This window comes from Anomaloglossus baeobatrachus, chromosome 2, assembly GCF_048569485.1.
Source record: "Anomaloglossus baeobatrachus isolate aAnoBae1 chromosome 2, aAnoBae1.hap1, whole genome shotgun sequence".
NCBI classification, from domain to species: domain Eukaryota; kingdom Metazoa; phylum Chordata; class Amphibia; order Anura; family Aromobatidae; genus Anomaloglossus; species Anomaloglossus baeobatrachus.
Genome location: NC_134354.1, coordinates 228,756,800 through 229,045,157, shown reverse-complemented (window position 1 = coordinate 229,045,157; position 288,358 = coordinate 228,756,800). Strand labels below are relative to the sequence as shown.

At 46.9% G+C, this 288,358-nt stretch overlaps 3 protein-coding genes across 8 annotated transcripts in view; 2 read left to right on the top strand and 1 right to left on the bottom strand.

Annotated features, from left to right (window-relative positions):
* The window catches only part of RBBP5 (RB binding protein 5, histone lysine methyltransferase complex subunit), a 161,626-nt gene extending 116,596 nt beyond the window's left edge, over positions 1-45,030 (top strand). For 2 of the 3 annotated variants that reach the window (XM_075335681.1, XM_075335682.1), the window contains 4 exons: positions 8,955-9,024; positions 11,403-11,632; positions 25,575-25,766; positions 44,237-45,030. In XM_075335681.1, coding sequence (XP_075191796.1) covers positions 8,955-9,024; positions 11,403-11,632; positions 25,575-25,766; positions 44,237-44,265 — 521 coding nt within the window. In that variant the 3' untranslated portion in view covers positions 44,266-45,030. The remainder of the gene's footprint in view (positions 1-8,954; positions 9,025-11,402; positions 11,633-25,574; positions 25,767-44,236) is intronic. The other variant, XM_075335683.1, reaches the window with a different exon arrangement.
* Positions 45,031-72,551: 27,521 nt separating this feature from the next.
* On the top strand, positions 72,552-73,514 carry TMEM81 (transmembrane protein 81). The gene has a single exon (XM_075333665.1). It carries the CDS (start codon positions 72,571-72,573, stop codon positions 73,369-73,371), a length of 801 nt encoding a protein of 266 aa, XP_075189780.1. The 5' UTR covers positions 72,552-72,570; the 3' UTR covers positions 73,372-73,514.
* Positions 73,515-76,993: 3,479 nt separating this feature from the next.
* Positions 76,994-207,967, bottom strand: CNTN2 (contactin 2). Of its 4 annotated transcripts, none has more exons than XM_075335676.1 (24): positions 207,782-207,967; positions 183,841-183,991; positions 139,309-139,370; positions 134,713-134,854; positions 134,413-134,588; positions 134,197-134,292; positions 129,904-130,113; positions 125,094-125,196; positions 114,192-114,367; positions 109,833-109,969; positions 109,407-109,536; positions 108,174-108,324; positions 107,916-108,043; positions 106,677-106,852; positions 105,228-105,348; positions 104,761-104,919; positions 102,837-102,986; positions 101,735-101,805; positions 101,154-101,388; positions 100,866-100,975; positions 100,204-100,390; positions 99,985-100,097; positions 99,740-99,908; positions 76,994-77,382 (listed from the first exon to the last, which is right to left on the bottom strand). In XM_075335676.1, exons 2-24 carry the CDS (start codon positions 183,876-183,878, stop codon positions 77,291-77,293), a joined length of 3,132 nt encoding a protein of 1,043 aa, XP_075191791.1. In that variant the 5' UTR covers positions 183,879-183,991; positions 207,782-207,967; the 3' UTR covers positions 76,994-77,290. The 4 variants fall into 4 exon arrangements, with proteins under 4 accessions (XP_075191791.1, XP_075191792.1, XP_075191794.1 ...); XM_075335677.1 differs by having other exon boundaries at positions 134,713-134,836; XM_075335679.1 differs by lacking the exon at positions 183,841-183,991 and having other exon boundaries at positions 134,713-134,836.
* Between the last annotated feature and the right edge of the window lie 80,391 nt (positions 207,968-288,358).

Below are 288,358 nucleotides of genomic sequence, written 5' to 3'. Positions count from 1 at the left end.
TGCGGCCTAGTTCGTTTCGTTCCCGCCCCCAGACCTGCCAGTCAGGGGGAGGGCGGGACGCTGTACAGACTATCAGCGCTGAGGGCTGGAGTCTGCTTTACATACTCCAGCCCTCACACTGGGCACAGTGGGACGCCAGTTTCCCGCACTTTGTTTGTGGCACGCCCAAGGTCCGCCCCTCCTCACAGGACGCCGGCAGCCATTCCTGTCTGCACGCTGAGCTGGAGAGGGGAGACTGGGAGACCCAGACACGGGATTCTGCGACCTCACACCCGCTTTTCAGCGGGCGGTAAGCAGCCCTCAAGGGCTCACCCCCACTTGTGCCGAAGTGTACTTTGTATTTTTGTGCTTGCATGCTATACATTACACTGTACGGTCGCTGGTGACTCTCTGCTATATACCCTCCACAGCATGTCGTCCACAAAAAGCAAACGTGCCAAGGCACAGACTTTATATGCTGCTTGTACCGCATGTGGGGCTGCTCTACCGGCAGGTTCCACTGACCCCTATTGTGTGCAGTGCTCGGCCCCTGTGGCACTTGCTCAGCCGGGGCCGCTGCTAGAGGTGACCCAGGGAGAACCACCTGTGAATGCTGTCCAGGTGACAGGGACGGAGTTTGCAGTTTTTGCTGACAGATTGTCTATGACTATGTCTAAAATTCTTGAAACATTGCAGTCTAGACCAGTAACTCAGACCATGGGCACTGTTGAATCATTGCTCCCTGGTCCCCCTCAGCTGGAACACTCCCGAGCTCAGGAGGTGTCGCATGCACCCCAGGGTGACGACTCTGACTCGGACGACAGTCCCAGACGGCCTAAGCGGGCTCGCTATGAGCGGCCCTCAACTTCATCACACTGGTCAGGGTCCCAGCTGGACGACTCTCTGTGTGATGAGGCGGATGTGGCTGATCAGGATTCTGATCCTGGGACCGTTCTCAATCTGGATACACCTGATGGTGACGCCATAGTGAATGATCTTATAGCGTCCATCAATAGAATGTTAGATATTTCTCCACCAGCTCCTCCTGCGGAGGAGTCAGCCTCACAGCAGGAGAAATTCCATTTCAGGTATCCCAAGCGTAAATTGAGCACTTTTCTGGACCACTCTGACTTTAGAGACGCTATCCAGAAACACCACGCTTATCCAGATAAGCGTTTCTCCAAACGGCTTAAAGATACACGATATCCTTTTCCCCCTGACGTGGTCAAGGGCTGGACCCAGTGTCCCAAGGTGGACCCTCCAATCTCCAGGCTTGCAGCTAGATCCTTAGTTGCAGTGGAAGATGGGGCGGCACTTAAAGATGCCACTGACAGACAGATGGAGCTCTGGTTGAAATCCATCTATGAAGCTATTGGAGCGTCGTTGGCGCCAGCATTCGCAGCCGTATGGGCACTCCAAGCTATTTCAGCTGGGCTTACACAGGTCGACACGGTCACACGTACATCTGCTCCGCAGGTGGCGCCCTTGACCTCTCAAATGTCTGCATTCGCGTCTTACGCGATTAATGCTGTCCTAGACTCTACGAGCCGTACGGCAGTGGCGTCTGCCAACTCCGTGGTTTTACGTAGAGCCTTGTGGTTGAGAGAATGGAAGGCAGATTCTGCTTCCAAGAAGTGCTTAACCAGTTTGCCTTTTTCTCGTGACCGACTGTTTGGTGAGCGTTTGGATGAAATCATTAAACACTCCAAGGGTAAGGATTCATCCTTACCTCAACCCAGACAAAACAAACCCCAACAGAGGAGGGGACAGTCTGGTTTTCGGTCCTTTCGAGGCTCAGGCAGGTCCCAATTCTCCTCGTCCAAAAGGACTCAAAAGGATCAGAGAGGCTCAGATTCTTGGCGGACTCAATCACGACCAAAAAAGACAGCCGGAAGAACCGTTACCAAGACGGCTTCCTCATGACTTTCAGCCTCCTCTCTCCGCATCCTCGGTCGGTGGCAGGCTCTCCCGCTTTGGCGACATTTGGCTGTCACAGGTCAAAGACCGTTGGGTGAGAGACATTCTGTCTCACGGGTACAGGATAGAGTTCAGTTCTCGTCCTCCAACTCGCTTCTTCAGAACTTCTCCACCTCCCGACCGAGCAGATGCTCTTCTGCAAGCGGTGTCCGCCCTAAAGGCGGAAGGAGTGGTGACTCCCGTTCCTCTTCAGGAACGAGGTCGCGGGTTTTACTCCAATTTGTTTGTGGGCCAAAGAAGGACGGGTCGTTCCGTCCCGTCCTGGATCTAAAGCTGCTCAACAAACACGTGAAAACCAGGCGGTTCCGGATGGAATCCCTCCGCTCCGTCATCGCCTCAATGTCTCAAGGAGATTTCCTAGCATCAATAGACATCAAGGATGCTTATCTCCACGTGCCGATTGCGCCAGAGCATCAGCGTTTTCTACGCTTCGTTGTAGGAAGCGAACACCTGCAGTTCGTAGCTCTACCTTTCGGGCTGGCGACAGCCCCTCGGGTCTTTACCAAGGTTATGGCAGCAGTAGTGGCAGTCCTGCACTCGCAAGGTCACTCTGTGATTCCGTATTTGGACGATCTACTTATCAAGGCACCCTCTCAAGAGGCATGCCAGCACAGCCTGAGCGTGGCACTGAAGACTCTCCAGGGTTTCGGGTGGATTATCAACTTTTCAAAGTCAAATCTAACCCCGACCCAATCACTAACATATCTTGGCATGGAGTTTCATACTCTCTCAGCGATAGTGAAACTTCCACTGGACAAACAGTGTTCACTACAGACAGGGGTGCAATCTCTCCTTCAGGGCCAGTCGCACCCCTTGAGGCGCCTCATGCACTTCCTAGGGAAGATGGTAGCAGCAATGGAAGCAGTTCCTTTCGCGCAGTTTCATCTGCGTCCACTTCAATGGGACATTCTCCGCCAATGGGACGGGAAGTCGACATCCCTCGACAGGGATGTCTCCCTCTCTCAGACAGCCAAGGACTCTCTCTCCGGTGGTGGCTTCTTCCCACCTCATTGTCGAAAGGAAAGTCGTTCCTACCCCCATCCTGGGCGGTGGTAACGACAGACGCGAGCCTGTCAGGGTGGGGAGCAGTGTTTCTCCACCACAGGGCTCACGGTACGTGGACTCGGAAAGAGTCCACCCTTCAAATCAATGTTCTGGAAATCAGAGCAATCTATCTTGCCCTACAAGCCTTCCAGCAGTGGCTAGCAGGCAAGCAGATCCGAATTCAGTCGGGCAACTCCACAGCGGTGGCATACATCAACCACCAAGGGGGAACACGCAGTCGGCAGGCCTTCCAGGAAGTCCGGCGGATTCTGACGTGGGTGGAAGACACGGCATCCACCATATCCGCAGTTCACATACCAGGCGTGGAAAACTGGGAAGCAGACTTTCTCAGTCGCCAGGGCATGGACGCAGGGGAATGGTCCCTTCACCCGGACGTGTTTCAGGAGATCTGTCGCCGCTGGGGGATGCCGGACGTCGACCTGATGGCGTCACGGCACAACAACAAGGTCCCGGTTTTCATGGCGCGATCCCACGATTACCGAGCTCTGGCGGCAGACGCCCTAGTTCAGGATTGGTCGCAGTTCAGGCTACCTTATGTGTTCCCACCTCTGGCGTTGTTGCCCAGGGTGCTGCGCAAGATCAGGGCCGACTGCCGCCGCGCCATCCTCGTCGCTCCAGACTGGCCAAGGAGGTCGTGGTACCCGGATCTGTGGCACCTCACGGTAGGCCAACCGTGGGCTCTGCCAGACCGTCCAGAATTGCTGTCTCAAGGGCCGTTTTTCCATCTGAATTCTGCGGCCCTGAACCTGACTGTGTGGCCATTGAGTCCTGGATCCTAGCGGCCTCAGGTTTATCTCATGAAGTGGTTGCCACCATGAGACAGGCTAGGAAACCATCCTCCGCCAAGATCTACCACAGGACGTGGAAGATATTCTTATCTTGGTGCTCTGCTCAGGGAGTTTCTCCCTGGCCATTTGCATTGCCTATTTTTCTTTCCTTCCTGCAGTCTGGGTTGGAAAAAGGTTTGTCGCTCGGCTCCCTTAAAGGTCAAGTCTCCGCGCTATCCGTACTTTTTCAGAAGCGCCTAGCGCGACTTCCTCAGGTACGCACGTTCCTGCAAGGGGTTTGTCATATCGTCCCCCCTTACAAGCGGCCGTTGGAGCCCTGGGATCTGAACAAGGTCCTAATTGCTCTCCAGAAGCCGCCTTTCGAGCCTTTGAAGGATGTTTCCCTTTCTCGTCTTTCACAGAAAGTGGCCTTTCTAGTGGCGGTCACGTCTCTTCGGAGAGTGTCCGAGCTGGCGGCGTTATCATGCAGATCTCCCTTCCTAGTATTTCACCGGGACAAGGTAGTTCTGCGTCCAATTCCAGAATTTCTTCCTAAGGTGGTATCCTCCTTTCATCTCAACCAGGATATCACTTTACCGTCTTTGTGTCCGCATCCAGTTCACCAATTTGAAAAAGGTTTGCATTTATTGGATCTGGTGAGAGCACTCAGGATCTACATTTCCCGCACGGCGCCCCTGCGCCGCTCGGATGCACTCTTTATCCTTGTCGCTGGTCAGCGTAAGGGGTCGCAAGCTTCCAAATCCACCCTGGCGCGGTGGATCAAGGATCCAATTCTTCACACCTACCGTTCTGCTGGGCTTCCGATTCCATCAGGACTGAAGGCCCATTCTACCAGAGCCGTGGGTGCGTCCTGGGCATTAAGGCACCAGGCTACGGCTCAGCAGGTGTGCCAGGCGGCTACCTGGTCGAGTCTGCACACTTTTACCAAGCATTATCAGGTGCATACCTACGCTTCGGCGGATGCCAGCCTAGGTAGACAAGTCCTTCAGGCGGCGGTGGCCCACCTGTAGGAAAGGGCTGTTTGACGGCCCTATCACGAGGTATTCTTTTACCCACCCAGGGACTGCTTTTGGACGTCCCAATTGTCTGGGTCTCCCAATTAGGAGCGACAAAGAAGAAGGGAATTTTGTTTACTTACCGTAAATTCCTTTTCTTCTAGCTCCAATTGGGAGACCCAGCACCCGCCCTGTTTTCTTAGGGATTTTGTTTTTTCGGGTGCACATGTTGTTCATGTTGAAGAGTTCAGTTCTCCGATGTTGTTCCTCGGATTGAATTTGTCTTTAAAACAGTTATTGGCTTTCCTCCTTCTTGCTTTTGCACTAAAACTGAGGAGCCCGTGATCCCACGGGGGGGTGTATAGCCAGAAGGGGAGGGGCCTTACACTTTTTAGTGTAATACTTTGTGTGGCCTCCGGAGGCAGTAGCTATACACCCAATTGTCTGGGTCTCCCAATTGGAGCTAGAAGAAAAGGAATTTACGGTAAGTAAACAAAATTCCCTTCTTTACTCTGGCCCATAAATAAAGTTGGTAAGGTTATCGGTACACTATAGGTTCTTAGCATCACAGTTAAAAGTTGCCAAAAGCATTACCCTTTTCTCAGATATTTGCAGTTATTGCTGAAGCTGCACATCACCGACCCCTTTTCTCCACTTCTGCTTGAATTCTACATGTAATACTAATAATGCTGAGAGCTTTTATTCTGGTAATGATCTGATTGGGGACACAGGACCCTAGGTGTGTATGTTTCTTCCTTTTTTCTTTCTGATTATTTTCCGGGTGGTGTGAATGAATGTCCCCCACTTTAGGGTGATTTTCTCGGGTAGGGCACTCTGTACACTCCAGTAGTGTAACTCTCTCTGTGGATGCTATTTTGTTGCTTGTCACCCATCCACCATGACTTCTGCGGCATTAAAGTACTGGTTTCCCCACATTCTGTGCAGGGCCACAGAAAGAGTGACTCTGCGAGTGTCTGAAGACATTGACATGTGAGCATAATACCGCAATTATACCCCCGCCCTCCCTTTTGCCAATTTCTTTGGGTTTGGGTTGTCACCAAGGGGTTTCCCTGTGCGTTATTCCTCTTGGGCCATCCTTTCCCAGGTCCTCTGTTTTTACAGCCCTTTTGCCTTTTTTTGTAATTTTCTTTCCAAGTCTCTGGTGCTTTTTTTGCACTGCCTCAGGGACATCTTCAGTGTATACAGAGGCCTCCTTGTCATTTTGTCATTGCCACTCTAAGGTCTATGGCCTGCCTCTGCAGAGTGAGAAAGTCCATAATGGCCTTGGCTAATCTTCTTCACAGTGTTTATCTTCCAGTGACCCCTTTGGAAGATCTAATTGACCTCTCCTCAATTGCTACTTGCCTCAGGCTTCACTTGTGTTAGCACAACTTGCAGCCCGCGAACCAGCTAATTCTGTTGTTGTTTGGAGCTCAACTTGGCGCTAAAAAGTCCCTTAAGGGGTTTCCCTTTACAATTCACCAGCTCTTTTTGGAAATTACCTTGATGAAAGGATAAAGGTTTGTACCCTAGAATTGTATCTGCTCTTACCCATATTGCCTCTTCCAGTTGTTACACCTTTTTTGCAACGACTCTTCCTCTGGAGGAAAGAAGTCCTACTGATCCTCCAGCTACTGGTAGCCATCGATCAAACTTATACTAGACCAAGTCCTCTACTTCCAGATCTTCCCTAGTATGAAAGTCTGTCCCCATTCAAATCGCCTTTTTAGGTGAGGTCAATGTCTTTTCTCCTTCAGAGAAAGTTTGATGGCTTACGTGAACAACACTTGAGTCAAGGAAGTTGTATCTTTGGTTTGCAAAATTGAATTCACTCACCTAACCCCCAAATATAATTTTCTTTGTCTCGTCTGACGATTCAACCTCACCAACTTACCTTTTTCTGAGCCATCCTTGAGCTTCAGATCAAAGGAGTCATTGTCCTGTTTCAGACATAAAACCAAGAAGTTCCCTTGACCAGACCCTTCCTGGACTTTAAGAAACTACAAATTTTTGTCAGTATAAAGCCTCATGTAGAAAAAAAATCTCCATCGATTGAGGCAAGGATGAATAAAAGCCAAGCTTATTATAAATGTTCATTAAAGAACATTATTAGAGATGGGGAAACAAAGGCGCAATAGGGTCTTACCCGGTATTTATCGTTAGAAATGAACCCGTTTTTCCTATATGTTATATTTCACCACATTAAAGAACATAGCACAGGTACAACACCAGACCTCGGCTTTTCTCCTACTTTACCATATGAGGGTATAGCCAACAAGGTGGAGCCAATACTTTTATTCACCTAGTGGTGAGCCATTTATTCTGAAACCTGTGTAACCTAATATATTTAATAAGAAAGAAATTCAAACAAGTACAAATACCCATGTCAAATGGAAGAGGAACCAGCTAAAATGGAGCCAATCTCTCAGTCTTAATCACTTGTAGTGTTCATAGCTCCCTGAAAATGTTTGAGGGGCTGTAATGAACCGCTTTGGTTTAATGGATATACAATTCTGTCCCACAAGGGATGTCATCGTATGTCTTCTAGATGGCACAGGAACTGAGCCCATGCCAGTAGCGTCAGGAACTGGCAGTAATCAACAGCATGGCCCTTTCCACCATACCCAGGATCAAAGATTACTTTGATCCCCGTCTTTTAAAAAAAAAAAATACAACTATTCCAGATAAAAATACCCCATCATACGGCTACAGACGACTATACGATAGTGATGAAAAGAAAAAAAAACAAACAACTGTAATGCTCAAGATCGAAGGGGGCTGGGATCCCACTGAAATGTCCTATTCAATAACAACTGTGTCTTCTATAGGAATGGTAATGGAATGGGTTTTCCCTGGAATGTGATATCTAGTTGCCATAAGGCATCCAGGGTGGGACTAGCAATGTCTCCAAGTTCTGCCACCTCACTTTGCGAATATGATATTTGTCAGTATTACTGACAGGCATAATAATGCACTTTTACATGTTGTATATGCAGTACAGAAATATAACACTATGTTATCAGTAATGAAAACCTGGCTAACACGGTACAACGATATATTTTACCTGTAACAAAATGGAGGATACCAGAATGTACCGCATCTTTATGGAACTAAAGGCACTTCTGAACTGGCTAACATCTGTAATGAAGAAATTACATGTTCCAGTCCTATAGTGAACTAAACTGAAAAACTTGGGAAAAAATAAACCTCATTTTGCCATTTTATAAAATTATGTACAAAAAATGCTAAGCATTATAAGAAAGGTATATAGAATTGGTATTTCCTTTGTAAGAAACTAAATTCTAAGGTTGAATAAAATTTAAAAATGTGTTGTGTCTTTAAAGAGAACCTGTCAGCAGGATTTAGCCCTCCCTATAAAGTAAAGCAATGGCCATAATGGTGCTGAGATGCTGATTAAACGGATACCTGCAGTGAAGGAATCCCATTTGTAGTTGTTGAATAATCTTCCTCTAAAGTTTCCATCTAATGACGTCTTCTGGGCATCTCGGTGCATCACCCTGTGTGCAGGTCTTCAATAAAATAGAGCCTGTAGGCGGCACATGCGCAGAGCAAGATTTCAGCTCAATGACTTCTTCATTAAGCCAAAATCTCTATCTGCGCATGCGCTGCCTCTGGCTCCATTTTGTTGAAAACCTGCAGACCACCCATAGAATCGCACTGCACACACCCCGTCCAACGCAATGATGGTGGCACAGAATTTCAAAAAGGAGGCAGGTCACTGAATAATCTGTAAAAGAAACAGAGGAGGCAGGCAAAGGGGGGTGAGAAGCAGAAGACGACCCTACCCCTCCCGCCAAGTCCAACCACGATGCACAGAAGACGTCATCCTAAAAAGTTTAGAGGAAGATTATTCAACAACGACAGATCCGATTCCTTCACTGCAGGTATCCGTTTAGTTAGCATCACAGCAACATTATGGCCATGACTTTACTTTACAGTGCTAAGTCCTGCTGTCAGGTGCTCTTTAAGGCCCAAAATAGCTTTACCTTAAAGGGTTAAAGAAGAATTGGTCCTGATATGTGTGGTAAATGGCACTGGTAGGTTTGCTGCAGCGCCACGGTAAAGATATACACAAAATAGAGGGTCGCATGATACCAGGTTGTGATAATATCTGTTTCCTAATATCCAGGAGGGGATGCAGCAGAAGATGAAGAAGTGGATGTGACCAGTGTGGATCGTATTGCTGCTTTCTGCAGCAGGTACATTACTGATTGTGGGGATTTATGTGAATAAGCGTGTTTGTATTGTTTGTATTGTTTGTATTGTTTGTATTGTTTGTATTGTTTGTATTGTTTGTATTGTTTGTATTGTTTGTATTGTTTGTGTTGCTTGTGTTGTTTGTTTGGTTTTTTTTGTAGCATTTATTCCATTCTAAAAAAAATGTCCTGGCAGTGTGATTCTCCACATTTATGGCAATATCCAACTCGTTTTGTTGGATTTTTTTTCTTTTATTTAATAAAACATAAATTTGTCATGTGTTGCCACTTTCTGAGACTGAATGTTTTCATTTTTCTATCGCTGGAGCTGGGGTTTTTTTTTTTCTTTTTATGTCAAGCTGATGGTTTTTAGGTGATACCATTGTCGGTAAATGTGATGTTTTGATCGCCGCTCACTGTATTTTTTGGCATTTTGATTCTTTTTCCCATTAGATCTTTTATATATATGGTTAATTTTATGTTGTGATAGATCAGACTTTTATGGACATTGCGATACCACATGATTGTTTTTTACATTTTTTGTTATTTTAATGAAGGAAAAGGAAAGCGATTTTGAATTTTTAAATTAATTTAGATTTTTTTTTTTTAAAGATGGCATACATATATATCTATATCTATCTCTCTCTCTCTCTCTCTCTCTCTATGTATATGTGTATATATATATATATATATATATGTGTGTATATATATATATATATATATATATATATATATATATATATATATATTGTTTCTTTATATTTTAGGCCACTTTAGATCTGTGATCTTTTGATTGCTTGTATGATACTGCAGTACAGCAGTATTGCACTATATCGTAAAATTCATAGTGGCCTTCTAAGACAAACCTATTGGCACACATCTCTCGATTGACGTTTTTGAATTTTTCATTCAGTCCTATTGCCAGCAGTGTATAAGATCAAGCCCTTCGCTGTGCAGGCCGCCTTTACAGACAATTTTGCAAGAAAGGGACATTCTAAAAAGCTCAGTGATTTCAAGCTAAAGTAGCAACAAGTCAGGGGAAATTCTTCCCTCCTAAATTTCCACGATCAAAATTATTTTATTGAAAAGTAGAAGCATTAAGGTACCACAACATCTTCGCCACAGAGTGACATACCACAGAAAGTCACAGTGGGGTCCTATACTGCTGAGGCACATAGTGCTGACAATCGCCAAAACTCTGATTTCCAAATCTCCTTTAGCATTAATATCTGCACAAGACTGTGCGCTGGGAGCTTCTTGGCATGCGTTTCCATGGCCAGGCAGCTGTGATTAGGCCTTACATCACCAAGCACAATGCCAAGTGTTGGAGTAGTGTAAAGAACTCTAGAGCAGTGGAGACATGATCTATGGTGTGTTGAATCAAGCTGCTCTATCTGGCAGTCAAAGGGCAAACCTTGGTTTGGAGAGTGCAGGAGAATGTTGCCTGCCTGACTTCACTTCGTGGCAAATATAAAGTTTGGTGGACAAGCGATAATCCTATACGGATAGTTTTCAGTTTTCCTAGTTGGACAGCTATACACTTACAACTTTGTGGGGACAATTTATGGAAGGCCCTTTTCTGTTCCAGCCTGATTGCCCCAGTGCACAAAGCAAGGTCTATAAAGAAATCGTTGGGTGAGTTTGATGTGGAAGAAGTTGACTGGTCCACACAAAGCTGTGACCTCAATCCCATCAGACACCTTTTAAGATGAATGAGAATAGAAATTGTGACCCAGACCCTCTTATATAACACAAGTGTCTAAGCTCACAAATGCACGAATGGGCAGCAATTCCCACCTACACGTTCCAAAATATTGTAGAAACCCTTTCAAGCAGAGAGGAAGCTGTTGTAGCTACAAAGGGACGACCAACTCCATATTTATGGCTTATTATAGGCGTTCCAGCTGCTCTTATGTGTAGGTGTCCCAATACTTTTATTGAGGTAGTGGATTAGTTCTAAAACGCCACTCTCTTTCAATTTTGGATAAGGGCAACTATTGTGGTTGAGTTTTGGCATTGGACTTAAAAAAAAGCTATTCCCTTTCAGAAACTTATGGGTAAAAGTTTTGGTAATTATCTAAATATAAGTCTGAGTATTACTTACACTTGCTAGGTCCAGTGCCGGCTCTGGTGCTGCCTCAGTCTCTGGTTAGTCTCCAGCGCTGCAGCTAATCTCAGAGATGGAGACTAGAGGGTAAATAAGTCAGGTGTTTTTTTTTTTTTTGTTTCTTATAACTACCGAAGCATATTCCCAAAAGTTTTCTTAAAGAACACCTTTACACTTATCTTGCCTTGCGTATTGTGTTTAGTGCCTTGTGTGTTTTGTAACATTTCTTTATTGTATATAAATAGTTTTCTACTGTTTGTTTTTTTTTTTGCAGTGATGAAGAATTAGAAGATACAAAAGCACTTTTATACCTTCCCATTGCTCCAGAGGTAGAGGATCCTGAGGAAAATCCCTATGGACCACCTCCTGATGCAGGCCAAATGCCACTCTCTGAGGATGGGACAGGAACGGAGAAGAAACGACAGGCCTCATCAGATGGTGGACAGCCCCCAAAGAAAAAACCAAAGACCACAATGGTTGAATTACAAGGAGTGCCCAGTGATGGTAAGTTTCACGTCCTGTCCACAACCAGTATGGTTTCTCAGCTTGTTCTCTATTACTGAATGACCATAGATAAGAGATGCCATACAGTAAACCAAAATGTATTCTTTCTTTGTCGCTCTATTGGGAGACCCAGACAATTGGGTGTATAGGCTATGCCTCCGGAGGCCGCACAAAGTATTACACTCAAAAGTGTTAAGCCCCTCCCCTTCTGCCTATACACCCCCCGTGCTCCCACGGGCTCCTCAGTTTTTTGCTTTGTGCGAAGGAGGTCAGACACGCACAGCACAGCTCCACAAATTAGTCAGCAGCAGCTGCTGACTATGTCGGTTGGAAGAAAAGTGGGCCCATATAGGGCCCCCAGCATGCTCCCTTCTCACCCCACTCTTGTCGGCGGTGTTGTTAAGGTTGAGGTATCCATTGCGGGTACAGAGGCTGGAGCCCACATGCTGCTTTCCTTCCCCATCCCCCTCAGGGCTCTGGGTGAAGTGGGATCCTATCGGTCTCCAGGCACTGAGACCGTGCTTCATCCACAACTCCTGTGGAGCCTGCTGGATAGGAGCCGGGTACCGTTCAGGGACATGGCCCTGCTACGTGAAGGTACTCTGTATCCCTGTGGGGACCGCGCACGGCAACACCTCAGCTTTGCTGGGTGTGCTAGTGCACCGGGGACCGCGGCGCTGACCGGGTTAAACTGTGCCATTACACACTCAACGTCGCTGAGTGTGTTTATATGTAGGGGCTACCGCGCTAACCGCCGCTGCCATGGGAAACTGCGGCGCGGCTGGGACTTGTAGTTCGCCGGGGACTTCGGCGTCGGCCGCGCTTTTACGGCGGCCACGCTTATACTTGAGTCCCCGGCTTGCTTTCGGCCTAGTTTCCCTTTCTCCCGCCCTCAGCCCTGACAGGCAAGGGGAAGGGCGGGACGCTGCACGGCACGAGCAGCACTGAGGGCTGGAGTATGATTTCCATACTCCACCCCCCTCACTGTGCACAGTGTGAGCACCTCGGCCACGACCACGGCTCCCTCCTCTCGTCAGGACGCCGCAGCCATTTCCTGTCAGCTCCTACGACGCTGCAGAGAGGGACAAACCCTGGGAGACCCAGACACGGTCTCTGGTGGCCTCATAACCGCTTTAGGCGGATGGTAAGCAGCACCTGTGGTGCTAGCCCCATGGTGCTGTAGTGTATTGATACATTCTTTGTTTATAGTATATATTTTACACTGTATGAGCACAGTTCATTCTGGCTATATACCCTATTGTGTTACTCAGGGCGCCCACAAAAGGCAGGGGTGCCAAAGCACAGGCTTATTATGCTGCCTGCGTCGCTTGTACGACCCAGCTGCCGGCAGGTTCCATGACCCTCATTGTGTGCATTGTTCGGCCCCTGTGACACTTCTTCAGCCAGGGCCCCTGCTAAGAGGGGCCCAGGGGGAGCCACCTGTTGACACTGTCCTAGTGACGGGGACGGAGTTTGCAAAACTCTCTGAGACTATGGCTAAGATACTAGAAGCCTTGCAGTCCAGGCCGGTATCTCAGCAAAGGGACTCTGTTGAATCATTGTTCCCTGGCCCCCCTCAGTTGGACCAACAATGTCCTCCCGGGGTATCTCATACATCCCAGGCTGAGGGTTCTGACTTGGACCCCAGCCCCAGACCGACTAAGTGGGCTCGCTTACAATTTCCCTCGACATCATATTGTTCAGGGTCTCAGCGGGGGGAATCTCTGGTTGATGATGCGGAGACAGCTGATCAGGATTCTGATCCTGAGGGCGCTCTCAATCTTAATACTCCAGACGGGGACGCCATAGTGAACGTTCTTATTGCGTCCATCGATCAAATGCTGGATATTTCTCCCTCAGCTCCTCCGGCGGAGGAGTCAGCTTCTCATACAGCGAGTATGTTTCTAGACCACTCTGATTTCAGAGAGGCAGTCCAGAATCATCATGCTTGTCCAGATAAGCGTTTTTTCTAAGCGCCTTAAGGATACACGTTATCCTTTTTTCCCCTGACGTGGTTAAAGGTTGGACTCAGTGTCCCATAGTGGATCCTCCAATCTCCAGACTGGCGGCTAGATCCATACTTGCAGTGGAAGAGGGGGCCTCGCTCAAAGATGCCACTGACAGGCAGATGGAGCTCTAGTTGAAATCCGTCTATGAAGCTATCGGAGCTTCTTTTGCCCCAGCATTCGCAGCCGTATGGGCGCTACAAGCTATCTCAGCAGGTCAAGCGCAAATTGAAGCAGCCACATGCACGGCCGCGCCACAAGTGGCATCCATTACCACCCAGACCTCGGCAATTGCGTCTTACGCTATTATTGCTGTCCTGGACTCTGCGAGCCGTACGGCGGTCGCGGCCGCCAATTCGGTGGTACTCCGCAGGGCCTTGTGGCTACGGGAATGGAAGGCAGATTCTGCTTCCAAAAAAGCGCTTAACCAGTTTGCCAATTTCTGGCGACAGGCTGTTGGCGAGCGTCTGGATGAAATCATCAAACAATCCAAGGGAAAGGATACATCCTTACCCCAGCCCAAACAGAACATACCCCAACAGAGGAGAGGGCAGTCGAGGTTTCGGACCTTTAAGGGCGCGGGCAGGTCCCAATTCTCCTCGTCCAAAAGGTCTCAGAAAGAAGAAAGGAACTCTGATGCATGGCGGTCTAAGTCACGTCCTTAAAAGGCCACCGGAGGCACCGCTAACAAAGCGGCTTGCTCATGACTTTCGACCTCCTCTAGTAGCATCCTCGGTCGGTGGCAGGCTCTCCCGCTTTTGCGACACCTGGCTGCCACAAATAAAAGACCGCTGGGTGAGAGACCTTCTGTCTCACGGTTACGAGATAGAGTTCACCTCTCGTCCCCCGACTCGATTCTTCAGGTCATCCCCGCCTCCCTAGCGAGCCGAGGCTCTTCTGCAGGCGCTGCGCACTCTGAAGGCAGAAGGAGTGGTGATCCCGGTTCCTCTTCAGTAACTGAGCCACGGTTTTTACTCCAACTTGTTTGTGGTCCCAAAGGAGGACGGGTCTTTCCGCCCGGTCCTGGACCTGAAACTGCTCAACAAACATGTAAACACCAGACGGTTCAGGATGGAATCCCTCCGCTCCGTCATCGCCTCAATGTCCCAAGGAGATTTCCTTGCATCGATCGATATCAAAGATGCTTATCTCCACTTACCGATTGCTCCAGAGCACCAGCGCTTCTTGCGCATCGCCATAGGAAACGAACACCTGCAATTCGTGGCACTGCCGTTCAGCCTGGCAACAGCCCCACGGGTTTTTACCAAGGTTATGGCTACTGTAGTAGCGCTCCTACACTCGCAGGGTCACTCGGTGATCCCGTACTTGGATGCTGATCAAGGCACCCTCTCAAGAGGCATGCCAACGCAGCCTCGACGCTTCTCTGGAGACTCTCCAGGGTTTCGGGTGGATCATCAATTTTCCAAAGTCAAATCTGACACCGGCCCACTCGCTGACATATCTTGGCATGGAGTTTCATACCCTCTCAGCGATAGTGAAGCTTCCGCTGGTCAAGCAGCGTTCACTACAGACAGCGGTGCAATCTCTCCTTCAAGGCCAGTCACACCCCTTGAGGCGCCTCATGCACTTCCTGGGGAAGATGGTGGCAGCAATGGAGGCAGTCCCTTTCGCGCAGTTTCACCTGCGTCCCCTTCAATGGGACATCTTACGCAAATGGGACAGGAAGACGACGTCCCTCGACAGGACCGTCTCCCTCTCTCAGGCGACCAAAGCTTCCCTTCGGTGGTGGCTTCTTCCCACTTCATTATCGAAGCGGAAATCCTTCCTTCCCCCATCCTGGGAAGTAGTCACGACGGACGCGAGTCTGTCAGGGTGGGGAGCGGTTTTTCTCCACCACAGGGCTCAGGGTACGTGGACCCAGCAAGAGTCCTCGCTTCAGATCAATGTTCTGGAAATACGGGCAGTGTATCTTGCCCAGAAAGCGTTCCAGCAGTGGCTGGAGGGCAAGCAGATCCGAATTCAGTCGGACAATTCCACAGCGGTGGCATACATCAACCACCAAGGCGGCACACGCAGTCGGCAAGCCTTCCAGGAAGTCCGGCGGATTTTGATGTGGGTGGAAGCCACGGCATCCACCATATCCGCAGTTCACATCCCAGGAGTGGAAAACTGGGAAGCAGATTATCTCCGTTGCCAGGGCATGGACGCAGGGGAATGGTCCCTTCACCCGGACGTGTTTCAGGAGATCTGTTGCTGCTGGGGGGTGCCGGACGTCGACCTCATGGCGTCCCGGTACAACAACAAGATACCAATGTTCATGGCACGGTCTCAAGATCCCAGAGCTCTGGCGGCAGACGCCTTAGTTCAGGATTGGTCGCAGTTTCAGCTCCCTTATGTGTTTCCTCCGCTGGCACTGTTGCCCAGAGTGTTACGCAAGATCAGGATCGACTGCCGCCGCGCCATCCTCGTCGCTCCAGACTGGCCAAGGAGGTCGTGGTACCCGGATCTGTGGCATCTCACGGTCGGCCAACCGTGGCCACTACCAGACCGAACAGACTTGCTATCTCGAGGGCCGTTTTTCCATCTGAATTCTGCGGCCCTCAACCTGACTGTGTGGCCATTGAGTCCTGGACCCTAGCGTCTTCAGGGTTATCTCAAAACGTCATTGCCACTACGAGACAGGCTAGGAAACCAACGTCCGCCAAGATCTTTCACAGGACGTGAAAAATTTTTTCTGTCATGGTGCTCTGTTCAGGGTTTTTCTCCCTGGCCATTTGCATTACCTACTTTTCTGTCCTTCCTTCAATCTGGACTGGAAAAGGGTTTGTCGCTCGGCTCCCTTAAGGGACAAGTCTCAGCGCCCTCTGTTTTTTTTCCAGAAGCGACTAGCCAGACTTCCACAGGTACGCACGTTCCTGCAGGGGGTTTGTCACATCGTTCCACCTTACAAGCGGCCGTTAGAACCCTGGGATCTAAACAGGGTTCTGATGGTTCTTCAGAAACCACCATTCGAGCCAATGAGAGATATTTCCCTCTCACGACTTTCGCAGAAAGTGGTTTTCTTCGGCGCTCCATTGGGAGACCCAGACGATTGGGTGTATAGTACTGCCTCCGGAGGCCACACAAAGCATTACACTAAAAAGTGTAAGGCCCCTCCCCTTCTGGCTATACACCCCCAGTGGGATCACAGGCTCACCAGTTTTCTGCTTTGTGCGAAGGAGGTCAGACATCCACGCATAGCTCCACTGTTTAGTCAGCAGCAGCTGCTGACTATGTCGGATGGAAGAAAAGAGGGCCCATACTAGGGCCCCCAGCATGCTCCCTTCTCACCCCACTTTATGTCGGCGGTGTTTGTTAAGGTTGAGGTACCCATTGTGGGTACGGAGGCTGGAGCCCACATGCTGTTTTCCTTCCCCATCCCCCTGAGGGGCTCTGAGGAAGTGGGATCTTACCGGCCCCCAAGCCCTGAGGCCGGGCTCCATCCACAGACCCATGGAACCTGCTGGATACGGAGCTGGGTACCGTTCAGGGACAAGGCCCTGCGACATTCAGGTACTCTGTGTCCCAAACAGGCCGCGCACATTCCAGACTTGCTGGGTGTGCTAGTGCGCCGGGGACAGTAGCGCTGCGCGCTGGGGTTACAGTCACTACAGTTTTTCTGAGTGACTTTATGTTTTGGGGACTGCCGCGCCGGCCGCCCCTGGAGCGGCGGCGCGGCTGCGACTTGTAGTGCGCCGGGGACTTAGCGCCGACCGTGCTTTTACGACGGCGTCGCTTATAAATTTAGTCCCCGGCTTCTGCGGCCTAGCTCCGCTTCGTTCCCGCCCCCACCCTGTCAATCAGGGCAAGGGAGAGACGCTGTACGATTAATCAGCGCCGAGGGCTGGAGTCTTATTTACATGCTCCAGCCCTCTCACTGAGCACAGGGGGACGCAGGTTTCCCGCTCTTTGTCTGCACACGCCCAGGGCCCGCCCCTCTCCATAGGACGCCGGCAGCCATTCCTACATGCAGTCTGGCTGGAGAACGGACACAGGCTCTGGGAGACCCAGACAAGGGATTTCTGGCGACCACACACCCGCGTTAAGCGGGCGGTAAGCAGCACTTTAGTGCTGGCCCCACTAGTGCCACAGTGTTATTTTGGTGTACCTTTTTTCTCTATACCATATATATATGTATATATATATTGCACTGTAAGGTCGCTTCTTGGCTGTATACCCTATCTTGCTCTGAGGAGACGACAACATGTCATCCGCAAAACGCAAGGGTGCCAAGACACAGGCTGTAAGCGCTGCTTGTGCCGCTTGTGGGGCTGATCTACCGGCAGGTTACAATGACCCCCATTGTGTGCAATGTTCGGTCCCTGTGCCACTTCGTCAGCCGGAGTCTATGGTGGTAGTGGCCCAGGCAGAGTCGCCGGTGAACCCTGTCCCGGTGACGGGGACAGAGTTTGCAGTTTTTGCTGACAAGATGTCTGTCACTATGACAAAGATACTAGAGACCTTGCAGGCCAGGCCAGTTACTCAGACCATGGACACTGCTGCGGCAACGTTCCCCGGTCCCCCTCAGTTGGAGTTAATCCGTGATTCAAGGGGGTCCCAGGCATCTCAGCCTGACGGCTCTGATTCAGATGACAGTCCCAGGCAGCCTAAGCGTGCTCGCTGGGAGAGACCCTCCACGTCATCACGCGGATCAGGGTCTCAGCGAGAAGAGTCTCTACATGATGAGACAGAGGAGGGTGATCAGGAGTCTAATCCTGAAACCGCTCTCAATCTGGATACTCCTGATGGTGACGCCATGGTAAATGACCTTATAGCGGCCATCAATAGTCTATTGGAAATTTCTCCCCCTGCCCCTTCTGCAGAGGAGGCAGCTGCACAGCAGGAGAAGTTCCATTTCAGGTATCCCAAGCGTAAACTGAGTACTTTTCTGGACCACGCTGACTTCAGGGAATCAGTCCAGAAACACCATGCTTACCCAGACAAGCGTTTCTCCAAACGTCTTAAGGATACACGTTATCCCTTTCCCCCTGACGTGGTCAAACGCTGGACCCAGTGTCCAAAGGTGGACCCCCCAATCTCCAGGCTTGCGGCTAGATCCATAGTTGCAGTGGAGGATGGGGCTTCACTTAAAGATGCCAATGACAGACAGATGGACCTTTGGTTAAAGTCTGTCTATGAAGCTATCGGCGCGTCGTTTGCTCCAGCATTCGCGGCCGTGTGGGCACTCCAAGCTATTTCAGCTGGTCTGGCACAGGTGGACTCTATCATACGTCCAGCAGTGCCACGAGTAGCGTCCCTAACCTCGCAAATGTCTGCGTTTGCTACTTACGCTATCAACGCTGTCCTGGACTCTACAAGCCGTACCTCAATGGCGTCTGCCAACTCTGTGGTTTTGCGCAGAGCCTTGTGGTTAAAGGAATGGAAAGCGGATTCTGCTTCCAAAAAATGTTTAACCAGCTTGCCACTATCTGTAGATAGACTGTTTGGTGAACAATTGGCTGAAATCATTAAACAATCCAAGGGTAAAGACTCCTCCTTACCCCAGCCCAGATCAAGCAAACCTCAACAGAGGAAGTGGCAGTCGAGGTTTCGGTCCTTTCGAGGCTCCGGCAAGACCCAATTCTCCTCGTCCAAAGGGACTCAGAAGGAGCAAAGGAGCTCAGATTCCTGGCGGGCTCACTCACGCCCCAAGAAAGCAACCGGAGGAACCGCGTCCAAGGCGGCTGCCTCATGACTTTCGGCCTCATCCCTCCGCATCCTCGGTCGGTGGCAGGCTCTCCCGCTTTTGCGACATTTGGCTGCCACAGGTCAAAGACCGGTGGGTAACAGACTTTTTGTCTCACGGGTACAGGATAGAGTTCAGTTCTCGTCCTCCGCCTCGGTTCTTCAGAACCTCCCCACATCCCGACCGAGCAGATGCCCTTCTGCAGGCGGTGTGCTCACTAAAAGCAGGAGTGGTGATCCCTGTTCCTCAGCAGGAACAAGGGCAAGGTTTTTACTCCAATCTCTTTGTGGTTCCAAAAAAGGACGGCTCGTTTCGTCCTGTTCTGGACCTAAAGCTGCTCAACAAGCATGTGAACGCCAGGCGGTTCCGGATGGAATCCCTCCGCTCCGTCATTGCCTCAATGTCTCAAGGAGATTTCCTTGCATCAATAGACATCAAAGATGCTTATCTCCACGTGCCGATTGCTACAGAGCACCAACGTTTTCTACGTTTCGTGATAGGAGACGACCATCTCCAGTTCGTAGCTCTGCCATTTGGTCTGGCGACAGCCCCGCGGGTTTTCACCAAGGTCATGGCGGCAGTGGTAGCAGTCTTGCATTCTCAGGGACATTAGGTGATCCCTTACTTAGACGATCTACTTGTCAAAGCACCCTCTCAAGAGGCATGCCAACACAGCCTGAATGTTGCGCTGGAGACTCTCCAGACTTTCGGGTGGATCATCAACTTTTCAAAGTCAAACCTGGCACCGACTCAATCACTAACGTATCTTGGCATGGAGTTTCATACTCTCTCAGCGATAGTGAAGTTTCCGCTGGACAAGCAGCGGTCACTACAGACAGGGGTGCAGTCTCTCCTTCAGGGTCAGTCGCACCCCTTAAGGCGCCTCATGCACTTCCTAGGGAAGATGGTGGCAGCAATGGAGGCAGTCCCGTTCGCGCAGTTTCATCTGCGCCCACTTCAATGGGACATTCTCCGCCAATGGGACGGGAAGACAACTTCCCTAGACAGGAAAGTCTCCCTTTCTCAGACGGCCAAGGACTCTCTGCAATGGTGGCTTCTTCCCACCTCATTATCACAGGGAAGATCATTCCTGCCCCCATCCTGGGCAGTGGTCACGACAGACGCGAGTCTGTCAGGGTGGGGAGCAGTTTTTCTCCACCACAGGGCTCAAGGGACGTGGACTCAGCAGGAGTCCACCCTTCAGATCAATGTTCTGGAAATCAGGGCAGTGTATCTTGCCCTATTAGCCTTCCAGCAGTGGCTGGAAGGAAAGCAGATCCGAATTCAGTCGGACAACTCCACAGCGGTGGCATACATCAACCACCAAGGAGGGACACGCAGTCGGCAAGCCTTCCAGGAAGTCAGGCGGATTCTGATGTGGGTGGAGGAAAGAACATCCACCATATCAGCAGTTCACATCCCGGGCGTAGAAAACTGGGAAGCAGACTTCCTCAGTCGCCAGGGCATGGACGCAGGGGAATGGTCCCTTCACCCGGACGTGTTTCAGGAAATCTGCCGCCGCTGGGGGGTGCCGGACGTCGACCTAATGGCGTCTCGGCACAACAACAAGGTCCCGACCTTCATAGCGCGGTCTCGCGATCAAAGAGCTCTGGCGGCAGACGCCTTAGTGCAAGATTGGTCGCAGTTCCGGCTCCCTTATGTGTTTCCACCTCTGGCACTCTTGCCCAGAGTGTTACGCAAGATCAGATCCGATTGCGGCCGCGTCATACTCGTCGCCCCAGACTGGCCGAGGAGGTCGTGGTACCCGGATCTGTGGCATCTCACGGTCGGCCAACCGTGGGCACTACCAGACCGTCCAGACTTACTGTCCCAAGGGCCGTTTTTCCATCGGAATTCTGCGGCCCTGAACCTGACTGTGTGGCCATTGAGTCCTGGATCCTAGCGTCTTCAGGATTACCCCAAGGGGTCGTGGCCACCATGAGACAGGCTAGGAAGTCCACTTCTGCTAAGATCTACCACAGAACGTGGAAGATTTTCTTATCCTGGTGCTCTGCACAAGGAGTATCCCCCTGGCCATTCGCGTTACCTGTCGTTCTTTCCTTCCTGCAATCTGGGTTGGAAAAGGGCTTGTCGCTCGGCTCCCTTAAAGGGCAAGTCTCGGCACTATCCGTGTTTTTTCAGAAGCGTCTAGCACGACTTTCTCAGGTGCGCACGTTCCTGCAGGGGGTTTGTCATATCGTACCTCCGTACAGGCGGCCGTTGGATCCGTGGGATCTAAACAAGGTCCTTGTTGCTCTCCAGAAGCCGCCCTTCGAGCCTCTAAGGGATGTGTCACTTTCTCGACTCTCACAGAAAGTGGCCTTTCTGGTAGCGGTCACGTCTCTTCGGAGAGTGTCTGAACTAGCAGCGCTGTCATCCAAAGCTCCTTTCCTGGTGTTCCACCAGGACAAGGTAGTGCTGCGCCCCATTCAGGAGTTTCTCCCTAAGGTGGTATCCTCTTTTCATCTTAATCAGGATATCTCCTTGCCTTCCTTTTATCCGCATGCAGTTCATCGGTATGAAAAGGATTTACATTTGTTGGATCTGGTGAGAGCACTCAGAATCTACATTTCCCGCACGGCGCCCCTGCGCCGCTCGGATGCACTCTTTGTCCTTGTCGCTGGTAAGCGCAAAGGGTCGCAGGCTTCCAAAGCCACCCTGGCTCGATGGATCAAAGAACCAATTCTTGAAGCCTACCGTTCTGCTGGGCTTCCGGTTCCATCAGGGCTGAAGGCCCATTCTACCAGAGCCGTGGGTGCGTCCTGGGCATTACGACACCAGGCTACGGCTCAACAGGTGTGCCAGGCAGCTACCTGGTCGAGTCTGCACACTTTCACCAAACATTATCAGGTGCATACCTATGCTTCGGCGGACGCCAGCCTAGGTAGAAGAGTCCTGCAGGCGGCAGTTGCCTCCCCGTAGGGGAGGGCTGTCTTTGCAGCTCTAACATGAGGTATTTCTTTACCCACCCAGGGACAGCTTTTGGACGTCCCAATCGTCCGGCGCTCCATTGGGAGACCCAAAGAAGAAGGGAATTTTGTTACTTACCGTAAATTCCTTTTCTTCTAGCTCCTATTGGGAGACCCAGCACCCGCCCTGTTGTCCTTCGGGATTTTTGGTTGTTTTTCGGGTACACATGTTGTTCATGTTGAATGGTTTTCAGTTCTCCGATGTTACTTCGGAGTGAATTTGTTTAAACCAGTTATTGGCTTTCCTCCTTCTTGCTTTTGCACTAAAACTGGTGAGCCAGTGATCCCACTGGGGGTGTATAGCCAGAAGGGGAGGGGCCTTACACTTTTTATTGTAATGCTTTGTGTGGCCTCCGGAGGCAGTACTATACACCCAATCGTCTGGGTCTCCCAATAGGAGCTAGAAGAAAAGGAATTTACGGTAAGTAACAAAATTCCCTTCTTTTCTGGTAGCAGTCACTTCTCTTCGGAGAGTGTCTGAGCTAGCAGCATTGTCGTGCAAAGCCCCTTTCCTGGTGTTTCACCAGGACAAGGTGGTTCTACGTCCGGTTCCGGATTTGCTCCCTAAGGTGGTATCCTCCTTTCATCTCAATCAGGATATTTCCTCACCTTTTTAGCCTCATCCAGTTCACCAATGTGAAAAGGATTTGCACTTGTTAGATCTGGTGAGAGCACTCAGACTCTACATTTCTCGTACGGCGCCCCTGCGCCGCTCGGATGCACTCTTTGTCCTTGTCGCTGGCCAGCGTAAAGGGTCACAGGCTTCCAAATCAACCCTGGCTCGGTGGATCATGGAGCCAATTATCGAAGCTTACCGTTCGGCCGGGCTTCCGGTTCCCTCAGGGCTGAAGGCCCATTCTACCAGAGCCGTGGGCGCGTCCTGGGCTTTGAGGCACCAGGCTACGGCTCAGCAGGTGTGTCAGGCGGCTACCTGGTCGAGCCTGCACACTTTCACGAAGCACTATCAGGTGCATACCTATGCTTCGGCGGATGCCAGCCTAGGTAGACGAGTCCTTCAGGCGGCGGTTGCCCACCTGTAGGAAAGGGCCGTTTTACGGCTCTCTTACGAGGTATTAATTTACCCACCCAGGGACTGCTTTTGGACGTCCCAATTGTCTGGGTCTCCCAATAGAGCGACAAAGAAGAAGGGAATTTTGTTTACTTACCGTAAATTCCTTTTCTTCTAGCTCTAATTGGGAGACCCAGCACCCGCCCCTGTTTTTTTGTGTACACATGTTGTTCATGTTGAATGGTTTCAGTTCTCCGATATTCCTTCGGATTGAAGTTACTTTAAACCAGTTTATAATTCTTTTTCCTCCTTCTTGCTTTTGCACCAAAACTGAGGAGCCCGTGGGAGCACGGGGGGTGTATAGGCAGAAGGGGAGGGGCTTAACACTTTTGAGTGTAATACTTTGTGCGGCCTCCGGAGGCATAGCCTATACACCCAATTGTCTGGGTCTCCCAATTAGAGCTAGAAGAAAAGGAATTTACGGTAAGTAAACAAAATTCCCTTCTTCTGGCAACCTACAGTTTTTAAACATAAAGATGCTTCTTCAGTCACGGAGTGGTGGCTGTAACCACATACCAGCACTGGCTGACAGTCGGCTCAGCACTGTATCTGTACAGAGCCAGCTGTCAGTCAATGTACTGTGGTGTGGCATGACTGAAGCCGCGCCTCTATGTTTGAAAACGAGGCTGGCAGGAAGAATAAAGTTTGGTTCCTCCTAGCAGCCGGGCATTCAGTGCGGCGGCCACAGCGCTTTAGAACGCTATAAAACCCTATATTTGCAAGTTAATAATGGGTAGATTTTGTTTACATGAAAGGTTCCCTTTAATCAATCTATCAAATCCCGGTTTAAATATGACATATTACATGTACTGTATGTCATTTCTTATCTATGGCCATTCAGTAATACAGAAGAAGCTGGGAAACCATATTGTACTGATGGGTGACTGAAGCTGCACATCAATGACTGAAAGGCGCAGGCTGCCAAGAGGAATAAAGTTAATTTCCTCCTGGTAGCCAGGCTTTTAGTACAGCCGTCTCACAGCTTTAGAACGCCAAGAATATGCATATTAACCCTAAATTTGCAGTATAATAGCATTTGGGGATAGGTTCCCATTACACCCAATTTCTGCAGGTTAATAGTGTTCCCACTATTGTGACTTTAGTCTGTACATTCCTTGATTTTGGTTTATTTAGTGGTGTTAAGCAGTGGTGGGAAAGTGTGGACTTTGCTCCTGTCTTTCGTGGTGACTACTTACTGCGTCATAGCTAAATTAGATCTTTTTTGCTACTAATGCTATGTTCAGAATATTAAATTCGTTGTTCAGGATTTCTGTCCTGGAATTCTGTTCTATCTGATCGGACATCGAGTGTGGAGAGAGAACCCTGCTCTCTGGGCAGTTCAAAAGCGGAAGCAATCATCTGATGCCTTGTGAGCAAGTATGGTGCATAAGTCCTAGGTATTAGATTATTTCTGGAGGGATACGGCGTTGTCTGGGGTGATGGGTTGTCTTTATTTGTGACACAAACATATATCTTACAAGAACCCAGATCATATATGTATATTATGAAAAATAGATATTTCCAAAAACCCAGCCAGTAATACACATGAACATCCGTTCTTTGCTTGCTATGGCACAGTCTGCAAGAATGGCAATCCAGCTTTCATGTTAGGCTGCATGCCCACCATCAGAATTCACAGCGATTTAGACACAGCGTGTTTCAGCTGCGTCCAAAACGCTGCGTTGTATAATACAAGGACAGTGGATGGGATTTCTAGAAGTCCTGTGCCCACTGGGCGTGTACTGCCTGCAGCGTAAACTGACCTGCGGTGCGGCTTTCCAAGCCACAAGCTTTGTCAATTCTCACGGCGGAGTCAAACGTTCTCCACAGTGAGAATAAACTAGAGAGAGACTGCAACTGCCTGAGCTCGGATTGTGGCCACAAGGATCTGCGGTCTCCTACGGAGGAGACTCGCTGCCCCACAGGTCAGGACCCGCCACGTCCAGGATGCAGCAGGTCTTGATCATGGGCACATACCCTTAATGATGCATTTGTGGCTTAAATGTGTAGGTCTATTTATTCCAACCCTTTATTACCTACTGCCTAGAACTGGCCACACAGCATCTGCTTTCACCCTTATAACCCTTTGATCACAGCGAGCTGAACGTATCCGATTTTAGAGGGTCATGTGACCAGACACCATCACCAGCAACCTCGAGGTTATCTGCTTTACTTACAAATCTCTCATTTCTTCAAATTTATCCACTGACAGAAGTTCACCCGCTGTTGGGAGTTAAAGGGGACAGTAAATCTAAGAAGAAGCAATCGGGACGACCAAAAGGAGCTAAAGGTAAAGAAAGAGACTCGTCATTTAAATCGAAAACCTTCATGGGTGACAGGGGCATGCCTCTGGATTCATCGATGAAAGGCAAAGCTCCGAGTGAGCTGCCACAAATGCTGACAGGTAAGCACTTTACAAATAGGTGCAGAACCCCAATGCTGCTCCCTGTGGCTCTGGCTTCATGCAGCCGCCATCCCTTTGCAAACACACGTCTTAAACCTTTCACACCAGGCGGGAACCATATTCAGTTTCATAGAGGGTATACAAATTATGGAAAGACATCTCTTTAGGGATGCTCATAAGGGAAAGCAAGAAGCATGGATTTACTATTCAGTAATTCCCATTGATCACATGGTCATACTGTTCCCCTGTTAATGATTGGTTTAAGACTCGATTATCCCCATCCATGTCTCCCTCTGTTTGTAGAAAGTAAGTGAAATTGCCCCTCTGCATTGTGATAATGGTGTTATAAGAATAAAATGCAGTTATATCTAATGGTACAGCTAAATCAAAGAAATGAGCCAGAACACGTTGGTAGAAGTGCACTGTAAGTGGCCAACAGACAAAACCTAAGATAACAACAAAATGAGACAATAACCTGTAGCAAGTAACTATGAGATCTGTGACATATAGTGAGGTGACTACAAGAGCTAGGGAATATCCAGATTGGGGTGCACCTTGTCATGGTGGGATGGCTTGTACGCTCTTTAGATCAAAATACTGTCCTAAGTACCCTATGTTATTACATGTACTATTATATACTTACTGCAGGGTACTTGTTCATATTGTTTTTATATAAATGGTACAACTAAAGGAGAAGTAAACCTAAAGCAGGAAGCTTGGTAAAGTAAATGTCATGAATAGGCTTTTATTAATGTAACTGACTTTACAATCAAGTTGAGTAAGAATACTGTAAAATATAAGGCAATGTATAATTATGCAAAAGGAAGAATGGTCTTGTCTCAAGAGTTTGCAATCTAAGGCCTCCTTGAGATATCGGAGTCATAGACATGATTTTCACAGAACACATACTTATATAGACTCTGGGCTGTTCACATATCCGTGGTTTATAGTTGACTGAGCAATGCACAAAAAGGCACAGACATGTCTGTTTTTGAGTCCAGTCACAGAAATTACCCATACAAGTTTTTTGAAAGATTTTGATGAAAATCTCAGACCACGTAGGATACAATCCGCTAACATTGTAGTGTCTAGGCGAAGCTTTGCAATTTTTAGTTTTTTTGTTATCAGAGAAAGTCACTGATGAAACACTGATTGTTAAAACTGCCACACTGACCAAATACTGATGAAACTCAGATCCAAACCACTAAGTTTTTCCTTAAATCCTGGATGTTTGAATGCGGCCTCTGGGCTCTTTTACACATCTGTGCAATTTGGTCTGTGTTGGATTGCAATGCATGGACTGGCCCCGGCTCTCCTGACGTGAGTGTAACAGCTGCATATATTTCTATGAAGTTGTCACTCTTGGGTCTGGAAAACCGTGGCTAGTCCATGCTCTTCGATTCGACATCGCACGGAATGGCGCGGACATTTGAATGAGCCCTATGTGTGATGCACACTGTGGGCTAGCTGTATGGACATTTATCTCCCGATACTTGGCATATGTATTTAGTGCTGCTCAGATGCCATTTAATGTACCAGTGTGTTCTTGGAGTGTGAGCAGATTCTCTAAATATTCGGAAGAAGACAAGAACAACAATACTTTGCATATAACATAGATTAAAATAGAGTTTGCTTGACAGTGGGTTATATATATATATATATATATATATATATATATATATATATATATATATATATATATATATATATATATATATATATATATATGCATACATACACACACACACACATATAAGACGGTGAATAAGCAGAATATGGGTGTGACTGCTGTGGTAATGGGATCTCGTCCCCATCGGTTATGTAGCTTATAAAGAGAAAGCTATGGCGTTGTAAGAGGCTGAGAAGCATATATTAATGAATAATAGACTAGAATAGAATATTGCTTAATAGAATGAACTAATGGTACAGGAGTCAAGGGGGGACGACATGTTAATTGAGTGAATATATAGAGTGGTTGACTTATGGTCTGATTACACGGACCAACTGGCAGTGCAATAGGACTGCCGATTGTTAAAGTTTTACCATTCTGTGGTCATCTAAATGCCTGTTTACACAGGCAGATCAAAAGTAAATGATGTGCACTGAGTGATCTATAATAGATTGTTCAGTGCACATAGGTTTCCACAGTTCTCGGCAGTGAGAGTCCTGTTTAAGCAGGTCCATCGCACCGATGGTTTTTTGTTTGTGCCGCATGACTTATTATTTCATCTTATGAATAGGTGTTTTCTAGTTCATGAGGCAGCCTGTTTATATGGCAAGATTAAGATGAAACCAGCCTATTTTTTTTATTTTTAAAAACGCACGTTTAGGATTATCTTGTAGTGTAAATTCCCCTTTAGATTGTCATCAATTTTTGGACACTGTCAGTTTTTATCATCAGTTGGTAGTTTTTCTTATATACAAAATGTGATGGAGGTTTTGCAAGCTTCTAGTTACACAGCGGGAAAACAGTCTACACTAGGATGTGCTATCTCTTTCATTCATTTGGTTGAGCGAATTTGATCTGGAAATCGGATCTAACATGTCTCCTTTTTTGTCGTACCCAGTTACGTGAAACACGGACTTGTGAATGGAGCCTTATTTTAAGATTAGGTCTTTGACAATCCTCAAGTATTTGACTTTTAACATAGTTTTTTTTATTTATAGCTATTATAGAGCGAAGGATAAATGTTTAGGCTGAGTAGATAGTTAATGTAATATTTCGTTATAATATTCTTTGTTTTTGTATAAACTGATCTACTATATACTTATTATCTATATTATCCACAACAGATTGGGGACCAAAAACATTCATACAAAATCTGATTTGTCACATCTAAATAAAGAATATTAACTAACCTCTTATCTACTATAAAGTCTTTACCTTCAGTGGGAATTATTAATACTGCAGGGAACAAGTTACAGGGAAGGTCAGGTTGCAAATGGTTTACTGACTGGTGCCTGGCTGCAATACAAGTTTTAGAACTGTGAATATCCTCTACAAATCATGAAATCTCACAGTTTTCACCTTGTCCGCTGTGCCTCATAATAAGCCTTTGTAGCAAAACTCTGGCACACTCCAAGAAACATTTTTTTTCGGTATTTGAATATTTTCCTTTCTCGCCTTTTCATTGGGGGACACAGACAGTGGTATTATGGTGTCTCCAGGGGAGGCGTGACACTAGATTGAAAAAGTGTTAGCTCCTCCTCCCACAGCATATACCCTAGCTAGGCAGGAAACTAGCTCAGTTTTTTCTAGTGTCAGCAGGGAGGCTGACATGTCTGACCTTGCCCTACCAGGTGCCCTAGGCCAGCTTATTTTGTTTTTATTTTTTATTTTCTTTTTCTTTTTCTTATTCATTCTATTTTTGATAGGGGCAATACCAGGGTGCCTTGCCACCCCCGTTCCCCCCGTGTACGGGCAGAGGAAACCTGGCGTGCACAAGCCGTCAGTCTTCCCTCGCGCCCAAGTGGTCGGGTCTGCGTACCCCTCCAGGCTCCCTGGAAGCACCTCACACCAAGGTAGCTCCAGAGGGCTGAGCAGAGCCGAGGACCTGCTTCAGCCTTGAGCCGAAGATGCGTCCCTGAGATCCCCGCATCCATCACCGACGCGTCTTCAGACGGAGCCAGGAGCAGGTATGGAGACGACGAGTCATCTGTCCCCTGCATCCGAACCGCCGCCTGGAAAAGCGCCGATGCAGGCCGTGATCCCGGGGAGCATCATTAATTTAGCCCCCCGGCTTCGGCCTGGATTCTAGCAACGCCCCCTCTCACTGCTCTGGAAGCCGCTCCCTCACTCAGGAGCAGCTCCTTCCGATTGGCCGTCACGCTTAGTCCTAGCCCTGAGACCAATCAGTCTCCGGGGGCCGTCTCTCTCCTCCATGCTGCCAGGAACACTGGATGCCGTTTTCCACGTGGGGAGCAGACTTGGGTCAGATCGCCTCCTTGGCTCTGCACTTCTGCAGCACTATATACCGCTCTGCTCAGCGGTATATCGCTGTCTCTAGCGGTGTGCGCCTGCTGGCTAGCGGTGTATATCAGCTATTAGCGGTATATCCTGGCTCTGCCTGCAGGTATATGCCGGCTGTTTGACAGTATATGGCATTTCTTCGTCGCTCTATTGGGAGACCCAGACGATTGGGTGTATAGCACTGCCTCCGGAGGCCACACAAAGCAATTACACTAAAAAGTGTAAGGCCCCTCCCCTTCTGGCTATACACCCCCAGTGGGATCACTGGCTCACCAGTTTTCTGCTTTGTGCGAAGGAGGTCAGACATCCACGCATAGCTCCACTGTTTGTAGTCAGCAGTAGCTGCTGGCTATATCGGATGGAAGAAAAGAGGGCCCATATGGGGCCCCCAGCATGCTCCCTTCTCACCCGCGGTGGTGCTTGTAAGGTTGAGGTACCTATTGCTGGTACAGAGGCTGGAGCCCACATGCTGTTTTCCTTCCACATCCCCTGGAGGGCTCTGTGGAAGTGGGATCTTGCCGGCCCCCAAGCCCTGGGGCCGGGCTCCATCCACAGACCCATAGAACCTGCTGGATTTGGAGCGGGAGTGCCGTTCAGGGACAAGGCCCTGCAACTTTCAGGTACTCTGTGTCCCCGGCAGGCACGGACACTCTCAGGCTTGCTGAGCGTTATAGTGCGCCGGGGACAGTAGCGCTGTGCGCCGGGGTTAGGTCACTGCAGCTTTGCTGAGTGACGTTTCATGTTGGGAACTACTGCGCCGACCGCTCCTGGAGCGGCGGCGCAGCTGCGACTTGTAGTGCGCCGGGGACTTTGCGCCGACCGCGCTTTTACGGCGGCGGCGCTTCTAACTTTAGCCCCCGGCTTCTGCGGCCTAGTGCCGCTTCGTTCCCGCCCCCACCCTGTCAATCAGGGTAGGGGAGAGACGCTGCTCAATTAACAGCGCCGAGGGCTGGAGCTTTATTTACATGCTCCAGCCCTCTCACTAGGCACAGGGGGAAGCAGACTTCCCGCTCTTCGTCGGTGTACGCCCAGGGCCCGCCCCCCCTCTCCACAAGGACGCCGGCAGCCATTACACATGCGGTCTGGCTGGGGAAAGGCAGCAGGCTCTGGGAGACCCAGACTAGAGGGATTTCTGGCGTCCACACACCGCTCCTAAGCGGGTGGTAAGCAGCACAGTAGTGCTGGCCCCTCTAGTGCCTCAGTGTTATATTAGTGTACTTTTTTCTTGGTACCATATATATATATATATTTATATAGTGCACTGTAAGGTCGCTTCTTGGCTGCACACCCTGTACTGCTCTGAGGAGGCAGCAACATGTCATCCGCAAAACGCAAGGGTGCCAAGGCACAGGCTGTGTACACTGTTTGTACTGCATGTGGGGCTGATCTACCGGCAGGCTCCAAAGACTCACATTGTATGCAATGTTCAGTCCCAGTGGCACTCCGTCAGCCAGAGCCTAATGTGGTGGTAGCCCAGGCAGAGACGCCTGTGAACCCTGCCCCGGTGACGGGGACAGACTTTGCAGTTTTTGCTGACAAAATGTCTGTGACTATGTTAAAAATACTGGAGACCTTGCAGTCCAGGCCAGTTACTCAGACCATGGACACTGCGGTGTCTATGCTCTCCGGTCCCCCTCAGTTGGAACTAATCCGTACTTCAAGGGGGTCTCAAGCATCACAGGCTGAAGTCTCTGACTCAGATGACAGTCCCAGGCAGCCTAAGCGAGCTCGCTGGGAAAGACCCTCCACATCTTCACACTGTTCAGGGTCTCAGCGACAAGAGTCTCTCTGTGATGACACTGAGGACGGTGACCAGGAGTCTAATCCTGAGGCCCCTCTCAATCTGGATGCCCCTGATGGTGACGCCATGGTTAATGACCTTATATCGGCAATTAATAGGCTGTTGGATATTTCTCCCCCAGCCCCTTCTGCAGAGGAGGCAGCTGCACAGCAGGAGAAGTTCCATTTCCTATATCCCAAGCGTAAATTAAGTGCTTTTTTGGACCACTCTGACTTCAGAGAATCGATCCAGAAACACGACGCTCATCCAGACAAGCGTTTCTCTAAACGTTCTAAGGATACCCGTTATCCTTTTCCCTCTGAGGTGGCCAAACGCTGGACCCAGTGTCCAAAGGTGGATCCCCCAATTTCCAAGCTTGCGGCTAGATCCATAGTCGCAGTAGAGGATGGCGCTTCACTTAAAGATGCCAACGACAGACAGATGGACCTTTGGTTGAAATCTGTCTATGAATCTATCGGCGCGTCGTTTGCTCCAGCATTCGCGGCCGTGTGGGCACTCCAAGCTATTTCAGCTGGTTTAGCACAGGTGGATGCTTTCATACATCCAGCAGTGCCGCAAGTGGCGTCCCTAACTTCGCAAATGTCTGCGTTTGCGACCTATGCTATCAATGCTGTCCTAGAATCTACGAGCCGTACCGCTATGGCGTCCGCCAATTCTGTGGTTTTGCGCAGAGCCTTGTGGTTAAAGGACTGGAAAGCAGATGCTGGTTCCAAAAAATGCTTAACCAGCTTGCCATTATCTAGAGACAGACTGTTTGGTGAGCCATTGGCTGAAATCATAAAACAGTCCAAGGGTAAGGACTCTTCCTTACCACAGCCCAGAGCAAGTAAACCTCAACAGAAAAAGTGGCAGTCGAGGTTTCGGTCCTTTCGAGGCTCGGGCAAGGCCCAATTCTCCTCGTCCAAAAGGACTCAGAAAGAACAAGGGAGCTCAGATTCCTGGCGGGCTCACTCACGCCCCAGGAAAACAAATGGAGGAACCGCTTCCAAAGCGGCTACCTCATGACTTTCGGCCTCCTCCCTCCGCATCCTCGGTCGGTGGCAGGCTCTCCCGCTTTTGCGACATTTGGCTGTCACAGGTCAAAGACCGGTGGGTAACAGACATTCTGTCTCGCGGGTACAGAATCGAGTTCAGTTCTCGGCCTCCACTTCGGTTCTTCAGAACCTCCCCACACCCCAACCGAGCAGATGCCCTGCTGCAGGCGGTGGACTCTCTAAGAGCAGAAGGAGTCGTGATCCCTGTCCCCCCTCACGAACGGGGGCGAGGATTTTACTCCAATCTCTTTGTGGTTCCAAAAAAGGACGGCTCCTTCCGTCCGGTTCTGGACCTAAAACTGCTCAACAAGCATGTGAACGCCAGGCGGTTCCGGATGGAATCCCTCCGCTCAGTCATTGCCTCAATGTCTCAAGGAGATTTCCTAGCATCAATAGACATCAAAGATGCCTATCTCCACGTGCCGATTGCTACAGAGCACCAATGCTTTCTACGCTTCGTGATAGGAGACGACCATCTTCAGTTCGTAGCTCTGCCATTTGGTCTGGCGACAGCCCCTCGGGTGTTCACCAAGATCATGGCGGCAGTGGTAGCAGTCTTGCACTCTCACGGACACTCTGTGATCCCTTACTTGGACGATCTACTGGTCAAGGCACCCTCTCAAGAGGCATGCCAACTCAGCCTGAATGTTGCACTGGAGACTCTCCAGGCGTTCGGGTGGATCATCAACTTCCCAAAGTCAAATCTGTCACCGACCCAATCACTAACGTATCTTGGCATGGAGTTTCATACTCTATCAGCGATAGTGAAGCTTCCGCTGGACAAGCAGCGGTCTCTACAGACTGGGGTGCAGGCTCTCCTTCAAAGTCAGCCGCACTCCTTAAGACGCCTCATGCACTTCCTCGGGAAGATGGTGGCGGCAATAGAGGCGGTTCCGTTTGCGCAGTTTCATCTGCGTCCACTTCAATGGGACATTCTCCGCCAATGGGACGGGAAGTCAACATCCCTGGACAGGAAAGTCTCCCTTTCCCAGACGGCCAAAGACTCTCTGCAGTGGTGGCTTCTTCCCACCTCATTATCACAGGGAAGATCCTTCCTGCCACCGTCTTGGGCGGTGGTCACGACAGATGCGAGTCTGTCAGGGTGGGGAGCAGTCTTTCTCCACCACAGGGCTCAGGGTACGTGGTCTCAGCAGGAGTCCACCCTTCAGATCAATGTTCTGGAAATCAGAGCAGTGTATCTTGCCCTACTAGCCTTCCAGCAGTGGCTGGAAGGAAGGCAGATCCGAATTCAGTCGGACAACTCCACAGCGGTGGCATACATCAACCACCAAGGGGGGACACGCAGTCGGCAAGCCTTCCAGGAAGTCCGGCGGATTCTGATGTGGGTGAAAGCCACGGCCTCCACCATATCCGCGGTTCACATCCCCGGCGTAGAAAACTGGGAAGCAGACTTCCTCAGTCGCCAGGGCATGGACGCAGGGGAATGGTCCCTTCACCCAGACGTGTTTCAGGAAATCTGTCGCCGCTGGGGGGTGCCGGACGTCGACCTAATGGCGTCACGGCACAACAACAAGGTCCCAACCTTCATGGCACGGTCTCGCGATCAAAGAGCGCTGGCGGCAGACGCCCTAGTGCAAGATTGGTCGCAGTTCCGGCTCCCTTATGTGTTTCCACCTCTGGCACTCTTGCCCAGAGTGCTACGCAAGATCAGATCCGATTGCAGCCGCGTCATACTTGTCGCCCCAGACTGGCCGAGGAGGGCGTGGTATCCGGATCTGTGGCAGCTCACGGTCGGCCAACCGTGGGCACTCCCACACCGACCAGACTTACTGTCCCAAGGGCCGTTTTTCCATCGGAATTCTGCGGCCCTGAACCTGACTGTGTGGCCATTGAGTCCTGGATCCTCACGTCTTCAGGATTGTCCCAAGGTGTCGTTGCCACCATGAGACAGGCTAGGAAGCCCACGTCCGCTAAGATCTATCACAGAACGTGGAGGATATTTTTATCCTGGTGCTCTGCTCAGGGAGTGTCTCCCTGGCCATTTGCATTGCCTACCTTTCTTTCTTTCCTGCAATCTGGGTTAGAAAAAGGTTTGTCGCTCGGCTCCCTTAAAGGTCAGGTCTCGGCGCTATCCGTCTTTTTTCAGAGGCGTTTGGCACGCCTTCCTAAGGTGCGCACGTTCCTACAGGGGGTTTGCCATATCGTACCCCCGTACAAGCGGCCGTTAGATCCATGGGATCTGAACAGGGTACTAGTTGCCCTCCAGAAGCCGCCCTTCGAGCCTCTGAAGGAGGTTTCACTTTCTAGACTATCACAGAAAGTGGCTTTTCTGGTAGCGATCACATCTCTTCGGAGAGTGTCTGAGCTGGCAGCACTATCATCCAAGGCTCCCTTCCTGGTCTTCCACCAGGACAAGGTTGTGCTGCGTCCTATTCAGGAGTTTCTCCCGAAGGTGGTATCCTCTTTTCATCTTAATCAGGATATCTCTTTGCCTTCGTTTTGTCCTCATGCAGTTCATCGGTATGAGAAGGATTTACATTTGTTAGATCTGGTGAGAGCACTCAGAATCTACATTTCCCGCACGGCGCCCTTGCGCCGTTCGGATGCACTCTTTGTCCTTGTCGCTGGTAAGCGCAAAGGGTCGCAGGCTTCTAAAGCCACCCTGGCTCGATGGATCAAAGAACCAATTCTTGAAGCCTACCGTTCTGCTGGGCTTCCAGTTCCATCAGGGCTGAAGGCCCATTCTACCAGAGCCGTGGGTGCATCCTGGGCATTACGACACCAGGCTACGGCTCAACAGGTGTGCCAGGCAGCTACCTGGTCGAGTCTGCACACTTTCACCAAACATTATCAGGTGCATACCTATGCTTCGGCGGACGCCAGCCTAGGTAGAAGAGTCCTGCAGGCGGCAGTTGCCTCCCCGTAGGGGAGGGCTGTCTTGCAGCTCTAACATGAGGTATTTCTTTACCCACCCAGGGACAGCTTTTGGACGTCCCAATCGTCTGGGTCTCCCAATAGAGCGACGAAGAAGAAGGGAATTTTGTTACTTACCGTAAATTCCTTTTCTTCTAGCTCTTATTGGGAGACCCAGCACCCGCCCTGTTGTCCTTCGGGATTGTTGGTTTGTTTGCGGGTACACATGTTGTTCATGTTGAACGGTTTTCAGTTCTCCGATGTTACTCGGAGAGAATTTGTTTAAACCAGTTATTGGCTTTCCTCCTTCTTGCTTTTGCACTAAAACTGGTGAGCCAGTGATCCCACTGGGGGTGTATAGCCAGAAGGGGAGGGGCCTTACACTTTTTAGTGTAATTGCTTTGTGTGGCCTCCGGAGGCAGTGCTATACACCCAATCGTCTGGGTCTCCCAATAAGAGCTAGAAGAAAAGGAATTTACGGTAAGTAACAAAATTCCCTTCTTTGCTATCGGTATATACCGGCTGTGCATAGCAGTCACTTTATAATACTACTAGTGGATCCTCACTCATATAACTCTATCCCTATAGGGCTTTAGGACTCTATTGCTGACATGCGTAACCGCAAGGGTGATGAAGCTTCCCAGGCGTCCTCTACGGACCTGTACTATGCTTGTACCACCTGTGGACGCTCGTTTTCTAATGGCCGAAGCTATCCACTATGCCGGGGCTGCGATGCCCCTACTACCGTGTCACAACAGACCCAGTTGCCGGACCAGGAGGCCGCGCAGGTTTTGAATTCTGCCCCAGCCACCGGTCAGGCAGCACCCCCGTCTGATGATGTAATCCCTGCATGGGCTCTTCTAATGTCTAAAAGGATAGATGACCTTGTCACTCAGATATCCCAAACCTAAGGCAGCCTTCGCCCAGCTCAGCTCCCTCAGAGGAGCCCACCTCCTTCGTCTGGTCCTTCTTCCCCAGAACGTAAAAAGGCTGCTTCCAAGAGGCGCCATTGCGACTTCTACATTTCTTCCGACTCGGACGATGGTCAGTCTGTGACGGGCTCTGTTACTTTTAGTAGTCACAATTCCCAAGACTCTGACTCTGATTCAGATGTCCCTTTCGAGTCTAGGCATATAGAAGACACACTAATTTCGGCTGTCAATCACTTTGTCGATTTCTGATCAGCCTCCGGACCCGACTTCTCAGTCGGCAATCAATCGGGCCAAGAAGCCTCCTAAGTCCTTTGCCCAGGATCCGGTTTTTCGTCAAATCGTGTCTAAACGGTGGGATCACCCTGATAGAAGGTTTAATAAAAAACCTTTCACTTCATTCGCTTAACCTTTTCCATCTGAACTGGTTAAGACCTGGTCAGTACCTCCCGTTGTGGACCCACCAGTATCCAGGCTGGCTAAACACACGGTTATGTCCGTTTCAGACAGCGCGTCTCTCAAGGACTTGTCCGACCACGCAGTTGATGCGGCGGTCAAGTCTATTTTCTAGGCTTCAGGCTCCTCTCTTTGCCCCCTATTTGCCTTGACATGGGTCGCGAGAGCTATGGGTGTGTGGCGTAAGAACCTACGCAGGATGCTTCGTTCTTGTAATATTCCTCCGAAGGCTTTTGAGATCCTTGATTTGATCTCCCTAGCCTCTAATTATTTTCTCCCTAGATGCAGCTAGTTTGTCAGCCCTAACGGCAGCCAATGCTGTTTTTGCCCGCAGAGTCCTGTGGCTAAAGATATGGAACGTGGACAGTGCCTCCAAGAAATCCCTGTCCACACTCCCCTTGCATGGTCTTCGCCTGTTTGGAGAATCCCTGGACAAACTCATATCTGAGACGACGGGTGGAAAAAGTACCATTCTACCATCTTCTTGGCGTTCCCACTCCAAACAACCTAAACCTAAGGGACCTCGCCCTGCACAGGCCCCCTCAGCATGACGCCAGGTATCCCTCAGATCCGACGGAGGGCGGCTTCTGCTTTTTCGGGATATCTGGCTAGACCACACTCACGATGCTTGGGTTCGAGAAATCGTCACCTCAGGTTACAAGATCGATTTCCATTCCCTGCCGGCCAGCAGGTTTCTGCGTTCTCGTCTCCCAAAGTCCGAAACGCAAAGCCAGGCCTTATTTCAGGCCATAGCCTCGTTATAAAAAGCAAACGTTATCATTCCAGTGCCCATGGAACAGCGCGGCAAAGGTTTCTGTTCAAACCTTTTTGTCGTTCCCAAAAAAGATGGCTCTGTCCGACCTATCCTGGATCTCAAAAGACTGAACAGATCCGTACGCATTCGGACCTTCTGAATGGAGTCATTGAGAGCAGTACTAGCCGCCATGGAACCGGAAGAATTCCTAGCCTCCATAGATGTTCAAGATGCTTATTTACACATTCCCATATGTGTATCCCATCAACGGTTCCTTCGTTTTGCCGTAGGACACCGTCATTACCAATTCAGGGCCCTCCCCTTTGGACTGGCCACTGCGCCTCGGGCCTTCACAAAGGTCATGGTGGCCGTCATGTCCATTTTGCATCCCAGAGGCGTTCTGGTCGTTCACTATTTGGACGACCTACTTGTCAATGGGAGCTCTCCTCAAGTTTGCTCAGAAAGCGTGCAGATATGCTTAGACACGCTGTCAAGGCTAGGGTGGCTTATCAACTTCAAGTCATCCCTCATTCCTCGTCAGCGCATCACCTTTTTAGGTATGCTGATAGACACGGCTCAGTCCCGGGTTTTTCTTCCAGAAGACAAGAGGTCTTCCCTCATCCTGGCCGCCCAATCCCTCCGCTCCCGCCGTCACACATCCCTTCGGAATGGGATGAGAGTGTTAGGCAAGATGGTGACAGTCATGGAAGCCGTGTCCTTTGCCCAATTCCATCTGCGCCCTCTACAACTGGATCTTTTATCCTTCTGGGACAAGAATCCAGCTTCTCTAGACCAGTCAGTCCGCTTATCTCGGACTGCGCTCCACTCCCTCGTCTGGTGGACTCAAGTCTCATCCCTATCTCAAGGGAAGTCCTTCCTTCCTGTCCACTGGCAAGTAGTCACGACAGATGCCAGCCTCATAGGCTGGGAAGCGGTGTTTCTCCACCACACTGTTCACGGACGCTTATCTCCCTCCGAACGCTCCCTTCACATCAACGTTCTAGAGATCAGAGCCATATTTTTGGCCCTTCAGACAGAACTTTCAGCCCTTGCTATTGGGTCTCCCTGTTCGGATCCAGTCAGACAATGCCACGGCTGTGGCTTACATCAACCGTCAGGGAGGAACTCCTCAGCAGGGCAGCGATGAAAGAAGTATCCAGGATTCTTCTTTCGGCAGAGATGCACATTCCCATTATTTCAGCTGTCCATATTCCGGGAGTAGACAACTGGGCCGAAGACTTTCTCAGCAGACTGGGTCTAGCGGCAGGGGAATGGTCCCTCCATGACGAAGTGTTCCATCAGATCACTCTTCGTTGGGGACTCCCAGATGTGGACCTCATGGCATCTCGGATGAACGCCAAGGTACATCCCTTCATATCCCGATCGAGAGACCCGCTAGCGCTCTGCTCCGACGCTCTAGTCTTCCCGTGGTCGCAGTTTTGCCTGCCCTACATCTTCCCTCCGTTTCCTCTCATTCCGAGAGTAATCAAGAAAATCAAGGCGGAGGGAATTCCCATGATCCTCGTGGCCCCGGACTGGCCCAGGAGAGCCTGGTACCCAGAGCTTCTACAACTTCTCAGCGACACTCCCTGACGTCTCCCCGACCGCCCGTATCTTCTGTCGCAAGGTCCAATATGCCACCAGAATACAGCACAGCTGCATTTGACGGCGTGGCGCTTGAATCCTTGATTATAGCCAAGTCAGGTCTTTCTTCTAAGGTAGTTCATACCATGCTTAATGCTCAGAAGCCCTCCTCCGCCAGTATCTATCACAGGACCTGCAAGACTTATCTTTCCTGGTGTGACCGTCATCACCGGTCGCCCCTTGTTTTTTCAATCCCTGATGTGCTTGCCTTTCTGCAAGAATGTCTGGACTCGGGACTAGCCCTCAGTACCCTTAAAGGTCAAGTTTCTGCCTTGTCAATTTTTTTCCAGAAGCAGCTGGCTTCTCGCCCTCAGGTCCGTACCTTTCTTCAAGGGGTAGCGCATTTGGTCCCTTTTTATCGCCACCCCTTAGATCCCTGGGATCTGAATCTGGTTCTCGGAGCTCTTCAGCTTCCTCCTTTCGAACCTTTAAGAGAAATTTCTCTTCAACGTCTCTCTTGGAAGATTGCCTTTTTAGTCGCCATTACCTCTATCAGACGAGTGTCCGAACTGGCGGCCCTTTCCTGTCGCTCACCTTACCTGATATTCCATCACGATAAGGTGGTCCTTCGGCCTTCCCCCGCCTTTCTTCCGAAGGTCGTGTCTTCTTTCCACTTGAACGAAGACATTGTGTTGCCGTCATTCTGTCCGGCCCCGGTCCACTCTTTTGAAAAAGCCCTTCACACTCTAGATCTTGTTAGGGCTCTGCGGATCTACATCTCCAGAACAGCGCCGTTGCGCAAGTCCGATGCCCTCTTCGTCCTCTCAGAAGGACACAAAAAGGGCAATCAGGCTTCTAAATCCACGATTTCTCGATGGATTAGGACTGCCATCTGTGAGGCTTACAAAACACGAGGTGTTGTTCCTCCTCAATCTGTACGGGCCCACTCTACGCGAGCAGTGGGTGCTTCCTGGGCTATCCGCCATCAGGCTTCGGCGGCCCAACTTTGCAAGGTCGCTACCTGGTCCAGTGTGCACACGTTTACAAAATTCTACAGAGTGCAAACGCATGCTTCCGCGGATGCTGCTCTTGGAAGACAAGTCCTTCAGGCGGCAGTGGCCCATTTATAAGTGGCCACTGCTCAGTTTTGACAGTGTTTTGATTATATGTTCACTGCAGTTGCAGTCGTTAGTCAGCTCTTAGTCTGATGTTATACACTGTTAATAGTTCAGCTCCCACCCAGGGACTGCTTTGGGATGTCCCACTGTCTGTGTCCCCCAATGAAAAGGCGAGAAAGGTAATGACATTTTTGTGTACTCACTGTAAAATGTCTTCCTTGGAGCCTTTCATTGGGGGACACAGCTCCCACCCTTGTGGTTTTGGTTGTCCTTCTCCTACTGCTTTTACAATTTACACCAAACTGAGCTAGTTTCCTGCCTAGCTAGGGTATATGCTGTGGGAGGAGGAGCTAACACTTTTTCAATCTAGTGTCACGCCTCCCCTGGAGACACCATAATACCACTGTCTGTGTCCCCCAATGAAAGGCTCCAAGGAAGACATTTTACGGTGAGTACACACAAATGTCATTTTATTTAATTTGTGCAAAGAAAGGTCCAACGTTTCGACCTTGTGTTAGGTCTTTCTCAAGGACATTCTAATGAAAAGATAAATATAACAAAACAGAAATGCTTTTAGACAATGTACAGAAAGGTTTGTATATACAATCAATGTTATACAAATGATACATGCATCCAAAATGTACAGTGTGGAAATACAATAGACAACTTAAATATATGTTTTATGAGCGAACTGGGCTATACTGACCTCTACTATCTCAAAGCATTAATATACATTAGTACAATAGTGACATACAACAACAAAATAAGGAAAAGGTGCTAAATAATAAGCCGACATCTCCTGAATGAAGTCACTTCTCAGCAATCAGCTCATTATCATCACTGGATTACAATGAGAAGTATCCCCTATATATAGATAAGACAGGATCCACTACTGCTGTCACTGCTCCTCTTCTGCATTGTGAGCTCTGCACAGATCACAGAGCATGCCTAAATGTTCCTTTTGTTTCCTGTCTGTGTTCAGGAAGTACAGGTAGAAAAAGAAGAATCTGTGTCTGTTGTAAATAGTAACAAATTTTATAATGATGTACAGTCGGGCCGAAAGTTAAAATTGTTCTAGAAGTATAATTCACAGTAAATTGTTGCAATTACACATGTTTATTTCCTTTTGTGTGTATTGGAACAACCCCAAAAAACACCCTAAGAAAAAAGGAAAATTGGATATAATTTCATACAAAACCCCCAAAATGGTCCTAACAAACTTGTTGGCATCTTTTAAAAATTGTGGGTAAACTTTTGTTCCAAGTAATGTTTGTTCAAACTCATGTGACAAGTAAGTTGTGGGTAATATGAAAATCCCACTTGAACCCATATAAAAAGAGGAGACGTTGACTCAATCTTTGCATTGTGTGTCTCTGTGTGCCACACTAAGCATGGAGAACAGAAAGAGGAGAAGAGTACTGTCTGAGGACTTGAGAACCAGAATTGTTGAAAAATAACAAGAATCTCAAGGTTACAAGTCCATCTCCAAAGATCTTGATGTTCCTTTGTCCATGATGTGTAACATTAATCAAGAAGTTTACAACCTGTGGCACTGTAGATAATCTCCTTGGATGTGGATGGTAGAGAAAAATTGATGAAAAGTTGCAACTCAGGATAGTCTGGATGTTGGATTAGCAGTCCCAATCAAGTTCCAAAGAAATTCAAGCTGTCCTGCAGGCTCAAGTGTATCGGTGTCAGCGCAAACTATCTGTCGACATTTGAATGAAATGAAACACTATGGCAGGAGACCCAGGAGGATCCTACTACTGACACAAACACATAAACAGGCTAGACTACAATATGCCAAAATGTACTTGAGTAAGGCAAAATCCTTTTGGCAAAGCATCCTGTGGACAGATTAGATAAAGATAGAGCTTTTTTGGTAAAGCACATCATTCTACTGTTTACCAAAAAAGGAATGAGGCCTAGAAAGAAAAGAACACAGTACCTACAGTCAAATATGATGGAGGTTCAAACATGTTGAAGTCCCAGAAATTTCGAGCTCTCCCCTGAAGTCCCGAAAGAGGGTCAAATGACATACAATAAACTGAATAGAACTATCTAGAAACTAAATGACGAAACTCAATGGAAAACAACAACCTCCTGTGGTGCGACAGTAATGGCCTTAATTACAGAACAAAAGATGGTGATTATAGGAAGTTGGCTAAAATCCTTCAGGTCATTTAACCCATCTCTGGGTTCCAAAGGTAGAAATGTTACATGACCCCTCTCTGGGACTTCTAGTGTTAAGGTTGTTTTGCTGCCTCTGGCACTGGGTGTCTTGACTCTGTACAAGGTATCATGAAATCTAAAGATTATCAAAGGATTTTGGGTCACAATGTAATGCCAAGTGTCAGATTACTGGGTTTGCATCCTAGATCATGGGTCTTCCAGCAGGACAATGTCCCCAAACATAAGAAGAACCCAGAAATGGATGGAAACAGAGCAGTGGAGAGTTCTGAAGCGGCCATCAATGAGCCCGGATCTAAATTGCATTGAACACCTGTGGAGAGATCTGAAAATTACTGATGGGAGAAGTCATTCTTCACATATGAGAGACCTGGAGCAGTTTGCAACAGGAAAGTCTTCCAAAATTGCAGTTGAGGTGTAAGAAGTTTGTTGATGGCTATAGGAAATGTTTGCAGCTATTTATTCCAAAGGTTGTGCAACGAAATATTAAGTTGAGGGTGCCAACAATTTTGTCCCTCCCATTTTTGGGGTTTGTGTAAAATTATATACAATTTTGCCTTTTTTTTCCTCTCCTTTTTTGTGTTCAGAAAAGAAATAAAGAAAATAAAACATGCATAACAAAACATTTGTAATAGCGATGATTTCTGGGATAAATACTTCATTTTGTAGAATAGTTTCAAGGGTGTCAACACTTTTAGCTATGACTTTTCCTTTATAAGACTAGTGTTGACTCTTCAAGTTAGCTGGTCACGTGAATGTGTGTGTGTGTGTGTGTGTGTGTTTTAATAGAAAATACAGTCCAGGAATTTGCATTTTTCACACATGTTAATATGGTTAGTGGTTAATCGTTTTGTCACTAAGAGATAAAGTAAATGTGAATGAAATTCAGCAAGTGTTGTAGTGTTTTAAGACCCTCCTAATGGCTACATGGTGTCAAGGAGAATCAAGACAGAATATGGCCTCCATTGTGGATCACAGTGAAGAGGCGCAATGTAAGATCTCTGATTTGGCACAGAGGAAATTAATTCTAAACTAATTTTCAGCCCAAGGTGTTAATATGGACTTGGCTAATAGCTCTTGACAGCAGACCAAAAACTGATCCTTCAGCTTCTTACTCATCTTCTTCACTAATCATAGATACCTGTGCAGTGAGATGAAAGACTAGTGTTGATGTTACTGAACACTTCTCGGTATCATTGGGGATGGGACGTGATCACTAATGGAAGAGTCTAAAAACTCTGATCTAGGATCATTCAATCCATGGTAGTTTACTTAGAATTTTGGCAGTGACCACCTTAGATATTTTATTAGTGTGTTATCTGGCTATGGACCTACAAGAAGATCACGTAGACTGGACTTCGCTTGATAAAAATGATCATATTCATTCGGTGGTTTGACCTGAGGAGTACGTGGATAGTTGATGAAATTGTTTTACCAGTAGAACCATTTACTAAGCAGCTTTGTTACTGGACATGATAATCTGAAAATTAGTATTTGTGATTCCCCCAGTGAAATTCAGAGGCTTTTGTGCTTTGCTGCTTCATCCCTCCTGCTCATGCCTTTGCTAGATTAGGTGATGCCCCACTTTTCATTGCTATTGGTTACATAGTTGTCAAGTGTAAAATCTAGCATCTCCGTAAAAATGTGAAAATATGAGGAGGAAATTAGATTTTTTATTTGATGACTTCATAGCTACTGCTATGCAAAGATGGGACATCACCTTCAAGTGTCACTTTTTACTTCTGTGGTTTATCTTTTAGGTGGAGGTGCGATCTCTGAGCTGCTGTGAGAAGACTATTTGGATCTGGACCCTTTTTTATCTTGCCGATATGGAGAATTCTACAGACTTTTCATTCATATGGTCCAATCCAGTGACGTCTCAGGATATTTGGTCATATTGCGTCTCTTTTCTTTTCCCTCCAGTTATCGTTCATTATTGTAAATAGACGTATTTGTGAATCTTGCAGCAGTTTTGTGCAGTTGCCTGTACTATATTTTTAAAGAGCAAGTTCAGTTTCGATGAGATTCGATGTGAAATTCTCCGTTGCTCCGTCGTACTCCTTTTGTAGCAGACTACAATCTATCAGCATTCAATGGATGAAAGTGTTAGTTTGTAGCCTGCTGCGATGGGATGGAACGCAGCCAATCTCATTAGCGAACACTTACCCTTTAAAAACATGTTTTCTGCTATTTGTCACAGGGAAGAAGATGCCATTTTCTTTTTTTATATGGCGAAAATTGTTCTGTTGTATTTAAGGTAATTTGGGCAGTTAACACAATTTTGGACTTTCCTGCCTTTCCAACTATTGTATCACTTTTCATGTTGGCCATCGCTTTTTGTGAAGAATGAGAATACATCTGTTTTTAGAAAAGCCAGGCTTATTGATCCTGCACTGGAAGAAGATGTAATTTACCTGACACTTCTTACAGCAACATTCTTTTTGTTTCCAAATACTTTGTTCATCTTTTTATTTTCCTATGTAGATACATTTTGATCCCATGGATTTCTGTTTTACCATAGCTGCTGGGGAAATAAAAATTATTCTTTTGTCTATATATTGCTCTGTTGATTTAGAAGTTGATCTTCAGCTTTTGTGATTGCAAAATTAATTACTGATGTAGTGATTTTTAGTATCAAACTTATAAACTTTATTAAAAAAAAAAAAATCCACAAACAGATTCTCACATGCTCACATGTGGACTCACAGCCTATCTTGAGATGCAAAAGTAGCATATTGATAGTATGCCTCTTTACTTAAAGGGACTCCATCAGCACAGAATGCTTGTTCAAGCCAAGAACAGGCGCTCGTGCAACATGGCAGAGCTAAATACTTTAAATCCACCTTCCCACCTGCTTGTTTTCTCCTCTATCTCCACCCTCCCCTCTTCTTTGATTGATGGCTCTGGCTTCATAGAGGATAGTATATTTAAATAGTAAGCCCCCGCCATTTTGCATTTCAAGTCCGGATCCAGACGGTTTCAAACTTACTCAAGTGCTGGGCCTGGGATGGTAAAAGTTGATTCGGTACCTTGAGGAATACAAAAAAAATAAAGAAAATAAGAATGAAACAAGCGCTTTATACTTGGAGGCTCCGGCACAGCTGTACACTACAGCCACCCGTTCATTTCAGGGCCTGCTCATTACTTTCATTGCATATGCACAGCTGTCCTTGCTTTCCCCACCCATCGGGCATCCTAGTGTCTGTGGTTACAGTCAGATGTGCCCCCCGCTTGTGTGACAGCGTCTGCCTGCAACCAATCACAGGCGCGGTATGTAGGTCTGTATTGTACAAAAGGGACCCCCATATTATGATACTCAGCTCAGATAAAGCATACAAATTCAGGCTGTAGCCCCCAGCTATGCGCTTAGCTTGGCTGTGTATCAAAATAGGAACAACTGCATGTGACTTTTTTTAAAATTTATTATTTATTTAAATAGTTTAAAAAACAAAAACAGTCCTGTCCAATTTTGATATCCAGCCATGCTAAAGCATGACAGATGGGGGCTGGTATTCTCAGGCTGGGGAGAGCCATGGTTATTGGAAGCCCCCCCAGCCTAAAAATAGCAGCCTCCTGGAATTGTCCATTAGATGTGACAATCCCAGCGCTGTATCCGGCTCTTTCTGATTGCCCTTGTTCGGTGGCAATCAGGGTAATAAGGGGTTAATGGCAACTCACAACTGTCATCAAGCCTAAAATTAGTGATGGCATCACTAATCTTATAAGTAAAAGGAAATAAACACAGAGAAAAATCCTTTATTTGAAATAAAATGGTGCACCCTCTTTCACCAGTTTATTAACCCCAAAAAAACTCTTGAGGTTCCACTGTAATTCACACAACGCCCCACGATGGTCTGGTCTCTGCTACATCCAAGCCTGGAGAGGTCAAAAACAAGTCTGATCTCTCCAGGAAACACTGACAAGGGGGACCCGGCTGGTAGCAGTGATGTCACACCGCATTGATGCAGTAATTCATGCAAAAGGATCGAGCCCCGACCAAGTATTGTGCGCATTTATTGTACATATTTTTCAGTAGGCGCCAACATTTCTGAGTTTAAAATAATTTTTCTTTATCGTTCCTTTGGGAGACCCAGACCATGGGTGTTTAGCTTCTGCCTCCGGAGGACACACAAAGTACTACACTTAAAAGTGTAGCTCCTCCCTCTGAGCTTATACACCCCCTGGTGAGCCAGTCCCAGCCAGTTTATCGCTTTGTGTTCAGGTGGCATACATCCACACATGCATTCTCATATGATTTTTTTGTTTTTTGGAAAGAGATTGAAGAAATGCGGGTCCACGTCTGGACCCCCGGCATGTCCCTTCTCACCCCACTGTGTCGGCAGTGTTGTTAAGGTTGATTTCCAAGGCTGGAGCCTTACATGCCGTGCTCCTTCACCATCCCTCCTGGGCTCTGGCTTGAAGTGGGAGCCAGCACGGTCTCCATGTCTGGCAGGACACCGGTCTCCATCCACAGCCCCTTGAGGATCCTGTTGGACCGGAGCACTCATCCCCAGGGACCTGGCCCTGCGTCTCAGCAGCTAAGTACCTGAGACGTTTATGTGGGGGGTCCCTGTTCTTTATTGTATGGGGAGAGTATGCTGTATGTGTTTATTTTGACATTTCCGACGGGTTCTCTAGCTTTCGCCCGAGAACCGCGCCGATGGTGCCTGCGCGTCGGCCTCGCCGCTTAAATTTAGGCCCCGGCTTTGCCGGAGGCCTAGTTGCTGTTAACTTCCCTCGCATGTCACTCATGCAAGAGGGACAGGCACGGCTCCTCCCGGCGGCCGTTCTGCACAGGGGAGGGCACTCCCCACTGCTGGGGCGTGTCTCCTCTCCTGCACGTCTATGGCCCTCCAGTTCCCGCTCCCCTACAGGAACGCCCCCTAGTCCCGCCCCCTCTCTTCGCTCCGGTGGCCATTTCTCAGGCAGAGTTCACTCTGCACTGGGCCTGTCTGCACTCTGCATCCCTGCTTAGGTGCTGTGCATTGGGGGTCCGGGCTTCGGGATCTGGAGGGCACACAACACCGCTTCCAGCGGTCTGGTAAGCCACAGCTGGTCTCCGGTTGTGCACCTCTGTATATTCTCCCTGGGGTTCATTCTCTTGCAAAGCCCCCACTCCAGCAGCATGTCTCACACAAGGAGCAAGGCTCCAAAGCTTTATTCTGTATGCACTGCATGTAAGCTGTGATGTTTGCTCTAACTTTGCGGTGCCACAGCCTGGAGTCTCACCCCCAGTGGTCTCTCAGGCTGCTTCTGCACCTGTGGCTGAACCCCCGGCCTGGGTAGAGTCCTTTTCTAGGTCCATATCCCAGTCATTTGCTGAGTCCATGGGACTTTTGTCCAGGACTTTGATGAATATACATCAGCCCTCACAGGGTGCCTCTAATACTCTTGCCAGAGGATCCCTATCCTCTGACCTCCGTCCATCAGAGCTCACAGAGGATTCATCATCAGGTCCCAGACCCCGTCCTTCTAAGAGAAGGCGCAGGGTTTCCTCCCCCTCCTCATCCCGCGGCTCTGACTCAAGAGCTGACTCTCAAGATGAGGAGGATGCCCTCACAGGGGGCTCGGAGGCTATGTTCCCCGTCGATCTTTCCGAGGGTGACTCAGATTTTAGTGACTTGATTGCTTCTATTAATTCTGTACTGGATCTCAATCCGCCAGTCTCAGAGGAGCAACCCTCTCTGGCAGAAAAGCATCAGTTTACCTCGCCTAAGAGAGTGAAGAGTGTGTTCTTTAACCACTCCAGTTTTCAGACCGCTGTGACCAAACCCAGGGCCTGTCCTGACAAACGCTTCCCAAAGCGTGGTTCTGATGACCGTTTTCCCTTTCCACCTGAGGTGGTCAAGGAGTGGTCGCACTCCCCAAAGGTAGACCCCCCGGTGTCTAGGCTCTCAGCCCGGACCGTTGTGTCGGTGGCTGACGGCACCTCACTTAAGGATTCCACTGACCGTCAGATTGATCTTCTGGCCAAATCTGTGTATGAAGCTGCGGGGGCCGCTTTTTCCCCGACTTTTGCAGCAGTGTGGGCTCTCAAAGCCATCTCTGCTTCCCTAGAGGAGATGCATTCCCTCACCAAGGAATCTATGCCTGAGATGGTTACCTTAACTTCTCAGGCTTCAGCTTTTTCATCTTATGCCATGTCTGCCATGCTAGAGGCTTCTCACCGCACTGCGGTGGCTTCAGCTAATTCCCTTGTTATCCGCAGGATCTTGTGGCTTCGAGAGTGGAAGGCAGATGCTTCTTCCAAGAAGTTTCTTGCTGGGCTCCCTTTTGCTGGTTCCTGGCTGTTCGGTGAACAGCTGGATGAAATTATTAAGGAAGCTACTGGCGGGAAGAGTACTTCCATGCCACAAACCAAGACCAGGAAACCCGCCCAGGGTAGGAATCAATCGAGGTTTCGTTCCTTTCGTTCCTCCAACTGGTCGTCCTGTAAGCCCTCCGCCTCGTCCGCTAACTCAGCTAAGGATCAGAAATCCAACTGGCGCCCAAAAGCGCGTCCGTAGAAGCCCGCAGGAGGTCCTGCCACTAAGGCAGCCTCCTCATGACTCTCGGCCCGCTCCAGCCACGTCCTTAGTCGGTGGCAAGCTCTCCCACTTTGGCGACGCTTGGTTAAAACAAGTCTCTGGAAGAGGCAGCCGCTCATGAACAAGCAGGCAAGACAAGGACTTAATTTGAGACTGCTGAATGGAGCCGTATGGTGACAAATGTGCCTTAACTCTCTAAAGTCTCGCCTACCTCCTTCTCTCTTCTCTATCTCTTTTTCTTTCGCTCCCTTTTTCTCTCTCTTTTTCATGCTTATCACTTTTTCCCTTTTATCATTTACTAATGCTTTTTTTTTTTTTTCCTTCTCTCTCTCTTTTTCTTCTCTTAATGACGGTTTTAGAAGCTTGATAAATTTATAAAGGCTGTTTAGGGGCAAGGAGTTAATAGCCAATAGAGGGGGAGAGGTGACTTAGTGGGGTGGCTTCATGGAGAGCTTGACTTGAAGCAGGGGTTTGAAAGGAGTCTCAATCATCTCAGAAAAAATGGAAGACGTTAATTGTATTTGTAAAGTTGGGGATGGGAGGGGTTATATACAGTTAGGGGAGGGGAGGGGAAGAGAGATGGGGAATCCATGCGACACGGCCTGAAAAAGGAACTGTTGATTTGGGGGATTTTGGTTAAGCTCATTACGTGGAATGTTAAGGGACTCAGATCGCTGCACAAACGAAATATGATACTACGTCATCTCAAGAAGCTTAAGGTTGATATTGCTTTATTACAGGAGATGCACTTGCAAAAGGATGAGTTCTTCCGTATGAATAAGATGTGGGTGGGAAGGGTATATGGGTCGGCCTCAAACGGTAGGAAAGCAGGGGTTCTTATTTTGATCAAAAAAACCTTTGCACACGAGGTGGAAACACAAGATTCAGATGAAGAAGGAAGATACATACATATAACGATTTCAGGTACTCAAGGCACTTTTAGTATCCATAATATATATGCACCCAATACGGAACAAAGGTGTTTTTTTGAAAATATAGCTAGTAAGATTTTGCTGGATGGGGATATATGTAAATTGGTGGGGGGAGACTTCAATACAGTGGTTTCTCACGAAGAAGACAGGAGGAGTCAGGGGAAGCAGGGGAGGAACACGGAGGGGTCGCTGAGAGCATTGTTAAATACAACTACACTACAGGATTGCTGGAGATTATATCACCCGCAAGAGAGAATTTACACACTATTCCTACCCACACGACTCTTGGTCAAGGATTGACCTTTGGCTGACAAGTGAGAATTTATTGCAGAGGGTAGAAGAGATAGTTATAGAGACTATGGTAATATCGGATCATAGCCAAGTGGTAGTCAGTATAGCTGACAAAGTCCAGAGAGGACAGGATTATATATGGCGCTTCCCCTCATTCTTGACTTTGGACGAGAACTTCCATAGAATACTGAGAGAATGGTGGGTGGATTATACATTGACGAATCAGGAGCACAGTGGGGAAACACTATTGTATTGGGAGACGGCTAAGGCAGTTTTGAGAGGAAAAGTCATAGGATATACGACAAAGGTGAAACGACAGGCACAAGTAAAGTTTCAGGAGGCTAGCCGGGCAGTCAGGGAAGCATATACTGACTTCTTAAAAAAACCATCAAGGATGACAAAAGCAAAGTGGGTGGAGGCGAAGGGCAATTTTGAGAACTGGGTAGAAAGGAAAGAAGGTATGTACAGGACACAACAAGAGGCAGAGTTGAATCGTTTTGGGAACAAGGCAGGGAAGTTATTGGCAAATCTGGCAAGGGGACGACGACCGATGACACATATTATGACACTGAGAAACGCTGTGGGAAGTAAAACGACAGATCCCAAAGAGATAAACGACATTCTTGGAGACTTCTATGCAGGTTTATATAAAGAGGAGGGGTTAGATGATGGGAGAGAAGGAAATGAGTGGTTAAAAGGAACAAAAATGCCTACGCTCACGGAGGAAAATTTACAGGCTCTGAATAAAGAGGTGACAGAGGAGGAGGTTCTACAGGTTATAGGAGAGTTAAAAACGACAAAGGCCCCGGGACCAGATGGCTTTAGCGGCTGTTTTTTCAAAATTATGAAGGATCAGATCTCACCTATACTGACAGAGTTATTCAATAAGATAATGGATGGGGAAAGAATATCGGGTACACTTAATACAGCCTATATAAAGCTCATTCCTAAAGGAGGAAAGAATTTAGAAGACCCATCTAGTTATAGGCCCATCTCGCTGATTATTCAAGACCTAAAAATTTTAGCAAAGTTGATGGCAAATAGGTTAGCGGCAGTATTGCCAGAGATTATAGATCTCCCCCAGGCTGGCTTTGTTAAAGGACGTTCAGTGGTGACAAACATTAGGAAAGTAATGCTAGCAATTGATTTAGTAAAGCAGACGAGAGAAGGGGGGGAGGGGAATCCAGCCTTGATCACCTTGGACGCGGAGAAAGCCTTTGACAATGTGAGGTGGTCATGGCTGGAACAGGTGTTAGATCACCTGGGCTTTCACGGAGCTTTTAGGAATTTTGTGAGGGTCCTTTATGCAAATCCTCAGGCAAGAGTGAGTACCCCGGGATTTCTGTCAAAAACATTTCCTTTGATGAAGGGAAACAGGCAAGGATGCCCGATGTCACCACTATTGTTTAACTTGGCTATTGAACCACTGGCTAGACGTTTGAATGAGGGGGGGTGGTTTGAAGGGATCAAGGTAGGGAGGAAGTCATTGCACTCAGCCTTATTTGCTGATGATATAATCCTGTTCATGAGCAAACCTAAAACACAATTGAGTAGAGTCATAGAACAAATTGAGGAGTTTGGGAGGTTAGCAGGGTTTAGACTTAACAAAAACAAATGTGAAATTCTCTTCTTGGACGGAAAGAGAGCGGAGGGGGAGAGGGGTGCATTATGTGACATTCCAATAGCTAGAAATACAATTAAATATTTGGGAGTACAGGTTGGGAGGGATACAAAAACCATATATTCATTAAATTATTTCCCTTTGATCGAGAAAATTGAACGTGAACTACAAGGTTGGGTAAATTTGCCGCTGACTCTTCTGGGAAGAAATCATCTAATAAAAATGATGAGCTTTTCCAAGCTTCTCTATCCAATGCAGACAATCCCATTGCTTCTTAAACACTCGGATGTGAACAGATTGACAAAAGCGTTCTCACGTTTTTTGTGGAAGGGATATAGGCCGAGGATTAGTGCCAAAAAGCTAATGTTATGAACAGAAAATGGAGGGATCAGACTGCCTAACATCAGGGGGTACAATTTGGCCTGTATCTTAAGACATGTAGTCGATTGGATTAGACGAACAAGTAGGTATTCTGACTGGGATATAGAGGCAGAATTTTGTAAACCTTGGGACCTGAGTTCAATCCTACATACCTCCATTCCAAATTTGCCGCCCAACATTAAATACTCACTGATTTGTAGAGTCACAGTGATGACTTGGAAGGCGGTTAGGAAAAAGTTCAGGTTAGCCTGGAACATCTCCAAATTCCTTAATATATGGGCTTGTCCTGACTTTCCACAGGGAAGGGAAAATTATCTCTTTAAAGAATGGAGGGAAAAAGGGATTGGAACTCTAAAAAACCTGATGCATGATACAGAACGGAGATGGATGACGTGTGAGGAGTTGAGAGCAAAGTATGACTTGCGCCCATTCCAGACTCTCCAGTATGAGCAGGTGAAGCAAGGGATAATGAAGAAACTATACAACATAAATAACGAATATGAGGCAAATCAGATGGATGCGATCATATTAAGGGACATCCATGCCACAAATATATCAAGTCTTTATGGAAATATGAGAGAAGTGTTAGTCCCTAACATACCAGGAAGAATGTTGAAAGGGTGGGCAAAGCAGTTGGGAGATCAAGAAGTGGAGAAGATTTTGAATGGTTGGATGGTGATGAGAAAGAAGATTGTGAATGAGAACTTAAGAGATACCCAATTCAGGATCATACATAGAGCTATCTATGGATTTAATATACTGAATGCTAGACATCCAGATAAGATGATGAGTTGTCCAAATTGTGGTACGGAAAAAACAGATCTATATCATGGGATATGGCAGTGCGAAAGGATTGAAAGACTTTGGAAACAAGTCCAATGGGTAGTGAGGAAAATCTGGAATAGAAATGTAGAGTTAGATCCAATGGTCTAGTTATTTCACTATCGGCATCGGGAGGAGGGAGGGATAACTAAAAGGGCTATTCTTCAGAAGTGGCTGGTGAAGGAAATACCAACAAAAGAAGAACTTGTTAATTAATTGAAAAAAACGCTCATGTTGGAGAAGGTGATGGTGGAGAGGTGTAAAGAAAGGATGACAGCAAAATTTTTCAGTAAATGGATAAAGTTTATAAGCGTTATATGTTCTAGAGAAGAAACAATACAAATAATGTCCACATTTGTGTCTACGGAATGGTACATGAAGGAAGACCTGTCAGGGTCCCTGTGCGAGCTGAAAGTATAGTTGGCCAAATTCTGGGTTGTGTCGCATGGAGAGGGGAGGGGGTGGGTGGGAGGGATAGTGTTTATAAGTAATGTTTGTAACAAGTTATCAAGGAATGCTGAAGGGGGGTAGCAGAGACTGAATAATGGAAATATACATTGACGAAGAAGGGGAAGGAACAAATTTGATGACCGTGACAAATATTTGATCGATAAATTGTAGAGACTATGTTATTTGATATTTTGATTTGTTGACCCTTATTTTCTTCATTCTGTACCCTTTTTTTACCATTACAAGAAAAGAAATTTAAATTTGTTTTTAAAAAAAAAACAAAACAAGTCTCCGATCAGTGGGTGAGAGATATATCTCACGGCTACAGGATAGAATTCTCTTCCAGCCCGCCAAACAGATTTTTTCTCTCAACTCCCCCCTGCTCCAAGGCCGCCGCCTTCTCACAGGCCGTGGCATCCCTGCAGGCAAACGGAGTGATTGTACCAGTTCCCACTCGGGAACGGTTCAGAGGTTTTTACTCCAACCTCTTCCTAGTTCCCAAAAAGGACGGTACCTTCCGGCCCATCCTGGATCTCAAGCTTCTCAACAAGCATGTTCGGGTGCGGCATTTTTGCATGGAGTCTCTGCGATCAGTCATTGCCTCAATGACCCAAGGGGATTTCCTGGCGTCCATCGACATCAGAGATGCCTATCTACATGTGCCAATCGCAGTTTCACACCAGCGTTGGTTACGTTTTGCCATAGGAGAGGATCATTTCCAATTCGTGGCTCTCCCCTTCGGGTTAGCCACGGCCCCTCGGGTATTCACCAAGGTCATGGCAGCAGTGATTGCGGTCTTGCACCTCCAGGGGTTGGCAGTGCTTCCTTACCTGGACGACCTTCTAGTCAAGGCTCCATCCAGCGCAGACTGTCAGCGGAGTGTCTCGCTCAGTCTAGCCCAATTCGGGTGGCTTGTCAATCTTCCCAAATCCACTCTGACTCCGACCCACAGTCTCACGTACCTAGGGATGCAGTTCGAAACTTTGCCGGCACTTGTGAAGTTGCCCTTAATCAAACAGCAGTCTCTCCAGCTAGCGGTGCGCTCTCTGCTGCGGCCCCGCCGTTATACCCTCAGGCGCCTGATGCAGGTGCTGGGTCAAATGGTGGCGTCCATGGAGGCTGTTCCCTTTGCCCAGTTCCATCTGCGCCCTCTGCAACTGGACATTTTCCGCTGCTGGGACAAGCGGCCTTCCTCCTTACAGAGGACACGGACCAGGAGCTCTCTTCAGTGGTGGCTTCGGCCCCTGTCCCAAGGGTGCTCCTTCCTGGCCCCGTCTTGGGTGATTCTCACCACGGATGCCAGTCTATCCGGCTGGGGAGCGGTATATCTCCACCACAGAGCCCAGGGCACTTGGACTCCGTCCGAGTCAGCCCTTTCAATCAATGTGCTGGAAACCAGAGCCGTGTTTCTAGCTCTCCTAGCTTTTCACCACCTGTTGGCGGGCAGGCACATTCGAGTCCAGTCAGACAACGCAACAGCGGTTGCCTACATCAATCACCAAGGCGGGACACGCAGCCGGCTGGCAATGATGGAGGTACAACGCATCCTTCAATGGGCGGAGGACTCCAAGTCCACCATATCCGCAGTCCACATCCCAGGCGTGGAAAACTGGGAGGCAGATTATCTCAGCCGTCAATGCGTGGACAGTGGCGAGTGGTCCCTGCACCCGGCAGTATTTCAGTCCATCTGCTGCAAATGGGGCACTCCGGACGTGGACCTAATGGCATCCCGTCACAACAACAAGGTTCCTGTTTACGTGGCTCGCTCCCACGATCCTCAGGCCTTCGCCGCGGACGCTCTGGTTCTAGACTGGTCCCAGTTTCGTCTGTCCTACGTGTTTCCCCCTCTAGCTCTCTTGCCCAGAGTCCTGCGCAAGATCAGAATGGAGGGCTGTCGAGTCATCCTCATTGCATCGGACTGGCCCAGACGAGCTTGGTATCCGGACCTGCTCCAACTGTCCGTAGAGATGCCGTGGCATCTTCCGGACCGTCCGGACCTACTCTCGCAAGGTCCGTTTTTCCGCCCGAATTCTGCGGCCCTCAAATTGACGGCGTGGCTCTTGAGTCCTGGATTTTGACGACTTCTGGTATTCCTCCTGAGGTCATCTCCACTATGACTCGGGCCCGTAAGTCTTCCTCCGCCAAGATCTATCACAGGACTTGGAAAATTTTCCTGTCCTGGTGTCGCTCTTCCGGCCATCCTCCTTGGCCATTCTCTTTGCCGACCCTTCTGTCTTTTCTACAGTCCGGTCTGCAGCTAGGACTGTCCCTCAACTCTCTCAAGGGACAAGTCTCAGCTCTGTCTCACATCATTCCGCCTTATCGGCGGCCCTTGGATCCCTGGGACCTTAACTTGGTCCTCACGGTATTGCAGAAACCCCCCTTTGAGCCTCTTAGGGAGGTTTCTTTGTATCGTCTTTCTCAGAAAGTGGCCTTTCTAGTTGCCATAACTTCTATCAGGAGAGTCTCTGATTTGGCTGTGCTCTCCTCGGAGTCACCTTTTTTAGTTTTTCATCAAGACAAGGTGGTTCTCCATCCGACTCCAGACTTTCTTCCTAAGGTGGTCTCTCCCTTCCACCTTAACCAGGACATTACCTTACCTTCCTTCTGTCCGGCCCCTGTTCATCGCTTTGAAAAAGCGCTGCATACTCTAGATCTGGTGCGTGCTCTCCGGATCTATGTATCTCGCACTGCTGCGCTCAGGAGGTGCACCTCTCTTTTTGTGCTAACCAGAGGGCGGCGCAAGGGCCTCTCTGCTTCTAAGCCGACCTTAGCCCGTTGGATTAGATCGACCATTTCGGACGCCTACCAGAGTACTCAGGTGCCTCTCCCGCCGGGGATCAAAGCACACTCGACCAGAGCTGTCGGTGCCTCTTGGGCTTTTAGGCACCAGGCTACGGCTCAACAAGTCTGTCAGGCTGGCACTTGGACTAGCCTGCATACCTTCTCGAAGCACTACCAAGTGCATGCTCATGCTTCGGCAGATGCGAGCTTGGGCAGACGCATCCTTCAGGCGGCTGTCGCCCACTTGTGAAGTTAGGTTCTGCCTACTTCTTAGTTTTTCTGTTTATTTCCCACCCAGGGACTGCTTTGGAACGTCCCATGGTCTGGGTCTCCCATAGGAACGATAAAGAAAAAGAGAATTTTGTTTACTTACCGTAAATTCTTTTTCTTATAGTTCCGTATTGGGAGACCCAGCTCCCTCCCTGTTGCCCGTTGGCAATTTTCTTGTTCCGTGTGTTATCACCGGCTGTTGTCAAGACAGAGTCTCCGGTTGTTCCGGCTCTTGCTCTGTTCTACTTGTGGGTGGCTACAGGGCCGGCGCCAGCACCCGGCAAACCCGGTCAAATGCCGGGGCCCTGAGCTGCCGGGGGGGGCCCACTCGCGGTGGCAGGAGTGGCGCACCGCTACTCAGGGGGGCCCGGTGGCCGTGCTGTCACCGCCCCCCCGCCGAGGATCGAGCTTTCAATTGCATCGGCATCGCAGGTGCCGATACAATTGAGAGCAATGATGAGAGAGTGAGCGGCGCGCTCCCTCTCTTATCATTCTCCCCGCTGTGACTGTCGGCGTTCTGACAGCTCTGCAGAGGACCGCGGTGACGTCATCACTGCGCGCCTGCTGAGAGGTCAGAGCGAGCGACAGCAATGGACGACGCACCGAGGAGACCGGATCAGTGGGGGAACGAGGAGACGTGAGCCGCCCCTCTACTGACACTGGGCTCCCCTGACTCACAGGCCGGCCACTACACAGCGGCACTAGTACACATAGGGGCCCGGCAGCCGCTCTGCAGAGCCGGCTGCCGGGCCCCTATGTGTAGTGCCGCTGTGTAGTGGCCGACCTGTGAGTAAGGGGAGCCCAGTGTCAGTAGAGGGGCCCCTGACCTGGAGAGGCCCACCAGCCGTGTCTGAGCTGCAGGAGTGCTAGTCCTGACCTGCACAGCAGACGGGATCTCCATCCTGCAGGACCTGCGATGATGTCACGCCCATGTGACTGTGTGGGAGGAGACACAGGATGCCGGGCAGAAAGCAAGATACTGAATCCTGAAGGAGATAATGGACACATGATGACTGGTAATAAGAAAAGAGGGGACATGAGGGTGAGGGGGGCTGCAGGGTGAGTGACATATGAGGGCTGCAGACTGACAGAAGGATGTGAAGGGGTGCACAGTGTTTGAGAGGGGTAAGTTGGGGTACAGGCAGGGTGAGATATGTGGGCAGGGTGTGTGTGATATGGGGGTGTATTGTGTGTGATATGGGGGGTGCAGGCTGTATGGGGAGCAGGGTATGTGACATGGGGGTGTAGTGTGTGAGATCTGGGGGGTGCAGGCTGTATGGGAAGCAGTGTGTGTGTGGGATATGGGGGGTGCAGGCTGTATGGGGAGCAGTGTGTGTGGGATATGGGGGGTGCAGGCTGTATGGGGAGCAGTGTGTGTGTGATATGGGGGGTGCAGGCTGTATGGGAAGCAGGGTGTGAGAGATATGGGGGTGTAGTGTGTGTGATATGGGGGTGTAGTGTGTGTGATATGGGGGTGCAGGCTGTATGGGAAGCAGGGTGTGAGAGATATGGGGGTGTAGTGTGTGTGATATGGGGGTGTAGTGTGTGTGATATGGGGGTGCAGGCTGTATGGGAAGCAGGGTGTGTGAGATATGGGGGTGTAGTGTGTGTGATATGGGGGTGCAGGGTGTGTGACATTTGGGGGCAGGGGCGTAACTACCGCAGTCGCAGGGGTCGGAAGGAGAAGAGAGGTACTTGTTTTTTTATTTTACTGGCTGCATGATACATGGAGGTCTATGGGACTGCATAATAAAACATGAAGGACACCTTATACATGGACTAGGGGTGCATTATACATGGAGGAGTATGGGGCTGCATAATACAAAATGAAGGACACCTTATACATGGACTAGGGGTGCATTATACATGGAGGAGTATGGGGCTGCATAATACAATATGATGATTTATGGCGCTACATTATAATACATATAGCACTATCGGGGCTACATTATAATAAATGGAGAAATATGGAGGCTACCTTACACATGGTCACACATGGGTGTGCGTTATAAAACATGGAGGACTGTGGTGCAGTATAATATATGGAGTACTATGGGGTGAATTATAATACATGGAGAACTATGGGGGTGCATTATAATATATGACGGGTTATGTGGGACCCTTTATATTATATGGAAGGCTATGTGGGGGCCATTATAGTATTTGGAGATCTATATACAAGGAGGACAAAGATACAAGTATGGGATGGGAATGTTTTGTGCTGAGGGAAAAAGGCTCTTTCCCTCAGCACCCAGCTTTCCCATGCTCTGCTATACATCTCTCAGCACCCAGCTTTACTCTGTTATGGGAAAGCTGGGTGCTGAGGGAAAGATGGATATCAGAACATGGGAAAGCAGGGTACTGATAGAGGGATTTCAGATCATGGGAAACCTGGGTGATGAGGGTAAGAGCCAAGTGTCAGCATCATTATCCTGTACCCCGAGTGTCAGTGTCATTATCCCGCACCCTAAGTGTCGGTGTACGTGGAGGGGGGCCCCGGTCCAAATTTTGCACCAGGGCCCATCAAACTCTAGTTACGCCACTGAGTATTAATCACTGTATTCTACATGAGGGTGCCTACTGCTATCTGGCTCTGCACTGTGCTATATACAGGCTATGCTATATACAAGCTGTATGCTACATGAGAGTGCCTAATGCTATCTGGGTTTCCACTGTGCTGTCTGGGTCTGCACTGTACTATATAGGTCTGTGTACTACATGAGGATACCTAATGCTATCTGGCTCTGCACTGTGCTATATAGGTGCTGTGTACTACATGAGGGTGCCTAATGCTATCTGGCTCTGCACTGTGGTATTTAGGGGCTGTATACTACATGAAGGTGCCTAATGCTATCTGGGTCTGCATTGTGCTATATGGGGGCTGCATAGTGCATATGGGGGCTACATAATACTATATGGAGGACAATGGGGGCTTCATAACACAATATGGGACTGCATACTACTATACCCCCAGAGTTGTATGTCCCCTCCACCCAGGTGCTGTATGTCCCCCCCCACCCCAGAGCTGTATACACCCAGAGCTGCATGTCAACCCCCCACCTCACAGCTGCCCCCCCCCACCTCAGTCACTGCCCTCCTCTAGAGCTGTATACCCCTTTCCTCAGTAATATGTATTCCCCCCAGTATTGTGTTTGTCCCCAGCCTCTCTTGTGATGTATATACAGCAGTGTTAGTGTGCCCTATGTTCGGCCATGTCTGTTAGACAAGCCGGGAAGTGAATGAGGCTGTTGCCGGCTTCCCAATATTAGAAATATATATACAGGATAAATATATAAAAATAATGTGTGTGTGTATGTATGATGTGTATCTATGTATGTCAGTGTATTTGACTGTCTAGATTTATGTCTATTTGTGTGTTTTTGTGAATTTCTCTTTAAATAAGTATGTGTACGTGTGCCTGTATGTGTATGTATCTGTGCATGTCTATGTGTGGATGGGGCCCACTGAGACTCTTTCGCCCAGGGCCCACAAAAACCTGGAGCCGGCCCTGGGTGGCTATTCTCCTTCAGCTTTTGCACTAAACTGGCTGGGACTGGCTCACCAGGGGGTGTATAAACTCAGAGGGAGGAGCTACACTTTTAAGTGTAGTACTTTGTGTGTCCTCCGGAGGCAGAAGCTAAACACCCATGGTCTGGGTCTCCCAATACGGAACTATAAGAAAAAGACTTTACGGTAAGTAAACAAAATTCTCTTTTTTCAGTTGGTCTTATATAACATTCTAATTTTCTGATGACTTTTGGGTTTTCATTGGCCGTAAGCCATAATCATCAACATTAACAGAAATAAACACTTGAAATAGATCACTCTGTGTGTAATGACTCTATATAATATATCGGATAGATCACTCTGTGTGTAATTACTCAATATAATATATGCGTTTCCCTCTTTGTATTGAATAACTGAAATTAACTTCTTCATGATATTCTAATTTATTGAGAAACACGTGTGTGTGTGTATATGTGTATATACAGTGTGTCCACCCATATCCTGGCCACCGCCATTAACTTGAGAACGGCAGCAGCTATAGGCATAGAACTGGTGTCTAGGTATAGTAAAGTCCTGACCCCATTGGACTTCTTTCTGTGAGGTGACATCAAACAGCAGGTGTATGCGACCCCTCCACCAACATTGCAGGACCTACAACGATGTATCACAGATGCTTGTGCAAACGTGTCAGCTACCATATTGCACAACATGCAGCAAGATACAGTGCTGTCCAGAGTCCAGATGTGCATTGCAGCTGACGGTGGCCACTTTGAGCATCAAAGTTAAATGAGCGCCATATGTGTGACCAGCATTCAATGTTTTGGGGGGGGGGGGGTGTCATGGGTTTCATATCATAGCATTTCTGTATGCAAGTGTCGATTCGAATTGATGATGCCCTACAATTTTGTAATTCACTTTTTTTCTCTATCTCGTTTCATTTTCGAGATAAAAATGCTAACTCTGTTGTTTTCCACTAGGTGGCACTATAGGTGGTTTCATTGCGTAGCGCATGGCTACTTTACTATACCTAGACACCACTCCTATGCCTATAGCTGCCGCTGTTCTCAAGTTAAATGCGGTGGACAGGATATGGGTGGACACACTCTGTGTGTGTGTGTGTGTGTGTGTGTGTGTGTGTGTGGATAGAATGAATTCATCCGGAGAAAAGAAAGGCAGCAATCACCGTACTTTAGTATCCATGATTTAATTATAAACGCAGAGCAAATACATCAGGAAACCGCAAAAGGGGGAGGCGAGGAGAGGCAAGTGGGGTGAGGAGGACAGCACGCTGTTTCGCACAACTGCTTCGGCTTCTGCTCCCTGTTTTAACACAGGATTGAACTCTGTCTGTCTGCATCATGTTGACACTGACAGATTTCATTTTGAAGCTTGGTTCCAGATCCCTGAATCTTTGACTCTAGCAATTCCCCTGACCATGAGACGCTCTCACACAGCTTGTACAGTTTGACTGCACAACTTTCCTAGAATGGTCTGTGTGCTGTCTGTGACATTTGTTTTTTATTTTTTCTCGCACCCATAGACTTGCATTGGCGAGTCTCATGTGAGATACCCTTACAATCACAGCATACTGCGAATTTTTTTTTTTTCTTTTCCGCTCAGTCCGATTGCAGTTGAGAAGAAAAATAAAAAGCAGATAGTAGCTGCCTCATTGATTAACATTGGTTTGAGGCCAATGTGAGATTTTCTCACATTGCACTCATGTGAGTCATACGCAAGTGTGACTCCAGCCTTCAATCAATTGCTTGCAAGTGTTGCCTCAGCTGGAGTCCGGGAGCGCCTTGCCAAGGGTCTCTCTCACTGGAAGGAGAAAGAATGATGGCATTCTCCTAAATGGCCGAATCAGTGCCACAGCAAGGGAAGGCGAATGCCTCCTCCGTTGCATAGAGCCTTTGTTACGATTTGTACATTTTTAAATGTATTTATTTTATTAATCTTGTGTTTGTATGTTGCTTTTGCACATGTATTGTGTCGGGCGTATAAAACTTTCAGGAAGAAAATAAAAAGAAAACTTATAAATGTAAAAAAAGAGAAAAATTTTAGTAATAAAAAAAATCAGAACAAGCAAAATTAACCAAGCAGGATTAAACCTTATTTTTGAAAAAAATAAAACAAATTGTCTACAGCAAAAAGAAATTTTGGCAAAAATAGAAATTCATATAAAATTTTGCATAAAGCTGCTTGGCATAAATTGTTCCAAACACTAAATAATGTTTGTGTTTTTTTTTTGTAAGTTTACACCAACAAAGTTTACTTGAACTTTACAAAAAAATGTTGCTAACTTTTCTCTTTAGCACCCTAAGGCTATGCGCACGTTGCGTAATTACATGCAGTTACGCTGCGCTTTGTAGCGCAGGGTAACTGCATGCGTCCTGCGTCTCCTGCATAATCTATGGAGATTGTGCAGGGGCCGTGTGCACGTGGCGTATTAGAGCGCAGCGCTTCGGCTGCTGCCTGAAGCGCGCGTTCTAAGAAGTGACATGTCACTTCTTCCGTGTGCTTTGCCGGCAGCCCCTGCTCTGTCTATGGCAGGAGCTGCAGGCAGAGCGCATGGAATCGGCTTTTTTTTTTTTCACTACGGACATTTTCTGCAGCGATTTGAAGCGCACGTGTGCTCTTCAGATCGCTGCAGAAATTTCTGCAGTGACTGTACGCAACGTGCGCACATAGCCTTATAAAGACACAAGCATGGTGACTCAGTAGTTAGCACAGCAGCCCTGGGGGTCCTGGGTTCAAATCCCACCAAGGAGTTTGTATATTCTCCCCGTGTTTGCGTGGGTTTCCTTCAGGTTCTCCGGTTTCCTCCCCCACTCAAAAGACATAGTGATAGGGAATTTAGATTTTGAGCCCCAATGGGGGACAGTGATGATGATGATGATGTATGTAGAGCACTGTGGTATCAATAGCGCTATATAAGTGAATAAATATTATTATTTTTTTTTTTTGTTTAAAATAAACAAACGTTACCTACATTGTGATAGTGAGTAATAACTAGTGTTGAGCCACCCCCCTAGTGTTCGAGTTCGGTTCGTCGAACGGCGGCTCAGTCATTCGACGAACACCTTCGAACCCCATTGAAAACAATGGGAGGCAAACACATACAAAAACATAGAAAACACCTTCTAAGGTGTCCAAAAGGTGACAAACAACTCACAAGACACCACAAACAAAGTGACAAGTACATATACTCATGCGAAAACAAAAGAGCTGGACGAGTAAAAGGAGGAGGAGACACAGATATAGGCATGTCATGCCCTTCTAAAATCATGTAAAACACAGCAAGGGGACTCCAACCAGTCTCCCTTTTTTTCCAAAAATTGTGCCACAGACACCACTTAAGTGGCATCACTTTTCCCCCAGTTGCAAACTTCACATGTTGATTTGCATGAAGCACATTCAAAAATCCACAAGCATTTACTCTCCCCAGGATGACAGGGATAGAAAAGTCCTTGCTGATCAATGACTTGTTCATCTTGGAACATTTTTAAAAAAACAAAAAGGCGACTCCAACCAGAGTCTCCCTTTTTTTCCAAAAATTGGGCCACAGACACCACTTAAGTGGCATCACTTGTCCCCCAGTTGATGAACGTTAGTATGTCCACATTGTCACTGGACAGACTTGTGCGCTTATCTGTCAGCATGGGAAGAAGAGAGGAATAAGGGACCGCACTCCGTCCGCTGTGCAGGAACTTCAGTTTATTGATCGGTGCAGGGTAAAAGGCTGGAGACGCGCTGTGAGCTGGCTCCCAGGTAAAGGACGACGGCCGTTTCGCCTAATTAATTAGGCTTCCACGGGCCTAATTAATTAGGCGAAACGGCCGTCGTCCTTTACCTGGGAGCCAGCTCACGGCGCGTCTCCAGCCTTTTACCCTGCACCGATCAATAAACTGAAGTTCCTGCTCAGCGGATGGAGTGCGGTCCCTTATTCCTCTCTTCTTCTCAGCTGTACGTGGACTCTCCTCTCGGACGAGCACCCCCGCTCAGGACACGGTATTTCGCAGCCCTCCTTGAGCACACGTGTGCTACTACTAAGTGGCATGCAGTGGTGCAGGATCCTCGCTATCTATCTGGTGTATTATCTGTCAGCATACACCCAGCAGCACTGAAGAAACGTTCCGAGAGAACGCTGGCTGCGGGACACGACAAGATCTCCAAGGCGTAAGTGGTGAGCTCAGGCCATTTTTTTCAGATTGGAAGCCCAAAATGAGCAAGGCTTCAGTTGCAGAGTCATGGCATCTATATTCACTTGGAGATACCCCTGTATCATCCTCTCCAGCCGTTGACTATGTGTCAACTTCTTGTCTCTTGTGGCCTTGCAAAGGATGGTCTAAAGAAATCGAAATCATGAAACGATTCCATAAAATTGCTGTTACCACCAGATACGGTGTTGCTGGTACGGTTTGACTGATGATGACTCAACAGCCCCATGGTTGTCAAGTTACAACTGTGATATTCACTCTGTGCACCACTGGTGTTTAGTGGAAAAGCCGAGCTAAGACTGCATAACAGCTTCTGCTGATACTCCTGCATACGTGCGTCCCTTTCTATGGCTGGAATTATTTTGCCAAATTTTGACTTGTACCGGGGATCTAAGAGTGTGGCAACCCCGTAGTCAGCATTACTTCTAATTCGGACAGTCCGAGGGTCATGTTGTAGGTAGTGCAGCAAGAAGGCGCTCATGTGTCTTGCGCATCCATGTGGACCAAGTCCTTGCTGTGTTTGTGTCGGCGAGGTGATAACCATGCTTCCTTCCTCTGACCTCTCCCCCCAACCTTGAACAACCGAAATGTGATTTAAGGTCTCCCTCATCTGCTGAGTCTTCCATGCCCATCGCCAGTTCGTCATCCAGTTCTTCCTGGGCTCCTGCACCTTCCTCAACAGTTTGGCTGCTACCATGCGCCCTTGTTAACCCTCTCCCCCACTGTCCCATGCCTGCCGCCTTGGTGATGCTGAACGTCTGGACCTTGTAGATCTTGGTATCCCTTCCGCATATGAATCCTCCTGTACTTCCTCCCCTTCCTCTTGTCCCACCACCTGACTCCGAATACTGTTTAGGAGTGTGCTCCAGCATGTAAATGACTGGAATTGTCATGCCGATAATGGCATTGTCAGCGCTAAACATCTTCATCGCCATGTCGAAACTGTGCAGAAGGGTGCATAGGTCCTTGAGCTGAGACAACTCCATCAGCGTGATCTGCCCCACCTCTGCATCTTGTTGGCCCAGGCTATATGTCATAACGTATTGCACCAGGGATCTGCGGTGCTGCCAGTCGCTGCAACATGTGGAGAGTCGAATTCCAGCAACACACAACGCATTTCAGGCGGTGAACCGGCAGGCTGAAAGACTTCTGTAGCGATGCAAGTCGGTCAGCTGCGCCGTTTGAACGGCGGAAGTGAGGAGATAGTGACCATGCCCTGTACAGAAGCCCATCTAGGCCGCGATAGTGGGTTAACAATTGCTGGACAACAAAGTTCAACACGTGAGCCATACAAGGCACGTGTGTCACCTTGCCCCGGCAAAGAGCCGCACCCAGGTTTGCAGCATTGTCGCACACGACCTTCCCTGGCTGCAGGTTGAGTGGAGACAACCATTTACGAAACTCGGTCTCCAGAGCTGTGTGACTCTTATTTCCCAGACATTTCAACGTAAAGACCGCCTGATGGCGTTGAGCTCTGCTGCCAGCATAGTAAGGAGGTTTGCGGGATTCCTTGTGCGCAGTTACAACGCGGGTGGCCTGACCAGACAGGCTTTGAGTGGAGGTGGAGGACCCAGACGAGATTGATGAGGCAGAAGCAGTTGAGGAACTTCTACATACAGAAGACTGACGCACAACTCGTAGGGACGGCAAGACTTGTACAGCAGACCCTTCTCCATCTCTCACCATAGTTACCCAGTGCCCAGTCAGCGACATGTAACGCCCCTGTCCATGCTTACTGGTCCAAGTATCGGTGATGAAATGCACCCTGTCACACACAGTTTCTCAAGGAAGCGGTGATGTGTGCGACATGCTAGTGTAGCGCAGGCACACCTTTCTTGGAGAAGTAGTGGCGACTGGGCATCTGGTACTGGGGCACTGCGACGGACATAAGGTCTCGAAAATCCTCTGTGTTCACCAGGCGGAAAGGCAGCATTTCTGTAGCCAACAGCTTGCAGAGGGTGAAAGTCAACCTCTTAGCTTTGTCATGGCTAGGAGGAAATGGTCTTATACTTGTCCACATCTGAGGGACCAAGGGCTGGCTGCTGTGCTGAGACGATGTTGAGTAGGGTGTCCCTGGAAAAGTGCTGGTCTGTGAGAAAAATGCAGGCGGAGACATAATGTTGCCTTCATCCAAAGTTGGTGCTCTCGATGTCCGAGAGAGCTCAACACCAGCAGCTGTTTCCACTTCCAAAACAAATGCCGACCTGCCAATCATACTGGCTGTTGCGGTTAAAGAGGTGGAAGGTCTGCGTCGCAAAGCATGTGTGATTGCTGTCCCCACAGTCATAGAGGATGAAGAGCGCGCGAATGCACTTGAAGGGGCAGACGGTGGTTGGCCCGCTTGGCTAGGCCGCATTGTAGCACAGTGAGCTCTCCACTGGGACTTATGCTTCATATCCATGTGACGGTTCATGGACGAAGTAGTCAAACTAGTGAGGTTTTGGCCTCTACTTAAGAGATTGCCGACAAATCTTACAGATGACATGAGTTGGGAGATCGTTTGCGATGTCAAAAAAGGACCAGGCTAGGCAAGGCTTAGAGCCCATGTGACCTGCAGAGCCACCCCGACTTGTGCTCAGAGGCAGAGTTGTGGCTGAGGATGGAGTTGTTGACGTGCTTCCAGTACTCAGTCTCTGTCCAGGAAGACGCAAGCTAACCTCGTCGTCAGTCGCATCCTCCTCCATCACCTCTGCTGAACCTCCTCGAGTGCCTGACTGTGGGTTGACAGTAAGTGGGATCTACAACCTCATCATCACCCTGTGTGTTTGCACTCCTCTCGTCCTCGGAGCTAATCTCTTCCTGCCCTGACCGAATAGTTTAGTTGTCATTCCAATCAGGTATCTGAGTCTCATCGTCATCAGCATGTTCCTCATTGTCTCCACCAATAGGAGTTACAGTTTGGGAATGAGGGTCTACATTATGCTCAGAAATGTCTTCATCAGGGCCTGCATCTCACTCACAAAGCTTCTGGCCATCACTGCAGATCATTTCATGGTCTGGACTCACTGTATATTTGGAGCAGACCTCTGATTCCCAGGCTATAGTGTGACTGAACAGCTCTGCAGACTCAACCATCTCTGTTACCCCATACTCTACAGGGCGGGTGGAGACTTGAGAGCTGTTAGAGAGCAAGTGCGATTTGGGTGACAACTCAGAGGACTGGAATCTTTGGGATGTTGAAGTTGAGGTGGAGGAGAGGCCATTTGATGGAGCACTTGAGATCCATTCAAGCATGTGCTTTTTTTGTGCATCATCTACCTATGGTAGAGTTGGTCGGTTCTGTAAAAAAGGGATCACATCAGATTGTCCACGGAAAGTAGTAGACATCTTACTTTTGCTGGAAGATGGCCTTTCTTCAACAAATGTTACTTTTGCTTTACCTCCTACCCCACGGACACAAACTTTTTTTTTTCCCTTTCCAACACGCCTTTTCCCCTATCCACCAGCATCTGTCCTTTTGCCACTAATTTTGTTTGTGACCAAATTGGACACTTAAAATGTCGTAGCAAAACTGAAGAGGTAGTGTAGATTGCAGAGGTGGTCTAGCTTTATTGACAGCTGAAGAACCAACACTGACTACCACAGACAATGAAACTATGCCCCTAAAACTGGCAGCATTTTTTGCAATTAAAATTGCGTAGCAAAAATGGACAGGTGGGGTACAATGCACAGGTGATATAGCAAAATTGTCAGCAGAGGAACCCTCACGTAATATCCCAGACAATGAAACCATGGCCCTAAAAGGGGAAGCACTTTTTGGAATTAAAATTGTGTAGCAAAAATAGACCGGAATTGAGCAGATCACACGATAAACATGTTAATAATATGCAAATAATGAAAAAATGTAAACAAAATAAAAAAAAAAACACCTTGATTTATTAAGTATCGAGTTTGAGCGCCACACACAGCAATTCACGCACGTACACGCCTGGCATTGTAATCAGTGAGGTTAATGGTTGTCTGAGGAATGTTCTACCACGCTGAATGCACTTGGGTACACAAATCATCAAGCTCTGCTGCTGGCAGCTCCTTTTGCAATTGCCAACCAATGACATGTCCGATGTGCTCGATTGGGTTCAGAGACCCTGCAAGCCATGGTAGGACATTTGGGTCACGCTGGCTGCGCAAAGAAGCACAAACAACATGGCCTGTATTTGTAATGTTGAATAAAGGCTGCTGGGACATTTTTGGAGAAATCTTCCTACTGTACCACTGGTTTCATGGCCAAATATGTAAGACTGAGCTGTTAGTGTACCTTGAATGAAGACTTATAGGGGTTTGGCTACCTTATATAAATGTTCAAATCACTCCTGTTTTGTCTCATTAAAAATAAGGAAATAAAAAAGGAGAAATGCAGATATTTGATATTGTGGCATTCGTAAAACTCAGATCTATCAAAATATAAAATAAATTAACTAAATAAAAAAAAAAGCTATACAAGTGCATATGCGTAATCATACTGACCTGGAGAATCACCAACGGCATTTTAAATTGAACCTGTCAGGTCCAATATGCACCCAGAATCATGAGCAGTTATGGGTGCATATTGCTAATCCCTGCCTAACCGTCCCTGTATACACTAGCATAGATAAAGAGATCTATAGAAAAATTATTTCTAAAGATCTTATATAGTTTGCTAATGAGCAAAGGGACTAGTCCCCTGGGTGTTAGTTCCCCTGGCTACTTGTCTCCATATGTTAGTACATCCCTGTGGGCAGGGCCGGCTCCAGGTTTTTGTGGGCCCCGGGCGGAAGAGTCCCAGTGGGCCCCATCCACACACAGACACCGATACGAACATATACATATTTAAAGACAAACTCACAAAAATACATATAAACAGACAAATATATACAGTCATATACACTTACAGACACACACACACACACACACAACTCTGCTACATACAGACAAACACATACAACTCTGCTACATACAAACACATACAGCTCTGCTACATACAGACAAACACACACACAAACTCTGCTACATACAGACAAACACATACAACTCTGCTACATACAAACACATACAACTCTGCTACATACAGACAAACACATACAACTCTGCTACATACAGACAAACACATACAACTCTGCTACATACAGACAAACACATACAACTCTGCTACATACAGACAAACACATACAACTCTGCTACATACAGACAAACACATACAACTCTGCTACATACAGACAAACACACAACTCTGCTACATACAGACAAACACATACAACTCTGCTACAGACAAACACCTACAACTCTGCTACATACAGAAACACATACAACTCTGCTACATACAGACAAACACATACAACTCTGCTACATACAGACAAACACATACAACTCTGCTACATACAAACACATACAACTCTGCTACATACAGACAAACACATACAACTGCTACATACAAACACATACAACTCTGCTACATACAGACAAACACATACAACTCTGCTACATACAGACAAACACACACAACTCTGCTACATACAGACAAACACACACAACTCTGCTACATACAGACAAACACATACAACTCTGCTACATACAGACAAACACATACAACTCTGCTACATTCAGACAAACACATACAACTCTGCTACATTCAGACAAACACATACAACTCTGCTACATTCAGACAAACACATACAACTCTGCTACATTCAGACAAATGCACACAACTCTGCTGCTCTGTGGGGCCCACACCCGCGGCTCGGCAGGGCCAGCACCCGCGGCTCGGCGGGTACAGCACCCGCGGCTCGGCGGGGCCCACACCCGCGGAATCGGCGGGTGGGGGCATTGGCAGGGGCCAGGGCATACATCCAGGGGGTAGAAGCAGCTCACCGGGGCCTATAATGGGGAGGCGGGTAGGGCACTTACCCGATTAGGTCACGGTGGAGAGGGGGCCCACACAGCGCCGGACAGAAGCTCGCCTCCTTCATCTGTGGGACTGAGAAGGCGGTAGCTCCGCCCACAGGTGAAATTCAAACGAGGATGTCTGCGCGCCTTAAAGTGACGGCGCCGCAGATTGCTGCCGAGGACTGCGGTCCCCGGAACTCGGCCGGGGACCGCAGAACTGTAAAGGCGAGTGGGCCCCGGCCAAGGGACAGGAGAACTGACGAGGCCGAGTGGGCCCCCCCGGCTCTCCAGGGCCCCGGCATTTGCCCGGGTTTGCCGGGTGCTGACGCCGGCCCTGCCTGTGGGCATGCTAACATATGAATGCGCAGCGTCAGAGGATGATCTCACCTCTCCGGCTGCCATCGCGTCCGACGCTGATTTTCGGCTCAGTGCGCATGACCCCAGAGTTTGACCGAATCTCCGGGGTCATGCGCACTGAGCCGAAATCCAGCATCGGATGCGATGGCAGCCGGTGAGGTGTGAGAGCTCATTCTCTAACGCTGCGCGTTCACTAGCATGTTCACACGCCCACAGGGATGTACTAACATACTAATGGAGCCGACTAGCCAGGGGAACTAACGCCCAGGGGACTAGTCCCCGCGGTCATTAGCATACGATATAAGATCTTTAGAAATACTATTCTAAAGATCTCTTTATATATAGGGACGGTTAGGCAGGGATTAGCAATATGCACCCAGAACTGCTTGTGGTTCTGGGTGGATATTGGACCTGACAGGTTCCTTTTAAATGGGCTATACAGTGTTGTTGATTAATCACTTATAACAACCATACTAGCACTATACCTGTCACTGGTTCAGGGTCTGAGAAAATAACTTTTAATTCATATGCAAGTGAGGAGCTTTGGTGCACCATTAGTCAAGAGTTTGATGTACTATTATGTCTCTTCATTTGCATATTAGGGGCCTTTCTCTGCTTCTGATTAACAGTTCTCCATTCCCAGAGTGAGCGGTGTCTGAATGCTGCCGGTATTTCCCCCACGCACTCTAGCCCATTTAAGATGCATTTTGGGAAAGGCCGAATCCCTGATGTTCCAAGGTAATTGTTATCACACAATGAAACCTGTAAAAACTAAGCATAAAAACAATGGCAGGATTGATTTTTTTTTTCTCCACCATTTCACCGCACTTAGATTTTTCTTCCTATTTTTAGTACATTATACAGTAAAGTGAATGGTGTAATTTAAAACTACAACTCGTAAAAGAAAAAAAAATCTCTAATATGGAAAATAAAAAAATGTTCTTTTTACTCTTGGAAGTTAGGGATTCAAAAGTTCAGATAAAAAGGGTCAGTCATTAAGAGGTTAGCCCTTCAGTATGTACCAAAATGTTTTGGACAATAGTGCGCCTCTGGCTTTTTAGGTAAGGCCCTTCTCTGTTCCAGTGCCCCAGTGGACAAAGCAAGATCCATGAAGACATGGTTAGGTGTAGAAGACTTTGACTTGCCCATATAGAGTCCTGACCTCAACCACCTTGAACGGCTTTTGGATAAACTAGAGATTGCGACCCTCTTGTTCAACATCACTATCTTACTTCATAAATGCTTTTCTGGATAAATGAGGGAAAATTCCCATAGGCATATTCCAAAATTTCGCAGAAAGCCTTCCCAGAAGAGTGGAGGCTACTATAGCATCAAAGGTACCCAGTTCCATAATAGCTATGAATTTAGGATTGCATGTCATACAAGCTTCAGTAACTATAATGTGTCCACACATTGGTTTTTTTTTACTATCTTAGGTGGTGTTTTATCTGAAAAAAAACAAACCACGGTAACGTTCCAGTTTTCACACTAACCACCAGAGCACACGATAGGGTGTTGTTTCTTTAGGTGACTGGTGCTCTTTAACACTAGAAGTCCCAGAGAGGGGTCATTTAACATTTCTACCTTTGGAACCTAGAGACGGGTCGAATGACCTGAAGGATTTTAGCTAACATCCTATAATCACCGTCTTTTGTTCTGTAATTAAGGCCATTACTGTCGCACCACAGGAGGTTGTTGCTTTCCATTGAGTTTAGCCATTTAGTTTCTAGTTAGTTCTATTCAGTTTATTGTATGTCATTTGACCCTCTTTCGGGACTTCAGGGGGGAGCTCGAAATTTCTGGGATTTCTAGTGTTAAAAGATTTATGCAGGTAAAACCACATCTTTTTTTTAACTGACAATACTGTCATTATTGCATTTCAGCCTATTCACGTGAATGGAACTGAGCTTCAATACCAAGCACAGCGCTGTTTCTGAAGGCTAGCACTCATTGGTCTCTATTCTCATACAACCCTTTAAGTTTTGTATGATTGGATGTTCTAAATCTCCATTATGATGTCAGAATGTAGTATTGTGTAAGAACAAATTAGAAGACTCATCATTCCAAGTCAGTACAATGCAGACAAGACAAGACATGCTTCTACTGTCCTTGTTTCTGATCTTATTTGAGATCACCAGTTCTTCTGCCCAGGTTACAGCACAGTTTTTTACTGTCACGATACCACGAGAATGGGAAGGTGTGTCTATGATGGCTGTTGTAGAAACTACAGAATGTAGCGTGACCTGTGGGACAGGCACCAAGAGAGAAAAACGGTGCCTTGTGGACAGATCCGGCCATCATACAAACTGTGAGGTGGTGATGGTGGAATGTCTGAGTAACTGGCTTTGTGGTACAAAAGTGTACACTTTGAGGTATGGTGAGAGACTCACTATGGACTGTCAGATTCCGATGTCCTCCAATTTCGTAGGTGACCTCAAGTTTTACTACTGGAAAAAAGCGGCCGGAATTGTAAGCGTTAATGATAACTATTTCCGAACACTGAAGGTCAGGAATTCCTCCATTACATTTCAATCCATACAGGAAAAAGATGCTGGAACGTATCGATGTGATGTGCAGAGAAACGAGGATATGAAAATAGTCAAACGCATTTACTTTGCAGTTAGGGTTATTACCCCTGGAATAATTGATATCAACTACGACAAGAACGTCATCAGCAAAACCAAATTGGAAGCTTTGGCACAAGAGCATAATCGACAGGGTGTTAAGAAATTTGTTGAAAAGTATGGCGGAACATCCACCTATGTTGTAATTGGGAGTACTATAGGAATACTTATGGGAATAGCGGTTTTGATGTTCTGCCGATGCAACTTTACTTCTACAAAAAATGAGGACTTGGAGAGTACTACTGAATTGTAGCATCGGTAAACTTCAACATATGTATGGGGTGAGCATACATGACCCATCCACTAACTCATTTAATTACTAAGAAGAAACCTTCAATTGCCAGATAATTCTCTATATACTGTGGTACATCAATAAAATGCAGATGTAAAAATTAATTTCCACCATGACTGATTGGTTTTGAAATTTATTTTAATATTTGAAGATGTGTCAAGGTAGCCTGTCCTTATCGTCTCTCGTAATATGTCCTTTTAATATCAACATTCATATGTTGTTTTTTTTTGTAATGATGGAATTGGAGCAACAAAATGTGGTGCATCATATTTGTTTTTTCTACGGATCTTAATTATGTGCTTAAGACCTGCCTCTTGTTTGTCATTACTGTGGGTGGCGCATGTGCAGTTTGATTTCATGGCTGGTCTTTTGGTGTTCAATAAAATGGTGCCAGAGGTGCGCATGGACAGATTCATGTCTCGGCTCAAAGAAAGCGTGTGGAGCGCAAAATTTCAAACAAGGTTGCAGGTCTCTGAAAAATCTGCGACCTAACATTGAAACACCAGAAGCAGGTGGAGGGGCTGGAGCAGGAGGAGAACACCGTATCCACAGTCCCACCTTTTGTGCACCAAAATCTTATTAGATGAAATCTTCAAATCCTGATTAAACGAGAACCACATAGCGAATTTCTTCACCAAAGGTATCAATTTAATCAGTATTACAGCACCGTCATCATTGTTCCTTTACTTTATATTGCTAAATCGTGCTAACAGGTTGTCTTTTACCATGTACTGAGAAGAACTTATATATTTCAGGGCATGAAACACTACTCGTGGTTGACAAGTGTATGAATAAATTGCTTTTAGTTGGCTGCAAAATTCGAAATAGTACCAGTTGAGAAAATGCCAAGTTATTGATTGTGATGAGAGTGGTTGCAAGAATACACAGATCATTCAACTATGTATTGAAGTGATCCCCAACCCTACTGATGTTGACAGCCACATTCAGCTCTGAAAGAGGGTCACAAGCCGCATCCAGCTCTGAGATAGGGTTGCAAGCCACTTTTAGCTTCCACCACTCACAATAGTAACACCCAGGGCCCCCATTACCAGTATTATGACAACCAAAGCTTTTCCTTAGAAATTACCACACCGAGGCAGTATACCTTCATTGAGATCTGTTCTTCTATTAGGGCCTACTCACAAATCTCACCATCTGGAGACCTGCTCTTTTTGGAAGACCTGATGAAAACTCCCCTAGCTGGCAGGCAGCCACAAGCCACACATCTTTGGCCCGAGAACCACATGTGCCTCTCTAGCCACAGGTAGGGGACCCCTGTAATGGTTGTACTTTGCTTTTCGTTCTTACTTCCTTTCTTCATATGGCTGCCGATTTGAGCGGGGAATGGCTCCTTGCCGTCGCAGAGATTGACAGTGGGATTTAATTACTTAACTTGCAAGGGTAGATCAGAGCTTCACCCTTGCCTGTTAGAGACACATGTCAGCTGATCAGATCAACCGACATGTGCAGAGAAAGATACAGGCTCGCCACGTGAGTCTACATCAAAGGGAAGTGCATGAACAATAACGTACTAGTATGTCATAGGTCATAAAGGAATAAAAGATGTAATGTGCACATACCCTTATGCGGTCTTCACACGGTATGATCTATCGTGCGATTGCACGAGCGATCGTACCCGCCCATGTCGTTTGTGCGTCACGGGCAATTAGTTGCCCGTGGCGCACAAAGTCGTTAAACCCCCGTCACACGTACTTACCTGCTGAGCGACCTCGCTCTGGGCGGCGAACGTCCACTTCCTGAAGGGGGAGGGACGTTCGGCGTCACAGCGACATCACACAGTGGCCGGCCAATAGAAGCAGAGGGGTGGAGATGAGTGGGACGTAAACATCCCGCCCACCTCCTTCCTTCCGCATTGCCGGCAGGAGACGCAGGTAAGCTGTGTTCATCGTTCCCGGGCTGTCACACGGAGCGATGTGTGCTGCCCTGGGTACGATGAACAACCGGCACCATTAAAAATAAACAATTTTTTAAAAATAAGCGACGAGTACACGACTCACGATTTGTGAGCGATTCTGCGTCACTCGGAGGTGTCACACGAAACGACGTCGCAAGCGATGCCGGATGTGCGTCACGAAAACCGTGACCCCGACGATGCATCGCGCGATAGCTCGTCTCGACACCCACATTAGGCCCAATTTCATCAAGACTGGCATTTTCCTTGATAAAAGTGTGCTGCAGTAAGATATACCAACATCATTAAGAGGCATGCAGCATTAAATAAATCAGGTGCCTCTTTTAGCGTGCACCATTTACTTTTACTTTGAAATTTTCTTAGACTGAAGTACATTTGTGTTTAAGTGTATGCCACATTTACGATGTTCACTTTGATTAATCCAACACAGCCACAATTTTGTCTATACTCCATCCACTTTTCAAAATATAAGCAGAGCTGCTGTAATAACCTGAAAAGTCCTTTTTTACCCAGCTACTAGTTGTGCAAAACTCTGCAACATTTCTAGCAAGTTTACACTAGGAAACATATTAATAAAACGGGACTTTAGTTTTTTCTCCAGTAACAGCTTCAATACAGTCCATAAAATGTGACCAGTGTCGTAATACCAGACCCAATCCGCAGTCAAGTAATGTGCGATTGTTACTCTCTTTTTCCAAATTCAACACAGCTTGAGTGAATTGTGGAGTGCAGTTCACAGATTCAATTACCATGGAACGACCAGCACCTCTTACACCTAATTTTTCACTGACTGTAGTTCCATCCCTGTATACAAGCTCGGATTATTATACATTTAATTAATATGTTCTGTAAGGTCGCTTTCACACATCTGTATAATGTGGTCTGATACTGTGTATAAGCAGCTGTATTCCATGCACTGCTCCACTGTTCGTACTACTTGGTACAGCCTTCCATTGGCTGTAAACTTGCAGAAAATACCAAAGTATCCAAGGCACTGAAACTATACAGAAAATATCTTTATTGATCCCACCATACACTGAAGAAAAATACAAAAACGCAAAGTTTCGGCCAACGCAGGGCCTTTATCAAGCATACACCTTTTAATGGCCTGATAAAGGCCCTGCGTTGGATGTTTTTGTATTTTTCTTCTGTGTATGCTGGGACCAATAAAGATATTTTCTGTGAAGGAGTTTTGGTGTCTTGGATTCTATGGTATTTACTGTATAATTTAGCTGATGGCAGATCATGATGCACGGACTGGCCGCGGCTCTCCCGCTCTGAGCATGACGGCCTCATAGGATAAATGCAACTGCCATTCTCAGGTCAGGAGATCCGTGTCCAGTCCGTGCATTGTGATCTTGACATTGGACCGAATTATGAAAGAGCCCGGAGACTGATTTAAAAATGTTCTATGGCTGAAATCAATGATGTTCAAAGTTTATGAAACATAAGAGCTGATGAAAGAAGCACAAAAACTCCCAATCCCGTCTTTCTTTCAGAGCTTACATTCTGACACAATTCTATTGGAGCCATTTATATGCTTTAGTCTTTTCTAGAATCACCTGAGGACCATCCATCACAGTCAAGGTACTTTATATTGCCCTTTTGATCATTTCAGCAAGTGATAAATGAAGGAATCAAAGGCAATAGTAGAAAAAAATTGCTATTTATAAAGCATGTACACATGGCTTCATAAGACAAAATCCCAAAATATGTCCCATCAAAAAGTGCTTGCACCCGCCCCGCCTTCTAAAAGTAAATCCCAATGTTAGGAAAACACATCGGCACTAAGCCCCTTTTGCTTTTATACGGCACTTATACTCTGCCAGCAAGTTTTTCTTTCCCCTTATTCTGCTTTCTACAGAAAAATCCTGTCTTTTGCTGTTAGGGATAGCTATTTGTCAACTTCCAGGAAGTGTGAGGCCAAATCTTCCATCTTGTGAGGCCTCAAACTGCAAGATATCTTATCAGGACCAAGACTGCAACTGTTTTAGTCATGCAATTCTGGGATGCAGAGTTTTCGACCATCATGCTGGTTCCTGTGGGAATAAAATGCATATAATAAGGCAAAAACAATAAACTAAAAATAAGCAAAGGCTGTAATATGTAAGGTTAAAGGGGTTAGCCATTTTTGGGAACTTGTTTTTTACTTTAATGTGTATTATTAGGGCTATCATGTATCCATACACATTTCTGACCTCAACTCCATTAAGGTCACTTTTGCAATTGAGTTTATACATTTTGCACTGTTTGCAGAATAAGTTAACTGAAAATCTGTCAGTCAGTCCGCTTTGATGGTGTGGCGGGTTGAAACTCTTTGATCTATCTTTCTCTGAGTTCCTCTCAGATGATTTATGACCACAGCCCACAAAGAATGTGCAGATAAAAAAAACAACCTGTAAAAGCCAAACGTGCAACTTTTTCAATGAAACCCAATTGTAATCATTATTTTCAGTCCCAATCCATACATTAAAGGAAAACATTTGTCCATAAAGGTGGGCAACCCCTTTAAGGTGCCCTTATAATCCGCCAATATGGTAAAACTAAACATTTGGAAATCTGCGTGAGAGAACGTCCACTTGTTCCATAGTCATTTTCTGGCTAAGCAAGTGTTTCTGTGTTCTCTAAAGAGAAAGCTGCCTTATATCTGGGAGAACGATGCGAAAAGCAGTCCGATATCGGATACATGCAATCGATATGTTCCCGACCATCAACCGACCAGCACTCCCATACAAATTAGAATGTTGTCCGAACCTGTCAATATGCCGGGTTCAGCTGACATTAGCCTAATGTGTATGAGGGCATTAAAGCTACAGATCACCTTTTATGAACTTGAAATTGCCAGACATGATAGTACTGTAGACCACTCACCAACTCACCTCACCAACAGGAGACACAAATATCTTATCAGTAAAGGCCCAGTCACACTAAACAACTTACCAGCGATCCCAACAACGATACCACCTGATAGGGATCGCTGGTAAGTTGCTAGGAGGTCGCTGGTGAGATGTCACACTAAGCGACGCTCCAGCGATCCCACCAGCAACCTGACCTGGCAGGGATCGCTGGAGCGCGGCTACACGGGTTGCTGGTGAGCTTTCACAAGCAGATCTCACCAGTGACCAGCCCCCAGTCAGCAGCGATGCATGGAAGCGATGCTGCGCTTGGTAACTAAGGTAAATATCGGGTAACCAACCCGATATTTACCTTGGTTACCAGCGCACACCGCTTAGCCACAGTACACATCGGGTATTTTCCAATATTTTTCCATATGCTTGAGGCATTATACCATTATCTAAGTTTGATGTGCAGCCTTATCCTTGTATAGTATGTACTTTTGGCTTGCACTCAGAAAATATATATTAGTGCTCACTTCAGTTATCCTATTCAGTTATATGTAGTTTTTTTCTGAATGTGAACACAGCTCCGCCCCTTTCGGCCATGTTTTTTCCATCTCCTATATAAGACAGTCATTGGTTACCCCTCTCCACCCACAGCAGTTTTTAATTGCAATGAGATGACACACAGTTAGGGTCACAGAGCTAGGGACCCCAATATAGAAATATACCTTGACGAGGTTTTGGGGCTCAGTTACATTGATCAATGCGATTGCTAAATATCTCCTTTTTCCTAATATTCATGGCAGGTATGCAATTCATTATTCACATGTTCAAGTTAGCAAGTAGCATTTTTCATTGTATTTTCCAATATTTTTCCATATGCTTGAGGCATTATACCATTATCTAAGTCAGCTCCACGCAACAAATGAGGTGAGTAGCGCGATCAGCTGAGCTGACACTGAGGTTACCCGCGGCCACCGCTGGATCCAGCGGTGGCCGCGAGTTACCTGACTGACAGCAGCTGATCGCGCTACTCACCTCATTTGTTGCGTGGAGCTGACAGGAGCGGCGGTGTATTCTGCAGCTCCTGTCACCTGCATGTAGCAGAGCTGGAAGCGACGCTGGAGGTCCGTGGATTACGCCGGACATGGAGGGCTTTGTCTGGGTTAATAAATTGGTGATGAGGGACTTTATTAGTGTTTTTTATTTCTAATAAACTATTTTCTCTATCGTTTCATTGGGGGACACAGGACCATGGGTTATGCTGCTGTCACTAGGAGGCTGACACTAAGTAAACAGAAAAAGTTAGCTCCTCCCCAGCAGTATAACCCCTGAGCCGGAGGCGGGCTCAATCAGTTTTTTGCTTAGTGTCGTAGGAGGCTGATGTGGGCCGACTGGGCCCCCTTCAGCCACTTGATTTTTTGCGTATATTTTTTCTTTTTTCTCTCGGCGACGCTCGTCGCTCTCATCTGTTGGATTTCTCTTTTTCTGCAGGTATCGTTTTCTCTACCTCAGCTCTCGCAGCCCGTGTGGGTACCACTCCCCTGGGTCGCAGAAGCTTGACTTGTCGGGCCCTCTCCCCCGTCCAATTCCACGGTACCACTCCCGGGTTGGCACGCGGGGCTAATCCTTACGGGGCACCCCCTATTCACCCTGCGGTATCACCCCAAGGGGTGCAAGGGGCATACAGCAGGGACTGGACCTCGCAGCGCGTCTGGATGATGATCGGGCCCGCAGCGCTGCCTCACTACAGAGGGGCTCCCTACCCTCACCGGCGTCCATCTCCCTGCCTGCCAGCCTGCCTGCCTCATTCTTCTTCTGCGGCCCGCAGCCAGCCCTCCGGTGTGCGGAGCACACTGGCACAGGTGCAGAGCTCCACACCTGCACACTGCCAGATGCGGCGCCGCTGACCAGGTAGGACACTCCCCCTACCTTCTCCCGGGCGGCTACAAGATATAGGCCCCGGTCCGGGCCTACTCACCGAGCACCCCGGCCTCGCCCCCATCCGGCGCTGGAGTCCACACTGGCAGGGCTCGGCCGGTGCCCGGACATTGCTGCGCGCTGCCGCTCCCGCAGGTAGGACCGTCGGTCTCTACCTTTCCCTGCGCCGGCTGTTTCAAATTTAGGCCCCAGTCCGGGCCTACTCACCGGGCGCCCCAGCCGCGTCTCCATCCGGCGCTGGACTCCTCTCCACACCTGCAGTGCTCGGCCGGTACCAGCTGCCGCGCCGCCGCTCCCGCAAGTAGTACCGCGGTCTCTAGATTCACATGCGCCGGCTGCCTCAAAATTTAGGCCCCGGCTTCGGCCCTGTCTCCGGCGTCACAGGCCCGCCCCCCGCCGCATCGTTATTGGCCGCCGGCCGCTCCGTCTCCGCCCTCCGCTCAGCCCCAGGCATCACAGTGGGGGCGGTGGATGTTTTTTCCCGCTCTCCTGGGCCCGCCTCCAGCCTCCTCAGCGTTCATTTGAAAAAAAAAAAAAGAGGGGATTATGTCAAACTCCTGGTATGCGGTTTGCTGACGCTGCAGCAGCCAGTATATCAGGGGAAAATAGACCCAAGTTTTCCAGGATTATTAAATACAGTGTGGTTTTTCTTTTACTCAGGGTTTGCGTTTTGTACATTAGATTTTTTAACCCTTCAGGTACCTTTTTCGGTCTTTGCATCAAGACACATCCCAATAGGGTTAGTCTATAGAGCTCTCAGAGCTGAGTTCTTTTTAGTTATTTGGGACCGGTACCTCAAGTTTGCGTTTCCCTTAATGGTAATTTTCCGCACATAATGGCAGATTGGTGTTGACAGCTACCGCAGTCCCTGGCACCGCTCGCCCCTGTATCTCGCCCCTCCCGGCTGGTTAACGCCCTGTTTCAGGCCATAGATTCCCTCGCTGACGTCCCTCGGGTTCGTGCACATGCGCTGCGTCCCCCGCCGACGCTTGGTCATACCATCCACAGAACGGCGCCATTCCCTCGGGGAGACGGGTCCCGTACCAGGGACCTTTTTCCTAGGCTAAAAGCGGACCCGCCAGGTCTCGTCTTTCGTGGCCCCCCAGTGTTTCCACCTTATTCCCCAGGTCCAGACTGCCCTTCCTACGGTAGTCTTACGACCCCTCGGGTGTTGGCCAGGATTTCCATCTACGCTGGACTCCGAGCAGGGCCTGGATGTTTTGGCGCAGGACGAATAGCATGCTAGAAATGGTGAGTCAAGCCGTAAGGCTACGGTCAGCCCCTCTTCTCTCCGTGCACCCAGGTCTCCTTTAGGGCGTTTGGAGCAGACCCTTGATGTGCTCGGGGGACATCCAGAGTTCGCCGAGTTACCGCGTGTTCACAGACAACCACCGGACACGACGTTTACCAGCGGTAAGCCATGTCATTGTCATTATTCCCTTCTCCAAAGGGGTTTTCGGAGAGTATGGCCATGCTACACTGGAGTCTTTGATCACAGACATCTACCAGACACGGCGTTTACCAGCGGTAAGTCGTGTGTTTTTGTCATTATCATTCCCCCGAAGGGCTCTGGAGAGAGGGGGCAGTCGCCTTGCAGAGACGGAGAGGGCAGGCCCCTGCGGTTTCATTGGAATACAGTTCGCCGTGGGACTGCGTTATCACGGATAATCCCAGGCCTCGATTTTTACCAGTGGTAAGTCCTTTTATTGTCATTACCCCTTCTAGAAAGGGGGCTCCAAATGGAAAGGGGCACCCCACCCCGTAGTCGACCCGCCTGTGTTCCTCCGGGTTCTCGTCCCGAACGTGGCGTCCCTCAGAGAATCAGCGAACTCCATACGCAGCGGACCAAGTTCCACCTATGCCGTCCCAGGACTGGTTATCATCTTCAGTGAGTACCCTCTCTTCACATACCTGGGGCCTGCCTGCCGCTCGGCCTGTGCCTCTACCATCAGTGTGTCCACCCGTCGAGACCTCTGACTAGGGATCAGGAACGCAGATTCGGCATCTAGGAGGTCACTGACTTCCCTTCCGACTTTAGGGAACGCCCCTCTGAAGGTAGGCGAGTTCAGTGGCCCCCCTTGGCTACGTCAGGGTAGAGTACTTCTCTCCTCTAGACTACGTAAGGGAAGGGTTCATCCCTTTCCCTGCATCGACCCAGAGGCATCAGGATCGTTCCCTCACACTAGGTCCCAGCCCGTTCACGCCGCTCTCGTCAGGAAGCCTCTTTCCCTCCAACAGCCCCTCCGCCTTGCGTGGCAGCGGACCGTTCCAGTTTTTTGTAAGAGCGCTGGCAGGGATCTCTGTCCCTGCGCACCCTACTCTACAGGGCTGCCAGGTTCTCTACGCCCAAGTACGGCCGGGAGGCCCAGGGTTCTCCCTTCAAGATTCCTTGCTTGAGGTTTAGACCGTCATATTCACTTTCCGCTACTAGGGTAGCTGAGATACCGGAACGAGTCCTCCCAGACCCCGGCTCGGTCCATCATCCCTTAGGCACGGTTTCTTCGAGCCCGGTCAGGGGTAGCTACTCCTCACGCAGGAATAGTTTCCTTCCTGGCACAGAGTCCCGCGTACCCTTGCCACCCGCTCCCGTTTTGGCTATGCGAGCCCTCGGCAGTCTGTGCAGGTGATGGTGACGGTGCACGTACCAGATTTCATCCTTTTCTCTCCAGTGGACCACACTGAAGATCGGAGACAAAGAGGGTTCCGTCTTCACGGTTGATCCGCCAATCTTCTCATAGCGGACCAGTCTTCGAAATCGTCCCTTGAGAAGCTTCCCTTCCCTCCGCTGGAGGATATTATCAACCGTCACCAGTCTCCCGTGCTAGGGTATGCTACCCCCACTTTTTCCTCGGCACGGTCCCGAGGGACAGCCCTAGAGCGTTGTTTTCCCTTCAACATTCCGGAAGCCAGAGTCATCCGGTTAGCACGGCTACAATTCTTCTCTGGGTCGGGCCTTGCCCAGTCAGGTTCCAGTCGGACCATGCCACAGCGGTGACGTGGATCATCCGCCAGGTAGACGCAGAGAGTGTCATGGCAAAGGAAGAGGCCAAGAAGATTTTGCCCTGGGACGGGTCCATTAACTCGCTAATCTCGGCATTCCATCCCCGGCATGGACGTTTTGGACGGCCGATTTTTTCGGTAGGAAAGACCTTCCTTGGGGAAAGGGCTCCTCAACAGGGAAGTCACCAGTCAGTTCACGGGCGAGGGAAGACCTCCAGTCGTGGACTTATTGTTCTCCCGTTCCAATTTTCAAGTCAATAGTGCTTCGAGTGTACCACCTGCTCTGGACTAGGTGACGACACCCTGGACCGGTCAGTAGCCTGTTCAGGTTCTCCTGCATCTTCCCGCAGCTTCCCATGGTCTCGAGGGTTCTCAGGATGGACCAAGGCAACGATGCCTCTGGAGTGACCCAGGCGAGCATAGTTCGCATAGCCTACTCAACTCCTCACGGAGGCCCCGGGGCTCCTTCCCGACCGCCAAGTTCTCCGTGTCGGGGCCCCTCTCCTCTACCAGGACTCAAAGGTCCCAAGTTCGACGGCCTCACCAGTGGATCCCGGGTACTGCCTCGGTCAGGTCTGTTGACAAGAGGATTACAGACAACGTTGAAGGCCGGGAATCCAGTTTCCTCCAGGATCTATTTCCACTAGGAAAGAGCTCCCCCGGTGGGTGAGGACCACATCTTCCTTCCTTTTTGCTGGCATTCTTCCAGTCAGATCCGAATGCGGCCCTCTCGCGCGTCCCTGTATCGGCCAGGTGTCGGCCCGTTTCGCTTCGATTTTTTTCGGAGTCTTTTCACTTCCGTCCTCCAATCAGAGCCTTCGCTCAGAGAAGCGTTCATCTGGCTCGGCTGTTTCATCGTTCCCTAAGAACGTGGGTTCTTTTTTCCAGTGAGGGTTCGTTCAAGGTACCCCCTTTTTTCCCAGCTCCACCTGTTTTTGTTAGGTGGGCTCCTCGTGGCCATCTCGTTGTTACAGACAGCATCAGGGCGGACAGCCCTCTTGTTGTTCTTCCCCCCTTTTTGTTTTCCAGCGCCTCCAGCAGGACAAGGGGAGGCTCCGGCCAGAACTCTTCGTTTCTGTCCAAGGCAGCTCGCTGTTTCCTTCCAGAAGAGGTGTTTAGTATTCGGTTTTCGGTTCTAGTCTCCTCTCTCAGCCGGAAAGGGGCCTAGTTCGTTCCAGAACTGGTATGAGCCCTCAGTCTTACATGTCTGCAGGACACCCGGTTCGGTTACACCGACAACCAGTCCACCTTCGGCGCCAGGGGCCAGATTTTTCACATGGATCCATTACTCCATATGTGAAGACTATCGCATGAAGGGCGGACTTCCGCCGCGGTCTACCGAGCAAGGGGTACCCCCTTGGACGATTGGACTCCAGATGTCGACCGTCCAGGTTCCCTGGGCCGCCACCCGATCTAGTCGGCATACCTTTACTAGTTTCTACCAGGCTCACACCCAAGCTTCGGCATCGGCCAGCCTTGGAGTAGGGTTTGCGGGTGGCAGTGACACACCTGTAACAACGTAAGGGCTTGTAAGTCTGGCGCAAGCCCGACGGTGAAGCGGTTGCCTTCCTATCTCCGGTGATGGTTTTTCTTCCCACCCAGGGACTGCTTTTGGACGTCCCATGGTCCTGTGTCCCCCAATGAAACGATAGAGAAAGAAGGATTTTTGTGTACTCACCGTAAAATCTCTTTCTCTGAGTCTTCATTGGGGGACACAGCACCCACCCTGCTTGTGTTATTTGCTATATATATTACCTGTCGGTTACCTCAGTGGCTATTTCCCCAGGCCACTGGTCACTCGACTATTATTCATAGTTTTTATCTGTATTATCCAGAATGGTTTGATTCTCCTCCTACTGCTTGTGCACTAAACTGATTGAGCCCGCCTCCGGCTCAGGGGTTATACTGCTGGGGAGGAGCTAACTTTTTCTGTTTACTTAGTGTCAGCCTCCTAGTGACAGCAGCATAACCCATGGTCCTGTGTCCCCCAATGAAGACTCAGAGAAAGAGATTTTACGGTGAGTACACAAAAATCCTTCTTTTTCGGGTGTGTGTGTGTGTTTTTTAAATGTCACTTACAGATTAATCATGGAAGGTATCTCGGGGAGACGCCTGACATGATTAATCTAGGACTTATTGGCAGCTATGGGCTGCCAATAACTCCTTATTACCCCGATTTGCCAACGCACCAGGGCAAATCGGGAAGAGCCGGGTACTGTCCCAGAACTGTCGCATATAATGTATGCGGCAATTCTGGGCGGCTGCTGACTGATATTGTTAGGCTGGGAGGCTCCCCATAACGTGGGGCTCCCCATCCTGAGAATACCAGCCTTCAGCCGTATGGCTTTATCTGGCTGGTATTAAAATGGGGGGGACCGCACGCCGTTTTTTTAAATTATTTATTTATTTTACTGCACAGTATAGTGTAGTATAGCAATATACAATATATCCAATTAGAAGAAGGCAAAGTAGCTGGATAAATGGGGCATAGAAAATAAATTCAGACATAAAACGTAACTTTTACTGTGTTCCAATAAAACATGAACTTGCGTTCATAAAGTGAGTTAAAATCATAGGGTGACAATCATCCGATCACTCATGTATGCACCCTCAGGGTCAATGGAAAGACCCAAATGATATGCGCTACCTTAGTTAGCTTAGAGTGGAAATACGGCTATACCACCTCAAACCACTATACCAGACCAAGATAGTAGTATCATATACACACAGAACAGTGTATATTCTGAACTCCCAGCTCAAGGGAAAAGGAACGTTCATGTGTGTGTATCTAAAGGGATACTCATAGGGGGAAGACCATATAAAGCAGTGGTCCCTGTAAGCGGGAATGGTCTTACCACATCCCTCGATGCACGGCGGGCATAATCTATGGAATACCGGTTCCGTAGGGGGAGCTGTCACTCAGCACTTTAGATCCCAAACCAGCCGGTTATACCATGTCAGGCATGTCTCAGTAGGCTCCCACTCCCAACGTTTCAAAAATGGATCATCAGGGGAGTCCAAGTGGGATATAGGTAGCGGACATCAGTATATCATTATCATCCACCGATGTCCCGCACACTATAAGAGCAATGAACAATAATCAGAAAAGCCCAAAAAGGATAGCAATGAACCGCATATCAATCGGTTATAGTAACTCACCGCTCACTGGCGTATCTCCAGTCTCATTCAAAATAGCCGCGCTTCGCACCCGGAAGAGCGCTCCAGATAAAGCCCGGCGCATGCGCGGAATGGCTGGATTTTCGTGACGCGTACTCCCAGAACACCCCTTACCGGAAGTTACGCGTCATCCAGGCAACGTCACTGGAGCGACGTGGCCGTCCTCACCCGATGCAATCACATCCGGTTGAGTGGAACGCACGCATATCCATTACCAGGAAGCCGCAATAGCGCCTCCATAGCAACGATAACATCATATGTTGCTGCCGCGTTAGTGTTAGTGAATTATAGGGCATGAAGGAACAAGTCCAAACAAAGAATGCCCATGTATATGGTATGTGTCACAGGTCAGGTATATGTAAAAAGTACCGGGCAATGGGTCAGAGGCCATATAAAGGTACCTGGGGAAAGGGGGGACAGATATAGCAGGGGGATGTATTATACCAAATAGTCATCGAGAGAGGGAGGCCAATCCCAAGGGGGCGACCATCAGGGCAGCCCGAAGGAGACGGGAGGGGATCATCCAAAGAGGGGTACAGCGGCGATTCTAAAGTGCACACTAAACCGCTGACCCTACCGGAAAAAGGAGGCCCTACCTAACATGTGGGGGTCGGCACCCTAGCAATCTACACGTCCATGGTGCCCCCACTCGGGCGTCGTCTTTCCCTCCTATTATAGCCCTAGATTCTAAGGTGCTCCTAAAAAGGGGGTGAAAGAGAGGGATTCGTTCAATCCCATTGGCGCCACAGTGTCCAGGGTATATATCCAGAAGCACTCTTTCTGGAGGATGATCTTATCCCAATTTCCACCACGTGGGGGGGGGTTGATCAAATCAATCCCCATTACCTTGAAACTATCCAGGTTGCCATCATGGAAGGCGTTGAAATGCCTTGCCACTGGTGTGTCATTCTTCTTGACGATGTCATTTCTGTGTTCTCCTATTCTACGCCTCAACTCCCTGATGGTTTTACCCACATATAGCCGGCCACATCCGCAGCTCACCCTATACACCACCCCCTTCGATTTGCATGTTATAAGTGACCTCAAGGAATAGACTTTGTTGCCCTTTGAGTTTTTAAATTCTTTTCCTTCCTCTACATATTTACAATTGATGCAATCATGGCACTTAAAACAGCCTTTTACACCACTCCTTTCCATGGTTGAAGTCCTCTCTTGAAAATGGCTATGGACTAATCTATCACCCAGGGATCTCGCCTTTCTAAAGGTGATCGATGGGTAGTCAAATAGATGTTTGTCAATTGTGGGATCCATGTGTAATATGGGCCAGTATTTAGACAATGTTTTTCTCAAGTCTACTGCACCATTGTTGAAAGTTGTGATAAACCTCAAGGTATCCGGGGTGGCAGTTTTTTGGTGGTTGGAATTAAGTAAACTACTGCGGTCCAAGCCGCAAGTAGATTGGTACGCCTCCATGATCACCCGCTCGGGGTAGCCTCTCTCCCTCAGACGTCCCATCAGGTCGGCTGATTGTGTTTTAAAGGTGGCATCATCCGAACAGTTTCTCCGCATTCTCGTAAACTGTCCCTTAGGGATCCCCCTTTTTAAGGGAACAGGGTGGGCACTCTCCCATTTTAGCAGAGAGTTTGAGGAGGTGGTCTTTCGATAGGTAGTTGTTCTTAAGCGGCCCTCTGGACCTTTTTCGACCAGGACATCAAGAAACGCCAACTTGTCACCACCCACCTCACTAGTGAAGTGTAGACCTATGTTATTAATGTTCAGTCTGTTCATGAACAAGTTGAAGGCCATCTCTGAGCCCTTCCAGACAACGAAGACATCGTCAATGTATCTAACCCATAAGACGATGTCTTCGGTGTCCACCAGGCCCCCAAATACCACCTTCTCCTCCCACCAGCCCAGGAGGAGGTTGGCATACGATGGGGCACAACACGTCCCCATCGCTGTCCCCCTGAGCTGATGGAAGAACCTCCCCCCAAAAGTGAACACATTTTTGGTTAGACAAAAGGTTAGGGCCTTAATCACGAAGGTGTTGTGTTGTTCATACTGATTGCCCCTAGTGCTGAGGAAATACTTCACTGCTTCCACCCCTGCATCGTGGGGGATGGACGAGTATAGGGCCTCCACGTCAATACTACACAGTAGCATGCCTTCCTCTAGAAAGATGTCGTCAATTCTACGTAGGAAGTCCGTGGTGTCCCTCAGATACGAATTGAGGGAGAGCACAAAGGGTCTTAGAATCCTGTCTACATAAATACTCAATTTTTCAGTGAGACTGCCAATACCCGACACAATAGGACGACCTTTCAGAGGGTCATACCCCTTGTGTATCTTTGGTAAAATGTAGAAAGTTGCCATTATTGGAAAACTAGGCAGTAGATAATCAAACTCATTTTTGTCTATGATATTTAGGTCAAGAGCTTCAACCAGCATATTCTTCATTTCATTTTTAAAAATCATGGTTGGGTTTGACCTAAGTTTCGCATAGCACGCCTCATCATTAAGTATATCAAGACAGATGTTTTTGTAGTCCCTGGAATCCAGTATCACCACGTTGCCCCCCTTATCAGAGGGCTTGATGGTGATACTAGGATCCTTCTCTAGACCCTGTAAGCTGAGCACTTCCATTTTTGACAGGTTATATTGACCCCTACGTGTTCTTGTACAATTTCTTATGTCCTCAGTCACTAGATTCACGAACACGTCTATAGCATCGACCTCCGCAGATGTAGGGGGCATTCTCACACTTTTGTTCTTTAGATCCGTGAATGGACCTTCACCTAATTCATTGGGGTTGGTATCACTGAGATGGAATAGTAATCTCACATCCTGTATGAGGTCCTCTGGGATCCCCAATTCTGCTGATGTTTTCTCGTTTTGTTTACCAAAAAATTTCTTCCATTTAAGGCGCCTAGCAAACAGGTTGAGATCTTTTATAGCTGTGAATTCATCAAAATCCGTGGTGGGGACAAAGGACAAGCCCTTGTTCAAAACCAATAGTTCGGTATTGTTAAGATGTCTGGAAGACAAATTTATCACCTGTGGAGCTCTACCCATTACATGGGATTGATTACACCTTTGCTCCTCAGGTGATATTGGTTGTCTAAAAAACCACCACGGCCTGAATTATGGTTGGCTCCCCTAAAGTTGCCTCTACCCCTTCCTCTGTGTTTCTTATATTGTTGTTGAGGTTTGAACGGATTATTTCTAGAGTCAGTATCAGAGAGTTCCGCATCAGTGGAGGAAAAGTCTGTCTCGCTCTGTCTAATGTTCCGGTTATTAGATGGGAAATAGACCTTGTTATCTTTAAAATCTTGAAGATCCCTGATATAGAATTTATGTTTTCTTTCTTTCAGTTTGTATTGAAATTTCTCAATTACGCCTTGCAATACAATTTCTTTGTTGGCAAACTCGCTCTCGCCAGAAAATTTGCGTGTTATATCTATATGTTCCTTTAGGGAATCTTCTAGAGCTGACAGACTTTTCCTCTCTTCTTCTAACAGAAGTTTCATAAGCCTAAGGGAGCTCTCAGTAGCTTCCTTTTCCCATTTGGTTATGAAGTCCGGGTTTTTATGGCGATACCCCGGCTGAAGTGTAATCCTAAGATGTCTAGGGACGATTCTATCTTTTAGATAGCTTTCAAGTGATTGAACTTCCCACCAGGATATTATCCTTTCTTTATAGACCCTAGTGAGGTCTTTGAAAGCACCACTTAGGGTGGGGGTATACCTTTTCAGAACCAGATTTTTTTCGGAAAACACATCCTTTGCCTCAGAGGCCCACTGCCTGGTATCAATATCAGCGGATAAAAAACCTGCCATAGAACAGCTAGTAATTATGTAGTATAGCAATATACAATATATCCAATTAGAAGAAGGCAAAGTAGCTGGATAAATGGGGCATAGAAAATAAATTCAGACATAAAACGTAACTTTTACTGTGTTCCAATAAAACATGAACTTGCGTTCATAAAGTGAGTTAAAATCATAGGGTGACAATCATCCGATCACTCATGTATGCACCCTCAGGGTCAATGGAAAGACCCAAATGATATGCGCTACCTTAGTTAGCTTAGAGTGGAAATACGGCTATACCACCTCAAACCACTATACCAGACCAAGATAGTAGTATCATATACACACAGAACAGTGTATATTCTGAACTCCCAGCTCAAGGGAAAAGGAACGTTCATGTGTGTGTATCTAAAGGGATACTCATAGGGGGAAGACCATATAAAGCAGTGGTCCCTGTAAGCGGGAATGGTCTTACCACATCCCTCGATGCACGGCGGGCATAATCTATGGAATACCGGTTCCGTAGGGGGAGCTGTCACTCAGCACTTTAGATCCCAAACCAGCCGGTTATACCATGTCAGGCATGTCTCAGTAGGCTCCCACTCCCAACGTTTCAAAAATGGATCATCAGGGGAGTCCAAGTGGGATATAGGTAGCGGACATCAGTATATCATTATCATCCACCGATGTCCCGCACACTATAAGAGCAATGAACAATAATCAGAAAAGCCCAAAAAGGATAGCAATGAACCGCATATCAATCGGTTATAGTAACTCACCGCTCACTGGCGTATCTCCAGTCTCATTCAAAATAGCCGCGCTTCGCACCCGGAAGAGCGCTCCAGATTATCAGGTTATCTGGAGCGCTCTTCCGGGTGCGAAGCGCGGCTATTTTGAATGAGACTGGAGATACGCCAGTGAGCGGTGAGTTACTATAACCGATTGATATGCGGTTCATTGCTATCCTTTTTGGGCTTTTCTGATTATTGTTCATTGCTCTTATAGTGTGCGGGACATCGGTGGATGATAATGATATACTGATGTCCGCTACCTATATCCCACTTGGACTCCCCTGATGATCCATTTTTGAAACGTTGGGAGTGGGAGCCTACTGAGACATGCCTGACATGGTATAACCGGCTGGTTTGGGATCTAAAGTGCTGAGTGACAGCTCCCCCTACGGAACCGGTATTCCATAGATTATGCCCGCCGTGCATCGAGGGATGTGGTAAGACCATTCCCGCTTACAGGGACCACTGCTTTATATGGTCTTCCCCCTATGAGTATCCCTTTAGATACACACACATGAACGTTCCTTTTCCCTTGAGCTGGGAGTTCAGAATATACACTGTTCTGTGTGTATATGATACTACTATCTTGGTCTGGTATAGTGGTTTGAGGTGGTATAGCCGTATTTCCACTCTAAGCTAACTAAGGTAGCGCATATCATTTGGGTCTTTCCATTGACCCTGAGGGTGCATACATGAGTGATCGGATGATTGTCACCCTATGATTTTAACTCACTTTATGAACGCAAGTTCATGTTTTATTGGAACACAGTAAAAGTTACGTTTTATGTCTGAATTTATTTTCTATGCCCCATTTATCCAGCTACTTTGCCTTCTTCTAATTGGATATATTGTATATTGCTATACTACATAATTACTAGCTGTTCTATGGCAGGTTTTTTATCCGCTGATATTGATACCAGGCAGTGGGCCTCTGAGGCAAAGGATGTGTTTTCCGAAAAAAATCTGGTTCTGAAAAGGTATACCCCCACCCTAAGTGGTGCTTTCAAAGACCTCACTAGGGTCTATAAAGAAAGGATAATATCCTGGTGGGAAGTTCAATCACTTGAAAGCTATCTAAAAGATAGAATCGTCCCTAGACATCTTAGGATTACACTTCAGCCGGGGTATCGCCATAAAAACCCGGACTTCATAACCAAATGGGAAAAGGAAGCTACTGAGAGCTCCCTTAGGCTTATGAAACTTCTGTTAGAAGAAGAGAGGAAAAGTCTGTCAGCTCTAGAAGATTCCCTAAAGGAACATATAGATATAACACGCAAATTTTCTGGCGAGAGCGAGTTTGCCAACAAAGAAATTGTATTGCAAGGCGTAATTGAGAAATTTCAATACAAACTGAAAGAAAGAAAACATAAATTCTATATCAGGGATCTTCAAGATTTTAAAGATAACAAGGTCTATTTCCCATCTAATAACCGGAACATTAGACAGAGCGAGACAGACTTTTCCTCCACTGATGCGGAACTCTCTGATACTGACTCTAGAAATAATCCGTTCAAACCTCAACAACAATATAAGAAACACAGAGGAAGGGGTAGAGGCAACTTTAGGGGAGCCAACCATAATTCAGGCCGTGGTGGTTTTTTAGACAACCAATATCACCTGAGGAGCAAAGGTGTAATCAATCCCATGTAATGGGTAGAGCTCCACAGGTGATAAATTTGTCTTCCAGACATCTTAACAATACCGAACTATTGGTTTTGAACAAGGGCTTGTCCTTTGTCCCCACCACGGATTTTGATGAATTCACAGCTATAAAAGATCTCAACCTGTTTGCTAGGCGCCTTAAATGGAAGAAATTTTTTGGTAAACAAAACGAGAAAACATCAGCAGAATTGGGGATCCCAGAGGACCTCATACAGGATGTGAGATTACTATTCCATCTCAGTGATACCAACCCCAATGAATTAGGTGAAGGTCCATTCACGGATCTAAAGAACAAAAGTGTGAGAATGCCCCCTACATCTGCGGAGGTCGATGCTATAGACGTGTTCGTGAATCTAGTGACTGAGGACATAAGAAATTGTACAAGAACACGTAGGGGTCAATATAACCTGTCAAAAATGGAAGTGCTCAGCTTACAGGGTCTAGAGAAGGATCCTAGTATCACCATCAAGCCCTCTGATAAGGGGGGCAACGTGGTGATACTGGATTCCAGGGACTACAAAAACATCTGTCTTGATATACTTAATGATGAGGCGTGCTATGCGAAACTTAGGTCAAACCCAACCATGATTTTTAAAAATGAAATGAAGAATATGCTGGTTGAAGCTCTTGACCTAAATATCATAGACAAAAATGAGTTTGATTATCTACTGCCTAGTTTTCCAATAATGGCAACTTTCTACATTTTACCAAAGATACACAAGGGGTATGACCCTCTGAAAGGTCGTCCTATTGTGTCGGGTATTGGCAGTCTCACTGAAAAATTGAGTATTTATGTAGACAGGATTCTAAGACCCTTTGTGCTCTCCCTCAATTCGTATCTGAGGGACACCACGGACTTCCTACGTAGAATTGACGACATCTTTCTAGAGGAAGGCATGCTACTGTGTAGTATTGACGTGGAGGCCCTATACTCGTCCATCCCCCACGATGCAGGGGTGGAAGCAGTGAAGTATTTCCTCAGCACTAGGGGCAATCAGTATGAACAACACAACACCTTCGTGATTAAGGCCCTAACCTTTTGTCTAACCAAAAATGTGTTCACCTTTGGGGGGAGGTTCTTCCATCAGCTCAGGGGGACAGCGATGGGGACGTGTTGTGCCCCATCGTATGCCAACCTCCTCCTGGGCTGGTGGGAGGAGAAGGTGGTATTTGGGGGCCTGGTGGACACCGAAGACATCGTCTTATGGGTTAGATACATTGACGATGTCTTCGTTGTCTGGAAGGGCTCAGAGATGGCCTTCAACTTGTTCATGAACAGACTGAACATTAATAACATAGGTCTACACTTCACTAGTGAGGTGGGTGGTGACAAGTTGGCGTTTCTTGATGTCCTGGTCGAAAAAGGTCCAGAGGGCCGCTTAAGAACAACTACCTATCGAAAGACCACCTCCTCAAACTCTCTGCTAAAATGGGAGAGTGCCCACCCTGTTCCCTTAAAAAGGGGGATCCCTAAGGGACAGTTTACGAGAATGCGGAGAAACTGTTCGGATGATGCCACCTTTAAAACACAATCAGCCGACCTGATGGGACGTCTGAGGGAGAGAGGCTACCCCGAGCGGGTGATCATGGAGGCGTACCAATCTACTTGCGGCTTGGACCGCAGTAGTTTACTTAATTCCAACCACCAAAAAACTGCCACCCCGGATACCTTGAGGTTTATCACAACTTTCAACAATGGTGCAGTAGACTTGAGAAAAACATTGTCTAAATACTGGCCCATATTACACATGGATCCCACAATTGACAAACATCTATTTGACTACCCATCGATCACCTTTAGAAAGGCGAGATCCCTGGGTGATAGATTAGTCCATAGCCATTTTCAAGAGAGGACTTCAACCATGGAAAGGAGTGGTGTAAAAGGCTGTTTTAAGTGCCATGATTGCATCAATTGTAAATATGTAGAGGAAGGAAAAGAATTTAAAAACTCAAAGGGCAACAAAGTCTATTCCTTGAGGTCACTTATAACATGCAAATCGAAGGGGGTGGTGTATAGGGTGAGCTGCGGATGTGGCCGGCTATATGTGGGTAAAACCATCAGGGAGTTGAGGCGTAGAATAGGAGAACACAGAAATGACATCGTCAAGAAGAATGACACACCAGTGGCAAGGCATTTCAACGCCTTCCATGATGGCAACCTGGATAGTTTCAAGGTAATGGGGATTGATTTGATCAACCCCCCCCCACGTGGTGGAAATTGGGATAAGATCATCCTCCAGAAAGAGTGCTTCTGGATATATACCCTGGACACTGTGGCGCCAATGGGATTGAACGAATCCCTCTCTTTCACCCCCTTTTTAGGAGCACCTTAGAATCTAGGGCTATAATAGGAGGGAAAGACGACGCCCGAGTGGGGGCACCATGGACGTGTAGATTGCTAGGGTGCCGACCCCCACATGTTAGGTAGGGCCTCCTTTTTCCGGTAGGGTCAGCGGTTTAGTGTGCACTTTAGAATCGCCGCTGTACCCCTCTTTGGATGATCCCCTCCCGTCTCCTTCGGGCTGCCCTGATGGTCGCCCCCTTGGGATTGGCCTCCCTCTCTCGATGACTATTTGGTATAATACATCCCCCTGCTATATCTGTCCCCCCTTTCCCCAGGTACCTTTATATGGCCTCTGACCCATTGCCCGGTACTTTTTACATATACCTGACCTGTGACACATACCATATACATGGGCATTCTTTGTTTGGACTTGTTCCTTCATGCCCTATAATTCACTAACACTAACGCGGCAGCAACATATGATGTTATCGTTGCTATGGAGGCGCTATTGCGGCTTCCTGGTAATGGATATGCGTGCGTTCCACTCAACCGGATGTGATTGCATCGGGTGAGGACGGCCACGTCGCTCCAGTGACGTTGCCTGGATGACGCGTAACTTCCGGTAAGGGGTGTTCTGGGAGTACGCGTCACGAAAATCCAGCCATTCCGCGCATGCGCCGGGCTTTATCTGGAGCGCTCTTCCGGGTGCGAAGCGCGGCTATTTTGAATGAGACTGGAGATACGCCAGTGAGCGGTGAGTTACTATAACCGATTGATATGCGGTTCATTGCTATCCTTTTTGGGCTTTTCTGATTATTGTTCATTGCTCTTATAGTGTGCGGGACATCGGTGGATGATAATGATATACTGATGTCCGCTACCTATATCCCACTTGGACTCCCCTGATGATCCATTTTTGAAACGTTGGGAGTGGGAGCCTACTGAGACATGCCTGACATGGTATAACCGGCTGGTTTGGGATCTAAAGTGCTGAGTGACAGCTCCCCCTACGGAACCGGTATTCCATAGATTATGCCCGCCGTGCATCGAGGGATGTGGTAAGACCATTCCCGCTTACAGGGACCACTGCTTTATATGGTCTTCCCCCTATGAGTATCCCTTTAGATACACACACATGAACGTTCCTTTTCCCTTGAGCTGGGAGTTCAGAATATACACTGTTCTGTGTGTATATGATACTACTATCTTGGTCTGGTATAGTGGTTTGAGGTGGTATAGCCGTATTTCCACTCTAAGCTAACTAAGGTAGCGCATATCATTTGGGTCTTTCCATTGACCCTGAGGGTGCATACATGAGTGATCGGATGATTGTCACCCTATGATTTTAACTCACTTTATGAACGCAAGTTCATGTTTTATTGGAACACAGTAAAAGTTACGTTTTATGTCTGAATTTATTTTCTATGCCCCATTTATCCAGCTACTTTGCGTACTGCACAGTATAGACACGCCCACCGGCTGCTGTGATTGGGTGCAGTGAGACAGCTGTCACAGCGTGGTGGGCGTGTGTGACTGCAACCAATCACAGGCACCGGTGGGCGGGTAAAGCAGGGAATACAAGATTGATTAATGGGCGGCCGGCTTTTTCAAAATAGTAAAAGCCGCCGAAGTTTTTATAACAGCCGTGCAGCGCCGCGCCGGAGATCGGGGAACGGTAAGTATGAGAGACGACTGCTCAATTCAGTCAGGGGATTAGCGGTCACTGGTGAGTCCTTCACAGGTGACCGCTAATCAGTACGCGGCACAGACAGAGCCGCAGCATGACAATGAAGTCGGGTGAAGTTCACCTGAGTTCATTCTCATCGCGCAACTCTGTCTGCTGTCTGCTGACATGTATCAACGACATTGTGCATCACACACACACACACACACACACACGGAACATTTTACACGGACAACACACACACGTCAGTTATTTCACTCACGCACACACGGACATTCCACACGCACATACGGTTAGCATACGGGATACAAACGCTGGCCACACATACCATAAAAACGGAAAACGGACCCGAAAAACGGCCCGTATCACACGTGCGTGGTTTTAACGGATGTGTGTTGGAGCCCTTAGGTGGACAATGATCCAGCATATCAGTAAAATGAGTCTAGATAAATATTTTTGTAATCCGATTTGCATGTGATGCATCAGCACTAGTAGTCTAAAGCTGGGTTCACACATAGCGACAGCGACAACGACATCGCTGTTACGTCACCATTTTCTGTGACGCAACAGTGACCTAGTAAGTCGCTGTTATGATCGTTGCTTAGCTGTCAAACACAGCAGACGCAGCAGCGATCATAACGACACGCGTCGCTGTGGAAGCCATGCTGAACTTGGTAACTAAGGTAAATATCGGGTAACCATTACCTGATATTTACCTTGGTTACCAGCGCACACGCTTAGCGCTGGCTCCCTGCTCTCCTAGCCAGGGTACACATCGGGTTAATTACCCAATGTGTACCCTGGCTCCGGCTACGTGTGCAGGGAGCCAGCGGTGTGCTCTCATGCTGCCAGTGCCAGCTCCCTGCTCACGTAGCTGGAGTACACATCGGGTAATTAACCCGATGTGTACTCTGGCTAGGAGTGCAGGGAACAGGGAGCCGGCACTGGCAGCATGAGAGCGCGGTGCTTGTAACTAATGTAAATATCGGGTAACCAAGGAAAGGACTTCTTGGTTACCCGATGTTTACCTTGGTTACAGCTTACCGCAGGCTGCCAGACGCCGGCCCCTGCTCGCTTCAGTTCGTCGCTCTCTCGCTGTCACACACAGCGATGTGTGCTTCACAGCGGGAAAGCGACGAGCAAAAAATGAAGCAGGACATTCAGCAACGAGCGGCGACCTCACAGCAGGGGCCAGCTCGTTGCTGGATGTCACACACAGCGACAGCGACGGGGCGTCGCTGCCACGTCACAGAAAATGGTGACGTAGCAGCGACGTCGCTGTTGCCGTCGGTGTGTGTGACACCACCTTAAGTTTGGGAAGTGAAGTGAGAAACATATAGGTAAAAATTAAATTTATGGGATAAAATAAATAAAAATTGTCATGTGCATATGTATTCACCCCTTTTGTTATGAAGCCCCTAAAACTTTCTGGAGCAAGCAATTACCTTCATAAGTCACATGCTTAGTGAAAGGAAGTCCACCTGGGTGCAATCTAAAGGCCCCGTCTCACTAAGCAACATCGCTGCTGAGGCACGACTTTTGTGACGTAACAGCGATGTTGCTAGCCATGTTCTTGTGTGTGACATCCAGCAACAACCTGGCCCCTGCTGTGAGGTTGCTGGTTGTTGCTGAATGTCCCGGACCATTTTTTAGTTGTTGCTCTCCCACTGTGAAGCACACATCGCTGTGTGTGACAGCGAGAGAGCAACAACTGAATGTGCAGTGAGCAGGGAGCCGGCTTCTGCGGAGGCTGGTAACCAATATAAATATCGGGTAACCAAGAAGCCCTTTCCTTGGTTACCCAATATTTACCTTCGTTACCAGCGTTCGCCCCTCTCACGCTGCGAGTGCCGACTCCCTGCTCCCTGCACACATAGCCAGACTACACATCGGGTAATTAACCCGATGTGTACTCTGGCTAGGAGTGCAGGGAGCCAGCGCTAAGCGGTGTGCGCTGGTAACCAAGGTAAATATCGGGTTGGTTAAGCGATATTTACCTTAGTTACCAAGCGCAGCATTGCTTCCACGCGTCGCTGCTGGCTGGGGGCTGGTCACTGGTTGCTGGTGAGATCTGCCTGTTTGACAGCTCACCAGCAACCCGTGTAGCGACGCTCCAGCGATCCCTGCTAGGTCAGGTTGCTGGTGGGATCGCTGGAGCGTCGCTTAGTGTGACGGTACCTTTAGTGTCCTATGGTTTGTCAGTATATACACACCTTTTCTGAAAAGCCACAGAGGCTGCAACACCATTAAGCAAGAGGCACCACTAACCAAAAACATCATGAAGACAAAGGAGATCACTAAAGAAGTCAAAGACAAAGTTGTTGAGGAGTACAAGTCAGGGCTGGGTTCTAAAAAAATATCCCATTCTCTGATGATCACCCGGAGCTCCATCAAATTCATTATCATCAAATGGATAAACATGGTACCACAACAAACCTGCCAAGAGAGGGCTTCCCACCAAAACTCTCAGCCTGGGCAAGGAGGGCATTAATCGGAGAGGCAGCACAGAGACCAAAGGTAACCCTAAAGGAGCTGCAGAGTTCCCAAGCAGAGACTGGAGTATCTGTCCATACGAGCACAATAAGCTGTGCAGTCCATAGAGCAGGCCTTTATGGAAGAGTGGCCTGAAAAAAACCTTTACATAGCCAAAAATTGAAAGGCTCATTTTGATTTTGCCAAAAGACATGTGGGAGATTCCCACAAATGTATGGAAGAAGGTGCCGTGGTCAGATAAGACAAAAATGTAACTTTTTGAACACCAAGGTAAATGCTGTGTCTGACGCTAAACAACATAGCTCATCACCCCAAAAAGACTATACCCACAGTAAAACATGGTGGCAGCATCATGCTGTGGTGATGATTTTCAGCAGCAGGGAAAGGGAAAATGGTTTGATACAAGGGGAAGATGGATGGTAGAATAAATAGAAAAACAAATGTTTACAGTTGTAGCCGTAAACTGATGTAAACCCCCCCCCAAAAAGCAAACTATGAAATTTCAGGCTGCGAGGTAGCAAAACATATAAAATGCCCTGGGGGTTAAATACTTTCACAAGGCACTGTATGTTATAGGTTCTGATTAAAGGTGACAATGATATAATTCCAGGATGACTAATCAATAAAAGAGATGCCAATACCACCAGGAAAGAGGGGGTCACTGGCACAGATAATGGAATAGGTCCTGGAAATCTATTCTCACCAACTGTAGATTTGATTCATTATGTTTCTAATAATATAGAAACAATGGTACCTGAATTTGTGGGAATATGCACCTCTGCTGGCTCCCCATCCCCTCCTAATCCAGTTGCACGTAGCTGAATAGTCACATGATTGACACCTTCGGAGAGTGGCAGCTCTGCTTGTGTCTTGCTTGTTACATACAGGGTTGGAGTTGAATGGGAATCGATAGTATAAAGAATCTACACAAATAGAATAAATTGTTACTAAGGAGAAAAAACAAAGTGAGAATTTTTAACTGCTCTTTACAATAGTTACCTTGTATTCAGTTACAGAAGATTCATTTTTCATTGATGTCACTGGGTCCCACTTAATCCTGACACTGGAACGGGAAAGAGTCCAGGATATATTGCCTGGGGGTCTATTTGGAGCTGGAGGATGACCATTGGTTAGTGTCGCGAAAGTCACAATCTAAATATCATGCATCTAATGATGCATTGATCATACAATAGTATAACTTATTTGTGTTATACATACGTGATTTGGTGGTGGTAATATTGGCAATGGGGCTCGGTGGTCCAGTGCCAGCTCTGTTGTAAGCTCGAACAGTCACATGATATAGAGTATTTGCTTTCAGTCCACTCACTCTGGCAACTGTGTCCAGGCTCTCTGACCTCACTCGATCAGCAGCACCTTCTTTATCACCTAATTTCCAGTATCTGATCTGTTTGAAAGTACACAGTTAATGCAGATCTCTCATCCGTATACCTGATACTGGCAACCACTGCTCTGCAATATTTTCAGCCTGCATAGGACCTAGTCTAATCATTTTAGAAAATTGATACTAGAGTTCAGCAAATAGATTTGTACTGCCCTAGTCCAGCGTCCAGTCTGGTCATCGTTAGCTTTAGAGCACCAACACTTACAATAGTCGAACCAGATCTAGTTGGTAAAGCCTGATTATGGAAGTCTTCAGATCTGTGACCGGAATCCTCTGACCAACAACCTGGGCACATCTGGTGTTTGCAAGGCCATATGCCTAATGACTATATTTCAAGTGACATCTTGACATTATGGGGCCTAGTATATAACAGAAACTCCCAGATGTGGACTGCAAAGGAGGATCAGAATGAATGCTGGACCAGGGCAGTGTGAAAATTTCTGCTCAACAGTTACACAATAGGAGTTGCGTGCCTTACCTCATATCCCAATAAAACCCCCTTGACCGTGGCCACAGACTTCCATTCCACCTTAATCTCGGAAGATGATAGAACTGTTGCTTTCACATCGGATGGCGAAACGCTCGGCTCTAGGGATTAGAAAATGACATATCATATAATAAGCTCATGAATTTGTAATAAAATAGTAAAATCTTTTCTTTGGAAAGAAGAAAATCTAGAAATCACACATACAGGAAGGACTGCTAGCAGACATAGGTACAGCTCAGTACCAAACCTGAAGACTGAAAAATCTGATGAGTATCATACCCTCCTCTGCAGAGTAGACAATGGCCTCCAGGCTGTAAGGTCCTTCTCCTTTCTGATTAAATGCCTTGATCATGACATTGAAGGGGGTGTATGCGGCTAAGCTCTCGTTTCTATAGACAAAGTGTTCAGACTGCACCCCAAGAATCTTCACTGTCTGCCAGGAGTCCTCAGTTATTCTCTTGTAGGCAATAATGTATCCAAAGCCATCTCCATGTTGATACTGTCTCTCCAATGGCTGTTATAACAAGAACAAAAAATGCTGATCATGTGTGCTCGCACCTGACAGCTGTAAATGATACTGTCAATCCAGTCATGTTAAGTAATTTTGTAAAGTATCGATGGGGGCAAATTTACTGTTTAATATTTATACAATGTGATCTCAGACTAGTGCTCCAAATTTATCACCTCGCTCATGATGTATGATGAATCTACCGCATCTAGATTTTACACCCCCTAGTAGTGAGTTAGTTTATGCAAACATTTTGGCACCTAATTGGTAATTATTAGCCCATACCTTTTTTTCTGCTAATATTTGACCAACTCTCAATAAATAAGTGGTGTTTCACTAGACATGGACTTACCTTCCAGGTAATGGTGAGCTCATTTGGTGCCCCTCCTCCACCATTAAGGCCTGATGGGGCCACGATTGGTGCTAGGGGGAATTATAGGACAGGTTAGGTACTACATTTCAATGACAAGATGCGTAGTTATGGTATTTACTAGAAATATTATCTTAGATTAACATTCATTCACCGGGTGAAATGTATGCAGCCGAAAAGATCACTGCTCTTGGCGGTACATTTTTTTAGCATAAACAAAACCCGCACTGCCAACAACAATGGCAGGCTATGCGCACTGAATCACAATAGTGAATACACAACACTGAACAATCTACAGTATATCACAAAAGAGAGTACACCCCTCACATTTTTGCAAATATTTTATTATATCCTTTCACGGGACAGTATTGAATATCTGACTCTTTGATACAATGTGCAGTAGTCAGTGTACAGCTTATATAACAGTGTAAATTTGGTGCCCTCTAAGTAACCCAGCACACAGGCATTAATGTCTAAATTGCTGGCAATAAAAGTGATTACACCCTAAAGTGAAAATGGTCAAATTGTGCCCAATTAGCCATTTTCCCTCCCCGGTGTCATGTGACACATTTGTATTACAAGGTCTCAGGTGTGAGGTTAAAGGGGTGGGGGACTGGATGTATTCCTTTTTATGATATACTGTATCATGAACCACTCAGTGCGTAGCGTTTACTTTCATATGTCTGTGTAATGACTGCCAATCGATAAAAGTTTGCAGATCTGCTGTTGTATCATGTCGCCAGACGGTCTGTGGATAACCCTTAAGGCTCTGTCACACACAGAGATAATTATCTTTGGCAGATCTGTGGTTGCAGTGAAATCATGGACATATTGTTCCATTTGTACACGGCCACAAACCTGGCACTGATTGTCCACAATTTCACTGCAACCACAGATCTGCCGCAGATTTATTTCTGTGTGTAAAGTGGTCTTTAGTTATCCACATACTGTGGCATCACTGTGTGAATTATTTGTCATCATTGAATTTTTCAGCCATTACCATCTCTACATTGCTTGTGTTATCCAATAATAGTCAAAAGCATAACACTACAGATTATATAAGTGATTGCATTCATTTACTCACCAGCCTCTTTTGTTCTTATAATGGCTGATGGAACACTTGGTTCTCCAGCTCCTAAAATATTGCTAGCCACGACTCGGAATACATAGTCAGTCCATGGTGTAAGTCCTACTACTGAAGCAGTTTCTGCATTTCCTTCCACGGTGGTGGGGTCTGGAAAGTAAAGAGTTTAGCCTTTTTAAATAAATCAATGTATTAAATATATTGGGTAAAGAGCGAAATTACACTATTCTTTAGGTTCCCTTTGTTGATGTATGGACATTTAATTTTAGGGGCCTCTAATAGATTGAACAACATTCATAGTAAGCAACGGAGCTCCTGGCTGACATTGCCTGTAATAAACTTTATAAAATGTCTGGGGAGGTGAAATCAATTGATCTGGAAAAAAAAGCTTATTCGAAGGAATACTAGTGCATCCCTAGAAGTCCAACAGCATTTTCTATCCATCTTGACAGCGCAATATGGCCTTACTACAAACTTTAATGGCTTTTCCCAGCTTTCTGAAGCATCTATTGTCTACTGATATGGAAGGAAACAGTTAACTCCACATTAAGTGATGACCCATAGAAAAATGCGTCGTCATCATCATGTCCGAGAAATGACAATACTCGGGGTCAGCAATAGGTAGCTCAGATTTCTTAGAAGAAAAATAATGACCTGAACATAAGAGTGGAAGGATTGTATGATAAAACTTAAAAGAGAAGCAATAAAATATTTTTAGCAAGAACCACAGTAAAAAGGCCAAGAAGTCCAGAAGAGTGTTGGATGTAAGGCTGCTTTCACACTACGTTTTTTTAGCATTCGTCATGAACGTTTTTTTTGCTGTAAAAGTGGATCCTGTTTTTACAAAGAAAAACGCATGCAAACGCATGTGTTATTTTGCAGGATCCTGTCACTTGAAGTTTATGGGCGGGCATTGAAGTCATGTGATCGGGAGTGAGGGAAACTGAACGTGATAGACTGGGAGCCGGCATCTGACAGCTGCAGACGCTGGTAACCAAGGTAAACATTGGGTAACTAAGCGAAGCGCTTTCCTTGGATACCCGATATTTACCTTGGCTACGAGCATCCGCCGCTCTCAGGCGGGGGAGAGACAGAGGAGAGGAAGGGGGGTGAGAGAGAGAGAGAGGGAATGGGAGAGGGGGAGAGAGGGAGGGGGAGAGAAAGAATGATCACGCCAGTCTGGTTTCTGTGCATGCTCAGTAGAGCAAGCAGGATCCTGTCTATCAGCATGCCAGCGTTCACATGCGTTTGCATGCAGTATAGTCAGGATCCAGTGAAAAACAGTATTTGGATGCAGCTCAAAAACGCTACAAGTAGCGTTTTTGAAAAAAGTTAAAAAACTGCAAGTCGCTGGATCCTCACTATAACACACGCAAACTCATGTGAACGCATGCTGACCCGAGTCCATTGCAAATGCATTGAAATGAAAACGCATTTGCACTGGATCCGTTTTTGCGTTAAAAAAATGTTCATGCCGCATGTTAAAAAAACGTAGTGTGAAAGCAGGCTAAGATGTTGGATATTTGTTCAGTATCGGAAGTCACATCAGCAGATGGCACAGAAGCTAGCTTGTTGCTGCCTTGGATGTTAATTGATCCATACATTGGATGAAGGAAACAATGAAAGCATCAAGTACTGTTCTAGTGCCAAGAGAAGACATCCCTGAACAGTTGGAGAAGATGCAGGACACACAAGGTCAGAACTATGTACATGATATTCAGGCACCAGTGAAATGCATACTGCTGTTCGAGAAGAAATCTGATGTATCACTCTATTACAATCACAGCAGACACAATCTGAAATAATGATGAATTTTTCACTTGATATCTCTAGGCACTAGACCCACAGCACATTTGAGGTTCATGTAGCAGAATTTGCTTCATGGCTCAAGTTTCCACTTCTGAAGTCATCAATTTACACCGACCTGTCCGTGCCTTTTTCCATTCGTCCTTTTCTGGTTCTTTGAGCTCCACCGTATAGCGACTGATTGGATTATGGTTATCAAACCCTCGACTCCAGCTTAGTTGAATGCTCGTTTCCTTTGCATTTCTTGCTACTAAACCTCCTGATGGTCCAGGGGGTCCTATATGAGACAAACACATGAATATTCTGTTTTTCGTGACACCTATTACAAGTCATAATATCCAAACGTAGCCAATATTTGCCAAACACATAATCAGAAGTTTGCTTTAGCAGTAGATTCTATATTCATTCTTGTGTTTCATATATTTTCAATTAAATAAATGAAAAACTGGCTAAAACATAGTATTATTTTAATCAGAAAACCATAAGGAATAGATACAGAAAGTATATAAAGTAGATGAAGTTCCAAAATATATAAAGAAAGTTCATTATATTACTAAACAGACTAGATGCAAACACCAGGGTTACCTCGCACAAGGAGAGAAGCTGAAGCGGAGGCCCGGTCCACCACAGTCTGAGCTGTGCATGTGTATTTCCCAGCATGCCTCAATTTAGTATTTATAATGTGAAGATCCCCAACAGATTCATCCTGCAAAAAGTGTATTGTCTCAGACTCTGTTGATATCAATGTATTACTAGGAATGATATTCACACGCAGGGTTTATAATGGTGCCATCACTTCGGCCATATTCAAACTGGAAGAATATTTTTTCACTTCTTGTTTCTTTAGATGCTGTTTTATGATACAGTAAAGATTATACATAAAAATAAAGGCATTTAAAGCAGTTATGCCATGAACAAAGTACATTTTAATCAATCGATCTTAAAATAATAATAAGTTCCACAATAGTGTTTAAAAAAGTGATCCTGTGCTGAGATAATCTTATAGATGTGCCCCTGCTATGTGCTGTGTAATGACGGTGTCTGACCGTACAGGACATGGTCTGATCATACCACATCTCCTGGGCAGGGGAGGGCGCAAAAGAGTAAATAGACAAGACAGCATTGGATATCAGCTGAGTCTCTCTGTGAGGTAAAACATTTTTAAATATGCAGGGAAATGTTTTACCTCACAGAAAGCAGAAGCTGCAATCATAAGTTATCTAGTTTGTACACTCTTTAGCTTTCTCAACTGGCCAGGGACTGTGGTATGATCAGACCATGTTCCTGTACGGTCAGACACGGCCATTACACAGCACATAGCAGGGACACATATATAACATTATCTCAGTAAAGGAACATTTTTTTTTAACACATCCAATTGTGGAAATTATTTTTATTCCAAAATCTATTAAATAATAATGTTCATTATTCATGCGGAAAACTCCTTCAATGTACGATAAATGATTACCTTCTTAATAAATGTAGATTTACCTTCACCTTGGTTTAGCAGTCCGACGTAATGCAGGGTAAGTTTTATTATTTTTTAGTCTACGTTAAAAAAGGTCAAGCCCTAAATGCGACACTATAGGCTGACTACTGAGATTGGAAGTTTCCACCGATCCTGACAGCTGTGTCACAATAAGGCTGTATATTACAGAAGTTCTCCAATCAAGAAGTGCGACGATGCCAGCTACTTAGTGCTGTACTGTTAGGTCAAGGTGTAGGAAGTATATAAAAGGAAACTGTCAGCAGTAAATGACTGTTCAAACCACGCACCTGAGCTCAGTAGTTGGGAAGGTGCTCTGAACTGTTTGGTTGCTTCAGTCATGCCAAGGGTGTACTGCGCACCTGTATTTGGTTTGAACAGTCATTTTTTTGCTAACAGGCACCCTTTAACATCTGTTTTGCAGCCACAGTCCACAGACCTCAATGGTTCTCCTAATGAACCATAGGATAGATATTTTCCAATCTATCTTTAAAACTTATGGAATCAATGGGGATGCAACATAAACACATTATACTAGGGTCCCTCACCCGTGAAACTTTTTGATAATGCTCTTCCGCCTTCTCAAAGTTTATGGGCATTCCATCCAGTTCCCATGTAAATGTGAGATCCATGGTGGGATCGTGTGAAGCATGGCACTGTAGTGTAACACTGTCCCCCTCATTGACATCTGCTCCTGAAGGGGCCAAAGTAATTCTTGTTGCTTCTGTAAGATAAAAATGGTTGGATTTATCAGCTGACTATGGCTAGTTTCACACTTGCGTTGTTTTCCTTCAGTCGCAATCCACCATTTTGGAAAACAGCGGAATCCGTTAACGGATTCCGCTGCTTCCCATAGACTTGTATGGACGACGGACTGCGACTGATGGACCTCCGTTGCTTCCGCTGGCCGACGCTGCGTTGCTTCCGCTGGGCGGAAGCAATGCAGCATGTAACGTTTTTTGAGTGACGGAATCATTTATTTTTTCCCTGCGCATACTCATCTTTTTTTTTTTAAATCACAGAAACGTTGTTTTGTCTCTCGGTGGCCGAACGATCTGCTGAGCGCCCAGCAGCCGGCTTTTGAGAGCGCTCAGCTGATTGCCCGACGGCCGGCTTTTGAGAGCGCTAAGCTGATCGCCCGGCAGCCGGCTTTTGAGAGCGCTCAGCTGATCGCCCGGCAGCCTGGTGATCAGCTGATCGTTCACAATAGTCTACCGCCGGTAAAAAAGCAGATTCCGTTGTTTTGTACGATCCGTTTCATCTGTTGTGCCACTATATGCAACACATCTGTTGCATCCGTCGCACAACGAAATGCAACGAATGCCGTTCAACGCAAGTGTGAAACTAGCCTATGACAGAAGGCATTTTCAAGCAATTATACATGAAATACGCTATTTAGACTGAATGTCATATCTATAGGGTCCATATGGGAATGGTTTGGTCGCAGAAATTTGTCGATTTCAGAGGTTTAGGGCTGCAGAATCTAGACAATTAGGTTCCTATGTAAACATAGAATCACACATCCACTTTATCCTAACTTCTTAGCACTGTCGGTAAGAAGAGTGGTTGTATGTGACAATGGGCTCAATCAAGAATTTAGATGCATTAGTACTGTTTTTTCCCCTAAGATTACGTTTAATTAATTCTGTAGGCTAACAAAAAGCTATGTCTGTTGTCCACTTTATTATGTATAACTGACAAAAGATGACAGATTCATTTTCTTGTTTGCCTTCTTCACATAGACTGGACTATATAGTAATGTATTGTTATATATGTAGCCATCTCACCCCTCACGCTAAGAATTCCAGTACTATTGGACTTCCCCATAATATTTTGCGCAAAACATGTATAGTTCCCTTCATCTGCTCGGGATATATTCTTCAAGATTAGCGTTCCATTAGTAGTGACTGTGATCCTGTGAATAATCAAAAGATACTTGAATGACCATCAGACTAATAAGCATGAATATGGATACAGGTCTAGAACAGAGCATGTTTGACATCAAAAATTGATGTTGACTTTTGCCCCATTCATCACCCCCATACCTGCTACTGTTGTGTAAAAGTTCAGTCCCTTTAGTCCATAAGATGGTTGGGATCGGGGCAGCCCTTGGATTACAATGTATCTTGATTTCTCCACCTCGAGCTGCAGGAATCAGGGGTTTTACTGGCGAAAGGCGGAAATCAGGAGCCATAGCTTGATGGAAAAGGAATAAAGGAAAAAAAAATTAAGTATTGTATTAATTAGACATAAAATACATTTTGGGGATGCATGTTTAGCTACATTGTGTCTATTCTTAGATCTTGGAGGGTGATGACGGTACATAGGAAACAATAGTAGGAGTAGTGGAATTGAAGTAATTAGTAGGTAAAGGTGCTGGTGTATCCTAATAGTTTCAAAGGGATCCACTGACAATCCTATATGGAAACAGCTCCACAATCCTGTGAGTCTCCTCACTAGTGGAAACAAGGACTGGACCTTTCATCGTTTACGGTAACAAATCCGTTTGCTTTTCTTTCCCCCGTTGGAATATATACTTGGCCAATTTCAGAGGAGCTGAAGCTGGTCATACACATGAGATTGGTTTGGCAGACAGCTGTCTCTCCCAACTCTCTTATTTACATGAGCTCTTGGCTCGGTTGAATATTCATGTGTTTTCAATGGAGAGCGAGGAGAAAGCTGACGATTTATCGCCCATGAAAACAAAAGGATCAGGTATTGAAATTATAGTTTGCCAATCCTTCTTTTCCCTCAACATCTGTTAGAGAAGAGTTGGGAAGCCCCCATAGACATTCCTGGGTTCAGACATCTTTCACCTAATGTGTATGGAGGCATTTCGAAAATTAACTCTAGTTACTGAGAGAATTGTCTCGATTGTGTATGGGCAGCTTTAGAGTGAACTAAATTCTGACATGAAAGTTTAATGCTCGTTAAACAAGAACTCAGAGGTACAAAGTGATATCCGGGATTAAAATTAATAAAATTTTCAGCTGGACAGACAGTGTTCTTATGGTCAAAGTGAATATTTCATGAATAATATATCTAATGTATTGCCCAACAATATTAAGATACTCATACAAAGTACATTTTCTTGTAATGTACTAAATACTAAGTGTTGACCTTAGTCATATATTAGGATGTGTTTCATACTCTCACTTTTATTAATTAGGTCCATAGAGAGCTCTGAAAGAATCTGGTCGTATGGGAGTATAATTTTTCAATATGGCAATGTTTGTGCTAAGACAGCATTCTGTTATCTCTGCTCAGTTCTTCCTTACCTTGAACCGTGAGCTCCGCACTTGTGTAAATGGTGCCGTGCTTGTTTCCTGCCACACACTGGTACATGCCGGAATCTTTTCGATACAGATTGGTGATTTTCAGCTGCCCATTGTTCACTTCTATTCGTGCCTGTTCCAGAATTGAAACATAATTCTTATAGAGGCTGGAGCTTTTTTTATTCTGTGCACTACCTCCGTTCATTAATTTCTCAACAACCCAATTTGCTCATATTCCAGGTCTAATTAATCTTTAGTGAAGGCAGAAGAAACATTACCATTATAATAGTAACCCTTGTACTCAATACTGGCTTCTTGTGATTTGTGCAGCAGAACATAACCCTCAACAAGTATACAACAGTTACCTACTACATAATATACATTAATACACACATACTACACATATATTTTTGATCTTGCTTTCCTCACCTGTGATGTTAATGGTTTTCCATCTCTTAACCAGCGAATCGTGGGTCGGGGTTTTCCAGATGCTGCACAGTTCCATTGAAGATCAGAATCAATTTTGGCCTCGGTATCAGAGATAATTTGGAGCCACTCTGGTTGTGCTGAGAAATAAAAAGAAAATTATCCATTTAACTACACGCAAAGGAAAGCAGGAGCCCAAATATTTTGATTAACCCAGCATTATTTATTTCCGGTTGCCAACATGTTCCCTTGTACTGCACAGAGATTATCAGCACATGGCACCTTTTGACATGTCAAAACAATTTCTAGTGTATATTTTAGTATTATACAGTCATGGACAAATGTTTTGAGAATGACACCAAAATTATATTTTCACATGATCTGTTGCCCTCTGGTTTTTAATTGTGTTTGTCTGATGTTTACATCACATACAGAAATATAATTGCAATCATATTATGAGTACCAAAAGGTTATATTGACAGTTAGAATGAGTTAATGCAGCAAGTCAATATTTGCAGTGTTGACCCTTCTTCTTCAGGACCTCTGCAATTCTCCCTGGCATGCTCTCAATCAACTTCTGGACCAAATCCTGACTGATAGCTGTCCATTCTTGCATAAGCAATGCTTGCATTTTGCCAGAATTTGTTGGTTTTTGTTTGTCCACCCGTCTCTTGATGATTGCCCACAAGTTCTCAATGGGATTAAGATCTGGGGAGTTTCCAGGCCATGGACCCAAAATCTCTATGTTTTTTTCCATGAGCCATTTAGTGATCACCTTTGCTTTATGGCAAGGTGCTCGATCATACTGGAGAAGGCATTGTTGGGCGCCAAACTGCTCTTGGACAGTTGGGAGAAGTTGCTCTTGGAGGACATTCTAGTACCATTCTTTATTCATGGCTGTGTTTTTAGGCAAGACTGTGAGTGAGCCGATTCCCTTGGCTGAGAAGCAACCCCACACATGAATCGTTTCAGGATGCTTAACAGTTGTCATGAGACAAGACTGGTGGTAGTGCTCACCTCTTCTTCTCCTAATAAGCTGTTTTCCAGATGTCCTAAACAATCGAAAAGGGGATTCATCTGAGAAAATGACTTTACCCCAGTCCTCAGCAGTCCACTCCCTGTATCTTTCGCAGAATATCAGTCGGTCCCTGATGTTTTTCTGGAGAGAAGTGGCTTCTTTGCTGCCCTCCTTGAAACCAGGCCTTGCTCAAAGAGTCTCCGCCTCACAGTGCGTGCAGAAGCACTCACACCAGCCTGCTGTCATTGCTGAGTTAGCTTGGCCCTGCTGGTAGTCCGATCCCGCAGCTGAAACAGTTTTAAGATACGGTCCTGGCGTTTGCTGGTTCTTCTTGGGCGCCCAGGAGCCTTTTTGGCAACAATGGAAGCTCTCTCCTTGAAGTTCTTGATGATGCGATAGATTGTTGACTGAGGTGCAATCTTTGTAGCTTCGATACTCTTCCCTGTTAGGCCATTTTTGTGCAGAGCAATGATGGCTGCACGTGTTTCTTTAGAGATAACCATGGTTAACTGAAGAGAAACAATGATACCAAGCACCAGCCTCCTTTTAAAGTGTCCAGTGGTGTTATTCTTACTTAATCATGACTGATTGATCGCCAGCCCTGTCCTCATCAACACCCACACCTGTGTTAATGGAACAATCACTAAAACAATGTTAGCTGCTCCTTTTAAGGCAGGAATGCAATGATATTGAAATGTGTTTTGGGGGTTAAAGTTCATTTTCTTAGCCAATATTGACTTTGCAAGTAATTGCTGTTAAGCTGATCACTCTTAATGACATTCTGGAGTATATGCAAATTGCCATTAGAAAAACTTAAGCAGTAGACTTTGTAAAAATTAATATTTGTAGCATTCTCAAAACTTTTGGCCATGACTGTACAGTATAGAGTGTTGAGCGAGTAGTTGACTATTCGTACTCGCTATGCTGTTAGCGAGTACTGTCCGCTACTCGCAGATTCGTTACGAGTAGTGGGCACAATGTAAGTTAATGGGAAATACTCGCTAAGTAGCGAGTAACCCGCAAGCCATACTATTCGCTACTCGCACAAGAAGTACAGCTTTCAGGTTACTCGCTACTTAGCGAATATTTCCAATTAACTTACATTGTGACCTCTACTCATAACGAATATGCGAGTCGCGGACAGTACTCGCTAACAGCATAGTGAGTACGAATATTTAGTTACTCGCTGAACACTAATTATATGTCCTGGAACTGTCATGATACTTATGCTTTGCAACTTGCCTTGCCATGCGTAGTTTTTCATTGCCCGGAGAGCAGAAGCAGAGACACAAAGACCCATCCCCATTCCCTGTATACTGTCCTTATTGCTGGAGGTGGATTACATTTGACAACAGGCAGTGAACAACAATTTAGACAGAAGGGGTCTTCCCTAGTGGCTGGCACTTTGGATGGATTATTCAGGTATAAGATAACATCAATTTTAAATATTGTAATTTGCAGATTGTATTTCACACAAAGGCGGGCTTTGCACGTTGCGACATTGCAAGCCGATGCTGCGATGTCGCACGCGATAGTCACAGCCCCCATCGCAGCTGCGATATCCTTGTGATAGCTGCCGTAGTGAACATTATCTCTACGGCAGCTTCACATGGACTCACCTGCCCTGCGACCGTCGCTCTGGCCGGCGATCCGCCTCCTTATTAAGGGGGCGGGTCGTGTGGCGTCACTGCGACGTCACACGGCAGGCGGCCAATAGGAGCGAAGGGGCGGAGATGGGCGGGATGTAAACATCCCGCCCACCTCCTTCTTTCCGCATATCCTACGGAAGCTGTGGTGACGCCGGTAGGAGATGTTCCTCGTTCCTGCGACTTCACACACAGCGATGCGTGCTGCCGCAAGAGCGAGGAACAACATCGGACCGTCGCGTCAGCGTAATGATGGATTACGCCGATGCTGCACCGATGATACGATTACGACGCTTTTGCGCTCGTTAATCGTATCATCGAACCTTTACACACTACGATGTCGCATGCGATGTCGGAAGTACGTCATTTTCAATTTGACCCCACCGACATCGCACCTGCGATGTCGTAGTGTGCAAAGCCCGCCAAAGTCTATCATATCAGATCAAATTGTCTGACAGTACAGTGACCATTTAAAAGAGCAATTTACTCAAATAAAAAGTGGTTTGGATGTTTTAAACCAATATTCTTTAAAATTATTAATATACCATACTTTATTTACGAAACTTTTATCTATGGCCCGATTTTACTAATGGCCCGGTTCCTAAAGATCAATACAGGACAAAGCAAAGCCTATCCCCAGGTTGGCACATGACTAGAGATCTGTGTCAAAGAGCTAGCTGTCAGGTTAAGCTCAGTAGCCGGGAAATACTCTTTATCTCTGCATCAGTCGTAATAATAAAAGGAGCTGGCTTGGCTATAGAATTGAGGCAGATGGCTAGTCCCCTTTGTGCACATATCACTGGTTTTGTGCCAACCAAGGGAAGAAGCTCTCTTCCGTGGCTGGACCAAAGCAAAGTGGAATTGCAAGAGACAGCAATGAGATCTGACCATTGGTAGAGTTATCACTTATATATTTCATAAGATTGAGTCATTTCAGTTTTAATCACATCCAAACTATAATTTATTTGGTCACTCTTGGACAACTTTTTGAAAGGGTTGTCCAGACTAGGGGCTTAAATCACTCTATGTGACTGCAGACTTATGAATCCTCACAAGAGTGCACAATGTGCGCTGTCAGGATTCTCTGGGGTCGGCGCTCGAAGCGGTCATGTGCCATTTGCAGACTTCTGGCCAAATACCCACTAGACATGTCAGATCTCTCTCAATTCACTCGTATTGAGCTAGGCCGCGCATGTTTGGTTGGCACATGACTCCATGTATGTAAATCACATACTTGAGGGCACACACCCGCCGGCTCCCAAAACGAACAATGGAGAATCCTGACAGCTTGCAGTGCGCGCACTGTGAGGATTCACATGTCTGCAGTCACTTAGAGTGATTGCAGGCTTTAACTTCAAGACTGGACAATTCCTTTAACTTTCAATTGATGTTGTGGATTTGTAAAAAAATGAAAATATGGCCCAAATAAACCCACATTGAGATAAATAGAAAAATTATCTAAAAAAGGAAAATAGTCAAAATTGAATATTTACTTTTATTTACTCAATATTAGATCACCACTTTATCTGATAAATTGTCTTGTATTTTTATTGATTCCCAGTTGTCATCTGAAATGAGGTTCATCTCCCAAGAGTTTGGATTTCTGACTAGCAAATAATTGAAGAAACTTGATTCCATTCATTCAAGATTTATACAGGGAATTCAAGAAGAAAGAGGCAGTATACAATGACTCCTTACCTTGCACTATCACACGACCTTGATAGGTATCTCTGCCTTTAGGGTTTTCAGCTTCACACTCATAGGTTCCATCATCATCAAAGCTTACGCTTTCAATATGCAGAACGGGGTCTGAAGCGAACCACTGAGGGGGCTGCGATGTATCTACCTTCCTCCATCGAATGCGAGGCACTGGGCTTTAAATGATATTTCATGATGTAAATGAATAGTAATTTAGTCCAAACTACTAGCAGTTCAAACATCTACCGTACCACAATGCATCATTATACTCTCATAAAAGTCTACTAAGTGGAGATACTTTTTTAAGTCACTAGTTTTTGGAAAATGCTATGACATGGATAGCCAAGGAGCAAGTGAAATAATACTCGCATGCCACTTCCATTGACCAAAGCAACACACATCCTCTTGCTTTTTTTGCCCCAATTTTCACTAGGGCTTCAGACGCTGAGTAGGCCATAAGGGGGCTTTACACGCAACAACATCACTAACGAGATGTCGTTGGGGTCATGGAATTCGTGACGCACAGCCGGCCTCGTTAGTGACGGCGTTGCGTGTGAAACGCACAAATGACCGCTAATGATCATAATTGCTCACCATATCATTGACACGTCGTTCTAATCTCAAATATTAATGCTGTTGCAGGGCGCAGCTTGTTCGTCGTTCCTGTGGCAGCACACATCGCTATGTGTGACACCGCAGGAATGAGGAACAATATCGTACCTGCGGCCGCCGGCAATGAGGAAGGAAGTAGGTGGGCGGCATGTTCCGGCCGCTCATCTCCGCTCCTCCGCTTAGTGACGTCGCTGTGATGCCGAACGAACCTCCCCCTTAGCAAGGTGGCGGTTCGCCGGCCACAGCGACGTCTCTAGGCAGGTAAGTATGTGTGACAGGGACTAACGATGTTGTGCGCCACGGGCAGCAATTTGCCCATGATGCACAACCAACGGGGGCGGGTGCTTTCACCAGCGACATTGCTAGCGATGTCGCTGTGTATAAAGTGGTCTTTAGACATCATGTCATGTGTTGCCTGAGGCCTGGGCAGCACCTTGGGAGATGCGCTTCATGACATCACTCCATCATAACATCTGAGGCCTACTTGGCACCATGAAGATCGTGGAAGAAGATGCGAGAGGGCATTCAAAGCACCAGTAAACGAGATGCGCCATCGGGCCAGGTAAGAGGTGAAGTTTTGTTTTTTCCATCTCAACTTTATTTTCCTCTGGGATCTTGAAATGTCTCAGGCATAATGTAGAACATTCACTTCACATAAAATTGAATTTCCCTGCAAAATTTGAGTAAATTGCCAAATATTAATCTCAGCAAATTCAATCATTTCTAGTTAAATATTTTGTTTGATTTTTTTTTTTATTTCTCATATCAGTATATTAAAAAAATTAGCAAATTTCACACTGGCCACTAAGCCCAATATTAAACTTCTACTTGTTGCACATGAACATCGACAGCAAGACACTGACTAAAACTAACTGCATTGTACTGAAGTATTTAATGAGCATGCTGTCATTAAGGCCCCCTTCACACGTCCGTGATACACGTGCGTGTTTGGTCCGTTTCCGTATATACCGGAGACACGGCCAAACGTGCACCAATGTTAATCTATGATTGTGGTCACACGTGCGTTATTTCATTATGTCCGTGTGTGCGTGTCCGTGATCCGTATGTGTTTGCGTTTTGCACGGATGCATGTCCGTTATCTGCACGGAGCACGCACACGTGGACACAATGAAAGTCTATGGGTATGTGCACACACGTTAGTAAACACGTATGCATCTACCTATAGTCCGTGTCCGTTTGGTGTTTTTATTTCTAGTGATGTCGGCTATTCTTTCTATTTCTGTGTATGTCGGTCAATCTCCCTGAGTCCGTCGGTCGGTCTCTCTGTCGGTCTCTCTGTCCCTCTCTCACAGTCTGTCGGTCAGTTTCCCCCCCTCTCTCATACTTACCGTTCCCCGATCACCGGCGCGGCGCTGCACGGCATTCACACTGCTGCGGCGGCTTTTACTATTTTGAAAAAGCCGGACGCTCATTAAACAATCTCCTATTCCCTGCTTTCCCCGCCCACCGGCGCCTATGATTGGTTGCAGTGAGACACGCCCCCACACTGAGTGACAGGTGCCTCACTGCACCCAATCACAGCAGCCGGTGGGCGTGTCTATACTGTGCAGTAAAATAAATAATTAAAAAAAAATGGCGTGCGGTCCCCCCCAATGTTAATGCCAGCCAGATAAAGCCATACGGCTGAAGGCTGGTATTCTCAGGATGGGGAGCTCCACGTTATGGGGAGCCCCCCACCCTAACAATATCAGTCAGCAGCCGCCCAGAATTGCCGCATACATTATATGCGACAGTTCTGGGGCTGTACCCGGCTCTTCCCAATTTGCCCTGGTGCTTTGGCAAATCGGGGTAATAAGGAGTTAATGGCAGCCCATAGCTGCCACTAAATCCTAGATTAATCATGTCAGGCGTCTCCCCGAGATTCCTTTCATGATTAATCTGTAAATTACAGTAAATAAACACACACACACCAGAAAAAATCCTTTATTAGAAATAAAAAACACACACATATACCCTGGTTCACCACTTTAATCAGCCCCAAAAAGCCCTCCATGTCCGGCGTCATCCAGGATGGTCCAGCGTCGCATCCAGCTCTGCTGCATGGAGGTGACAGGAGCTGCAGAAGACACCGCCGCTCCCGACAGCTCCACGCGGCAAATGAAGACAGCCGCGCGATCAGCTGAGCTGTCACTGAGGTTACCCGCTGTTACTGGATCCAGTGACAGTGGGTAACCTCAGTGACAGCTCAGCTGATCGTGCGTCTGTCTTCATTTGCTGTGTGGAGCTGACAGGAGCGGCGGTGTCTTCTGCAGCTCCTGTCACCTCCATGCAGCAGAGCTGGATGCGACGCTGGACCATCCTGGATGACGCCGGACATGGAGGGCTTTTTCGGGCTGATTAAATTGTTGAACCAGGGTATATGTGTGTGTTTTTTATTTCTAATAAAGGATTTTTTCTGGTGTGTGTGTGTTTATTTACTGTAATTTACAGATTAATCATGAAAGGAATCTCGGGGAGACGCCTGACATGATTAATCTAGGATTTAGTGGCAGCTATGGGCTGCCATTAACTCCTTATTACCCTGATTTGCCAAAGCACCAGGGCAAATTGGGAAGAGCCGGGTACAGCCCCAGAACTGTCGCATATAATGTATGCGGCAATTCTGGGCGGCTGCTGACTGATATTGTTAGGGTGGGGGGCTCCCCATAACGTGGAGCTCCCCATCCTGAGAATACCAGCCTTCAGCCGTATGGCTTTATCTGGCTGGCATTAAAATTGGGGGGGACCGCACGCCGGTTTTTTTTAATTATTTATTTATTTATTTTACTGCACAGTATAGACACGCCCACCGGCTGCTGTGATTGGGTGCAGTGAGGCACCTGTCACTCAGTGTGGGGGCGTGTCTCACTGCAACCAATCATAGGTGCCGGTGGGCGGGGAAAGCAGGGAATAGGAGATTGTTTAATGAGCGTCCGGCTTTTTCAAAATAGTAAAAGCCGCCGCAGCAGTGTGAATGCCGTGCAGCGCCGTGCCGGGGATCGAGGAACGGTGAGTATGAGAGAGGGGGGGGAAACTTCAGTCACTCGGGGGATTAGCGGTCACCGGTGAATCCTTCACAGGTGACCGCTAATCAGTACTCGACACAGACAGAGCCGCGGTATGAGGATGAAGTTGGGTGAAGTTCACCCGAGTTCATTCTCATCGCGCAACTCTGTCTGCTGTCAGCCGACATTTATAAACGACATTGTGCATCACACACACGGACATTCCACACAGACATTCCACGTACACATACACGTTAATTCCACACGCACACACGGACGTTCTACACACAAACACGGCTAGCATACGCAATTCACACAGGTGCCACACGGACCATAAAAACAGACACAAAAACGGGACACGGACCCGAAAAATGGCCCGTAACACACGTGCGTGTTTTTCACGGACGTGTGAAGGGGGCCTAAGACAAAGGTCATTATGAGGGGAGGGGGAGGAGGTGAACTGTGATATCACCTTTTGTGAATGGTGACTTTTGTGTTATTTACTACAGAGATGTTTATCCTTTCATTGTAATCTTGTCTGTAATGATAAGGAGATTGCTGAAAAGTCAGCTGTACAGAACAGGAAGTATGAAGCCAGTATAAGGGCAAGTGCTCACTTTAAAATGTTAAGATTGTGGATTTTTTTTTAGCCAGATTTGATATGAAAATTGAAAGAAAAAGCATTAGAAAAAAATGTTAAAAGTAAAATTAAAGAAGTTGTCCAGTTACCAAAACTGTTTTTTTCTCTGATAAATCTTGCTAATATGTTCCCCTCAACACATCTATTATGTTTTTTCAGCAAAATTACCTTTTATTGTGCACTAGTAGCACATGCTCATTGCTGGCAACAGCTCTGATGGGGTTAATCTCTCCTCTGACTTCCTGTGTTCAGTTCCTACAAGTACCAGAATTCTTTGTGGCTCTAGGGCGGTGTCTAGCTTATCTAATACACCCCCCTCAGCTCTCCACCCAAAGCCTCCTCCCTGCCTCTTCAATGTGTGGATGCACTGAGAGAAATCACACAGAGACATCCGAAGCTGCCAGCTCTGCACACAACCAGGGGAAGAAAGTGTGTGTGAGTGTGAGTGTGTGTGTGTGTGTGTGAGTGTATGTACAGAAATTATGATTATTAGCCGGCGCAACATGTGAAAAAAATAATTGGGGAAAAAAAAGTGACGGGGTGATGAGATTGCTTTTTTCCCTCTTGCCTAGTCTGTGTGTCATCCGTATCATCCGCAAACCGCATATGACCGGATCTTGTGGATTAAATGTGCAGCACATGCAACCGTTATTTTACCGGATCCTTCTGCAGCGGGACACAGAATTTATCGGCCGGCACTGGAGTCAGCTGACTCCTGATCTCACAGCCCGCACACGCTGCAATGTCTGCAGGTGGGCTCATTCACATGACCGTTCCGTTTGTCCTGGTCAGTTCCTGTTTTTTTGCGGCCCCACAGACAGGACCATCTTTTCAATGTCTTTTGTGTAGGATCGGATGGTACACGGTAGCACTTCCATGTGCATCCGATCCTACAAAAAAATTATGGAACATGTCCTTTTCTGTTCCGTAATAACGAACCGTGACTCAATACAAGTCAATGGGTCCGCAAAATTCACGGAAGCAACACGGAAGCACTTCCATGTGACTTCCGTTGGGTGCCCGTGCAGTCAGTATCTAGCTCCAGCCCCGCGGCTGCCCGCTCAGCAGTGTCAGCAGCGGCCCGCACTGCAGTGTCAGCAGCCGCGGGGATGACAAGCACTAACGTCAGGAGGTTAGTAAATTCATTACATACGGTGATGAAGTCCTGCCCTCCTGACATCAGCGGTCGTCACTGCCTTCTATGCCCGCCGCTTGTCACATCACCTCTCGCTGTCGACCCAAGACTGTGACTAGTGGTGAAGTCACGGGCCGCTCGCGATACTTTGTTTGTGAAGGCGGCGGTCATTGAACTCTGTGACAGCGCTGCTGTCAGGAGTTCAGCGATCATCGCAGGTAATATACCTCGCTAATCTCCTGATAGCAGCACTCATCATGCCCTGCAGTGACCTGGGCTGACCTATTGATGTTCGCTCAGGTCACTGCACGGCTCTCCCAGCAAATAGGGAACATTCTGTTCTTCATTGACTGGGACATTGACTATGGTATGGATCATCGTGGGACCCCCTTGTATTACACCAGACCTGGATTTGTTTTTCTTTCTAATAAATTGGTGAAAGAGGGAATGTGTTGGGGAGTGTTTTTTCAAATAAAAATGTGTTTGTTGTCTATTTTTTTTTTTTTATTACTGCCTGGGTTTGTGATGTCGGGTATCTGATACACGCCTGACATCACTAACTCCAGGGCTTGATGCCAGGTGACATTACACATCTGGTATTAACCCCATATATTACCCCGTTTGCCACCGCACCAGGGCAACGGGATGAGCTGGCGCGAAGCACCAGGACTGGCACATCTAATGGATGCGCTACTTCTGGGGCGGCTGCAGCCTGCTATTTTTAGGCTGGGGAGTGTCCAATAACGGTGAACCTCCCTAGTCTGAGAATACCAGACCACAGCTGTCCACTTTACCTTGGCTGGTGATCCAATTTCGGGGCACCCCGTGTTTTTTGTTTTAAATTATTTAGTTAATTTAAAATAACAGTGTGGGGGGGCCTCTGTTTTGGATTACCAGCCAAGGTGAAGCTGCCAGCTGTGGTTTGCAGGCTGCAGCCGTTTGCTTTACCCTAGCTGGCTACAAAAGATAGGGGGACCGCATGTCATTTTTTTTATTTATTTATTTTTTGGCTAAATACAAGACTAAGCACCTTAGTGCCACATGACAGTCACAAAAGGGTGCCAGCTTAGAATATGCAGGGGGGTAGGACATTATATATGTCTTTCTTATCTATCTATCTATCTATCTATCTATCCAGTTCTCTATTCATTCATTCATTCATTCATCCCTCTATCCCTCTGTCTCTATATCTATCTATCCATCTCTATATCTACTCGTCTATTTATCTTTCTTGCTGCTTCAGTTTTTTGCAGTCCGCAAAAAAAAACGGAAGGCACGCAGATGTCACACGGATGCCACTAGGATGCATCCGTGAAAAAAAAGGACCGTTTTTTGTGGCCCGCAAAAACGGAACGGTCATGTGAATGTAGCCTTAACAGCAGTCACTGCCTGCTGCCGATCACATGTGACCGTGTGTGGGCTGTGTGTGTGGGCTGTGTGTACAGGAGTTCAGCTGAGTTCAGATCAGCTGACTCAAGTGTCGGCCGATCAGGCTGGGGCCACACGGGGATTACTGCGATCCCCTCGCATTACACTCGGCTCACGCTCAGTACAGCAGAGCTGAGTGTCATGCGTGTGTCCCTGCAACTGAGGTCCGACTGTGCGAGCAGACCTCAGCTGCGGGGGGCGGTCCGCCACTCGAGGGGTGGGCCAGCACTGAGGAGGGGTGGGAGGGATTTCTCTCCCTCTCTCCTCCGTAGTCCACCGATGTACCGCAAGTGCAGTGCGATTTTTCTCTCACCACATACACTTGAATGGGTAAAAGAGAGAGTCTTGCATTACAGTCGCAGCATGCTGCGATTGTTTTCTCAGTCCAATTAGGGCAGAGAAAATAATCGCTCATGTGTGCTGACACACAGGCTAATATTGGTCCGAGTGGAATGCGATGTTTTATCGCACTCCACTCGCACTGTGTTTCTCGCCGTGTGCCTTAGACCTTACTTGTTCTATGTCCCCCTGCATCCATCGCAGCGTGTGCAGGCTGGAGTTCAGCTGAGTTCAGATCAGCTGACTCCAGTGCTGGACTGAACTCCGCTGACCTCACAGCCCGTACACGCTGCAATGGATGCAGGGGGATACAGAACAAGTAATCGGCCGACACTGGAGTCATATGATTACTTGGGATGAATTGAGCAGTAAAATGCTCTGGTGCTCGATGGGCGAAGTCCATGTCGATTTTTTTTTAAAAAAAATTCATTAAAAATAAAAAAACCCCAAAAAATCACATTGTTTGTGTGCATTTTCTATTGCTAAGGGTAAGCCAAGCAGCTACTGGCTGCTAACCCCCGCTGCTTGGTGTTACTTTCACTGGCAATAGAAATCGAGGGAAGCATTTATTTTTTTTTATTATAAAGGTTTTTGCCTGAAAACTTTTTTAAAAAAATGATGTGGGCTTCGCCATATTTTTGTATGCTAGCCAGGTACAGCAGGCAGCTACGGGCTGCCCCCAACCCCCAGCTGCCTAATTGTACCCAGCTGGGAACCAAAAATATAGAGAAGCCCTTTTTTTTTTATTTCATGAATTTCATGAAATAATTAATAAAAAAAAAAAAAAAAAAAAGACGTGGGCTTCGCTGAATTTTCGAGTCCAGCCAGGTACAACTAGGCAGCTGGGGATTGGAATCCGCAGTGCAGGGTGCCCAAGCTTTCTGGGCACCCCCTCTGCGAATTGCAGTCCGCAGCCACCCCAGAAAATAGCGCTTCCATAGAAGCGCCATCTTCTGGCGCTGTATCCAACTCTTCCAGCTGCCCTGGTGACTGGTGGCTCGCTGGGTAATAATGGGGTTAGGGCTAGCTGTAAATTATAAGATGGCCCTAAGCCCAAAATTCATGAGGTCACGCCAATATTAGACATGGCCACCATGAATTTCTAGTAAAGATTAAAAAAACACAAAACACAGAAAAATATTTTTATTAGAAATAAAACACAACACAATTAGTGACTCCATCTTTATTGAAATAAAGAACCCCCCTCCGCAGTAATCCTGGGTCAAGGGTCCCGCGCCATCCAATCCGGATCCAATATCATCTGATCGGTTTGCTGGAAGGCAAAGCGATCAGATGATGTCAGGTTAAAGGACATGAATCAGATGACACAGCAGCTGATTGTATAAAAGCCGGTTATACAATCAGCTGATGCATCAGTGAAAAAAAAAAAAATACTCACTTATGTGCTGATTACCGACAGCTCCTGGAGCGATCGGACGGGAGTCTGATCCCGTCAGATCGCTGCCGGTAATCAGCTGATGAAGTCTTCTGACGGCATCAGCTGATAGCCAGCCGGGCGCTAAAAAGATGGCGTCACCGCGAGACTATGATCAGCTGATGCGTCAGGTGACCGCATCAGGTGATCAGCGCCAGGTCCTGCAGGCATCGGACATGCCCGGAGAGTCTGCACACAGCCGGAGCGGCAGTCCTGGGAGAGGAGCTGGGAGCGGACATGGTACCGGGAGTCTGCAGACAGGTGAGTATGACATTTTTTTTTTCTATTGTTCACTTTTGATTTAGCAGCTGCCTCCATCTCCCGCCCGTACATTGCGCCGCACGGGAGCTGACATGGCACCGGACGGGAGATGGAAGTGGTGGTGACGGTACCGGGAGGATTCACGCTTCTGTGTTTAATGACAGAAGGAATCCTCTTCCTGTACACGTCACTTTACTACCCACCCCTTGTGTTTATAGCTGCGTTTTTAGTCATAGAAACGCACTAAAACGCAGCTGTATTTGCAAATTGTGTTTTTCATTGCGTTTTTGAACATCTCATTCAACTCAATGGGTGTAAAACGCAGTGAAAAAACACAAAAATAATTGACATGCTGCGTTTTTGTGGGCACCACAAAAACGCAGCTGAAAAAAATGCTGTGTGCAGACAGCAAAAATGAAAACTCATAGACTTTGCTGGGGAAGCAAAGTCATGCAGTTTTCTGAGCAAAAACGCAGCGAAAAACGCACTGTGTGAACTTACCTTTAGTTGGTGACATGCAGCTCCGCAGGTGACAGAGCAGAGCAAGTTGGTGACATACTCTGCTCTGACACATAGTGTGCTGCATGTCACTAACTGTATCCACTCTGGGACTTGTTGTGCAGGTGACTGGATGATACATGTCACTAACTTGCTCCACTCTGTGACTTCTGCTGCATTGTACCAACTGTATACACTCTGACCTGAACAAGTCTCAGAGTGGGGCAGTTAGTGACATGTAGCATCCGGTCACCTGCACAACAAGTCCCAGAGTGGAGACAGTTAGTGACATATAGCACACTATGTGTCAGAGCAGAGCATGTCACTGTCTCCACTCTGGGACTTGTTGTGCAGGTGACCGGATGCTACATGTCACTAACTGTCTCCACTCTGGGACTTGTTGTGCAGGTGACCGGATGCTACATGTAACTTACTGTCTCCACTCTGGGACTTGTTGTGCAGGTGACCGGATGCTACATGTAACTTACTGTCTCCACTCTGGGACTTGTTGTGCAGGTGACAGAGTGGAGCAGATTGGTCCCATGCAGCGTACAGTCACCTGTGCTGCTGGTAGGATTATATGATCACACTGCCGACACCGCCCGCTCTCCTGACAGCTGACCACAGCTGTCGGGTGGGCAGTGTGATCACATACTTGCGTGACAGGGGGGATTTCAGTGGGGAAACCCCCCCTGTACTCCACACTGGAGCCCGTACCTCCCACATCTGGCCGATCGTAAGCGGCGCGCTCTGCCTTCACCGCTCCACACTGGCGTCCTCCGGATCCTCCCCTCGATGCTGGGCTGTGACGTGCGGTAGTCATTGCCCACAGCCCAGTCAATCAGTGTGAGTGGCGTCGGCATCCTCTGACGTAAGCGTCAAGTTTGAGAGCCCGGAAATGCCGGGACGTCAGAGGATGCTGGCGGCCACAGCTCCAGGGGGTCATGTGACAGGCACTGAGCGTGCAGGATAGCGCCGCTCAGTGCCAGAACTGGAAATACAAGCCAATGGAGAAGATGCATACAATGGTAAGTGAAACTCATTGGGAAAATAAAAAAAATGGGTGAACCACCCCTTTAAAGGTTTACTCCTATCTCCAAGATCCTATCCCAATATGCACTAAGCGTAATAATACCTCCCCTTAGACATGTAGTATAATTCTCCTGATATAGCCATGTCACTTACCTCATGTGCAGGGCATTACAGCTTGGGTATCCATGTTTATGATCACAAGCAACTAACTAACTGTCACAATATTAGTGGGTGTAACCTTGGATACCTAAGCTGCAATGCCCTGCACATAAGGTAAGAGACATGGCTATATCAGGATAACAATACTACATTTCTAATTAGAGATAAATTTAATAATATTCTTATTATTGCACCTATTGCATATTGGGATAAGACCTTAGAGATGAGAATACCCCTTTAACAAAAAAATCTTGATTTAACCTAAATCTCATTTTCTTATTATACATTCATTTTAAATCAATGTCTAAGAACTGATTTTTCCACGTACTGTAGACATAAAAAAATTGAAGCTACTTACTTTCCAAAGGCAAAACACTCCAATGTCACTGACTGCCTGGAAAGAGTATATGTCTCCGCTGGGAAACGCACTTTAATACTGGGGGCGTATAACCGCGGCTCTGCTGCAAGATAAAAAGCTAAAATGAACCACATTATTTAATGAACTAAAACACAGTAATGACTACACTTTTATTTTACTAAAGAAGTTTTATAGAGCTAATGTTTGATTTGTAATATCTATGTTACACATACACAGTATGGTTGAAAATAGATGTCAATCAAGTCCAACTGACAGATGGGAGAGAATATGGATGGAGAGTAAGATATTACAATATACATACACCTAACACAGGGAGAGGAGTATCATATCATAGGTACCATGTGTTTTAGACACTTTCTGCACCTTGCTTGACAAAGGGGTGTCGTTTATCAGTAAATGAGCATGGTGTATAAGATAAGGAGCCTGGTGTATAAGATAAGGGTACAGTGTATAAGAAAAGGGGTATGGTTTATAAGATAAGGGCATGGTGTATAAGATAAGGGGCCTGGTTTATAAGATAAGGGTACAGTGTATATGTGTAAAAGGGCATGGTTTATAAGATAAGGGGAGTGGTTTATCTGTAAAAGAGCATGGTGTATAAGATAAGGGGCGTGGTTTATCTGTAAAAGAGCATGGTGTATAAGATAAGGGGAGTGGTTTATCTGTAAAAGGGTATGGTTTATAAGATAAGGGGAGTAATTTAGCAATAAAAGAGCATGGTGTATAAGATAAGGGGCGTGGTTTATGTGTAAAAGGGTATGGTTTATAAGATAAGGGGAGTAATTTAGCAGTAAAAGAGCATGGTGTATAAGATAAGGGGTGTGGTTTATGTGTAAAAGGGTAGGGTTTATAAGATAAGGGGAGTGGCTTAGCAGTAAAAGAGCATGGTGTATAAGATAAGGGGCATGGTTTATCAGTAAAAGAGCATGGTGTATAAGATAAGGGGAATGGTTTATCTGTAAAAGGGTATGGTTTATAAGATAAGGGGAGTAATTTAGCAGTAAAAGAGCATGGTGTATAAGATAAGGGGTGTGGTTTATGTGTAAAAGGGTAGGGTTTATAAGATAAGGGGAGTGGCTTAGCAGTAAAAGAGCATGGTGTATAAGATAAGGGGCATGGTTTATCAGTAAAAGAGCATGGTGTATAAGATAAGGGGAATGGTTTATCTGTAAAAGGGTATGGTTTAAAAGATAATGGGCATGGTTTATCAGTAAAAGGGTATGGTTTATAAGATAAGGGTAGTGGTTTAGCAGTAAAAGAGCATGGTGTATAAGATAAGGGGCATGGTTTATCAGCAAGAGGGCATAGTTTATATTGTAAGATAGGGGGTGTGGTTTATAAATAAATGGGCATGGTTTGTAAGACAGGGGTGTGATTTATCAGTAAAAGGTCTTGGTGTATAAGAAATAGGGTGTGGTTTATCAGTAAACTGGCATAGTGTATAAGATAAGGGGCATGGTTTATAAGATGGGGCTGTGGTTTATTAGTAAAAGGGTATGGTTTATAAGATAAGATATGGTTTATCAGCAAGAGAGCATGGTTTATAAGGTAAGGGGTGTGGTTTATCAGTATAATGACATGGTGTATAAGATAAGAAGCATGGTGTATCAGTAAAAGAACATGGTTTATAATATAAGGGGCATGGTTTATCAGTAAAATGGCATGGTGTATAAGATAAGGGGCGTGGTTTATCAGTAAAAGGGCATTATACTGTCATGGTTGTCACAGCTCCACTATGCGGAGCATTTTGCATTTGAAAATTTACTGCTATGTGTCTTGTGCAATTGCTGACAGGTTGTCTTTCAGCACTAGGGTCCACACTGGTTTTGGGAGGTGCCTTCACAGATGTGTCTCATTCCTGGTTCTTGCTCTGTTTCTTTACTGGGCTTGCTCTGTCTGAATTTCACTAGTTGTGCTTTTTGCTCAGTGTGCTATGGCTCTTGTCTGGTGTAAATGTTCTGATTTTGGCTTCTGACCTCGGATCTCTTCCAGACCATGTCTCTGCCTGCTCCATGAATCTTATACGTTACCTCCCGGCTTCTTACCTCTGAACTCTTCCTGACCACGTCTCTGTCTGTTCCCTGAACCCTTATTCGCTACCTACTGTGATGGTGGGATATGAGGGGAGGTGTATCATGTTGTGTAGATTCATATTTTAAGCTTAGTTCACTGTCCATTATTTGTACTGCTTGTGTGTACATTGTATTGTCTTTGGTAATCACCCCCTGTAGTGTTCCTGTTTCTAAGTCTGGGGGAGGTGGGCCTGGGATCCACCTAACCTCTTTGCTTACCTGGGGGGGGATGAGTCAGTCTGTTTGGAGAACTTGAAGAAAGAAGGATTGATCCTCTGGGAGAAGCTGTGGCTTCTCAGAGAGACCTATACATTTATCGCTTACCAGGTTGTGTTACTAGACTAATTTTACCCTCTGTTTTGTGGATTATGTTATGGACCATTTGATTTGCTTGGAATAAATGCTCTTTAGATTGTACAGCCCTCTCTCGCTCTGTTGATTGTGTGATTTGGGAGAAGGTCCCCGTCACACCTCCCGGCTTCTGACCTTGGACCTCTTCCTGACCATGTCTCTGTCTGCTCTCTGAACCTTATATGTTACCTCCTGGCTTATAATCCTGGCTTGTCTGACTACCCTTCTATTCATACTACTCGTAGTGTCTAGCATCACAGGTTTGTAAGATAGTGGTGTTGTTTATCAGTAAAAGGGCATGGTTTATAAGATAAGAGGTGTGATTTATCAGTAAAAGGGCACAGTTTATAAGATAACAGGCATGGTTTAGAAGTAAATGGGTGGGGTTTATCAGTAAAAGGGCATGGTTTATAAGATATGGTGGTGCACATTTCTGGCACAAAGCAAGCCAACTAATAAATGGTGTCAATTTAGACTAGGCAGTGTTAAAATACTACAGATTTCTCAAACAAACTGAACCCCTATAATAAACCTGTGAGATCTTAAGCCTTCCTAGTTTAAATTTGACTGTCTAAGAATTAAGTTTAGATAGTATTGCTATGATATACTAAGAATGCCAATTAAGAGATAGCACCCATTTTTAAACCAACCTTGATATGATTAATAAGCTGTAATTCAGCCTCATTTGCCTGAACTGGATAGAGGAATATGTGAGTGCTCAGCTAGTGTACATATACATTTCCAAATAGGTTGGCATAGGTGGTATATATAAACAAGTAGACTTTGATATAGAATAAACATAGCATCTGGATTCTCCTTAAAGCTGATCTGTCATCAGATTCAACAACACTAATTTGATTCATTAATCAATAGATCACTTAACAGGACTAATAAAATTGGTATGCTTACTTTGAAAGTTCATGTCGGAATGGTTGTCTGAGCATTTCACGGGTCCAGCTAAAGAGATCGCTGTGTGAGAAGCCGCAGGAGCGAGGAACATCTCCTAACTGCATCACCACGTCTCACGCCGGCTCTGCGGAAGGACGGAGGTGGGCGGGATGTTTACGTCCCGCTCATCTCCGCCCCTCCGCTTCTATTGGCCGCCTGCTGTGTGACGTCGTTGTGACGCCGCACGACCCGCCCCCTTAGGAAGGAGGTGGTTTGCCAGCCAGAGCGACGTAACAGGGCAGGTGAGTGCATGTGAAGCTGCCGTAGCGATAATATTCGCTACGGCAGCAATCACAAGATATAGCTGCTGCGACGGGGGCAGGGACTATCGCACTCGGCATCGCAGCATCGGCTTGCGATGTCGTAGTGTGCAAAGCCCGCCTAAGTGTATTCACTCTCCACCCACTCAGACTGAATGACTTTTGGAGCTTGTATTGAGCAGTGTAAGACCTCAGCAGCAGGGGAGAGGGACATTGAGGAGCTGTCAATCAGTCTAGTTGTCTGGAGACCAAGTTTACATTTTCAGAAAGGATTGTAAAGTCATTGTGACATGAGTTTTCAAAGTATGCATACCATACTCATCAGGTTTATGAGGTCTATTTATTCATCTATTCAGTTTGTATGCTGAAATATGGTGACAGATACCCTCTAAAGAGGTTGTACAAATATAAATATTAATTTTCTCTGTTAGATCACACAATTTTTCAATTTGAATAATTTAAAAAATGTTCCATTTTCTCGATATTGCTGTTACATACTTATTATAGTGCCCAGGTTTGGATTTGCCCACCGGAGAACAAGAGAATCTCCCGGTGGGCCCTGTGTTAGAGTGAACCAATTAACCCACAATTTAAAAAGTATTTGGCCCCATTACATTATTCACTATGTACAGAAAAGCAGCATCACATCATTCATTCAACAAACTACCCGGTGCATTTTTACATAGAAGTACCGATAAATGTGTGAATGAGGCTAATGTAATAATTGCATGTGGGTCATAGTGGACCCCAGATCCAGTGTTACTGGTGGGACCTTGGCAGCTCAGTTCCACACTGAAAGTGCCCCCCTAGTGTTCCTGTGATTCCCCCTGTACGACAATCTAATGTGTCCAGTGCTCGTGGTAACACACATTCTGTGCCTCAGTCAGCCCACCTGGATCTCCTTGTACAAAAGTGATAGAGTGATACCGGCAATTATGCAAGGTAGTCAATAAGAAATAACGATTTAGAAGCATCTTCTTTGTTCAGCACTGTACACATTAGGTGAATGTTCTAAAAGTGCCCCGCTTTCCTACTTGTCCCGTGATCTAAGAGAGTAAATTAACCTTTAACCTTAGGCTTACACCTTTAATTTATTTTCATGGTTGACCATTCTGATACACTTGGCCAAAACTCTTGGCTTTTTAAAACCTAACTTACCTTCTGGAGTGATACTAAGTCGAGTAAAGCTACTGTAAACACTTTTGGTTGTAAAAGCAATGTGGCTGGTGGTCAGACAGGAGTATCCCCCCTCATCCTGGGCGTCTGTGCGCGCAATGTACAAGTTTCCTGTTACTTGAGAAACAAACCTCCTGCTATCAATGGACAAAAACGCTGGGAACTCATTCAGTAGCCATCGGTATGACAAACCTGTAAGACATTGCAACAAATGTGAAATTACTATTTTTTCCTACTGTTCAAACTGATATGTTTAATAATATACAAAAAAAAAGTCCTAACATGAAAACTGTATTTTTTTTCACTATTTCACGACAGTTATTTTCAATTTTTTACTTTGTGTATGATTGGCAGGCACTTATATATTTTTTATTTATTGTCCATTTTTTTTAGCCTTTTTTTGTTGTCCCTCCGAAAGGTTGGAAAAGTAATTTGAAGACTTGATTTTTTTTAAAACTTATTTATTACTTATTCTTTTAAAGTTGGAACTACCACAACAGCACTACAAACAGTGTTAAGCAGCCCTACAAAATAGTAACCGTCACTGTTGGGCTTTTGCTGAAACACTAAGGCGGGCTTTGCACGTTGAGACATCGCAAGCCGATGCTGCGATGTCGCACGTGATAGTCCCCACCCCTGTCGCAGCAGCGATATCTTGTGATAGCTGGCGTAGCGAAAATTATCGCTACGCCAGCTTCACATGCACTCACCTTCCCTGCGACCGTCGCTCTGGCCGGCGACCCGCCTCCTTCCTAAGGGGGCGGGTCGTGCGGCGTCATAGCGATGTCACATGGCAGGCGGCCAATAGCGGCGGAGGGGTGGAGATGAGCAGGATGTAAACATCCCACCCACCTCCTTCCGTCCGCATTGTGGCCGGCGGTAGGTAAGGAGATGTTCCTCGCTCCTGCGGCTTCATACACAGCGATGTGTGCTGCCACAGGAGCGAGGAACTACATCGTACCTGTCGCTGCACCGGCATTATGGAAATGTCAGAGCCTGCACCGATGATACGATAACGAAGCTTTTGCGCTCGTTCATCGTATCATCTAGGATTTACACACTACGACATCGCAAGTGATGCCGGATGTGCGTCACTTTCGATTTGACCCCACCGACATCGCACCTGCGGTGTCGTAGTGTGCAAAGCCGCCCTAAGGCCCAATATTCACATAATCGCTGGACCCAATGGAAGAAGCTAGATTGGCCAGCAATATCGTAATAGTGGAAACCTCTTTAAGTTTTGGATCGACATCTCTAAATGACAACACATGATTCACAGCTTAATATGTAAACTAAATGAGGTCAATAGTATATTGATGTGTTAAAACAATATTTTACAGAACAACTCATATGTTGATAATATGCAATCTAATGTGTGATCCTTAAGCTTTTTGGACTTATTTCCAGCTTGCTAGAAACAAAATATAATTTGAAAGTTCAGATATAATAAATGGAAAACATTATCCAAAAATCAATATCTATTCCTGATGCTATGTTTTCTTAAAGGGGTATTTTCCAATTTGGAAATTATCCCCTTAAACGTTCTAACCTCCATCTTTTACAATACAATTTTTTATCAAATTCAAAACACAAAAATTATTTAACCCAAATGGGAAATTATTTAAAGGGAACCTGTTAGGTCCAATATGCACCCAGAACCACGAGCAGTTCTGGGTGTATATTGCTAATCCCTGCCTAACCGTCCCACTAGCATAGATAAAGAAATCTTTAGAAAAAGTATTTCTAAAGATCTTTTATCATACGCTAATGAGGCCAGCGACTAGTCGCAAGGGCGTTACTTCAACTGGCTAGTTGGTCCACTTACCATGTAAGCACACCCCTGTGGGAGCACTAAGATGCTAATAAATGCGCAGCGTCAAAGGGATGGTTGCGCTTACCTCTTGGCTGCCACCGCTGGTTTTCGGCTAAGTGTACATGATCAGAAGTCTGGGACTTCCAGTCATTCATACTAGAAAGCTTGGTGTACGTGTCCCAGCTTCAAACTGGTGTAGTGTGCATGACCGGAAGTACGGGGACATTCTGACCTTGTGCACTTTGGCCGAAAACCAGCGGTGGCAGCTAAGGTGAGCGCAACCATGCCACTGATGCTGTGCATTCATTAGCACGTTAGAATGCCCACAGGGACGTGCTTACATGCTACGGAGGGCCGACTAGCCAAGGGAAATAACACCCTCGCGACTAGTCGCTGACCTCATTAGCATATCATAATGGATCTTTAGAAATACTTTTTCTAAAGATCTCTTTATCTATGCTAGTGTATACAGGGCAGTTAGGCAGGGATTAGCAATATGCATCCAGAACTGCTTGTGGTTCTGGGTGCATATTGCACCTGACAAGTTTACTTTAAAGTGAAACTGACAGTATGTTCAACCCTCCTAAGCTCCTAAGTCACCTATATAGAAATGCAGATCCTAGTAAGTAGAAGAAAATGCCTTGATATTTACGATCTGATGTCTGATTCCAGAGATCTTTGGGTCGGACATAGATATCCCTGAGAATCTGTCCCCAAGCTTATTTTAAATGAAAGGGGGCGTTACCAGTGTGAGACATGTACTTACTGACAGTCTGCTCTCCTGATCTACATGTCTCACACTGTAAACAGCTCCTTTCATTTATAATTTGCTCTGGAGGCAGATTCTCAGGAGGATGTATATCCAGCCCATAGATCTATGGATCTATATCCAGCCCATAGATCTTAACAGCTCATTTACATATTGAGAATGTGGATTTCTCTGAAATAAGGCATCAAGGTGTCATTTTATTCAAGTTCCTATGACCTGCATGTCCACATAGACGGCTCGGGAGTAGTGATCCTATGGACAGATTCTCTTTAAAGAAAAAAAAAATGAAAATGACCTTATAGTAATTTTTTGGTCCCCCTTATCTGCCAAAAATTAGAATAAAAGTAAATAAACAAAGTTGAATTTACCCCAAGATTGTACCAATGACAACATCATCACTCCTCTCAAAAGAAAAGCCCTCAAATAGCTCAATTGCCAGAAAAATAAAACAGTGTTTATTGGATAACAGCCATAAAAACACTTTTTTTTTAATTTGGAAAACTCTGACTTTTCTATAACACCGCTAAAATATTTGAAAGAAAAAAAAAAGTAACAAATTTAGTATCATCATTATTATACTGATCTGTACAATCATTTTGCCAGGTCATTTTTAGCAGTGAAGGAGTAAATATCATATAAACAACCCCCCCCCCAAAAATGGCAGAATTTCATTTTTTTTCACCATTTCACCACGCATAGAATTTTTTCCTCACATTTTTCATAAATTCTATAGTAAAATGAATTAAATTAATTAAAACTACAACTTGTCTTGCAAATAAAAACAAACAAACAAGCCCTCATATTGCCATGTTAAAAAATAACAGATGTGGTTCTTGAAACAAAGGGAGGGGTAAAAAAATGAAATCACGAAAGCAAAAATGATCCCATTGAGGAAAGGGTTAATGAGGAGTAGTTTTTCTGTACTACGTGTAATGTTGTATTACAGTCACCTACAGGGGTTGGACAAAATAATGGAAACACCTAACGTTTTGGCATCATAATCTGTATATATACCACTCAGTGTCAGCCATGCTCCTGATATCACCGTAATTTTACCTGGCATTTGAATAGCAGATTCCAGACTATCATTTAGGTCTGAAATTTGTTATATATTTTGTATTTTTAACATAATGCTAAGCACATGTAGCCATGGCAGTGTATTTTTATATTTTAATAATTAGTTTGCTTTCTTTTACAAGGCAGAACAGAAACCTCTTGTGCCACCGGTGAATTGATTTACCCATTGGCATATATTAGTGGTAGGACTCTAGGGTCAGCAGATGTTCAGGGATGTTCCTCACAGCTTGAGATTTGACACCCGCTATGTGGCTGTAAGGATTAGCAGGTGACTAGGGCTTTCTTTGTTCTAACACTTTATTTGTTTCCCTAAGCTCCTGCCATCTCCATTTGTTTTATATCATTTTTGAAGGGCATAGCAAGAGGGCTGCAGCCAATAGGACAGTATATGAATGCCATGTCTGGGAGAATATAATAAGATCCAGACGCCTTTAGATGGTAAATACACAAGGGTAAGGGGTTGGTTACTTCTGCCACTTTCATCTCCAGGCTGTGACCCTCATCCATAAACATATGTCCTTGCCAAGATAAAGCTAAAAATTCACTGAATAAAAAATAACATGATGAGTTGGTGGCAATACAGACAGATAGGAGATCTATTCGGGCGGATTATTACCAGGGTAGTGCTGCGGAGGATTACAAGGCAACATAACTCCCCATCCTTCAGTTGTTTTAACTACATCTCTCTCCTCTGACGGAAATTCATGCAAATCTGAGATATAAGACAAAGAACAAAAGATTATTTTTTTTTAATTAATAATTATTTACAAGCCAACAAAGCATTAATGTGCGTACTATTATAATAGGGGATGGATTATTTTTGGACACTCACATCCAAAGCGCAGCGAGACTTCATTACTAAGCACGGCGCCCCTTGGGTTTGAGGCTACACATTGATAGGTTCCCGTGTGCTTAGACTGTGTCGGGTTAGAGATTGCTAGGTTTCCTCCTACTAGTTGGTAACTGGAGTTGGCCATAAGGTTGAGTTCTGTACCATTCAGTTTCCACCTGCAAGAAAAGTAAGAGCAATATATTTAACATCTAGTAAATACTAGAAAACTGAATTTATGGCTAATGATCATGATATGTTATCTTCATTAGCTAAATCTGTCATGCCATCTTTCAGTAATACCTGTATGTGGCAGGAGGCTTGGCCCGTGCACGGCAAGCAAGGGTAAGTTGTTCTTCTGACCCCTCTGGAAACAAAGTGTTCTGTGGCTGCTCCTCAAACACTGGTCCATATTCTCCATTTGATCCTTTGGTGGGGTTAAAGGCTAATTGGAAAAATGAATTATTTTCAAGAAGCAACAAATGTTATATTGGATGTAACTTTTTTTGTTGAGTACTAAAAACTATTGGATTAAAGGGAACCTGTCAGATCCAATATGCACCCAGAACCACGAGCAGTTCTGGCTGTATATTGCTAATCCTTGCCCTACTATTCCTGTATACACTAGCATAGATAAAGGAATCTTTAGAAAAAGTATTTCTAAAGATCTTATATCTTATGCTAATGAGGCCAGCAACTAGTCCTGAGGGCATTACTTCCCCCGACTAGCTGCCCTCTTATCATGTTAGTACGCCCACGGGGTGTGCTAATATGCTATTAAATACAGAGTCACCAGTGGTAATGCGCGTACCTGTGTCCGTGGTGAACGCTGAGCTGAATGCCTAGCACTTCCGGTCATGCGCAATATGAAGCCAGGTGTACAGGTCCCAGCTTCAGACAGGTCTAGTGTGCATGACCAGAAGTGCAGGACATTCAGCTTCAGTGTTCACCGCGGACACAGGTACGCGCATCACCACTAGTGACGCTGCATTGAATAGCATATTAGCATGCCCCTATGGATGTACTAACATGCTATGAGGGTGGACTAGTCGGGGGAAGTAATGCCCTCACGACTAGTCAATGGCCTCATTAGCATATTATAAAGAATCTTTATAATCTTTTTTCTAAAGATCTCTTTATTTATGCTAGTGTATACAGGGACGGTTAGGCAGGGAATAGCAATATGCACCCAGACCTGCTCGTGGTTCTGGGTGCGTATTGCATCTGACAAGTTCACTTTAAACGGGTTGTCCACTACTTTTACTTTGATGGCCTATCCTTAGGACAGGTCATCAATGTCTGATCGTCTGGGGTCTGACACTCGGCATGGCCGGAAATGCTCTGTTCTGAAGCCTCCCTGTCAACTGATAGCGGCCGTGGTCAGGTACTGCACATGCACCTCCCAGTTAAATTAATAGGAGGCGGATGAACAGTACCCAGCCACCGTTCTCAGAAGACTGGGCAGCTCCGGACCTGAGCATTTCCAGCTGCCTACTGCCGACAGCACTGAGACCAACTGATTGTTGAGGGTGCAGGGTGTCAGACCCCAGCCGATCAGACATTGATAACCAACTTAAGGATAGCCCATAAATGTAAAAGTAGTGGACAACCTCTTTAAGTTCCCATTATTAGTTATTAGTAAGTTTTTGATGCTATGTATTTTTGCTGTGCAAAAAACACAGAATCTTATTGCTCCAGCAAAGTGGATAGGCTTCATAGAAATCTCATACCTACTGTGTTTCTTTTACAATGCGCAAACTAACCACTGGTGGTGTGTTTCAAATCAACATATAATTTTTTTTCTTGAGAGTAAGCTAAGCTGAGTTTTATGTGCAGATTTTCCCCATAGAATTGCATTGTAGCCGAAAAATCTGCAGGTAAAAAAGGCAAATGCATTTTTGTTTTTGCTTCAGAAACACCCTTAAAACGCATGTAATCCGCACATGTCTGTATCAATAAAGTTTTGTCAAAGCCAAATACCAGGAAGTATAAAAAAAAGACCACAGCAGCTCTATTTAAAATAAGACATACCAACAAGAGACAAAAAACTCATGAAAAATGCAATAAAAGCACACAAAAAAGCAAGTAGCCCAATTTACCTAATATGTATAGAAATGCTGCAGATAATCTGCAACATCAAAAACTCAGCAATGCTCATCATGGGAACATGGCCTCAAAGGGAAGATAATAGATCTGTTAGAATATCCTGGAATCCATTGTTTTCAAAGTTCTCATGTTGATCTATGTCGCTTCTTTCTGCTACTCCCGCGATGACAATTAACAATAACCTCATTAACCTCTGTCATTCTGCTCTGTTTATACAGAGGCAGAAAACATACAGAGTTGTTCAAGGGACTCAAATAATGGAGATTTCAATTAGAAATATTCTATACTGATGGGTTTCTGGCTCTTGTAACAGATCTCAGAATAGCCATCGCTATGAGGGTTGCAGCCATGGTGGAGAGCATCAGATAGATGACAAATGCTTCTTGTTCCATCTGTGCTGTAAACACCTGCCTCTCCATCACGAATGATGTCGTCCCCATCATCACTATTTCTAATTATGGATCCTATGTTTCGTCAGTTGGAGCACTGAATATAAAGAATAGCATAGAGCACTCAACAACTCAGGAAATAATTTACATTGTAGAATATGGTATCCAATATATAGTTAGGTAGAAGAGCAGTTTATTTCGTAGCATGGCCCTAAATTTTGATAATTCAGCTAATTTGATTCTTGGTTATTAGTGGAGACTTTTTACTCATCAGTTGGAAAATCAATTGCACCTACTTAAACATGATAACCCAAAGTAGATACAATTAGGTATATACAGAGATGTTGGCATTGGACATTTTTGTAAAACTGACACCCACAAGTTCAGACTAAAGGTGGCTTTACACGCTACGACATCTAATGCAAACTCGTTGGGGTCACGGAATTGGTGACGCACATCCGGCAGCATTAGCGATGCCGTTGCGTGTGACACTGATGAGCGATTTTGCATCATTGCAAAAACGTGCAAAATCGCTCATCGGTGACATGGGGGTCCATTCTCAAAAATCGTTACTGCAGCAGTAACGAGGTTGTTCCTCGTTCCTGCGGCAGCACACATCGCTCCGTGTGACACCGCAGGAACGAGGAACCTCTCCTTACCTGCCTCCCGGCCGCTATGCGGTAGGAAGGAGGTGGGCGGGATGTTACGTCCCGCTCAGCTCCGCCCCTCCGCTGCTATTGGGCGGCCGCTCAGTGACATCACTGTGACGCCGCATGGACCGCCCCCTTAGAAAGGAGGCGGTTCGCCGGTCACAGCGACGTCGCCGGGCAGGTAAGTATGTGTGACGGGTCTGGGCGATGTTGTGTGGCACGGGCAGCGATTTGCCCGTGTCGCGCAACAGATGGGGGCGGGTACCCACACTAGCGACATCGGGACCAATATCGCAGTGTGTAAAGCCCGCTTAAGGCCCCGATTCATCGCAGTGTTTAAGTTTGGAATTCTGTCATAAAACTCCTTCAAATGTTGTAGAATTTTTGGGCAATATGAAGAAATATAGGGACTATTGGCGTTTTCATGCCAGCTTTGTGCAGCTCCACCAAAATGAGCAGAACTGGTCAGGTGGGCTGTAACAATGGCCGCCCGAAGTGGTGGCGCTCCTTACATCAGAAATGTTACTCCAGTGTCTGACTCCATGACTGGAATGACATTTCTGGTGAGGCGCGTGGAGGCACACTCCACTGATCAGATGAGCCTAATTCATTGAGCGGCGTGCACTTATTAATTAATTTGTCACATCTTATTAAAAAGCTCAACAAAATACCAAAAGGTTGACAAAAAACAGATGTAAATGCAATAACGAATTGGGCCTGTATTGTTTGTAACCTTTGAACTGAATTTAATTTCAGGCCATGTGCACATGTTGAGTATTTGGTGATTTTTTTACCTCAGGATTTGTAAAACAGGAGTGGGTAAAAATACAGAAGTGGTGACTTGTTTCTCTTACACTTTTCCTCTGATTGCTTAACTCCTGGCTTTTGCTTTCAAATACTGAGGTAAAAACTCACCAAATACTGAGTGTGCACATGGCCTAATGCAGAAACATACAGAGCAAAATATAGCAGCAAACAACAGTCTTTCATCTCAATCTGCGGAGCCACAGAAACTGTACAGCTCCACATGACTGTTTCATCTGCAAGAATACTTAAAGGGGTTGTCCCATGTTCTCAATTAGTTGGGCTGCTGATTGACTGACAGTTCGGTTCTGGGGTGTGATTTATCCTGCCAGTCCAAACTGCTTACACAGTACCAGAAGAGGGCAATGACACTGAAGCTGATGGGATCCTGTAATTTGGCTAGCTACAAAGCAATGCTTACACGTTTTATAGAAAATAGCTTGTAAGCACTGCACATGCTTGACCACTGCTACTAGAAATGCAAAAGTGGCTAGTATAAACAATAACCAATGAGCAATAAAATGAAAAATCCCTCTGCTCTTGAGAACACAGAGGATTTCTTTTACAAGCACTTTACAATTTTACCCATTTACAATGATAAGACTTAGGGCTCATTCAGATGTTCATGCACATCGGTCCAATCTCTTCCCGCAATGGATTGGCCGTGGCTATCCTGACCTGAGTGTCACAGCTTCATAAAAATATATACTTTGATTGGAATCGGACCAATCTGCACGGACTGGCCATGGCTATCCTGACCTGAGAGTCAAAGCCTCATAGAAATATATGAAGCCATCACGCTTCGGCTGGAATTGGATCGGATGTCTTTATGAGCCCTAACCCATAATCAAGATAAACATTAGAAATGGGAGTACAATTGCTAATGAAAAAAGGGACAGACTGAAGGTGAAGCAAGCAATAAAATGATGGGAATAAAGGGAAGAACTTACCTGAACAACAGAGAAGAACAGAGGACAAGAAGAAGGCAGAGGAAGGAGGCAGCATGGTGCTTCTGCACAAGGAGAAATAGACTTATAAGTGGAAAAAAGAACTGAAACAGCAGTTGTAGAAGTATATTGCACACATTTTTGACTTCTTAATTAGCAGTCCATGACAGGTCTCTAAAACTCCACCTCTATGAGAAGAACACCACTGATTGGCAACACATTGTTCAGTAACAGATTTTTAATTCTATATCTTTTTCATATTGGTCCTTAGCTCTGAGGGGATCACTCTTTTACTAAACCATTTTTCACTGCATGTTTAGTGATCATCTCAAATATGTTTTTGAACATGAACAGGCTGAGGACAAGGACAGAATATACAACATTCAGGTTCACATTTTCTACATTACACTTACCGTAATCTACCTATAATCAACAGAATAAGGAGTGACAGTGAAAATAAACCAGAAAGCAATGTATTGGCTCAGAAGGACCTCTCTTCTCCAGAAGACACATATTTGGTGTTTTGTTCGCATTCTTTCTTGAAATAGTTTCCCTTTTTTACTAAGTTCATATAATGTTCACATCATTTTCAAAATATTAAAAATATATGAAGAACAAAACTCATAATTACTTAACCTCAGACTCCAGGCAGATCCCTATCACTAAATCATTGTATTCCCCTTGATAATCCACCTTTGGAACCTTAGTGTCCTAAGTTTCCATCTGCGGTGAGTGTTCAATGTATGGCAGCTTATTAGTGTTATTGTTAATATCCATTATGAATATTGCAGATGGATACAACCTCCAGGGATGCCAGTGAGTGATCTGTACTATCTCATATTACTTCTGATCTTACAGTATATTGACCTTGACCTTAGTTTGTATAATACGGTTGAATGGATGTGCATTCACAAAATACCCCCAAGTGTAGTGTAGGTGCTAATGCATCTTATCATTTCCTTCCTAATATTTTATGGCCAGTTCTCTGAGTCACAAGTGACACAATGACAAATTAGACCTGTTTGTATTAGTAGAAAGACAAAATGTCCCATGTTCTTAATTCGCATATCTAGTTATATATAAATTATGATGAACACTATACAGCATGTGACTTTGATACAAAAATAATGGCACCTGCTTGAACATTCTTTTATTGATCAAGATGGATAAATGCTGATGAGGGAGACAATACAGCTCTTGTAGTGCCCCTGGAGAGATGGGATCCAGCCCAGTTTTAGCTATTGAGTTGTGAGAACTTATTATCGCCTTCTTTTTCTGTTGTCTATATAGCACCAAAATATTCCACCTCATCTTACAGACATTGCCATCACTGATTGTCCACTCCCGATCTAAGATTGCTATCACTCAGTATGTCTTTAGAGTGTGAAAAGAATCTGCAGTAACCAAACAAAATCCATGCAAACATTCCATGGAGACGTTGACCATAGTTCATGACTTTCCAGAATGAGGGCTCCATTTTTATGTTTGCCATGAGACCTCATTGTCTCACAGAGACCTTTACAAATTTTGCCGACTGTAATGGCAGCGTTGGGTTCTGTTCAGACAACAGATTCTGACACTGCACCCAATAACTGTGGTGTCTGTGATCAACGCAGGCAGACTCGGGCGCCAACCAGTACACGGGTAATTCATAGGCAGGTTAGCAAGAGTTAATATCTACTAGTCTACTTGCTAGTCTCCTTTAATTACATGTTGTGGGCAAGCAAATCACATGTGCTCCCATCCCATATATGGTGACTAGACTCTTTCATCTATGCCAGCTATAGTTTATCTTAGCTGGTCTGGTGAGGTGTTGTGATCCAGACTATCTAGTGGTTGTTATACTTGTTGCTGAGTGCTGTTGTGGAGTTAACCCTTGTTGCCTTTTTGTTGTTACCTTCCTGCTCTTGCTTTACTCATGAGTTTCTCTCTTTGTATATTCCTATGTATTCAGTGTGTCAAGTGTTTTGGGTTGCCTTTTTCTGTCTCTATCTGTTTTCAATCACACTCCTACGCCGTCCTTCCCTGGTGAGATGGGGGTATCAGAGTAATACTGGTCAGGAGCATAGCCGGGAAAGGGACTCAGGCATCTCCACCGTTAGGAGTAACCCTGATGTTAAGGTTAGCCTATGGTCCCCTAGCATTAGGGACAGAATAAGATCCCCTTTCCCCCGCTATCCTAACAGTCACCTTGTGACACACACCACTTGTTTCCACACCTCTGCATACAGAAGATAGACACTTGTTGTTGGAATTCTTCACGGCAGGGCCAAGGTTAAAATCAGAAGTTGTCATATAAACTATATACTGGTAACATTAGCAATATTAGAGGATGTATATGCTTAATGACTTTTACTATGCAAGGGAAGTTTCCACATGTATTCTAAAATCTTCTTTCACGGGCTTAGAGATAGAGCTCTGGAGTAAAGGCTATCAGGAATATTTTTATATTTGAATTACAAAAGAAATAAAAAACAAATTTGTCAAATTCTGATCTTTGTTTACATGCTTGTTCAACACCTCAGCTAGTATAAACATTTTAGTTGAAACGCTTTCTAAAATATTCTAACAGATTGTATTTCATCAATTATACTGTTCTACAGCCAAATTGGTTCAGAGACAAAAACAGTTGAACCCGACTAATTTTGTGAGGCTGAAAATGAATATGATGCTTAAATTTGCTGATTGGCTCTAATTTTCAAGACCCAGAAGAGGTTGTTACTTAACACCTTTCATGTAGGTTAATAGTAAAATTGTGTCTTTATTATTTCATCATCATTACTGTATTGTTAGTAGCTATCATTTATTTAGTCTATTGATCCTTCACTATTCTATCATCTTAGGGTGACTAATCACAAAATGCCATTTCAGCACCAATGACATAATCCTAATTACAGTTGCATCACCTACTTTTATAAATGCTCTCTGTGTAAGGTATACAGTTTTAGGATTTCTTAGCTTAGTTGTTTAGCATATTGACATGTTTTTAAGTGGATAGTGGATAGTTTCTGCTACATGTGCGAAGTCACTTTTGCATCACTAAGGCAAAAATTGGAAAGGAATAAGAGGGTGCGTGGTAACATGAAGCATCTTCCTTTCATGACTCAAACTTTGTCAGCAACCTGAACTGAACCACACCTTATAAGGCCTGCGACACACATCCGTGCCGCCGGCACGTGTTTGTCATTTTTTACACGTACCTGCGGCACGGAGACACGTTAAGCAATGCTACCCTATTGTAGCAGGCACACACACGTAAAACCACACGGAATGTGTGTCCGTGTGTGTTTGTACGTGTGTGCGTTTTTCAAAGCGCTGACATGTCAGTGTTTTCTCCCGCAGCACGGGTGTCACACGGCCCGCACCCGTACCACACGGGTGTAGTGTGGATGCGGTCCCGTGTGACACGCGCCGGAGAAAACACACGTGTCAGTGAAAAAAAACCCAAACATTTACTCACCTTCTCCAGCCCTCCTGTCTCTGCCGCTGCTGCCTCTTGCTGCCGACCGCCGCTCATTAATCTCATAGAATATTCACTTCACTGCCTGGCAGCAGCAGCAGCGGGGAGATGGCAGGGCTGGAGACCGAGAATCAGCAGCGCGGACAGCAGGAAGGACCAGGTGAGTATGTTAATTACCAGTTCTACGTGTGCTATCGCGGATAGCACACGTAGAACACACGTGTCCCGCACGTACCAGAGACACGTACTTACCTGCACGCAACACGCAGGGGAAATACGTGTCTTTCGGCACGTGCGTGATTTTCACGTGAATGTGGCAGAGGCCTAACACAAAGTGAACTGAATGATCTTGTTAGAAATAGAGATCTGCCCAAGAGTAAGGCTGAACTCTTAGGTTCCAGCTACAGCAGTGGAATTTCCAAGCGGGCAATGCTCAGATTTCTTTGTTCCGAAACCGAGATAAAGATCTTGTCCAATACTTCTCCTTGGAAGGTAATCTTGTGGCATGCAATAACATCAATAGTTTAATGGAAACTCTGAAGATAAGTCATAATTTAGTGGAATGGAAGTTCTTCATCAATTTATCCAAAACAAGCCTAAAATCCATCTTGCTGCTTAATGGTAATGTGCTACCTTCAATTTCAGTTGGTTATGCAGTTCATATGAAAGAAGCTTATGATAACATGAAACAGCTGTTGAGGTGCCTGAGCTATGACCAACATTTGTGGCCGCTCTATGGTGACTTAAAGGTGGTTGTCCTCTTACTTGGTCTCCAGGATGGATACACAAAGTACTGCTGATTTATGTGTGAAGAGGATAGTCATGCAAGAGAACATCACTACAATAAGAGTCTGGCCTCTCAGACCTTCACTTCAGTGAGGGAGTAAAAATGTCCTCCATCCAGGACTTGTTGATCCACAGAATATTTTGTTACCAACATTGCATATCAAGTTGGCCCTAAAAAAGAACTTTGTAAAAGAAATTGATAAAATTGACAAAAGCATTCAAGTATCTCAAAGATAATTTTACAAGGTTGAGTGAAGCAAAGATAAAGGAGGAAGTCTTTATTGGACTTCAGATTCGTAAGCTTCTTAAGGCTATGTGCACACGCTGCGTTTTTTTGACGCTGCATTGTTGTGTGTTTTTGGCCGCTAAAAACGCACAAAAATGCACCCGCGGCAAAAAACGCATCAAAAAACGCATGCATTTTTGCCACGATTTGGTGTGTTTTGCTGCGTTTTTGATCTCTGCGTTTTCCTGCGTTTTTCCAATGCATTGCATGGGGGGAAAATGCAGAAAAAGGCAGGAAAGAATTGACATGTCCATTTTTTTTTAAGCTAAAAAACGCAGCTTAAAAAAAAGTTGTATGCGGACAGCAAAAATGAAAACTCATAGACTTTGCAGGGGAAGCAATGTCATGCAGTTTTGAAGCCAAAAACGCACCCGCAAAAAAACGTGCAAAAACGCCGCCAAAAACGCACTGTGTGAACTTACCCTAAAGTTGGGAAGTCTCTCTGCTTGTTGCAAGGCAAGGAAAAGGCTGCATGGGTAGCATTCGCATTAGTGGTAACTCATTTTTTGAGAAACTCAAAAGCAGATAACTATGAAGAATTGGTGGAAAATCTTGGCTGTAACGTGCCCTTAAAGATTAATTTCTTATATTCGCATCTAGACTTTTCCCACCAAACTGTGGAGCAGTGAGTGACAAGCATGGTGAGAGATTTCACCAAGATATTGCGGCTAAGGAGAAAAGATATCAAGGAAAATGGAATCCATCAATGCTTGCAGAGTACTGTTGGACAAGTGTAAAAGATGAACCGATGCAGGAGTATAAGAAACAAGCAGAAAGAGTTGTCACTGAATGAGGACCAAATTTTGTAGTGCAATTTCTATAAATGTTTAATTCGCAATAGTGTTTAGAAATGTCTTAATTTTTTTAATTGTTGCTAAGTTTTCTCTAAATAAATATCAGAAAATTGGCATAACAAAGTATTCTGCATCTTTATAATTCAAAATAATAATGTTTCAAAGCACTGAAACTTTCATGCAGTAGAAAGAAAACTCATTCATTTCATAGAAACAAGAGTCAACTAAAAATTAATTGCCAGATTTGAATTCAGGAGGTCAAAACCATTAAGAAATGGCTCATTTCATAACTGAACCTGACAAGTTTTTAAAATATGTAAAACAGTATTATTATTTTATTGTTGATAAATGTTTCATTGAAGATACTATACATGTAAATAAAATACATGTTTCATTACAAAGCAGTGTCAGTGTAAATGGAGGGGGAGTAGAGCAGAGTTGACAGTGCTACGGTATGAGAGCTGCAGATTCAGTGGTGTTTGCTATGACTTAGGCGGGCTTTGCACACTACGACATCGCAGGTGCGATGTCGGTGGGGTCAAATTGAAAATGACGTACTTCCGGCATCGCATGCGACATCGTAGTGTGTAAAGGTTCGATGATACGATTAACGAGCGCAAAAGCGTCGTAATCGTATCATCGGTGCAGCGTCGGCGTAATCCATAATTACGCTGATGCGACGGTCCGATGTTGTTCCTCGCTACTGCGGCAGCACACATCACTGTGTGTGAAGTCGCAGGAGCGAGGAACATCTCCTACCGGCGTCACCGCGGCTTCCGTAGGATATGTGGAAGGAAGGAGGTGGGCGGGATGTTTACATCCCGCTCATATCCGCCCCTCCGCTCCTATTGGCCGCCTGCCGTGTGACGTCGCTGTGACGCAGCACGACCCGCCCCCTTAATAAGGAGGCGGGTCGCCGGCCAGAGCGACGTCCCAGGACAGGCGAGTCCATGTGAAGCTGCCGTAGCGATAATGTTCGCTACGGCAGCTATCACAAGGATATCGCAGCTGCGATGGGGGCGGGGACTATCGCGCTCGGCATCGCAGCATCAGCTTGCGATGTCGCAGCGTGCAAAGTACCCCTTACAGTTAGAGATGAATGAATCTGAAGTTCAGTGTTCGTTGTTCATTACGAACTCAGAATTTTCCAAGGAAACAAAGTTTTAATTAGGTGTTCGGGTGCTTTACGAGTACAAACTACTCACGCAAGCATCACTGTGCTCGGATATGCATGGTGCCCACTACACCGTCTGCAGAATTATTAGGCAAGTTGTATTTTTTAGGGTTTTTTTTTATTATTGATCAACAACTACGTTCTCAATCAACCCAAAAGACTCATGAATATCAAAGCTTAATATTTTTGGAAGTTGGAGTGGTTTTTTTTTTTAGATTTGGCTATCTTAGGAGGATATCTGTTTGTGCAGGTAACTTACTGTGCAGAATTATTAAGCAACTTAATAAAAAACAAATATATTCCCATCTCACGTCTTTATTTCTAAATTTTGTGCAGTTATATTGGTTTACCTGGTGAAAATAAACATTTCTGACATGCAAAAACAAAACCCCCAAAAATTAGTGAACAATATAACCACCCTTCTTTCTGATGACACTCAACAGCCTACCATCCATAGTTTCTATTAGTTACTTGACCTGTTTACAATCAATATTGCGTGCAGCAGCTACCACAGCCTCCCAGACACTGTTCCGAGAGGTGTACTGTTTTCCCTCCCTGTAGATCTCACATTTTATGAGGGACCACAAGATCTCTATGGGGTTCAGATCAGGTGAACAAGGGGGCCATGTCATTATTTTTTCATCTTTTACGCCTTTACTGGTCAGCCACGCTGTGGAGTAGTTGGATGCATGTGATGGAGCATTGTCCAGTATGAAAATTATGTTTTTCTTGAACGCTACCGACTTCTTGAAGTCTTGTACCACTGCTTGAAAAAGTTGTCTTCCAGAAACTGGCAGTAGGTCTGGGAGTTGAGCTTCACTCCATCCTCAACCTGAACAGGTCCCACAAGTTTATCTTTGATGATAACAGCCCATACCAGTACCCCACCTCCACCTTGCTGCGTCTGAGTCGAAGTGGAGCTGTCTGCCCTCTACTGATCAGCCTCTGGCCCATCCATCTGGCCCATCAAGAGCCACTCTCATTTCATCAGTCCGTAAAACCTTTGAAAAATCAGTCTTAAGATATTTCTTGGCCCAGTCTTGATGTTTTATCTTATGTTTCTTGTTCAAAGGTAATCGTTTTTCAGCCTTCCTTACCTTGGCAATGTCCCTGAGTATGGCACACCTTGTGCTTTTTGATACTCCAGTAACGTTGCAGCTCTGAAATATGGCCAAACTGGTGGCAAATGGCATCTTGGCAGCTTCACGCTTGATTTTCCTCAATTCATGGGCAGTTACAGTCATATGAAAAAGTTTGGGCACCCCTATTAATGGTAACCTTTTTTCTTTAAAACAGTTTTTTTGCAACAGCTGTTTCAGTTTCATATATCTAATAACTGATGGACTGAGTAATATTTCTGGATTGAAATGAGGTTTATTGTACCAACAGAAAATGTGCAATCCGAATTTAAACAAAATTTGACCGGTGCAAAAGTATGGGCACCCTTTTCAATTTCTTGATTTGAACACTCCTAACTACTTTTTACTGACTTACTAAACCACTAAATTGGTTTTGTAACCTCATTGAGCTTTGAACTTGATAGGCAGGAGTATCCAATCATGAGAAAATGTATTTAAGGTGGCCACTTGCAAGTTGTTCTCCTATTTGAATCTCCTATGAAGAGTGGCATCATGGGCTCCTCAAAACAACTCTCAAATGATTTGAAAACAAAGATTATTCAACATAGTTGTTCAGGGGAAGGATACAAAAAGTTGTCTCAGAGATTTAAACTGTCAGTTTCCACTGTGAGGAACATAGTAAGGAAATGGAAGAACACAGGTACAGTTCTTGTTAAGCCCAGAAGTGGCAGGCCAAGAAAAATATCAGAAAGGCAGAGAAGAAGAATGGTGAGAACAGTCAAAGACAATCAACAGACCACCTCCAAAGACCTGCAGCATCATCTTGCTGCAGATGGTGTCAATGTGCATCGGTCAACAATACAGCGCACATTGCACAAGGAGAAGCTGTATGGGAGATTGATGCGAAAGAAGCCGTTTCTGCAAGCACGCCACAAACAGAGTCGCCTGAGGTATGCAAAAGCACATTTGGACAAACCAGTTACATTTTGGAAGAAGGTCCTGTGGACTGATGAAACAAAGATTGAGTTGTTTGGTCATACAAAAAGGTGTTATGCATGGAGGCAAAAAAACATGGCATTCCAAGAAAAGCACTTGCTACCCGCAGTAAAATTTGGTGGAGGTTCCATCATGCTTTGGGGCTGTGTGGCCAATACCGGCACCGGAAATCTTGTTAAAGTTGAGGGTCACATGGATTCAACTCAATATCAGCAGATTCTTGATGTGCAAGAATCAGTGACGAAGTTGAAGTTACACAGGGGATGGATACTTCAGCAAGACAATGATCCAAAACACTGCTCCAAATCTACTCAGGCATTCATGCAGAGGAACAATTACAATGTTCTGGAATGGCCATCCCAGTCCCCAGACCTGAATATCATTGAAAATCTGTGGGAGGATTTGAAGCATGCTGTCCATCCTCGGCGACCATCAAACTTAACTGAACTGGAATTGTTTTGGAAACAGGAATGGTCAAATATACCTTCATCCAGGAACTCATTAAAAGCTACAGGAAGCGACTACAGGCTGTTATTTTTGCAAAAGGAGGATCTACAAAATATTAATGTCACTTTTATGTTGAGGTGCCCATACTTTTGCACCTGTCAAATTTTGTTTAAATGCAGATTGCACATTTTCTGTTAGTACAATAAACCTCATTTCAATCCAGAAATATTACTCAGTCCATCAGTTATTAGATATATGAAACTGATATAGCTGTTGCAAAAACCCAAATTGTTATAAAGAAAAAAGGTTATCATTAATAGGGGTGCCCAAACTTTTTCATATGACTGTATTTTGCGCCTTTTTTTGCCCAACACCTTTCTTGTGACCCTGTTGGACGTTTGCCATGAAACGCTTGATTGTTCGGTGATCACGCTTCAAAAGTTTGACAATTTCAAGACTGCTGCATCCCTCTGCGAGACATCTCACAATTTTGGACTTTTGAGAGCCCGACAAATGTCTCTTCTGACCTATTTTGACAAAGGAAAGGAAGTTGCCTAATAATTAAGCACACCTTATATAGGGTGTTGATGTCATTACACCACACCCCTCCTCATTACACAGATGCACATCACCTGATTTACTTAATTGGTAGTTGGCTCTCAAGCCTATACAGCTTGGAGTAGGACAACATGCATAAAAAGTATCATGTGATCAAAATACTCATTTGCCTAATAATTCTGCACACGGTGTAGTGTTTGAACGGATCGCACTGGAGATAACAACAGTATGATCAGATGTAGTGTGCACCCCCCAAAAATGGAAAAAATCCTGCTTACTGTCCCCCGGAAGTATTCTGTTTATGGCTGGCTGCATGTAGACCCAAATTGTGAATCAGTGGCTCAAATGAAGTTTAGATCAAATCTGAGTCCAAAACCAAACGTTAAAAGTTCAGCTGGTAGCAGAACCCGAACTTCCATGGTTCCGCTTATCTCCACTTACAGTTTTCTACTCCCCAAACCCCCTTCTAATCTTGGAATCATAGTGGATGCCGGCAGTGAGATCGGTGAGAAGAGCAGGGCTATGTGTCATACATGTCACACAGAGAAAGCCATGCCTGACTTTCTCTGGGGGGTATGTTTTTTTTCTTCAGCTTAATACTTCCTGCTTAATTGATCAATGTCATGCAGGGGAAAGCGTCAACCTCCAGAGACCAATCTCTGCTAACGCCCCCTTGATCTTATTAGAAATTAGAATCTTAGCTTTTCAAGCTAAAAGTCTGTGCACTGAAGATGAGAAATTAAAAAATAAAAGCAAGATTTTACTCAGCTCCACAGCCACTGTTCCATGATGTGTTCAGGTTAACATACTAAAACTGGTGAAAGAAGCTTTTTAAAATTTGTAACGCTAGGGTCAGACGCTACCTGCTTCTTCCTTGGAATGTTTTAATGACTTTTCAATAAACTTCTACATTTTTATGGATGGTGAGTGCCACTTCCATTTTTTTGTTTCCTTTGTTGGCGTTACTTCAGACGGCCATAGATTCTGTCATTTGAGAGCATCGGGCTGATTATGTAAATGACACTATGATCAAACTCTGATCAGAGTTTGATTTTAGGCTGAATTCACATGATGGTATGGTATCCGATGTGAGTGCATCGGATGTGACATGCTAATGACCCTTGGCTCCTGCTGTGCTGCCAGTGTGAGTCGAGTGTCATGCAACTGTGATCCGATCCTGCGATCAGATCACAGCTGCGGAGGAGATGGAGGGATTAATCTCCCCATCTCCTGCATTGTCAGCTGATACAATTATCACACTGTACTCATATGTCATCCGAATGCAGTCTGATGTTTCACTCGCACCCATAGACTTGTATGGGTGCGAGTGACACATCTCTCTCTGACATTCGCAGCATGCTGCAACTTTTCTTTCATCCAGAATCTGGATGAGAAAAAAACTCCCTCAATGGATAACATTGGTCCGAGTGCAATGAGAGATTTTCTCACATTGTACTTGTCCGATTCATACGCTTGTGTGAGCGTACCCTTAGTGTAAGCATAGTGTATTCCGATTCTCTCACATATGAGATCGGAATACACTGTGAGGAGAAGATGGAGAACAAAATTTCTCCATCTTCATTGTGTGAGTCTTCGGAAGATGTCATTCGAGGGCAGTACGAGTGCAGTCTGATGTTTTCCACGCACACATAGACTAGAGTGGTGAGCATTGACTGTTTTATATGTCAAATCGGACCATGCTATTGGTATGAGACAAAACATTTTAATCAGCACTGCCCCATTAAATAAAATTAGACCGAGTGCTAAATGATAAAAAGAAATCGGATAAAAGTTCAGCTAGAAGTATAAAATAGTCATCAGCTGGCTGTGATCACTCCCTGGCAAAGTGATTGACGGCCTGCTGTAAACATACACACACGCGCACACACACACGCGCACACACACACGCACACACACACGCACGCACACACACACGCACACACACACGCACGTACACACACTGTATAGTAAAAGGTGACTGTTACTACCCATTGCATTGCCCTGATGACTGGAAGCTAGCGGATTCAGTAGAATATAATTTAATTTTCTCAATTTAGCTGCACTTCCAGTTAACCAGCTTAACATGATTTACACACTATTTAGCTGCAGATTACCACTATAACTGCAGGTAAAAAGCATTTTTAGAGGTGACAGGTTCCCTTTAAAACACGCTTTTAGCTTTTACAATATATAATTTCATTTTCAATATAAATGTGTTTGGCAGATTTTACTCCAGCATTTATAATACTGATAGTACGTCGATGTTCAACACGCTGTTCAGTAATTACAGGTTGTGATCTTTGCCTTTGCCATTAATGGATACATATTCACATTTTCTAGGCAGTATGCCTAATGATATTGAGTCCTTGAAAAGTAAAAAGGAAAGTCAAAGAAAAGACCCTTATGTGCTATATATTGTGCTGCCAGTGGCAATGAGTGAATACTAAGACGCTACAATGCTCGATACTCAAATCAAGCAGGTCGGACGTTTGGACGGGCTCGATTCGAGTATAATGGAAGACAATGGGAAATTCAAGCATTTTTCCGGAAGACCCCCTTCAAGGAGGGCTGGGGGGAGGGGGGCAGAAAATCACTAAAATGGATTGAAAAAGCACTCAAATGGAATGAGAACAGCATGGAGAAGACACCTTGACGCATGTCTGACTCCCTTGTCACTACTGGGAACAATGCTGTAAGAGTATCACGCCTCTTTTACGGACTGACAATAAAACATACAAAACCAAACAAAATGGATTTTACAGGAAAAAATGTTAAGAAACATTCTTTCCTGTATAATGACTTGTATGTAAGTCAAAATAAAAAACAGAAAAAAACTCTGCCTCCTTCTCCCTATAGGCTATGTTCACACAGCATTTTTTGCAGTTTCCCATTGCTTTCAATGTTGAAAAAAACTGCAAAAATACTGAAAAAGCTGATATGCTACTTCTTTAAAAAATACAGCAGTTTTCCAGTTCAGTCAGGAAAAAAAAAACAATTGTGTGCATAAGATTTCTGAAATCTCCTAGCTTCTGTTAGTACTGTAAAAATCAGCTCTTATGTTGCATACAACTCTTGAAAACCGCTGCAAAAAAAAAAAGCTGCAAAAATACGATGTGTGAACATAGCCTTAATAGCCGGGCCATCTTTCACCGTATTACCCCGTTGCCTATGGCTACAGTAGATGACATTGTAGAGGGGGAAATAAAACAACACTCGCTGGTAGTCACTGGTAAGTGTAATGTTAACATTTTATTACCTTATGTGAGCATGCGCTGTTTGTGACATGGTCAGAAACATCCTGTTTAATTAATGATGGCGGGACTCTGAACCTCACAAAGCCTATGCGAACAATGCAAGAACTGGCAAAAATTAGAAGGAAGAGGGGCTCCTATACACCTTGTATTAGACATAAAGGAAGGCCTCATACACATTCTGGAAAAACTGTTAGGTAGTGGGACTCCTAGACTCTTAAGGGCACTTTGCACACTACGACATCGCAGGTGCGATGTCGGTGGGGTCAAATTGAAAGTGACGCACATCCGGCGTCGCAGGCGATATCGTAGTGTGTAAAGCCTTTTTGATACGATTAACGAGCGCAAAATCGTCATAATCGTATCATCGGAGTAGCGTCGGTCATTTCCATAATTTGGAAATGACCGATGTTACGATGTTGTTCCTTGTTCCAGCGGCATCACACATCGCTGTGTGAGAAGCCACAGGAGCGAGGAACATCTCCTACCTGCGTCCTGCGGCTCATGCCAGCTATGTGGAAGGAAGGAGGTGGGCGGGATGTTTACGTCCCGCTCATCTCCGCCCCTCTGCTTCTATTGGCCACCTGTGTGATGTCGCTATGAGGAGGGTAAGCCTACAACCTTCGGCACGGGACCTCATGCTTGTAGGTCCCTACACTAAATCTAAAAATAGCAACAAAAAGAGGATAATATCCTCCAAAAATTAAGTATTACTCACAGCAAGTTGGGCTTCAGTGTGTACATCGCCCAGGCCAAAAACTAATGCTCTACCAGGATACAGCTAAACCCCCACTAAAGTGGAAGCATCACAGGTGCAGGAGAAGCAAATCACACACACACCTCCTTGGAATAGAGGGGGGCAAATGCTAGATGATAAAACCTCTATTTTTATATTTAGTGTAGGGACGTACAAGCATGAGGTCCCGTGACGAGGGTTGTAAGCTTACGTTTTATGGCCATAAATACCAACAAAAACCTCATATTTTTTTGTTTGTACATGATACAGCCAGGCCCCTTTCTGTTGGGTCTTGCATTGTAGAGTGTCTGTCCGTGCGTGATACACAGGTGGGGTACGGCTTGGCAGCCCGCCTGATCTAATAGTATGGGCGTCACCTAATAGGCTGCGGGTTTGTGACTGGGTTATCTGCATGTGTGAACAGCACTCTATGCAAGCCACTAGTCTGCAGTTTTGTCATATAGCATTTGCCCCCCTCCATTCCATGGAGGTGTGTGTGTGATTTGCTTCTCCTGCAACTGTGATGCTTCCACTTTAGTGGGGGTTTAGCTGTATCCTGGTAGAGCATTAGTTTTTGGCCTGGGCGATGTACACACTGCAGCCCAACTTGCTGTAATACTTAATTTTTGGAGGATATTATCCTCTTTTTGTTGCTATTTTTATAAATCAATTAAGGCCAAAACGTGCGTTTTGAACTGCAAGTAGCACGGCGCAAAGTGCGGTCATAGCCTAAATGTCTATTTGCACTATTTGCAAGGGCTTCCAAAAATCAGAAAGAGGGACTGTAATACACCCCAGAAGACATGTAGAGGACGGCTTCAGAATATTTTTTTCCCCATTATTAAAGATTGGGATGTCTAGATTAGTAAAGCCTAAACAATGTGTGCAAGGTTTACTAACAATTAGAAGTAGGTACTGCAATACACCCTTGTAGACATGTAGAGGAGGGCCTCAGAATACAATTTTTGCTTATTATTAAGGAGTGGGGCTCCTAGACTAGTAAATTCTATGCACTATATCTATATGCAAGGGCTGCCAAAAATTAGAGGGAGGAACTGCAATACACTCCAAAAGACATGTTGAGGAGGGCCTCAGAATACATTTTTCCCATTATTAAAGATTGGGACTCCTAGATTAGTAAAGCATAAGCACTGTGTGCAAGGGCTGCAAAAACTTAGAAATAGAGACTGCAATACACCCTGCAAGACACGTAGAGGAGGGCCTCAGAATACCACATATATTCCCAAAATTAAGGAGTGGGATCCCTAGACTAATAAAGCCTATGCACTATATTCAAATGTTGCCAAAAACTAGAAGGAGGGACTCAAAGACACGCTGAAAGACATGTAGAGGAAGGCCTCAGAATCAATTTTTTCCCCATTTTAAGAGTGGCACTGCTAGACTAGTAAATCATGTGCACTATATGCAAGGGCTGACAAAATTTAGAAGGAGAGGGTCAAATACACTCTGGAAGACACGCAGAGGAAGGCCCCAGATTTCTTTCCTCATTATTAATAGTGGGACTCCTTGACTAGTATATATACAGTATAGTATATTGGTTGCTAAGGGCAACTGAGTCAGTTTCACTTTACACCATGTTTGATAAATCTCCTCCTTCATAACCCTATTACGCATACTGTTAAGCTACTTTAGGACCACCCTATATATAAAAACAGAATTTTCAAGGTGGCCTTTAAAAACCGTGAAGGAGAGCATCATAAAAAGCCTTGAAATATTAAGAGTCGCATGATCACCTTGTTCATATGGTGAAGGAGGACACAAGAAGAAGAAATCATAAATCGTATACCCTTGTTTGTGTGGGAAGGGGTGCATGGGAATTACACCAGACAGAAAGGAATATTTTAGTTTCCGGAATATTTTATTAGGTTTTTTAATGACATAAAATATAACATTCGCAGCAGAATGATTTCCCATCGCAGAGGTGTTACAAGTATTTAAATTTATATTCAATTAAGTACAAATGAAAAGGAAAGAAAAAGAGAAAAATAAAAGTGAAAGGGAGGGGGAGGATCCTAATCTAGGAAGAACAGCCTGGTAATTGGTATATTTGTACAGAAAGGAATATTTTAATTGCCATTATCTTCAGCTTCTGTCATTCAGTGGGGTTGAGAAGTCTAGGCCAATCCAGGCCTTGTTCATTTTGATAAGGGTCAGCCTGGCAGCATTTTCAGTGACAGACTGATGTGCCTATCAGTTATTATGGCCCCGATGGCACTAAAAACCCGCTCAGACAAACCACCAAGACGTAGCGGGACAGTTTATGCCACAAGTCCAGCTTTGATACCCAAGAGTTGTATGGCACAGAGGAATCACAGAAGATGCTGGTAAGGTTTTCTAGGTACTCCTTCATCATCAGATATTTTACTGTAATTTTATTCTGGCTATCGGTCCTATATTTATATTGGTTTTGTTTGTCGGGAGAAATAGTGGCAGCCTGGAAATGGGGCCACTTAGTGTTTGGGCCTGTGGGTGGGTGACTGCCTATTTCCACTTGCATTCCAAAACCTGTGGTAGAAACAGCTGAATGCTACACTGGGCCAAGGAATTGGACGTGGTTGTTGATGGTGGTTGCAAATGTGCAATGACAGGTGTATGGAAGAAGGCATCCCCGGCCCCAGCCAGCGTCCTGACCAGGGGATTGGCAAGCATGTAGTACAGGGGAAGAGGCAATGGTGTCTCCCATGGACACTGATAGTGGACACAGGCATTCGAACCACCTAGTGCTTTGATGAAATCTGCCTGAGCATGCTGGTGGTGGTCAGGCTGCTAGTGGTCAGACCCCTGATGATCTTGTTATGTCACACGTTGCAAATTACCATTTTTTTATCATCTGCACTTTTTTTAAAAAAAGCGCCAGACTGGGGAACACCTAACCATTGGCCTGGGAACTTGCCGCGTGTGTGTACTATGTGGAACAGTATAACGCCTACTCCCTCTGGCCACCACACTGCCTCTTCCTGCTTGTTGAAGTGCTGTGGATTTCTCTCCTCTGCACTGCTGTGCTCGCTCTGCATGCCACCTTACTAGGTTGGGTCAGTGACTTCACTGTCCACCACCTCATCTTCCACTTCTGCACTTTGGTCCTCTTCCTGACTCGTTAACTTAATAACATGACTTGTTGGCAACTATGTCTTATAATCACTCACCTCTTGAGACAGTAATTCCTTTTCCCCACCATCATCTTCTTCTGACTGTGACTGCTCAAATATTTGGGCATCACTGAACACGATATCCTCATGTCCCTCTTGTAACGTGCAGAGCGAGAGGCCAAAATCAATACACGTAAATGCAAAGAACTCCTTGGAGTGTCCCATTGTGGGATCACTTGTCTCCTGGGACTCGCCATGGTGGTATGTAGGATTAGGGTGGGGATTATGTAATCCAGACTCTTGGAAAGTGAGAGTGGACCATGTGGAAAACAGGGTGGTGCTGGGAGATAGACTGGAAGCATATCTGCCATTTCACCAACCAACTGTTTGCACTGTTTTGACTTCAACAGTAGTGTCCTGCGCACATCTGCAAAGTGGGACAGGAAGATAGATCTCGTGAATGATCATACTGGTTGTACTTCTACAGCAGACACAGTTTTACCTGGCCCATGGAGTTGGCATCTGTGTGCACCATCAGTAACATGTCAATTTTCTTGTCCCTTACTATGCGCTTTGCGCATATTAAATTAGGTATGCAGCTAACGGCTTTATTAATAGGGACTGCAATAGAATAGATATAAGACTGAAAAGGACTTTTCGTTTTATGTTGCAACAGGAAGGACTGTTGTCTCAGGTGTTTCACACTTGACAGACAGCCCTGTAGTTTGCCTATACAAGCTGTTCTCTGACTTTACCTTTTTCCCTGCTTGGGGTTCATCCCTTTCTCTTTAGGACCCTTCGGATATTCTCATTTTTTCAGCTGTTAATCTTCAGCACTTCCCTTTTTGTCTTTAAATACCCTCATTCCCCCTTACTCTGTGGTGGTGATAGGTTTAATATTCTTAAGAAGTCTTCAGTGCAAACAGTTGGCTTGTATTCATCTGGAGAAACGTTTTTGTTGTTGTTGCAGTTCCCTCTCCCTGAGTCATCTGGAGGTAAGTTATTAGTTTACTTTCTCCTGTGTGTATTCCCGGTGTGTTCTGTAGAGTTTAGTGGGGTTGACTAAGCGCTCATCCCATCCGTCCCCTACCTAGGGCTTATTTTAGAGTCAGCAAGGATCAGGTATCTAGCTCAACGCATAGGTCCTGAACCTATCTAGGGTGGTAAGGGAAGCCAGGGGCCAGTGGTAGGTTAAGTCAGGGGTCACCTTCTGACCCTTCCCTAGACACAGGTTTTCCCTTCCCTTTCACCGTTTGCGTGCTACTTCCTCGTACCTAGCGTGACAACTGTATGACAGTAATCCCTGCCCATATGCATTTAATGCACAATACACTATCCCTTCTCCAGCAACTCTACCTACACTAAATGCTGCTAGAAGCAGTATTAATAGGCACTATAATAAGAGATGTAGAACTGATAAGGACTTTTAGTTTTACACTGCAGCAGCAAGGACTGTAAGACAATAATCCCTGCCTATATGCCTTTAATGCAAGGACTGTAAGGCAAATACCCCTACCAATAATGCAAAACTAATACACTATCTCTTCTCCAGCAACTCTCCCTATATTTAATGCAGCTAAGAGCGGTATTAATGGGTCTAGAATAGAATATAGGACTGAAAAGAACTTTTGGTTTTATGTTGCATCTGCAAAACTGTAAGGCAATAATCCCTGTGTATATGCCTTTAGTACAAAGCTAATACACTATTTTTTATAGTCTGTTTTTTTTTTTTGCATGATTAGTATCATAGTAACATAGTTTGTAAGGCAGAAGGAAGACATTATGTCCATCTAGTTCAGCCTGTTTTTAGTACAGCTGTTCTGCAGTGTTGAACCAGGGGAAGGTAAAAACCCACAGAGTAGAAGCCAATTTTTTTCATAAGGAAAAATATTCTTTTCCGACTCCTAATCTGTGTCAACTATCTACCTGTAATATTATGTTATTCATAACCTTCCATACTGTTGCTTTTAAGAAAAGCATCCATTCCTCTCTAAAGGTGGCTTTACACGCTACAAGATCGCTAAAGCGATCTCGTTGGGGTCACGGAATTTGTGACGCACATCCGGCCGCGTTAGTGATGTTGTTGCGTGTGACACCTATGAGCGATTTTGAATAGTCGCAAAAACGTTCAAAATCGCTCATCGGTGACATGCCCCCCTATTCCCAATTATCATTGCTGCTGCAGTAACGATGTTGCTTGTCGTTCCTGCGGCAGCACACATCGCTATGTGTGACGACGCTGGAACGACAAACATCTCCTTACCTTCGTCCACCAGAAAAGGAGGAAGGAAGGAGGTGGGCGGCATGTTCCGGCCGCTCATCTCCTCCCCTCCCTTTCTATTGGGCGGCGGTTCAGTGACGCTGCTGTGACGTTGCTGTGACGCAGAACAAACCGCCCCCTTAGAAAGGAGGCAGTTCGCCGGTCACAGCGACATTGCTGCACAGGTATGTGCATGTGACGCTGCCGTAGCGATAATGTTCGCTACGGCAGCAATCACCACATATCGTTACAACGACGGGGGCGGGTGCTATCGCGCTCGACATCGCTAGCAATTGCTAGCGATGTCGCAGCGTGTAAAGTGGTCCTTAAATTCATTCAGTGAGTTGGCCATCTCCACTTCCCCAGGAAGTTCCATCATGCTTTGGGGGCTGTGTGGCCAATGCCGGCACCGGGAATCTTGTTAAAGTTGAGGGTCGCATGGATTCAACTCAGTATCAGCAGGTTCTTGACAAAAATGTGCAAGAATCAGTGACGAAGTTGAAGTTACGCAGGGGATGGATACTTCAGCAAGACAATGATCCAAAACACCGCTCCAAATCTACTCAGGCATTCATGCAGAGGAACAATTACAATGTTCTGGAATGGCCATCCCAGTCCCCAGACCTGAATATCATTGAAAATCTGTGGGATGATTTGAAGCGTGCTGTCCATGCTCGGCGACCATCAAACTTAACTGAACTGGAATTGTTTTGCAAACAGGAATGGTCAAATATACCTTCATCCAGGATCCAGGAACTCATTAAAAGCTACAGGAAGCGACTAGAGGCTGTTATTTTTGCAAAAGGAGGATCTACAAAATATTAATGTCACTTTTATGTTGAGGTGCCCATACTTTTGCACCAGTCAAATTTTGTTTAAATGCGGATTGCACATTTTCTGTTAGTACAATAAACCTCATTTCAATCCAGAAATATTACTGAGTCCATCAGTTATTAGATATATGAAACTGAAATAGCTGTTGCAAAAACCCAAATTGTTATAAAGAAAAAAGGTTAACATTAATAGGGGTGCCCAAACTTTTTCATATGACTGTACATATTTATTAGGTCTCCTCTAAGTCTTTTCTTTTCTAGAGTGTAATAGACCTAATTTTGATAACCTTTCTGGGTATTGTAATGCACCCACTCCACTTATTATTTTAGTTGCCCGCCTCTGAACCCTTTCAAGTTCAGTAATGTCTTTCTTGAGCACCGGCGCCCAAAATTGCACACAATACTCCAAGTGTGGTCTGACGAGTGATTTGTACAGAGGGAGAATGATGTTTTCATCTCGTGCCCCCAGACCTCTTCTAATGCATCCCATCACCCTATTTGCTTTGGTAGCAGCTGCCTGACGCTGGGCACTCCAATTTAGCTTCTTATTGACTAAGATGCCTAAGTCTTTTTCCATGTCTGATTTCCCCAGCAGTTTCCCATTTAGTAGGTAATCGTAGCATCTGTTTCTCCTTCCCATGTGCATAACCTTACACTTATCAGTGTTAAACCTCATTTGCTATTTTTCAGCCAAATTCTCCAATTTACTCAAATCTATTTGTAGTTGCAAACTGTCCTCCTTTGTGTTAACTACCTTAAAATAGTTTTGTATCATCTGCAAATACTGATATTTTACTCTGTAAGCCATCCACCAGATCATTAATAAATATATTAAAACGTAGGGGGCCAAATACAGACCCCTGTGGCACCCCACTGTAACCCTGGCCCAATCTTCCCACAATCGCGTACAAGATTTCTCCCATGCCTCCCCCATACTCTGGAACGCTCTACCTAAGCATATCAGACTCTCCCCTACCATGGAAAGCTTCAAGAGGAACCTCAAGACCCACCTCTTCCAACAAGCCTACAACCTACAATAGCCCTCAGTCCAGTACACCACTGCACAACCAGCTCTGTCCTCACCTATTGTACCATCACCCATTCCCTGTAGACTGCGAGCCCTCGAGGGCAGGGTCCTCTCTCCTCCTATACCAGTCTGTTTTGTACTGTTAATGATTGTTGTACGTATACCCTCTTTCACTTGTAAAGCGCCATGGAATAAATGGCGCTATAATAATAAATAATAATAATAATAATCTGAGTATGCACCATTAATAACCACTCTTTGTTTTCTATCACTAAGCCAGCTACCTACCCATCTATGCACATTTTCCCCGAGCCCAAGCTTTCTCATTTTACTTATCAATCTTTTATGTGGGACAGTGTCAAATGCTTTACTGAAGTCAAGATAAATGACATCCAATGATTCTCCTCGGTCCATGTGAGAGCTTACATTCTCGTAGAAGCTGATCAGGTTAGTTTGACAGGAGCAGTCCTTCATAAATCCATGCTGATATGGAGTTAAACATTTGTTAACATTGAGATATTGCATAATAGCATCCCTTAAAAACCGTTCAAACATTTTACCCACAACAGATGTTAAGCTTACCGGCCTATAGTTTCCAGATTCCCTTTTAGATCCCTTTTTGAATATTGGTACCACATTTGCTTGCCGCCAATCCAGTGTAACAGACCCAGTTTCTATAGAGTCTTTAAATATAAGGAATAGAGGCCTGTCTATCACATTACTTAACTCCCTTAATACCCGAGGGTGAATGCCATCAGGGCCTGGTGATTTGTCAATTTTAATGTTACTAATTCGGTTCTGCACTTCTTCCTGGGTTAGGCAGGTCATACTTAATGGGGCATTTACATGATCACTCTGCATTTCCCCTGGCATATCCTTTTTCTGTGTGAACACAGTTGAGAAAAAAGTATTTAAAACATTTGCTTTTCCCACATCGCTTTCTCTGATTTTACCTTCATTGTTCTTTAAAGGCCCGACACCATCAATTTGAATCTTTTTGCTGTTTATATAATTAAAGAATAGTTTGGGATTTGTTTTGCTTTCCTTAGCAATGAGTCTCTCAGTTTCTACTTTTGCTAAATGTATTTGTTTTTTACACATTTTTTTTCTCTATATCTTTTTAATGCTTCTTCGTTGCCTTCTTGTTTTAGCTTTGTAAATGCCTTTTTCTTATTATTTATTGCCCCTTTTACTTTTATTTTACATCCTTATTTAGCCACATTGGTTTTCTCCTGTTCCTAGCCCTTTTATTTCCGTATGGTATGGCTCGCTCGCAGTGGGTGTTTAATACCGATTTAAAAATTTCCCACTTATTTTCTTTGCTCCCATTTTTGAGGACATTGTCCCAATCAATTTGGCGAAGGTCTTGTCTAAGCTGATCAAACTTTATTTCCTGAAATTCAGAATTTTTGTAACCCCCCTCCAAGGCACCTTACTGGTGATTGACTATATTTTAGCTGTATTCTCTTAATCCTCTTCACATCTGGTTAATGTTCTGTCATTCTCCTTATGCTTTACGCTGCAGTTGACCAGTGAGTGAAAATAAAAGACCACCAATCTCACCAAGAAGTCAGTGCATGGACAGCTAATTTCCATTACGTAAGGATAAATTGATCATAAAAGATGAGCAACTCGTGTTACACAGTAGGAGGATGATAAAATGGGTCCGCCAATTAAGGGCTGATCTCATCCAAAATCCTGTTATGTTTGGGACCATCCAAGACTGATATATTCTTTATTGGTTGATATGGGTTACTGCTGACTCTGCTGCAGTGCACCTGGCACTTAAATTACTCTATTACATGGCAAATGTAATTATTTTGGTATGCTATGCTTTAGGCCTCCGCCACACATCTGTGCCGCCGGCACGTGTTTGTCATTTTTTACACGTACCGGCGGCACGGAGACACGTACAGCAATGCTACCCTATGGTAGCAGGCACACACACGTAAAACCACACGGAACGTGTGTCCGTGTGCGTTTGTACGTGTGTGCGTTTTTCAAAGCGCTGACATGTCCGTTTTTTCACCGGCAGCACGGGTGTCACACGGCCCGCACCCGTACCACACGGGTGTAGTGTGGATGCGGTCCCGTGTGACACGCGCCGGAGAAAACACACATGTCAGTGAAAAAAAACCAAAACATTAACTCACCTTCTCCAGCCCTCCTGTCTCTGCCGCTGCTGCCTCTTGCTGCCGACCGCCGCTCATTATTCTCATTGAATATTCACTTCACTGCCTGGCAGCAGCAGCAGCGGGGAGACGGGAGGGCTGGAGACCGAGGATCAGCACCACGGACAGCAGCGCGGACATCAGGAAGGACCAGGTGAGTATGATAATTACCGGTTCTACGTGTGCTATCGCGGATAGCACAAGTAGAACACACGTGTCACGCACGTACCAGAGACACGTACTTACCTGCACGCAACACGCAGGGAAAATACGTGTCTCTCGGCACGTGCGTGAATTTCACGTGAGTGTGGCAGAAGCCTTATATGGTATCACATGCTATACTTGTCATATAAAGCCGGCTGTATAGTACCAGCAATGTACTATTGCTAGGAAGCATTATAGGTTAGGTATGTTCAGAGTGTTGCACTAGTGCGTATTAATGCAATATTAAACCCACCCCCCCGTCCGTTTCGTTTTTTTGTTTTTTTTTTGCTCTCCTTCTTCCAAGAGCTGTAGCTTTTTTATTTTTCCGTCAATCTTGCCACATGAGGGTTTGTTTTTTGAGGGACAAGTTGTACTTTTACATGAAACCATATGTTGTGTCATTTAGTGTACTGGAAAATGGCAAAAAAATTCCAAGTGTGCAAAAATTACAAAAAAGTGCGATTGCATAATATTTTTTGGGATATTTTATTCACTGTATTGCCTATATGGTAAAACTGATATGTCATTGTGATTCCTCAGATCGGTATGAGTTTTTAGACACCAAACATGTATATGTTTACTTTTATATAAGGGGTTAAAAAAAATCAGCAGTTTGTCTACAAAAAGTGGAACACTTTTTGCACCATTTTTCTTGACCTGTTCTCACTTTTTGGAATCTTTGTCTCAGTGATGGCTTATTTTTTGCACCTTGAGCTGACATTCTTAATGGTATCATTTTTCCGCAGATGCTATGTTTTGATCGCCTGTTATTGCATTCTGCGCAAAATTTGTGTTGACCAAAAAAACGTAATTTTGGCATTTGGAATTTTTTTGCTGCTATGCCGTTTAGTGATCAGATTAATTGATTTTATATTTTGATAGATCGGGCATTTCTGAACTCAGCAATACCAAATGTGTGTATATTTTTTATTTTTTTAACCCTTTCATTTTCATTGGGGTGAAAGGAGGCTGATTTGAACTTTTAGTTTTTGAATTTTTTTTAAGTTTTTAAAAAAAAATTAACTTTTTTTTTATTTTTTTTTATTTTACTAGTCCCCTAGAGGACTATAAGGATCAGCACTCTGATCGCTGATTCATTTCTGTTGATCACAGCTATACAGCTGAGATCACCAGAAATGCTCATGTCTTGTAACAGGTAGCACTCCACTGGGTGAATCAGGAAGTGAGTCATGATAGCTACAGGATTCATCATATGACCATGTGCTACCATTGCAACCATCGGCTCACAGTGATCACGTCACGTCACGGCCGATGGAGTGAACATTTACCGCGGCGGGCATTTAAATCGTGCTGTCACATTTTGACAGCGCGATTTAAGGGGATAACAGGCGCAGATGGATCGCGGATCCGCCCGTTAAGCAGTTAAAATCAGCTGACATGTGCAGGAATCACCCTTAGGCTATGTGCGCACTGGGAAATGAAATTTCCTTGCGTAAATTCCGCAGGCTCACAAAGATGTTATCGCCTGCGGAAAAAATCCGCACCAAATTCCGCACCAAAATCCGCATTCGGATTGTCGCGTTTTGTTGCGGATTTGGTGCGGAATTGGTGCGGATTTGGTGCGGTTTTTCTGCAAGCTGTTCCCTGCGTGATTTTTACATTAGATTAGGGAAAGCCCGCAGCTACCTGCGGAAAAGAAGTGACATGCACTTGTTTTTGCTGCGGGATTTCCGCAGCAAAACATGCAGCTGTCAAATTATGCCTAGTGCGCACAGGATTTTTTTTCTCCATAGGATTTGCTGGTGAATCACTGCAGAGATGTTATGAACATTTTCTGCAGCGAAACATGCAGCAAATCCGCGGAAAATCCGCGGCAAAATCCGGTAAGTGCGCACATAGCCTTAGTCTACCTGCAGCAGCTGCAGGTGATTACACCTTGGTGGCATATGACGTACCATTACGGCCCGCGGTCATTAAGGGGTTAATATGGGGGTAATGCATCAAAGCTGTGACAAATGTGCACAAAATATGTCTGATCTGCTGCATGAGAGATGTGAGTGTGTGCCGCCCCCACGTCAGCAGCCTGCCACCGCTGCTCGGATCCGGATCCGCGGTGGCTCAAGGGGTCTCCGGACCTGGGGGTTGGGATCACGCGGCCTCTCAGAATAAAGGGGGGACATTTACAGGGGATTGTATGGACAGTTCGTGACGCCACCCATGGTGCGTGGTAAGATGAAGTACCACCGCTGCAATGGGGAGTACCCGGTGGCGATGATGTAGGCAGCCAGATATTTAACCCCTCCACGGGTAGGGGGGATGCCCCGGGACTCAGTGTAGACGACAGGGAGGTGCCGTTGGGACGGTCAGGGACCACTTAAGTACTCACTCAGTCCAATAATACTGACACCGACAACCGTGGTAAACCAAAGTTCTTGATATTGCTGCAGCAGGCAGGGAGCACACCTGGATCCTGTGCCCGTTGGTTTTGCTTGTTAGCCTGTGGCCTTTTCCATGGCACCTTACTTCTAACTGGTCCCTTTAGCATAGAACTATCGAGTCTCGCTCACCAGTGTGGCTAACTGGATGAGCTTGCACTCAGGGTTCACACTTGGGATTTTCTGGACTATGTATTGGGAAAGTCCTATCCCCCTCGTTGCGCTAGTTCCCCAATTTTGGAGCGGATGGAGAACCGATCTTGAAGGTTCTGTCCTCGTCGGATAAATTGCCAGGACGCCTGAAGCTCCTTCCTGACCTAGGGTCCACGCACCCCGTCGTGCCCTGGCCCCTGACCGGTGATGGCACAAGGCCGCTGGCTGTCCTCCTCGGCAGTCAGTGCCCTTGGTCACGATCCCCTGCGACCAGGGTCCAGCTGCTACCAGGCCCAGACCAACGTCTGCCACCTAGTAGTCTCAAGGAGCGCAGCTCATGACTTCCTCTCACTTTCACCTCCAACACTGTACTGTTCTGCTCCTAACACTCCTGACCTCCCCTTAACCAACCCCCCAAGTGGGTGACCCTATTCCCTTCAGGTCAGCCACTGATGTGTCTGGTGGGTGCGGTGCAGAGTGTTCCTAGGATTTTGATTAGCTTGTTTTTGGCAATGTGACGCCCTGGCCTATCAGGTCGTCACAGGGTATTGTGCAATCTGCCCTTCTGCACGGTATCTGCATCCTCCTTGGTTACGGATCCCTGTTTTTTGGTGTTGCTAAGATCAGAGCCAGTCAAAATCCTAGGAACACTTTGCCCCACATCCACCAGACACACCATTGGGGGGCCTGAAGGGAATAGGGCCGCCCACTTGGGGGGTTGGTAGGGGGAAGTGAGAAGTGTAGAAGGAGAAGTGAGAGAGAAAGTGAAGGAGTAGGAGTGTGGGCTGGTGACTCTCAAAGTGAGAGGTCACCGGTTTAGGAGCAGGGCTCCTTGAGACTACTAGGTGGCAGACGTTGGTCTGGGCCAGGTAGGAGCTGAAAGCCCGGTCGCAGGGGATCATGTCAAGTGGCACGGATCTGCCGAGGAGGGCAGCCGGTGGCCTGGAGGCATCTCCGGGCAGGGGCCAAGGCACGACGGGGTACGCGGACCCTAGGCCGGGAAGTAGCTTCAAGCGTCTTGGTAATTTACCCGACGGGGTTGAAGTCTTCAAGATTCATCCCTCACCCACTCCAAAATTGGGGTACTAGCGCAACGAGGGGATAGGACTTTTCCCAAAACACAGTCCATCAAATCCCAAGCGTGAACCCTGGGAACAAGCTCACTCCGTTAGCCATACAGGTGAGCGGGACCCAACTAGTTCCACACTATAGGGTCCAAACAGTGAAGAAGGTGCCACGGAAAAGGTCACAGGCTAACAAGCAACACCAAGGGCACAGATCAAAGCGTGCTCCCTCCTTGCTACAGCGGTGCTCAGAATTCTGGTTTACAAGCTGTCAGTGTCAGTATTCTTGGACTGAGTGAGTACGCAGAAAAGCTTTCCTCCCCAACGGCACCCCTTCGCTACTATCATCGGGCCCCAGGGCACAACCCCCTACCCACGGAGGGGTTAAACACCTTGCTGCCATACCACCGCCACCGGGCGCTTCCAACAGCAGTGGTGGTGTTACATTTTACCACGCACCGTTGGTGGCGTCACGAACTTCTAAATCCCCTGTACAAATTCCCCCTTTTAACTTAGAGTGTCTGCGTGACCCCCTCCTGGGTCTGGAGACCCCTCGAGCCACCGCGGTTCCGGATCCGAGCGGCTCGGCCGCTGACACGGGGGCAGTACACCTCGAAAAATCTGGCGTCACGAACAGGATATGAGCAGGACCCACTTACCTGGGTGACGTGCGCCTTCAAAGCCAAAAGCCGCAAGTCAAGAGTCCTTTTCCCGCCAATTCCGCCATATTCCGCTATCTTTTCGCGCCAAAACGCTGTCTTCTTTGAGAAAGCGTGCAAAGCCTAAGCCCCGCCCTTCAACTTGCGTGTGAGGCCGGAACTGAAAGTTCTTAGAGGGCCACAGCGCACGAAAGAGTGCTGAGAAAAGACCGAGGGGGCGTGACTGAATGTAATCCCAGCGGAAGTGGAGCAGGGACGCCAGGACTCTGCCATAACGTTCCTGAACGACGCAGTGGCAAGATTGTGGAGCGAGACTGGTCCCCAGAACGTGCTGTCCCTGGGGCTGCGACATGGATAGAGGAGGAGACGGAGCAGCTGTGCAGGAGAATGCGGACGCAGTTCCGTTTATACTGAACAACTGGAGGGAAGAGATGAGGAGCCTGGTGATGGCAGTGTGAGCCCGTGAGATTGAAATCCCATGTGAAGAAAGGGTAAGCGGTTACCCAGTCCCTACTGATTGCCCAAATCCGGCCACAGCGGCTGAGGGATCCGGACCGCCCCGCTCGGGGTGAGCACTCCACCATCAACTACCCTGTCGTCGGCGGACGCCGAGTTGCCCACACCAACCCTGGCAGCGGAACCTTTGGTGCCTCTACAAGAAGCTCCAGCTGCGGAGATCCTGACTATGGCCCTCATTCCTGTCATGGCAGCGCTCCCCCAGACACTGGCTAGACCAGACCCTGCCCGTCCTCAGAGGCGGAGCACCCGGACCCTGCAACCCTGGCTGCGGATCAGTCGGTCTTTCTGCCTACAGCTATGCAAGCGGAGCCCAGAAATCCACCAGTTCCGCTACCGCGCGGCATCCCGATGGCTGTTGGGGCTGCAAGAGTCCAGATAAAGCCAGAGCCAGATAGGGAGCTGAGGCCGGACGCTGATACCCCCTACTGGGAACGACACCCACAACAGATGATGCCAACGATGACAACGCAAGATCAGCAACAACGAGAGATGCTTGCCCGAGCTAGGAGAGAGAAGGAGCACTTGAGGAAGGCTACCTTCCGTATCCAAGAGCCACAGCGCAGAGGGTACGTCAGGCGGTTTAACCCCGAGAAAGAGTGGGGTTTCCTCTGGGAAGCAGATCTCTCAGAAGAGGTGTTTGTTGCTCGGAGAGATATTGAGCAACATCTCCCAAGTGGCCATCCAGGCCGCAACGTGGAGGCGGGAGAGGTGGTCACTTACACTCGGCATTGGAGTGAGTGGGGCTGGTACACCCTAGATGTGAAGCGGCTCGCTATAAACGATGAGCAAGTAGTACCAGCCATCACCTTCGACTACCAGCCTCCCAGTGAGCGGCACTACTGTTGAAAAATGTTACAATGCCAGTAGTTTTACGATGCCATAGAACTGTAAGGTATCGGTGTTTTCGTTTATTGTTTTTCACAGTTTGTTATTTTTCATATAGATATCAGCAAATGAAAGTTAGAGTAAATAATTGAAAATGAATGAAGAAGTTACCTGATTGACAACCAAATTCCTTTTCAGTGTGTACAACCGGTACATGAACGTCATATTTTATAGGTATATATAAAAGTAAATATGGACCATGGTCACAGGACTGGCGTCACGAACTTGTGTATTGTACATAGTTGCACCTCCTGTGCCAACCAGAGTCGTCTAAAAACAACACCCGGGACCTTAACCTGGTCACGGACCCGCGGTTAAGTTTGCAAGAGGGCAGGTTGTTTGGGTGGCGGGTTATTGGGTCCGGGACATCGGGACTGGACTGTCGCAGGAAAGGGGCTGCAACAGAGTAGGTTGAGACTCTTGAAACCGGTAGCGTCCCACTGTTGGACGGTGAACTCTAAAAAGTTAGTAACGTTTAAGAAAAGTGCCTCCCCTGTGTGGGATGGAACCTGTTAATAAATACTGTGCTAATGTTTAAATTTTCCTTTTTTTCTACAGTTAAAACAAAAATAAACCTCTGGTGTCCTGTAGCTCGGGGACGAGCTACGTTTAACCAAGAGGGAATGTGACACCCTGGCCTATTAGGTCGTCACAGGGTATTGTGCAATCTGCTCTTCTGCACAGTATCTGCATCCTCCTTGGTTACGGATCCCTGTTCCTTCGTGTTGCTAAGATCAGAGCCAGTCAAAACCCTAGGAACACTTTGCACCACACCCACCAGACACACCATTGGGGGGCCTGAAGGGAATAGGGCCGCCCACTTGGGGGTTGGTAGGGGGAAGTGAGAAGTGTAGAAGGAGAAGTGAGAGAGAAAGTGAAGTAGTAGGAGTGTGGACTGGTGACTCTCAAAGTGAGAGGTCACCGCTTTAGGAGCAGGGCTCCTTGAGACTACTAGGTGGCAGACGTTGGTCTGGGCCTGGTAGGAGCTGGAAACCCGGTCGCAGGAGATCGTGTCAAGGGGCACGGATCTGCCGAGGAGGGCAGCCGGCGGCCTTGAGCCATCTCCGGGCAGGGGCCAGGGCACGACGAGGTACGCGGACCATAGGCTGGGAAGTAGCTTCAAGCGTCCTGGTAATTTACCCGATGGGGGTGAAGTCTTAAAGATTCATCCCTCACCTGCTCCAAAATCGGGGTACTAGTGCAACAAGGGGATAGGACTTTTCCCAAAACACAGTCCATCAAATCCCAAGCGTGAACCCTGAGAGCAAGCTCACTCCGTTAGCCATACGGGTGAGCGGGACCCGACTAGTTCCACACTACAGGGTCCAAACAGTGAAGAAGGTGCCACGGAAAAGGTCACAGGCTAACAAGCAACACCAAGGGCACGGATCCAAGCGTGCTCCCTCCTTGCTGCAGCGGTGCTCAGAATTTTGGTTTACAAGCTGTCTGTGTCAGTATTCTTGGACTGAGTGAGTACGCAGAAACCCTTTCCTCCCCAATGGCACCCCTTTGCTACCATCACCAGGCCCCAGGGCACAATTCCCTACTCACAGAGGGGTTAAACACCTTGCTGCCATACGACCGCCAGCGGGCGCTTCCAACAGCAGCGGTGGTACTCCATTTTACCATGCACCGTGGGTGGCGTCACAAACTTCTAAATCTCCTGTACATATTCCCCCTTTTAACTTCGAGTGTCCGTGCGACCCCCTCCTGGGTCCGGAGACCCCTCGAACCACCGCGGTTCCAGATCCGAGCGGCTCGGCCGCAGACACGGGGGCGGTACAGCAACACCAAAGGTCAGGGACTCGTAACCAAGGAGGAGGCGGATACTGTGCAGAAGGGCAGATTGCACAATACCCTGTGACGACCTGATAGGCCAGGGCATCACAAGTACATAGTTATGTCAGAACAAATTAGATATGGGAGAAATGTCTGAGTCAAGAAATGTCATATGTAGGGTTTCACTGGGTAGCAGGCTTAAGGTTTAAGGTACCGTTGTTTATATTTCTGAAAGCATATGAGGAAGTGGTTTCTTGCCAGTAGAGTTCAGACATAAATAGATGGGGTATAGAGGTAGAAATGAGGAGAAAGTGCTGCATAGAGAAATGCCTGTGGTAAACTAGCTGGCAAGTTTGGGTTAGTTGGGGTATTCTACCCCAGGGCTTTGGGACAGTCACAGAGGAGATGTTAAAAAAAGCTCAACCTTGTGATTAGCAGTGTGAGTGTGTGTTATCTTTCTGACAAAGTGACACAGAGACTGTACCAGAAGAAGGTGCTGTTAAAGTCTTGCTAGCAGACTGTTGGTAAGTGTCTACCTACCATTACAGATCTTTCTCAGTTCACGTCAACATGCTGCGTATTGTAATATTGTTGAAACCATAAAGCTCCTCGCCTCATAAAAAAAATTTGTTACCAATACGCTTAATGACTACATGTGAACAGAAATATTGACATCTGTGTCCGAGTGCATTTTTCCACTATTCCCAGGTGAAAGTCACCCTACCATGATAGACCTCTATATCCTATCTTAGGGCAGAGTCACACTTACATATCGCTTCTGATGCGAGAGCATCGGATACAATATGATAATGACCCTCGGCTAAGGCTCTGCTGAGATCGTGAGCCGAGTGTCATGCGACTGTGGTCCGTTCCTGAGATTGGATCACAGCTACGGAGGAAAGGAGAGGGCGGGACTAATCTCCCCATCTCCTCCATTGTCGCACTGTACTTGGATGACATCCGAGTGCTGTTCGATGCTTCTCTCACACCCTTAGACTTGTACGGGTGCGAGTGACACGGCTCTCGCAGACAATCGCAGCATGCTGTGATTTATTCCTCACTCCGATTAGGCCTGAGGAAAAACTTGCAGATGTGAGCTGTAGCATTGTCTTACATGGGGCCGAGTGCAATGGGAGATTTTCTCACTGTTCTCGTGTGAGTCATATGCAAGTGTGACTTTGCCCTTATATTTAAAGTAGCACACCACAAACAGCACAGCACCATTTACAACTAGTTTTGAGTCTAGGAAGTGGAGAATTATTTTTCACACATGAGACTGGGACTGTTGTGAAGCACTGAACCAATTGAATTAACTTAATTCTGCTCAATATTCATTTTCAAGTAGTAAATGATATGGTTTTGATTAGCTTATACTGATAAGAATATATGTAATGATAAGCTGCACTGATAGTGGTGTGGAGATTTGTCCCTGGAGTCTCTGCTCATTTTGTTGCTTTCATACAGCACAAGCAAATGGACAGAAAATCCATTTACAAAACCCCCCTTAAGGCGTCACGATTATGTAACTGATGTGCATTTTTCAACTGCTATTGTTGCTACATAAACCCATGATATGGTCATGTTACAAGTGTATAAGGCTCAAATATTTTTCTACCGAGCCCAAAGTATGATTCTTGAACAGAATAACCATCAGAAGCACACTATGGGCTAGGGGAAAAGATATTTGGAACATTCAATTAGACATTAGATTACATTTGCTAACCATGGGTCTGCCACTAGGTCTTGTGCCCACGGGGAAAGTGTCCTGCGGATATATCCACAGGACATTCCGCAGAAGCTCCCAGAAAACCGCAGCACAACTTTGTTTGTTTCCATGCTGCGGTTTATTGCGGAATGTCCTGCGGATATGCTGGGGTCATTCTGCATTAAGGATACAGTACCATGGCTTCGGCACTGCATCCTCAATGCAGAACAAGTGCTGAGTGATTGGGGAGTTCATACTTACCGCCATCACTCAGCACTTCACTCTCCGGCCGTGTCTGTCTGCACATTGCCGGAGAAGGTGGGCAGGCCTGCACTAGCAATGGTTGTCACATAACCGGATCTTGTGCAGGCCCCGCCCACCTCCTGCTCCTGGCTCCACTGCGCTCCTCTGCAGCGGAGGAAGTGACTCCGGTGTCTGCTATCAAGGCAGGTAAGTATGGAACCCTGCGGAGAAATCCGCAGGAATAATTCACATGCTGCACATTTTTACATTATTTCCGCTGTGGAAAAAAACGCAGCATGAGCACAGCAGTTCCAAAATACCATAGAAATGGCTGGGGACTCGCTGTACTGCGGATTTTTGAAAAATCAGCGGAATTTCCGTGAAAAAATCGTGGCAAATTCCGCGCATTTTTCGCAGCGTGGGCACATAGCCTAATACTAGATTTTTTTCACAGGTGGCATGGAGTTAAGTTCTTTCTGCTCAGGAATTGCAGCAAGGAGCAGCTAGATACAGCTGTATAGTCTGCAGGTAGAGTGTACAATGTAGTGTGTGCATCTACTTTGCATTTCTACAAGTCTACGCAGGTCAGTTCTAGAGTTCTGCTTGTTACTAGAGATGAGCGAACCGGTCCCGGTTCGGCTCGAGGCCGGTTCGCCGAACGGGGGTCCCGTTCGAGTTCGGCTCGTCGAACGTTCGACGAACCGAACTCGAACGTATAGGCTAGAATGGGAGGCAATCACAAACACATAAAAATGCATGATAAATGTACACAAACAGTTAATAAACATTGCCATAACACTTACCGGTCCTCGCGATCCCTTCTGCACTCTGTCTCCTGCCGCTATTCCATCCGATGATCGCTGAATCCTCCCGGTGACCTGCACTGCCAGCAGAGATGCAGGACCTATCGTGACGTCAAAATAGCCATGTGACCAGTCACGTGGCTATTATCTCATTGGCTACAGACTGGTCAGTGGAGAAAAAGTGGAGAAAAAGTGGAGCATAAGAGGAGAAAAAGTGGAGATTAAGAGGAGAAAAAGTGGAGAAAAAGTGGAGCATAAGAGGAGAAAAAGTGGAGAAAAAGTGGAGAAAAAAGTGGAGAAAAAGTGGAGAAAAAGTGGAGAAAAAGTGGAGAAAAAGTGGAGAAAAAGTGGAGCATAAGAGGAGAAAAAGTGGAGAAAAAGTGGAGAAAAAGTGGAGAAAAAGTGGAGAAAAAGTGGAGCATAAGAGGAGAAAAAGTGGAGAAAAGGTGGAGAAAAAGTGGAGAAAAAGTGGAGCAGAAGAGGAGAAAAAGTGGAGAAAAAAGTGGAGAAAAAGTGGAGAAAAAGTGGAGCATAAGAGGAGAAAAAGTGGAGAAAAAGTGGAGCATAAGAGGAGAAAAAGTGGAGAAAAAAGTGGAGAAAAAGTGGAGAAAAAGTGGAGCATAAGAGGAGAAAAAGTGGAGCATAAGAGGAGAAAAAGTGGAGAAAAAAGTGGAGAAAAAGTGGAAAAAAAGTGGAGAAAAAGTGGAGAAAAAGTGGAGATTAAGAGGAGAAAAAGTGGAGCATAAGAGGAGAAAAAGTGGAGAAAAAGTGGAGAAAAAGTGGAGCATAAGAGGAGAAAAAGTGGAGAAAAAGTGGAGAAAAAGTGGAGCATAAGAGGAGAAAAACGTGGAGAAAAAAAGTGGAGAAAAAGTGGAGAAAAAGTGGAGCATAAGAGGAGAAAAAGTGGAGAAAAAGTGGAGCATAAGAGGAGAAAAAGTGGAGAAAAAGTGGAGAAAAAGTGGAGAAAAAGTGGAGCATAAGAGGAGAAAAAGTGGAGAAAAAGTGGAGAAAAAGTGGAGCATAAGAGGAGAAAAAAGTGGAGAAAAAAGTGGAGAAAAAAGTGGAGAAAAAAGTGGACAAAAGTGGAGAAAAAGTGGAGAAAAAGTGGAGCATAAGAGGAGAAAAAGTGGAGAAAAAGTGGAGAAAAAGTGGAGCATAAGAGGAGAAAAAGTGGAGAAAAAGTGGAGAAAAAGTGGAGCATAAGAGGAGAAAAAGTGGAGAAAAAAGTGGAGAAAAAGTGGAGAAAAAAGTGGACAAAAGTGGAGAAAAAGTGGAGAAAAAGTGGAGCATAAGAGGAGAAAAAGTGGAGAAAAAGTGGAGCATAAGAGGAGAAAAAGTGGAGAAAAAAGTGGAGAAAAAGTGGAGAAAAAGTGGAGCATAAGAGGAGAAAAAGTGGAGAAAAAGTGGAGAAAAAGTGGAGCATAAGAGGAGAAAAAGTGGAGAAAAAAGTGGACAAAAGTGGAGAAAAAAGTGGACAAAAGTGGAGAAAAAGTGGAGAAAAAGTGGAGCATAAGAGGAGAAAAAGTGGAGAAAAAGTGGAGAAAAAGTGGAGCATAAGAGGAGAAAAAGTGGAGAAAAAAGTGGAGAAAAAGTGGAGATTAAGAGGAGAAAAAGTGGAGCATAAGAGGAGAAAAAGTGGAGAAAAAGTGGAGAAAAAGTGGAGCATAAGAGGAGAAAAAGTGGAGATTAAGAGGAGAAAAAGTGGAGAAAAAGTGGAGAAAAAGTGGAGCATAAGAGGAGAAAAAGTGGAGAAAAAAGTGGACAAAAGTGGAGAAAAAGTGGAGCATAAGAGGAGAAAAAGTGGAGAAAAAGTGGAGAAAAAAGTGGAGAAAAAGTGGAGAAAAAGTGGAGAAAAAGTGGAGAAAAAAATGGAGAAAAAGTGGAGCACCCTTTGGTACCTTTCATGTGGCACTAAGGGGTGCTTAGCTTTGTATTTAGCCAAAAAAATGAAAAAAAAAATGACGTAGGGTTCCCCCTAGTTTTGTAGCCAGCTAGGGTAAAGCAGACGGCTGCAGCCTGCAGACCACAGCTGGCAACCTCACCTTGGCTGGTAATCCAAAACTGAGGGCACCCCACGCTGTTATTTTAAATTAAATAAATAATTTAAAAAAAAAAAAACACGTAGGGGTCCCCCAAAATTGGATCACCAGCCAAGGTAAAGCAGACAGCTGGGGCCTGATATTCTCAGACTAGGGAGGTCCATGGTTATTGGACTCTCCCAAGCCTAAAAATAGCAGGCCGCAGCCGCCCCAGAAGTGGCGCATCCATTAGATGCGCCAATCCTGGTGCTTCGCCCCAGCTCATCCCGCGCCCTGGTGCGGTGGCAAACGGGGTAATATATGGGGTTAATACCAGATGTGTAATGTCACCTGGCATCAAGCCCTGGGGTTGGTGAGGTCAGGCGTCTATCAGATACCCGACATCACCAACCCAGTCAGTAATAAAAAAAAATAGACGACAAACACATTTTTATTTGAAAAAACACTCCCCAAAACATTCCCTCTTTAACCAATTTATTAGAAAGAAAAACAAATCCAGGTCTGGTGTAATCCAAGGGGTTGCCATGACGATCCACACTGTCCCAGTCAAAGAAGAGCAGGATGTTCCCCATTGGCTGGGAGAGCAATGCAGTGACCTGAGCTAACATCAATGGGTCAGCCCAGGTCACTGCAGGGGATGACAAGTGCTGCTGTCAGCGAGGTACATTACCTGCGCTGATCTCCAGCACACTGACAGCCCCTGTCACTAAGGTCAATGACCGGCGCCTTCACATCAAGTATCGCGAGAGGTCCGTGACGTCACCGCCAGTGTCAGTCTCGGGTCGAAAGCGATAGGTGATGTGACAAGCGGCGGCCATGGAGGACAGTGACAGCGCTGAGGTCGGGATGGCGGGACTTCATCACCGCAGGTAAGCCGAGCGGGGGGGGAGGGGGGGGGTGTATATGTATGTATACATACATATACACAGAGTGTGTGTGTGTGTGTGTGTATATGTATGTATACATGCCGCGGGCAGGAGGGGGCGGAGCGAGCTGAGCGGGGAAGTGTGGGCTTCCTGCACGTAGCTAAGATAAACATCGGGTTACTAACCAAAGCGCTTTGCTTGGATACCCGATGTTTATCTTGGTTACCAGCTTCTGGCAGGCTGCCAGCGATGGCTCCTGCACACTGTAGCTGTAAAAAGCCCTGCTTTTTGCTGCTAGAACCGTTCTCGAACGTATCTAGAACTATCGAGCTTTTGCAAAAAGCTCGAGTTCTAGTTCGATCTCGAACAGCCCCAAAAATCACTCGAGCTTAGAACTGGAGAACCTCGAACCGCGAACCGCGCTCAACTCTACTTGTTACATTTGATTTCTGTTACTTTTTGCTGTCCCTGTCTGTGGGTTCCTTGGATTGAACAGTCCTCAATGTGGTCAGTTTGTCCAGTTGTGGTCTAAAAGATTACATTTTTGACGAAGCTGCTTCAAATTGGTGTGGAAACACAAAAAATCACAACATTTTGTGAAACTCCATGTTGCACAAAAATTTTGAGACTCTACAAATCATTTTATGATAGTTTTCTGGCGTAAAAGTGTTGATGTACCAGTCTCTAGGTACTAAAATTTCCCATCGAGCTAAAAAGAATCATAAACAGTGTTTAACTTAAAAAAAAAAAAAAAAATATATATATATATATTCAGATCAAATGAGTGATAGGTTGTCTTTAGGGAAGTAAATATGGAGTTATTTCCTAACAGAGGATACATGCTGCCCGATCCGTGGGTAGCATGTATTAGACACTGGCTATATGATCTTAGCCAGTTATATGTGACTTTGAAAAGCTGCACAGTTTAAGAAGCTTCCAGGCACCGAGCTGTACAGGAAACTAGTCGGATAGGTAGGTCCCCGGCAGATTATCTCTACCTGCTGCCCTAAATTGACAAGGTTCTCCCTACATACATGTATAGAGAAAGACCAGTCAATCCAGGGCATCGGGTTGTGAGAAGCCGCCGGGGTCTCCCCTGTCCAACTAGTCTCCATAGTGGCTTGGCTCATTTTGGCAGTATCAGTGTGCCTCTGAAGCCCAATGTACTCTTCCCAACTTTTGAAATGCTGTACTTACGATTATGTACAGTGCACCTTTCTGAAGCTGGGAAGCGTACACCTGGTTTCTGAGGAGCAGTGACATTGCCGAAATGAACTGAGCGCATGCGCAAGATTTACAAGAGTTGCGTTGATGTTTGCTCACTGAAATAAATCACGCCAACAGAGGCATGATAACATGGAAAGAGGGCCGACTAGTCTGGGGAAATAACGTCAGTTCAACTAGTCGAAGGCTCTAATTAGCATAGGATCAGCACACTTCATAAATGCTTTATTTAAACATTTATTTTAGTAAATTGCATTATATAGGGCTGGTTAGGCAGGGAGTTTTGGCATACACATGTGAATACTGCTGAGTTGGAAGGCATTTAGAACCTGACAGGTTCCCTTTAAGTAAACTTTCGGTTACATGGAACTCTTTTCCATAGTTAGTGGCATTATGTATGCACATGAAAGTATATAGTTAACCTTTTGATTTGAAATGCATAAAAAAAAGTGACTTTTTTAATATTACTCTGTATATCACAGTAAAACAATTATAATAATCAGTCAGTATACAAGGGACATCTGGGTCATTTGTGGTGGCCAGACAGCATTGATGGGCTGACTTGATAGCTTTAAAATCTGTACATTTTTTCAGCTTATTTTTCTAGTATCTAAAACAATTAGGACAGTTTAAAAGTGAACAGCGTAAATGTTCCACGGTCCTATAAATTCCTGTAAAATCGTATACTTTTGAATGGTCACTATTTGCCCTAAGGTCCATCACTTACTTGGGATTTGTTTCTTTAGGCATTGCACATCATGCCTCATTGAATATGTTTAATATAAAGTACAGTACTTAAAATGTTTTTGGGATGATTCGTTCTATTGGAATGTAACATAAACTCTTGTGGTTAATTTCTAATCAATTTTAAAGGTCCACTGTTGGATAACCTCCCCAAAAATATTGGTGTAAGCATATGCTTAGCTAGTAAGAAGGATTACTCTTTTGACCCACCCTCCATTAGCAAAAGTCACTTAGGAACAAATAGCTGGCTTATGCCTCTGCATAAAGACCTTTGTTTGAGCTATCTAATGTGAATCAATTAATATGATCCTTTCTTTTCTAAAGACAGATCTTTAAGTCTTGTCAATCGAACATTCCATAAAACTAAAATCAGCTGGGGGGTGGTTCCTGGACCCCCACCAGGCTCAAGAATAAGGGGGGCACATTACACATGTTTATTGCAGTGATGGCAATTCTTTACTGGAATTAAGATTGTTTTTTCCTAGTTCACTTCAATATTTTAACCAGTCAAAAAGGTCAAATTATTTTTTTTTAGTTCTTAGGAATAAATACTATCAGTTCCACCTCTAGGCCCATGTATGAGTTTAATTTTTTTTTTTTTTAAAGTAAACTGGATACGCATGTAAATCCTCACAGTTGTCTTTTCTCGTGAATATTCACCTGAGATGGAGGTGTGGGTCTTCTTTGATACAGGACTGGAGGAAAAAAAGTTCCCAAAAATGCTAATATTTTTTAAGGAATCTATGAGCAAAATTTGAATCCCCAAATTATTTACATACACATGTAGCTCTTTCAAAGGCAAGTGCAGCAATATCTTTATATGGCCAGTCCTTCCTCTCTTACTGAGAAATCAGTGTTTAAATTGATATGCAAATGAGGCTGAAGGACTATGGTAGATCTGAAGCCTCTGTCACTCAAGCTTTATTCCTAGCCCACCGCTGCCTCCTTCTTCTTTACTGAAAGCTCCTTCGCCTGAAGTCACACAACGTAGAGGCTGTAGGTCAAGTAGGAGGAGATGTTGGTGGGGGGTGAAGAGGATAAACATAGCAACAAAAAGAGGAAAATATCCTCCAAAAATTAAGTATTACTTACAGCAAGATGGGCTGCAGTGTGTACATCGCCCTGGCCAAAAACTAGTACTCTAGCAGGATACAGCTAAACCCCCACTAAAGTGGAAGCGTCACAGGTGCAGGAGGAGCAAATCACACACACACCTCCATGGAATGGAGAAGGGCGATTGCTAGATGATAAAACTGCACACTAGTGGCTTGCATAGAGCGCTGTTCACATATGCAGATAACACAGTCACAGGGGGGTGAAGGGATAGAGCTGGAGTGACAGAGACTCCTGATATACCATAGTATTTCATTCTCACTTGTATATAAATTCAAACGCTGATTTCTCAGTAATAGAGAAGCAGACTGGCCATGTAAAGAATTGCTGGATTTGTCTTTGATAGAGTTACAGTTGAATCCAGAAGTTTACATATACTATCTAAAAAGACACATCTGCATGTTGTTCTCACTATCTGGCATGAAATCAGAATAAATCTTTCCTGTTTTACGTCAGTTAGGAACCAAAATTATTTATATTTGCCAAATGTCAGAATAATGACTGAGAGAGAATGTTTTAAGGCATTTTTTTTTTTACTTTCCATGAAGTCTAAAGTTTACCTACACATAAGGGGGCTTTACACACTGCGACATCGCTACCGATATATCGTCGGGGTCACGTCGTTAGTGACGCACATCCGGCGCCGGTAGCGACATCGCAGCGTGTGACACAAATGAGCGACGATCAACGAGCGCAAAAACGTGCAAAATCGTTGCTCGTTGACACGTCGTTCATTTCCTTAATATCGGTTCTGCTGCAGGTACGATGTTGTTTGTTGTTCCTGTGGCATCACACATCGCTATGTGTGACGCCGCTGGAACGACAAACATCTCCTTACCTGCGTCCACCGGCAATGAGGAAGGAAGGAGGTGGGCGGAATGTTTGTCCCGCTCATCTCCGCCCCTCCTCTGCTATTGGCCGGCCGCTTAGTGTCGCCACTGTGACGTCGCTATGACGTCGAACGCACCTCCCCCTTCAAGGAGGGATTGTTCGGGGGCCAGAGCGATGTCGCACACAAGGTATGTGCGTGTGATGCTGCCGTAGCGATAATGTTCGCTACAGCAGCGATCACTAAATGTCGTACATACGTACAGACAATTATACACAAAGTGCAAACAAGATGGGAATGTCCAGCCATAATACCGCACAGGAAGGAGACGGGTACTGTGTACCAAATATGAATGTACTTTGGTCAGACATGTGTAAATAAACCTAAGAACAAAACCAAAAGACCTTGTGAAGATGCTGGCGGAAGCTGGTAAGATTGTGTCATTATCCACAGTGAAACGAGTACTGTATCAACATGGGCTGAAAGGCCACTCTGCCAGAAAGAAGTCATTGCTCCAAAAGAAACATAAAAACCCCCCAGATTAATGTTTGCAAATGCACACGGGAACAAAGACCTTAATTTTTGGAGACATGTCCTGTGGTCTGACAAAACTAAAATTAAACTATTTGGTCATAACGACCATCGTTACATATGGAGGAAAAAGGAAGAGGTTTTGAAGCCTAAGAACACCATCCCAACTGTGAAACACAGGGATGGCAACATCATGTTGTGGGGTTGTTTTGGTGCAGGTGAGACTAGTGGAATTCACAAAATAGAGGGCATCATGAGGAAAAAAGATTATGTGGCAATACTGAAGCAACATCTCAAGACATCAGCCAGGAACTTAAATCTTTGGCAGAATGAATCTTCTAAATGGACAATGACCCAAAGGATACTGCTAAACTGGTTGCAAAGTGGCTTAAGGATAACAAAGTCAATGTTTTGGAGTGGCCATCACAAAGCCCTGATCTCAATCCTATTTAAAATTTATGAGGAAAAGCTGAAAAGGCAGGTGCGAGTAAGGTGACCTACAAACATGGCTCAGTTACACCAGTTCTGGCAGGAGAAATGGGACCAAATTCCTACCAACTATTGTGAGAAGCTTGTGGAAGGATTTCCAAAACATTTGACCATAGTGATACTGTTTAAGGGCAATGGTGCCAAATACTAATGAAATGTAAGTAAACCTTTGACTTTGCAGAAAGTAATAAAAATGCCTTAAAACATTCTATCTCTCATTGTTCTGGCATTTGGCAAATATAAAAAATTTTGGTAATCCTAATTGACCTAAAACTGTCAGATAGTGATAAAAACATGCATATGTCTTTTGACATAGTGTATGTAAACTTCTGCTTTCAACTGTACATTCACATATACCTAGTTAAGGGTGTGAAATCATTTTGATAGATTCCCTTTAAGCTTTCATTAACATTTTATCTGCAGCGCAATTGAGCAATATAATAAATCTTCCATAAATCACGAAGAGTGATTATGACATTAATACTAGCAACCTGGCACTAGTTGATATCACAGATAAATGAGATAAAGGCCATTGACTAGACTGGCACCAGCTGTCCGCCTTACATGACCCCTTACTTCACTGTAATGTGTCTTTCCATCTTCCGAGAGTCATATAATTTAGTTTTATGGTTACCTAATGTATATTGTATAAAACTACATGTATATCATATAGATCACATCTATATCTATGTTTATGTTTGTAAATCAATATAATAGCTTTATAAGAAAGCCATTTTGTTCCATATTCCTATTTCTCAACAGGACATACACAAGCTGCCAGAATAAAAGGGCTTGGCTAATAAATTTGTTTCTAATGACTATCTCCCTGGAGTGATATGATGGGGGCTATTGATGCTGAGAGCATTGCTCCCTCCTCCTTTCTTGTTAATCCCTTGTCATTGCTCCCTTGAGGGGTCGCTGAATCCATTACAGTAGGTCACACACTTTTTCTTTCACAACAGTAAAATGTAGACCCCCAGTCTTTCATTTCACTCACTCTCTGTCTCCCTCACCCCCTTATACTAAAGGACATACTCATTTTACTAAAGGCTCCTTATGGGATAGCAGGAAGAGGCTAGCTCATTTACAGGCTCTTAGCAGATGAGGGCATAGTATATCCACAATGTCATCACTTATTTATAGGATGGCAACGCACTCCATAATGAAGTACAAAATGAGGGGCCATATAACACATGGACAAAACATTACTGAGCACTCATGTTTCAGTACAATTAATATATAAGAAATTCAGAAAAACAATGTCCAGCATCTTAATGTTCCAAAATGCAAGAAATATGTGTGCAACTTTAAATCTTGTATATATAAAAATAATTTCTTCATGATATTAGAACCCAGACCCCCCCACTGGGGTGATCACTTACATTTCTAATAATACAATCATTATTTTAGACACAGATAACTGTGGCATGGGATAGAATAATTGGAAGGAAGCCATATATTTTAGGAAATCAACTATCACTCACATCCCCTTCTTACTAAAAGTTCTACTATTAATTGAAATAGTAAAGCAATAAGAAGGAGTTGGCACTTCAGGAACTTGGCTTTTAATTAACAAGAGAATAGAGAGAGAGAGAATAAACTTAATGTAAAAAGAAATATTGTCTGTATGTTCTATGCTCAAAAGAGGGTCTGGAAATTAGGACACCTAATAGAGTAGACGGCAATTCTTGCCTCTCTGAACTTGCATCTCGATTGTGAGATATGTTTTTAGCACTAAACATAAAGTATAAAACCTTTAAAGCTCAATAATAATGTAAATGATATACAGTATACCACAAAAGTCACAACACTGCAGATATGGCACTTTCATATAATATAAAGTTGTCAGTGTTCAGCTTGTATAACAGTGTAAATTTGGTGTGCCCTCTAAATAACTCAACACACAGCCTTTAATGTCTAAACTGCTGGCAACAAAAGTGAGTACATCCCTAAGTGAAAATGGCCAAATTGTACTCAAAGTGTCAATAGCTTTGGTGGCCACCATTATTTTAAAGCACTGCTTTAACTCTCTTGTGAACGGTGTTCACTACATCTTAGCAGGAGCCACTGGATCCTCTTCCATCCTCCATAACGACATCACGGATCTCATGGATATCAGAGACCTTGTGCACCTCCACCTTCTGTTTGAGGATGCCCCACAGATGGTCAATATGGTTTAGGTCTAGCAACTTTACCCTCAGTTTCTTTAGCAAGGCAGTGATTATCTTGGAGGTGTGTTTGGGGTCTTTATAATGTTGGAATACTGCCCTGCAGCCAGTTTCCAAGGGGAGTGGATCATGCTCTGCTTCAGTATACAGTACATGTTGACATTCATGGTTCCCTCAATAAACTGTAGCTCACCACAGCCAGCAGCACTCATGCAGCCCTAAATCATGACACTCCCACAACCACACTTGACTGTAGGCAAGACACACTTGTGTTTGTATTCCTCAGCTGGTTGCCGCCACACACGGTTGACACCATCTGAACCATATAAGGTTATCTTGGTCTCATGAGACCACAGGACATGGTTTCAATAATCCATGTCCTTAGTCTGCTTGTCTTCTGCAAACTGTTTGTAAGCTTTCTTATGTATCATCTTTAGTAAAGGATTCCTTTTGGGATTACAGCCATGCAGACCATGTTGATGCAGTGTGTGGCGTATGGTCTGAGCAGTGTCAGCCTGATCCGCCATCCCTGTAACCTGTGCAGCAATGCTGGCAGCACTCAAAAATCAATTTTGAAAAGACAACCTCTGGATATGATGCTTAGCACGTGCTCTCTTTGGTCAACCATGTGAAGGCCTTTTTTGAGTGGAACCTGTCTTGTTAAACTGCTATATGGTCTTTGCCACTGTGCTGCATTTCAGATTCGGGGTGATGTCAATCGTGTTATAGCCTTGGCCATTTTTATTTAGAGCAGCATTTTTTTATTTCAGATCCTCAGAGAATTCTTTGCCATGAGCTGCCATGTTGAACTTCCAGTGACCAGTATGAGAGAGTGTGTGAGTGATAACACCAAATTTACCACATCTGCTCCCCATTCACAACTGACACCTTGTAACACTAATTAGTCACATGACACAGGGGAGGGAAAATGGATAATTGGGCACAATTTTCCAGTTTCACTTAGGAGTGTACTCACTTTTGTTGCCAGCGGTTATGACATTAATGGCTGTGTTGAGTTATTTAGAGGGCACCATATTTACACTGTTACACAAGCTGTACACTGACTACTTTACATTGTATCACAGTGTCATATCAATGTTCTCTAATGAAAATATATAATGAAATGTTTAGAAAAGCGTGAGGGATGTACTCACTTTTGAGATATTTTGTAGATGTTTCTTGATGTTCTCATATTTGGTTATATGAATGACTAAGCCTTGATCATCAGTGCAGACTTTGTTCTTGACTTCCCATCACTAATCCCATTAAATTACACTACAGTCAGGCACTCCTCAGCCTGAGATGCTGAAAACAAAGAACAATAAACTGCTCAACACATGGAGATATGATTTAAAGGGATTTTCTTAGTTTCTTTCTTCAGTAGCACAGTGCTCCCTGCCTCTTTTTTTTCTGCTTGCCCAGGGGTCGTGCACAAAATATTGACATTTCAGACTGCCGCCATGGTGGCACAGCTGTTCTGAACCGTTCACTCTCTCATACTGCAAGCAGAGGTAGCTTTGCTCCTGCAGTATTGGAGGAGCACAAGGACACTGAGGGTAGCCGAGTCAGAGATCTGGTAAGCTTTAGAGCAGCGCTTATGTGAGGTAAATCCGGAGATATGACGATAAATCATGATATTCAAGTTATGTCAGGAAGCCCTCTCCTGGTGTCACCCCCCCTTTCCTTCACACAACTTGTTTAGCAACCCATCCCATGGCCATCTCCTGTGATGTGGAAATTAGGTGATGTGGGAACAAAGGACACAGGATGACTCCCTGCCGTCACCCTGTAACAAGAGTTGTATCTCATTATAAGGCTCTGGAACTAGCCAGACAGAACGACTCCAGTAAAAAATGGTTCATATCTCGCAAGCCATATTTCCGATAAATACGGCAACCATAAAAATGGTGTTTTCGCATGCGGACGATGCTGGCACACCTTTTTTATGGGAGCGGGAGCTTGGGAAATACCCCAGGCGTGATATCAGCCAATGTGAAACTAGTAGACAAGTCATGAAACCTCTCATTCTGTAGCTAAATTCATAACTGTCACAATGAGAGCATTGGCGTCCGCCTACGACGCTCCCAGGCCAAGTTATGGCCATATTCCATGTTGTGGATTTTGTCCATAACTCCAGCCAGGGGTGGAGCAGTGCTCCCTCTGAGGTCACGAAGGTAGGAGGGGACCTGGATTTGCCCAGGTTGATAACCCTACTTCGGCCATTTTCCAGTGTTCTTTCGCTGGGGGTCACGTGCAGGAAACATCTGTGGGAGTTCCTAGAAACCTGGTCTACAGTGCCCCCCTGTGGCCAGACGCACAAGGTAACTGATTGAATTGCATACCTGTTTGTAAACCATGCTTTATCTGTAACTGTACTCTGACATAACTGTATATTCTGTAGATTCCCTATTGTATATATTGTAGTTTCTAGTGTGCTTTAGGCTGATTAAATTATATAATTAATCTTGGGCTGTTCTGTTATCTCGATCTTGAATCCCACGTCTGTGTGTTCGGCTAATAGTTACCGTGAAGCGGTTGGTGGCAGCGAGTTGTGCCAAGGATTATTGTGGGGAGGCCAGTGAGATTCTGGGAGGTTTAGATATATTCCGCCCGCGGAGGTCGGGGGAATATATACCCTACTCTCACCGGGGACCCTTCAATAATCGGCATAAGTAGTATAGCGGCCTCCTTGCTTATTGTCGGGCAATTCCATAATTGGCCTGACTATAAGAGGGGCGCTAGAGAGCGCGTCACGTGCTCTGTCTGTCAGTCGGGAGGTATAAAGGAGGGGTGACCCCCACTTGTTACCCCCCGATTGTGACGTACTGGTAGCCAGCGCGGGGGATTTCTGAGTGACCCCCCCGGTGGTTCGTGACATATTGGTGGCATAGCGGTGGGATCGAGATAATAGTGTGTGTGAGTGTGAGACCCATACTCCCAGACACTAAAGACTGCCTGCAGCAGCTGTGGCTGCTGGGGTCTTCAGACCAGCTCAACACTAGAGTGTCAGAGTGCAGATACTGTAAGGTGTGTGGAGGCATCAGGTGTCAGTTCTGTGTCAGTGACCAAAAGTCTGCAAGAATGGCTGATGGCACCAGGAGCAGAGCTATGCAACTGGCCAATGCTAAGGCAGGAGCCGAAGAGAGGGAGGACGGTGCTGTGGACAGTAATGAGGAGGTTGCCCACGAGTCCTCCAGGAGCTCGACGCCAGAAAACCGTTCTGCAGAGGACATTGCACAACCTAGCAATTATGGACAAGATGAGGAGCAGCTCACCCAAGGGTCCTCAACGAGCCAGATGCCAGCCCTCCGCTCTGCAAGGGACAGTGAAGCACCAGGCTCCGCAGCGGGCCGCAGATCACCACGTGCCATTCCACCGAGCCTGGGAGGCTCGGATAGCCTTCTCCAAATGGCTATGGCCCTTCTCCAGGCGGGAGACCGGGATACCTACGAGATACTCATGGCAGAGCGCAGGGCAGAGCGGCAGGCAGCGCGTGATGCTGAGGCTGCGGAGCGGCAAGCAGCACGTGAAGAGCGCCAGGCAGAGCGTGAGGCTGCGGAGCGACAGGCAGACCGTGACTACCAGCTGCATCTAGCTCAGCTCCGGCCCTCATCAGCCACACGTGACCTTCAAGACACCAAACTTCCAAAGGTCCGTGTTGAGGACTTCCCAGTGCTGGAGAAGGATGGAGACTTGGACTCTTTCCTGACTGCTTTTGAACGGACTTGCTTGCAGCACCATCTGGACAAGGACCAGTGGGCCAAATACCTGACCCCCCGTTTAAGGGGTAAGGCCCTGGATATCCTTGGGGACTTGCCTGCTGAGGCAGATCAGGGCTACGACACCATCAAGCGGGCCCTGATCCAACAGTACAACCTCACCCCAGAGTCCTACCGCAAGAAGTTCCGGAGCCTACAGAAGGGACCAAAGGACTCCTGGGCTGACCACAGGCGGGCACTTGCCCGAGCTGCCGACCACTGGACCCAAGGCCTGCAGCTTTCCACCGGACCAGAGATCCTGGACTTGGTCATCACGGAGCAACTCTTGTGGAACTGCCCTGAGGATCTCCGCCAGTTCATCCGGGACCAGAAGCCAAAGGGGTCCACGGCTACAGCTGCCCTGGCCGATGACTACACCAACAATCGGGCTCCTGAAGCCAGGAGAGCAGCCACCAGCAGCACCTGGAGAGGGGGTAAGATGAACTCTGCGACTGCCCCACCTGCCCCTAGACTGCAGGGGGTGTCCCCCTCAACTCCCCTCTCCAGGCCCGTGGCAGAACCAAGACGGTGCCACCAGTGCAACCTACCTGGACACTTCAAGGCCATGTGCCCTCAGCGTCCCAAGGCCCCGGCTCCGTCCCCGTCCCAAGGGCCGCCCAAGGTGTATTGTGTGGGTGGGGGTGGTGGTAGGTCCCTGGACAGCTTCCAACCTGTCACCGTCGGCCGGTCTGTGACCATAGGACTGCGAGACAGCGCCTCGGAGGTGACTCTGGTGCGGCCTGAGATGGTGTCCCCCCAAGACTTGATCCCTGGAAAAACCCTCGCTGTCTCCGGGATTGGAGGCACTGACCCGGCGCTGCCTGTTGCTGACATTTATGTGGACTGGGGCACAGGGCGAGGGGTGAGGGAGGTGGGGGTAACTGATCGGATCCCCGCAAACGTGCTACTTGGGACAGATTTGGGGCAGATAACCTCCCAGTTTGGGCCCCAACCAAGGGCTGAACCTTCAGCCAGTACTGACATGCCTCCGGACAATGTTAATGTGTTATCTATGAATGATGTAAGGGAGGAGGGAGTGAACTCTGATATTTCTGCTTGCATAGACACCATAGACACACACACAGCTGCAGCTGTGACAGGGGAGGGGGTCAGAGAAAGGTGTGACAATGCCTCTACAAGTAATCAGCCTGTGAGCTGGGATCTGTTGCCCTCTGCAGGGATAAGCAGAGAGCAGGGTGCTGCAGGGGGAGGACCAGTGTGTGGGGTGGGGGCTACCACAGCAAATGTGGGGTCCCCAGAGATTTCACAGCGGGGTTCTGTTGCTGCAGGAGGGGAACAGGCAGGTGAGATTGGGGCCGGTCCAGGAGCGGAAGTGCTCCCAGGTAAGATCTCGGTGCATGGTTCCCCCACAACCGGGGTGTCAGGAAGCCAGGTAGGTCTGCCTGAACCGGCGACTTGGTCAGGAACGGAGGAGGAGCAGGCACGACCCACGGTCGCAGCGGCTGTGGCCGCTGTCACCCGCAGTGGGAGTGCTGGAAGCCAAGGGGCCTCCCGGAGGTCCGATAGCTCTTCCCCTTCTGACCAAGTGGCAGCCGAGTCAGGTGGAGGCCAGGACACAGGTCCCGGGGTACTGACCGAAGATGTGACAGTCTCGTCGATTCTGGCCACATCTAGTCAGGGGTTTCAGGCAGCGTTAGAAGCTGACGACAGCCTGAAAGCTCTTAAGGAGCAGGCGGCCCAGCCTCCCTCGGACTCGGACCCGGAGCGAGTGGTCTGGGACCAAGGACGGCTGTACCGGGCCACGGTCCAGCAGGGTTCACCGGAGGCGTGGCCCAGGGACCGACAGTTGGTGGTACCCTATCCGTTCCGGACGGAGTTGTTGCGGATCGCACATGAGATTCCGATGGCCGGACACCTAGGGATCGCTAAGACCAAGGCCAGGTTAAACCAGCATTTCTACTGGCCAAAAATGGGGGCCGATGTGGCTGCCTACTGCCGTTCGTGTGAAACCTGTCAGAGAGTGGGGAAGGCGGGGCCACACCCCAAAGCCCCACTAGTATCTTTGCCAATCATCGATGAGCCTTTCAGGAGGGTGGCTGTGGATCTGGTCGGCCCGCTGGCCATCCCCAGCAGCTCCGGGAAACGCTTCATACTGACGGTAGTGGACTATGCCACCCGGTACCCAGAAGCAGTGGCCTTGTCGTCCATTCGGGCTGACAAGGTGGCCACCGCATTGCTGGAGATTTTCTCCCGAGTGGGTTTTCCCCAGGAAATGCTCACTGACCGGGGGACCCAATTCATGTCCCAGCTGATGGAGGCCCTCTGTAAGCAAGTCCAGGTGCGACATCTGGTGGCCAGCCCGTACCATCCACAGACTAATGGCCTGTGCGAGCGGTTTAATGGCACCTTAAAGCAGATGCTTAAGATGTTGGTCGACTCCCATGGGCGTGACTGGGAGCGGTATCTCCCACACCTGTTATTTACTTACCGGGAGGTTCCACAGGCCTCAACAGGATTCTCACCGTTTGAGCTCCTGTACGGGCGACGTGTGCGGGGCCCCCTGGCTCTGGTGAAAGAGGCTTGGGAAGGGGATTTGGCCACCCCTGGAGTGTCGGTTATCGAGTATGTCATGCGCTTCCGGGACAAAATGCAGGCCTTGACGCAACTGGTACACGACAATATGGCTCAAGCCCAGGCCGATCAGAAGCGTTGGTACGACCAGAACGCTTGTGAGAGGACCTACCAAGTGGGTCAAAAGGTGTGGGTACTGGTCCCCGTACCACAGGACAAGCTTCAGGCAGCCTGGGAAGGCCCATACCTCGTGTTCCAGCAGCTCAACCCTGTGACGTACCTGGCCCACCCCCAGGACCAAGAAGCAGGTGATGTCCTTCTTGGGGACCGCTGGGTACTATAGGAGGTTTGTTCCATGCTATAGTAGCCTGGCAAAGCCCCTGACGGACCTCACCAAGAAGAAGCTGCCCTCTGCAGTCGATTGGACAATGGACTGCGAGACAGCCTTCCGGGCCCTAAAGGACGCCCTGTCCAGCCCGCCCGTGCTACAGGCAGCCGACTTCACGCGGCCGTTTGTAGTACAGACCGACGCCAGTGACTTCGGCCTCGGTGCGGTGCTCAGCCAGGTGGACTCTGCGAGCCAAGAGCACCCAGTCTTGTACCTGAGCAGGAAGCTGTTACCGAGGGAAGTGGCCTATTCCACAATGGAGAAGGAGTGCCTGGCCATAGTGTGGGCCCTGCAGCGTCTGCAACCCTATCTATACGGGCGCCACTTCATCGTGGAGACGGACCACAACCCCCACAGCTGGTTGCACACCGTCTCTGGGACGAATGGGCGACTGTTGCGATGGAGCCTTGCGCTCCAGCAATACAACTTCACCATTCGCCACAAAAGGGGCCGTGACCACGGTAACGCAGACGGGCTGTCCCGACAAGGAGAGGTCGCGGACGGGCGCACGGGGGAACACCGGAGTGTGCTGCCCCCTAGCGCCCTCAAAAGGGGGGAGGTGTGAGGTAAATCCGGAGATATGACGATAAATCATGATATTCAAGTTATGTCAGGAAGCCCTCTCCTGGTGTCACCCCCCCTTTCCTTCACACAACTTGTTTAGCAACCCATCCCATGGCCATCTCCTGTGATGTGGAAATTAGGTGATGTGGGAACAAAGGTCACAGGATGACTCCCTGCCGTCACCCTGTAACAAGAGTTGTATCTCATTATAAGGCTCTGGAACTAGCCAGACAGAACGACTCCAGTAAAAAATGGTTCATATCTCGCAAGCCATATTTCCGATAAATACGGCAACCATAAAAATGGTGTTTTCGCATGCGGACGATGCTGGCACACCTTTTTTATGGGAGCGGGAGCTTGGGAAATACCCCAGGCGTGATATCAGCCAATGTGGAACTAGTAGACAAGTCATGAAACCTCTCATTCTGTAGCTAAATTCATAACTGTCACAATGAGAGCATTGGCGTCCGCCTACGACGCTCCCAGGCCAAGTTATGGCCATATTCCATGTTGTGGATTTTGTCCATAACTCCAGCCAGGGGTGGAGCAGTGCTCCCTCTGAGGTCACGAAGGTAGGAGGGGACCTGGATTTGCCCAGGTTGATAACCCTACTTCGGCCATTTTCCAGTGTTCTTTCGCTGGGGGTCACGTGCAGGAAACATCTGTGGGAGTTCCTAGAAACCTGGTCTACAGCGCCCCCCTGTGGCCAGACGCACAAGGTAACTGATTGAGTTGCATACCTGTTTGTAAACCATGCTTTATCTGTAACTGTACTCTGACATAACTGTATATTCTGTAGATTCCCTATTGTATATATTGTAGTTTCTAGTGTGCTTTAGGCTGATTAAATTATATAATTAATCTTGGGCTGTTCTGTTATCTCGATCTTGAATCCCACGTCTGTGTGTTCGGCTAATAGTTACCGTGAAGCGGTTGGTGGCAGCGAGTTGTGCCAAGGATTATTGTGGGGAGGCCAGTGAGATTCTGGGAGGTTTAGATATATTCCGCCCGCGGAGGTCGGGGGAATATATACCCTACTCTCACCGGGGACCCTTCAATAATCGGCATAAGTAGTATAGCGGCCTCCTTGCTTATTGTCGGGCAATTCCATAATTGGCCTGACTATAAGAGGGGCGCTAGAGAGCGCGTCACGTGCTCTGTCTGTCAGTCGGGAGGTATAAAGGAGGGGTGACCCCCACTTGTTACCCCCCGATTGTGACGTACTGGTAGCCAGCGCGGGGGATTTCTGAGTGACCCCCCCGGTGGTTCGTGACAGCTTACAAGCTCTAAAGCAAAGAGCTTTCGAACGTTCGCTGCTGGTCTAGAAAACCAACCATCTCTGATCAGCAGTGCCAGATACTATGGGCAATAATCCGTAAACGAAAGAAAAACAAATTCCTCCATTCTCAAGAATATAAATACGATAAATTGTAAAGTTGCTTGTTTTTACAAACACTTTACGATATTACTCATTAAACAAGATGAGATTAAAGCGAGCTTTTACACGCTGCGACATCGCTAGCGATATCGCGAGCGATAGCACCCGCCCCCGTCGGTTGTGCATCACAGGCAAATCGCTGCCTGTGGCCCACAACATCACTGACACCCGTAACACATACTTACCTGTCTAGCGACGTCGCTGTGTCCAGCGAACTGCCTCCCTTCTAAGGGGGCGGTTCGTTTGGCATCACAGCGGCGTCACTAAGCGGCTGCTCAAAAGAAGCGGAGGGGCAGAGATGAGCGGGCGGAACATCCCGCCCACATCTTTCCTTCCTCATTGCGGGGGCCGCAGGTACGGTGATGTTCGTCGTTCCTGTGGTGTCACAGATAGCAATGTGTGCTGCCGCAGGAACGACGAACATCCTGCGTCCTCCAGCAGCAACGATAATTGGGATTAGAATGACGTGTCAACAATCAACATTTAGGTGAGTAATTTTGATCGTTAAGGGTCGTTTGTGTGTTTCACATGCAACGACGTCGCTAACGAGGCCGGATGTGCGTAACGAATTCCGTGACCCCAACAACATCTCGTTAGCGATGTCATTGCGTGTAAAGCCCGCTTTATATTTAAGATTAAGATTCAAGACTCATGCGCCCATCATTTTAAAGGTTTGGTAGTCATCATATACGCTGATCCTCTGACACCAATACATATACATATATACACACACTCATTTAAATCGCCGGTAGTATGTAGGCGATAGAGTATCTTTCTAGTAAAGATTCTCCAGGAAAATAGAATAACATACCATGGAAAGCAATAAAAAGGCTACAGAAATGGATAAAACACTGGAATGGTTTTCATGAGTGGTTTTCCCTTTGTGCATCAATATTGTGTGAATCTACTTGAAGAAGTATCAGACACATTGCAGAATCAAGAGCTTTAAAGGGATCATAAGTGTAATTAATGTATGGAATCATTAGGTGCAGATTAATCACAGTAGTGCTCTCGGGTGATAGCCAGGCAAGGATCTGTAGGTAAGGTATAATACTCTGTCAGTCAGGGATCTTCATACATGCATGCATTTGATGAATGTGTGTACAGGGCTTTTATTGATGGCCCATGAAGGTTATGCTGGACCACAAGTCACATGCAATAAATACTGTCTGCTAGCCCCTGACTCTTAGGAGTCATAAAACCAGGAATGAGCTGCTATACTTCCATAGACAAACACAATCCTCTCTGTTATAAAAATACGGGACACAGGGTGCAACAGATTTCGGTCGTAAATTGTACTAAACTGATTAGTCTAGTGTAATATGTCTTTCAGACACTTTATATAGCAATTTGAAAAAGTTTGGAAAATATTTAGAAAACAAGAAAATAAAATGTCATTAAATTGATCAACTGTACTAAGGTTTACACCATTTGTTTTTCCATAATGCCTAATAGTACATGAACTCCGTAGAGTGTTAGCTCTTATGATCAGGGCTCTCGCTCCTACTGCTTGCACTGTGTACTAATTTGTTACTACTTGCTGTGTAATCATTGATTCTGTTTCTACATGTTCCCTCTAAATTGTAGTGATGCTGAATACGTAATAATAAAATATAAATAAAAGATTATCATTTATTTTTCTGAATTAGGTTGGGAATGTGCACAAATGTGCAATTCTACTTGTGAAGTTTTAAAAAATTTGCGCCAAATCATGAATACCTGTATCCTATGATCTTATTGATGAATCTCTATGCCTGCAATATTAGCAGTGGCGTACTGCCAATGGCGGCAGACCACGTGGCTGCTATTGGTCCCGGGGTCCTGTGAGTCAGGGGGCCCCGGTGCTAGCACCTGTACTGGGCCCCCCCAGCCGGCATCACACTTTCAGCTTTGATGCCAATACAGTTGAAGGCAATGGTGAAGGAGGGAGCGATCTACTGATGCTCCCACCTTCATCAGTGTCCCTCGACGTCTGAGATTAGACAACTCAGCGAAGCAGGTGTGATGATGCTATTACTGCGTGCCCGCTGTACCAAAATGTGCAGGGTACAATACAGTATATAATATGGAGGATTATGCAGTACATTATAACATATGGAAGACTATAGGGAGTGCATTATAATATATAGAGGACTATGTGGCAAATTATGAGATATGGACGACTATGAAGAGTGCATTCAAATATATAAAGGACTATGGGAGGTGCATTTTACTATATGGAGGGCTATGTGGTGAATTATGCGATATGGATAACTATGAAGAGTGCATTAAAATATATAGAGGACTATGGGAGGTGCATTTTACTATATAGAAGACTATGTGGGTGTGCGGCCCATTAAACTATATGGAGAGTTATGAGGGATGCATTATAGTATATAGAGGACTATGTAGGGCGCATTATACTATATGGAGGACTATGGGTGTGCATTATACTATATGGAGGACTATGAGGTGCATAATACTGTATGGAGGACTATGTGGGGTCCATTATACTATATGGATGACTATGGGGGGTCCATTATACTATATAGAGTACTATGTATGTAGTGCTCATTATACTATACAGAGGACTATGTTAGGCTCATTTTTCTATATGGAAGGCTATGTGGGGCCATTATAATATTTGAAGAGTTATGATGGAGTCTTTATTCTTTATGAAGGGCTACTTGAGGACCATTATACTGTATGCAAGCAATTATACAATGTGAAGGTTTGTGTGAGTTCCTCCATACTGTGTAGAGGGCTGTGTTGGGGCCATTATACTATATGTAGGACTAGTGGGGTCATTATACAATATGAAAAGGTGTGGCAGCCATTATACTGTATGTAAGCCCATCATACTGTATGGAGGGGTGTGTGGGGGTCACATTTGGGGATCATACTGTGTTGGTGTCACCATACTTTGCTGGGGTAGTTGAGGGTGGATACAGGAGGGTCATCATACTGTGCCTATGGAGGGTACTTGGAAGAATTTACTGTGGGGTTTCATGCAGTGTTTGTGGAGCACTTCTGCTGGCATCATACCTTATGGGTGCAATGAAAGGGAAAGCTATGGGCTTCAATAGAAGGAAAATTATTTTGTAAGGGCTGCAAAGTTGTGTGATATGCTTTTATGTGACACATCCGAATATTAATTAATTAATTCTGTTATGGGGCCCCATGATTATGTATACCCATAACTATTAGGGATACTTTATGACAGTGTTGTCACCACCAGTCCTCAAGAGCCACCAACAGTGCATGTTTTTAGGATTTACTTAGTATCACGCATATGATGGAATTATCACTTGTGCAATACTAAGGAAATCCTGAGAACATGATCTGTTGGTGGCTCTTGAGGACTGGAGTTGGGGAACATTGATTTAGGGAATATCACACATATAGTAAAGTATATAGAGAGACGGTATAGAAAATAGGCATAGTGAGGAAGCTACAAACTGTGACATTTCCTCATGTTTTCCTTCACACCTTCAGTGCTGTATGTGCTAGTGCTCAATTTTTTCTTTTTCATTATTCTTTAGTAGAGTTCGGGTATTGGCAGTAACAATGTATGCAAACAATATTGGCTGAGCTCAACAAGGAAATTCAATCGAGAGTGTAGATCTGGTCACTTAGCAGAACCTAGAAGATTCAGAAGTATGTAGCAGACCTTACTGACCGAGACTTGACAACTGCACCTTGAACAGAATGAAAGGCTAAAAAAATGCCGGTACTGTGTTTATTAAAAAGGCAATATAACTACCGTATATGACCATATTAACAGATATGTGTGGTGTCTACAAAAGCCTGTTAAAGAAGAGACAAATTAGTAATGTTTAAAAATATAAATTTTATTAATCATATATAAATACATTAATACATAATATATACGGTACAAAATAAAAAAAGAGAAAAATTGAAAGAAACTGTATAGGCAAATATGTAAAGTACAGTGCTTGGTAAGTTGTGCGGCACCAATCTCAGGAAGAAATATAAAAATACATAATGCAAGATTGTGCAATGCAACCCCCCCCAAAAGTCATGTCACTCAGTATAGTAGAGATGGAGATGGAGTATCTCCTGTAACCCATGGTGATTACAATAGTAACAAAAAAATAAACTATGCTTTCATTGTCCATAATGGAGAAAAATGTTCCTGTTTCAGAGAGAGCTTTTATTAAAGGTGCTACGCTAATTATTAATTATTATGACTTTTAGGATGTGTCTATCAGAGAATTAACAGGGACAGGGATGTGGAGATGGAGTCGGAGTCGGAGCTAGTTTTGCGTGGAGTCAGAACTGGTGGAAATGCATCAACTCTGACTTTAAAGAAGAGATTGTCCACTACTTTTACATTGATGGCTTATCCTTAGGATAAGTCATCAATGTCTTATCGGGCAGGATCTGGCACCCCGGACCCCCATCGATCACCTGTTCTCATTGCTGCCGTCAGCAGCAGATGGCAAGAAATGCTAAGTTCTGGAGGTGCCCCAACAACTGATATTGGCTGCAGCTGGGTACTTAACATCCACCTCCCTTTCAAATGAATAGGAGGTGGAAGTGCAGTACACAGGCATGGCCATAACAAGACGGGGCACCTTTGGAACTGAGCACTTCCAGCTACCTCTTGCCGGTAGCGGCACCAAGAACAACTGACCGATGGGGGTGCGGGGTGTCACACCCCAGCTGATCAGACATTGATGACCTATCCTAAGGATAAGCCATCAATGTAAAAGTAGTGGACAACCAAAAAAAAGTTATTTATTATTTTATAATTTTTTTTAACGCTCAAAGGAATTTGTACGTTTTGAAATATTAATAATATAAATATATCTTTAGTTCCATCAATCTAAGGCCCCTATTTATTTAAACAAAAAAAAACCCATGACAACCAAGGTGATAGAAAATCAGTTAATACATATTTTGCTTTTCCTCTTGTTCCTTATACTAAAAATCTTTGTGCTACTGTGAAGCCAGTAGGTAAACATGTCATTGAGTAACATTTGTTATTGCTAATTATTGCCCAATTAAGAAGGAATTGGAGATGAAGTATAGAAAAATAGAATAGTCAGAACATCGGACTACCATCTCTACAGGGTTGAGTAAACTGCTGAGATCCTCACTACTCTCCAGAATGAGGACCTGTCCTGAAGCTATACTGTACTCACATGTTCTTAACTACCCTTTACAGAGTCCAGAGATACATTGAATGACAATGGTCAGCCAAGGCCATCAAAACACTTGGAGGATTCCATAATTTCTTTTCATTTTGGAGAACAGTGACTGAGAAATCATGGCTAGGACCAAAAGTCATCTCTCGAGAGCAATGATCAGACTTTCCTGTATTTACGGACTGTATATGTTCTCTCAATGTTTGTACGTGATCTGTATTTTCTCTCATGTTCTTACTGACAGGTTAAATAGTGTTTCCAGACAATGAAATTGATTTTTGAAAAAAGTATTTCTGTGTTTAACCAACTACCTCCAAGTATCTTCTCCAGCGCCACTTCTGGAACAGCAATTTCGAGCTCCTGTGTTCTTTAATATCCATCATATCTTGCGATGACTTTTCAGCCAACACTATTTCAGCCTGACCAAGCACCCTTGAAAATTGTTAGCCTGTCTATGCTTTTATCAAGCTCCAAAGTGCATCCATTGAGGAAATCTAGTTTCTTCTCTGGGGCATCAACCTTAGTTGTGATGTCTCTCATATTGCTTGGGTGGTAACAGAAGGACAAGAAAAACTTAGTGGATGTTACAGAATGTTGAATATTGGAGAACTGGGGCATCGTTTGACAGCATAACACTAGATTTTTGGAACTGTAAGTGTATTAGAAAGTTCTTTTTGCAAGTAAAGATCAGGCTTTCATTGAGGAATAGTCATGGTGAACCCCTTTAATTGGCTTCCTATGAAAGTTTATCCAAATGTGTGAAGGAAAATTTAACGTGAACCGCCTTTACCAAATAAGAGTAGGCTCTTTAGAATAGTGTTGAGCTCCAATGAGTACATTCTGTCTTCTGAAGGATATTCTGACAATTTTTATGTATTGCATTGATTTAAATGTTCAAAGTGTAATTTTGTCTCCTTTTATGACAGCAAGATAATTTACCTAGCATAGTATTCCTTTTAAGTTATTTGCATGTCTGTATAGACTTCCATGGTTTGATTTAGCATAAAAGATTTTAACTCCCAATCTAATTGCTCTTTATAAAAGTGATAAAAAAAGATTAAAGTTCTTTTCTGTCATCTGGTGAAAAAAAATAATCAATCTGTTCTTTGCCAAATTAGGCTTCAAAAACTTTGACCCGCCGTAAAATGTATATTTCTAAATTGACATGAAATATCTCTAAGTGATTAAAGATATTAAATGGATTTGCATTAATGAACAGAATAAAAGATATCAGCTGCGGGTTAGTCGGACCTATAACTTAGCCACCATACATCATCTCATTAAGGCGCATCCCTAATTAATTTCTATGATCTCATCTTGAGATTATGAGACGTTACTTAGCGTGTAATGAGAAAGATGAGCAGGTCTGACTTATGGTTTTCCATTAGTGTTTGTTGAAGTTATAGATGACACTCGACCCAGTATCTTCTCTATCAAACACTACACAAAGTATCCCCCTCCATTATAGTCCATCTCATCAGAAGACACATCACAAAGTATCCTTTTAAAATGATTAAAATAAGTCAAAGTGAGTGCCTTTATTCCGCACTTAGGGTTTGTGGCCAATCCATGAAATTTATTAAAGATTTAAGATACAGTCATATCTTTGGTATACATCAATGATATTGGATTACGTTTAGAAGGAGCTTTTGTGATAAATCTGTGGGTAATATTTCCTAATGAAAATTAAAATCTTGGATGTCCATTGTTGAGTCATTTGGAAGCCCTTGTGATGAGATATCTGCTCATGCATATGTTAGAATGCCTGATCCTCGAAGATTGCTTTTGTGTGCAAGCATTTCAATAAGCACATACATAGGTGCACCTAGGATACTTTTAAGAAATAGAGAATTTAGTAACATATTTTTTACTATAGAATTCAGAAACTATAACATCATTGTAATAACTGGGCTGCCAGATCCTGAATCGTTGGACACTGGTCACAGATGTTCCAAGTGGATGTTCTGGTATATGGCATGGTCCATAATGACATAAGCATTTATTGTCATAGGATATAGACTATACTTAAAAAAGGAAAGAAATATTTTATGTCAAAGACAAAATTATTGTCTATCGGCAGGAAGTTCTCGTCCACTGTTTTAGTGGTCATTTGTGAACTATCGATTTTTTGTTATACTTGCAGACAATGGGCTGATCAATACATATGCAGAACAAGCAATTCATATTTTTAGGACTCGGAACTATTTTTTTCTTTAGTACATATTCATCAATAAATGACAAATCAGATGGAAAATATGTGCTCTGACCCGTGTTATGAAAGGCTTTCTTGTACTTGTCTTAGATTCCACATGTGGCAGTTATATAGTATCAGAAAACCTAATCCGTATTCTAGAGTTAGGTATATAGATTGCAATATGTATGACATATTTGCCCAAAAGCACACAATTTTGGAAAAAAAAAATTGGGGAAATTTTTAGATTACAGAGATTTTTTTTTAAAATAATCTTATCAAATAGAAGGTATTTTTGTCAATCGAGCATTTTTTTTTCTTTCTGTAAACATTTGTAAAGACAGTACATGGAGTTTAGCAGGAAAAATTATGTTAAGCTATCTCAATGCAGCTGAGTGTATCGGATATCAAAATTATAAGTTCCATATTGAATGACTAAGCTCTACTGATATAGCAGTGGTTCTACAAGAATTATTGTGACCCTCTGAGCTGACAACTATGGTACATTAGTAAAATCAATATCACCCATTGGTCTGCTTCAATTGTGACACTTAATAGGTGCTCTCATTTAGTTGGGATAAATGACAATTTTTTTTTTATGGTCAAACAAACATTGCTTAGGTTCTTGTTCCTAAACTTCTGTTCATTATACTAAACAGGAAAAGAAAAAAAATGTGTTACTTTTAGAAATCTATATTCTTTAGTTTTGGGGGAAAAAAGCGCAACGGTAATGTGCAATATTTTCTTACTTCTTCTATTTTGAATTGTCCTTGCCACTGAAGAAAAAGAGTGAGCATAGTTTAGCATGAAGGTGTTGCCAACCATAGTTTGACAGATTTACTGTAGTTTATGCTATAAATTGGCATGAATCATACTTTAAATCTACGCCAAATTATACCTGACATAGATTATAGATTGGGCTGTATGGACAGAAGAAGATGCATCAAATTTATCATGAATCATAAACTTGGTATATCCTACTCCAGGTAGACTGTAACATTGCTTTATAAAAGACCAGTCTTTGTAAATTCTCCCTATTCTGAAAACGTTCCAAATACTATATGATGTATTTCCTACAGCTATGGGCACTGTCCAATTATTCTCTAAGAAGGGCAGAATCACATAATATCCAGGACATTTACCAGCTGATTATTATATCTGGCATTGCCTACACTTTAGATCACCATACATGGTCTATGTTTTGGCATCATTGTCGTCTTTATGTAATATCACAAAAATACATCATCAATAATTGTATAAGACCTTATATGTAACCTAGTAGCATATTTTTACACATGGAAGCAGTGTATGGGTGTTACGGTTGCTGCGAGCACTGGAGACTATGTCCAGATTTCTTGCTACTGCACATGTGCGAGCGCTGGAGACTAAGTCCAGATTTCTTGCTACTGCACATGTGCGAGCGCTGGAGACTAAGTCCTATCTTGGAGCCATTGCACATGTGCGGGTGACATCATCGCTGACACGAGGTCACATGTCTCTGACACCTTCTATGCCGATTGGTCGCTGGTCATGTGCTTGTGACGCCTTGCTCGGTGATAGGCCAGCATGACGTCACTCCTGTCGTTCTGGCAGCGGATTGGCTCTGGTGTCCTCCATCTTGGATGAGGCACAGAGTCTATATAAGACCCTGACACACGCCGCATGGTGCTCAGTCCTCTTGGTTCATGCATGAGAGTAGACGCTCTGTGCACGTTCCTCTAGGCATCTCTCTGTCTATGCTAGGTGAGCGCTACCGGCAGGGTAGCGTTCTTATACCTTACAGCTTTGGCTGCTGTCCGTATCCTTACCTCTTAGGGGAGCGGACATAGGCAGGTGCCTGAGGCACATGGTCTGGCTGGGCCTTGTGATTCGACTCGTAGGTGGACGTTGCCGCTAGGGTAACGTTCCTTATGCTGCGTCTGGCAGTTGTTCGTATCCTCGCACACTAGGGGAGCGAACAGAGGTAGGAGCTTTGTGCGGCTTACGCTGCTGTTCGTCTCTTTTGCACCACTAGAAGAGCGGACCTAGGCAGGTGCCATATCTAGTGGTTCGTGTCCTCGCACACTAGTGGAGCGAACGCAGGTAGGAGCTTTGTGCGGCTTACGCTGCTGTTCGTCTCTTTTGCACCACTAGAAGAGCGGACCTAGGTAGGTGCCATTTCGCACACATTGCCTTTGTCTCTGTGATTATTAACAGAGATCATTCCACACACCCTTCAAGTAAGGGAGGAATTGCTTTACTTACTTATTATATCCTTCTGTGAGTTAACAGAGGTATTGCACTCTGCCATAGTCTGCAGCAGAGTCTCTGCACGGTGGACCCTGACAGTCTGATATCTCTTTGGTTTTTATAATCAGACAGCCCCCGTAACAATGGGTTTATTGGCCCAATAAAAAGAATACTTTTTTTGCAAAGGTTTGATGTGCAAGTCGTGAAAAATGAAAAGTAGAAGCCATATGCAAATCAGGCTAGAAGTACACTGGGAGTGTCATGTTCATTTGAATTGCTTCTTCCAAATTCATTAACACCCCCCCATTGTACTGCCCACCTAATTTGCATATGGTTTGTATGCTAAATGTCTAATCACTGGCACATCAGATCTTTACAAAAGTATAGCTGGGTTTACACACTGCAACATCTCAAACGACATCGCTGTAACGTCACCGGTTTTGTGACGCAATAGCGATGTTGTTTGCGATGTTGCAGTGTGTGAAACCTATCAGCGACCTGGCCCCTGCTGTGAAGTTGTAATCGTTACAAATCGTTCAGGACCATTCCTAGGTCCTTTGTTTCCCGCTGTGCAGCATGAAGTTTCAGTGTGTGAAGACTTTGCAGAGACTTTGTTAGCAACTTCCCTTTCAAAAGGCTGCTTATCAACGTCCCCAACAACCAGCTAGGTCGCTCTGCAGGTCCGGATCGCTGTTGAGTTGTTGGACAGGTTTGCCTCTTTGACAGCTCAAAAGAGACTTAGCAGAGACTTAGGGAGGTCGCTATTGCGTCACCAAACCCGTGATGTTACAGCGATGTCCTTTGCGATGTTGCAGTGTGTAAACCCAGCTTATCACACGGAGTTTTGCACAAACTTCGCCGACTGTCATGGTAGCATCGGGCTCTGTTTACATTGCAGATTCTGACATTCTGCCCAATGGGTTCCTCTAGTGTCTAGAATCAACATAGGCAGACTCAGGTGTCAACCTGCAGTCTGCTGACTCGTAGGTAGGCTAGCGGGAAGTTAGTCTCTGCTACTCTGCTTGTTAGGTTCCTTTGATCACGTGGTGGCGAGGCCACTCACATCAGTTCCCCTTCTATTTAAGCTGGGTGAAAGCTTCTGCCCATGCCAGTTATAGTTGCTATATTGGTCTGTGAGGTGTGGTGTCCCAGATTCTCTGATGTAAACTGTGCTATTTGCTTGCTGCAGCTGTGGGGTTTACCCATGTTGTTTTGTAGCTTCCTTCTCTTGTGTTTCCTGAATCTCTTATTGTCTTTACCTATGGGTGTGTGTGCTGTGTGACAGAGTTTTGTTTTTTTTCCCTTGTCTGTCTTTATCTGTGTCTTTCACTACATTCCTGTCCCGTCCCTCCCTGGGGAGGGGGAAATGGATCATGACTGGTCAGGAGCAGGGCCAGGATGGAGACTCAGACATCTCCACCATTAGGAGTATCCCTGAGAATAGGGATAACATAGGACCCCCTAGCTTGAGGGACAGCTTAGGGGACACAGTTCTCAGAGTCATCATGACAAAAAGAGGTATCATATTTATTAGAGGGTAAGTGCCTATAGAGCCATATCACTACTTTCATGAGTGATAATGCTAGGTCATAGTTCTTTGAGTAGTTTTTTAAGGGTTCGCTCACATCTGTGTATAAAAAAGTCACTGATTTTCATCCAGAAAAGTTGGATGAGTTGGAAATTCATGTGTTATTCTGTATGTCATGTGAGTGTGCGATATTTTTCTTGCCTAGCATCCGTTTGCAATGCTTTTTTTTCTCAGTAACTTTTATTCTACAATTATTTACAGGCCCATTAACAGTGTTCTATGCTACAGAATGGTAATGTATCCGTAAAAAAATTGACAGCATACAGATGGTCCATGTGTATCCGCTTTTTTCTCGCACCCATAGATTTGCATTGGCGAGTCTGGGACGTCATACACAGCATGATGAACATCAGCACTGACCCATTGATTAACATTAATGCACTTGGCGTATTTATATTCAGATGTGAGCGAACTCTAAAGAGCCATAATTGGTGAGGGCAGTAAGGTTATATACTACACATTTTACCGGTATAGTCATACGCTTTTTGTGCTATCTTAGTTTGCTCTTTAAATGAACATCTCATACTGCTCAGTTGACTTCTTTCTTTTATTTCTTATTCATGAGAATAAGTCTACATTTTCAGATCTTAACCCCTTAACGACCGCGGGCCGTAAAATTACGTCCTAAATGACATAATCTTACTGCCCGCGGTCCTCCGGCGGCAGCATGCCGCGATCGGCACACATCTCAGCTGATTTTCACAGCTGAGATGTGTGCCTGCTAGGCACAAGCAGAATCGTTATCTGCTCGTGCCGATTAACCCCTTATAATGGCGCTGTCAATACATGACAGCGCCATTATAAGCGCAATCGCGGTAAAGTTTTACTTACCGCCGAAACCGGAAGTCACGTGACGCGATCACGTGACTCCCGATAGTTGTCATGGTAGTACAGGGTCATGTGATGACTCCTGTACTACACATGAATTGGTTTCACTTTCGCTGTGCCCGGGGCACAGCAAAAGAGAAAGAGTGCGTATCTGCTGTTTACAGCCTTCCAGCTGTGATCAGCAGATATTGCAGAGCGATCGGAATGCTGATCGCAATAGCCCCCTAGGGGGACTAGTAAAAAAAAAAAAAAAAGTAAAAAAATAAGTTTTAAAAAATTAAAAAAAAACAAAAAAACCTAAAAGTTCAAATCACCCCCCATTCGCCCCATTAAAAATTAAAGGGTTAAAAAAATAAAAAATATACACACATTTGGTATCGCCGCGTTCAGAAACGCCCGATCTATCAAAATATAAAATCAATTAATCTGATCAGTAAACGGCGTAGCGGCAAAAAAATTCCAAACGCCAAAACGACGTTTTTTTGTCACCACAACTTTTGCGCAAAATGCAATAAGAGGCGATCAAAACGTAGCATCTGCGCAAAAATGGTACCGTTAAAAACGTCAGCTCGAGACGCAAAAAATAAGCCGTCATTGAGCCTAAGATCCCGAAAAATGAGAACGCTACGGGTCACGGAATATGGCGTAAAACGTGCGCCACTTTTTTCGGACAAACTTCCGATTTTTTTTTAACCCCTTATATAAAAGTAAACTTATACATGTTTGGTGTCTACGAACTCGCACTGACCTGAGGCATCACACCCACACATCAGTTTTACCATATAGTGAACACAGTGAATAAAATATCTCAAAAACCATAGTGCTATCGCACTTTTTTTGCAATTTTTCAGCATTTGGAATTTTTTTGCCATTTTCTAGTACACAATATGGTAAAACTGATGGTTTCATTTAAAAGTACAGCTCGTTCCGCAAAAAATGAGCCCTCACATGACCATATTGACTGAAAAATAAAAAAGTTACGTCTCTCAGAAAAAGAATGGCGAAAAAAAAAAACGGAAAGCGAAAAATCAGCCGGTCGTGAAAGGGTTAAAATGCATTTTTTACTTGTGACTCGGGCACTGAAAATAACGAACCTAAAATTACAAAACATGGTTCATTACTTCTTAACATTCTGCTGCTACGGCTATGTCTTGGTGTTTAATTTGTCTTATTTGTAATAAAAGCCACGTTTGGAAGTAGCTAAATTCCTATAAATAGGAAGAAATCTAGAAGTCTTGTGAGTCACCCTGCTTTATAGGGAACACCATTGCACCTGATTTATCCCACTTCTAAAAGTGATTAAAATAATATACCTGCCTATATATGAAGTCTACAAAATATTATATGATACTGCTGCATTAGCTGATGACTATAAATGGGATGCATAGAATATGGATCAATATTGGTAGAAACATAAGGTCCATACAGATGTGTGTGGTCTGGTACAGGACTTGTTCACTTGCCAGCTACACTGAGTATTTGTCCAGTTCTTAAGCTGCTTCTAATACGGCATCCATCACCCCAGGCTACTTATACTCAGGGTTTGCCGCAACAGATGGGTCAAAAACCATCAAGGGCCAAAAGAACAAATGAATGAATATGTTGTGCTCAGATGAAATGTGCATTTGAGAAGCATTTAATTCTTTGAAAATTGCTTTCAATTAAAAAAAATGAAAACACAGGGTTTTGATCTAATTATAGTAGAAAACTACTTGCTATATAGTGACAGATGTATCAACTTACACACAAATCATAATGCATATATTTTACATGCTACATCTGTTATATGATACATTGCAGAATGGACATTGTGATGTATACCCTAGGGTAGGACTACTCTGATATGCCATAATCCGTCTACGTAAAGTATGAGACATTAGGAGTTCTTTCTATTGATTACTTTTTCTATCTACTAAAGAGTCATGAAATGTTCATCACAAGGAAACATAACTTTAAGAAATAATATATATTTAAATAAAAAAAAGGATATATCATAAAAAGCAGAGCATAGACATTCTTCAATAAATGCATATCTAATGAAAAGCAAAAAAATGGAGTTGTCCCAAACTCAGTAGTTTGTGTACTGGAATTAAAGAGGTTAGCCACTACTTTAACACTGATTGCCTATCCTTAGGATAGGTCATCAATGTCTGATCGGCTGGGGTCCGACACCCCGCACCGCTGCCTACCAGCTGTTCCTGGAGTCGGCAGCAGGAAATACTCTAATCCGGAGCTGCCCCCTCTTCTGATAGTAGCTGTGGCCAGGTACTGCACATCTGCCTTCTACTGATTTAAAGGGAAGACTGATATGTAGTTCCCGGCTGCGGCCGCTATCAATTGACGGGCAGCTCCAGAACTGAGCATTTCAGCTTCCTGTTGCTCCCGACACCGAAAACAGCTGATCAGCAGGAGTGCCAATCAGACATTGATGACCCATCGTATGGATAGCCAATCAATGTAAAACAGTGAACAACCCCTTTTGAGGCTTGTGAATCCAATAATATCAAGCAACTGATTAGGTACCAAACTGGTGGGTTCCAAAAGATCATAGGTGCTCAGCATCTAGGAATAAAGTTGAATATCCTTTATTGAATTTCCATAAAACAACTCATTTTGTGGATTTAATCCCCTTTCTTAAATTTGCAAAAAGTGAGATAGTTGTTGTAAATTACAAACTAGATAAAGGGGAATAAATCCCCAAAACACGTTGTTTATTGGATATTAACTGCTAAAGCTCTTTTGAAACCCATCTATTTTGCACCTAATCAATTGCCATATATTATTTGATTCACATTGTTATCCTTGGGAAGGTTGGCACCCTGAAGTCCTACACACCATTACTGATCTGAATTAGGGCTACTCTTTTACTAATGGAATGCATTACCCTTACTTATAAAGATGTATTACTTGTAGTAGGAGGACTTTCTTCATTAATATGGTATAAAGTAAGTTACAATGTAATTGCTTCATTTTTGGGGGACAGGGGTAACCAACTCTCCATAAAGAATCCAGCTGTGTATTGAGAAATAAGTAATAGTCTAATGGAAAGAAATATATTTATAAAAAAAAATTAATGATCAGATGAGTGAGTAATACAAGCAGCAAAAACACATTAGAAAAAAATTGCAATTAAACTTAATCAATTTCCCTTCTTTGAGTTTTGCCTTCATTGTAAAAGTTACATATTCTAGAATTCCGACTGCTGACAATTGATCCTTTTAGTAATTTGGATCTAAAAAGTGCACTGAAGTTTTGGCCACTTTATAGAACAGTTGCCAACATTCGTGTAACGCTTTAGGTCTTCACTTTAGAAATTATTAATACAAGAATATTTAAGAACCACGGAATGGATGACATTTACAATATCTTTTACCAAATGGATGTACATGTCATAAGAGTGCAGCTTCTGGCTAGATTTCCCCAGTAGGCCCTTTTTACTCTGAGGGACAGAGGAAGGCAATCCATGCGATTAATCTGGCCATAAACCACCCTCACCATTGTAACCTAAATTGAGCATCCTTTGGCATGTTTATGGGGTCAAAAGTCAGGCCGTGACTTCTGTATACTAGCAGCTACATTACTTGCTCCTTATTTTTACTACAACTCATCTATATAAGTTTGTCTTCAACTTCTTCTGCTGTCTTTTCTTTCAGTGATCCACCCAGTTTCACCAACACCTTAGGCCTACTTCATACATCATACTTCATACATACTTTCAGAAAGGGATTCAAACATATATATTGCTTTTTTACCTATAAATCAGTAGCATCCTACACCACACATTACTGTATTTTATGTACCATTCTTTAATTTAAAGACTTCCCATCCTAATGATTCCAGACATCTGCAGATCATAATGCCGGTTTCTCCCAGATTTATTGTAATACTTCTCTATGGGTATGTCCACTTTGAGAACGACCACTGAACAAGTAATCAATCACTAGACTCACTTGGATGTTTGCAATTTTTCCAATTTTCTTGACTTGACTTGCATTGTCACACTGCTGTCGTATTATGAAGTCACCCGAACACTACTTGTGACTTTAGACTTCTATGCAGCACAACCAGCATCACATCTGAACCGTCCTGCCTTGCAGTCCATGTTCTTAAGGCCATACTAAAGAACCTAAGACTATTGCTAGAACATCTAGTAAGCCTAAGATATAGACTCAGCAGTCTGTGCCTTCTTGCTTCTAGGTATTTTGCCAAGACATGCATTCCTGAACACCTCCAGTCATTTAGCCTTTGGATGCAAACATTGCATTTTAATGTTTCCCAGATAATGTAAAACACAATTTCAAGACAAATTTTTCTCACAAACTAGGTGTCCCGCAAGATGTGCACATCACTAATAATATAAAAAAATCGAAGTCTGCTATAAACAAATGATTAAATGGCAGCTTATCTGGTGGTGCACAATAAATCCTACCTGAATTAAACAGACAGGTGCCAATGCCACAGCAGCGGGTACTTCTGTCGCTCTCTTCACATCACATACAGAAATCTGCAGCAAGGAGGGAGGTGCAGGCTCAGTGCTGTGGATATATATATGTGTGTGTGTATCAGGATACTGCAAGCTGACTGCATCAGTATACGCTCCTCCTCTCTCTCCTTCTCTCGCTCTCTCTCTTATTCTCTTCCTCCCTATTTCCTCAGACTCCCTCCCTTTCCCTCCAGAGTCCTCCCTATGAGGGCAGGAGCACAGACACATTGGCAGATGCACAGACGGTGCCAGGTTTCCTTGCACTGGTACATTATACTGTAGATAAATGTGGATGCTCTCCTGTTGTGTCATCCTATAACAGGGATTACCATATGCTCCATAACATTGCGCAATGGCAATATTACATGCTGCAGTCATCAAGTGGAGTGGAGCTGAGTTTCTCAAGAGTAGCCGTCTAGAATTTGTCATTTAGCAAAAGTCATTGCTATATCACAACATATCATTTACGGTATACAATACATTAGAGTAAGATATCTGCTACATTCGCTTTCGTGTAGTTTTCCAGATTTTTGTTAATAAAGCTTAGCACTATAAAATGAAAAGTTGCGACTTTATAATAAACTTTAAAATCCTCATTGTCTTTAGGCTGATTGATGTCAGTGAATGGGAACTTTGTAGGTAATATCCAAAGACTTAAAATCTTTACAGATCTAATCAAGCTGAGAGTGGCCCACAGGGGAGCAGGTAAATCCCCGGGTGGGCCCTCCTACAGGAGCACTAGGTGGCACAATACACTTGATTCCCTATGTACAGACAAAGGCAGCGCCTTGTCATTCATTCAAAAATATATCCAGATTATTATTATTATATAGATATGAGAAAAGGACATGGCACTCCTAAATAGTGAGTGAGAAGTATTATTATATGGAAGTGTACCGCCCCTGAACCCCTCAGGGCCCTACTAGGTACTGCATTCTGGCAAAGATACAGGACCTACCCCAGGGACCTGGAAGACCAGTGCCAGTACCACCAAAACACATAACATTCCCAGTTCCCACTCCTCATTAGGGGTGACTGACTACTCCGGGATCCAATGGATGGCCACTCAGAGGTGGAGCCAGTCCAGTCCACTAGCCGACAACCCGGTGGGATGGGACAGACAGATACTCAGGGAGTCCGGTAATGACAGTTGAAGGGGATGGACGTGTCTCCAGACGGGGTTCTGTAACAGTGACCTAGGTGGCAAGGAGAGTGGTTGCCAGGGAGGGTACAGCCAGGTACCTCTGGAACCAGAGCACCGACGGGGCACAGGGCCCTAGGTCAGGCGACAGTTTCAGGCAACCTGACAAATACCTGCACAGTGAGGGGACCTTCACGGACCTCACTGACCCAAGAATCCGGGGGCACCAGCAGTACAGATTGAGCCAGGGACCGGAACAGAACACCGACCCTACAGGGTTCGCACTGCCCGCCGTACGGACGAGAGACTGCCGACAGACAGTAAGGGACCTGCAAACGCTCCAAGCTACGGGGTCCCACAAACCAGTGAGAGGTGGCGGGGAAAAAGACTACCAGGTCACCACACCGGCACTGGGACAAAAAGGACCAGGGGTCTGAACCAGCCGTCCTCAGTGCCACTGTGGCGCCCTAGGACCTGGTCGCCACAGCAGCATTGCCCTCCCAAAGGGTTAATGCTGAGCCTGGAGGTAGTTGGGAGATCCATTGGCCAGCAGGTTTAACACCCAACACAGTTCTCCCTCCGGCCAGCAGGGGGAGCTCTGAACCTGGAATTCCAGGGAGCCTTCCTCTACCTGACCAGAGGGAGGAAGTGCAGCCAGTCTGTAGGGAGTAGTGGAAGTGAACAGACGCAGAGTGAGCTGTCCTGTGAATCTGGGGCCTAGAGCTGGAGCAGCTTGGCCCAGAGAAGCAGGAATAGCTGAGAGGCAGCAGAGAGACTCAGACATCGGAGTCTGTGGTTGCCAGGGTATAAAATCCGCCCCTGGTAGCCGAGTCCGAAGGGCAGGAGAGCTGCAAGCCCCTGGCCCAGAAACATCCAAGGTACAGCTGCAGCATCAGGGCCCGGTGTGGACTCCAGCGGAGAAGCACCAGAGAGAGGGTCTGCGCAGCCACCTACAGAAAGAAGGGACGTGCCATCGGTCCCAGCAGCAAAGAGGGCCATTGCTGGATTCAGAGAAGCAGGGTCCTATCATCACAAAGCAAAGTACAGGAGTAGGCCTCATACTCAGCTGGCCAGAAAGATCATCCCAAGTACTTCCAGGCCGACCGGATCCCCATCACCACCTGTAACGGTCTCCCAGGACTGGACTGTTCCCAGAGTAAAAGAGGAGAAGGTAAAGAGACTGTTGTTTGTGCCTGGTTCTTTCCTCGCCTGTCGGCCCTGCACCGTGTTAGCCACACAACACCATAGACTTTCACGGGCACCAACTGTATCCCGGGGCATCGCTCCACCTGTGGGGAGCAGTAACATCATAGCTGCCATAACATCACCCCGGAGTTCTCCCATAGCAGCGGCGGCTTAATAGCCGCATACCACAGGTGGCGTCACGAACATTAACTTCAACTCATCAGCCACATATTCAACTGACACCCACCAGGGCCACGGAGCCGGGCCCAGCCACCACTGACTACCACCGGACTAGTCCGGCCCGGCACCGGGTGTCCCATAGCCCTGGGGTGGGCGAGTCAACTTTTGGCGTCACGAACAGGATTTCGTGCCCGGTTCCACCGGGTACTGTGCGCCTGAATAATTGCGCTTTAAAGACTGTATTACTGCGTGTTTCACTGTTTGAAAACTGCCGCCGCCATTATCCTCACTGAGCGCAGGAAGAAGGGGGGCGTGCCTGACAAAGAGCGCGAAGGGAGCGCGCCATCAGAGCAGAGCGCTGTTAACCCCGCGCGACCCGGAAGGAAATTTGAAAAGTGAACGGAGCCTGGTAAGGTTCACTAAGGGGGAGGAAGATGTCCGACGCAGAGGGAGGGCAGGTGGCTGCCATAGCCCGAGACGCCGCAGCGCCCGCCGAAGCGATCCCTGTCGCCGTCGCCCCATCCCCCGCTGTAGCGCCGGTAATGCCGATCACCATGCCGTACATACCGGGCGCAGAATGGCTGCCGCAGTACTCCGGGGAGTCCCATACCTTGAGCGACTTCAGAGAAAGCCTGCACAGCTTGTTCCGGGTGTATCCGCTGACTGAGAGCCAGAAGGTGGGCATATTAATGGGACAGCTAGCCGGCGCAGCCCAGCGTGAAGTGAAGTCCTGGCCTGATACAGATAAAGGGACAGTAACCCAGATACTGGCCAAGCTAAAGAGTACTTTTGACACCCGCACCGCAGCAGAGATAAAGATGAGATTCTTTGGGTGCAAGCAGCGGCCCACAGACAGCATAAGGGACTATGCCTTAAACCTGCAGGAGGCCCTGAAAGCGGTTAAACAAGTGGACCCAGAGAGTGTACGTGAAGAACACAAACTCCTAACTGAGCAGTTCATAGAGGGGCTCCTGTCAGATGCCCACAGGACCCAGCTGCGTATCATGGTCCTGCAGAACCCTGCTCTGGACTTTGCAAAGTTTAAGGACCAGGCCATCCGGGTACTGAGAGAATCTACACCGAATGACCCAGTACCCCTCCGGCCTCTTGCTATCACGTACCCCGGGGTGGTGCCTGCAACACGAGCCGCTGCAGGGGCTGAGGCGCAGTCCCTGGATAAGGATCCCACTGCAGAGCTCAGACAGCAGTTCCAGGAGCTGACCAAGACTGTAGCTGCCCTTGCCAAGATCGTGCAGTCCCTACAAGTGACCCCATCGCCTGCAAAAATCGAGTTGGCCTCCAGCCCAGATGACGTCCCATGGATGCGACAGAGGAGGGTTCCGCCGACCCGAGGCAGAGACACAGACCGGTATGATTCAACGGGACAACCGATCTGCCGCCGCTGCAGCCAGGCGGGCCACATTGCACGATACTGTCCTTTAAATGGGCCGAGCCTGGGGCCAGGAGCCGACCCCCAGGTGTAAGGAAGCCCGGCTCAACCCCCAGCCGCAGCAAGTATGTGGGAGGACGACCGGTCCTTCCTATTGTGCTGGATGGAATCCCTTTGAATGCCCTCCTGGATACTGGGTCCCAGGTAACAACCATCCCCTATAAACTGTACAAGAGATATTGGGCTGATTCAGACATTGACCATGGCCCAGATGATGATTTAACAATTGTGGCCAGTAATGGTCAGCCCTTACCTCAAATTGGGTATAAAGAAGTAACCATTAAAGTGGGGCGGGTGGAATTGCCATGTCAGGGGATGATAATTGTAGATATTGATCGCAAAGAATCTGACCCGTTGGTAACCATTGGTACAAATGTGATAGAAAATTGTATTGCCGAAGTGATAATTTTGTTGCAGCAGGCGTCTGAAACTGCCAGCTCCGGGCAGCAGCGTGCCCTACAGAGGGAGATCAGAGCCCTGATGAGGAGGCAGCAGGTGGAGCTGGCCGGAGGAGAAATTGGCAGTGTGAGGGTAAGTGACCCCCTACCCATTGCAATACCCCCAAGAAGTGAAATGTTGATATGGTGTCGGGCAGCAATAGGCCTCAAGGGTCAGGATTACCATGCCTTGGTAGAACCGGTGTATTCAGACAGTAGGCCTGGAGTCCTGATAGCCAGAGGGGTAGCAGACGTCCGCAAGGGGAGAGTGCCCATCCGTGTCCTGAATTGTGGGGAGGAGGAAGCCAAATTGCCCCGGTACGCCACTGTAGCAAAACTGTACACTGTCAGCAACAACACCATCAAAGCAGTGGAACCCTTGATCCCGTCCGACCAGGCGGAAGACAAGGGCTCCAAGGGGCAGCTGGAAGACTGGTGCCAAAACTTACATGTGGGCACCGACTCCACCCCCTCACACCAAAAGAATGGGGTTTACCGGGTGGTACAGGAGTACGAGCGGGTCTTCAGCAAACACCCCCTAGATTTTGGGCAGGTGAAAGGGGTTAAACATCAAATCCCCACGGGTGATCATCCTCCCGTTAAAGAGAGATACCGCCCTGTACCCCCCGCACAGTATCAGCGTGCCAAAGAAATGTTACGGGAAATGAAGGAGGCTGGGGTTATCAGAGATAGTTGTAGCCCCTGGGCAGCTCCACTAGTGCTCGTAAAGAAAAAGGATGGTACAATGAGAATGTGTGTAGATTACAGGCAAATTAACCGCATTACACATAAAGATGCTTATCCCCTACCCAGAATAGAGGAGTCACTAACAGCCTTAAAGTCAGCTAACTATTTCTCCACCTTGGATCTCACCAGTGGGTATTGGCAGGTTCCCGTGGCAGAGGCGGACAAGGAGAAGACTGCATTCACGACGCCGATGGGCCTCTGCGAGTTCAACTGCATGCCATTCGGGCTCTGCAACGCCCCAGGGACATTCCAACGGTTGATGGAGTGCTGCTTGGGCCACCACAACTTCGAAACCGTGCTGTTGTACCTGGATGACGTCATAGTCTACTCCAAGACTTATGAAGACCACCTGAAGCACTTAGCAGAAGTGTTCGAGTCTTTGTCAAAATATGGCCTGAAGATCAAGCCGTCCAAATGTCACCTCTTGAAGCCAAAGGTACAGTACCTGGGTCATGTGGTCAGCGCAGAAGGTGTGGCACCTGATCCGGAGAAAGTCACCGTAATCAAGGACTGGCCAAGACCCACCACGGTAAAGGAGGTGCGGCAGTTCCTTGGGCTGGTGGGCTACTACCGAAGGTTCATTGATGGTTTCACCAAGATAGCAGCGCCCCTTCAAGATCTCCTGGTGGGCCAGCCAAAGCAGGCTAAGAAGCAGGGCCCTCCATTTGAATGGAGCAGCCAACTAGAAACCTCCTTTGTCCAGCTGAAAGGGGCTCTCACGGGAGAAGAAATTCTGGCCTACCCTGACTACAGCCAGCCGTTTGTACTGTATACAGACGCCAGCAACGTGGGCCTGGGAGCCGTTTTGTCCCAGGTGCAGGGAGGCAGGGAGAAGGTGATAGCGTACGCCAGTAGGAAGCTTCGGCCCACAGAAAGGAATCCAGAAAATTACAGTTCCTTCAAGCTGGAGTTCCTCGCTATTGTTTGGGCAGTGACTGAACGCTTCAAACACTATCTGGCGTCGGCCAAGTTCACCATCTTCACGGACAACAATCCGTTGACACACCTGGCAACAGCCAAGTTAGGGGCGTTGGAACAGCGATGGATGGCCCGGCTGTCTAACTTTGACTTTACCATCAAGTACCGGGCTGGCAAGAAGAATAACAATGCTGATGCGCTGTCCAGAATGCCTCACTTACCCGAATCTGGAGAAGACCTGGATGAACTCGAAGAGATAGAGTTACCGGCTTTCCATCATCAGGGCGTTTCCCAGTGTGAGCATGCTGTGGGAGTGAAGCGCTCGAGCCAACACGAGGTCCCGGTTAACCCATTACTCCACCATAATTGGGAAGAGACACAGAACGGTGACCCGGCGGTGCGATTGGTCAAAGAAAAGCTAGCACAAGCTGAGACTCATCTTGGTCCAGATGCTCCAGAAGAAGCCCAGCAGTTGTGGAAAGAGAGGGGACGACTGTTCACCTACCAAGGCAAGCTCTGCAAGAGACACGTCAACTGGCGAACAAATGAACTTGTCTGGCAGATCGTGGTTCCGCAGAGGGATGCTCCAATGGTCCTAGCAGCTTATCATGATAACGCAGGCCACTTTGGGTGGAAGAAGTTGGAGGCCCTACTCCGTGATCGGTTCTATTGGGTGCACATGAGAAAGGTGATCGAGAAGTGGTGCCGAGACTGTGGCCCGTGTAACCTGAGGCGGAAGGATGATGCCAGCCAAAGGTCTCCCCTACAGCCAATTGTTACGAAGCAGCCCCTGGAGTTGGTGGCCCTGGACCACGTGAAGTTAACACCAAGCCGGTCAGGCTATGTGTACGCCCTCACAATTGTGGACCATTACTCTCGTTTCCTGGTAGTAGTGCCTGTGAAGGACCAGACAGCCAGAACAGCAGCTAAAGCGTTCCAGGCATCCTTTTGCCGGCCTCACGGTTATCCGGAAAGGGTACTGACCGATCAAGGTCCTGCGTTCGAGGCGGAGGTGTTCCAAGAGTTTTGTAACATGTACGGTTGTAAGAAAATCAGAACAACACCGTACCACCCCCAAACCAATGGACTGTGCGAGAAAATGAACCATGTGGTTATTGATATGCTGAAGACTCTACCTCTGGAAGAAAGGAACCAATGGCCAGAGAAGCTGCCAGATCTGGTCGACCTGTACAACCATATCCCAGTAAATTCGACCAACTGCAGCCCCGCTTACCTGATGCGAGCCAGACCTGGCAGGTTGCCTGTAGACTTTGAGATGGGGACTGTGTCGCCTGAGGCGGTTCAAGAAATAGAGGATTGGGATACAGAACGGCAGCAGCAGTACCGTAAGGTCCAGGAATGCGTAGAGAGGAGCCTGTCTCAAGCCAGAACAAGACAAGAGCAGCAGTACAATCAAACGGCCCCAGCAACTCCCTTAGCACCTGGAGAACAAGTCCTCAAGAAGAAGCGGAGGACGCATAAATTGGATGATCAGTGGGAGAACGAGCCCTACACCATTATCCCCTCCAACTTTGACAACAGTAAGGTATGCCTCATAAGCAAGGACGAAGGCAAGACTTGTCAAGCAATATCCAGAGACCGCCTGAAGACGTGCCCTGAGCGGTGCAAAGTTCAAAGGGAAGTGGAGGAAGTTCGAGAAGAAGGGGAAGAGATGATACAAACGATCCTCGGCAAATTCCCCAAGACTTGGACCCGCATAAATGGTGCCGTAGTGGTACCGGTCCTGACGTTCCCACAGTTGGTCGAGCCAGAAACAGAACAGGTTCCGGGTCCACCCAAAGAACCGTCCGCCCCGACACGCGGTGACACGCCAGCAGTGGAACAGGAGGATCAACCCCCTGTCAGTGGTGAACCTGTCATACCCTTGGCGACTCCTAGACCACATAGGCAATCATCATGCATACCTATTGGGGTTAGGCCTACCGGTAGTGCTGAGATAGGAGACACACTAAGTAGTCAGGGACAAACACCAGAGCTACGCAGGTCTCAACGCAGCACTCGGGGACAACCCCCTCTAAGGTATAGGGAATCAACTATATAAAGAAGGAGTATTTATTAGAATGTAAATAGTTATGTGAAAGTCTGTAATGTCGTGTACAAAATGTTTTTTTTTGATTGCGAAAATGGACAATTGGGCCACTGGACTATGGGTGGCCAACACCTAAATTGTTTATAGTTAGCACCAGTGTGCTCAACACCCCTGAAGAAAAACCCGTCCGGCGTGCATAGAGTGGGGTCATCAATGCTCTGACGCACGCCCAGAGCCTACGTTGGGGGTTTGATCGCGGCGGGTCCCCCATGGAGCAGTGTAATGGACACCCGGCAGGGAGCCACACTGGACTCTTATAGTACTGTTTGAAGTTGTAACGTTAAAAATAATGTGCCTCCCATATTGGGATGAAATGTATGACATGTTATGTTTTGTTTCCACAGTCCGGGAGTACTGAATTTAACTAAGGGGGAGTGTGGCGCCCTAGGACCTGGTCGCCACAGCAGCATTGCCCTCCCAAAGGGTTAATGCTGAGCCTGGAGGTAGTTGGGAGATCCATTGGCCAGCAGGTTTAACACCCAACACAGTTCTCCCTCCGGCCAGCAGGGGGAGCTCTGAACCTGGAATTCCAGGGAGCCTTCCTCTACCTGACCAGAGGGAGGAAGTGCAGCCAGTCTGTAGGGAGTAGTGGAAGTGAACAGACGCAGAGTGAGCTGTCCTGTGAATCTGGGGCCTAGAGCTGGAGCAGCTTGGCCCAGAGAAGCAGGAATAGCTGAGAGGCAGCAGAGAGACTCAGACATCGGAGTCTGTGGTTGCCAGGGTATAAAATCCGCCCCTGGTAGCCGAGTCCGAAGGGCAGGAGAGCTGCAAGCCCCTGGCCCAGAAACATCCAAGGTACAGCTGCAGCATCAGGGCCCGGTGTGGACTCCAGCGGAGAAGCACCAGAGAGAGGGTCTGCGCAGCCACCTACAGAAAGAAGGGACGTGCCATCGGTCCCAGCAGCAAAGAGGGCCATTGCTGGATTCAGAGAAGCAGGGTCCTATCATCACAAAGCAAAGTACAGGAGTAGGCCTCATACTCAGCTGGCCAGAAAGATCATCCCAAGTACTTCCAGGCCGACCGGATCCCCATCACCACCTGTAACGGTCTCCCAGGACTGGACTGTTCCCAGAGTAAAAGAGGAGAAGGTAAAGAGACTGTTGTTTGTGCCTGGTTCTTTCCTCGCCTGTCGGCCCTGCACCGTGTTAGCCACACAACACCATAGACTTTCACGGGCACCAACTGTATCCCGGGGCATCGCTCCACCTGTGGGGAGCAGTAACATCATAGCTGCCATAACATCACCCCGGAGTTCTCCCATAGCAGCGGCGGCTTAATAGCCGCATACCACAGGTGGCGTCACGAACATTAACTTCAACTCATCAGCCACATATTCAACTGACACCCACCAGGGCCACGGAGCCGGGCCCAGCCACCACTGACTACCACCGGACTAGTCCGGCCCGGCACCGGGTGTCCCATAGCCCTGGGGTGGGCGAGTCACCACAGCTCAACATCACTGTGAGTAAAACAGAAGTTGCACTGCATCCCCATTGTGTGGTCTCCCTTCTTTCTGCGATGGATCCCACCATCCACTCCCTGGGGCCCGGCCCTGCTTGCGGAGGGCCTACCATCCAGGCTGCCACCACCATCAGCCCCAGTGGTAAAAGACTGTGCAGCGGCGGTTCCATCACCATAACCGCAACCCACAAGTAGCGTCACAATATAAACTCTTTCATCTCCCCTGTACATGTTCCCCTTTAAAAAGCGCCCCCAGAGTCACAGAACCGGGCATCGGCCGTTACACAACCGTGACACAGCATCCCCATAGACCAGGGGTCTCAAACACGCGGCCCGCGGGCCGCATGCGGCCCTTCAGGTGGCTTCTTGCGGCCCGCAGGCCCGTGGACCTGGTAAAGATGGCGACCGGTGCAGGGGCCGCAGCTGTCAGTTATTTTTTTCAGCCTACAGTTTTGTGTTTGCCGCGCACAGTGAAGTTCTCGCTGCAGAACGCAATAACAGCCGCCTGCCAATCAGAGGCAAGCACCTGCTGCATATGACCTCAGATGCTTGCCTGTGATTGGCCAGTGGCTGTTGTGCAGTGAGAACTGCTCTGCACGCGCCGGCCGAACGGTCAGCGATGACAGCAGCTGTGATCATTACCGGGTCCACGTGCCTGCGTGCCGCTGACAGCAGGTGAGAAGAATGTTTTCGTGTTGCTGGCTGAGGCTGCGGTGTGTGTGTGTGTGTGTGTGTGTGTGTGTGTGTGTGTGTCTGTGTCTGTCTGTGTCTGTCTGTGTCTGTCTGTGTCTGTGTCTGTGTCTGTTGCTGGCTGAGGCTGCACTGTGTGTGTGGTAGCTGAGGCTTCACCGAGTCCACGTGCCTGCATGCCGCTGACAGCAGGTGAGAAGAATGTTTTCGTGTGTGTTAGCTGAGGCTGCACAGGGTGGGGTGGATGTGTATTAGCTAAGGCTGCACAGGGTGGGGGGGATGCATACCTCCCAACCGTCCCGGATACAGCGGGACATTCACGCTTTACGTTGTTTGTCCCGTTGCCACGGGCGGGACGGCCGGCTCCCGGGCTCCGCCCACCCACTCTCTCTCCGCCTCCCTGCTTTTCCCTCCTACCTCCCAGTAAGACGTGGCATAACACAGTCAGAGAGGAGCGCTGCTGCTGGTACAGTAACATCTCCTCCCCGGCGCTGATTTCCCAACCCTCCCCCCCCCCCCCCCTCACCCCCGGCCGGAGCCTGTCTGTGAGGGCGGCCCGCCGCCTCATTGTGCGGGCTGCCGGCCGCTTCTCTGTGCGGGCGGCCGGCCGCTTCTCTGTGCGTGCGGCCGGCCGCCTCTCTGTTCCGGCGGCCGGCCGCCTGTTCCCCCAGGCAGAGCATCTCACCCTCTCTCTCCCCCTCCCCATTCCCACAGGCAGAGCATCGCACCCTCTCTCTCCCCCGGCCCCTCCCCATTCCCCCAGGCAGAGCATCGCACCCTCTCTCTCCCCCTCCCCATTCCCCCAGGCAGAGCATCGCACCCTCTCTCTCCCCCGGCCCCTCCCCATTCCCCCAGGCAGAGCATCGCACCCTCTCTCTCCCCCTCCCCATTCCCCCAGGCAGAGCATCGCACCCTCTCTCTCCCCCTCCCCATTCCCCCATGCAGAGCATCGCACCCTCTCTCTCCCCCTCCCCATTCCCCCAGGCAGAGCATCGCACCCTCTCTCTCCCCCGGCCCCTCCCCATTCCCCCAGGCAGAGCATCGCACCCTCTCTCTCCCCCTCCCCATTCCCCCAGGCAGAGCATCGCACCCTCTCTCTCCCCCGGCCCCTCCCCATTCCCCCAGGCAGAGCATCGCACCCTCTCTCTCCCCCTCCCCATTCCCCCAGGCAGAGCATCGCACCCTCTCTATCCCCCTCCCCATTCCCCCAGGCAGAGCATCGCACCCTCTCTCTCTCCCCCCTTCCCCCAGGCAGAGCATCGCACCCTCTCTCTCCCCCTCCCCATTCCCCCATGCAGAGCATCGCACCCTCTCTCTCCCCCTCCCCATTCCCCCAGGCAGAGCATCACACCCTCTCTCTCTCCCCCCTTCCCCCAGGCAGAGCATCGCACCCTCTCTCTCTCCCCCCTTCCCCCAGGCAGAGCATCGCACCCTCTCTCTCCCCCTCCCCATTCCCCCAGGCAGAGCATCGCACCCTCTCTCTCCCCCCCTCCCCATTCCCCCAGGCAGAGCATCGCACCCTCTCTCTCCCCCTCCCCATCCCCCCAGGCAGAGCATCGCACCCTCTCTCTCCCCCGGCCCCTCCCCATTCCCCCAGGCAGAGCATCGCACCCTCTCTCTCCCCCTCCCCATTCCCCCATGCAGAGCATCGCACCCTCTCTCTCCCCCTCCCCATTCCCCCATGCAGAGCATCGCACCCTCTCTCTCCCCCTCCCCATTCCCCCATGCAGAGCATCGCACCCTCTCTCTCCCCCTCCCCATTCCCCCATGCAGAGCATCGCACCCTCTCTCTCCCCCTCCCCATTCCCCCATGCAGAGCATCGCACCCTCTCTCTCCCCCGGCCCCTCCCCATTCCCCCAGGCAGAGCATCGCACCCTCTCTCTCTCCCCCCTTCCCCCAGGCAGAGCATCGCACCCTCTCTCTCCCCCTCCCCATTCCCCCAGGCAGAGCATCGCACCCTCTCTCTCCCCCTCCCCATTCCCCCAGGCAGAGCATCGCACCCTCTCTCTCCCCCTCCCCATCCCCCCAGGCAGAGCATCGCACCCTCTCTCTCCCCCGGCCCCTCCCCATTCCCCCAGGCAGAGCATCGCACCCTCTCTCTCCCCCGGCCCCTCCCCATTCCCCCAGGCAGAGCATCGCACCCTCTCTCTCCCCCTCCCCATTCCCCCATGCAGAGCATCGCACCCTCTCTCTCCCCCTCCCCATTCCCCCATGCAGAGCATCGCACCCTCTCTCTCCCCCTCCCCATTCCCCATGCAGAGCATCGCACCCTCTCTCTCCCCCTCCCCATTCCCCCATGCAGAGCATCGCACCCTCTCTCTCCCCCTCCCCATTCCCCCATGCAGAGCATCGCACCCTCTCTCTCCCCCGGCCCCTCCCCATTCCCCCAGGCAGAGCATCGCACCCTCTCTCTCTCCCCCCTTCCCCCAGGCAGAGCATCGCACCCTCTCTCTCCCCCTCCCCATTCCCCCAGGCAGAGCATCGCACCCTCTCTCTCCCCCTCCCCATTCCCCCAGGCAGAGCATCGCACCCTCTCTCTCCCCCCTCCCCATTCCCCCAGGCAGAGCATCGCACCCTCTCTCTCTCCCCCCTTCCCCCAGGCAGAGCATCGCACCCTCTCTCTCCCCCTCCCCATTCCCCCATGCAGAGCATCGCACCCTCTCTCTCCCCCTCCCCATTCCCCCAGGCAGAGCATCACACCCTCTCTCTCTCCCCCCTTCCCCCAGGCAGAGCATCGCACCCTCTCTCTCTCCCCCCTTCCCCCAGGCAGAGCATCGCACCCTCTCTCTCCCCCTCCCCATTCCCCCAGGCAGAGCATCGCACCCTCTCTCTCCCCCCTCCCCATTCCCCCAGGCAGAGCATCGCACCCTCTCTCTCCCCCTCCCCATCCCCCCAGGCAGAGCATCGCACCCTCTCTCTCCCCCGGCCCCTCCCCATTCCCCCAGGCAGAGCATCGCACCCTCTCTCTCCCCCTCCCCATTCCCCCATGCAGAGCATCGCACCCTCTCTCTCCCCCTCCCCATTCCCCCATGCAGAGCATCGCACCCTCTCTCTCCCCCTCCCCATTCCCCATGCAGAGCATCGCACCCTCTCTCTCCCCCTCCCCATTCCCCCATGCAGAGCATCGCACCCTCTCTCTCCCCCTCCCCATTCCCCCATGCAGAGCATCGCACCCTCTCTCTCCCCCGGCCCCTCCCCATTCCCCCAGGCAGAGCATCGCACCCTCTCTCTCTCCCCCCTTCCCCCAGGCAGAGCATCGCACCCTCTCTCTCCCCCTCCCCATTCCCCCAGGCAGAGCATCGCACCCTCTCTCTCCCCCTCCCCATTCCCCCAGGCAGAGCATCGCACCCTCTCTCTCCCCCCTCCCCATCCCCCCAGGCAGAGCATCGCACCCTCTCTCTCCCCCGGCCCCCTCCCCATTCCCCCAGGCAGAGCATCGCACCCTCTCTCTCTCCCCCTTCCCCCATGCAGAGCATCGCACCCTCTCTCTCCCCCTCCCCATTCCCCCATGCAGAGCATCGCACCCTCTCTCTCCCCCGGCCCCTCCCCATTCCCCCAGGCAGAGCATCGCACCCTCTCTCTCCCCCTCCCCATTCCCCCATGCAGAGCATTCGCACCCTCTCTCTCCCCCCTCCCCATTCCCCCATGCAGAGCATCGCACCCCTCTCTCTCCCCCTCCCCCATTCCCCCAGGCAGAGCATCGCACCCTCTCTCCCCTACCAATAGGCAGAGCATTTCAAGTAGTGCTGCACACTATTGCACCCCCCCCCCCCCCCCCCCCCCCCAGAGACGTTGACCTACAATCCCTTTTTATTTCCCTTGAAGCTCACACATACCTCCCAACCGTCCCGGATACAGCGGGACTTTCCACGCTTTATGTTGTTTGTCCCGTTGCCACGGGCGGGACGGCCGGCTCCCGGGCTCCGCCCACCCACTCTCTCTGCCTCCCTGCTTTTCCCTCCTACCATCCCAGTAGACGTGGCATAACAGAGAGGAGCGCTGCCTGTGCTGCTGCTGGTACAGTAAAATCTCCCCAGCGCTGATTTCCCTCCCTCCCCCCCCCCCTCACCCCCCGGCCGGAGCCTGTCTGTGCGGTCGGCCGGCGGCCTGTCTGTGCGGTCGGCCGGCGGCCTGTCTGTGCGGGCGGCCGGCGGCCTGTCTGTGCGGTCGGCCGGCGGCCTGTCTGTGCGGGCGGCCGGCGGCCTGTCTGTGCGGGCGGCCGGCGGCCTGTCTGTTGCGGGCGGCCGGCCGCCTGTCTGTGAGGGCGGCCCGCCGCCTCATTGTGCGGGCGGGCGGCCGCATCTCTGTGCGTGCGGCCGGCCGCCTCTCTGTTCCGGCGGACGGCCGCCTGTCTGTGCGTGCAGCCGGCCGCTTCTCTGTGCGGTCGGCCGGCGGCCTGTCTGTGCGGTCGGCCGGCGGCCTGTCTGTGCGGTCGGCCGGCGGCCTGTCCTGTGCGGGCGGCCGGCCGCCTGTCTGTGAGGGCGGCCACGCCGCCTCATTGTGCGGGCGGGCGGCCGCATCTCTGTGCGTGCGGCCGGCCGCCTCTCTGTTCCGGCGGACGGCCGCCTGTCTGTGCGTGCAGCCGGCCGCTTCTCTGTGCGGGTCGGCCGGCGGCCTGTCTGTGCGGTCGGCCGGCGGCCCTGTCTGTGCGGTCGGCCGGCGGCCTGTCTGTGCGGGCGGGCCGGCGGCCTGTCTGTGAGGGCGGCCCGCCGCCTCATTGTGCGGGCGGGCGCGCCGCATCTCTGTGCGTGCGGCCGGCCGCCTCTCTGTTCCGGCGGACGGCCCGCCTGTCTGTGCGTGCAGCCGGCCGCTTCTCTGTGCGGTCCGGCCAGCGGCCTGTCTGTGCGGTCGGCCGGCGGCCTGTCTGTGCGGGTCGGCCGGCGGCCTGTCTGTGCGGGCGGCCGGCCGCCTGTCTGTGAGGGCGCCCCCCTGCCGCCTGTCTGTGCGGGCGCCCCCCTGCCGCCTGTCTGTGCGGGCGCCCCCCGCCGCCTGTCTGTGCGGGCGGCCCGCCGCCTCATTGTGCGGGCAGCCGGCCGCCCTCTCTGTGCGGGCGGCTGGCCGCCTCTCTGTGCGGGCGGCCTGCCGCCTGTCTGTGAAGGCGGCCGGCCGCCTGTCTGTGAAGGCGGCCCGGCCGCCTGTCTGTGAAGGCGACCGGCCGCCCTCACTGTGCGGGCGACCAGCCGCCTCACTGTGGCTGCCTGCGTGTCCGTGCTGGAGGCCCGCCGGCTGCCTGCCGTGTCCGTGCTGGAGGCCCGCCGGCTGCCTGCGTGTCCGTGCTGGAGGCCCGCCGGCTGCCTGCGTGTCCGTGCTGGAGGCCCGCCGGCTGCCTGCGTGTCCGTGCTGGAGGCCCGCCGGCTGCCTGCGTGTCCGTGCTGGAGGCCCGCCGGCTGCCTGCGTGTCCGTGCTGGAGGCCCGCCGGCTGCCTGCGTGTCCGTGCTGGAGGCCCGCCGGCTGCCTGCGTGTTTGTGCTGAATGGGTGTGGATGGGGAGTGGATATGGGCGTGACTGTGAAATGGGTGTGGTTAGGGGGCGTGGCCTAAAAATTTGCCGCGGCGCGCTACGCGCGCCGCAAACTTTGTCCCTCTTTTCCTTCTTTAAAAGTTGGGAGGTATGGGGATGTGTGTGTTAGCTGAGGCTGCACAGGGTGGGGGGGGATGTGTATTAGCTGAGGCTGCACAGGGTGGGGCGGATGTGTATTAGCTGAGGCTGCACAGGGTGGGGGGGATGTGTATTAGCTGAGGCTGCACAGGGTGGGGTGGATGTGTATTAGCTAAGGCTGCACAGGGTGGGGGGGATGTGTATTAGCTGAGGCTGCACAGGGTGGGGGGGATGTGTATTAGCTGAGGCTGCACAGGGTGGGGGGGATGTGTATTAGCTAAGGCTGCACAGGGTGGGGGGGATGTGTATTAGCTGAGGCTGCACAGGGTGGGGGGGATGTGTATTAGCTGAGGCTGCACAGGGTGGGGGGGATGTGTATTAGCTGAGGCTGCACAGGGTGGGGGGGATGTGTATTAGCTGAGGCTGCACAGGGTGGGGGGGATGTGTGTATTAGCTGAGGGCTGCACAGGGTGGGGGGGATGTGTGTATTAGCTGAGGCTGCACAGGGTGGGGGGGATGTGTGTATTAGCTGAGGCTGCACAGGGTGGGGGGGATGTGTGTATTAGCTGAGGCTGCACAGGGTGGGGGGGATGTGTGTATTAGCTGAGGCTGCACAGGGTGGGGGGGATGTGTGTGTTAGCTGAGGCTGCACAGGGTGGGGGGGGATGTGTGTGTTAGCTGAGGCTGCACAGGGTGGGGGGGATGTGTGTGTTAGCTGAGGCTGCACAGGGTGGGGGGGATGTGTGTGTTAGCTGAGGCTGCACAGGGTGGGGGGGATGTGTGTATTAGCTGAGGCTGCACAGGGTGGGGGGGATGTGTGTATTAGCTGAGGCTGCACAGGGGTGGGGGGGATGTGTGTATTAGCTGAGGGCTGCACAGGGTGGGGGGGATGTGTGTATTAGCTGAGGCTGCACAGGGTGGGGGGATGTGTGTGTTAGCTGAGGCTGCACAGGGTGGGGGGGATGTGTGTGTTAGCTGAGGCTGCACAGGGTGGGGGGGATGTGTGTGTTAGCTGAGGCTGCACAGGGTGGGGGGGGATGTGTGTGTTAGCTGAGGCTGCACAGGGTGGGGGGGATGTGTGTGTTAGCTGAGGCTGCACAGGGTGGGGGGGATGTGTATTAGCTGAGGCTGCACAGGGTGGGGCGGATGTGTATTAGCTGAGGCTGCACAGGGTGGGGGGGGATGTGTATTAGCTGAGGCTGCACAGGGTGGGGTGGATGTGTATTAGCTAAGGCTGCACAGGGTGGGGGGATGTGTATTAGCTGAGGCTGCACAGGGTGGGGGGGATGTGTATTAGCTGAGGCTGCACAGGGTGGGGGGGATGTGTATTAGCTAAGGCTGCACAGGGTGGGGGGATGTGTATTAGCTGAGGCTGCACAGGGTGGGGGGGGATGTGTATTAGCTGAGGCTGCACAGGGTGGGGGGGATGTGTATTAGCTGAGGCTGCACAGGGTGGGGGGGATGTGTATTAGCTGAGGCTGCACAGGGTGGGGGGGATGTGTGTATTAGCTGAGGCTGCACAGGGTGGGGGGGATGTGTGTATTAGCTGAGGCTGCACAGGGTGGGGGGGATGTGTGTATTAGCTGAGGCTGCACAGGGTGGGGGGGATGTGTGTATTAGCTGAGGCTGCACAGGGTGGGGGGGATGTGTGTATTAGCTGAGGCTGCACAGGGTGGGGGGATGTGTGTGTTAGCTGAGGCTGCACAGGGTGGGGGGGATGTGTGTGTTAGCTGAGGCTGCACAGGGTGGGGGGGATGTGTGTGTTAGCTGAGGCTGCACAGGGTGGGGGGGATGTGTGTGTTAGCTGAGGCTGCACAGGGTGGGGGGGATGTGTGTATTAGCTGAGGCTGCACAGGGTGGGGGGGATGTGTGTATTAGCTGAGGCTGCACAGGGTGGGGGGGGATGTGTGTATTAGCTGAGGCTGCACAGGGTGGGGGGGATGTGTGTATTAGCTGAGGCTGCACAGGGTGGGGGGATGTGTGTGTTAGCTGAGGCTGCACAGGGTGGGGGGGATGTGTGTGTTAGCTGAGGCTGCACAGGGTGGGGGGGATGTGTGTGTTAGCTGAGGCTGCACAGGGTGGGGGGGATGTGTGTGTTAGCTGAGGCTGCACAGGGTGGGGGGGGATGTGTGTGTTAGCTGAGGCTGCACAGGGTGGGGGGGATGTGTGTGTTAGCTGAGGCTGCACAGGGTGGGGGGGATGTGTGTGTTAGCTGAGGCTGCACAGGGTGGGGGGGGATGTGTGTGTTAGCTGAGGCTGCACAGGGTGGGGGGGGATGTGTGTGTTAGCTGAGGCTGCACAGGGTGGGGGGGATGTGTGTGTTAGCTGAGGCTGCACAGGGTGGGGGGGATGTGTGTGTTAGCTGAGGCTGCACAGGGTGGGGGGATGTGTGTGTTAGCTGAGGCTGCACAGGGTGGGGGGGGATGTGTGCGTGTGAGCTGAGGCTGCACAGGGTGGGGGGGGGATGTGTGCGTGTGAGCTGAGGCTGCACAGGGTGGGGGGGATGTGTGTGTGTGTGTGTTAGCTGAGGCTGGGGCACATTGCTACAAGGGGACAAGGATGCACACATTTTTACAGAATGGGAAACAAGATGGGGCACATTACTACAAGATGTTGGCCAAAATTACTATGCGGTGGTTATTGTAAAACTGTATTACTTACAAAAAGGGGAAAAAAAATGTAAAAAAAAGTGTATGTATTTTTGTATATATATACATACATATACACACACTACACATTTGTTATAATGGGACAAATGAAAAATGTTCAAAAACAGTGATTCAAGGGTGTATAGAAAGAAAAAATGGTACCACTACCAATGTCACTTTGTCCTGAAAGGAATGCGGCCCCTCAAATTATTTTTTTCCTGTGTGCGGCCCATACACCCAGCCGAGTTTGAGACCCCTGCCATAGACTGAGTACCCTATAGCCCTGGGCGACACAGGAGCATAAGTAATATGTAATAAGGGTATTGTAATATTTGTATGTAGCTGAGTAGTGAGCCCCACCTTTCTACATGAGCAATATTGGCACGATACACTTGATTCCCTAGGTACAGACAAAGGCAGTGTCTCATCATTTAAGCAAAAATATATCCTGTCTGTCACACTGTACTCTATCTGAGAAGGTAGTTAGCAGGTAAACCACTAGAGGGTGGTAGAGTGAATAAACCATACAAGCAGAATATTCCCTAACAGAGGTAATAGTAGAAAAGCCCACCAGATGACAGTAGAATCGTCAGGACGCCGGATCACAACAGGAGGTCTCAAAAATACACAGGGACAAAGCAAAACGTAGTCAGGTGGAAGCAAGGAGTCGCTAACCGTGAAGTCTAGAGCTCAGGAGCAGGGAGGGACAGGAACAAAATCTAAGGTTATGCAGATGAGGACCGAACAGGGAGGCAGAAGAGCAGAGAACAGAAGAGAGACACTGACAGGACGGGAACAGAGTACAGAGGAGGTCAACAACAGGTCACTCACAAGCAGAACGCAGCAGAGCCGGAAATATCACTGTCGTAGCTCCAGAGATGCAGCGTCATAATATAGTGGCCTGACCTCCGGAACAAGGCAGGAAGGATTAAAGGGGTGGTTCACCCATTTTTTTTTATTTTCTCTATCAGTGTAACTTACTATTTAAGTTGTCTTCTTAATTGCCTTTTATTTCCAGTTCTGGCACTGAGCGGCGCTATCTCCCTCGCTCAGTGCTGGTCACATGACCCTCGAGTGCTACGGCCTCTGGCATCCGCTGATGTCACGTCAACTTACGGGCTCTGAAAGTGGACGTGACATCAGCGGATGCAGCTGTCTCTGATCCTGAGTGACCGGGATGTGGGCGGTGACTACCGCATGTCACAGCTCAGCGTGAGGAGAAGGAAAGGAGGGTTTACTTATCCATCCTGCAGCTGTGTGAGGGGCCAGCACCAGGAGCGAGAGGAGAGGTAGAGGAGGAGTCATGTCGGGTGTGTATGTTATTGCACGGGGGGTGGAGGTGAGAGGATGAGCAGAGCGCAGTGTGTGTGCAGAGAGCAGTGTGTGTGGAGCAGTCTGTGTGTGTGCGGAGCAGTCTGTGCGGAGCAATCTGTGTGTGTGCGAGCAGTCTGAGTGTGTGCGAGCAGTCTGTGCAGAGCAGTCTGTGTGTGTGTTCAGAGCAGTCTGTGCGGAGCAGTTTGTGTGTGCGGAGCAGTCTGTGTGTGTGTGTGCGGAGCAATCTGTGCGGATCAGTCTGTGTGTGTGCAGAGCAGTGTGTGCATGTGGAGCAGTGTGTGTGGAGCAGTGCGCATGAGTAGTGTGCGGAGCAGTGTGCATACACGTGAGCAGTGTGTGTGTAGAGTAGTGTACATGAGCAGAGAGCAATTATTTATTTTTTCACATGTTGCGCTGGCTAATCATAATATCTATATACACACACAAATACTGTATATACTGTATATACATATATATGTATATATACAGTGCCTTGCAAACGTGTTTGGCCCCTTGGTGAAAAATCAACAAGTGGGACACAATTGTGAAGGTGACCGATATTTATTGCTTATTTTAAATTTTTGTAAAAAATAATAAACTGAAAATTGGGGCGTGCAATATTATTCGGCCCCTTTAAGTTAATACTTTGTAGCGCCAACTTTTGCTGCGATTACAGCTGTAAGTCGCTTGGGGTATGCGTCTATCAGTTTTGCACATCGAGAGACTGAAATTCTAGCCAATTCTTCCTTTGCAAGTAGCTCGAGCTGAGTGAGGTTGGATGGAGAGCGTTTGTGAACAGCAGTTTTCAGCTCTTTACACAGATTCTCGATTGGATTCAGGTCTGGACTTTGACTTGGCCATTCTAACACCTGGATACGTTTATTTGTGAACCATTCCATTGTAGATTTTGCTTTATGTTCGGGATCATTGTCTTGTTGAAAGACAAATCTCTGTCCCAATCTCAGGTCTTTTGCAGATTCCAACAGGTTTTCTTCAAGAATGGTCCTGTATTGGCTCCATTCATCTTTCCATCAATTTTAACCATCTTTCCTGTCCCTGCTGAAGCAAAGGAGAAGAAAGGAGGGCTGCACTTCACGGTGGGATTCTGCAGTTTTAATAACTTTTTGTAAACAAGTTACAACATGTAAAGGGAGAGGGGAGTGCAGGTACGCCGGACAATGGCCTTTTCGCACTAAGGCAAAGTGCTTCTGTGACGCCCTGGGCAAGCCAGGGGTCACAGGTCATCACACCACCACACCCTACACCCCAGTTAGGAACATCACAGCTAAACCAAAATCCTTGTTGCCTTCCTCCAGGGGCTGATGTTCACACCAGGGGTTGGGCCAGGCGGTTGGCTCCGCCCACCGAGGAGTTCACAGCTCTGGAGGCGGGAAGAACCAGCAGATAAGCTAGGGAAGTGAAGGAGTAAACAGCTAAGATGAGTTAAGGAAGTGAAAGTAGTGAAGTGAAGGAAGTAAAGTGGAAAAGGAGGAAAGTAAGAGCGGTGACAGTAAGAAAGCCTGAAGTGGGTCCAGCTGTGTGCAGGACAGAGTTAGCAAGGTCAGCAACGGCGGTGATTTTCCGGAGGGGTGACCGTTTGGAAGTTCCTGGAAGGACCGCGGACGGGTGGTGGCCCGGCAGTCTGGAGCAGTGTACAAAGGACAGTCAGCACCAGGGCAGGGGCCTCTCGGACCCCGGCAAGGCTAGGAGTCGCCATAATTTGCCAAATCCGTCAGTGAAGGGGACGTAGATTCCCCCAACAACCAAGTCCCGATTGAAGGCAACAGCCCAACCATTACAGTAGAGACACCGCCACCGCCAGGGCACCAGTTTCTAAGGGCCAGCGCCTGCGGGCAAAGAGTAGAGCTCCTCCGGCCCAGCTTGAAGCCGGGGAGCGGGTTACCGGTGGGAACCCATCGAGACCATCAACAACATTAGGTGCAGGAAAAGGGACATCACCGTCACCTACTGGGGAAAGCAAGTGCAGCCGTCCGTGGGAACCGTCTTTCCAGCCGTGTGTTTTACCGAGAACTGTGTCATCGTCTCAGGCTGAGTGAGTACCACAGTGCCGCAAGGCACAGCGCTGCCCCCGCGTCCCTGCCCCCACCAAGCCCTGCATCTACCCACCTCAACACTGGGCCCCGGGATCACCAACCCCTACCCACGGAGGGGCAACACAACAACTTGCTGCTTCACACCATCACTCCCGGGATCCCCACACCGAGCAGCGGTGGTGCTAACAGATCACCACAACCGTGGGTGGCGTCACGGACAATAGACTATATCCCAAACCCAATCCCCTTTCACTCACGGGCGAGGAGCGCCGCTCGAGAACCCCCGGGATCCGGCCCACCGCTCGAGCCACCACTGAGCAGCAGCAGCCGGACCCGAGCAGAGAGGGGAGCGCAGTGCTGACACCCTCGTCCCCGCCCGCAACACTTCCATGGGTCCACAGCGTGCCTGCACTCCCCTCTCCCCTTACATGTTGTAACTTGTTTACAAAAAATTATTAAAACTGCGGAATCCCAACGTGAAGTGCCGCCCTCCTTTCTTCTCTGGATTCAGCTGACCTCTCAATATGATTCTCCAGTTCAGTATGAGTAGGTAGATATCAAACATGTTGTAGTTAGTTTTTCAAATTTAAGTGATGGAAAAAAATCCAAAATTTATAAATAAAAATGTTTTGATTGCCTCTTATTGTATTGTATTTTGTAGTAATGTTGCAAAGACCAAAAAAACTTAATTGTGACGTTTTAAAAATTTTTTGTTACTACGTTTACCAATCAGATTAATTTATTTTCGATTTTTATAGATTGGACAGATCTGAACTCAGCGATACCAAATATGTGTATATTCTTTTTTTTAAATTGTTTTATTTTCAATGATGCAAAAGGGGGGTAATTTTAACTTGTGTTTTATTTTATTTATTCATATTTTTTTTAAAAAAAATTTCCCCTCTTTTTATTGTATTTACTAGTCCCTTCCTTACCAGACTTGAAGCTGTGATCGTCCAATCGCTTGTGCTATACAGAGCAGTGCATAAGCACGTATGTAAATGTACGTCAAAGGTCGTGAAAGGGTAAATATGTAATCTAATATGCTCAGATGGTTAAACATACATATGGACCAAGTGATGTTAAATATAGCCAAAGTGATCAAGGTCTGGTCATGGTTTGGCTGCATCAAAGGGTTCTTATTGAACTCAAAGCAACTTTTGCTGTGTTCTTGTACATAACTTTAGGCCGGGTTCACAGCACATAGCATCTGATTCAAGAGCATTGGATGCAATAAGCTAATGACTCTCGGTTCCAGCTCTGCTGCGAGCGTGAACCAAGTGTCATTCTACTGTGATCCGATTCTCTCACATGCGAGACCTGGAAGCTGGAGCATTGCAGGGACAGCATCGGGGACAGCAGTGCTGAGGACAGCATCGCCGGGGACAGCGCCAGGGACAGCATCACCGCATCGCTGGTGACAGGTGAGTTTTCAGCAAGCAACCAGTCTATGTGCAGTGATATTCAGGAGGTCATCTGAGTTCCCAATGTACTCTGATGAACCCGTGAGGTCACCGTAGTAACACCAGCTGTAGCGTGGATGTCGTGGAGGTGTCATCAGGATTCATCAGAGTTCATTGGGAACTCCGATGACCTCCTGGACGTCACTGCACACACACTGCTTGCTGGTTACTCACTTGTCACCGGCGATGAGGTCCCCGATGCTGTTCCCGCAATGCTTTGGCTTCCAAGTCCGAGGTGCAGTGAATAATCAATTAATATAATGAGTGGGAGTCAGAAGCAGGAGACAGCAAAGTCGAAGAAAACAGCGCTGGATACATGTGAATATAGAAAATCTTTTTATTTCAAAGAAGACCGGTATGTGTCACTGATGCAAACACAGATGTCACATGTGTAACACACGTGTGATACACGCGTGACACGCATGACACACGAATTACCATACCGATGCATGTAGCTTGTACCTGATTAAACACGGACATCTGAAAGGGGCCTTAAAAAGATGAGAGAGGTATGTAATTGACGTCATAGGTAGACCACAACTACAATAAACAGGTGCCATTACTACAGGTAATGAGTAGAGGACAGAGGAGCCGCTTCAAGAAGAAGTTACAGGTCTGTGAGAGCCAGAAATCTTGCATGTTTTTAGATGACTAAATACTTATTTTCCACTATAATTTAAAAAAAAAAAAAAAACAAATCAGAGAAGGTGATTTTCTGGATTTGTTTTCTCATTTTGTCTCTCATAGTTCTGGTCTACCTATGATGTCAATTACAGGCCTCTCTCATCTTTTAAGTGGGAGAACTTGTACAATTGCTGGCTGATGAAATACTTTTTTTTCCCCACTGTAAATGACTGCTGCAGCTCCATAGGCTCAAAGAGCCAATAGGTAGGAAGGAAAGATGCAGGTCAAAGACAATGCTGTTTGTTTTTCAAAAAAATGTTTACTAATTCAGTGCATTTTGAAGCTGCCTCACTTCTTCATCAGGAAAAAAAAACTGCAACACAATTGTACAGTATCAACTAGTTAAAGGGAACCTGTCAGGTGCAATATGCACCCAGAACCACGAGCAGTTCTGGGTGCATATTGCTAATCCCTGCCTAACCGTCCCTGTATAGTTGTGGGGCCCCGCAAACGCTGTGTCGGTGCATTACCTTCAGGGACTCCACGTAGATGGATCTGTCTGGTCACAGGTAGGAAACCTTCTTTGTAGTTTGTCGTGACGCCACTCTCAGATTTGCGGTCAGTGGGGACCGCCACTGCAGGTTAAGGGATGCCTGGGGCTGATGGTGAGTGCAGCCAGTTGTAGTAGCCTCCTGAGAGTGAGGCAAGCCCCAGGGCCCTGTGTAGATGTGTAGAACTACAAGGCGCAGAATGACTCAACACAGGCAGGATGTCTTTCAGGGTTTTTACTCACAGTTGATGGCAGGGTGAGTGACCCGGGCGTAGCTGGGATGAACCAAGTGGGAACCAGGTGTCCTTCAGGCTGACTTGTGAGGGTGACTACTAACTCGCCTTCCTTAGCCCTTGGTGGTTTGGGGTAACCCCGACTTTGAGTCCCTATGGGGGTCACCCAGGGAAGATGCTGCAGCCTCTCTCCCCTTCGTTTGCCGTTTGCTTGTCGCCTGGACCAGGCCACTCCAGCTGCTTGCCTCCTGTGACCTATGGGCCCTAACTGTGGCTACGTGGCTGCGGCTTTTGTGGTGTTGTGGCGTGGGCTTTGAGAGCCCCACACCGGCAGGTTTAGCAAAAGAAAGCTGGATCTATCTCCGCTTCGGGATCTGCCGCCCGTTTGGGCCTGGTACTCTCTAGCAGTCTCCTTACTTCCCACTCCGTTGCTCTCTCTAGCTGAAGATGGATTTCGGGTAGCACTCCTAGTTGACCGTTCTCCCCCGTCGGTAGCCACTGCGCGGACGCTGTCAGACTACAGCAGCCCACGGGATCTGCTCCTCACTCGAGCTCCCTGGACTCTGCACTGAACCGGCTCACATCTGGGACCTTCGCTGCTGCTCCTGTCTGAGCTTCACTTTCCTGCTCCTCACTCCTCCACACTCTGCTGCAGACTCTAGACTGTTTACTCCTCCTTCTCTTTTCCCTTTTGTGCCTGCCTACGCCACCTAGCAACCAGATTCTCTTACCACACCCCTTGAGAGGAGATGGAGGCTTTTGGCCCCCTCCACTATTCCAGTGAAGGTGAAGGCTTTTCCCCCTCCTGGGATCCCCAGGGGTCCTCTCATGGGTACATGTGTGAGACCTGATCACTATGCGCCTGTGTTCCACACCCCGGTCAGCCTTCTGGATTACCTGTATTGTACTGTCCCCAGCATGGGTGCAGTACTCAGTGGTGCCTGACCAGGTCAGGGGCGCCACATATACACTAGCATAGATAAAGAGATCTTTGGAAAAAGTATTTCTAAAGATCTTATATCGTATGCTAATGAGCGAGGCAGTAGCCCCAAGGGCGTTGCTTCCCTTCCTAGTCGTCCCCATTAGCATGTTAGTACGTCCCTTTGGGCGTGCTAACATGCTAATGAATGCGCAGCATCAGAGGATGATCTCACTCACCTCTCCGCCGTCATCACCACTTGATGCTGGATTTCAGCTCAGTGCGCATGATCCCAGAGTTTGGGTCATGCGCACTATGAAGCCGAGTATACGTGTCCTGGCTTCAAACTGAAGTAGTGCTCATGACTGGACCTCCGGCCTTAAATCCAGCGTCATGTGGCAGTGCCACCGTAGTTATCATGGTTACCTGGTTAGGGGCCCACTCAGATGTTTCGCCCAACCCCTGAGCTGATCCCTTAGCTACGCCACTGGATATAGACATTTGGATTTGGGAGCACAGCATTAACTCGATTTCTTTTGGGGAGCCATTGTGCTTTTCCAGAGCCTTTGTGTTACCAGTAGAGATGAGCGAACCTGAAATTCTGTGTTTGTACCCCCCGTAGAAGGAAAGTGTTTGTATAAAGTATCTCTCTTGTGCTGGAGCGAGGGTTGGGCAGACAAAGGAGAACCATATGTTTGAATCCTCATCCAGATTGGGAGGAGCCTTCAACACCTGACAATGCACACACCCCATGATATCACAGACTTCAGCCAATGATAGGGGGAAATTAATCTAGGTCACAGGCCCTCTATATAACCTGACCTCATTTCCTGTGAGGGCCTTCTCTCTTTTCTCTTATCTCTTTGCTTTTGGAAGTATAACCACATGGCTGAGTATCAAACCCTGTGTACTTTACCTTTAACCATATAGGGATATTATTAGTTATGGTGTGAGTGCTTTAGTCAAAGTGGATGGTATGTAATTGTGGGTTTAATGCTGTAATTGTGAAGGTATTATTTACTGGTGTTTTCCTGTATGGTATTTGTGTATAATTTAGTATATGCTTTTCATATTGATTACATGTGCTAGTATTAATTATGTATTAAGCGTAGTCTTGTTAGTGAATAAACTTGTTATATTCTATTATAACAAAGTGTTTTGAGTCTGCGCGTGTATAGAATACACCAGATAGATAGAGTAAAGCAGTAAAGCAATAGTAACAGAGAAAATATACCCTTGAGACTATATGCAGTATATCAGTCTTGTGGGAATTGATCCTTTGTGCTGGAAGGAGGAAATAAGTATATTATTGTATTTTTCCGCCCTTTTTCCCCTTTCCACAAAGGTAGGCAAGCCTTTTTACATAGGGCAGTTTTATTCCCCTTTTACAGTACCGAACACAGATTTTACAAAAAAAAGTCGGGTGCTTTACGTATGCAAACCACACGCATGAGTATCGCTGTTCTCGGGTACCCTCTGTGTTCAACCTAGTGCATGCCGCTTGGAGAGTTCAAATGGCTCGGGGTAACAACAACATTATCAGATGTAGTGTGCACCCAAAAAAATAAATTGAAAAGCCCCGCTCAACCACCCCCGGATCTGATCTGTTTATGGCTCACTGTATGTGGGCGGAGACCTTAACTGCCCAATTACTGTCTTTCATTAGGGGTTCAGGTGAAGTCACAATTCGAACTTTATCTAAAGTCCGGCTGAACCCGCCAAACCGAACTTCCACGGGTCCGCTTATCTCTAGTTACCAGTAATGTGAAAACATGCTAAATTTCCATTGACCGATGATGGACCTGAGTGTGGCCTTGTTTTTTTTTTTATGGATTGAGTTGAAGCTTTTATTGGGAACATTTTACATATATTTTTGGATCACATTTATCCTGCGCTCTACGTTGCACTTACATTGCGGTTTCCATCTAAATCTCCGAGTGATGTAACTAAGATGATAGACCTAGTCCAAAATTACTCGTTCTACCTCATCATACTGAATTTTCCATTGTGAGTTGTGTCTGAATCACGTATTTCAGAGATTTACAAGTAAGCTCCAGTGTAAATGCTCAGCATAGAGTGCAGGATAAATATGAACCTAGCTTTACTGCGATCTTTGGGAGAAAAAAAAAATAAATCAACTGTAGGTCAAGAATCGCTTTTATGTATTTTTTACGCCTTTCATTGTGTGGTATAAGTGATAGGACAGCTTTATTCTTCAGCTCTATGTGATTACAGCAATACCAAATTTATATTATTTTTTTATTTGGCTTCTATCACACACTAAAAAATACTTGTTTACAAAAAAAGTTTGAGATCACCACATTTAGAGAGCTATCATTTTTCTAAATTTCTGCTGACAGTCATATGAAGGTTTGTTTTTTATGGCAAGAATTGATGTTTGTATTTGTACCATTTTCAGGTACATAATGATTTTTAATTTTTTTCTATTCAATTTTTTTTGGTAGGCAGATTGAATATGAAACAGCAGTTCAGCAATAGTTTTTTTTTATAGGGTCTGTGGGGGCTTTATACTGTTTATAAGAAAGCAACAGGGCCTATAATACTGTGTATAGGGAGCTTTGGAGGCCTTATAATGTGTATAGAGAGCTGTGGGGTCTCGTAATACAGTGTTCTGATGCTGCACTGCCACCTGGTGAGTCACAAGTGAGTATGCACATGAGAGTTACAATCCCTGAAATCTGACCTTTGGATACGTTGTTATTATAAATGGGTGAAATTTATATCTGTGCAGTAATATAAATGAAACCTGGTGAATCTTTTATAATCACCCTGTATGTATATGTCACGCTGCCGGTGTCCAAGCAGCGCTCCTTACCCACTGGTTTCGGTCTCACCGTCGCTGCACCACTCTGTACCCACTGATCCGGCTTCACCGTCATTGCACCGCTCCGTTACCACTGATCCAGCCCACATGTCCTCCGGTCATGGCTGCCGCTCCCGCTCGTGCTCTCCTGTGTCCTGCTCCTGGTCTCATGAGTCTGACCCTGAGTCTTAGGCAGGCTTTGCACGTTGCGACATCGCAAGCCGATGCTGCGATGTCGCACGCGATAGTCCCCGCCCCCGTCGCAGGTACGATATCTTGTGATAGCTGGCGTAGCGAAAATTATCGCTACGCCAGCTTCACATGCACTCACCTACCCTGCGACCGTCGCTCTGGCCGGCGACCTGCCTCCTTCCTAAAGGGGCGGGTCGTGCGGCGTCATAGCGACGTCACACGGCAGGCGGCCAATAGCGGCGGAGGGGCGGAGATGAGCAGGATGTAAACATCCCGCCCACCTCCTTCCTTCCATAGAGCCGCCGGCGGCAGGTAAGGTGAAGTTCCTCGCTCCTGTGGCGTAACACACAGCGATGTGTGCTGCCGCAAGAACGAGGAACAGCATCATACCATCGCTGCAGCAAAATTATGGAAAAGTTGGAGCTTGCAACGATGATACGATAACGATGCTTTTGCGCTCGTTTGTCGTATCATCTAGGATTTAAACACTATGACATCGCAAGTGACGCCGGATGTGCGTCACTTTCGATCTGACCCCACCGACATCGCACCTGCGATGTCGTAGTGTGCAAAGCCGCCCTTAGACTCACTGTATAGGACCGGGCCGCGCCCACTCTCCTGGTCTTATAGGCCCAGCACACCTGCAGCAGGAAATGACATGAGGATGTGCTGGGTATATAAGACTGGCCTTTCCATGTGGGCGGGGCCTGATCAACGTGTCTTGAAGCTTTGTCTTGTGAGCTAGGTGCTCAGGTCCCCTTGTGCTGTGTCCTGTAATACTGCCTGTCTTTACTACCCGGCACCTGTACCAGTGTCCTGCACTGTCTCAAGGAACTCTGGGACCCCGGTGACTTTGTTCTACCCGTCCCCGGAGGGACGCTGGTCCCCTAGTACTGTGTGACTTTGTTCTACCCGTCCCCGGAGGGACGCTGGTCCCCTAGTACCGTGTGACTTTGTTCTACCCGTCCCCGGAGGGACCCATCCCTGCCACGCCAGTGCTCCGGCTGCCGTGTACCCTGCCCTCCGGTGGGGTGCTCGATCCAGTGGATCCACCTCCTGGGCCTACCAGTCCTCCCGGCCCTGACAGTATAGAAGGGTGTCGGGCCTTCATCCTATTTATAGCAAAGTTGTGGGGCCATCATAATGTGTATAGGCAGGGTTTGGGGCCTCATATTGTGTATAGGGAAGCTTTGAGGTCTTCATACTGTGTATAGGTAGTTGTGGGGGCCTCAAAATGTGTATTGGATATCATATATTTATAGATTGTAGAGCTGCAGTAACCATACAGTGTAGACTGCTTTGGGGCTAAAATAATGTGTAAGGAGAGCTGTAGTGATCTCATAGTCTTCATATAGGTCCCTGGGGCTATTACTCTATATATATGAAGCAGTGGGGGGCATAATACTGTATATAGGGAGCAGTGGGGGGCATCATACTACACTGATGAGCAAAAGGGTAACAATGTTTTGAACTTTTGAATGTCAGGCTTAATATGTTGCCATCCACTACATCTTTAAGTATGAGAGTACCTTCATCTTATAGACAATCATCTTTTCTATCTGATACATAAATTTGACTTGCAACTATTTAGCATACAATTAGTTATGCAGATTCTTATCATGTCACTGCATTGTTACTGTTTTTCTCATGGTGTTTACAAAATGTTTTTCTTTCTGTGTACTACAAATTACAACCTGTTCTCACATACTCTAAAAGCTCGGTGTGTTATTAGGTTGATTCCCAAGCAAATGGTGACTGGTTTGAATCGAGGAGCAGTCATGAAGAAGATTTCTCAAGAAAAGAGAAACAGCATCATTCAGCTCATTGATTGCGATCTCTCGGCCAAGAAAATTGCCAAACTGTATTATGTGAGTGCCATGACAGTCGGGAGAATATGAAATTAAGACGTCCATCCATTTAAGGGAGTGGAGGACATACAGGCAAAATTCTGGAGTCAACAAGTCATCACAAGGTCTATTAGCTCCGACACGACAAACATGGCAGTGGAGGTGGCTTGTATGCTTTGTAATAATGAGATCACAAATGTCCATGCAAGCACCATTCGATGTACATTGCATAAGTCTCGAATGGTGGCCTGAAAAAAAGGTGAAGAAGCCTCGAGTGCAATTGTCATGCCTCAGGATTTGATCTGTGTTCTTCTGCTCCAAAGTCTGTTTCCCTTTCTGTTGATCCATAGGATGGGTAGTTACCTGTCCAAATCTTGATTTACTTTTCCCTCTGCTTTTATTCCTTTGGGTATAGTCACATGTGTCTTGACTTGCACATTGTATCTTTTCAATCACATCCTGGGAGGGGTTATAAATAGTTTTCTGTTTCTAGCATTCAGTGCTCTCTATAATTCTGTATGGAAAGCTTCTAAGGAGATCCAATTTTGCGGCTTAGGATTTTGCTTGCTGTTTGACAGAGAACTGTTTGGTTTTTACACTGTGTTGTCTCCTTTGTCTTTCCTTCACGTTCCTTTTGTTTTCTATTAGGTTGGTAATAGGTTTCCCAGTCATTCACTCAAACTGTCATATTATTGCTTGCACTGGGTATCAGCTCTCCACACCTGCGTAGAAATACATGTTGACACTCTTGGGTCAGAAAAGCCGCTGGTCAATGCAACCATTAAACTGCGATCCTCAGTCAGTAATACAATAGTCTGAGTGAATCACTGATGCTGCACTCACTGAGGGGTGAGCAACGAAAGAGTGGAATATTCATTACGTTCCAATTACTGGTGCTAGTGTGACGCCCTGGACCCCAGGGGTCACAGAACACCATCACGCACATACACACCCCCCTTCCCTGGTAGGGACCAACCGTCAAACAAAAACCCTTGTTGCCTCCTCCAGGGTCTGATGTCCACACCAGGTGGGGCGGAGCCAGGCGGTTGGCCCCACCCACCGAGGAGTTCACAGGCCTGGAGGCGGGAAAAGTAGTCAGTTTTGTAGTTGGAGTTCAAGTGAAGTGGAGTTGAGAGGAGTGGGAGTAGAGACTGTGTGTGTCTGGGTTGGAGCCCAGGCACAATCAGCAAGGTCTGCAGATGGTGGTGGCCGTCTGCAGGAATTAGTGGACGTCTGCGGAACCATAGGACCGGGGTCGGGCGTTGGCCCGCCGGTACCAAACCGGGGAGCGGAGTGAAGCTAAGCACCAAGGCAGGGTACTCAGACCCCGACTAGGCTCGGAAGCCGCCGTAACGGTCAAATTCTCTGATTGCGGTCTGGACCTCAGGGGTTCATTCCCACCCAAGTCCCGTTAGAAGGCAACAGCCCAACCCGTCCGGATAAGAGCCACCGCCAATGGCCAGAGATCCAAGGGCCAGCGCCTGCGAGCAAAACGGGCTCTCCCGACACATACAAGCCGCCGGGGTGCGGACCACCCGTGGGAATCCATAGGGATAAAACACTTACACACAGGTGCAGGGAAAGACAGCCGCCACCAACCCATCCGGGGAAATGTGAAGAAACCGCAGCCGACTGCGGGTCCCGTCCATCCAGCCATTTGGTTTACCAGAGACTCTGTCATTGACTACCTGAGTGAGTACACCAGTGCCATCCGGCACAGCGCTGCACCACTGCCCCGCATCCGCGCTGCCTCCCCGCATCGGCACCAGCACCTAGCCCCTACCCATCAACATCCAGGCATTTAATCCCCCAACCGGGGCCCCGGGACAAACCGCCCCTACCCACGGAGGGGCCAACACCTCAGCTGCTCCCCGCCATCGCTCCCGGGAACCCCCGTCACCAGCAGCGGTGGTGCCCACCATCACCACAACCCCGTGGGTGGCGTCACAACCTACATCACACCACCAACCCCCCACCCCCCCCCTTTTCACTCGTGGGCGAGGAGGCGCTGCTCGAGCCTCCGGGTCCGGCCCCGTGCTCGAGCCACCAAGGAGCAGAAGCACCGGACCCCAGCGCCAGAGATTCCCCAGGCGAGCGGCGTTCCCCAAAAAACCCCTCTCCGCCCGCGACACTGGCAGAGGGGTGGAATGGATTGGATTATTGGCGGGGGAAGGGGTGAATGTTAATTTTTCATTAACAGGTGACCCAATCACTGATGCCAATATAAAATATAAGACATCACTTAAAAATAAGCGCTAGCATTTTTTGGAGCAAAAAATATTAAAAGACACTGCCTTAATTTTGGACAAACATGGTAGAATCGATGGTGGTCACAATGCTGAGCTTAATGTGAGAATCCTACAAGACGAGTTACTTCAGACACTACAGTACTATGGATATGAAAGGACTACATAGTGTTTCAGCAGGACAACACAAAGCATACCTTGAGATTGGCGAAAAAAATGTTTCAATGACAATGAAGCAGAGATGCTGGATTGGCCCCCATAGTTTCCAGACCTCAACCCAATCAAGCACTTGTGGGTAGAGTTGAAGATAAAGCTGGATACATACCCAAGGAGTTCGACCAGTATGGACCAACAATGCGTAGAAGAGACCTGGAATCAGATTTTGGTTGAGACAAGCTTGAATCTGATCAAGAGCATGCCCAAAAGGATTGTTGAAAGCCAAAGGTGGATTTACAAATACTAACAAAAAAATAAAAATTAAAACAGTGACATGACAAGAATATGCATAACTAATCATAAGCTAAATAGTTGCAAATCAAATTTATGTATGAGATAGCCAAGATAATTGTCTATAAAATTAAGGTAGTTTCACCCTCAAAACTGTAGTGGATGGAGATATGGAACTTGAAAGTAAAAAGTTCACAACATTGTTACCATTTTGCTTATCAGTGTATATTTATGGGAGCTGAGAGGGCATCATGCTATATATAGGGGAGCTATTAGGCCATACTGTTATGTAGGTAGGGGATGGGCAATCATACTGTACATAGAGGCATCAGACTTTCCTGGGGTCACCATATGGTGCATGTGTGGGGAAATTCATAGTCGGTGTATCACACTGTACATTGTGTGCACAATTATTGGACAATCTGCATTTTTTATAATTTATTTAATTATTGAACTACTACAGTGCTGTCACTTAATCCAAACGGTGAATAATTCTGAAGCCTGAATATTTAAGAAAGTAAAAGCCAAGTTTTGTCTTTCTTAGGAGAATATCTGTGGGCAGAATTATTGGGCAACTCTTAGGGGTACTTTGCATACTACGACATCGCAAGCCGATGGTAGCGATGCTGAGCGCGATAGTCCCCGCCCCCGTCGCAACTGCGATATCTTGTGATAGCTCCCGTAGCGAACATTATCGCTACGGCAGCTTCACATGCACTTACCTGCCCTGCGACGTCGCTCTGGCCGGCGAAACGCCTCCTTCCTAAGGGGGCGGGTCGTGCGGCGTCACAGTGACGTCACATGGCAGGCGGCCAATAGAAGCAGGGGGGCGGAGATGAGCGGGACGTAAACATCCCGCCCATCTTCTTCCTTCCTCATTGCAGCTGGGACGCAGGTAAGGCGATGTTCCTAACTCCTGTGGCTTCACACACAGTGATGTGTGCTGCCGCAATAACGAGGAACAACATCGTAACATCAGTCCTTCCAAATTATGGAAATGACCGACGCTACACCGATCATACGATTTCGACGCTTTTGCGCTCGTTAATCGTAGTAATACTCTGATGTGGACAGCGATGCCGGATATGCGTCACTTTCGATTTGACCCCACCGACATCGCACCTGCGATGTCATAGTGCGCAAAGTACCCCTTAGGATGAAAAATGATGCAACTAAATGAAAAAGTACATTTTCCCATCTCAATTGCATATTTTCATTTGATAAAGTGAGAATAATAACTGAACAACTCAAACGTACATCATTTTTGTGAAAAGTCAGAAATGTATTTATCAGTGACAAGATCGTCACCCTTCAATGACAGTCATAAGCCTTCCATCCATGAAGTCTGTCACTTTCTTAATTTATTGACAACTTTTGTGCAGCAGCAATCACAACCTCCCAGACCCTGCTGGTGACTGCTTTCATCTACTGTTTAAGAAGGGCCTACAATGATTTGAATGTAAATTTGTATTGTTTTACCCTTTTTCAGAAAGACAAGACAAATACAGATCTGTTAGATGCCAGGTGAAATATCATCATGTCGTATTTTTATGATTTACTGTTTTAAAAAATATAAAACAAACTTGAATAAATAAAAAGCAAAACAATTTATTGTGTTGCAATATTCTGAGATCCAGCTAAGATAATTAGTTTTCATTCGGATATGATAGGAGCTACTGGTAGAGTGAGTGGTAGAGTGAGGTAATATCTTGAAATATCATAAACGAAGTATTCACCACACTCTCAAGGTTTCTTTTCATTATCAGATTTTCATTATGAAGCAGGTACAGTAGAGTGTGATCAAGTGGTCAAGTATGGAGGTTAAGGACATAAAGCAACTGACTAAATAAGCACATTTTGACCCTTCCTGAATCTTTAGCATATGGTCGCTACAGTGGGGAATAAAAAGGACAAAATAAATGCTGTGCGTAATATATACAGCAGGGGTGCAAAACATGTTTTGGTCCAAGGCCCATATTGTCAAACTGAAAAAATCCAAAGGACAACAGAAAAATTAAAAGGGAACTTGCATGAATACATCACCAGAACCATCGTAAGTACATTTATACATTATGAGAACCAAGTGAGTATTTGAGAAGAATTTGGAGAGCTTGTTCTCCCAAAAAAAAATCAGTGTGAACACACCCAAAATTACCCTAGGTTTTTGGAGTAGAAACTCAACCAAATCCACATCATAATCTCAAAAACAAGATTTTTCAATTTTAACATGATGTTCACAAACACTGAACTTGTGAAGCTCTTCATAATATTCTCCCTTACTGCCAATTTCTGCAATGTCCCCCCACTCTGACTCTCTTTATAATATCCATCCTACACTGCCCCTCTCCATACTGTTCCCCCATTGCCCCGTGCATACACTACCCTGCTCCCTAATGTACATCCCACACTGCCTATCTTCATAATGTCACCCCATGCTGATTCTATCCATAATATCCCTCACAAACTCCTCCTCTCCATAATATAGCCTCCCATACTGCCCCTATCCGTAATGTCCTCACACAGTGCCCCTTTGCATAATATTCCCCTTCACTGCCCCTCTCTGAAATTTCCCTCTCACAAGCTGCCCCTCTCTGTAATGTCTCCCCACACTACCGATTTCTGTAATATCCCACACACACTGTTCCTCTCCATAATGTCCCCTATACTGTTCCTATCCATAAAATCCCCCACATCTAGCACCTCTCCAAAATATCTCACGCATTACCCCTCTGCTACGGTGCCCCCTTAACAATTCCCCCCCACCCAATCTCCTGTTACTCCATAAGATGCACTTATAGGAAAAGTAACACTAATACTAGGCCCTCCTATAATAGTATATTTACTCTTCGGGCTCCTCCAAAGAGCGCTTACTGTTTCCAGCCACATCCTCGTCTCCTCTGCACTGTGGTGCTTGTGACAGAAGCAGTGTGATAAGGTCACAGTTTGATCACCTCAGCACACTGCTGCATGAGCACTTCTCTGCTCTGCCCCAGTTCCTGCGCCAAAGTGTTCAACAGTATTCATATCTGAAAAACATGAATACAGGAACATAAGACCCAAAGTCTCATGGATTTCCATGGGCCCAACAATATCCTTCATGCCGTATATTGTGCAGGCCTAATATACAGTGAGTAATAAAAATTATATGGAAACAACATAAATATTTTTACTCTCATGATCTTAAGGTCTTTGGCTTCTGCTAATGACTTATATTAAGTACTGCATCACCACAGTATTGCAGTATATATAACAAATCACTGTTTCTTATGAAGTAACACAGCACCAAAACCACTCAGTACAAGAATACAGCTCCAAATTCATGTGGACACATGAGAACTGCACTAGAATAACAATCTATATATGAATGCATCACAAGAACAACCTTCAATACATGAATATCGTAGCAGAAGCATCATAAGTACATGAACTCAACACCAGAACAACCATCAGTACATATAGTCATGGCCAAAAGTTTTGAGAATGACACCAAAATTATATTTTCACATGATCTGTTGCCCTCTGGTTTTTAATTGTGTTTGTCTGATGTTTACATCACATACAGAAATATAATTGCAATCATAGTATGAGTACCAAAAGGTTATATTGACAGTTAGAATGAGTTAATGCAGCAAGTCAATATTTGCAGTGTTGACCCTTCTTCTTCAGGACCTCTGCAATTCTCCCTGGCATGCTCTCAATCAACTTCTGGACCAAATCCTGACTGATAGCTGTCCATTCTTGCATAAGCAATGCTTGCATTTTGCCAGAATTTGTTGGTTTTTGTTTGTCCACCCGTCTCTTGATGATTGCCCACAAGTTCTCAATGGGATTAAGATCTGGGGAGTTTCCAGGCCATGGACCCAAAATCTCTATGTTTTGTTCCATGAGCCATTTAGTGACCACCTTTGCTTTATGGCAAGGTGCTCCATCATGCTGGAAAAGGCATTGTTGGGCGCCAAACTGCTCTTGGACAGTTGGGAGAAGTTGCTCTTGGAGGACATTCTGGTACCATTCTTTATTCATGGCTGTGTTTTTAGGCAAGACTGTGAGTGAGCCGATTCCTTTGGCTGAGAAGCAACCCCACACATGAATCGTTTCAGGATGCTTAACAGTTGGCAAGGCAAGACAAGACTGGTGGTAGCGCTCACCTCTTCTTCTCCTAATAAGCTGTTTTCCATATGTCCCAAACAATCGAAAAGGGGATTCATCTGAGAAAATGACTTTACCCCAGTCCTCAGCAGTCCACTCCCTGTACCTTTTGCAGAATATCAGTCGGTCCCTGATGTTTTTTCTAGAGAGAAGTAGCTTCTTTGCTGCCCTCCTTGAAACCAGGCCTTGCTCAAGCAGTCTCCGCCTCACAGTGCGTGCAGAAGCACTCACACCAGCCTGCTGCTATTGTTGAGCTAACTTGGCACTGCTGGTAGTCCGATCCCGCAGCTGAAACAGTTTTAAGATACGGTCCTGGTGTTTGCTTGTCCTTTTTGTGCGCCCAGAGCCTTTTTGGCAACAATGGAAGCTCTCTCCTTGAAGTTCTTGATGATGCGATATATTGTTGACTGAGGTGCAATCTTTTTAGCTGCTATACTCTTCCCTGTTAGGCCATTTTTGTGCAGAGCAATGATGGCTGCACGTGTTTCTTTAGAGATAACCATGGTTAACTGAAGAGAAACAATGATACCAAGCACCAGCCTCCTTTTAAAGTGTCCAGTGGTGTCATTCTTACTTAATCATGACTGATTGATCGCCAGCCCTGTCCTCATCAACACCCACACCTGTGTTAATGGAACAATCACTAAAACAATGTTAGCTGCTCCTTTTAAGGCAGGAATGCAATGATGTTGAAATGTGTTTTGGGGGTTGAAGTTCATTTTCTTAGCCAATATTGACTTTGCAAGTAATTGCTGTTAAGCTGATCACTCTTTATGACATTCTGGAGTATATGCAAATTGCCATTAGAAAAACGTAAGCAGTAGACTTTGTAAAAATTAATATTTGTAGCATTCTCAAAACTTTTGGCCATGACTGTACATGCAGCATTGGAACCATCAACAGCACATGAACACAGCAACAGAACTGTTATCAGTGCATAATTGTATCACTACAATATAATAATAATAATATTTCTTCATTTATATAGTGCTATTAATTCCACAGCGCTTTACATACATTGGCACATCATCAGTACAGAAATACAACACCAGAATCACCATTACTACAGGAATACAGCACTAAAACTACCATTAGCTCATGAATACAGCACCAGAACAGTCATCTGCACATGAATACATCTCCAGATCCACCATCAGTAGATGTATACAACAGTAGAACTACCATTAGTGGATGAGTGTAACAAAATAGCCATAATCAATACATAAAAACAGCACTAGAACAAACATCAATACATGAATACAGCATCAGAACCATCAACAGTACAGGAATAAAGCATCAGAATCATCATCAGTATTTAAATTCATCACCAGCACCAACAACAGTACATGAGTACATCACCAAGAACCAAAGTACTGATTAAATGCAGTCAGTATCACAAATAAACATTTACATGTAATCTAATCTTATCTAAATCATCCTTTCTTTTTCTCCATCTGGTGCAGGTGCTATGATGGCCTGGGACATTCACAGCTCATCTCTGCAGACGTCTATCTTCTCAGTTTTTCTGTTGCATATCGCAAACTGATGGACCTTAAAAGTAACAGTGGCATTATAATGCTCCTGCATAAACATTTCTGCCCATACTGTGCTACTGAATACAGATTACACTTATATTTGCTCCCTACACAAAATATGTCCCCCAGACTGTTCCTCTTTTGGTACATGGCCTCCTCATTGTCTTCTATAAAATATTGACTTCACACTGTCTTTATAATAATCGTTTCTGGAAAGTATCCTGTGAAGGAATAAGTAAATGTGGCGCTTTCTGGGTGTAGTAGTTAGTTAACACTGTAATAATGTGAAGTGATTAACAAACTCACCTTGCGGTGGAAAGTTAAAGCATGTAGGAGAGCAATGTCCAGATACCGTAGGGCCGGTGACATCTGATTGAACCCGCTGAATGGGAATCCTTCAGTGGACCCCAAGTAGGTTGCAAGTAAGAGAGATTACGGTTGGTGATCTTGAATACTGGATTTAAATATACAAAGTACAGAGTAGATGAAAAAAATGTTTTATTTTTTGTTAAAAACATTAAAATTGATAAAAATATTTAGCAATGTACAGAGGAAGGCATTAATAGTTGAAATGCGTTGTACTTTGCTAAATGTTTTAACCAATTTTAATGAATTAACAACAAATAAAAAAACATTTTTTTTTCATTTTTTTTATCACAATTTGGATCCACTCTCTACTTCATACATCTCAGTCTAGTTTTCAAGAGAGGTAATCATCATGGACCGTGATCTCTTTTACTTATTGTTCATCTTATTGTTCCCCTTTATGAGCTATATGATGCTATCACCATTTAGATCTATATGAGCCATAACTTCCACACTGTCTGCAGTTATGAACTATGGCCTCCATGCCATGCCCCTTATGAACTGTAACATAACTGTAACTGTAACCCAGGCTTTCTTCTAATTTTAATACCTCAGAGCTTCCCTATAATGATGATTCACCATTGTGCCTCCTTAGAATGATGGACCATAGCTCCGCATTTGTAGTATGATTTGTACCACAGCACCCCACAGTTAGATGGGCTTAAAACCCCCTTACAGAGTATGATACCCCCAAAGCCTCCCATATATAGAAGGTGGCCCTCAGAGCACTCCATGCACTGTAGGATAGCCCCCACAGTTCGCATAAACAAAAGAGTGACCAACACAACTACCATACACAATATGATGGTTCCTACAGAACCCATACACATTATGATGACCCCACAGCTCCCTATATGTCAAATGAGGCCTACACAGCTCCCTATAATATACATTATAATGACCCCACAAACCCCTACATACAGTATGATGGTCTCACAACCCCCTATATATAGTATCATGTCTTTATAGCCCTACATTCACATTATGATGGCCCCACATTAAAAACACCTATATGATGGCTCCACAGCCTGTCTCCTAGCTATGATGCACAAGCCACATGTCAGGGATGTGTCAAATGTGACAGACAGTCATGTGGTTTCTGGCCACAGAAGGTCACAGAGTCTGTCTGCGCATAATGCTCCCTGACTTTCCATTGTTCTTGCTGTCAGTATTCATTGGTATAGGTAGCCTTTTTGCTGGATTCATCTCTCTCCCTTTTGGACCCAGCAAGAGCTCAGCTTCTATCGAGCTGTTGATTATCAGTATTCCCTTGGTGCTTAAATACCCCTTCCTTTCTTTGGACTGTCCTGGTGATATTTTCAGTTCCTTCAAGCTGAGGTTGCAAGCAGGTGGTTTAAACTCCTCTGTGATATCGTTGCTGAAAGCTCTGCTGAACTTCTACCCGACTCATCTAATGATAAGTAGTTCATGCTTTTCCCCCTGTGTGTTTGTGTGTTTTCCTCGTGTCATCTATAATGTTTAGTGAGGTTGACGAAGAGCTCATCCCATGCGTTCCCTATTTGGGGCCCAGCACTAGGGATACCAAGGGTCAAGTATCTGGCTCAGTGCATAGGTGCGGAACCTATCTAGGGTAGTCAGGGAACCCAGGGACCAGCAGTAGGTTCAGTCAGGGGTCACCATCTTTCCTCTCCCTACACACAGAGTTTCTCTTCCCTTTCGCCGTGCACATGGTACTTCCTCTTACCTAGCGTGACAACGCATTGCATTTCTGGCGACCCAATAGAGAATGAATGGATGAGCAGTTAAGGATCTGACCTGCTGCTTTTTTTTGTAATAGGCATAAAACTGCCCCACCTGGGATAAAAATATCCCATTCTAGTGATCAGTGAGGGCTGCAGCGGTCGGACTCTCCTCAGATAATGCTGGCTTGACCAGCGATACTTGTTGGGTTTCTACACTGGCATTCCTCTAGACTGGTTTGGATTTCATATCATGTGTTTGATATATAGGTATTCACATTTTATTAGCTTTCATGTTTTCACTTTAATATATTTGCTTAATATCCCTTTATATTTGCACCTTGCTTAATATCCTGCACATTTCTCATATACTTACGGCTTTATTCCTGAATATATTGTCACCCATATCTGTGTATGGGATTTATTTTTTTCTGTACATTTTGTACATGCATAGTTACGTTGTAATGTCAGTGTTGTGGATCTTTTTTTGCATTTTTATTTTTTTATGGAGTATTGATTTTTGAGGGTTTTTCAATAAAATATATTTCATATTAAATTCTTATTTGCACATCAATATTGTATTGCTTTCTTCTTTTTTTAGGTTGTTAAATGTTGTACTGATGTGGCAACCTTACAATATATTTTCCGGTTGTGCAACCACGGCTACTTACGGTATATATTCAGGACCCCCACTCCGCAATTCCCTTATTAGTCAATTCTCTCAATTAACTTATTCTGATTGCAGAACTTGTAATTCTTACATTTCTTATCTCAACTATGTTCTAAACGGATTTATAATTCAATGAAAACTGAACCTTCATTTAACCCCCTCAGCACATGGCAATTTTCCATTTTTGTGTTCATTTTTTTTCTCCCCTTCTTCCAAGAGCCATAACCTTTTATTTTTAAATCAATATTGCCATATGAGGGCTTGTTTTTTGTGGGACAAGTAGTACTTTTGAATGACACCATTCATTCTGCCCTATATTATGCTGGAAAACCGGAAATAAATTCCAAGTGCAGTGAAACTACAAAAAAGTGCAATTCCAAAATAGTTTTTGCGTTTTTTTATTTAACATTTTTACTACATGGCAAAACTAACCTGACAGTATGATTCCTCAGGATAGTACAAGTTCGTAGATACCAAACTTGTATAGTTTTACTTTTATCTAAGTGGTGAAAAAAAATTCAGACGTTTGTAAAAGTAAAAATGACGCTCTTGGCGCTATTTTCCGAAATCCGTAGTGTTCTCATCTTTTTCTGGGACTCAGTGAGGGGTTATTTATGTGTCTTGAGGTGACCTTTTTTTAATTATACTATTTTTGGGTAGATGTGATGTTTTGATCACCTGTTACTGCATTTTAATGCAATGTTGACATGACTAAAAACCCGTAATTATGGCATTTCGATTTTTTTTCTTGCTGCACTCTTTACCAATCCGATTAATTGATTTTACATTTTTAGAGATCAGTAGTGATAGGCGGACTCGCAGAAATCCGGGATTGGCTGGATGGACTAACGGATCTTAAAAAAAATTGGTTCTGACCTGGAATTGATCGCGGATATCTGGCTGGATGCCGGTCTATGGGGACTAGAATCCGACACTTAAAATGCGTGGTATAAGGGATAGGGGGATTAAAGGAAGAGCGGTATACTTACAGAGTCTCCGAAGTGGCTGTAACTGCTTTTGGGCCTCTCACTCTTCTTTCGGGGCCATTCATTTACCTTCATGCATATTCACTGCTTCCCCTGCTCACCGATAGTCCTGGCATCTGTGATTTGTTGCAGTCAGATACGTCCCAGGCTGTGTGACAGTGTCTGACTGCTTGTGATCACAGGCCCTGTCTGCGTGTCTATATCATAGTATAAAAATAAAAAATAAATTGGCGTAGTGTCCTCCCCGTAGTATGATATCCAGCACAGATAAAATAAAAAAAAGCAAAAAAGAATATCATTACTTAGCAAGATGAAATTGCAGCTGTATATTGCTCAGGCCAAAAGACTACTACTACTCCAGCAGGATACAGCAGGATACAGCTAAACCCCCACTAGATGGAGGCATCACAGGTGCAGGAGGAGCAAATCACACTCACTTCCAAATATGGAGGAGGGGATTGCTGGATGGTAAAACTGCACACTAGTGGCTTGCATAGAGCACTGTTCACACTAGCAGACGCACAGTCACAAACCCGCAGCCTATTAGGTGACGCCCATACTATTAGATCAGGAGGGCTGCCAAGCCGTACTCTCACTGCGCGCTACACAGGGACTCTGAAACTCTGATAGCAAGGCCTAACAAAAAGGGGCTTGGCTGTATCCTGTACAAAAAAATATATATGAGGTTTTTTGTTAGCATTATGGCCATAAGACGTAAGCCTACAACCCTCGTCACGGGAACCTCATGCTTGTAGGTCCCTACACTATAAAAAAAAGCAAAAAAGAATATCATTACTTACAGCAAGATGAAATTGCAGCTGTATATTGCTCAGGCCAAAAGACTACTACTACTCCAGCAGGATACAGCTAAACACCCACTAAATGGAGGCATCACAGGTGCAGGAGGAGCAAATCACACTCACTTCCAAATATGGAGGAGGGGATTGTTGGATGGTTTAGTAGGGAACTAATGAGAAAAAAACACATAAAAAAGAAAAAAAAAGAAAAACAACTGATGAGCAATCTCAAAAAGGAAGAGAAGCTCAAAGCCTCATTCAGACCTTTTGTGACGAGCATGTCAAGAGTCACAATTCATTTCATTTCACATTGTGCAAGTCGTCACTTTAAATCACCTCCCCTGATCCCTACGTGGATAATGTCAATCCCAAAAATTTTATGGGATCCAGGGTCACATCCGTGGTGAGATTTAAAGTGTCAAGTAAGCGTCTTGAGCAAAGACACATCCTCAACACTCCTCACAGCTCCATTGTATGTGTTCCCTGACTCTAGCGCGGAGTTCACGTGAAGTGAGTCCCACGTAGGTCAGGGGATCTGCACAGGTGGAAAAATAAACAATAAAGGTAGTGGCACAAGAAATATAATGTCTGATGGTATAAGATCTAGAACCATCCGAAGAATGAAAAGTTGTACAACGAAGAACATTAGAGCATGCGGGGCAATGTCCACACTACTCTTGGTATTGTACCATTTATTGCAGCAGGAACTGGACTTTCTGTGTTTCCTTTTTCTCTGCCCCCTTCCCCTTTATCCATACATTTTTCATTTTCTGGATCATTTCTCTTACATGATTGATTTTACCTGGTTTTACATCAATAAAGTTTTGTAATTTTCCATCTATGATAAAGCCCGATAACTGGGCTGAGTGGCATTCTCAGACTCGGGAGACCCATGTTTATTGGGTCCCCCACCCTAAAAATAGCAGCCTGCAGCCACCCAGGATTTTCTAGATTAGTAATGGGATGCATCTATGAGACCCCCTGTTACTAATCTGTAAATGAAAAGAAATAAATACAAACACCAAAAAAATCCTTTATTTGAAATAAAATACAAAAAATATCCTCTTAGACCAATTTATTAACCAACAAAACACCCAGGTCCGACATAATCCACACAAGGTCCCATGACGATTCCAGTTCTGCTACATCTAAAGTGACAGATGGCGACCATAGAACAATGATTGCCCCCTGTGAGCTTAAGGCAAAGAACGAATGAGCCACGCAATCAGCGGTGATGTCACTCAGGTTATTTGCAGTCACAGCTGGAGGTTCCCATGGTCCTCCACCTGTGAGTGCAACATTGGGCAGTTCGGGTCTCCGACCACATGCAGCCAGCCATAAACAGACCATTCCTGGGTCGGTGAACTGTGTTTTTCCATTTTTTTTTTGTTTGGTGCACACTACATCTGATCATGCTGTTGTTACTTCCAGTGCAAGCCGATCAAACACTGCAAGTGCTCTGTGCTGAGAACCAAGCATACCTGATCACAGAGATGCCCACGCATGTGGTTTGCAGGCGTAAAAGCACCCAAACTCTGGACCCGAGCTCTGTTTTTCTTTGTAAAGTTTGTGTTTGGTACGAACACCAAACATCAAACCTCGACTTTGCTCATCTTTACTCATTACAAAAATAAAGTCCAAAATTTGTTATGAAAAGCTACAGAATTTTATTTTTTTTTTAAACACAAATATGCAGTTAAGTAAAATAAATATGCCCCTGAAGTGGGTATTTTTTTAATGCATTTGAATATGTAAACAATCATTTGTTACTAGTTACTAGATGGATTTAATGATTTTTCTCATAAACACATGCTAGTTTGCTGCTGGTGGCCTGGATTGATATAATGTTAATACTGTATTTAATGGCCATTGGGACTTGTCGGGTGTACTAACAAAGATGGTGGGCAACCATCCTTCTTTAACAGCATGAGTATGACCAATATGCCTTGAGCTGGATTTTTGTGTAAACGTGATTGATGGCACAACTGAAGAATGAAGTTGAAAATTTGTATCAATTTTTCGTTTTAAAGCAACACTGTTGGAAAAGTTATCATTTAGGCCCTGGATTAGTCATAACACTGTATTGTAGTGTTTCCTCAAATGTTGTTTCAATAAATGAATGGAGAATGAGAAGATTAAGTTAAGCAAGTTAATGGCACATATAGCCTCAACATTTCTGTATTCTCGACCCGTTGATGCCTTCTTGGGTACGTTGTTCTCATGAAGAAATAATGAAAAACCTTCATAGTAAAGGTGGCTTTACACACTGCAACATCTCAAACGACATCGCTGTAACGTCACCGGTTTTGTGACGTTACAGCGACCTCCCCAGCGACATTGCAGTGTGTGAAACACATCAGCGATCTGGCCCCTGCTGTGAAGTTGTGATCGCTACAAATCGTTCAGGACCATTCTTAGGTCCTTTGTTTCCCGCTATGCAGCATGATCGCTAGAAAGTTTCAGTGTGTAAAGGGGACTTTACAGCGACTTCCCTTTCAAAAAGCTGCTTTACAACGTCCCCAACAACCAGCTAGGTCGCTCTGCAGGTCCGGATCGCTGTTGCGTCGTTGGCCAGGTCTGCCTGTTTGACAGCTCACCAGAGACTTTGTAGCGTTCCCGGCCAGGTTTGGATCGCTGGTGGGATCGCTAGAAAGTTTCAGTGTGTAAACCCAGCTTAAGTCCCACACTGAAGCATGGTACTTATACATAATTCCATATAAAATCTGAGATACAGCCTAAGACTAAAGTAATCTTAGGGTGCTGGATTATCTGTACCACCTCCTGCATGATATGACTCTCTCCATGCGTTTCAGTGCTACAATTTCTTTTTATTTTTTTTAAATAATTATTTAATTTGGATAAATGTCACTAGAAAACCAAATTCAGAGCATGATCTCACTGCAAAAAAAAGTAATAGGTAAATTTTCACCCTATAAAAGACAATTAAAACACGGAGCTCCTACTGTATTTCACACAAGTGGAGGACATTTATGAATATGCAGCGTAAATTCTGAAGAATCCTTATTATTTTACTGAATATTCATGAAGCAATGAACAGTGTAGAGTCTGCCCGTAGCTACCCAGCATGCTTATTCCTACTTCACAATGTGATCTGTTTCTTTCCTACTTTAAATATATCCTCAGAACATGAGGTTAACCCTTCAGGGTGTAAGGCTACCAAACCCAGACAGAAGGTGTCAACAGTCAGAAATACAATGGAAGCATAGTAGGGGGTCACACGGACGCATGCTGCATCCCATCTGCTCTGCTCCCAGTACCATTAATAATGCAGGTGGATTAATGGAATATGCAGGGTGAGAGTGATGGGTTTAATGGATAATCAGAAGACAAAGCTCGTTAGTGAAAGATCTTCTCCAAGGACCCCTCAGTCTCTCATACAGGATCCATATATATGACTAAAAAGGCAGGGGCTTCCTGTCCATTGATTGATATCATTCACATCATATCTGGGAACCTTTTTTTTTACTTAACTTATGTGATTGCACATGAGAAAAAGGAACATATAAGGTAGTGTGTGCCATTTATTAGGATATTGGCAATTTGTAAATTTTACAATTTCTTGTTCTAGTGTGTCAATGAACTTATTTTATCTTAGTGATTTACTAAAGATTTGCCTTTCTGTAATGCAATGTGAGGCAGCTGGAAAATCATGCCTGCCAACCCTTGCAAAATGAAAACCATATATTCAACAATATGACTTGTGAGGTTTATGAATGTCTGACCACAATGTTGAGCTCTCTTTGGAGTATCCAACTAAAACATTGAGAACTGGTACATTAAAATTCATGCTATTTCAATGTCTTAAATATCGGTAGTGGTATACTTTCTTCATCTTCCTCCTTGTAGGGATTCTTGGGCACTGCCACGTGCCTTGATTATCATTCTACACCTGTAGCTGAGTGGTGATGATCTTCACTGATCAATCTTACCATTTTCTTAGAACAGACACTCACATACAGTAGAAGATCCATGTGCGTCACCTAAATATTTAATATTGCACAACTGAGGCCAACGCCAGTTTTACACTACTACACATTCAATTCTGGTCCTGTAAACCCAGTCTCACCAGGTAGCCACATTCCATTTATCTGTTAAAAGTGTTAAGGCCCCAAAAACAATGGCTTTCAGTTGAATGATGATCCATCAGCCATCTAGGCCATACGAGCACACCTGTATTCTCTATGAGAGAGAAGCTGAAAGAGATCTCCGGGGGAACAAACCAATTGGTAGTCCGAAATCAGACATACCCCCTTGACATTTTTCCCAACGATCAGCTGACCAATGCACTCATACACTTTAGATTAGTGGTCGAACCAATTAATATCGGTGTGTGTTGCAGACATTAGTCTAATGTGTATGGGGCCTTAGTATCTATTTCTCATAATTGGAATTTGGGACAACTCGGTCTTCCAAAATAATTTTATGATGTTTTTTAATTCAAACATTTTTGAAGTGATATGCAATCTTAACCTTTTCAATCCTAAATACATCCATTCCAAACAATTTGGTAAGTCACCTATTAAAGAACCACTCATACATATAAAATTAATACCAAAAAACCTAACTCTTTCCCATGTAATCACAATGCCTCTAACTTCTACCAGTAGTCACCTAATGACTCCCTCCCCTATTAGGCACATCAGAGCTCCTCTTTCCCCAGCAAACTAGAACCTTTTTCATTTACCTCCATGAACTGAATTTATGTACACTTATAACTCACACACAATACAGATCTTGTATTATTGTTCTATACTTACCTAATTTAGTACAGGATGAACTTATTCCAATGTCAAACTTTTATTACACATTTACATGTTCATGTTTCATTTTGTGTTCTATTTTTGTTTTACATGGATAGAACATGTACGGTGCCTTGAAAAAGTAATCATACTTAGTGAACTTTTCTACATTTTTTTTTACATCTCACCAACACACTGAAATGTATTTTACATTCATATATCTAAGGGTTAAATTTTTTACCCATTCTACTTTGTAAAATAGCTCTATCTCAGTGAGATTGGATGGAGAGTGTATGTGAACAGCAATACTTTTTAGTATTGCCAAGGATTCTCAATTAGATTTAGGTCTAGAGTTTCACTGGGCCAATCCAACACATAAATACATAAATATGTTTTGATCAAAACCATTCCATTGTAGCTCTAGCAGGATGTTTAGGGTTGTTGTCCTGTGCAAAGTGAACCGACACCTCAGTCTCAAGTCTTTTGCAGCCTTCAACAAGTTTTCCTCAAGGGTTGCCCTGTATTTAGCTCCATCCATCTTCTCATCAACTATCACCAGCTTCCCTGTCCCTGCTAAAGAAAAGCATCCCCACAGCTTCTTCAAGTCTGCAGAAGAGACAGAGGATGCGGTGGAAGGAGAGTCAGTGTACGGATTTTTTTTGTTAATATTTGGTCAAACATTAAGAACTGAAGTGGACATCAAATGTGGGGCTGAGGTGGGCATCAAAGGTGGGGCTTAGGTGGAAAGCTAAGATGGGGCTGAGGTGGACATCAAAGGTAGAGCTAAGGTGAACATAAACGTTAAGGCTTTGGGGGACATCAAAGGAGGTGCTGAGGTGGACATCAAAAGTAAGGCTATGGGGGACATCAAAGGTAGGGCCGTGGGGGACATTATACTAAGAGCTGTGCTGTCCATACTACAGTGGAAAAATAAGTATTTAGTCAGCCACCAATTGTGCAACTTCTCCCACTTAAAAAGATGAGAGAGGCCTGTAATTGACATCATAGGTAGACCACAAAAATGAGAGACAAAATGAGAAAACAAATCCAGAAAATCACCTTGTCTGATTTGGCAAGATTTTTTTTTTTTGCAAATTACTGTGGAAAATAAGTATTTAGTCATCTAAAAACATGAAAGATTTCTGGCTCTCACAGACCAGTAACTTCTTCTTTAAGAGGCTCCTCTGTCCACCGTTCATTACTGTAGTAATGGCACCTGTTTGAACTTATCAGTATAAAAGACACTTGTCCACAACCTCAAACAGTCACACTCCAAACTTGAATATGGTGAAGACCAAACAACTGTCGAAGGAGTCCAGAAACAAAATTGTAGATCTGCATCAGGCTGGGAAGACTGAATCTGCAATAGGGAACCAGCTTGGTATGATGGAATCAATTGTGGGAGCAAGAATAAGAAAATTGAAGACATACAAGACTACTGATAATCTCCCTCGATCTGGGGCTCCACGCAAGATCTCACCCTGTGGGGTCAAAATGATCACAAGAACGGTGCGCAAAAATCCCAGAACCCCATGGGGGACTTAGTGAATAACCTGCAAATGTGACACGCCCGCCGCAGGGTTAGGATACTCTGAACCGGGCTAGACTTTTTCCGGGGATGTCGGCGGTGGTGGTGCTCTGGCTTCGTGACCCTGGCGGTGTCTCAGTAATAAAGGGAGGATGATGATGGGAATTGTATTTTTGGATAAGATGAAGTTCGTGATGCCACTTGCGGCGTTCGGCTATGAGAGGGAGCCGCGGCTGCGTAGTCTCTCTCACTGCTGGGGCTGATGGTGAGACACAGCCAGGATGTTTCAGCTCTCCGCAAGCAGAGCTAGGCCCTAGTCAGGATGATGGTGGTTGTAGTGATGGCGGTGCTGAGGTGCAGGGCGATGGCAAAGAAGCTGACGACACCGGGTCTGCGGTTTAAGATGTTTACTCACTGTTCGTTATTACTGCCCGCAGGGTGCCGGTCTCCACCAACATGGGCCCCAGGCGATCCTGAACTCTTCGGATCCCGGTGCCGGTATTGTGACTGATGGGCCCTTCCTCTATGAGCTCTGTTGTTGGCGGATCCCCGTTGTTTGAAGCTACTTGGGGGTCACCTTTCTTGTATGTACAAGTCGCAGTCCGTTCGCAGGCAGCACAAGCCTGCAGTGGGCTGAACCTAAGTCTCAACTCCTAGGCTTTCTATGCTGCTGTGCCCCGTACACTGTGGTAGGTGAAGAAATGTGAAATCTTCTTTGCTTGGTAGATTTATTAGGCTAGCTTGAAGCGTCCCCTAATCTAGGGCTTTACACCATGACTGCGACGGTCCCGGGGTACTGACACTGTATCCCACCGGAGACCGTAACTCCTATGTCTCACCGACGTCACTGGGTGAGCGCCCCTCAGGACTCAAGTTGACTGACAACTGTCAACTGTCTTGATAAGCCCCTCCCCCTCCCGGGTTTCTGACCAGCAGGATTGGACAGGTCTCGACCAATGGGCAGCTATCCATCAGATCCATCTCTAGTCTGTTACCAGGAAAAGGAAAAAAGGCAAAAAATGTGTGTGGTTTGTGTTTACCGGCACTGGTCACCTAGGAATCCGGGATAAGCACAGCATCTAAAATCAGGTGCTGTACTCTGTGGCGCCTGAAGCCTCAGGGGGGCCACACATAGACCTGAAACCACATAAACAAAGGCCACAGTGGCTCAGTGGTTAGCACTGCAGCCTTGTAGCGCTGGGGTCCTGGGCTCTAGTCCCACTAAAGACAACATCTTCAAGGAGTTTGTATGTTCTACCCGTGTGTGCATGGGTTTCCTCAGGGTACTCCGGTTTCCTCTCACACTCCAAAAACATACTGATAGGGAATTTAGATTGTGAGCCCCAATGGGGACAGTGTTGCCAATGTATGTAAAGCGCTGTGGAATTAATAGCGCTATATAAATGAATAAATATTATTATTATTATTACCAAGAGTAATACATTATGCCGCCAGGGACTCAGATCCTGCAGTGCCAGATGTGTTCCCCTGCTTAAGCTAGTACATGTCCGGGTCCATCTGAAGTTTGCTAAAGAGCATTTGGATTATCCAGAAGAGTATTGGGAAAATGTCATATGGTCTGATGAAACCAAAGTAAAACTGTTTGGTAGAAACACAACTCGTCGTGTTTGGAGGAGACAGAATGCTAAGTTTCATCCAAAGAACACCATACCTACTGTGAAGCATGGGTGTGGCAACATCATGCTTTGGGGCTGTTTCTCTGCAAAGGGACCAGGACGACTGATCCGTGTTCATGAAAATGAATGAGGCCATGTATCATGAGATTTTGAGTGCAAACATCCCTCCATCAGCAAGGGCACTGAAGATGAAACATGGCTGGGTCTTTCAGCATGATAATGATCCCAAACACTCCACCAGGACAACAAAGGAGTGGCTTCGTAAGAAGCATATGAAGGTCCTGGAGTGGCCTAGTCAGTCTCCAGATCTCAACCCCATTGAAAACCTTTGGAGGGAGTTGAAAGTCCGTGTTGACCGGCGACAGGACCAAAACATCACTGCTCTAGAGGAGATCAGCATGGAGGAATGGGCCAACATACCACCAAACAGTGTGTGCCAACCTTATGAAGACTTACAGAAAACGTTTGACCACTGTCATTGCCAATAAAGGATATATAACAAAATATTAAGATGAACTTTTGTTATTGATCAAATACTTATTTTTCACCATAATTTGCAAAAAAAATCTTGCCAAATCAGACAAGGTGATTTTCTGGATTTGTTTTCTCATTCTGTCTCTCATAGTTGTGGTCTACCTATGATGTCAATTACATGACTCTCTCATATTTTTAAGTGGGAGAACTGCACAAGTGGTGGCTGACTAAATACTTTTTTTCCCCACTATATATTGAACATTGGGGGGCTTTGGTGAACTGGGGGCTTTGGTGACCATACTGTATAGAGTGATGTGGGAGATATCATACTGTGTGGGCTGCTGTGGGTTACATTATACAAGGGGCTGTGGGGGCTATTATACTGCATTAGGGATTGTGGAGGCCTTAATACTGTATGGGGGTTTGTATGGGCAATTATTGGGTGGGCCTATGGATGTAACCTTGCTATATAATTAGAGGGTCGATGTGTATATCATACGGTATAGGTTTCTGTGGTGACCAACATACTGTGTAAGGAAGAGGTGGGGAACTTTTTTCTACCAAAGGCCCTTAGAAATTTTTTACCATTATTTGGAGGATGCACATAATTATCAACTTGAAAATTACCCTGCTGTATTTGGTCAAAGAACTAACTCACTCCTACTGTGGTAGCTGGACCTGCTTCTGTTTGGTGTGGCCGTGATGTTAGGAGATATTGATCATGTTGCTTCTCACAGCTGCTTTTCCAGGTTTGTCTCGATTCGGATCGCGGTCAACTCTTTGTGATAATATGTTTTGTTAATCATATACATCACATAGGAGACATGGTTACTTCTGTATATAAATCACAGGAGACATGGGGGCTGCAGTATACACACATTACTGGAGTCGCTGGGGGCATATACATCACAAGAGGTGCTGGAGGCATACACATCACAAGAGGGGCTGGAGGCATACACATCATAGGAGGGGCTCGGGCATATACATCACAGGAGGGATAGGGGCCTAAAAATCACAGGAGGGGCTGGGGCAAATACATCACAGGTTTGGTTTCATTTTGTACATGTTCTATGGTGCTCGCTGTGAGCTTCAGATATAGTAGTGCTGGAAGCATCGTGGGAGCTCGTGTGGATTACGTCAGACCTGCAGGGGTATTTTTGGGGTTAATAAAGTGGTGAAAGAGGATGGCTTTTTAGTCCTTTATTCCAAATGAAGGGTTTGTATTTAGTTACTTTCACTTACAGATTAGTGATGGGAGTGTCTCCTAGACACCTGCCATTACTAATCTAGGATGTATTGGTTGCTGGGGGTTGCCACTAAGGGTACCTTCACACTTAGCGATGCAGCAGCGATCCGACCAGCGATCTGACCTGGTCAGGATCGCTGCTGCATCGCTACATGGTCGCTGGTGAGCTGTCAAACAGGCAGATCTCACCAGCGACCAGTGAACAGCCCCCAGCCAGCAGCGACGTGCAAGCGACGCTGCGCTTGCACGGAGCCGGCGTCTGGAAGCTGCGGAGACTGGTAACTAAGGTAAACATCGGGTATGGTTACCCGATGTTTACATTAGTTACCAGCACACACTGCTTAGCTGTGTGTGCAGGGAGCAGGGAGCCGCGCACACTGAGCGCTGGCTCCTTGCTCTCCTAACTGCTGTACACATCGGGTTAATTAACCCGATGTGTAATGCAGCTACATGTGCAGAGAGCAGGGAGCCGCGCACACTGCTTAGCGCTGGCTCCTTGCTCTCCTAGCTGCTGTACACATCGGGTTAATTAACCCGATGTGTACAGCAGCTACATGTGCAGACAGCCGGAGCCGGCAGCACAGGCAGCGTGAGAGCTGCAGAGTCTGGTAACTAAGGTAAATATCGGGTAACCACCTTGGTTACCCGATGTTTATCTTGGTTACAAGCTTACCTCAGCTGTCAGACGCCGGCTCCTGCTCCCTGCTCGCTTCATTTGTCGCTCTCTCGCTGTCACACACAGCGATCTGTGTATCACAGCGGGAGAGCGCCTTTGAAGAAAACGAACCAGGGCTGTGTGTAACGAGCAGCGATCTCGCAGCAGGGGCCAGATCGCTGTTCATTGTCACACACAGCGAGATCGCTAATGAGGTCACTGCTGCGTCACAAAAAGCGTGACTCAGCAGCGATCTCGGCAGAGAGCTCGCTGTGTGTGAAGCACCCCTAACTCCTTATTACCTTGTGGATGCACCACTTCTGCGGCAGCTGTGGGGCTCTTCTCACCTTAATAATATCAGACCCCAATTGTCTTCGCTACCTTGGCTGGTTTTAGAAAAAATGGGGGGGGACCCCCACGTCATTTTTTTTTTTTTTAAAGTCAATGAATGGAAAAAAAAAAGCATAGGATCACCTCCATTTTTCATAACCTCTATTTTTCATAACCAGCAAAGGTACCGCAGACAACTGAGGGTTGCAGCCCGCAGCTGTTGCTGTTCCTGTGCTGGATATGAAAAATGGGGGGACCACACGTCATTTTTTTACCAAAAAATAATTAAAAAAAACATCTGGTCAAGCTAGCTATCGCTCTATCTATCGGGCTATTCTCTCTATCTTCTAGATCCAGTATTCGGGATCTGGTACTTGACCTGCGAAGTCTGTCTCGAAGTAATCAGTCTTCAATGTCTAACTTGCAAAGTCTGGTCCTCGGTATCTGGTCTTTGTTGCTTGACTGGAAATTGTCTTGTTCTCGGTATTTGTTATTAGGTTCTTGACCTGTGAAGACTGTTTCTCTCTAAGTTCAGATCATTCTCAAGTGCTTCTACAGCAGTATAGGCCACAAAGGCACTCTGCTGCTCACATGTCTACCTTATCTCAAGTATTTTGTAAAAACGGAAATGACAAGGGGGGGTGGGCGCAAATGGTGTCTTTTTCGGTGGTACCAAACAGGGTTTGAAAAGGTGCACTATCCTGTTGCAGTTGTGTTATAGACCATAGAGGTAATATACATTATTCCTAAAGAAGGGGTTATACAGTTCTGAAACGCGTAGAACAATAAAATCAGATGTTTTAATCCCCATCGATCTTCAGGGATCTTCTTCTGACAGCGCAGATTAACCCTTTTCTTCCATCTTCTCCATTGTTCTCCCAAATCTTGGCGCAAACTCCTCCCCTTCTTGAGCGTCCCTTTTATATTAGACAACTGTGCCACAGCTGTCACATGAGTCTGTGTCCTCTCCAAATTCTTTCCTTGAGGAACACACTCTCTGTTATTAATTTCCCGTCTGCATGGTGCAACCAGCAGATGGTAACATTTGCTCACAGATACCTAGGGTGTTGTATGCATGTATATTCTGTCTGCCATCCCCTTACATTCCTCCTTTCTTTTATCTCGCCAGTTCTTGGGCGAGAAGACTCTTTAGGTGTTTTAGCATTCTTGAAAGGTGGCCCTATTGTCGTGAAAAGCTGAGCACAATCTCATGTCTTTTGTACGATGCTTTACCATATGAACTCGTCTTGTGCATACCTCGTACGTAGGATACCAAAATTGGCATGCTTGTGTGACGCCCTGGCCTATCAGGTCATCACAGGGTATTGTGCAATCTGCCCTTCTGCACAGTATCTGCATCCTCCTTGGTTACAGATCCCTGTTCTTTGGTGTTGCTAAGATCAGAGCCAGTCAAAACCCTAGGTACACTTTGCACCACTCCCACCAGACACACCATTGGGGGGGTCTGAAGGGAATAGAGCCGCCCACATGGGGGGTTGGTAGGAAAAGTGAAAAGTGACAGGAGAGGTGAAAAAGGAGTGGAAGGAGTAAGAGTGTGGAGTGGTGACTCTCTGAGTGAGAGGTCACCGGTTTGGAGCAGGGCTCCTGAAGACTACTAGGTGGCAGACGTTGGTCTGTTCCTGGTAGGAGCTGGAACTCCGGTCGCAGGGGATCGTGTCAAGGGGCACGGACTTGCCGAGGAGGGCAGCCGGCGGCCTTGAGCCATCTCCGGGCAGGGGCCAGGGCACGATGGGGTACATGGACCCTAGGCCGGGAAGTAGCTTCAAGCGTCCTGGTAATTTACCCAGCGGGGGTGAAGTCTTCAAGATTCATCCCTCACCCGCTCCAAAATCAGGGTACTAGCGCAACGAGGGGATAGGACTTTTCCCAAAACACAGTCCATCAAATCCCAAGCGTGAACCCTGAGAGCAAGCTCACTATGTTAGCCATCCGGGTGAGCGGGACCCGATTAGTTCCACACTTTAGGGTCCAAACAGTGAAGAAGGTGACACGGAAAAAGTCACAGGCTAACAAGCAACACCAAGAGCACGGATCCAAGCGTGCTCCCTCCTTGCTGCAGCGGTGCTCAGAATTCTGGTTTACAAGTTGTCGGTGTCAGTATTTTTGGACTGAGTGAGTACGCAGAAACCCTTTCCTCCCCAATGGCACCCCTTTGCTACCATCACCAGGCCCCAGGGCACAATCCCCTACTCACAGAGGGGTTAAACACCTTGCTGCCATACCACCGCCAGCGGGCGCTTCCAACAGCAGCGGTGGTACTCCATTTTACTATGCACCGTGGGTGGCGTCACAAACTTCTAAATCTCCTGTACATATTCCCCCTTTTAACTTCGAGTGTCCGTGCGACCCCCTCCTGGGTCCGGAGACCCCCTCGAACCACCGCGGCTCCAGATCCGAGCGGCTCGGCCGCAGACACGGGGACGGTACAGCAACACCAAAGGTCAGGGACTCGTAACCAAGGAGGAGGCGGATACTGTGCAGAAGGGCAGATTGCACAATACCAGGGCATCACAAGTACATAGTTATGTCAGAACAAATTAGATATGGGAGAAATGTCTGAGTCAAGAAATGTCATATGTAGGGTTTCACTGGGTAGTAGGCTTAGGGTTTAAGGTACCGTTGTTTATATTTCTGAAAGCATATCAGGAAGTGGTTTCTTGCCAGTAGAGTTCAGTGTGTGTGAGTACACAGAAACCATTTCCTTCCCAATGGCACCCCTTCGCTGCCATCACCAGGCCCCGGGGCACAACACCCCTACCTACGTAGGGGTTAGACACCTTGCTGCCATACCACTGCCACCGGGCTCCCCAACAGCAGCGGTGGTATACCCTCTTACCACGCACCGTGGGTTGCCTCACAAACTTCTAAATTCCCTGTACATATCCCCCTCTTCACTTCAAGTGTCCGCGCGACCCCCATCTCAGGTCCGGAGACCCCTCGAGCCACCGCGGCTCCGGATCTGAGCGGCTTGGCCGCTGACACGGGAGCAGTACACTTGGTTATCCCTGTTCCTTCTGAGAGGGCTGAACTGGGATGCTCAGTGGTGGCATGGACCCGGTTGTTGTACACCCATACTAATTCTGAGACAAATTCAAGCTACCTCATCTTCCAGTCCACCTCCAGTGTTCTCAATATCTGCAGCAGCATTCTATTAAAGCGCTCACAGGCTCCATTTCCTTGAGGATGCTAAGGCGTTGTTTGCGATTTATTGATGCAATAGAGTTGTTGTCATTCTTCCATGACTTTTCCTTGGAAGCCGGCTCCGTGGTCAGAGTGGATCCTCTTCAATCATCTGTAAACGCGTATAAAGTCCTGACAGATAGCCCTAGGTGCAGACTCAGTCATCTGATTCCTAGTCGGGGTCACAACAACAAATTTAGTGAAGTAGTCAGTCATCACCAAGCAGTATTTATAGCCATTCTATGACAAATCAATTAGAGATAGTCGATCATTAGCACCTCTAGTGGCTCAGACATCATTAACACTTGAGTGGTGGCCTTCTTTTCTGAAGGGTTGATCAACTTACATTTTTTACATCTTTGGCAGGATGCCTCCACCACCCATTGTAGTTAAGGCCAGTACACAAGATGCTGCTACCATTGAAAGGTTCTTTCTGCCCCAAAGTGTGCACCCTATTCATGGATCTCCTTCGCTAAGCTCAATTTCATCCCTTCTGACAACGCCACCTGGCATGGGGTTCTGAACTCCCAGGTCAACTGTATCCACCTGTATAGCAAGCCGTTATTCATGCAAAGTCATTCCCACTGGCCTAGTATCTGTAGAGCACTACTCAACAAGGCTCCTCTTTCTTCCTAGCTGTGCTTCTGGCCTGGGGTCACCCACTTTCGCAGCTAAGCCAGTACAGTATCAAACTGTTGTAGTTGTACCCATTCATCACTGGGACACCCCAAAATTCGGGTCAATCAGGGCTCTTCTTCTGACTCTTACGCTGCCACCAGGGCTGTGCCGAAGCATCTGAAGTCTGGGGTTTCATCTCCCCCCAGTTATTCATCCACATCATGAGTTGGTTTCTCTTTAGTCACTCTACTGTAAGCAACACATCCGTATGTGTATTTTCAGCTTTTGATCAGTAGGATATTTTGCATTGGTACTTGGACATTTTCATTACCCAATGTTCCATTGATCCCAGTTTCATATTCTTCAGTTGGTTAGTGGATTGTTATCAGTCTGCACATGGACTTGCAATCCCGACAGGTACTGTACAAACGTCTCAGTCATGGCCTATACCAGAGCTAGTAACACCAGTTTAAACAAACTGTAGTTGTCGGGGTTTTTCTCCGAGTCCCTTAACGACTGGCTGGCATAAGCAATCATTTGTTCTCAACCCTATTGCACCTGGGCCAGTACTGCCCCAAAACCATAGAGACTCCTGTCCATATATAGCACAAAGGGTTGAGAGAAGTCTGCGTACGCTAGGATGGAAGCATTAGTCAATGCAATTTTCAAGGCCCAGAAAGCCTGGACCTGTTTGGAACCCACTGGATCAACCAGGGCTTGGCATTTCTTGCTGAATAGCTGCTCTTGCTGAACCTCAATAGTTCATACAATGGCGTTACAATCTCGGCAAATTCTTTAATTTTAGGTAGTAAATGAAGAGACTCAAAAAGGCTTTCATTTCTCCCAATGTTGTGGGCATAAGACGTTTTTGCACAGCAGCGACCTTCTCCTTTTTCTAGTACACCCCTTCAATAGAAACTGTATGCCCCAGGTGCTCAATCTCTTCTTGGAACACATGACACTTTTGGTGTTTAATCTTCAACCCAAGTCTTTGACGTCACTCCAGTATTTGCCCTAGTCAGGTGGTGGAATATATGGCAATGATGTTGAAGTATATTAGTGTGGACTCAAAGTTAAAGTCCCCCAGATATCTTTCTATCAGACAGAATGTCCCTGGAGCGTTGATTAGTCTGAATAGGATCTGGTTGAACTCAAATAGTCCCATGGAAAGGAAGAAAGCCATCTCTAGCCAATCCTGCTCTGTCATGTGTACTTGCCAGTAGCCGCTGGCCAGGTTAAGGGAGGAAAAGTATTTATTTTTCTCCAATGCGGACAGAGACTCTTCTATCCTTGGCATATGAGCCCCAAACTGCTTAGGCTTTAAATGGCCAGTAATCTATGCAGAATCTCAGCGTTCTGTCCTTTTTCCGAACCAGTACAATGGGTGCCGCCCAGGGACTCTGACTGTCCTGTATCACTCCATTCTGTAACGTGTGACAGCAAGTCCTTCATCTCTTGATTTGGAGTGGAATCTGTTGGCATCTTTCCAAGATGGGAGCCGTGTTTCGACGACGGATTTAATGGCTCTGATGCAGCCAAAATCATCATTGTGTCGGGCATACAGTTCCTGATATTGGCTGAGTAGCTCTTTTATCTCTCCCACTTGTCAGGAAGAGAATCTAGACAAGTTTGCTGCCATTTGTTCCAAGATGGTATGGTCGACACTAGCCATGCCTTTTCTTTGTTTTTGTTCCAGTGATATCGACAAGGTCCACAGGTCTCCCCATACAGGAGTCAATGTTTTTTGTCGTGTGAGATATTCCGATATCACATAAACCAGGGCCACTTCCTTCTTGGGAATTAGATGCAGACTTGTCCCATTCATGGTTATCCACCTCACCAGTACATGTCCCTGGCGCATGGTTGCGAGGGTGCTGGTGACCAATTAGCACTGGTACTGATTCTCCTTCTTCTAAGGGTTCAACCTGCACCTCCCCCCCTTACAATAGCACATGGGCCTGAACCAGCAAGGTAAGCACTGTCTGTCCCAAAAGCAGAGTCAAAGCAGTGTTAGGGGGCACCACTTCTTTCCCTAATAAGGTAAGAAAAATAAAAGCCAGCTCATCACCACTGTTCAGTCCAGAGTTGATCACGATGTTTGCACAGAGAAGTCCAGACTAGGGCTAGTAAATCCAAAAAGAAACAAGATCCAGCTATCTCAAGCAGGAATGGATTAATAAAAAATTAGTTTATTTTACATATTAAAATAATCCGTACAGATTATTTTACATATGAAAACAATCTGTACGGATTATTTTAATATGTAAAATAAACTAATTTTTTATTAATCCATTCCTGCTTGAGATAGCTGGATCTTGTTTCTTGTCACTTTCCCTAATGGCTTAGAGGAGGCGGGCAACTTTTGGATTTGACTGACATTTGGGAAATGTTGTTGGAAGTATTCTTCGGGCATGGTAATGTGGCGCCCTGGACTAGTCAGGTCGTCACAGGTACTGCAGCAACACACCCCACACCCCGAGATAGGCACACCAGTCACACACAAATCCTTGTTGCCTCCCTCCAGGGGCTGATGTCCACACCAGGTGGGTGGAGCCAGGCAGTTGGCCCCACCCACTGAGGAGTTCACAGTCCTGGAGGCGGGAAAGGAAGTCAGATGAGTAGGGAGAGTGAAGGAGAAGGAGTAAGAAAGGAGTAGAGGAGCAGACTGACTGTGTCCGGGTACGTGGCCCAGGCACCGAGAACAAGGTTGTCAGACGGTGGTGGCCGTCTGCAGGAGAGGCCGATTGACGCAGAACCGTAGGACCAGGGACGGGCGGTGGCCCGCCGGTACTGAACCAGGGGAGCGAAGAGAAGCCAGCACAAAACCGGCAGGGCCTACGGACCCCGACCAGGCTTGGAGTCACCGTTAAACCGGTCAAATCCGTTAGCAACCGGAACCTCCGGGGTTTCCTAGCAACAAAGATCCGACTGAAGGCAACCGTCCAAACCGAGAAAGGGAAATACAACTACCGCCACAGTTAGAATTCCCAGGGCCAGAGCCTGCGGGCAAAAGGGGCTCCTCCGGCCCATATCCAAGCTGGGGAGCGGGTTACCGGTGGAAGCCATCGGGACCGAAGATACACAACAGGTGCAGGGATAGGCAGCCACCACCAACCTACCGGAAGTAACCACAGCAGCCGGTTGCAGGACCCGTCCATCCAGCCGTTTGTTTTACCAGAGACTCTGTATCCATTCTTGGCTGAGTGAGTACCACTGTGCCATCTGGCACCGCGTTGCCCCCGCGACCCTGCACCTCGCCAACCCTGCCTCCCCGTCCCACCTCACCGGGCCCCGGGACCACCAACCCCCGACCCATGGAGGAGAGAGAAACATCTCGGCTGCTCCCTGTCATCGCTCCAGGGATCCCCGTCCGGAGCAGCGGTGGTGTCCCAACCTCACCACAAACCGTGGGTGGCGTCACCGACCAACTCCCCAAACCCAAACCACCCCTTTTCACTCACGGGCGAGGAGCGCCGCTCGAGTCCCCGCTCGAGCCACCGAGCAGCAGCAGCAGCGCCGGACCCGAGTGCCAGCAAGAGCACAGCAGCGACGGCTCCCTCCCCGCCCGCGACACAAACTTGGCGTCACGAACAGGATCTTACCGTTCCATCGGCTGGTAGAAGTGCGCCTTGTGTCCCGCCGGTGGTGTCCGGCCGAAAAATTTCAGAATCCACCATCTTGGGCGCGAAGATTTTCCCGCTCGAGCGTCTTCTCGAGCAGTGGAGGCGCGAAAGCCAAAGCCCCGCCCCTGAAGAGGAGGTGCTGAAAAAAGACCAAGGGGGGGCCGGATGGCGTCCGGCCGCATGTAAACCGCGGCTATAAAAGCAGGGACGCCAGGACTCTGCGGCCATAATTGGTTCCTGGAAGATACCGCTGCCAAGATGTACAGTCCGTCCGATAACACCGCAGTCCCCACGCCCGCGCCAGGTACCGCAGCGTGGGTGGAAGCCCGGACCGTCCAGTTGAGCAGCCAACTGCAGGTCCGAATGCAGCTCCTCCTGGAGGAGTGGGAGGCCAACATGGCGGACGTGGTGGCGGCTATACGGAGACGCGAGGTGGAGGAAGATTTGGAGGAGAGGCTAAGCAACCCACGCCCCTGTATTCCCAAGGGATCGGCAGCTGCGGCTGAGGGGCCCAGCCTGCTCCCGCTCACCCTGCTGCCTCCCCCGCTACCCGTGCTAGTCGCTACCGCCCCGCCACTAGGCCCGCTACCCGCACAACCGGTAGCGGCACCCTGCCCATCCGCCCAAGCGGACCGACCTGCAGTTGAAACCCGTAGCCGCCCTGAACCGCTTCCCTGGAAGTCGCTGAAGACATTGTCCGCCTGCGAAGATGTACCGGTGACACATGCAGTCCCTAGTTCCGTTCTGGCACCGGCGGTCCGTCCCGTGCAGGAGGAGGCGGAAGTCAAGCGAGAGAGGACCCCTGTACCCATCCCCCACGCCTCGGCTGAGGCTGCGCCAGGTCATTGCTGTGAGGCAGCACCCCAGGCCATGACACCGCAGGATCTTCCACAGAGGACGCCAGTAGTGGGCAGTGTGGTGGAAATCCAGCGGGGCCCGACCCGCGCGCAGGGGCACGCAGTAGCCCCTTACTGGGACAGGGAACCGACCCCGTTGGGCCGAGAAATTGCGGAGAGGGAAAAGCGGAGGGCTGAGCTGATAGCCCGCACCATCCAAGAAAAGGAGAGCCTCCGCAGAGCCGGGTACGGGGCCCGTACTAGCCAGGTCGTCACAGGTACTGCAGCAACACACCCCACACCCCGAGATAGGCACACCAGTCACAGACAAATCCTTGTTGCCTCCCTCCAGGGGCTGATGTCCACACCAGGTGGGGTGGAGCCAGGCGGTTGGCCCCACCCACTGAGGAGTTCACAGTCCTGGAGGCGGGAAAGGAAGTCAGATGAGTAGGGAGAGTGAAGGAGAAGGAGTAAGAAAGGAGTAGAGGAGCAGACTGACCGTGTCCGGGTACGTGGCCCGGGCACCGAGAGCAAGGTTGGCAGACGGTGGTGGCCGTCTGCAGGAGAGGCCGATCGACGCGGAACCGTAGGACCAGGGACGGGCGGTGGCCCGCCGGTACCGAACCGGGGAGCGAAGAGAAGCCAGCACAAAAACGGCAGGGTCTACGGACCCCGACCAGGCTTGGAGTCGCCGTTAAACCGGTCAAATCCGTTAGCAACCGGAACCTCCGGGGTTTCCTAGCAACAAAGACCCGACTGAACGCAACCGTCCAAACCAAGAAAGGGAAATACAACTACCGCCACAGTTAGAATTCCCAGGGCCAGAGCCTGCGGGCAAAAGGGCCTCCTCCGTCCCATATCCAAGCTGGGGAGCGGGTTACCGGTGGGAAGCCATCAGGACCGAAGATACACAACAGGTGCAGGGATAGGCAGCCACCACCAACCTACCGGGTTTAACCACAGCAGCCAGCTGCGGGACCCGTCCATCCAGCCGTTTGTTTTACCAGAGACTCTGTATCCATTCTTGGCTGAGTGAGTACCACTGTGCCATCTGGCACTGCGCTGCCCCCGCGACCCTGCACCTCGCCAACCCTGCCTCCCCATCCCACCTCACCGGGCCCCGGGACCACCAACCCCGTACACACGGAGGGGAGAGAAACATCTCGGCTGCTCCCTGTCATCGCTCCCGGGATCCCCGTCCAGAGCAGCGGTGGTGTCCCAACCTCACCACAAACCGTGGGTAGCGTCACGGACCAACTCCCCAAACCCAAACCACCCCTTTTCACTCACGGGCGAGGAGCGCCGCTCGAGTCCCCGGGTCCGGCCCACCGCTCGAGCCACCGAGCAGCAGCAGCAGCAGCAACGCCGGACCCGAGCGCTAGCGAGAGCGCAGCAGCGACTGCTCCCTCCCCGCCCGCGACAGTAATCTCTTGCAACCTCATGTCCATTAAACAACAAACTTTTCATCCATTAAATTCAGCCCACGTTGTGGTTTTCTCAGAGACTATGTGTTCAGAGTCTTTGTCCCAGTCTCTGGGAGTAACGAACCCCACAATGTGCACCTCGACCATTGGGGCACATTAGATTAACGGCTGCCCTATCAGTTGTTTTTCCTAGGCCAGGCAATTCATAGAGATGTGTCCTTTTTCCCCACAGGTCCAACATTAGATTCTGCGCTCTTTGGGCCTGCGACGTGGCCAGTACTGCTGGTTTCTAGACAGCTGGTCTCTAGATGGGAGACACCCTCGTTCTAGTTTCTCTTCATATAGGGGGTGGCATACAGCTCACCTGCATCTGCAGAAGTTCTTCTGATACTGTGTAATTCTCCTCTGATTTCTTGAATTTGTTGTCACAATTTCTGGGCTCATTCTGGCTCAGCGTTAGCTTGGAAAGGGTGATTTCATAGCTTGGGATGACCCTTCAGAACTGGTGCCTCTCGTTTCCGGACACTGGCCTCTGCTCTAATCTCCATAAAATTCATGTTGGGATTGCTACGGGGGGACCGGCAGATTAGGACCAGGGGGTATATATCCCAATCGCCAGTTGGGGCCCACCGTGCTCCAGATGGCAATGGAGCTGCTGGCACCCTGTGGGTTAGGCGGAGACTATAGCTCTGATGACTCAGAGATAACCCAGGAGACCTGGGAACCGGTCACGTGTGTAGGGACACGTCAAACTGGACGACAACCCAGTTAGCGTTTCGGTGGAGCGGGCGCTACTCCGACCACGTGTGTAGGGAAGACATCAGGTCGGATGGTGACCAGGTAGCGTTGACCGAGAAGACCGCTGTGACAGCGCCCCGTCGGCAAAGTGTGTCAGACATGACAGGCCGAGCGGTCCTCCGATTAGCGTTTCTGGTCACTACTAGAATGGCCACGTGTGTAGAGGACACGTCAGGCCAAAATATCACACCAGTAGTGTTGACTGGGAAGCCAAGGAGGATAATAGGTACACACACCCAATCCTGGAACACCCTGTTAACTCCACAGGAGTCCCGGGGTATGCTGTCCGTGCGCGTAAGAGGCACAACCGGACAGGTGACGCAGCAGCCACTGCCCAGTTAACACCACTGGACTGCTATAGCACAACAGGAACAGTAGCAAGGAAGCACGGCGCCTGACCCTCATGTGCTGAGCCACGAATCTTGGCGTGACAGGCACCGGTCGCCTAGCCCTACCTACTGCTTCCAACAAGGCTTATGCCACCATGAATTCTAAGTGAAGACTGCGCACCTCCATGTTGTCTCCAGCCCCTTTTATAACCTAGATCCACCCCAAACCCAGGGTGGAACCACCAAGGTCCAATTGCAGAGTGCCATGTCATCAGCGACATCACCAGCGGCCTATCCGGAACTGCCACGTCATTGATGACCTCATGACAGCCACGCCCCAAACACTTCACCAGTCATCGTCTGACGACCAATGGTGAGGTGCCAGATCATAGGGGCGGACCTCTGCGAGCCAGTCCGGAGTTGCCACGTCATCAGGACACATGACACCCTCTGCCCTATCAGGGCCTGCCACCTCACGGACATGCTCAGTAAGGTCCTTACCGGACCTAGCATCTGATGCACTAAGTGCCTGAGCATGCTCAGTAGCCTGAACAACAGACTCAGAAATCAGACTATCTGCCTGAGCATGCTCAGTAGGCACATCCCAGAACTTAGACACAGCATGAAGTCCAAGTACCTGTGCAAAGAGGCTGTTAGGATTAATTGTGGGAGCATGCTCAGTAGCCTGAACTGAGGACTTAAGGCTACTTTACACACTGCGATATCGGTCCCGATATCGCTAGTGTGGGTACCCGCCCCCATCTGTTGCGCGACACGGGCAAATCGCTGCCCGTGTCGCACAACAGCCGTCACACATACTTACCTGTCCGGCAACGTCGCTGTGATGGGCGAACCGCCTCCTTTCTAAGGGGGCGGTCCGTGCGGCGTCACAGCGACGTCACTGAAGGGTCACTGAACCGCCGCCCAATAGCAGCGGAGGGGCGGAGCTGAGCGGGACGTAACATCGCGCCCACCTCCTTCCTTCCGCATAGCGGCCGGGAGGCAGGTAAGGAGAGCTTCCTCGTTCCTGCGGCGTCACACGCAGCGATGTGTGCTGCCGCAGGAACGAGGAACAACTTCGTTACTGCTGCAGTAACGATTTTTAAGAATGTACCCCCATTTCGCCGATTAGCGATTTTGCACGTTTTTGCAACGATGCAAAATCGCTTATCGGTGTCACACGCAACGGCATCGCTAATGCGGCCGGATGTGCGTCACAAATTCCGTGACCCCAACGACTCCGCATTAGCGATGTCGCAGCGTGTAAAGCCCGCTTTAGTCTCAGAAATGACACAATCAGGATGAGCATGCTCACTAGGCAAAACACCTGGCTTAGACTCAGGCTGGGGCAAATCGGCGCGCACAAGTGCACTAGCCGCCTCTCCACACTTAGACGTGGTGGAAGGAGCAGCCAACTGGACGACCCGAGGCACGGCCAAGAACAATAACCGGCACCTGGACGCAACAGGAACCACAGCAGGCTGCTTGCGGCTATGGCAGCGCCGGTTCGTAACAGGGATTATACTGTAAACATTCTTTCAGACCCTGTTTCAGGTAGGGATCCCTTAAACCAGCAACTAACTAGTCCCACGGCACCTCATCTAGCGGTTCCAATCCCTGATACTCTTCATCAATGTTCTTAGTGATGTGAGTGGTTACTTCCTGCAGACATTCACATACTGAGCCAATGTCTCTCCTTCCCCCTGAACCCGACGGAATAAGCAAATTCACAAATTGCCAATATCTCTAGTGTCACCATGCATCTCTTCTAGGATTCTAATTAGCTTATGTACTGTATCGCTGTCTCAGGGTCAAGGTTGTCAAAACATAACTATCTGTCAGGGCTCTCTGTCTAAATTAAGCAGGGCCATCTCCATGCTCCACCTGTAAGGCGGGTGTCATGGGTTGCATTTGTAACATACTCTACCCAGTCTTGTAGCAACAGATTATTCCCCCAGGGGAAAGCTGCCTCTAGTGAAATCGGTCGCTGAATGGTCCGCCATTTCTGTTCTAAAATATTGCATCCTGCCAACTAGGCTAATTGTAAGGCCCCCTTCACACGTCCGTGAAAATCACGCATGTGTTTCACGGACGTGTCAAAGGTGCGTTTTCCCCTCCGTGTGCCGTGTTTATGGCACTACGTGTGTTCTCCGTGTGTTATCCGTGATAACACACTGAGAACGAGAACTTTCAACTCACCTGTCCCTGGCGTCGCTGTCCGTGGTGCTGATCTTTGGTCTCCAGCCCTGCTGACTCCCTGCTGCTACTGCTTCCACCGCAGTGAAGTGAATATTAAATGACCATAATGAGCGGTGGTCGGCAGCAAGTGACAGCAGCGGCAGAGACAGGAGAGCAGGAGAAGGTGAGTAAAGATTTGTTATTTTTTTCTTTGACACATGAGTTTTCTCCGGCGCGTGTCACACGGGACCGCATCCACACTATATCCGTGTGGTCCGTATGCGGGCCGTGTGACACCCGTGCTGCCGGAGAAAAACGGACATGCATCTGTGTGGAGCACACGGTCACACGTATGCTTCACACGGAGGCACGGGCCAATAGCTGCACACGTACGTGCACATAAACTCATTGATTTTAATGGGTTTACGTGTGCCCGTGTCTCCGGTACATGCGGGCACAGACCTAACACGTATCGGAGACACGTGCGTGTGAAGGGGGCCTAAAACAGTTTAGGAGAATGCAACAACGCAGTAAAGACGACTCAACGGGCGACACGGTGGCTCAGTGGTTAGCACTGCAGCCTTGCAGCGCTGGGGTCCTGGGTTCAAATCCCACCAAGGACACCATCTGCAAGGAGTTTGTATGTTCTCCCCGTGTTTGCGTGGGTTTCCTCCGGGTACTCCGGTTTCCTCCCACACTCCAAAGACATACAGATAGGGACTCTAGATTGTGAGCCCCAATGGGGACAGTGTTGCAAATGTATGTAAAGCGCTGTGGAATTAATAGCGCTATATAAATGAATAAAATTATTATTATTATTATTATTATTAACGGTGACTCACAGCAAGTATTTATTTTACAGAAGTAGAGAGTTAGCAGTAAACATAGGTAATGTGGGCACAATATAAACGACTTTCAGGAGGCAGATAATAATTTTAGTAATATACAGAACATAAATGTGATATCTAACACACAGCTATAAAAAACTCTAAGTAACAGGTATTATCTAGCGTTAACTCAACTCAGGTCTCTCTGTCAGGGAAATGTCGGTGTCATCCCTAAAGACCCAGTCACACACAACGACTTACCAGCGATCCCGAAAACGATGTGACCTGATAGGGATCGCAGGTAACTGGTTGACACTTCCCCCTAACTGGATGAGTTGGTAGAACAATGAATAAAACTATAATTCAGCACACAAGCTGAATGGGGCTCTGGTAAGCCGGTAGTCCAATTCTAGTTAGAAACTCTCTTTAATCAGTACCCTACGACTGGGAAGGAAGTAACGGCCCAGCTCACTTGGCACTTCTATCTTCTGGATCCAGCCATCGGCATCCGGTCTTCGATAATTGATCTGCAAAGTCTGGCTCTCAGTATTCAGTCTTCAGTGCTTGACCGGCAAAGTCTGATCCTCGGTTTCTGGCCTTTGATTCTTGACTGGCAAACTCTTTTTCTCAGTGCTTGGTCTTCGGTGCTTTACCTGCAAAATCTGGTTCTCTCTGGTTTTTGATCACTTTCAAATGCTTCTAAAACACTATGAGCTGAAAGACCACTCTGCTGATCACACGTCTGCCACCTATCAAGTCTTGGCACCAAATTTGTGAGCATCCTGGCCTTTTATATTAAACAACTGCACCACAACTGTCACCTGTCCTGGTATCCTCTCCTCAAGGAATATACTCTCTGTTTTTTCAGTTCCTGTTTGCATTGTACAATCAACAGATGGCAACATTTGCTTGCAGATACTGTAGGGTGTTGGATGCGTATATATTCAGTCTGCCATCACATTACAAGTACATGTATTTTTAATAGAAGTAATAATAGTGTTTATTTTTATTAATTACCAAAATGCAAAGTGAATGAATAAAAGACAAATCTAAATCAAATCAATATTTGGTGTGACCACCCTTTGCCTTCAAAACGTCATAAATTCTTCTAAATTAACTTATAATAGTTTTTGAAGGAACTGGGAAGGGTGATTGTTCCAAATATATTGTGGTACTAACCACAGATCTGAGCTGATAGGCTTGTGGAAGTGCTTCAGTCTCTTTATTTAATCCCAGACAGATTTGATAATATTGAGATCAGGGCTCAGTGGGGGCCAAATTATTAGTTTCAATATTCCTTGTTCTTCTTTACACTGCTGGTATTTCTTAAAAATATTGATTGTATGTTTGGGGTCATTGCCTTTCAGTAGAATGCATTTGGAGCCAATCAGATACCTAACTGATGGTATTGCATGATGGATAAGTATCTGCTTGTATTTCTCATCATTGGGGACACCAAGAAATGGGCAACTTTGAGGACCATAGGCATAGTGGTTGGCCAGGGAAACTTAGTGCAGCAGATGAAAATCACATTATGTTTTCTTCCCTTTAAAATCGGAAGACAACCAGCAGTGCAATCAGCTCAGAACTAGCAGCAACCAGTGGAACCCAGATACACCCATCTATTGTTTGGAAACATCTGACCACAAATTATCTTCATGGAAGAATTACTAAAAACTAAAGCTAAAAACCATATCTCTAGACTGATGAGTCAAAATTTAAAATATTTTGCTGTATCAGAAGGCAGTTTGTTCACGGAAGGTCTTGAGAGCGGTAAAATAATGAGTGTCTGCAGGCAAGAATGAATCATGGTGGAGGTCCCACAAGTTTTAACCTTCGTCTGGCTGAATAGGTACAATTGTAACTATTCCGTTTTAAAATTGCAATAATTTTTTTTTTTTTCGAAAAGCCGTAGAGGACTGAAATTTCATGACATCTCATCTCAGCAGTTTTGGTCCAGAATATATTGGCCAAATTTCAATAAAATATCTCCACCCCCTTCCGAAATAAGAGGTCGAGAAATTTTGGCAAAATTATGCAGCCTGACCAAGGTTAAGGCTATGTGCGCACGTTGCGTACAGTTCACTGCAGAAATTTCTGCAGCGATCTGAAGAGCACATGTGCGCTTCTAATCGCTGCAGAAAATGTCCGTAGTGAAGCCGATTCCATGCGCTCTGCCTGCAGCTCCTGCCATAGACAGAGCAGGAGCTGCCGGCAAAGCGCAGAAAGAAGTGACATGTCACTTCTTTTTACGCAGCGCTTCGGCAGTAGCCGAAGCACTGCGCTCTAAAGCGCCACGTGCGCACGGCCCCTGCACAATCTCCATAGACTGTGCAGGGGACGCAGGACGCATGCAGTTACGCTGCGCTACAAAGCGCAGCGTAACTGCATGTATTTGCGCAACGTGCGCACATAACCTAAGATGAATTTTAGCAAATAGAGTTAGGGGCTTGGGCAAGATGATTAGTGTTCTAAAAACTGAGAAATATAGGCAGAAAATACATATCTTGCAATAGCATCCTGATATCGTGCAGTGAGGAGGAACAGGGGAAAAGTGTCCCCTATTATAGTCATCAGTGGAAGATCCTGCTATGAGGCACTGGGGTGTTCATTTAGGAACCTCTTGTTCGAACATCATGTTTACACATGACTATTTTTTAAGTTTGAGGTTGAAAGGCCTTTTAATGTTTTAGAATTATATGTGGATGACAGAGGACAACATGGATTATATGACCTTTTATCTTCTTGTCCTTATCTCAGGTCACTGCAGGAATGTTCAGGGGACCTTGTATTATCTAAGGAATTGATAGTAAATAGTGAAACTGCTTATAAAACCCAAGGGACCCTAAATGCTCCAAAACTTATCTGCAACCAACACTAAATCTGAAGATCAATTACATTAGCCATTATCCAAATGGAAAGCTGGGTATGTAATGTTTCTATTGGGGTTAATTGGACTGATCTGAAGACCAGTTTCATTAATGCAATTGATATGAGGGAGGAGGAGAGTGGTAATTAATCTTAGACCCCACAGACATGAATAATCCTCTTAGAGCAGATGGAAACTTTTCATGCGGGGCTGACATGTGAAAGAAACTTCCTGTTGTCTTTTTGGGAACTGACAGAGGCCGCTAATAGGGAGATGCCAGCATGACAGGCAGAGACTGATTGTTTTTATATCTAGAAATAAATTAATTCTGTTGATTTGGATTTGAGCAGTAAAAGAGGTTTAGTTATTTATCTAATTAACAATCCCCAAGTGACACTAAGGATATCCGCAAACATCTTTATTTCATTTTTCCCATTTGAACGTTAAATAAAACAAGTTTATTATAATTTATGTGAATGGACGCCTGCATGAGCCCTAAATGTGGGGATCCTGGGTGATTACACATTGATTCCATGTATTAGATTATTCCGGATTATTAAAGATAATACCAATATGGAATGCCACTAACCAATCTTAACAATCTTTTAAGAATGTTTATTCATGCCTTCTAAAAAAGGAACTGAGCTAAAACCTTGCTAAGTGGGCAGATTAGTTACGGGCAGAGGCATAACAATTGCGATCACTGAGATCGTGACTGCGATCAGGCCCGGCAGGGTTAGGGGCCCGGCACCCACCCTGCAGAAAAGCTCCCGGCTCCTCTCTCTAAGAGAAAAGCTGTGCTGTTCAGTGGCAGCTGTTATGGGACCCGTGAGTCGGGGGGCCCAGTCCCACTGCTGGCACCGGGCCCTCGCCCGTCGTCACACAAAGTAATGATCAAGGATAGAGTGGAGCACTCTATCCTTCATCATTCTCCCCCTGTGCTTGGGTTCAACATCACTACTGCACGACTGCTGTGCTGAGACATGCAGAGCGCACGACGGGAGGACACTCTGACTGGAGCAGCAGAGGAATGAGGAGAGGTCAGCGGGGGAATGAGGAGAAGTGAGGACTTGTTTAATCAGTGAGTACACAGTGGCCAGAGGCCTATGGGGGTGCATTAAATCATAGGGGGACTGCATAATACAATATGAAGGACAAGTTATACATGGACTATGGGGGTGCATTAAATGGTATGGGGGCTGCATAATATAATATGAAGGACTATGGGGCTGCATTATAAAACATGGAGGGCTATGGGGAGAATTATAATACATGGAGGACTATGGGGCGGCATTATAATATATGGAGGACTATGGGGTGCATTATAATACATGCAGGACTATGGGGCTGCATTATACTATATGGAGGCCTATGGGTGTGCTTTAAACAGTATGTGGGCTGTACAATACAACATGATGGACACCTTATACCTTATACATGGACTATGGGGTGAATTATAATAAATGGAGGACTATAGGGTGCACTATAATATATGGAGGACAATAGGGTGAATTATAATACATGGAGGACTATGGGAGGTGCATTATAATATATGGAAGACTATGGGGGTGCATTCAAATATATGAAGGGTTACGTGGGACCCATTATACTATATGGAAGGCTATGTGGGGGCCATTATAGTTTTTGGAGAGCTATATACAAGTGGGGACAAAGATAAAAGTGTGGCGCCCTGGTAACACTCAAACACCCCCACCCCCAACAGACAGTAACATTAGCCAAACACAAAACCCTTGTTACCTCCCTCCAGGGTCTGATGTCCACACCAGGTGGGGCGGAGCCAAGTGGTTGGCCCCACCCACTGAGGAGTTCATAGGCCTGGAGGCGGGAAAAGTGACAGTTTAGTCCAGGAGGTGGAAGTGAGAGGAGTAAACACTTGGGTGTCTGGGTTTGTGGCCCAGGCACTGACAGCAAGGTTGGCAGATGGTGGTGGCCGTCTGCAGGAGTGATGAAGCAACGCGGAACCGTAGGATCGGGGTCGGGCGTTGGCCCGCCAGTATCGACCGGGGAGCGAAGTGAAGCCAGCACACACAGGCAGGGCCATCGGATCCCGACCAGGCTTGGAGCCGCCGACAAGAGTCAAATCCGAATGTGACTGGAACTCCAGGGGTTTCCTAACAGCCAAAGACCCGATAGAAGGCAACCGCCCACACCGTGAGGGTATACAGCTACCGCCTAAGGCTAGAGACTAAAGGGCCAGCGCCTGCGGGCAAATGGGCTCCTCCGGCATCCATCCACTGGGGAGCGGACTACCGTTGGGGATCCATAGTAGTCAACCAAGTACATCAAGGTGCAGGGAAAGACAGCCGCCATCACCTGTCCGGGGAGAGACACTGCAGCCGACTGCGGGACCCGTCCATCCAGCCGTTTGGTTTACCGAGGACTTTGTGCATCTCTTACTGAGTGAGTACACCCGTGCCATCCGGCACCGCGCCGCGCTGTCCCTGCAACCCTGCACCTCACCGACCCTGTCCTCCCCATCACACCACCGGGCCCCGGGACCACCGACCCCTACCCACGGAGGGGGAAAACAACATCCCAGCTGCTCCCTACCATCGCTCCCGGGATCCCCGTCACCAGCAGCGGTGGTGCCCATCTTCACTACAACCCGTGGGTGGCATCACGGACTAAATCCCCCAACCCAACCACCCCTTTCACTCACGGGCGAGGAGCGCCGCTCGAGTCCCCGGATCCGGCCCACCGCTCGAGCCACCGAGCAGCCGCAGCAGCGCCGGACCCGAGCGTTGGCGAGCGACCAGCAGCGGCGGCGTCCTCCCCGCCCGCGACAACTTGGCGTCACGAACAGGATTGAACCCATCTACTTACCAGTAGAAGTGCGCCTTGTGATCTCCGCAGACGATGTCCGGAAAAAAATTTTGAAGCGCCACCATCTTAACGCGAAAATCTCCCGCTCGAGCGTCTTCTCCAAGCAGGGAAGGCGCGAAAGCGAAGCCCCGCCCCCAACAAGCGGAAGTGCTGAAGAGAACCAAGGGGGGCGGGTGTGTGTCTGCCTGATGTAGCCGAGGCTATAAAAGCGGGGATGCCAGGACTCTGCAAACAATTAGTTCCTGGAACACGGCCACGCACGATGTCCCATCCGTCCGGCACCGCAGAAATCCCCGAGCCCACGCCAGGAACAGCGGCGTGGGTGGAAGCCCAGACCGCACAAATGTGCTGCCGCCTTCAAGCCCAGGTCCGGTTATTGATGGAGCGCTGGGTGGCCGAGATGGAGGAAGTGGCGGCAGCCGTGCGGAGACGCGAGGCGGAGAGAGTTGGAGGAGCGGGTAAGCGACCCACGCCCCTGTGTCCGAGAAAGACCGGCTGCTGCGGCTGAGGGGCCCGGCCTGCGCCCGCTCACCCTCCTGCCTCCTCCGCCACCCGTACCGGTTGCTGTTGCCCCTCCACTCGGTCCGCTACCCCCAACATCGGTAGCAGAATCCAACCTGTCCGCCCTAGAGGACCGGCCTGGGGGCGTTGTTCGGGAACGGCCTCTGTCCCTCCCACTACCATGGAAGGCCCCGCGGGAAGTAGCCATCCGCGATGAGAAGCCGTCGGCCCCGGAAGTGGCCGCATCCGAGACCGTCCCGGCTCCGGCAGTCCGCCCGGCCGTGGAAGAACCGGTCGCTGCCGGCCCGAAGGCCCAACCGGTGAGGCCAACTGACCCTGAATTCTCCGCCTCGGCTGAGGCTGCGCCGGGCCGCCACTGCCAAGCAGCAGTACAGGACACGACACCGCAGGACTCCCAAGAAAGAGTACCGGTAGTGGCCGGTGTGGGCGCGGTCCAGCGGGGCCCGACCCGGGCGCAGGGGCCTGCCAACGCCCCTTATTGGGACAGGGAACCGAACCCGTTGGGACGGGAGATTGCCGCCAGGGAGCAGCAGAGGGCCGAATTGATGGCGAGGGTGATTAAAGAGAAAGATGCACTCCGCCATGCCACCTTTTGGGTGCGGGGCCCGGTGTACGAGGGCCAAGTCTGTCAGTTTGACCAACAGAGGGGGTTCGGCTTCATCTACGAGCCGGGCTTGGAGGCCGAAGTATTTGTGGCCCGACGCGATGTAAATTCGCACCTCCCCACGGGCCATCCAGGTCGTGATCTGTTGCTGGGCGACCTGGTGACTTACACCGGCCACTGCGGGGAAAGGGGCTGGTTCACCCTGGACGTTAAGCAGAGGAAGAGCCGTGGTGAGTAGATGCGGCCCCAGCCCCCTCCTCCTCCACCAAGCTGTCCGGATGTGGAGCTGGAAGAGGTCTTAGAGGAGTACGACCTCAAGTAGTGGCAGCGGTCCGCCGTTGCAAGCAGTTGTCCCCGTTGGGACCCTCAGCAGTTTAAATGAATGACCTTAATCAACCGTGATCTTCACCTGATTGTCTACCTGATTATTTCGGCCGTTGCCGGCAAGTTGTCCCTGGAGGGACTTTCTGAGTTTTACCACCTGCATGAGAGACTACTCATGGACATGGCCGAGAACTGGCAGGCCACCCACGAACTGGTGGGCTTGTAAATAGTTTTATGGGATGGAAACCGTTGCCACCTCCGGAGAGGCAGATTGGAGGAAGGGCCCACAGCAGAGCAGGCTGGGGCCCGGCCACCACCAGGACCGGTGGCCATCCTCCGGGGGTCAGGGGCCCCCCTGGACGTGGGGTCCCCTGAAGTGACAGCCGGGTGCGAGTAACCGTACCCGTTCCCGCTCGGGCAGCCTGAACCTGGACTGGGGTCCAGGGGTGCTGCCCACTTCTTAGGGGCAGCATCAGGGCTAGGTTGCTTGGGTGGAAGAGCGGAAGACATCCGTCCGTCATTAAAAATGTTTTTATATGTGCAACGTTTGAAGTGTCCTAACAAAAATGCTTATATGTTTAAAATGTTTACATGTTATTTGTATTTCTACAGTTTTTGAAAAAAATAAAACCGGTGATGGACGGGCAGCCCGCGGACAGTCTGCATTTCACCAAGGGGGAATGTGGCGCCCTGGCCTAGCCAGGTCGTCACAGGTAACACTCAAACACCCCCACCCCCATCAGACAGTAACATTAGCCAAACACAAAACCCTTGTTGCCTCCCTCCAGGGTCTGATGTCCACACCAGGTGGGGCAGAGCCAAGCGGTTGGCCCCACCCACCGAGGAGTTCACAGTCCTGGAGGCGGGAAAAGTGACAGTTTAGTCCAGGAGGTGGAAGTGAGAGGAGTAAACACTTGGGTGTCTGGGTTTGTGGCCCAGGCACTGACAGCAAGGTTGGCAGACGGTGGTGGCCGTCTGCAGGAGTGGTGAAGCAACGCGGAACCATAGGACCGGGGTTGGGCCTTTGGCCCGCCGGTACCGACCGGGGAGCAAAGTGAAGCCAGCACACACAGGCAGGGCCATCGGACCCCGACCAGGCTTGGAGCCGCCGACAATAGTCAAATCCGAATGTGACCGGAACCCCAGGGGTTTCCTAACAGCCAAAGACCCGATAGAAGGCAACCGCCCACACCGTGAGGGTATACAGCTACCGCCTAAGGCTAGAGACCCAAGGGCCAGTGCCTGCGGGCAAATGGGCTCCTCTGGCATCCATCCACTGGGAAGCGGACTACCGTTGGGGATCCATAGTAGTCAACTAAGTACATCAAGGTGCAGGGAAAGACAGCCGCCATCACCTGTCCGGGGAGAGACACTGCAGCCGGCTGCGGGACCCGTCCATCCAGCCGTTTGTTTACCGAGGACTTTGTGCATCTCTTAAGGAGTGAGTACACCCGTGCCATCCGGCACCGCGCCGCGCTGTCCCTGCAACCCTGCACCTCACCGACCCTGTCCTCCCCGTCACACCACCGGGCCCTGGGACCACCGACCCCTACCCACGGAGGGGGAAAACAACATCCCAGCTGCTCCCTACCATCGCTCCCAGGATCCCCGTCAACAGCAGCGGTGGTGCCCATCTTCACCACAACCCGTGGGTGGCATCACGGACTAAATCCCCCATCCCAACCACCCCTTTCACTCACGGGCGAGGAGCGCCGCTCGAGTCCCCGGATCCAGCCCACCGCTCGAGCCACCGAGCAGCCGCAGCAGCGCCGGACCCGAGCGTTGGCGAGCGAGCGCAGCAGCGGCGTCCTCCCCTCCCGCAACAAAAGCATGAGATGGGAAAGTTTTGTGCTAAGGGCTCTTTCACTCGGCACCCAGCTTTCACATTCTCTGCTATACATCTTTCCCTCAGCACCCAGCTTTCCCATGCCCTGATATCATGGGAAAGCTGGGCGCTGAAGGAAAGATGTATATCAGAGCATGGCAAAGCTGTGTGCTGAGGGAAAGATGTATAGCAGAGCATGTGGAAGCTGCGTGCTGAGGACAAGATGGATATCAGAACATAGGAAAGCTGGGTGCTGATAGAAAGAGGGATTTCAGATAATGGGAAACATGGGTGCTGAGGGAAAGAGCCAAGTGTCAGCATCACTCTCCTGTACCCTGAGTGTCAGTGTACGGTTGGGGGTAGGGCCAAGGTCCAAACTTTGTACCCGGGCTCATCAAAGTCTCGTTACGCCACTGGTCGCGGGGATATAACTCCCTTGCGACTAGTTCCTGCGCTCATTAGAATATTATAATGGATCTTTAGAAATACTTTTTCTAAAGATCTCTTTATGTATTATACTATATACAGGGACAGTTAGGCCGGGATTAGCAATATGCACCAAGATCTGCTCATGGTTCTGGGTGCATATTGCACCTGACAGGTTCAGTTTAAGTTAAGGGAATCACCATTTTTGTCCAGGCCATTTTCATTATTTATTTATTTTTATTTTTTTTAATCACAATTCAAAAGCAATGTCTGATTCTCATTAGTTATTCTGTAAAGTTAAATTGAAAATTATTTATGTCAGTTTAAAGTAATTACAGTGATTAATGTGGGTTTTACTTCCTTTAACAGAACGGTATCAACAATTTTATCCACGCTGTATATAGAGAAATTTGGTTTCTGGGCTGGAAGGTGCTTTAAGATTTTACTTAAAACCGGAAAACCCTGAAGCCCTATTTAATTGTATTGTTAAAAATATAAGCAATTATGGTTTTCTACAAACTTATGACATGGTACTTCTTCAAGTATCAGAATAACGCAATATGGCATAAAACAAGAAGATAATTGACTAGTGAATTAGAGAAGGTGTTGCTGACAGTAATGGTGCCATGTAACCTCCATTCAGCCCAGTGCACGTTCCTCTGGGAATATTAGCCACATGTAGCAGCTGCCTCTGTATTGACTGAACTGGACAGGATGAATTACAGTATCCAAGATTTATTCACCTCAAGTTTAATCCATACAAATTGTGAAAACATATTTATGGGTCACATGGAATGTGAAATCAAAGGACTTCATTATGTGAGATGTCAAAAAAGAAAATAGGTATCAGGCTGTCATTGATATCAGATCACAAACCTTTTTTGACAGTGATTTGAGCAGTAGATTAACCCCCCTAAAAAAGAAATTTATCTAAGTTTTAAGAGGTCCACTGTACAACCCCTGCATAATCATATTACTGAAAAAAGACCATCCAATGTATACTAACCGCCCTAGCAGCAGTCGGACTGCTCGGCAGACACTTCGATGAAAAAAAGGGTTATTTACAGGGGAGAATATTCGTGACGCCACCTGCGGTGTGCGGTAATAAGGAATATCGCCACTGCCGTATGGGAGTGCCGGGGCTGATGTTGTTGGGGCAGCCTTGTGGTGATTCCCTCCGCAGGTAGGGAGGCCCTGGGACTTGGGAGGATGATGCTGGGGAGCACTATGTGGGCCGCAGGGCAGGCAGGAGGGTTGGAAAGGGGAATGCAGGTTACTCACTCAGGCACCGGTTACAGTCCAATAGTCAATAAGTTCACACAGCCAACTTAGTAAACAATACTCCGGGTCCCGCTGTCCCCTGGAACAGCTCAGTCCACAAGCCCTCACTCCTGGTTCCGCCTAGTGGTTTGTAGCCTGCCTCCATGCACAAATTTGTTTACTGTATCTTGTGACCCATAGGCCTGGAGCCGTCCGGGTCCCGTTCCTCTGTATATCTAGGAACCTTGCTCTCAACAGCGGACACATAGGATTTCAGTGGGCTGCTGGCTTGGGACGCCCTATCCTCCGTGGTGTGCTGATGCTGTCGATTGTTAGGGCCGTGTGGAAATAACACTTTAAGTTACTATTTTTCTGCAGGTCAATTACCGGGCTGCCTGCAGCTACTTCCTGATCTAGGGGCCTGTCCTCCGCTGTGTGCTCGGCCCCAGACCGGTTACTGTGGATCCGATGGTCGACGGTCCTCTTGACCCGTCCTGCCCTGTCCTCCAGTCCCCCATGACTGGGTCTCCGTCTCCTCGGGCCCAGGCCACTGTCTGCGACCTAGCCAGACTCTCCTCAGGGAGCTCCTACTCTCTAGGTCTTCCCACTTTTTACCGTTACTCAAAACTGTCTAACTGACTCCTCCCACCAGCCTGTCTGACTCTAGCAGCTGGGGTGTCTGGATGACTAGGATGTTATGCTGATAGAGGCGGAACCATGAATTTGTAACTTTTGTTTTTTTCATGCCAGTACTGGGTAACTGTAATGGGGTGCTGGACACGGTTAAGATATATATATGTACTGCCCCGCGCTTGGCTGCAGCCGAGCCGCTCAGATCCAGGCTCATTGGTGGGTGGCTCGAGCGCCTCCGGACCCAGGGTCACTTCGCTCTGAAAGGGGATGCTGGCGCTTTTGGTGGGGGTTAGGTAGGTGCACGGCCGGAGCCGCGCTTGAGTTCGTGACGCCACCCCCAGGATGTGGTGACGATAGACACCACCGCCGCAGTTAGGGGTCACCCAGGGAAGATGGTAGTACAGCAAGATGTTAACCCTTCCGTGGGCAGGGATGGTGGCCCCGGGGCCCGTTGGGGATAGCTGGGCGGTGTAGGGCGATGCGCGGCCAGAGGGCACTGTTGTTATTAACACACACAAATATCTGGTAAACCAAGTTGATGGTGGTCGGTGCCCGCAGCCGGCTGCGTCTGGTCCCGTCTGCGTCTGGTCCCCCACCCGGTTCGGTGGTCTTGGCCTTTCTTCTGCACCGTGTTGTGTATTTGGGCTGCCTGCGCTTTAGCGACTGGAGTCCACTCCCCGGCTTTGTAGATGTCGGGAGAGCCCTTTTGCCTGCAGACGCTGGCCCGTGGGATCTCTCTGCCTGTGCGGTGACTTTCTATCCCCCTTGGTGGGCTGTTGTCTTCAGTCGGGACTTGGGTGGGAAAGGACCTATAGTCCAGACCGCAATCAGTCAATTAACTCAGTCCAGTGGATTCTGCACCTCGTTTCAGGGTCTGAGTACCCCCCTGTGTGCTCCGGTTTCCGAGTTGGTTCCCCGAGTTTGTACCGGCGGGCCACTACCCTGTCCCGGTCCACCACGGTTCCACCGAGCCATCTTCCAGGCTCCTGCAGGCTAAGGCCACCGTTTGCCTCCAAGCCAAGGTACCAGGGCTCCAACCCTGACACCTGTCAGACTGCTGCAGACCTGGGCACAGGCCTGCTTCCACACTGACTACTCACTGACTGTCTACAACTCACTGTTTTTCCTGCCTCAGGCCCTATGAGCTCCTCGGTGGGCATGGTCAACCGCCTGGCTCTGCCCCCTGGTGTGTTTATCAAGCACTGAGGGAGTGTTACGTCACCGCCGGAGTCTGCTCCAGCGACTTCTGCTCCGATCGCCAGGCGACGCA

What these genes read in the sequence shown, in the direction of transcription:
- TMEM81 (XM_075333665.1), top strand. Translation starts at nt 72,571, where the DNA reads ATGCAGACAAGACAAGACATGCTTCTACTGTCCTTGTTTCTGATCTTA.
- CNTN2 (XM_075335676.1), bottom strand. Translation starts at nt 183,878, where the DNA reads ATGAGAACATCAAGAAACATCTACAAAATATCTCAAAA. An exon ending in AAGCCTCCTGCCACATACAG is followed by an intron (nt 134,589 to 134,712) that starts GTATTACTGAAA and finishes CTTTTCTTGCAG; the next exon opens with GTGGAAACTGAATGGTACAG. An exon ending in TCCTCCGCAGCACTACCCTG is followed by an intron (nt 130,114 to 134,196) that starts GTAATAATCCGC and finishes AATGTCTTACAG; the next exon opens with GTTTGTCATACCGATGGCTA.